Source organism: Oryx dammah, unplaced genomic scaffold (genome assembly GCF_014754425.2).
Source record: "Oryx dammah isolate SB20612 unplaced genomic scaffold, SCBI_Odam_1.1 HiC_scaffold_25, whole genome shotgun sequence".
Lineage (NCBI taxonomy): Eukaryota > Metazoa > Chordata > Mammalia > Artiodactyla > Bovidae > Oryx > Oryx dammah.
Genome location: NW_024070209.1, coordinates 3,557,718 through 3,845,344, shown reverse-complemented (window position 1 = coordinate 3,845,344; position 287,627 = coordinate 3,557,718). Strand labels below are relative to the sequence as shown.

The following is a 287,627-nucleotide window of genomic DNA, read 5'->3' as shown; positions in this document are numbered from 1 at the left end:
TCCTTATAACATCTTCATTGGTCGGATTGGTAATAACTGTAGTAATATTTTAGGTCCTGTTGGATTTTCAAAGGCAGATTATTTATTTTCTAATTTGCTGCTAAAACTGCAAACCTGATAACTGGTCCTGTTGACTGTGCCTTCATCACTGTTTCTCTGTGCCACAGCTGTTCATGTGTATTTGAAATAAAGAAGTTTAAAAAGCCATGTTGAATTCAAGACTCCTTCTAATAAAAAACAGGTAAAACTTCATGAGTACCAGGCTTTTTTATTATTATAGTTTTAACACTGATACAGAACAGCTTCCTGGGACTATTTTCTGTTAGAAAACAATAGTAGATCTGTGTGTTTTGGAAAGTCTTTAAAGAAAAAAAAAAGCCTTCGTTGTTAAGACCATGTGTATCAGTGTTACACAGAGGTTCACTCCCACCTTAAGTGTGATATGCAGCACCCAGAGTAAGAAGAGCTTCTGGGGCAGTCTTCAATTGGGTATCTTTTTTTTTTTTTGCATAAATAATGGCTATTAGTGACATTTACAGCCTGTAGTTCAGTGATTCCTAAGGAGACTTTTAAAGCTTAAATTACGACCCTGTGGCTTATATAAAAGTTTAAAATGCAGCCTGTTAGAAATGGGGGTGACTCTGTACCTTGTCAGTAATAGCTGGGGAGGGGATGGCACACATATGTGGATACGCCTTCAAAAATAATTTATGTTAAAAAGTTTTACCTTTTTATTTTCTTCATAGCCTTAGTACTTTGTGTATCATTCTGTGTGCAAATATTTATGAATAAAAGGTAACACTTTAGTTTAAAAAATATTTATTGTAGAAATGTACATTTAATCAGTTTTAAGGAATGTACTATTAATATTTATAGTTCTTCAAATTTGCAAACTTTGTACCTTTAAGATATCTACAATGATAGTTTATTTACAGGTTTCACAGGAAATCACCACCTCACCGATACTGTTGCTGCTGCTCAGATGTAAGGGGCCCCCTGGCTCACTTCACTCTGTACTTGTAGAAGGAGCAGAGCGTGTGGGTGAAGTTCCAGCCCAGGGCTAGTGAGAGTCCGTAGAGCAGGATGAGAGGCGCAAACGGGTAGAGAAGGATCACCGTGTTTTTCAAAAATGGCAGTGCTGGAAAAGGGCCAGGATTCAGGTTAAGGGTGACAGTCAATATCGCCAGTTATTCATGGATCAAGTGGTGAATTGAAACCTGTGATGTTTCAGAAGCTTCCCATCTTAATGTACCAGCAGACATGGATGACGTTATAGGAGAAAAACAGCTTTCAGCTGTTTGAGATTTCCCAACCGAGGGAGTGTTATACCTCCACTTTGAGAACGTGAGCTCTCAACCAGTATCCCAGACTTTAGGAAAGAAATGAAGCTCTCAAATATAAAACCCACCCCCAGATACCTGTGTTTCTTTCTTTCTCACTTGTGGCTTCCTGTTAGTGGGTCCATACCCCATGCATTCAAATCTAAGTATTTCTCATACAGGTAGTCCCCAAACTGAAACTGAGCTGTGCCCAAAGAATCTTCTAAATTGTAGGGAGTTACCAGGACAGTGATCCAAAATCCACTTCCACCTCCCCCAAACGAGAGACAGGACCTCCCCAATGCCCAAAATGAGGTGTTACAATTTGGAGGAGGGGCAGCAAGTGGTTCCTGACAAAGTCAAGGGGACTCTGACCAGTGGAATCAGTCACATGTGAGTCCAAGTAACTTATGTTTACAGTAAGATTCCAGTCTTCTAGAGGGACAATAAAGGAAAGGGCTATAATACATAACACTAACAAATCATAAAATCTCTAAATTTAACTCTTAATAGCAGTCATTTCTTTACATGAAGAAAAATAAATATGGTTTTCATTCATACTATGAAAGACGAACCGATAGTAGGATTGAATAATGAATTTATAAACATATTCTGAGTGCAACAGAAGCTGGGCTTGATCTTCTGTGATTATCCACAGTACCTCCCACCCCTAGGCTTCTCCAGTCCAGCAGGTGGCCTGGAACCAACACAGATGTTTACAAAATGAAGAGTATTTCAGAATTGTCCCCCAATCATAAAACAGAAAATATGGCAAAGGTTTTAAACATGCCCATACACTGGACCCAACCCTTTCCTCATCTGACTGACTGCTGGTAACCCAGAACCCAAAAACCTCGGAGAAAAGAAACTCGTCATGGGTTCCTGCAAGAAACCTGGAGAGCATCAGGATGGTTTAACATGGTTCCTTGAAATTATAAAGTTTGTTATGTACCAGCTATGTCACTTTGGAGCTATGGGACCATGGTTAAATTACTTAATCTTCTGGGCTTGTCTCCTCATTTGAAAAATGAGGCATAGTAAACGTGTATCATATAACTCAAGATTAACTGGAAGAATTTATGTAAAACACCAGCGACAGTGCCAGCTTCATAAAAGCTCACTGTATTACTGTTACAACTTCTCCCCTCCCTGTAGTGCTGTCAACCAGAAAAATCAATTACTTACCACTGTATCCTAAGAAAGTTACATAGATATAGTAGCCAACGGCAACCAACCATAAGGTATTTCCAACTAAATATCCAATAAATGTGTCTGTTAGGATGACATCTGCCGAAGAGACACGGACAATGAATCTTTTTTCAGTGGATACAATGAAGACTTTCTGATGACAAGTTTAGAAGAAACTGCTACTTACGGTTGATGAAAAAAAGCTGTATAAAATGCAGAATGACCAAGAGAGGATAAAAAGCATTCAGATGCACATCGAAGGCATAGCCCCACTCCACATCATAGTCTCTGCTCTGCCGTTTCACTAAATACTTATTGGAGATAAACCTGAAAAAAAAGATAACATTTCTTTCATTATTCAATAAAATTAACCCCATGCATATTTACTGACTATCTTCCATAGCTCAAGCATTATTCCATACACTGGAGATATGGTGGTAAACAAACTTCTGCCTTCAATCTAGTGGGAGTGGACTGACAACAACACAGTCAGATGGCCCTAGGCAAAAACTGAGCAGGACAGAAGGGCAGGGGCTGCAAAGGTGACATGTCAGCCATGACGAGAGTCCCAAGAGAGTGACATCTGGGCAAAGAACCAGGGGCAGCGATGGGAACCCCTGGGGCAGCGCCTTCTGAGCAGGGAGGAGTCTTGAGCATGGGTTGGGGAGGGGCTCAGAGTGCCTGCAACAGGTGAGAAGACGGCAGGGAGTGAAATGGGAGAAGAAAAAAGAGCAGCATCTTACAGACCTGCGGCCACTGTCAGACATTTGGCTTCTACTCTTGGTGGAATAAGAAGTCACTGTGGAGTTCCCAAAAAGGACGTTTGGCTTACTGTTTTGACAGGGTTCCTTTGGCTGCGGTCTGAGAACAGACCCTGGGGACAAGAATGGAAGCGAAGAGGCAGGAGGGAGGTCACTGCGAGGAGGAGATGAGAGGCTGGCCTGGGGGCAACTAGAGCTGGGAGGCCCGAACAGCGAGAGTGGAGTACGACACAGTGAGTGCCAGAAGAAAAGATTAGTCAAGGAGAGCTGAGAGACTGCTGCCTTAAAACAGAGAAAGACGGCGGTGCCGCCGAGGCAGGAGCAGCTGCACCAAGAGCGATCTGAGTGCAGGAAGGGAGAGCCCAGGGGTTTGGACCTGGCCCTGTTACGGTGAAGAAGAAAGAAACATAGAAAGAAGGTCTAGAAGCTTAGAGGAGCAGTCCACACAGGGGATATAGAGATTCATGTGTGCAGATGGTGTTAAAAGCCATGAACTTGAGTGAGATCACCTAGAGTGAACAGAGAACAGGTCTGCAGCCTAAGACTAGGGTCATTTACCCCCCACCAACCCTCGCCCCGCTGTGGAAAGTTCAGCGAATCCGGAGGAACCAGTAAGGAAAGAGTGGCCAGAGACATCTCCAGCCACAGCTTGAACAATCACTCAAGCTCATGCCTCTGTTCCACAGCATGGCCTCATGGTTCCTTTAAATGACGAATAAATGAAAAGGCAGACATCCAGGTAACAAACAGGTCTTCAAAGGAAAAGAACAAAAAGAATTGTAAAGTTATGGAAATTCGATGGTGGCTTCTACATGTGATTTCAAGGATACCATTAAGAAAAATGCTATGCCTACAGTGGAAATAAAAACAGAAAAAGAAACGAGAGGTGTTATAGTACTAATAAAATAGTCCTATACTCAACTGTCTGAAAATGTCAAGATCCGAGTGCTTTGCTAGAACAAATTGGAACTTAGCAAAACACCTTCCACTTGAGCCAAGACTATGCTATAAAATGAACAGAGTAAGAAGCGTTTAGCTCACCATCCAAGGGTTCCCATTCAGTGGTCCTGCTGCTGCCCCCACCCCTCTGCTCAGCCCTTAAACAGGTGTTTCCCAGGCTTCTAGCCTTCATCCAGGTCTCACCTCTAGAACACTGATACTCCTCCCGGGAGAGCTCAAAGACAGCTGAGTCCTCCCCTCCCACCTTCACATTAAGAATGCCAGTCACATCCTCATTTTGGCCAGACTGCTGCAGCCTCCAAGTTCCCTCCCCCAGTGTCTAATGAACCTTTATTTCATTATCAACAAGTCTCCTGTACTCAGCATGTCCCACGTGGAATGCACTGGCACCCGCAGCCCACAGCCTGCAGGCCACCCTAGAGGCCCTGGGCTCCCCCTCTTCCCTACCACCCTCTACTTTTAGAATCACCACACTAGTCTGGGCTTCCTCTGCTCAAACGCAGAACACACAATTGCACCCAGCCTCACCACTCTCTCCAGCTCCTCCTCCTCCAGTCAGATTTTTCATTAGCTCAGTTCAGTCGCTCAGTCGTGTCCGACTCTTTGCAACCCCATGGACTGCAGCACGCCAGGCCTCCCTGTCCATCACAAACTCCCAGAGCCTACCCAAACTCATGTCCATTGAGTTGGTGATGCCATCCAACCATCTCATCCTCTGTTGTCCCCTCCTCCTCCTGCCCTCAATCTTTCAAATGAGTCAGCACTTCACATCAGGTGGCCACAGTATTGGAGTTTCAGCTTCAACATCAGTCCTTCCAATGAACACCCAGGACTGATCTCCTTTAGAATGGACTGGTTGGATCTCCTTGCAGTCCAAGGGACTCTCAAGAGTCTTCTCCAACACCACAGTTCAAAAGCATCAATTCTTCGGTGCTCAGCTTTCTTTTTAGTCCAACTCTCACATCCATACATAACTACTGGAAAAACCATAGCCTTGACTAGATGGACCTCTGTTGGCAAAGTAATGTCTCTGCCTTTTAATATGCTGTCTAGGTTGGTCATAACTTTCCTTCCAATGAGTAAGCGTCTTTTAATTTCATGGCTACAATCACCATCTGTAGTGATTTTGGAGCCCCCAAAATAAAGTCGCCCACTGTTCCCCATCTATTTGCCATCTTAGTTAGCAGTATCCTTTTTAGGTCAGATTTTAGAATTTATCTTGTGGCTCAGGTGGTAAAGAATCCACCTGCAATGCAAGAGACCTGGGTTTGATCCCTGGGTTGGGAAGATCCCCTGGAGAAGGAAAAGGCTACCCACTCCCGTATTCTGGCCTGGAGAATTCCACAGACTATGGGATCTATGGGGTCGCAAAGAGTCAGACATGACTGAGCGACTTTCACTTAGAATTTTATATTACTGGTGCATTGCATTTTCTGACTACCCAGCACATACAAAACCTATTGGATTGGTCAGGAGTTACAAAGCAAAATAACAAGTTGGTATCATCAGAGGTCAGCATCTCACAATCTTGCTCAAAATGTTAACAGCTACCATTTATTGAGCACAGACTGTATAGGTGCTTTTCATAGTACAAGCTTTTCAAATACCTCACAAATAGATAATTAACTTCCAAGGACAGGGTACATGGCTGAGCTGGCATTTGAACCCAGGTCTCTCTGCAACTCAGGTTCCAGTGTTTTCTCTGATACACAACAGCCCCCACCAGCTGAGCTCACCACATAAGAGCACCCCTTCCGCCAACCACACAAGAGCACCCATCAAAACACCAAACGCCAAATTGATACTCGGCACACTGGTACTGGTACAGCAAACCCAGAGAGAGTCAGACTGAGAACTCAGTCAAATAAAACCTGCTCATGTGTTTCAGCAGGAAGGAAGCTTAACCAAAACAATCCTTTTTCACGTGCTTCATCTATGTCAAAGATTCAAAGTAAGATTCCATGACATAACCCTCCACATCTTCCCCATCGAGAAATGAGCTGCTGACCAAGGCAGGGGAATACTGTGCCGTCATCCAGACAACTTCAGCAGAACTGTCTGTGAAACATTTTTGCAAAATCAGGGATTTTGTTAATACAACATAATCATGACTTCAATTCACTTATTTGGTGCAGTTTGACAAAGTGGACCATCCCCTGAAGAGTATTTTCTGCTCTAGGTGCCAACACAGGAGAATGAGTTATGGTAATCCTGGTGGACAAAATCAGTGCTTTCAGTTCGTATAGTTTCCATTTCCATCAGCTACTCTCTGAAGCAAACAGAGGGAGGGAGGGAGGCTCTATAGTAGCATCTGAAAAACCAAAAGCTTCTGTACTCACCACATTAAGGTTGATATGAGAAGACCGACGCCTACACAGTCTATGAATACCACCCAAAGGAGCAGCTTTATCGTCTCAAAAAACCCCATGTCCAGCACAAAGCCAAATCCTATCGTGGACACTGCAAGAAAGATTTATAAGATGCATTCAGGCACTTTGCTAGATTCTAAGCATACAGGTCAGTTTCTGCCTTTCAGATGCCCACTCCAAAATGGGATGCGGGTATGTAAACAAAACCCCTAAGCTATCTTAATAGATGTGACTGATTAAGAAATGCAGATGGCCCTGGAACACACAACTACCACTGAGATACCTGACGTTTACTGCGGAGGCCCCTGTGTATCTGATTCACCAGGGTAGCCCCAGCATTCAGAATACGACCACTACTGAGAAGGCACTCACGTGTTTAAACCCAGTTAGAGGTGGGCTTCCCTGGTGGCTTAGATTGTAAAGAACCTGCCTGCAATGCAGGAGACCCAGGTTTGACTCCTGGCTCAGGAAGATCCTCTGGAGAAGGAAATGGCTACCCACTCCCGTATTCTTGCCTGGTGAATTTCAGGGACAGAGGAGACTGGAAGGCTACAGTCCAAGGGGTCACAAAAAGTCAGACATGATTGACACACTAAAAGTGGTTCAGACCCTTTCACTGCACTATTGGAGAACTTAAAGCAGTTTCTCAAGATCACATTAGTACTTTCAGAACCCTCACTCTGGATCGGCCTGATGAAAGTGAGAAGTGAAAGGGTTAGTCCCTCAGTCGTGTCTGACTCTTTGTGACCCCATGGATGGTAGCCCACCAGGCTGCTCTGTCCATGGGATTCTCCAGGCAAGAACACTGGAGTGGGTTGCCATGCCCTCCTCCAGGGGATCTTCCCGACCCAGAGATCGAACATGGGTCTTCTGCACTGCAGGCAGGTTATTTACCAACTGAGACACCAGGGAAGCCCTGGATCAGCCTAAGGGCGAAAGGTAATTTCCAATCTCAGTAGTCCTTTTTCATATTAAGTTTGCATTTGGGTATCAATGAATTTATGAAAAATGTCAAAGTGTTAATCGCTTGGTTGTATCTGATTCTTTTGTGACCCCACGGACTGTAGCCCACCAGGCTCCTCTGTCCATGGAATTCTCCAGGCAAGAATACTGGAGTGGGTAGCCATTTCCTTCTGCAGGGGATCTTCCTGACCCAGGGATCGAACTCAGGTCTCCAGCACTGCAGGCAGATTCTTCACCGTCTGAAGCACCAGGGAAGCCCTACGTATTTATCACGGCAGTTGAAAGACATGGAGTGACTCTGTCCTGTGCTTTTTCAAGTTCCGAGGAACCAGTTTCCTCTGGCATCTGCTTGGGACCTTTAAAGTCAGGAAGAATACCACTCTCTTTCCTGTGAGGAGATTTTGGAGACTTCAGAAAGGAAGACAACGGCTTCAGAGAACCCCAAATTATGACCCATAACACGCTGACAACAGGATTCTCCAAATGACAAGTCCAACCTGAAACAGTCAACTGATTTCTCAACTCTCCTGCAGATAAACACTTACCACAGAGCCAGATACTTAACAGGACCAAGAAAGCCGGGTCATCCCTGGCCCACTGATCTTTCGTCTGCTTCCTATAGTGAAAGTTTCTATAAACTCTCTGTGGGGAAGTGAACAGGTAGAGCATCTGCCAGGCAGCAAACTCAAAGTCCATCTGCCGGAAACGGAAAAGCCTCCTCAGGTATTTGTAGCGTTTTGCTCCCGCTGTATGTCTGGCTGCATCCCTGGAACTCAACACTCCATTCCCCTGCCCTGGGGAAGTCACCGAAGTACTTGGTAACATCTTCCTAGACAGAAGGGAGGAAAAATTTATATTATTAATACAAATCATCAGAAGAAACTGCCAGCCTCTAGCACCCCTCTTGTGAGTTATTTAGGAGAGAAGTCACCTTACATTTTGGCCCCAAGCCCTGAGAAGAGGCGGGACTCAAAAGAGAGTAAATTTGGTTTTGAGGCTGATTTGGGAGCTGGAGAACTGCCTATTGCACTTCAGGAAAGGGCTGCCCCGTGGCCTTCTGAACCTTCATAATAACGCTTTTACAAGGTCCACCTATTCTCTGTACTTAATTTCTGTCAATCCTCAGATCTGTTCCACCTCTCCCCACCTCTTCCCACCCCTTCTCCAAAAGCAGAGATAGTGATGGAGCAAAAATTTGAACTCAGGCAGTCTGAATCAAAAGTCCACCTGTCATCTGTGCTAACAATCAAGACTTTAAGGAAAAGCCTTTGCTGAAGCCAAACAGAAACGATGTTCCCGACGACGTAAAGTAAATGGCTTATCACACAAGTCCATCAGCGCCTCACCAACAAGCAACTCGTTCACTAGCATGGAATGTAAAAACAAGGCAAAACTCAAACGCATAGTGTTTTACTTCCTGAATAGTTCATCAGGGGAACGACAGCGTGGGGGTCCAGTCCAACCAGTCTGAAGCCAGGGAGGCGCTGGTCATCGTCCGGCCTCCATGTCCCACCCCGGCAGCCCAGTGTCGGGCTCCACTCCCCAGGCCTCCAGGACGCCAGCTGCTCCCCGCCGGCTCGGGGCCTCCGGTAAGGCGGCCAGACTGAGCATAAAAACACAGGACGTCCAGTTACAACTGCATCGCAGATACAACAATAATTTGTAATATAAGCAGGTCCGAAACACTGCGTGAGACCCACAGCTATGCAGACATCATTCGCTGTTATCTGAAATTCGGCTGTAACCAGCCTCCGCGATGGTGTCTGGCAGCCCCACCGCAGGCCGAGCAGCCGGACCCGGGCGCGGTCACTCCAGGGCCGGGTGATGTGGGGCCGCAAGTTGCCAGAGGAAAAGGCTGACCGACGAGCCCGAGTCGCGCGCAGACGGGGCCATCGGCAGGCCTTACCTGGAGCCCCGCGGCGGCGTCCACCGGCTTCACATACACCCGCCACCACCGCCCAGCAGCCGACCCAGCAGCCGCTGGGCCAACTTCCCTCCTCGCTACGTCAACCACGTAGGGGGCGCGTCGCGTCGCGTGACCCACAAACGCCGCGCGCGATACCTCTCGCGTTACGTCTCTCGCCGCGCGCCCACCGGAAGTGGTTGCTACCAGTCTTTTTCCGGTTCCGCCCGCCGCGGCGTCACTGGCGTCCTGAGGAGTGTGGGCCATCTCGGAAGGAGAGGGTGGAGGCCGCGGCCAGCTGGAGGCGCAGTCATGCCCCGGTATTACGAGGACAAGCCTGAGGGCGGCGCGTGCGCGGGCGTGAAGGAGGATCTGGGCTTGTGTCTGCTGCAGTCTGACTGCGTGCTCAAGGTAGCGCGGCCGGGCTCTCGGATGACCGAGGCCCGAAGCGGGGAGGCGAGGCTGGCGGAGGGTCCCTGGCGGGCCCCAATGATGGCTGAATCGTGCCTTAGAGTTCGCGGTCCTAGTTCCCCACCAACTTAATGAACTTGGGCGAGTCCATTGTCGGAACCTGACTTCCCAATGGTGAAATTGGAGAAAACGATGCTGCCCCGTTGGGTTTTTGTAAAGTTTAAACCATCTCGGGTCCAGAAACACGAAATGCTGCTCTCCTGGGTTCTGGAGGCATATAGGAGAGTATCACAGGTTTCTGGAGCCCTCGAAAATGAGAACCAGTAAATTAGCAGATAATTACATGAACCTGGCATACTGTGTTGCCTCGTGAAACCTCCTTTCTCAGTTCAGTTGTGGCTGAATAGATGCTGTATTTACTTTGTGCTGGTCTGAACTTGTTGCTGAGTTCTGTGTATTCCAGGATAGGTTGTAAAAGAGGCAGCTTTTTTATTTTCACCGCTTTATATCTTGCGCCCCCTACCGTTCAACGTGTGGTTTAGGGAGACAGGAATTTGCTATCTTTCCCTCAGTACAGCTACAGGTCTTCTCTGGAGCCAATCAGATATCAGGCGTGCCTTAAGTCGTTTCCTACTTTTTGCGACCCCGTAGACCCTCTAGGCTCCTCTGTCCATGGGATGGTCCAGGCAAGAATACTGGAGTGGGTTGTCGTGCCCGCCTCCAGGGGATCTTCCCGACCTGGGATCGAACCCATGTCTTTTGTGTCTCCTGCGTTGGCAAGTGGGTTCTTTACCACTAGCACCACCTGGGAAGCCCAGTGAGATTCAAAGTCGACTGGCAAACCTGGATTCTGGCGTTCAGTTCAGTTTAGTCGCTCAGTTGTGTCCGACTCTTTGCGACCCCACAGACTGAAGCACTCCAGCCTTCCCTGTCCATCACCAACTCCCGGAGTTTACTCAGACTCATGTCCATTGAGTCGGTGATGCCATCCAACCATCTCAACCACTGTCGTCCTCTTCTCCTGCCTTCAATCATTCCCAGCATCAGGGTCTTTGCCAGTGAGCAGGTTCTTCGCATCAGGTGGCCAAAGAAAGTATTGGATTATCAGCTTCAGCATCAGTCCTTCCAGTGAATATTCAGGACTGATTTTCTTCAGGATGGACTGGTTGGATCTCCTTGTTGTCCAAAGGGCTCTCAAGAGTCTTCTCCAACACCACAGTTCAAAAGCATCAATTCTTTGGTGCTCAGCTTTATAGTCCAGCTCTCACATCCATACATGACTACAGAAAAAACCAAAGCTGCTACTAGATGGTCCTTTGTTGGCAAAGTAATGTTTCTGCTTTTTAATATGCTGTCTAGGTTGGTCATAACTTGTCTTCCAGGGAGCAAGCATCTTTTAATTTCATGGCTGCAGTCACCATCTGCAGTGATTCTGGAGCCCCCAAAATAAAATCTGTCACTGTTTCCATTGTTTCCCCATCTATTTCCCATGAAGTGATGGGATCAGATGCCATGATCTTTGTTTTCTGAACGTTGGGCTTTAAGCCAACTTTTTCGCTTTCACTTTCTTCAAGAGGCTCTTTGGTTCTTTGCTTTCTTCCATCTGCATATCTAAGGTTATTGCTGTTTCTCCCAGCAGTCCTGATTCCAGCTTGTGCTACATCCAGTCCAGCATTTCTCATGATATCCTGTGCATAGAAGTTAAATAAGCAGGATGACAATATATAGCCTTGATGTACTCCTTTTTTGATTTGGAACCAGTCTGTTGTTCCATGTCCAGTTCTAACTTCTTCTTGACCTGCATACAGGTTTCTCAGGAGGCAGGTTAGATGGTCTGGTATACCCATCTCTTTAGAATTTTTCAGTTTATTGTGATCCACACAGTCAAAGGCTTTGGCATAGTCAATAAAGCAGAAGTAGATGTTTGTCTGGAACTCTCATTTTTCCATGATCGAACAGATGTTGGCAGTTTGATCTCTGCGTTTTCTAAATCTAGCTTGAACATCAGGAAATTCGCAGTTCACATACTGTTGAAGCCTGGCTTGGAGAATTTTGAGCATTTTGCTAGCGTGTGAGATAAGTATAATTGTGCGGTAGTTTGAGCATTCTTTGGCATTGCCTTTCTTTGGGATTGGAATGAAAACTGACCTTTTCCAGTCCTATGGCCACTGCTGAGTTTTCCAAATTTGCTGGCATATTGAGTGCAGCACTTTCACAGCATCATCTTTTAGGATTTGAAATAGCTCAACTGGAATTCCATCCCCTCCACTAACTTTGTTTGTAGTGATGCTTCCTAAAGCCCACTTGACTTCGCATTTTAGGATGTCTAGCTCTAGGTGATGGCAGTGGCACCCCACTCCAGTCCTCTTGCCTAGAAAATCCCATGGATGGAGGAGCCTGGTAGGCTGCAGTCCTTGGGGTCACTAAGAGTCGGACACGACTGAGCGACTTCACTTTCATGCATTGGAGAAGGAAATAGCAACCCACTCCAGTGTTCTTGCCTGGAGAATCCCAGGGACGGGGGAGCCTGGTGAGCTGCCATCTATGGGGTCACACAGAGTCGGATACGAATGAAGCGACTTAGCAGCAGCAGCTCTAGGTGAGTGGTCACACCATCGTGATTATCCGGGTCGTGAAGATCTTTTTGTGTATAGTTCTTCTGTGTATTATTGCCACCTCTTCATAATATCTTCCGCTTCTGTTAGGTCCATACCATTTCTGTCCTTTATTGAGCCCATGTTTGCATGAAATGTTCCCTTGGTATCCCTAACTTTCTTGAAGAGATCTCTAGTCTTTCCCATTCTATTGTTTTCCTCTATTTCTTTGCATTGATCACTGAGGAAATCTTTCTTATCTCTTCTTGATATTCTTTGGAAGTCTGCATTCAAATGGAATGTCTCTTTTGCCTTTTGTTTCTCTTTTTTCACAGCTATTTGTAAGGCCTCCTCCGACAACCATTTTGCCTTTTTGCATTTCTTTTTCTTGGGGATGGTCTTGATCACTGCGTCCTGCAGTGTCACAAACCTCTGTCCATAGCTCTTCAGGCACTGTAGCAGATCGAATCCTTTGAATCTATATGTCACTTCCACTGTATAATCGTTAGAGATTTGATTTAGGTCATACCTGAATAGTCTAGTGATTTTCCCTACTTTCTTCAATTTAAGTCTGAATTGGGCAATAAGGAGTTCATGATCTGACCCACAGTCAGCTCCCAGTCTTGTTTTTGCTGACTTGCTAGAGTCAGAAGTCTTGTTAGAGCTTCTCCATCTTTGGCTGCAAAGAATATAATCAATCTGATTTTGGTGTTGACCATCTGGTGATGTCCATGTGTAGAGTCTTCTCTTGTGTTGTTGGAAGAGGGTGTTTGCTATGATCAGTGTGTTCTCTTGGCAAAACTCTATTAGCCTTTGCCCTGCTTCATTCTGCATTCCAAGGCCAAATTTGCCCGTTACTCCAGGTGTTTCTTGACTTCCTACTTTTGCATTCCTATCCCCTTTAATGAAAACGACATCTTTTTTGGGTGTTCTAGAAGGTCTTGTAGGTCTTCATAGAACTGCTCAACTTCAGCTTCTTCAGCATTATTCATTGGGGCATAGGCTTGGATTGCTGTGATATTGAATGGTTTGCCTTGGAAACAGAGATCATTCTGTCGTTTTTGAGATTGCATCCAAGTACTGCATTTCGGACTCTTGTTGACTGTGATGGCTACTCCATTTCTTCCAAGGGATTCTTGCCCACAGTAGTAGATATAATGGTCATCTGAGTTAAATTCACTCATTCCAGCCCATTTTAGTTCGCTGATTCCTAAAATGTCAGTGTTCACTCTTGCCATCTTCTGTTTAACCACTTGCAGTTTGTCTTGATTGATGGACCTAACATTCTGATTCCTGTATGGTATTGCTCTTTACAGCATCAGACCTTGCTTCTATCACTAGTCACATTCACAACTGGGTGGTGTTTTTGCTTTGGCTCCGTCTCTTCATTTTTTCTGGAGTTATTTCTCCACTGATCTCCAGTAGCATATTGGGCACTTACTGACCTGGGGAGTTCCTCTTTCAGTATCCTGTCTTTTTGCCTTTTCGTACTGTTCATGGAGTTCCCAAAGCGAGAATACCGAAGGGGTTTGCCATTCCCTTCTCCAGTGGACCACATTCTGTCAGACCTCTCCACCATCACCCGCCCGTCTTGGGTGGCCCCACAGGGCATGGCTCATAGTTTCATTGAATTAGACAAGGCTGTGGTCCATGTGATACGATTGGTTCGTTTTCTGTGATTGTGGTTTTCATGCTATCTGCCCTCTGATGGAGAAGGATAAGAGGCTTATGGAAGCTTCCTGATGGGAGAGACTGACTGAGGGGGGAAACTGGGGCTTGTTCTCATGGGCGGGGCCAGGCTCAGTAAATCTTTAATCCAATTTTCTGTTGATAATCGTGTCTGTGTCATTTGACCTGAGGCCAAACTGTGGTGGAGGTAAGGAAGATAATGGCTCCTCCTTCTACAAAGGCCCCATGTACACACTGCTGCACTCACTGCTGCCAACCCTGCAGCAAGTTGCTTGTGGTTATTCTTGAATCTGGAGACGTAATTTCAGAAAGTTGCCCTTATTTCAAAGGAAAGACAACTACCCAAATAGGGACATCAATGATATTGGTGATATTGGTGCTGATTCATGATTTACATTTGGTTCACTCGTTTTGGCAGGGGCTGTGTGAAGGGAAAGTCACTGAGTCATGTCTGACTTTTTGCGACCCCATGGACTGTACAGTCCATGGAATTCTCCAGGCCAGGCTACTGGAGCCTTTCCCTTCTCCAGGGGATATTCCCAACCCGAGGATCGAACCCAGGTCTGCCACGTTGGCAGATTCTTTACCAGCTGAGCCACAAGGGAAGGACTGTGTAAGCTTTGGTAAATACTTCTTTAATGAGTAGAGGAGCAAAGCGCCTTGGGTGTCCAAGGGAGAACAGCTTATTTTGCTTGAGAGTTTGGAAACTTCTCAGAGGAGGTGACCTTTGCTCTGAGTCTTAAAGGTTGAGTAGTAGTTGATGACAGAGAAGGCAGCGGCAACCCACTCCGTTGTTCTTGCCTGGAGAATCCCAGGGACGGGGGAGCCTGGTGGGCTGCCGTCTGTGGGGTCGCACAGGGTCGGACATGACTGAAGCAACGTAGCAGCAGTAGTTGATGAAGTAAAGGAGTGGAGGCTCTGGTGGTTGTGGGGAGACTCTGAAGGAACAGCATGTACAGAAAAGTCAGGGAGATGTGGGTGGGCCACCCAGAAGCTGGGCTGGAGGAGGAGAGAAAGGTTGCCATGGGTGATGGCCCTGGTGTGTCGGAGTGAGGAGCTTGGGCGCAAGAGGAGGACTGAGGAAAGAAACTCTGGAAGGGGAAGAGGATACTGGTGATAAGGAGAGCACTGAATTGGTTTTTGAGGTGATGGGTTGATGTAGCAAACAGTTGAGTGCCAAGTCTGATTGCAGGGACATAGAGATAAATGATCTCTGGGAAGCTGGAAAACTGTAGGCAGAGATAACCACCCAGACATGAGGCACAGACGTTCTTTGCCCCCATCAAGTACCCGGCCTTTTTGTTGCTGAATGTGGTCAACTAGGAGAACGTGTTATTATATTTAGAAACAGTCTCTTAAATGGAAGTGCGTTTGTAGTTTGTGTTAAATCCATCCTGAATAGTCAGTTCAGCTGGGCTGTGAAGGGGCAAGCAACGAGGCAAAACATTGAGTCATGCAAATCCAGCACCCCTCCCCATGGGCACTCAGAACGAGGGAAATTCTGCTGAGTCTGTGCCTGCTCTCTGTGGCAGCCACATTTGTGATAAGGTTCTTGATTTCTCTGCTCCTTGAGTAAGGAAGTTAACCCAGTCTTTTGACAGATAGTGAGCCCCACCTGAAAAGCTTCTGGACCTCACTTTAGGGGAGAATTCAACATAAAATATTTAGTTTGGGGGCTGCAGTGAGAGAGAGTCCAGCAACTGTCGGGGCTCCAAGAAATGCCGGGTAATGATGATAAGGATGTAAACTCCAGTGGGGCTGGAGAAGAGACCAAGGAAAAGGTAGATTCAAAAGGCATCTTTCAGATAAACTTCTTAGGATTTTATGATTCCTGGGGGATCAAAAAGGTTGAAAACTGTGCCCAGGAAACTCAACTACAAGTTATCTCCCTTGTGTCCCTGTTAACAGCTTCCTGATTGCTGGCTTTTTAACAGAATCACCTGGCGTTGGGGATGGAGCCCTTAAAAGTACAGATTCCACGGCTCTCTTGTCTCCCTTATAAATGAAAAGTGTCCCAGCTTGGCTTTTGGACACAGCCATGTTTGGGAGTCGCCAGTCTTGATCTCAGAAGGCAAATAAGCATGGGAGTATATTAATTAGTTTATAGATTCGGGTAAATGTTACAGAGACGGGAATAACACTGGCTTAAAATACCATAGAGAATTCTCTTTTTTGCTCTTGTGCCTGTAATTGGGGTCTAGTTTGATCGTGCCTTTCATGGATCTAAACACTGTTGATCTGTGGGGTTAGGTGCTGTGATGAGAGAGAGGATGTTACTCTCACACTCATGGTCTGAGGATGCCGTGCTGCCATGTCATCAAGCCTGGTGACACGGTGGAGTGAGTGGGGGAGTGGGCAAGCCACTTGCCCTTAAGGACCCACCCTGAAGTGTAGTCCATTGGCTAGAACTTAGTCACATGACGCTGCCCAGCTGCAAAATGGCTGGGTAATCCAGCTCAGCCATAAAAGAGTGATTGTTAAGGGGGTGGAGGAAGATGAAGTAACATTTTTCTCCTAGGTGTTTTATCTAGATGGATCTTCCCACTAGGTAGTTGGCAGTGTGGGTTGAAAGCTTGTGAAAAAGATGGCATCTTAAATACATTTTAAGGAAGTGTCAGTTTACAGATTACAGTCTTTTGTATAATTGTAGTCCTTTCTCTCTCTCCACATTGTGTGTGTTTGCAGCCTCGTTACAGAGTCTGAGGGAGGAACAGTGCAGAGAAGCTTACTACTCTGTTCTGGTTCACTTTTGAGGTTCACTGTGGTATTTATTGAGTTGGCCAAGAGCTTGGTCCAGGTTTTTCCATACCATTCTATTGCAAAACCTGAACGAACTTTTCGGCCAACCCAGTAAACGACCATTCAAATCTATGGCCCAAGCAGCCATGAAGACTGGAATGTGGCCAAGATTCCTGGGATCAGGAATGCCATAGATGTATTATCCGGTAGCTTTTTTCACAGAGAAAACTAGGAGTGTGGCTGGCACTTGCAAAATAAAGGTTTTGGGGAGTGACTGTAGTGGTGGGGTGATGGTGGCGAAAAGCTGCTTGAGGGGAAGTCCCTGATGATGGACGAGCAGGCAAAATTTAAACACCAGGTGTTTCTACTTAAGTAGTACTCCAGCCAACCTTATTAACATTTTTCTCAAGTGTTGAGCACTGGCACCAAAGCTGTTCAGTTTTTAGAGCACCTAATTGTAGCTGTTTGGGCTTTTAAAGTTAACATTGAACAGAATCATTTTTATTCTCAGACATATATGCTTGATTCATTTTGCATTGGAACTCTCTTTGATGAGGACGATTCCATGATCTTCCTGTATATTGTCAAGTAATTTATGAAGCTAATGTTCATAAGCAGTACATGTTTTATTTATTTTTATTTCTTTAATAGTAACAAGATGTTAGGTTTTGATATTTTTCCCCTCATGAATTGACAGTTTAATGTCATTAAACCTCCTGTGGTGCAGAAAATCCAAGTTCAGTCTCCTTTTTCCAGTTGGTGGTGCATGCATTCGCACTCCCGGGAAATGGGCCCCCTCAGCGCCGCCCCCTGCTCCCCTCTGCCACCTCCCCCCCACGCTGTGTGACTTGCTCCCAGTGCAGGGAACACTGGCATGGGCACACCCCCTGCCTGCTGTTGGAGGTGCGTGTAGACAGGAATAGCTCCTTTAAAACCATTTTGTTTGTTTATTTTGGGCTGGGCTGAGTCTTCGTTGCTGTGTGGGCTTTTCTCTAGTTGTGGCGAGCAGGAGCGTCAGTCTAGGTGCATCATCTCTAGATGCGCCAGCTCTAGACTGTCTGGGCTTCAGGAGTTGTGACGGGTGGGCTCTGGGACACGGGCTCCAAGAGTTGTGCTTAGCTGCTTCTTGGCACGTGGGGTCTTCCTGGACCGGGGATGGAACCCTTGTCTCTTTTACATTGGCACCAGGGAAACCCTGGCAGGAATATCCTGTATTTACTTTCAACTTCCTGCTAAACTGATCTGGGCAGTTCTGATTTTTTTTTTTTTTTTTTTAATAGAGTAGTCCTTATGGGTGTTTAGTTACTAGACAAATTAGAGGGTATGGCATTCAAAAAGAACTTTTAAAGTAGTTAAATTTTAGTCTTGCCTCTAAATTGTAAGATACACTTTCTGTAGGTGCTTCCACATGTCCCATATGTTTAAGTGCCTTTGTGTTAAGTTCAATTTATGGCTGTATATTTGTTCAAAATATTTTAAGATAATGAACACGTAGTATTAGGATTTATATCCGACATTTGTTGTTGTCCAATCACTGAGTCCTTTCTGACCCCATGGATTGCAGCATGCGAGGCTCTACTCTTTTCCCATATCTTGCAGATTTTGCTTCGATTCATGTCCAGTGAGTTGGTGATGCCATCCAACCATCTTATCCTCTGCCGCTCCCTTCTCCTTTTGCCTTCAGTCTTTCCCAGCATCACGGTCCTTTCCAGTGAATTGGCTGTTCATGTCAGGTGGCCAAAGTATTAGAGCTTCAGCTTTAGCACCAGCCCCTCCAACGTCCTTCCAGTCAGGGTTGATTTCCTTTAGGACTGGCTGGTTTGATCTTGCAGTCCAGGGGCTCTCAAGAGTCTTCTCCAGCATAAGAGCGTGAAAGGATCGGTTCTTCAGCGTCAGCCTTCTATGGGCCAGCTCTCCCATCTGTACATGACTAGAGGAACCATAGCTTTGGCTTTATGGACCTTTGTCGGCAGAGTGATGTCTCCGCTTTTTAATATGCTGTCTAGGTTTGTCATTGCTTTTCTTCCGAGGAGCAAGCGTCTTCATGGCTGCAGTCACTGTCCACAGTGATTTTGGAGCCCAAGAAAATAAAGTCTGTCACTGCTTCCACTTTTCCTCCTTCTATTTGCCTTGAAGTAATGAGACTGGATGCCATGATCTTAGTTTTTTGAATGTTGAGTTTTAAGCCAGCCTTTTCATTCTCCTCTTTCACCCTCATCAAGAGGCTCTTTAGTTCCTCTTCACTTTCTGCCTTTAGAGTGGTATCATCTGTATATCTGAAATTGTCAATATTTCTCCTAGCAATCTTGATTCCAGCTTGTGCTTCATTCAGCCTGGCATTTCGCGTGATGTACTGTGCATAGAATTTAAATAAGCAGGGTGACACTATACAGCCTTGTTGTATTCCTTAACCAATTTTGAACCAGTGTGTTGTTCCATGTCCAGTTCTGTTTTGTTTTGTTTTTCATTAATTACTTTTTAAATTGCAGTATAATTGGTTTACAGAATTTCGCTGTTTTCTGTGAAATACCAACACGAATCAGCCATAGGTGTACATATGTCCCCTCCCTCTTGAGCCCTCTTATCTCCCTCCCCACCCCACCCCTCTAGGCTGTTACAGAACCCCTGTTTGAGTTCCCTGAGTCATACAGCAAATTCCCGTTGGCATTCTATTGTACATATGGTAATGTAAGTTTCCACGTTACTCTCTCTATACGTCTCACCCTGTCCTTCCTCTCCCCGCCCCTTGTGTCCATAAGTCTGTTCTCTATGTCTGTTTCTCCATTGCTGCCCTGTAAATAAATTAATTGGTACCGTCTTTCTAGATTCCATATATATGCCTTAGTATACAATATTTATCGTTGTGTTTCTGACTTAACTTCACTCTGTACAATAGGCCCTAGTTTCATCCGCCTCAGAACTGACTCTTGAGTGTTCGTTTTTATGGCTGAGTAACATTCCACTGTGTCTGTGCCACAGCTTCTCCACCCAGCCATCTGTCTGTGCACATCTGGGCCGCTCCCATGCTCTAGCTACTGTAAATAAGGCTGCGGGGACACTGGCCACACACGTCGGTGTCTTTTCCAGTTTTGGTTTCCTCAGAGTAGATGCCTAGTAGTGGGATTGCTGGGTCATACGTTGCTTCTATTCCGAGTTTTTTAAGGACTCTCTATAGCATCTTCGGTAGTGGCTATATGAGTTTACATTCCCACCAACAGTGCAAGAGGGGTCCCTTTTCTCCACACCCTCTCCAGCATTTATTGTTTATAGACTTTTGAATGATGGCCATTCTGGCTAGTGTGAGGTGGAATCTCATTGTAGTTTTGATTTGCATTTCTCTAATAATGAGTGATGTTGAGCATCTTTTCATGTGTGTGTTAGCCATCTGTATGTCTTTGGAGAAATGTCTGTTTAGATCTTTTCCCCACTTTTTGATTGGGTTGTTTGTTTTTCTGGCATTGAATTGTATGAGCTGCTTGTATATTTTGGAAATTAATCCTTTGTCAGTTGTTTCATTTGCTATTGTTTTCTCCCTTTCTAAGGGTTGTCTTTTCACTTTGTTTATAGTTTACTTTGCTGTGCAAAAGCTTTTAAGTTTAATTAGATCCCACTTGTTTTGTTTTTTATTTCCATTACTCTAGGAGGTGGGTCATAGAGTATCTTGCTTTGATTTATGTCATCGAGTGTTCTGCCTATGTTTTCCTCTAAGAGTTTTATAGATTCTGGTCTTACATTTAGGTCTTTAATCCATTTTGAGTTTATCTTTGTGTTTAGTGTTAGGAAGTGTTCTAATTTCATTCTTTTACACGTAGCTGTCCAGTTTTCCCAGCACCATTTATTGAAAAGGCTGTTTTTGCCCCATGGTATATTCTTGCCTCCTTTGTAAAAAATAAGGTACCCATAGGTGCATGGGTTTAATCTCTGGGCTGTCTATCTTGTTTCATTGGTCTATATTTCTGTTTTTGTGCCAGTACCATACTGTCTTGATGACTGTAGCTTTGTAGTGTATTCTGAAGTCAGGAAGGTTGATTCCTCCAGCTTCTTTGATCTTTCTTAAGACTGCTTTGGCTGTTCGGGGTCTTTTGTGTTTCCATATGAATTGTGAAATTTTTTGTTGTAGTTCTGTGAAAAATGCCATTGGTGATTTGATAGGGATCTTGTTGAGTCTGTAGACTGCATTTGGTAGTTCAGTCATTTTCACAGTATTGATTCTTCCAACCCAGGGACATGGAATATCTCCCCATCTGTTTATGTCATCTCATTTCTCTCATCAGTGTCTTGTAATTTTCTGTACGCAGTTCTTTTGTCTCCTTGCTGCTGCTGCTGCTGCTGCTGCTGCATAGTCGCTTCAGTCGTGTCCAACTCTGTGCGACCCCATAGACGGCAGCCCACCAGGCTCCTCTGTCCCTGCGATTCTCCAGGCAAGAACACTGGAGTGGGTTTCCATTTCCTTCTCCATTTGTCTCCTTAGGTAGGTTTATTCTTAGATATTTTATTCTTTTTGTTGTAGTGGTGAATGAGATTGATTCCTTAATTTCTCTGATTTTTTGTTGTTGTTAGTATAGGGGAATGCAGGTGATTTCTGTGTATTGATTTTGTATCCTGTGACTTTGCTAAATTCACTGATTAGCTCTAGTAATTTTCTGATAGTCTCTTCAGAGTTTTCTACATATAGTATCATGTCATCTGCAAACAGTGAGTTTTATTTCTTCTTTTCTGATCTGGATTCCCTTTATTTCTTTTTTTTCTCTGATTGTCATAGATAGGACTTATAAAACTATGTTGAATAATAGTGGTAAGAGTGGAACCCCTCATTTTGTTTCTGATCTTAGAGGGAATGCTTTCTGTGTTTCATCACTGAGAATAGTGTTTGCTATGGGCTTATCATATATAGCCTTTATTAAGTTGAGGTAGGTTCTTTTCTGCCCATTTTTTAAGAGTTTTTATCATAAATGGGTGCTGAATTTTATCAAAGACCTTTTCTGCATCTATTGAGATTATCATATGGTTTTTATCTTTTAATTTGTTAATATGGTGTATCACATTGACTTGCATATATTGAAGACTCCTTGCATCCCTGGAATAAACCTGACTTGATCATGGTGTATGAGGTTTTTAATGTGTTATTGAATTCTGTTTCCTAGAGATTTGTTGAGGATTTTTGCATCTATGTTCATCAGTTATATTGGCCTATAATTTTCTTTTTTTATGTTGTCTTTGCCTGGTTTTAGTATCAGGGTGATGGTGGCCTCGTAGAATGTTTTTGGATGTGTTCCTTCCTCTTCAGTTTTTTGAAAGAGTTTTAGAAGGATAGGCATTAGCTCTTGTCTAAATGTTTGATAGAATTCACCTGTGAAAGCATCTTGCTCTCGGCTTTTGTTTTTTGAGAGGTTTTTGATCACAGTTTTGATTTCAGTGCTTGTAATTGGGTGGTTCATAAATTCTGTTTCTCCTGGTTCAGTCTTGTATGATTAAACTTTTCTAAAAACCTGTCCATTTCTTCCAGGTTGTCCATTTTATTGCCATATAGTTACTCATAATAGTGTCTTACAATCCTTTGTATTTCTGCATTGTCTGTTGTAACCTCTCCTTCTTTTCTAATTTTGTTGATTTGATTCCTCTCCTTTTTCCTTGATGAGTCTGGCTGAAGCTTTGTCAATTTTATTTATCTTCTCAAAGAACCAGCTTTTAGTTTTATTAATCTTTACTATTGTTTCTTAAATTTCTTCTTTGTTTATTTCTGCTCTGACCTTTATGCTTTCTTTCCTTCTGCTAACTTTGGTTTTTGTTGTTGTTGTTCTTTTTCCAGTTGTTTTAGGTGTAAAGTTGTCTACTCAATGTTTTTCTTGTTTCTCGAGGTAGGGGTGTATTATATAAACTTCCCTCTTAGAACTGCTTTTGCTGCATCCATAGGTTTTGAGTTACCAAGTTTTCATTGTCATTTGTTTCTAGGAATTTTTTTATTTCCCTTTTGATTTCTTCAGTAACCTGTTTGCTATTTAGAAGCGTATTGTTTAATCTCCATGTGTTTGTGTTTTTAGTTATTTTCTTGTAATTGATATCTAGTCTTAAATTTACTGAGGCTTGACTTGTGACCCAAGATGTGGTCTATCCTGGAGAATGTTCCATGTGCACTTGAGAAGAAAGTGTATTCTTATGCATTTGAATCTAATGTCCTGAAGATACCAATGAGATCCACCTGGTCTAATGTGTCATTTAAGGCTTGTGTTTCCTTATTAATTTTCTGTTTTGATGATCTGTCCATTGGTGTGAGTGGGGTGTTAGTCTCCTACTATTATGTGTTACTGTCAATTTCTCCTTTTATGTCTATTTGTGTTTGTCTTATGTATTGTGGTGCTCCTGTATTGGGTGCATAGATATTTACATTTGTTATGTCTTCCTTTTGGATTGATACCTTGATCATTATGTAGTGTCCTTTCTTATCTCTTGTAATATTCTTTACTTTTAGGTCTATTTTGTCTGATATGAGGATCGCTTCCCTAGCTTTCTTTTGATTTCCACTTGCATGGAATATATTCTTCGATCCTCTTCCTTTCAGTGTGTATGTGATTTTAGGCCTGAAGTGGGTTTCTTGTTGACAGCATATATTGGGTCTTGATTGAATGTATCCATTCAGCCAGTCTGTGTCTTTTGGTAGGAGCATTGAATCCATTTACATTCAAAGTAATTATTGATATATTCGTTCCTATTGCCATTTTCTTAATTGTTTGGGGTTTGTTTTTGTAGATCTTTTTCTTCTCTTATACTTCCTGTCTATATAAGTCCTTTTAACATTTGTTGTAATGTTGGTTTGGTGGTACTAAATTATCTTAACTTTTCCTTGTCTGTAAGGTTTTTGATTTTGCTATCAATTTTGAATGAGATCCTTGTTGGATAGAGTAATCTTGGTTGTAGACTTTTCCCCTTTCGTTATTTAAATATATCACTTCTGGACTGCAGATTTTCTGCTGACAGATGAGCTGTTAAACGTATGGGATTTCCTTTGTATGTTACTTGTTGCTCTTCCCTTGCTGCTTTAAACATTCTTTCTTTGTGTTTAGTCTTTGTTAGTTTGATTAGTATGTGTCTTGGCATGTTTCTCCTTAGGTTTATCCTGTATGGAACTCTTTGTATTTCTTGGACTTGATTGACTATTTTGTTTTCCATGTTGCGGAAATTTTCAACTAGACTCTCTTCAAAAATTTCTCATACCCTTCCTTTTTCTTTTCTTCTTCTGGAATTCCTATAATTCGAATGTTGGTGTGTTTAATATTGTCCCAGAGGTCTCTGAGACTATCCTCAATTATTTTCATTCCTTTTACTTTATTCTGCTCTTTGGCAGTTATTTCCACCATTCTATCTTCCAGGTCACTTGGCTGTCCTTCTGGCTTAGGTATTCTGCTCTTGCTTCCTTCTGGAGTATTTTTAATTTCAGTAATTGTGTCATTTGTCTCTGTATGTTCATTCTCTATTTCTTCTAGGTCTTTGTTAGTTGATTCTTGCATTTTCTCAATTCTACTTTTGAGGTTTTGGATCATCTGTGCTGTCATCATCCTGAATTCTTTTTCAGGTAGTTTGCCTGCTTTCTCTTCATTTATTTGGACTTGTGTGTTTCTAGGTTGTTTCTTCAGTTGCACAGTATTTCTCTTTCTTTTCATTTTTCTTTTTTTTTTTTTAACTTATTGTGTTTGAGGTATCTGTTTCTGAGACTTTGAGGTTGAATTCTTTCTTCCTTTTGGCTTCTGCCCTCCTGAGGTCGGTCCAGTGGTTTGTATAAGTTTTGTGTAGGGCGTGACATGTGCTTGTGCTCCAGTAGAGGGAGGTCAGTTGTTCCCCCCACCCATGGCAGGGCTGAGTGAGGTGATAATTCCGTCTGCTGATGATTGGGTTTGTATTTCTGTCCTGTTTGCTGTTTGGATGAGGTGTCCTGCGCAGGGTTCTGTTGGCAGTTGGGTGGTGCTGGGTCTTGTGTGCACGTGGCTGGCCTTGTGGGAATTCTCATTGTTTGATACTCCCTAGGGTCATGCGTTCTCTGGTAGTCTAGGGTCTTGGGGTCAGCGCTCCCACTCCAAAGGTCAGGGCTTGATCACTTGCTGGGAATGGAGATCCCACAGGTAGTTTGTTATGACATTAAATGGGATTAAAACAAATAACACAAAAATGAGAAACAAAAGACACACCACAGACAAATGTCAGTTACAAAATCAGGCAATTGGTAACCAACATAATGGAATATATATACATAAATACACACCCATAAGCAAAGCCAAACGGTCCAAAAAAAAAATAAAGTACAATGGATTGACCCATGAACAGAGGAAACCAAAAATAATATCCATCAGTTAAGAACAAAACTAACCTAAAGCACAAACTGGAAAACAAAACTAAAGCAAGGTGCCAACTGGTTATTAAAGCAACAAAAACAAACTAACACATACGGTGAGAGAAAGAGAATAGAAATGCAAGATTAAATAGAGGTAGATGAAGAAAACATACTAAAGATTAACTGCAATGGGAACAGAACAGTAGGAAAAGCAAACAAAGGAATAAGTGTAGAAAAGACAATAATATTTTAAAATTTAAAAGCTGAAATTAAAGAAAGGAAAAGGATAGGGAAAAAAAGAAGAAAAAACTCCACAGAACCATGAAAGGCCAATGTAGAGGCAGAAGTATGTAACAGAAATAGAAAGTGTGATTTTAAAAGTTCTAAAAAGCTTAAATAGATTTAATAGTGCTAATAAAGTCAAAAGATACAACAGCAGATGAAAAATTTAAAAAAAAAATCCAGTGAAAAAGAAAAAAAAATCCAGAAGCAACTACAGAACAGTCAAAATATAAGAATAATAAGTCTTTCTTGAGTCTCTGCTGTCAGCATCCTTTCCCTCATTGGGACTCACAGTCCACCTTGCCTCCCTAGAATGCACTCCAGCACTGGGCTGGTGTCTGGGTCTGCTGTGGGGGCAGCTCAGACTCGGTGTGTTCTTGCCTCCAATGTCCACAGCTGTCAGAATGCACGTGCATTTTCTTTTGTGAGAATTCTGAACGTCCTTTTATATATTCCGTAGATACAGAGTCTGTGTAGCTGATTGTATGGATTTAATCCACAGTTTGTACAGCTAGTTGGAAGGTTTTGGGTCCTCTTCCTTAGCCATGGTGCCCTGGTTTCATTTGGGTTTGATCTCCACCTCTGCATGTGGCTTGGGTCCTTTTCTGTAGCTCCCCAAGTCAGGCACATAAAGGGACTCCCCTGGCTGGAGTCCTTCCCTTGTTTCCCAAGTCAAGAGCTTGAAGGGCCCGTGTCTCGTTCAGCCTCTGGTGTTGGCATGTAGCAAGAGAGATGCTACGGTGATGGCTCCATCCCCTACACATGCCTGAGCTTATTGCGTTCCCTCAGTGGCTGGTTTTCCTCCACAGGCTTTTCCCACCACAATCTCCTCACCTCCCCTCGGGCTGTCGCCCCACAGTCAACAGAAATCCATGCCCTGGGATTGCTCTACAATCCCTGCGCTCCAGCTCCCAGCCACTGTGCCATCTAGGGGACCTGTCTGGGGTGTGTATGGCTGCAGCAAGGATTGTCTGTGCGATTCTCATTCCATTTAGACTGTCACAGATCAGCTGCTTCACTCTCAGCATCAAATGTTTCTCCTCTGACACAAAGAATTGCCCCAATGTGGGGATCAGACCCTTGCTTCAGTTGCCCCACCCACTGAGGGCAGGTCCAGTCCTGCTAACTCTCCTAACTCTCCTGTTTCCCCCTCCTTCCTTCGTCCTGCAGAGTTTTGCATGGTTCTGTGTATTATTTCCCAGTGGCAGGCACTCCTGCCCGCTCTCAGCTGGTGTTCTGCACGCACTTCTGTGTCTGAGGGTGTGTTCCTGATGTGTCCGTGGAGAGGGATGGACTCCACGTCCACCTATGCCTCCACCATCTTTTCTCCCCTTGGCTGGTTCTAACTGTTGCTTCCTGACCTGCATACAGGTTTCTTAGGAGACAGCAGAAGACAGGTAAGGGGATTTGGTATTCCCATCTCTTTAATAATTTTCCACAGTTTGTTGTGATCCACACAGTCAAAGGTTTATCATAGTCAATGAAGCAGAAGTAGATGTTTTTCTGGAACCCCCTTGCTTGATGAGCCAACAAATATTGGCAGTTTGATCTCTGGTTCCTTTTCTAAACCCAGCTTGTACATCTTGAAGTTCTCAGTTCATGTAGTGCTGAAGCCTAGCTTGAAGGATTTTGAGCATAACCTTACTAGCTAGTGAACTGAGTGCAATTGTTTGGTAGTTTGAACATTTTTTGTCATTGTCTTTCTTTGAGATTGGAATGAAAACTGATCTTTCCTGGTCCTTTGTCCATTGCTGAGTTTTCCAAGTTTGCTGACATTGAGTGTGGCACTTTAATAGCATCATTTTTTAAGATTTTAAATAGCTCAGCTGGAATTCCATCACCTCCTCTAGCTTTTGTTTGTTCTTTGCTTCTTATGTTTTTATTTTTATTTTTTAAAAATTAATTTATTTTAATTGGAGGATAATTACAGTATTGTGATGGTTTTTGCCATACATCAACATGAGTTGGCCATAGACATACATGTGTCCGCCCCGTCCTGAATCCCCTTCCCACCTCCCTCCCCACCCTGTCCCTCTAGGTTGTCCCAGAGTGCCAGCTTTGGGTGCTCTGCTTCATGCATCAAACTCGCACTGCTCATCTGTTTCACATATGGTAATATATATGTTTCAGTGCTGTTCTCTCAAGTCCTCCCATCCTCGCCTTCTCCCACTGAGTCCAAAAGTCTGTTCTTTACATCTCTCTCCTTTGTTGCCCTGCAGGTAGGATTGTTGGTACCATCTTTCTAAATTCCATATATATGTGTTAATATACAGTATTTGTCTTTCTCTTTCCGATATACTTCACTCTGTATAATCGACTCCAGCTTCATCCACCTCATTAGAACTGACTCAAATGCATTAGTTTTTATAACTGAGTAATATTCCATTGTGTATATGTACTACAACTTCCTTATCCCCTCATCTGCCAATGGACATCTAGGTTGCTTCCATGTCCTAGCTGTTGTAAATAGTGCTGCAGTGAACATTGGGGTACTTTCAGTTCTGGTTTCCTTGGGGCTTATGCCCAGCAGTGAGATTGCTGGGTTGCATGGCAATTCTATTCCTGGTTTTTGAGGAATCTCCACACTGTTGTCCACCAACAGTGTAAGAGGGTTCCCTTTTCTCCAAATGCTCTACAGCATTTATTGTTTGTAGACTTCTTGATGATGGCCATTCCGACCCGTGTGAGATAATATCTCATTGTGTTTTTGATTTGCAGTTCTCTAATAATGAGAAGTGTCAAGCATCTTTTCATGTGCTTAATAGCCATCTGTATGTCTTCTTGGAGAAACGTCTGTTTAGGTCTTCTGCCCACTTTTTGATTGGGTTGTTCATTTTTCTTGTATTGAGCTGCTAAATATATTTTGGAGATTAGTCCCGTGTCAGTTGTTTCATTTGCTATTACTTTCTCCCATTCTGAGGACTGTCTTTTCACCTTGTTTATAGCTTCCTTCATTGTGCAAAAGGTTTTACATTTAATTAGGTCCCATTTGTTTATTTGTTTTTTATTTGCATTACTCTGGGAGGTGAGTCAGAGTATTCTGTTTTTGTCTAAGAGCTTTATAGTTTCTGGTCTTACATCTAGGCCTTTAATCCATTTTGAGTTTATTTTTGTGTGGGGTGTTAGCAACCGTCCTAGTTTCATTCTTCTAAACATAGCTGACCAATTTTCCCAGTTCCACTTGTTGAAGAGACTGTCTTTTCTCCATTGTATATTTTTGCTTCCTTTATCAAAGATAAGGTGTCCATAGGTGTGGATTTATCTCTGAACTTTCTATTTTGTTCCATTGATCTGTATTTCTGTCTTTGTGCCAGTACTGTCTTGATGACGGTAGCTTTGTCGTATAGTCTGAAGTTGGGAAAGTTGATTCCGGTTCCATTCTTCTTTCTCAAGATTGCTTTGGCTATTTTGGATCTTTTGTAGCTCATACAAATTGTGAAATTATTGGTTTTAATTCTGTGAAAAATACCATTGGTAGTTTGATAGGGATTGCATTGAATCTATAGATTGCTTTGGGTAGTATATTCATTTTCACTCTATTGATTCTTCCAATCCAAAAACATGGTATTTCTCCATCTATTTGTGTTATCTTTGATTTTTTTCCCTCAGTGTTCTACAGTGTCTGTATGTCTAAATATTTTATTCTTTTCATGGCAGTGGTGAATGGGATTGTTTCCTTAATTTTTCTTTCTGTTTTCATTGTTGGTGTATAGGAATGCAAGGGACTCCTGTGTATTCATTTTATATCTTTTGAGTTTATTACATCCATTGATTAGCTCTAGTTATTTTCTGCTGGCATCTTTGGGGTTTTCTATGTAGAGAATCACGTCATCTGCACACTGTGAGAGATTTACTTCTACTTTTCCATCCTGGATTCCTTTTACTTCTTTTTCTTCTCTGATTGCTGTGGCTAGGATTTCCAAAGCTATGTTGAGTAGCAGTAGTGAGAGTGGGCAGCCTTGTCTTGTCCCTGATTTTCAAGGAAATGCTTTCAAGTTTTAGCCATTGAGGATAATGTTTGCTGTGGGTTTGTTGTATATGGCTTTATTATCTTGAGGTATGTCCATTCTGTGCCTACTTTTCTGGGGAATTTTTATCATAAGTGAGTTTTGAATTTTGTAAAAGGCTTTCTCTGCATCTATGGAAATAATCACATGGTTTTTATCTTTCAATTTGTTGATATGGTATATCACATCAATTGATTTGTGAACATTGAAGAGTTCTTACATCCTTGGACTAAAGCCCACTTGATCATGATGTATGATCTTTTTAATATGTCATTGGATTCTGTTTGCCAGAACTTGTTGAGGATTTTTGCATCTATGTTCATCAGTGATGTTGGCCTGTAGTTTTCATTTTTTGTGTGTGGCATCTTCATCTGGTTTTGCTATCAGAGTGATTCATGTGGCCTTGTAGGATGAATTTGGAAGTTTTCCTTCCTCTGCGATTTTTTGGAAGAGTTTGAGTAGGATAGGTATTAGCTCTTCTTGAAATTTTTGGTAGAATTCACCTGTGAAGCCATCTGGTCCTGGGCTTTTGTTTGTTGGAAGATTTTTTATTATAGTTCTGTTTTCCATGCTTGTGAATTTCTGTTTCTTCCTGGTTGAGTTTTGGAAGGTTACACTTTTCTAAGAATTTGTCCATTTCTTCCAAGTTGTCCTTTTTATTGGCATATAGTTGCTCATAGTAGTTTATGTTTGTTTGTATTTGTGTGTTCTCCATTTTCATTTCTAATTTTATTGGTTTGAGTCATCTCCCTCTTTTGTATCTTGATGAGTTTGGCTAACGGTTTGTCTGTTTGGTTTATCTTCTCGGTATCGTTTTCATTTATTTCTGCTGATTTTTATGATTTCTTTCCTTCTACTGACTTTGGGTTTTTATTGTTCTTTTTCTAGTTTCTTTAGGTATAAGGTTAGGTGGTTTGTTTGATTTTCTCTTGTTTCTTGAGGCAGGCTTGTATTGCTGTGAACCTCCCTCTTAGCACTGCTTTACTGAGTCCATAGGCTTTGGGGTTGTTGTGTTTTCATTGTCATTTGTTCCTATGCATATTTTGACTTCCTTTTTCATTTCTTCAGTGATCTGTTGCTTATTCAGAAGCGTGTCGTTTAGCCTCCATATGTTTGTGTTTTCTTATCCTGTAGTTTATATCTAATCTTACAGTATTGTGATCAGAAAAAGTTCTTGAAATGATTTCAGTTTTTTTAAACTCACCAAGGCTTGATTTGTGGCCCAAGATGTGATCTATCCTGGAGAATGTTCCATGCACATTTGAGAAAAAAGTGAAATCCATCGTTTTGAGGTGAAATGCCCTGCAGGTATCGATTAGGTCTGTGTGGTCCAGTGTATCATTCAAAGCTTGTTAATTTTCTGTCTGGATGATCTGTCTGTTGGTGTGAGTGGGAGGTTAAAGTCTCCCTTTGTTGGCAAAGTAATGTCTCTGCTTTTTAATATGCTGTCTGCTGCTGCTAAGTCACTTCAGTTGTGTCCAACTCTATGCGACCCCATAGACGGCAGCCCACCAGGCTCCCCCGTCCCTGGGATTCTCCAGGCAAGAACACTGGAGTGGGTTGCCATTTCCTTCTCCAATGCAGGAAAGTGAAAAGTGAAAGTGAAGTCGTGTCCGACTCTTAGTGACCCCATGGACTGTAGTCTATTAGGCTCCTTCATCCATGGGATTTTCCAGGCAGGAGTACTGGAGTGGGGTGCCATTGCCTTCCCCCAATATGCTGTATAGGTTGGTCATAACTTTTCTTCCAAGGAGTAACTGTCTTTTAATTTCATGGCTGCAGTCACCATCTGCAGTGATTTTGGAGCCCCCAAAAATAAAGTCAGCCACTGTTTCCCCATCTATTTGCCATAAAGTGATGGGACCGGATGCCATGATCTTAGTTTTCTGAATGTTGAGTTTTAAGCCAGCTTTTTCACTCTCCTCTTTCACTTTCATCAAGAGGCTCTTTAGTTCTTCACTTTCTGCCATAAGGGTGGTGTCATCTGCATATCTGAGGTTATTGATATTTCTCCCGGCAGTCTTGATTCCAGCTTGTGCTTCTTCCAGTCCAGCATTTCTCATGATGTACTCTGCATATAAGTTAAATAAACAGTGTGACAATATACAGCCTTGACGTACTCCTTTCCTGATTTGGAACCAGTCTGTTGTTCCATGTCTAGTTCTAACTGTTGCTTCCTGACCTGCATATAGGTTTCTCAAGAGGCAGGTCAGGTGGACTGGTATTCCCATCTCTTTCAGAACTTTCCACAGTTTATTGTGGTCCACACAGTCAAAGGCTTTGGCATAGTCAATAAAGCAGAAATAGATGTTTTTCTGGAACACTCTTGCTTTTTTGATGACCCAGTGGATATTGGCTATTTGAGCTCTGGTTCCTCTGCCTTTTGTAAAACCAACTGGAACATCTGGAATTTCACAGTTCACATATTGCTGAAACCTGGCTTGGAGAATTTTGAGCATTACTTTACTAATGTGTGAGGATGAGTGCAATTGTGTGGCAGTTTGAGCGTTCTTTGGCATTGCCTTTCTTCAGTTTAAGTCTCAATTTGGCAATAAGGAGTTCATGGTCTGAGCCACCGTCAGCTCTGTCTTGGGTGGCCCTACACGGCATGGCTTGGTTTCATTGAGTTAGACAAGACTGTGGTCCATGTGATCGATTGGCTAGTTGTCTGTGATTGTGGTTTCAGTCTCTCTGCCCTCTGATGTCCTCTCTCAGCGTCTGCCATCTTTCTGCCGTCTTACTGGGGTTTCTTTTACGTTGGACGTGGGGTAGCTCCTCGGCCACTCTAGCGCCGTGCAGCCACCGCTTGCTGCAAGTAGTTGTCTGAAAAACCAGTGGTTGTCTGGGATTTACCTACTAAAATACTACTAAATTTTAGCTCTTATCTACTTTCACAGTTACTTTATCAAGTGTGGTTTTTAAAGTCTTATTATTATATTAAAATCAGAAATAGCACTAATCTTATAGCAGTACCGGCTACTGAACTTCAACAATATCCTGTCTTGTTGGCAGAAAGAGAATGGTTCAATCCAATTTTCTTAAGCTCTTATGAGCTTTCACTGCTTAAAGACAAGTTAATTACACATTGAGCCCAGGAAGATCTTCCCTTACCCCAGTACATATAAATTCTGTTAAAATTTTCACTTTCCTTTTCCAATTCTTACTCAGTTAGCTTCTCAGAATAGAGAACTTGACTGTGAAGGTAAGGGGTGGGAAAATGCAAAGATGTGTTCCAGGTAGACTTGCTTGTATAAAAAGGTAAAGTAATTGGAGACTTTAAAGCGACCTGATCCTGGCTTCTAGGACAGACGCCTCCCCTTTGCTCCCACAGTGTTGCTGAAGTCCCACCTGCATGTTCTCTTTCTCCTCCCTCTGCCGCTGTGTCAAACACACTATCCTCCGTGTCTTCAGGACTCCTTGAGTGTCTAAGTTTGGAAAACACTGAAGAAACCCCGTTACTACTTTCACCTCCACTCTCTTCCTGTCTTACACATAAGGAGCTAGAGATGTCAGTTTCTAGATTTTTATATAAACATTTTAAAGAAAAGTGTCTCATGAAAACCAATGTTTTCAAGAATTCAAGGGTATCCTTAAAGTGCCCCCAAATTATTTTACACATTTCTTATTTTACCCTTTTCTCCTTAGGTACCAACAGTTAAAATGATTTATGAATTATTTCTTATATAAATTACTGTTTTCTCCTTTTGCTTAGCTTAAAAAAAGATTGGACAGTTACTTTGTACTTTGTGAGAGAATTTCCCTTGTATTTATATTGTTTTTGTGTCATAGGAAGGAAAATCCCCTCGGCAGTGTCTGAAGGAGGGAAACTGCAAAGCTTTGAAATACTCATTTTTTGAGTGTAAAAGATCAATGGTAAGTGGCTAAAGATTTTTAAAAGCTTATGCTCAAAATCAGCTCTGTAGAGTTAAATATGTGAGTGACTTAGTAATTATAGATAGGTTGCAGTGATGTCACTTGGAAAAAAAGATGTATTTTTTCTCACCCAGTGAATTAATGTGAGGTTCATGGAAACCCACAGCTGATGGTTCTATTATGCTGACCACAGTAGCTGAACTTCATGAATTTCTAAAAAAGAGTTAAGACCATGGTCTTGGCAAGTATAAATGGGAAAGAGTTGATGTTGGTCACTGTATTTGGGCCATTTGGCGATTGCACAGCCATAATGCGGGGTCTAAAGGGTGTGCACTGCGCCTTACATGTTGATGTGATTGGAAAGAATGTTGGCATCTGTGTCTGAATCTGTAGTGATGAACTGGAGAGACAGCCTGAAGGACATTACAAATCTCATGATTTCTACTCTAGTGTTCTTTGATTCAAAGATTCACAAAGGTCTTTGGAATAGAAACTAGGAGCCTTGTGTTTGTGAAAAGAAAATAAATCACAAAAATGAACATCCCTTTAAAAACAGCAGTAACTTTAACTTGAACATGCTCTCGATTGGTCAGCAGCACTTAAATCCCTTTCCTTTTGTTGACAGGAGAAGCAGAGCATATAGGATATTATGATCTGCGAGGCCAGAGAAAAACTTTGCTAACTAATCAGATCCAGGGAGATGTAAAGTGAGATTAAAATTGGCAATGCTTTCTCAAGTGACACAGTTCTTTGCCATATTTTCCTGTCGTTTAATGTAGGAAAAGAGGATTTTCTTGCCTTCTCCCACACAGTTTTGTTACCCTTGTAAAATGCAAGCCTTTAGACCTTGCAAGAATGTTAAATCATGTTTATATAATTGAGAAGTCATAAAGAACAGTTAGTGTAGGAGGCGATGAGGTGTCCTTATTAATCAGAATGACTGGATTTGTAATAAACTCCCTGTTAATTCCCGTCCTGAAGCTCAGGCTTTGATCTCCAAAGAACATTAAGAAATCAGAACATATAAAACTTTTCCACAGTTTTATCTGTCTTCTGCAGACATTTGTAATAATCTTGAGTAAAAAGTTAACATGCTTCTGACCATTTCTAAATAGCATTATGAGGCAGAACTTCACGCACACTTTGACTCCAGAAAGAGCAATATTGGGAACTTTATAGCATATTTAAGAGATCCTTGCAACCTTTCTTCAAGACTAGGACTCACTGTTAGTCCTCCAGTGTGAGGAACTAACTGTTGCAACTTCAATTGGCCAAAACCTGAAATAAAATGATTTAAATTGTGCTGGTAATTTTGCTTAATATTTCAAACAATGGGTATGTAACTCAGAGTGAAGGTAAAATGGTAAGTTTGAATTGGCTGTGCCCTCTTAATAATATCCTCTCATCATTCCCCTGTTTGAAGATTACTTGCTTTTTGAAAATGTGGCTCTTAGCTACTATATCTAATGCTCAGATGAAGAAATAGTGGTTTATCCCACACTGGCTGAAAAAGCAAGAGAGTTCCAGAAAAACATCTATTTCTGCTTTAGTGACTATGCCAAAGCCTTTGACTGTGTGGATCACAATAAACTGTGGAAAATTCTGAAAGAGATGGGAATACCAGACCACCTAGCCTGCCTCTTAAGAAATCTGTATGCAGGTCAGGAAGCAACAGTTAGAACTGGACATGGAACAACAGACTGGTTCCGAATAGGAAAAGGAGTACATCAAGGCTGTATATTGTCACCCTGCTTATTTAACTTATATGCAGAGTACATCATGAGAAACGCTGGGCTGGATGAAGCACAAGCTGGAATCAAGATTGCTGGGAGAAATATCAATAACCTCAGATATGCAGATGACACCACTCTTATGGCAGAAAGTGAAGAGGAGCTAAAAAGCCTCTTGATGAAAGTGAAAGAGGAGAGTGAAAAAGTTGGCTTAAAGCTCAACATTCAGAAAACGAAGATCATGGCATCTGGTCCCATCACTTCATGGGAAATAGATGGAGAAACAGTGGAAACAGTGTCAGACTTTACTTTGGGGGGCTCCAAAATCACTGCAGATGGTGACTGCAGCCATGAAATTAAAAGATGCTTACTCCTTAGAAGAAAAGTTATGACCAACCTAGATAGCATATTCAAAAGTGGAGACATTACTTTGCCGACTAAGGTCCATCTAGTCAAGGCTATGGTTTTTCCTGTGGTCATGTATGGATGTGAGAGTTTGGCTGTGAAGAAGGCTGAGCGCCGAAGAATTGATGCTTTTGAACTGTGGTGTTGGAGAAGACTCTTGAGAGTCCCTTGGACTGCAAGGAGATCCAACCAGTCCATTCTGAAGGAGATCAGCCCTGGGATTTCTTTGGAAGGAATGATGCTGAAGCTGAAGCTCCAGTACTTTGGCCACCTGATGCGAAGAGTTGACTCATTGGAAAAGACTCTGATGCTTGGAGGGATTGGGGGCAGGAGGAGAAGGGGACGACAGAGGATGAGATGGCTGGATGGCATCACGGACTCGATGGACATGAGTCTGAGTGAACTCAGGGAGATGGTGATGAACAGGGAGGCCTGGCGTGCTGCAATTCATGGGGTTGCAAAGAGTCGGACACGACTGAGCGGCTGAACTGAACTGAACTGAATAGGGTTTAGCTCTAAACTAATTCATTCCTCTGAGATTTCTGTGGAATGGTATTGACTGTGCAGTTTCGCCTTCTGTACTGACTAAGACCCTCCATCCTGTGGCATCACGTAAGAAGTGGCTGTACTGTGAGGCTTAAGTCAAAGAATATGCAGTTGACCTATGAGTAGTAATTTAAGGATTTGTAATCTCAAAATGGCTGTGTGTAACATATATTTCAAGGCTCTTTTCTCAGTTACTATTTAAAGATTCTAAAACACTTGAATATTAACCCAAATAAAGCTTAATTAGAAAATCAGCTTTGTCAGAAGAATAATGTATATTGAATGTACTCCAGAAAAAAAGATGAATGTAAGTTGGACTCAAGAAGAAAATTCTTACTGTGACCATAAATGAAACTTGTGTTTTTAACGCCTTCTTTTCCTCTTTGTTATTTTTTTTTCCTTCCCTGAGCTGTGACAGTTTTTAATTATGCTGGAAGCTGGTTTATTCCTCTCATGTAGTGACACCTGTTACCAAAACTATGTTTGATTATGGTGTCCAAAATATCATTTACTTGTGTATTTATTTTCAGTTGGATGCCAGATCAAGATTCAGGGGAAGAAAAGGATATTGATACTACTATGTTGAAACCAAGATGGAAACAACAAAGGACTCTGGTTATTAATCCAGAGAAGCCAAAATAAGAAACATACTTCTTGTTACATCTGTTCAGGTGGACCAGTTTTTTCCTCCATGAAACAAGAAAATGGACGAGTTCTGGTTTTCAGTAGGTATAAATGATTCTCTTGCTCTAAGTTATTCTTAGAATAAAAATTTAATTGAATAGTTGTGAGCTGAGAACATAATAGATGTGTTTTAAGAATTTTTCTGAAGCACAGGGAATGGAAAGATGGTTTCTAACTTGACTTCTCTACTAGATGACACAAATTTGTGCAGCCTTTGTCAATACTGTGGAGGCCAGGGATGGGACTGTGAAAATGAACATGCAGCCTGATGAGAAAATATCCATCTGGAAAGTTTAGGGTAAAACTTTCTTTTATTCAGATTGTACTATTTAGTTCTAAAATAAATTGTGTTTGACTGCTTGGTGAAGAAATGCTTCCCCTGCACTGATTCATTCAGTAACAACCTAGAAATGTTAATGCCACTCATTAGGCAAAGCTGGATCCAAATCTGGGACTGTGCTGCCAGGCCTTCTGGCCTCCTCTCCTGAGTGTTTTTCTGTTTCCTGACCTCATTTTCAGGCTGGCCTTCTCTCCATAATGGGGAAGAGGCCAGTGTCCCCCCAAAGTACACATCCTTCAAGTCTGTGATCCCAAAAGAAGAAAGATAACCTTCTTTTCTGGGGTCCACTAATCAGATTCCACAAAAGGACTGTTGTCTTCTCTGGAACAACTGCCCTTGAATTGGGCCAGTTCCTGTGGGAGAAGGGACAGGACCCCATGATCTTGGCCAGGGCTGGGTCTTAGGCACTGTATTTGGTAATTCATGTCAGAATCACCTTGGTTGAGTGATGGGCCTTATCCTAAAAGGAAAGGATTCAGAGCAAACTGAAACAGCAGGTGTTGACTTTAGAAGGCAAGACTGAAAATTATGAAGTACTTGAAAAAGTTTACAATCAAAGTGATTTTATTCCAGTCACATAATACAGTAGAGCCAGATATAAATCCGAGTTTCCAGTTTTATTTTCAGAATTGAAGAATGATAGAAGAACCATTGCTTCTTCATAGATCTGCAGTTCACTGGAGTTAGAACAGTCAAGGTATTCTGTAGCTCTTTGCTTTCTTAAAAGTTCACCTAAAGTGAAAATTCTACATCAGCACTGGTCCTTGTTGCAGAACATCACTGAAGTCTATTTTATATATTATTCATTGGGAAAGAGAAAATGATAGATTTTTTTCAATAACTTTTTTTTATATATCTGTTTAAGTGCCACAACTTTTATTAAAGGTTAAGTTTGTTAAGAAACTCAAATTATGTTTTAGAGCCCTATCTTTTCTTAGCTACAGCTTTTTTGAGAGCTTCACTGGGAGAAATTCAAATACCTTAAAATTCACTCTTAAAGATTCAGCTTTTTTTTCTCTTAGTAGTCACAGAGCCATGAAGCCATCGCCACTGTCCAATTCCAGAGCATTTACACCGCTCCAGAGAGAAGCCCTCTCTCCATTAGCAGGCACTCCCTTCTCGCCTTGGGTACCCCAGTTCCTAGCAACCACTTACACATTTTCTGTCTATAGATTCACTTATTCTGGGCATTTCATAAACTTAGAATTATGTAACATGTGACCTTTTGTGACTGGATTATTTCTTCATGTTTTCAAGGTTCATCTATATGTAGCATCCATCTGTACTTCATTTCTTTTTATTGCTGGATAATATTCCATAATATACCACATTTTGTTTAACCATTCATCAGTTGATGAATATTTGGGTTGTTTGTACTTTGGGGCTATTATGACTAATGATATGAACATTTATGAATGAATTTTATGTGGACATGTTTTATTTCTGTGTCATATAACTCCAGCTTTAACTGATGAACTGCCAAACTTTTCTACAGTGGCTATATCATTTTATATCCCCACCAGCAATGTATGAGGATTGCAGCTTCTCCATATCACCAGCAGTTGTTATTTTTCATATTTTTGTTTGTTTTTTATATTATAGCTATTTTTAAGTCATTTTTATTTTTTGAAAATTTTATTGGAGTAGTGGTGTTAGTTTCACGTGTACAGTAAAATGAATCAGTTGTGAGTGTGTGTGTATATATTTCCCTTTTGTAGGTTTCTTTTTCCATACATGCCATTACAGAGTATTGAGTTCCTGGTGCTGTACAGTAGGTCCTTATTATCTGTTTTATATATAGCAGTGTATATATGTCCATCCTAATCTCCCAGTTTATTCCCTCCCCCTTCACTCCCTGGTAACCATAAATTTGTTTTCTAGATCTGCAACTTTCTTTTTTTAAAGGTAAGTTCATTTGTGTCATTTAAGATTCCACATACACGTGCTATAGTGTTACTCATCTGTCTCACTTCAGTCAGTATGACAGCTCCTAGGACCATTCCTGTGGCTGCCAGTGGCCTGATTCTGTTCTTTTTCTTCGGCTAAGTAATATTCTAGTGTATATACGTATCTCATCTTCTTTATCCACTCCTCTGTTGATGGACATTTAGGATACTTCCATGTCTTGCCTATTGTAAATAGCATTGCAATGAATATTGGGGGGCATGTATGTTTTTGAATTATGATTTTCTCCAGATATATGCCCAGGAGTGGGATTGCTAGGTCATATGGCTGCTGGTGGTGGTTTAGTTGCTAAGTCGTGTCCAACTCTTGCTTCCCCTCTGTCCATGAGATTTTCCAGGCAAGAAAACTGGAGTGGGTTGCCATTTCCTTCTCCAGGGGTTCTTCCTGACCCAGGAATCGAACCCAGGTCTCCTGCATTGCAGGCAGATTCTTTACCAACTGAGCTATGAGGGAAGCCCTGCTAGGTCATATGGTAGCTCTATTTTCAGTTTTTTAAGGAATCTCCATAGTAGCTGTACCAATTTACTTTTCCATCAACAGTGTAGGAGGGTTCCCTTTTCTTCACACCTCCTCCAGCATTTATTGTTTCTGGATGGCCATTTTGTGATACCTCATTGTAGTTTTGATTTCATTTCTCTAATAATTAGTGATGTGTTGAGCATCTTTTCATATGTTTTTTAGCCATCTATCTGCTTTAAAGAAATGTTTATTTGGATCTTATGTGCTTTTTTTTTTAACTGAGTTGCTTGCTTTTTTAATATTGAGCTGTTTTTACATTTTGGAGATTAATCTCTTGTTGGTTCCTTCATTTGCAAATATTTTCTTCCATTTTGAGGGTTATCTTTTCATTTTGTTTATGATTTCATTTGTTATACAAAAGCTTTTAATTAGGTCCCTTTTATTTTTATTTTCATTACTCTAGGAGGTGGATTGAAAAAGATCTTACTGTAATTAATGTCAGTGTTCTGCCTATGTTTTCCTCTAGGAGTTTTTAGTATCTAGCCTTGCATTTAGGTCTCTAACTCATTTTGAGTATTTTTGTCTATGGTGTTCATTCTTTTACATTTGCTGTCCAGTTTGCCCAGAACCACTTAGTGAAGAGACTGTCTTTTTTCCATTGTATATTGTTGCCTCCTTTATCATAAATTAGATAGCCATAGATATATGGGTTATCTCTGGACTTTGTACCTGTTCCATTGATCTGTATTCCTGTTTTTGTGCCAGTACCATACTGTTTTGACTGCTCTAGCTTTGTAGTCTGCAGTCAGAGGGCCTGATTGCTCCAGCTCCATTTTTCTTTCTCAAGATTACTTTGGTTATTCATGGTCTTTCATGTTTCCATACAAATTGTAAAAATTTTTGTTCTAATTCTGTGGAAAATGCCATTAATTTGATAGGGTTTGCATGGAATCTGTAGATTGCTCTGGGGGGTGTCATCATTTTCACAATATTGATTCTTCCAGTCCAAGACCATGGTATATCTCTCCATCTAAGAACATGGTATATCTCTCCATCTGGGTGTATCATCTTTATTTCTTTCATCCGTATCTTATAGTTTTCTGAGTTTATAGTTTATCTTCTGCCTCCTTAGGTAGGTGTTTTATTCTTTTTCATGTGATGGTAAATGGGATTGTTTCCTTGATTTCTCTTTCTGATCTTTTGTTATTAGTGTATGGGAATGCAAGATATTTGTTAATTATCAAATTCACTGAAGAGATCTAGTGGTTTTTTGGTAGAATCTTTAGGATTTTCTGTGTATATTATCATGTTATCTGGAAAGAGTGTTTTACTTTTTCTTTTCCAATTTGGATTCCTTTTATTTCTTTTTCTTCCCTGATTGCCATGGCTAGGACTTCCAAAATTATGTTGAATAAAAGTGGTGAGAGTGGACATCCTTGTCTTGTTCCTGATTGTAGAAGAGACGCTTTCAGTTTTTCACTGTTAAGAATGAGGTTTGCTATGGGTTTGTTGTATATGGCCTTTATTATGTTGAGGTAGGTTCCCTCTATGCCCCCTTTCTGGAGAATTTTTATCATAAATGGGTGTTGAATTCTGTCAAAAGCTTTTTCTGAACCTATTAAGATGATCATATGGTTTTTATTCTTCAATTTCTTGATGTTATATATCTCACAACATTGTATTTATACAACAATGTTGTGTATCTGGATTGATTTCCAGATATTGAAAACTCTTTGCATCACTGGTATAAATTCCACTTGATCATAGTGCATGATCCCTTTAATGTGTTTTTAGATTCAATATGATCATATTCTGTTGAGGACTTTTACTTCTATGTTCATCAGTGATATTGGCCTGTAATCTTTTTTGTGATATCTTGGTCTGATTTTGGTTTCAGTATGATGATGGCCTTGTATTGGCAGAATGAGCTTGAGAATGTTCCTTTCTCTGAAATTTTTTTGGAAGAGTTTCAGAAGGGTAGCTGTTAACTCTTCTCTACATGTTTGATAGAATTCGCCTGTGAAGTCACCTTATCCTGGATTATTTGTTTGTTGGAAGATTTTTAATCAGTTTCAGTACTTGTGGTTGGTCTGTTTGTATTTTCTATTTTTTCCTGGGTTTAGTCTTCAAAGGTTGTAACTTTCTAAGAATTTGTTCATTTCTTCTAGGTTGTCAATTTTATTGGCATGTAGTTGCTTGTATTATCTCTTAAAATGCTTTGTCTTTATGTGGTATCTATTGTAACTTCTTTTTCATTTCTGATTTTATTGATTTGAATCCTCTCCTTTATTCTTGGTGAGTCTTGCTATTATTGTTCAGTCACTAAGTTGTGTCTCTTTGCGACCCCTTGGCCACTGTCTCCTGGAATTTGCTCAGATTCATGTCCATTGAGTCAGTGATTCTATCTAACCATCTCATCCTTTGCTGTCTCTTTCTCCTTTTGCCTTCTCTTTTCCAGCATCAGGGTCTTTTCCAGTGAGTCAGCTCTTCACATCCGGTGACCAAAGTATTGGAGCTTCAGCTTCAGTCCTTCCAATGAATATTCAGGGTGGTTTCCTTTAGGATTGATTGTTTTGATCTCCTTGCAGTCTAAGGGATTCTCAATAGTCTTCTCTAACACCACAATTCGAAAGCATCAACTTTTTAGCACTCAGGCTTCTTTATGGTCCAACTCTCACATCTGTACGTGTCTACTGGAAAAACCATAGCTTTGACTGTATGGACCTTTGTTGGCAAAGTCATGTCTCTGGTTTTTAATACACTGTCAAGGTTTATCATAGCTTTCCTTCCGAGGAACAAGCATCTTTTCTTTTTTAAAGTGTCTTTTAACTTCATGGCTGCAGTCACCATCCACAGTGATTTTGGAGCCCAAGAAAATAAAAGTCTGTCACAGTTGCCACTTTTTCCTCTTCTATTTGCCATGAAGTGATGGGACCTGATGCTACGATCTTATTAGTTTTTTGAATGTTGAGTTTGAAGCCAACTTTTTTACTCTCCTCTTTCACCCTCATCAAGAAGCTGTTTAGTTGCTCTTCACTTTCTGCCACTACAGTGGTATCATCTGCATATCTAAGATTGTTGATATTTCTCCTGGCAGTCTTGATTCCAGCTTCTGCTTCTTCCAGCCTGGCATTTTGCATGATGTACTCTGCATGTAAGTTAAATAAGCAGGGTGACAACTCCTTTCCCAATTTTGAACCAATCTATTGTTCCATGTCTGGTTCTAACTGTTGTTTCTAGACTTGCATACAGGTTTCTCAGGAGACAGGTAAGGTAGTCTAGTATTCCCATCTCCTTAAGAATTTTCCAGTTTGTTGTGATCCACACAGTAAAAGTCCATGAAGCAAAGGTAGATGTCTTTCTGGAATTTTTTTGTGTAATCCAACAGTGTGTGCCAACAGTGGATGTTGGCAATTTGATCTCTAGTTCCTCTGCCTTTTCTAAACCCAGCTGAAGGTTTCAGTTTTCTGGATGAAGGTTTAATTTCATCTTCTCAGAGAACTAGCTCTTAGTTTCATTGACCTTTACTGTTTTCTTTGTCTCTATTTCATTTATTTCTGCTTTGGTCTTTATGATTTCTTTCCTTCTGCTAATTTGGGGTTTTGTTCTTTCTCTGGTTGCTTTAGGTGTAAGTTTAGGTTGTTTATTTGAGATTTTTCTTGTTTCCTGAGTAACATTATATTGCTTTAAACTCTCAAACCTGCTTCTGCTATGTCCTCTGGGTTTTGGATCATAATGTTTTGTTGTCACTTGTCTCTACATTCTTTATTCCTTCTTTGACATCTTCAGCGATCCATTGCTTATTTTGTTTAGCCTCCATGCCTTTGTGTTTTCTGTTTTTCCTGTAATTGATTCCTGTTCTCATAGCGTTGTGGTCAGAAAAGATGCCTGATACAATTTCAGTTTCTTTAAATGTACCAAGACTTGATTTGTGACCCAAGATGTGATCTGTCCTGGAGAATGTTTTGTGTGCACCTGAGAAGAAAGTGTTTTCTGCTCCTTTCAGATGGAATGTCCTATAAGATATCAATTAAGTCTCTCTGGTCTAGTGTGTCATTTAAGGGTTGCATTTTTTATTAATGTTCTAGCTGAGTGATCTGTCCATTGGTGTAAGTGGGCTGTTAAAGTCTCCCACTATTAATGTGTTACTGTTGATTTCACCTTTTATGGCTGTTAGCGTTTACATTATATATTGAGGTGCTCCTATGTTGAGTGCAAGAAAAAAACCCATATGTATGCTTGTCTACAAGAGACCCACTTTAGACCTAGGGACACATATAGACTGAAACTGAAGGGATAGAAAAAGATATTGCATGCAAATGGAAATCAAAAGAAAGCTGGAGTAGCAGTACTCACATGAGAAAAAATAGACTTTAAAGACTGTTACAAGAGCTAAAGGTTTCCCTGGTAGCTCACACTCTGGTAAGGAGTCTGCCTGTAATGCAGGAGACCTGGGTTCGATCCCAGGGGTCGAGAAGATCCCCTGGAGAAGGGCATGGCAGTCCACTCTAGCCTGGAGAATTCCATAAACAGAGGAGCCTGGTAGACTACAGTCCATGGGGTCACAGAGTTGGACACAGCTGAGTGACTTAACACACGAGAGAGAAGGACATTACATAATGGTCAAGGGATCAATCCAGCAAGAAGAAATAACAATTGTAAATGTATACATGCACCCAAAATAGGAGCACCTCACTGTATTTTTCACCCTTTTGCTTGTGGTCATTGTATTAGACATGAAGTGGTATCTAACTGGGATTTTGACTACCATTTCCCAAATGGTTACTGATATTCACATGTTTTTGTGTGCTTATTGGCCATTTGTATGTCTTTGGGAAAATGTCTATTCAAATCCTTTGCCCATTTTTCAAGTGAGTCTTTTTATTGTTGAGTTGTAAGAGGTTATTTTATACATTAGGTATACAAGTTACTTAAGACAAATGATTGGCCTTTGAAAAACACGTTTTCTCCCAGTTTGTGGTTTATCTTTTTTAATGCTGTCTTTTGGAGCACAATTGTTAATTTTGATGAATTCCAGTTTTTCTTTTTGGTGTATCTAAAGGAAGCCTCTGCCTATTCCAGGCTTGTGAAAATTTATTCCTGTTTTCATCTGAGTGCTTCATGGTTTTGGCTTACATATGGGTCTGTGATGCATTTAAGTAATACCTAGTACCTATATTTTATTGTGGTGAAATGTACATGATGGAAACTTTACCATCTTAATCTCTTCTTTTAACGATTTTATTTATTGTTGGCTGTCCAGGGTCTTCATTGCTGCCAGGCTCTTCTCTAGTTGCAGCAAGCACGGTCTACTCTCCAGTCGTGGTTCAGGGCTTCTCGTTGCAGTGGTTTTTCTTGTGGAGCACAGGCTCTAGGGTGTGTGGGCTTCAGTAGTTGCGGCTGCCAGGCTTCAGAGCACAGGGTCAGTAAGTGTGGTGCACTGGCTTAGGTTCCCGAGGCATGTGGGGTCTTCCCTGCCCAGGGATCGAACTCATGTCTCTTACACTGGCACTCAGATTCGCCACCACTGAGCCACTAGGGAAGCCCTCAGGCGTGTTTTAGATTCTAGCTTTTTACACACATATCTAGAGAGAGGCCAGGATCAAGAGGCCTGGGAGCTGGGAGTGCTCAGCCACAGTTCTGGCTCTGCCATCAAAAGCTCTGGGGCCTCTGGCAAGTGCCTTCTCTGCCTCAGTCTTGTCCGACTCTTGTGACTCCATGGACTGCAGCCCACCAGGCTCTTCTGTCCGTGGGATTTCCCAGGCAAGAATACAGTCCCAGAGTGGACTGCCATTTCCTTCTCCAAGCCATTTTTAAGGATACAGTTCAGTAGTGTTAAGTAATTCACCTTGTTATGCAACCAGTCACCAGAACTCTTCTCATCTTAGAAAACAGAAACTCTTTACCAACTAAACAATTCCCCATTTCCCTGTCTTCCAAGTCTACTGATGTTGAGCACTGTTTTGTCATTTCAAGTGTTTGTTAGCTGTTTGGAGATCTTCTCTGGAGGAATGTCTAGTCAAGGTCTTTGCCCACTTTTATATAAAAAGCATTGCTTGATCTTTTAATTAAATTCTAGTTCTTTTCATTTTCTAGATATTAACTCCTTACCACATATATGATTTGAATGTATTTTTCCCCACTTTGTTTCACTGTTGATTGTGTTCTTTTGATGTGTAGTTTTTTAATACAGTCCAGTTTATCTGTTTAATACTTTTGTTGCCTGTGCCGAGAAATAATTCCAGTCCAAGAAAGCTCTTCCCCTAAGTTTCCTCCTAGTTGCATCATCTTCTTATGTTTAGGTCTCTGTTCCAGTTCGAGTTGATATGTGTAAGGTTAGGGTCCAGTCTCAGTCTTTTCCATGTGGATGTCCAGTTTTCCAAACACTGTTGACAAGATTGTTGTTTCCTCATTGAATGGTCTTCTTCCTTGTTGAAAGTTATTGCCCATCAATGCTAGGGTTTATTTCTGGGCTCTTTATTCCTTTGCACAATGTGTCTGTCTTTCTGCTATTGCCACACTGATTTGATTATTGTAGTTTTCTGTTAAGTTTTGAAATCAGGAAGTACAAGGCCTCCAACTTTGTTATTTGTCAAGACTGTTTTGGCTGGTCAGAGTCCCTTGAGATTCCATGTGTATTTTAGAATGGACTTTTCTATTTCTTAATGAATTCCAATGGGATTTTGATAGGGAATATTTTGCATCTCTACACTTTGAATAGTATTGGTGTCTTAACAATACAGAGTTTTCCAATCCATTCATATAAGATGTCTTCTCATTTATTTCTGTCTTTAATTTCAGCAACATTTTGTAGTTTTCAGAGTATAAGACTTTTATGTCCTTGGTTAGGTTTATTCCTAATTATTTTACTCTTTTTGATGCTATTGTAAGTGAAATTAAAAAATTTTTTTCTTTTCAAAGTTTTCATTAAACAATGGCTTAACAGGTAATTTTTACGTTAAATATATCAGAAAAGTCAATAAGATGTTGATTTCCTCACTAAGGTGTAGTTGATTCACAATGTTTTATAAGTTTCAAGTGTATAACACAGGGATCAGGATTTTTATAGATTATAATCCATTGAAGTTTTTATAAAATATTGGCTCTGTTCTCTATGCTATCCTTGTAGTGTATGTATTTTATACATAGGAGTTTGTATTTTTTAACCCACTACTCGTCTTGCTCCTCCTCCTCCTGTCACCCCAGGGATAACCACTAGTTCGTTCTCTATTATATCTGTAAGTCTGGTTGTTTTATTATATTAATTCATTTTATTTTTTAGATTCCACATATAAATTATATAGTATTTCTCTTTGTCTTATTTCACTAAGATTAATACCCTCCCGGTTCATCTACCTTGTTACAGATAGCAAAGTTTCATTGTGTTTTTATGACTGAGTAGTATTCTGTTGTGTGTATATATCGTGTCTTTATCTATCTGTTGATGAACACTTAGGTGGCTGCCATAGTTTGGCTATTGTAAGTAATGCTGCTAAGAGAAGAACATTAGTGTACGTGTCTCTTTTCAGGTCCGTGTTTTCATTTTCTTTGGGTCTATACTCAGGAGTGGAATTGCTGAGTTGTGTAGTAGTTCTTAGTTTTAAAGCAGTCTGCATACTGTTTTCCGTTGTGGCTGCACCAGTTCACATCCCCACCAGCAGTGTACAGGAGTTCCCTTTTTTCCACATCCTCACCAACATTCGTTACTTGTGTTCTTTTTGATGATGCCAGTTCTGTCTTAAGGTTTTGATTTGCCTTTCTCTGATGATTACTGGTGTTGAGCATATTTTCATGTGCCCAATGGCCACCTGTATGTTGTCTTTGGAAAAATATCTATTCAGGTTTTCTGCCCATTTTTAAAGCAGATTATTTGTTTGTTTGATGCTGAGTTGTGGGAGCAGTTTATATATTTTGGATATCAACCCCTGCTTGGGCATATCATTTTCAAGTATTTTCTCTTGTTCAAAGGTTGTCTTTTCATTTTGTCAATACTTTCCTTTGCTCTGCAAAAGTTTAATTGGGTCCTATTTGTTTATTCTTATATTTGTTTCCTTTGCTTTAAAAGGCAGATCTAGAAAAGTATTGCTACAGTTTGTCACAGAGTGTTCTGTGTTCTAGGATTTTTGTGTGTGTGTGGTTTCCAGTCTTACACTTAGGTCTTTAATCCGTTTTGATTTTATTTTCGTATGCAGTTAGAGAAAGTGTGCTGATTTCATTCTTTTACATGTAGCTGTCTGGTGTTCCTAGCACCACTTACTATCTTTTGCCCATTGTATATCTTGCCTCCTCTGTCATAGATTAATTGACCGTATGTGTGGGGGTTATTTCTGGGCTCTCTTTTCTGTTCCTTTGTGCTGTGTATGTTTTGTGCCAGCACCGTAATGTTTTGATGACTGAATCTTTGTAGTATAGTCTGAAGTCAGGGAGTATAACTCCAGCTCTGTTACTCTTTCTCAAGATTGGTTTGGCTATTTGGGGTCTTTTGTTTCCCTACAAAGTTTAAAATTGATTGTCCTAGTTCGTGAAAAATGCCACTGGTATTTTGATAGGGAATGCACTGAGTGTGCGGTTGCCTTGGGTAGTGTGGTCACTTAAACAGTACTCTTCCAGTCCATGACCACAGTGTACTGTTCTACCTGTTTGTGTTGTCTTCAGTTTTTCTCCTCACAGTCTCACAGTTTTCTGAGTAATGGCCTTTTACCTCCTTAGTTGGGTTTATTGCTAGGTATCTTACTCTTTTTGATGCAGTGGTAAATGGAATTCTTAAGTTCTCATTCTGAAAGTTCACTGTTAGTGTAGAGAAATATATTTCTGTATGTTTTTGTCTTGCAGCTTTACTGAATTCATCAGTAAGCTCTAGTAGTTTTTTGGTGGTGTCTTTAGAATTTTCTATAGTGTCATCTGCAAACAGGGATAGTTTTACTTCTTCCTTTCCCATTTAATCTCTTTTTATTTTCTGTTTCTTGTCTGGTGGCTGTGGTTAAGACTTTGAATACTATTTTGAATAAGAGTTGTACATTTTCCTATTCCTGATCTTAGAGGAAATACTTTTAGCTTTTCACTGTCAAGTGTGATGTTAGCTTATTGTATATGGCCTTTATTACACTGAGGTTATTCCCTCTGTAGCTACTTTCCAGAGTATGATGAATGATGTTGAATTTTGTTAAAAGCTTTTTCTGCCTGTATTGAGATGATCATGATTTCTTTGTTTTTTGGTCATGTAATTTTTTTTTTCCAGTCTGTTAATGGAGTATGTTATGTTGAATGATTTGCAGATAGTGGACCATCCTTGCCTCCCAGAGATAAACTCCATATGATCATGGTGTATGATCTTTTTAATGTGTTGTTGAATTCAGTTTGCTGTTTTGTTGAGGATTTTTGCATCTGTTTTCATCAGTGATTTTGACCTGTAATTTTCGTTTTTGTGATAGCTTTGTCTACCTTTGGTATCAGGGTAATGCTGCTGGCTAGAATGATTCTGGAAGCATTCATTACTCTGCAATTTTTTGGAACAGTTTGAGAAAGATGGGTGTTAACTGTCTTCTAAATGTTTAGCAGAATTCACCTGTGAAGCCATTTGGTCCTGAACTTTTGTTTTTTCGGAGTTTTTGTTATTGATTCAACGTAATTAGTGGTAATTGGTCTATTCATACTTTTTATTTCTTCCTGGTTCAGTCTTGGAAGATTGTACATTTCTAGGAAATTTTCCATTTCTTTTAGGTTGTCCATTTTATTGGCATATACTTTGTGGTATAGTCTTATGACCCTATGTATTTCTGTGGTGTTGGTTGTAATGTCTTTTTCACTTATAATTTTATTGATTTGGGTCTTCTGTCTAGATGAATCTGGCTAAAGGCTTATCAATTTTGTCTTCAAAGAACCAGATCTTAATTTTATTGATAATTTATATTTTTTTTTCTTAGTCTCAATTTCATTTATTTCTTCTCTGATTTTTATGATTTCTTTCCTTCTACCAACTTTGGGTTTTGTTTTTTCTCTAGTTCCTTTCGGTGTAAGGATAGACTGCTTATTTCAGATTTTTCTTTTTTCCTAAGATAAGCTATTGCTATAAACTTGCCTCTTCAGAACTCCTTTGGCAGTAGCCCATAGATTTGGGATCACTGTGCTTTTTGTTTGTTCTCCATTTATGTTTTTGGTCTCCTCTTTGATTTCTTTAGTGAGCCATTGCTTGTATAGCAGTGTATAGTTTTGCCTCCACGTTTGTTTTTTTGCAGTCTTCTTGTAGTTGATTTCTAGTCTCATAGAATTGTGGTCAGAAAAGATGTTTAGGGGTTTTAATTTTCTTAAATTTGCCAAGGCTTGCTTTATTGCCTAGCATATCATCTGCCCTGAAAAATGTTCCATGTTCTCTTGAAAAGAATGCATTCTCCTTCTTTTGGCTAGAATGTTCTAAATATATTAAGTCCATCTGGTTTAATGTCATTTAAGGCCAGTGTTTCCTTATTGATTTTCTTTCTGGATGATCTATTGATGGAGTTGAGATATAAAAGACTCTACTGTTATGTTACTGATGATGATTTGTACCTTTTTGTTAGATACTATCTTGGGTGAAAAGTGAAAGTGTTAGTCACTCAGTCGTGTCCAACTCTTTTCGATTCCATGGACTGTAGACCACCAGACTCCTGTCCATGAGATTCTCCGGGCAAGAATACTGGAGTAGTGGGTTGCCATTCCCTTCTCCGGGGGATCTTCCCAACCCAGGGATCGAACCTGGGTCTCCCGCATTGCAAGCAGACTCTTTACCATCTGAGCCACCAGGGAAGCCCCTCTTATCTTGGGTGCATATATAACAGTTGTTCTATCTTCTTGGTCTCTTTGTCATTATAAATGTCCTTCTTTGTCTCTTGTTAGTCTTCATTTTAAAGGTTTTTGGGGGCCTGGTGTAAGCATTGCTACCCCATCTTTGTTTCGATTACCATTTGCATGAAATACCTTTTCCCATTTCCTTTCTGTCTGTGTGTGTCTATAGTCAGAAGTGTGTGTCTTATAGGCAATGTATATATATTGGGTCTTGTTTTTCTATTACTCAGCCACTCTTGCCCTTTGAAATTGGAGGATAATTGCTTTACCATGTTGGTTTCTCCTATAGCAGTTATGAATCAGCCATAAGTATACATATGTCCCCTCCTGTTAAACATCCCTTCCACCCTCCACCCCACCTCACCCCTCTTGGTTGTCACAGAGCACCAGGTTGAGCTCCCTGTGTTATACAGTGACTCCCCTTAGCTGTCTTCTTACATACAGTGATATGTTTCAGTGCTTCTCAGCTTGTCCCACCCTCTCCGTCCCCTGCTGTGTCCACAAGTCTGTTTCTCAATGTTCCTGTTCTGCAAATAGGTATGTCAGTACCATTCTTGTAGATTTCCACATATATATATGTGTGTGTGCAATAATAGGTTTCTTTCTTTCTGATTTACTTCACTCTGTATAGCAGGCTCTAGGGTTATACACCTCACTAGGACTGGCTCAAATGTATTCATTTTTATGGCTGAGTATTCCATTGTATGTATGTACCACATCTTCATTCATAAGTTGACGGACATCTAGTTTGCTCCCATGTCCTGTTGTAAACAGCCCTGCAGTGGACATTGGGGTACATTGATCTTTTTGAATTATGATTTTCTCAGGGCATATGCCCAGTAGTGGGATTGCTGGGTCATATGGCAGTTTTAGTTCTAGTTTTTAAAGAAATATCCATCACTGTCTTTTGATTGGAGCATTTAGCTCATTAGTTGTTTGGGGATTGTTTTCGTAGTTCTTTTTTGTTCCTCGTCCTTCTTTTGTTTTCTTCCCGTGTGATTTGATGACTGTCTTTAGAGTTATGATTCCTTTGTTTTTGTGTGTATGTACATTATTTTATATATGTTTCTAATCTCATAACTTCAAATGCATTGTAATTGTACATTTTTGCTCGTCTCCCTCAACAACTACCAGTTTTCATATTTTAGATATTTATATAACCAGTAACTACTTATTGAGGATACAGATGGTTTTACTACTTTAAGCTTCTACTGGCTTTGTACATGGTTAACACATTATTGACTAGAGACACATTAATACGTCTTTTGTTACCCAAAGGTTACGGACTGGCCAGAGACAGTTCAGCATTTACTTACATGACCAGTCACCAGCCACAGGCGCTGGTTTCTGCAGAATTTCCCTGGTCAGTAAGGCGTTAATTTACTGGCTTTAGCAGCGAGCTTTTTCCTTTCCTGACTCTCATTTTTCTCCTCCTAGCCTTTTCTTTTTCACTTAGAGTTCTTTTAACATTTCTTGTAAAGCTGGTTTTGTGTTGCTTGAACTTTTTAAATAGCTTTTGCTTGTCTGTAAAACGTTTGATCTCTCCATCAAACCAGAATGAAAGCTTTGCTGGGTGGACTATTATTAATTTGCAGGCTTTTCCCTTTTATCACTTTAAATATATTGTGCCACTGCCTTTTGTCTTGCAGAATTTTGGGGCCTATCCACTGGATGTGTGAGGCTGGTCCCAATAAGAGTATTTTTATAATTTATCAATTAACTACAAAGTAGGTCATGTATAAGTAGCATCCAGATCAGTGGAATATTGTCCGAACCCTCGGTAATGCCTGACATTATTAGAGACCCTCTTGCTCACCCAGAGAAAACCACTGTCCTGGTGTTTGTCATGTATGCTCTTGAGCTTGCCTTCTCCCTTAAGCCTGTTGAATTTGAGTCCTTATAATGTATTTAGCTGATTATATAGAGAAAAGTAATAGTCTAGTACTGAAACAGTTAAGATTTCACTTGATCAAAAACATCTTTCCCTTCAGAAAACTTTTTTGAGTAGCTCCTGTGTGAGGCATTATACTTGCTGTTGTAACTCAAAGTAACATGCTAGACAAAGTAAAAGGTAAGTAACATGATGAACGAGATATGCATAATATAATAGGTATATATTCAAGACTGACTAGAGGAACTTTTTTTTTAAGGGTCAGCTCATTTTGTGGATAGAAATTACCATAAAAGAGGGCAATCTGTCTGAAATGGGCCTTGAGGAATAAGAAAGCTGAGGGGAAGTGGTCTAGATAAGAATAAACTCAAGACAGGGACCAGGGCTGTGACTATGTGGATGGAAATTATGGGATGGGTTGAAGAGACAGGCTCTTAGTGGCTGATGGGAAAGGGAGGTCATTTATCCTAGGAGAGCTCAGCTAGTCTGAAGGACAGAATGTGAGTTTGGTGTTGACATGCTGTGTTTGGGACACCAACGAGACACTCGGGTAGAACCGCTGGCATGTGGTTGATATTCAGATGAGTCTGGGCAGAGTGTAGGATGGATCTGGAAATTTAAAGGTCATTAGCAAATTATTTGGTAACTGCTTACCAAATAATCGGTAATTTATTCTATATGAATGACTTTTTCAGGAGCATATGAAGTATGACAGAAGAAACCTAGTGCTGGTGATAGGTGGAGGACAACAGCCAATGGAAGTGAAGAGGGCTGGTCAGAGGTAGAGAGGACCAGGAGAGGGAACCACAGAGGCCCAGAGCGGGGTGAGCATTAGGGAGGTGGGGTGAAGTGCCACACCCAGCCTTCCTCTCTCTGACACAGACAGGCTCCTCCTCACTGAGAGCAAGCACATTTCCTGTTCTCCTCAGCCTGGCTGGTGTGTGTTAAAGGGTGCAACAGAGAGTACTTAAATGCAGGCCTGCTTGGACTGGCAAAAAAGGCCCACTGGAAGCCTGGTGCAGGCAGCAGCCATGCGGAAGCCCAGAGGGGGCCCAAGGCGGGGGACTTGGGAGTGTGGAACCCGTGTCACAGCCTAGGTAGTGAGAGCGGTAATAAACAGAAGACAAGAGTTGTTACCCATTTGCGCAACCTCAGACTGGGGAGAGGGTTCTCCCGAGTGGTACAGGCTAAGTGGTGGGCGTGGGAGGCTCCCTGTGTGGCTCTCCTCACAGGGCCCTGCTGCTGTTCAGGACACAGCAAGGCCCCCACCTGCGCTCTCCACTGGACGTCACTACCTGACACCCAGACACACTGTGGGCTGACCCTTGGGCCGACCTGTGGCTGTCAGCACCCCCAGTCAGTGTAAACCAAGCACTGGATGGTCTATTCTGGCCGGTGCTCTTCTGCTTCCAGGATCCTGTTGGGAGCATGGAGTGTGCTAAATAGAAGTTTCCATCTCTCCAATCACTCCCCACTCTAGTGCCTGTGCTGCTGGGTGCTCGTGGGAATTCAAGGCAGATCTTACCTCTGAGGGACTGAATTTTCATTTCTGTTTTCCTTACTCAAATACTCGATTTGATCCACTGTAAATGTAATTACTTCCTACTTTTGGAAAGGGCTTCTGAGAGGAGGTGTAAGTATATAGAGTCATCACCAGCTGTAGGGCAGCCCTGCCCTCCCTCTGGGCAGCTCCCGTGAGCAGTATGGGGCATGTCAAGCACCCTGAGCTGTGCTCTCTTGGGGAACTTTGTGCTCCTGGACTAGGGTTCATATAAGGAAGAGCAGTACCTGCAGTAAAAAAGAAAACTTCAGAGAGGCTTGTCAGGGAAGACTTTTGGAGGAAGGAAGAGTTGGTTCACCTTCACATGGAGAGTTTCACAAGGGCTTCTTGCCAGAAGGTGCTGGCCCCCAGAGGATGTCCAGATGTGAGGCCTGGCCCTTCTACTGGCACAGCTGCTGGCACTCGCCAGCCCAGAACAGAAGGCAACTCTGGGAACTCTGCCACCTGATGGGGGGTCACCCTGTGCAGGAAGCGCGACCTCACGACTACAGCACAGGAGCACAAGGCTGCAGGTGGATGGTGCAAGGAGCCGTCAAAACTCACTGGCTGATATTTCAGCAAAGAACACAGCATGTAAATTGGTGCAGCCACTACAGAAAGCAGTGCGGAGGTTCCTTAAACTAAATATGGAGCTCCCATGTGAGGCAGCAATCCCACTCCTGGGCATCTATCTGGGAAAACGAATTCAAAAAGATGCATGCACCCCAGTGTCCACTGCAGCGCTGTTCACAATAGCCAGGGCAGGGAAGCAACCTAGGTGTCCACCAGCAGACACGAATGGATAAAGATTGGGGGGGGGGGGGGTGGTGTATACACAATGGAACACTACTCAGGATAAAAAAAATGAAATAATGCCATTTGCAGCAACATGGGTAGGCCTAGAGATTATCAAAGTCAGACAGAAACATATATCACCTATGTGTGGAGTCTAAAATATGACAAAGGAACTTACGAAACGGAAATAGGAACTTCACTGATGGTCCAGGGGTTATGGCTCCATACTCCCAAAACAGGCCGCCCAGGGCCGGATCCCTGGTCAAGGAACTAGAGTCCACATGCTGCAGTGCAGGCATAATTTAAAAAGCGCACACACACAAACACTCGCTCAGACAACTAAAACAGACCTGTGTCTACTGTAGGAGAAGCGGGGTGAGGGACAGAAGTTTGGGATTAACATACACACATTACTACTATATTCAGTAACTTGTGCAAACCGCTAGTGGAAAGTATGAAAGAATATATATACCCAGACACATGACTGAGTCACTGCTGTACACCAGAAAATAACACATCCTATGTCAACTGTGTCAAAGTTTTTCAAAGAAGGAGACTGGTTAGAACAGCCTTCAAGAACGTAACAAAAGTAAGGGCCCTTTCAAAAGCACTGTTTCAACAGGATTGTTTTTGTCCTCAGCAAAGTTATAAACAGGGGAACTCCCAACAGCCAGTTCCTCTTAGCTTCCTCAGATCAGAACCTCCCTGGTCACTGCCCCCAGAACCAAGCAGCCCGGCTGAACCAAGTCACCCACTGTAGGCTGGAACCGAAGCCTGGGGTGGCACTGTGGAGGGGGAGCAGGAAGTGTCTGGTGGCCGTGGCCAGTGTCTTCCACCTTCTCTTTAAAGCAGCAGCATTCGGGAATGGCTTAGCAGCATTCATGCTGACTGCGCAGATACAACTCACGCCTTGTGCCAGAAATCATCCCAGGTGAACTGCTCTAAATGTAAAGCAAACCATCAAAGTTCTAGAAGGGAGAACAGGCGAATATTTTTCACATAACCTCAGTATCAGAGCAAAGGCAGGAACTATAAGTGGATTTCAGCAGTGGGTGTGCAAGGAGACGAGCACACTGCCCTCCTGCAGTGAGGACACAGCATGACAGCCTCTTCGTGGACGAGGATGGAGCCAGTGGCCACCTCCACTGGGGGAGCCAGGACTCATTTCAGAACAAGCAGCAAAACGAAGACAGGTGTGTACATCATCACACAGTATGTTTCCACTGCTGTAGACCCCTACCTGGACTTCCCCAGTGCCTCAGCAGTAATGAATCCACCTGCAGTGCAGGAGACGTAAGAGCTGGAGGTTCGATCCCTGGGTCAGGAAGATTCCCTGGAGGAGGGCACAGCAACCCACCCCATTATTGCCTGGAGAATCCCGTGGACAGGAGCCTGGCGGGGTATGGTTCATACAGCCACGAAGAGTCAGACACAGCTGAAGCAACTTAGCACACAGACCCCATACCTACCATCACCGAAACCAAGACAACTGACAAATAGGTTTTTTAAAAAACTGCAAAATATGACAAGAATATAGTATTAAAAACAGTCACGTGAAAAAGACCAGTCGAAGTTACAAAAGTAGAAGCGTGAATGTAGTATAAAAGCTGTTCAGTTTCAGAGTAATCAAAGAAATAGAAGTGAAACAAGGTGCCATCTCCAGCTCCGATGAGAAAGGGAAAGGCTGGTGTTCCAGGTGGTAGGCTACCATTCTGTGAGTACTGTGGTAATATTAAAAGTCCCAGAACTTCAGAACGTTTAAATTATCCTTTAGCTGTACATTTCTACTGCTAGAAATCTGTCCGAGGGAGATCCCAGTCAGGTGTGCCAAGCACAGGGTGCAACAGTGAGCAACGAGACCACGGGGCAGCATTTCAGCGAGTCACAGATGGACAGCCAGCCGCCACTCAGAAAGGCGTGACGCCAGCCCCTCGCCTCTGCCCGCTGTTTCCGCGCTGAGCACAGATCTGAGGAGTCCTCCTGTCTTCTGCTGGAGGCGTAAGGGGCTTTGTCTCTGATACTTACTGTGCACGCGTGGTCCATCTTGTGGAGGGCACAGTGGTCTTGGCTTACATGGCCTCGGTTTCTGGGACAGGAGGGCAGAGTAGCAGGGCCTTGAGCCCACCTCCTCTCATGAGCACACCCAGACCACAACTGCCTGCTGAACAGCCATCAGTAAAAAAGACCAGAACCTAAAAAAGATACTCCACAACCAAAGTCAAAGAAGGAACCAACAAGACAGGCAGAGAGGTACACTAGCAATACAATTAAATCACGTATTCCCAGTGGTCAGCCCACAGTGTACACACTGCAGAGGTTCCCCCATAAGAGTGAGTGCTGAGCCCCAGGTCAGGCTCCCCAGCCTGGGTTCCAGGGAGCCCCCAGAGCATTTGGCTGTGAAAGCCAGCAGGGCTTAATTGCAGGAACTCCACTCTTACAGGGTGCACACAAAATCTGACATGCAAGCAGGGCTATAAACAAGAGTTTTCATGTTACAGACAATGCAGTGCCCATCAGTGATGGTCCAGCCAGGTGCTGGCCCCAGAACCGTCCTCAGGCAACAGAAGGACTCAGGCCGGGTTTCATGTTGTCAGTTGTTTATTATTTGTCATTTTGAGACTCGCACATTTATAGCATACATGGCTTTGAATGAGCTAGGAATATATAAAACAGTAACTATGTTTATTAATACTGTCCAAAACAAATAAATAAAAGTACCTTAATGCACTAAGGTTGGCAAATACAATTGTGTAGGGACAAAACTGTACTGTTAAAATGTTTGTACACGTTTTAAAGGAAACCAGAGGCAGCTGTGCTGCAGACGCTTTGACAGAACCATCTGAGTTTTTGGTACATCTCAACATTTCTAAGTGGGGGCCTTATAGGGAACATTGGATGGAACCCCTATTTTACAGAGACCTGGACCACTGCCTGTCTTCTGCTGTGGGAAACTCAAAGCTCCCGTGTGACCTGAGGAGCCACGGCTATCGTGGTGAGCAGTGTGGCCCCCCTCGGTGAGCGTACCCAGTGCCGCTGGGAGACCCACGGTCACACAGGAGCCAGGGAGCCACGATCAGGTGGAATACTGCAACCAGAGTATCTCCTGTGTGATTAGCCAAGTCTTGGACTCTCCTGGTGATCCATAACATGTAGACAAAATTAGGGGAACGTTCACGGAAAGGCGCCACGTGCAGAACTAACGTGACACAGCCTTTGCTGTGTTCCCTTTTGATAAATGCAGATAATGCTCTTCAGACCAAAAAAAATCTGAAACTTGTATGAATAACATTAAAAATTCAAGGGAATTTTTTTTAAAGGTAGTGATGTTAACGTGAGTAAAGACGCAAATGTAGAGCTAACCAGACAATGAAGTGGTGGAGGTGAAAGGCTAAGTCTGCCATGACGATGGGCGGGGGTGGACACAGCAGGAGGAGCTGACCCCAGCGGCACAGCGGGCTTGCTGGGCAAGTCCCCCGCCTCCGTGCGCCTCGCTGACTCGCCCTCCACACCACTTCACACTCACCAGTGGGCATCGGGGGGCAGCAGGCTCCGTGTGTGAACCGACCTCTGAGGAGGAGGGGGTCCGGGAGGTCACCTGGTTTCGCCCGTACCTGATGCCCACCCTCCACCCCTGCACGGGGTGGCCTTGCCTGTGCTCCCCAGGCCTGAGTCTGTTTCCTGTTGCCCGGTGGCATTTCTAAGGGAGCCCAAAGAATAACATTTAGAATTTCAGACACAGGAACTTTCTAAGGGTTCACAAATCTTTAGGATCAACATCATGAATATGTGCCACATGTATTTCTTTTACAGCCTTTTAAATAACATGTAAACATAATAATGATTAAAAAACAATTGATAAAACATATAAACTAAGAAAAAAACTCTGCTCTGTGCAGATGACTCATCATCTTAGAATAGATGACCAAACATAATTTTCTATGAAATTCCTAAGTCTTATGGCCCATTAATCCCTTTCAAAATCTCATTTCAGGAGACAGTTCAACCTTCTCAACAGCCATCTTACATACTAGAATTGAGTAGAGGGTAGTAACAATTATTGCAGACCTAAAGACACTTTCATCAGACATTCAAACATGATTGCATTATCTTCTTGAAGGCCAAAAAAATTTGAGAAACCCACCAGAGACCTATTTGTAAAATATTTAGGTGTCCACTGTCTCTCTGCAAAATTCCCCATTGTTTACTGACAGGCATCATCCATACCACATGAGCGGTCCTGCGCTCTGGGCCAGGGCTACAGACAGCTGGCCTCACCACCTCCCCAGACACCTTGTTCCCTAAGGGACAGTGGTGACCCCACCGTGGGTGGCTTTGCAGGTGCAGTCTTCTGACAAATCTTAGCTCAGGCTGACTTTTCAGCCTTCCCTTCAACTGCTGGTTCCACCTGTGTAGGCACTGGCAGGCTGATGCATCAGATGCACTTGCCCTGCCCGCATGAGACAGCAAGCTTCTTTTCCCAAAACTTCCCTTGAACATTTCACATTTAGAGGTCTGCCCAGGATCCAATCATTTAAACTACTGTTTAAATTGTCCATAGGGATTTTTAAAAAGTAGGTTGTAAATCAATGTTCAAGATAGAATTACTCAGTAGAAAAATAAGGTGAGCAGCTGCCTAAGTGGGCATTTTAAAAAGTTTCAGCATTTCAGATGCACCTGGCTTGGTTCGTACAGGTAACTACAGATATCCGTGTGGTGACGGCTGAAGGCTACTTGAAGGGGCAGTTGTTACTATTCACGGTAGTGAGCCCGACAATACCTGCTATGGATTCCAACGCAAAAAAACACATGCTCCATAGACTCTTTAGTGAAATATTTTAAAAACACAAAAGTAAAAACCAATCCTTCAGGTCTTCTTGAAGAATTCATGTATGAGACTAGAGGGTACCCACATTTATTACGTAACAGCTAATGAGAGGAAACCGTGTGTTCATGTTTCAACTTTTCCGTAAGTCCCTTCAGGAGGCCTGTAATGCTTGGGGAAAGCCTTCAGCTGCAGGGAATTAAACGCATATTTGCGACTTCCAACATTCTTCATTGTATTTTCTCTTCGACAACCCTCACTGGGGAAAAAAACAAGCACAAGAAATGATAGCAGTAAAAAAGGAAAAAAGAAAAGACTTAAACTCAGATGAAATGATTATTTTCATAGCATTAAAAAAAAAAAGTTGATTAGTTTAAATGGGTGCCAGACTCATTTACAACAATACACGCAAGATGGCAGGTTTCTGAACAAGGTAGTTAAGAAGCAGAGAGATGGACATGGCCTGTCTGAGACTGCAAGGTTGCCCTTCCGAAAGCAGCATGTATCCAAGTGGAGGATGGCTTTTTTTTTTAAGATAATGGTTTCATGTATTTCACATCGGGTTTTTCTGAGAAGTTGATCCTAACTAGTGGTTCAAAGGCTCTGTCATAGAAAATTCAGTGGGAACAGTGCTACGCTTGCTGAGAGACTTTATAAAAAGCTGCATTTTTCTCTGTGGGCAAAGGCTGTTAACGGTCTCAAATTCAAAATGCTGATTTTCCTTCCTTTAACGTGTAGCAAAACCATCCGGCTCAGAAGGTGGCTCTCGCATGCTGCCGCCACCTAGGAGATGCGTCCTGGGCACACAGCCATGCTGCGGGCCTGGGCGGCGGCTGCACAGCTCCCAGTGCTAGAGCGTCCTGAAGTGACCCCACCAAGGTCACCTCTGAAGAGCTCCACTGAGCCACTGAGAGCCTGCAGGAGCCCTTCCCTAGAGAATCTGCCACCAACCTCTCCTGCTGCACTGATCACAGGTTGTCATGGCAACCCAGTGGGCAAAGCAGATGCTCTGCAGGGGGACGAGCCTTCGACAGACCTCGTGTCCCCACTGGGACCTCAGCGGAGCTCTCGGGGGGATGTTCTGGTCAACAGAAGACCCAAAGGCAAAAGAGATTCCAAACAAGAATGACTTCCTGTAGCACAGGAGGAGGAGTTGATAGTTTTATATTATCCTAAGACTAACAGTTAAATCAACTAGTTATCAAATTTAGTACAAAATCCCCTTAAGAGATGCAAAATTTGCAGTTACCAAGAAACTGATTTTTTTTAAAAGTATTTCAAGTTGTATGAAGACCATTATGTCATGCATTTTAAAAAAATATCAGTGGCAATTGCTCAAGCCTTTAAAGGTGAAAATGACAATCTCATTATCAAGAACATGTAAAATAATTTTGGTAAGACAGCAATTTTATTCAAAAGATAAATGCAGGTAGTTGATAGAAAAATATCCACCTGTTTGTTACAAAGTAATTTAGAGGCTCAGATACGCTTTGTCACAGAGCCTCGAAGCCTTCAGCCAGGCGTGTCTCATCTGTGCTGAGTGCCAGGGCCGTATGAGCAGGGAGCCCCCAGAGGAAGCAAATATTATGTTGGTTTAACATCCAGTAATCGGATAAAAATATTCTATTGGAAGCAGAAGCTACAGAGGTGGTTCTTTAATCTTTGGAAACTTTCATTATCAGACTGTTTCAGATATGGCTTCTCCATTTACAAAGAAATGTACACACTTTTTGGAAACCACCTATCACTAATAAATGTCAAACTGCTTTGAGGAACAAAAAATAATTTGTGAACTTCAACATTACCTTTTATTTACATGTTAAAGAGGCTAATTACTGGTTTAGCTGGCTGAATACACTTGAAATTACAGGCAGGGTTATACTTTAATTTGTAAGTCGTGTTTACTTTCCTGTTTGAATTTGGTGTGAATTTACAAAATCTGACTGATGAGGCTGACTGCACACTAGCTCCATCACGCAGTATTTAGACAAGCTCGGCCAGGCACCTGGCACTCAGGTGTGGAGGGGTGGCTCTGTGCAGTGGGAACTGGCACTTCCGGCCCGCCTCATCCTAAGGAAGAACCACTTAAAACCCATCACAATGGCTGCATAATTTTTAGGAATCCACAGTGCACACTGAGAAGATCTTGGATAGACTTTTAGAAAGGCTTTAATTATTTCAAAGCTTCATGATTTTTTAAGTATACTGACAAATTATTTTAAGAACATCTACTTTTTAAATAAAAAATTAGTATTGAAACCTCACATGGCAACTCATTTTAATGATGGCTCTGGTTTTTTCTTTTCTGGAGGGCATCTTCCCTGTTAGAATTGAGAACGTATCTGGACACGTGAGTGTCCTGGCGATCCTGAACACCTAGAGTCGCCTGTGCTGAAGCGGTCTTGGAGCCAGCGTTAAGCTTAGAGTCAGCCCAAACCATCAACAAGCGGGTCAGTGACTCCCCTTTCCTGAGCATATCTCCCCATCTTATATTATCCCGCCTGTTTCTCACTAAAGCAGAGATTTCACATATATATTTAGCCTGATGTCACAAGGCCTTCATGACATTAAAAACCTCAGCCGCAAGGCACACTGGGCTTCTGTCCTCAGATGTTCTAAACCAACACCACCACCCAGAGCCTCTGCTGATCTTGTGGATCCTCTCTCCATCCAGCCTCATGACTGCAGAGTGAGAATGGACTGCCTTCTGACTGGCCCCTGAAGAGAAAGATCATGAATCTTAGCCTCTGGCCTTCCATCTGTCTCTCTCTTATCTTAGCAGCCAAGTCTACAGCGGGCAGGAAGGCCTGGCAGGCAACACTCCATCCAGGGGCAGGCCATGGTGTCCGTGAGGCTCCTGTGGGGGCCTTTAGGCCCCTGGCTGCAGGCCCCCTAGGCTAGGTGGGGGCCCCTGCCTGGGAAGAGGAAGGGAGGCCACGTGTGGTCAGAAGGGCCCCCCTCATCCACACAAGCCTCTGCTGGCCTGGAGGTGAGCGAAGTGTCACTCCAGGGGGCAGGGCTGGGAGCCAGGCACGTGACTGCGGGCACTGCCTGTCCTCTTCCCAGTAAAGTGACAAGGTGGTCTCAGAGCACGCCCCCCTCCATGTGGAGGGGACAAGCGGTGGACACAGCTCTCTCCCAGGGTCACAGGCTGGCAGGACCTCGGCTGTGCCCAAGGGCCATGCTGCTACAGTTCACCAGAGTGACTCTGTCTTGAAGGAGGGCGGGAGCTGTCACGGGGCCGCCGCCGCATTCACTCTGGACAGGCAGGGTGGAAGAGGGGCCTCCCGCCCCCCGTGTGCGAGGAGGGCACCCCGTCACCCTAGAATGTAAAGCCTGTGTCTGCCGTCTGTTGTCCACTGCTTCTCCAGTCACACCTGCCTCTGCTGTTCCCAGAACCCAGACTCAGATCTGAGGCCAAACCAGAGAAACCTCAGAATAAGTCCTAGAAGTCTGGGGGAGGCAATGGAGAGGCCAGATTTTCTGGTGGATGGGTTATGTGTGTGCCTATGGAAAGCTCCCGGAAAAGCCAGCTTCTCTGAATTCCCTCCAGTGTTTCCAGGGTGGTGAAGAGAAACCCACTTCCATAGAATGCAGTGTAGGGGGAAGCCGGCTGGAGGCTGAAACAGAAGCACAGCATAACCTGAGCTGGGAAGCCAAGAAGCCATGGCCTATTTCTCACACAGGCTCGGTGGGGTTTCCCTCTCAGCCCTCTACTGCCTTCAGAGGTGTCTGGCCACCTTTTTCCACATGGGAATGTTAAGGTTACACATTTTATAGACACCCCCATGTTAAAGAGTGAAGTCCTAACCAGACCAGTGGTTAGGACTCAGCACTTTCACTCATGAGGCCCAGGTTTGATCCCTGTTCAGGGAACTAAGGTTCTGCAAGCCTCACGGTGCACCCCCCATGCAAATTTAAGAGTAATGAGAACAGAAACCAAAGTAGCCTTTTCTCTCTCACACCTCTATCTGACACAACCACCCAAAAGTTAGGTCTCATGTTTTGGTAAATTTTGATTTTGTTGTTGTTGTTATTAACCATGTTTGATTTGCAAGAGAGAGAAGATATCAGGACTTGAAACTGAAATTAAAAATACTAAGAATGAAGTTTTTTTTTAAAAATGAAAATAGCTACTTTAGGAACAATAAATATAGCCAACTTTTAAATGAAAACTGCTACTTCAGGAAAAATAAATATATCTAACTTTAAAAGCCTTTTGTTACTATATGCATTAATTCCCAGAACAGTTCAGTGACCATTAAAGATTTAAGAGTAATTCTAAAGCCACGTGCAACATGTTATCTTTATGTGCCTGTATGTGCCTGATTTGATACAAGGAGCTACTGTACTCACAGCTTTGGGTCATCCCAACTTGAATAACATAAGAAGGGAATGTGATGATTCTGCAAACTGTTTGCTACTGTAATTCTAGGGACTACGCTTTGAAATGAAAGCAGACAGTGCATGTCCTATTGAATAGGTGTATCTAGAGGTGAGCCAGTAGAAAGCATCGACCCTTTTCATCTCTCTTCAGAAGGAAAGGAAAAGTTAGCAGTACATTTAAAGAATAGTATCAAATATACAAATTCTCTTTTGACAGAATTCCTCCCTCTAGGAAACAGGGCACACAAGATATACAGGTAATAAAGAGTTTTACATCAGAAGGTAAGAGGTTTGATACAAGTAATTTCACACCAGCTAAACAAAGCAGTAACTTTCTGCAAGAACATGTTACAAGCACTGAAAACTACAGAACTGAAACGGACACGTCCTCCTGGTGAAATAATTTGGCAGGTATTTACAGTTCAGAACAACAAAATGTCAAACTGTAAGGCATGAAATATTTCTTGGCGGACCACGCTCTGACACATTCCTCCTGTCCTGTTAGGTACACGGTGGCTGGACAAGTGCTGGCACTTTTGTTTTTCTTGTGACTTACTAATTTTTCATCAAGACACTCATTTGCAACGCAATTTGGCCACCAGGTATGCTATGCTCAGAAAGAGCCACACAATCAGTAAATTGGGGCTCAGAGCAAGTAAAGGGATAGAACAGAGGAGGCTGGGGTCTAGCCTTAAGTCTCGGACGGGCACCAGGCCGCTCAAGTTCTTCTGCGTGACTACCTCCCGAGTTCCAATGCTGTGAAAAGGAAGAAGGTTGGGAGAAAGGAAAAGAAAAAGGGAAAATAAAGAAAAAAGAGACACATGCAATGGATTTTTTTTTTTTTCCAAAAGTATGGGGGAATAAAAAGAGGAGAACCAAAAAATAAGATTAAAAAAAAAAATGGAATGAAGCCACAATAAAAAGAAAAGATGATATGCCGAAACGGGTGTGAAAGGGATACCAAAACAAAACGAGCACAGTTACAAGAAAAAAGAGAGAAAGAGAAGTGAAAATAAGAAAAAAATACCATAATCTACTGAAAACACACACGTGTAGGCTGACTAGATGGTTTTCCATGTTCGCTCCCGGGGCTGCCAAGCACACGCCATGCTGCCCGGCCATGCTCGCACACGCGGCTGGACGTCGACTCCAGAAAGCAGGCCGAACATGAAGAACCACTGGGGCGTTTGACCTTCTCACAGATGCCTGAATGGCAGGATGCAACTGATTCCGCCATGGCTGCCCCCTGATGAAGCACCCAGATGACACCCTCTTCCCTCGAGTTGCCCTGGAGGCAGAGCCCACAAGGGACCCTCTGTGGCTTTCAGGCTGAGCAGCGGCAGGGCGCCTTGTCCTACCAGACGGCATCTACCAAGAGCCCAGCTCACTGGAAACTCGGTGCGTCCTCCTTTGGAGCTACGGGAGCAGAGCTCGGAGGGGAGGTTCCTGGAGGAGCCCGGATGCCACATGACCACAGACACTTCAGGCTGTGAGCACTGGTGGTCACGTCCCCAGCCAGGGCAGTCTCGGGGGTCACTGGGCTACCTAGAAAGGCTGATTCTGGACTCCAGCCCCTGCGCCACCGATGGTGAGCTGGACTTGGCTCCGCCGGCGAGAGCCAAGCAGGCACATCTCTTCCCAGCTCCCCGGTGTTGCTCTGCAGCCTAAAACAGGCCCCAGTGAGCGTGTTTGTGCCGTAGAAATGGAAAGACCAGACAGGTCACTTTGGGGGTAGTTGGTTTTGTTTTGGGAGTGAGCCACTTGTTGAACACTTAGCACAGCGCTGGCCACTGCTCACCCTGGGCCTCCAGGACACAGACAGCCTGGGTGTCCTCCAGCCCAGCTTCATCTGCCCCGCCCCTGCTGCATGCTCTGCTCTTCCATCGCGTAAGATGCAAGCGGGAAAGCAAGGGAACCACCAACAGGCACGGACACAGCTCCTGCCGCCTCCTTAGGGTGCCGGCCTGACCCCAGGTCCTGGCCACGCCACAGCCAGAAACACCAGCTATGGGCCTGCCACCTTGGACCTGGCAGCCTATGAACAGACACGTCTCCCAACACGGGATAACCCAGAAAACAGGAGGAGGGGCCACCGTGACATGGAAACAGAGGCACGCGGCCCGAGCCTACAGGTCAGGCAGGCGGGGTGGCGGCGAGCACGGCACCTGGGGCCAGAGCCGTGAGGACCCCAGGGGCGGCAGAGGCAAGCTGTCTTCACTAACTTCTTAAACAAGTGTTAACACACGCTCACCATGAAGATTTTATAAAATTCAGAAAAGCACAAATAAGAAACATAGGACATTCACAACTGGAGGCAGGCAGGGGTTCCCAAGAAGCAGAGCCAGGCCACGCAGTGAGGCCTGCCCCTGGGAGGAGGGCCCTCCCCTCGGAGCCTCAGGGTCCCTACCCTAACGCAGGGGGACGGCCGGCGCCCCAGGCACGGGCGTGCTCACAACGGCCAGGGGTGACAGTGCGGAGGGTGGGCGGCTGCCTGGTCTGGGAGCGCTGTGAGTCTGTGCGAAACAGCCCTACAGAGGTGTGTGCTTCCCAACCACGGGGCTCAGCAGGGCAGACGTGGGCAGGGAAACAAGGGTGTTCACTCACCACTGTTCCGAGTGCTGACACTGCCCCGTTATCAACAGTTCAATGACAGTAAGCTGGATAAATTATAGTGTGCTACAAACGGAAAGACTTCCATTTAAAGTGAAAGTCACTCACTCGTGTCCAGTTCTTTGTGACCCCATGGACTATACAGTCCAAGGAATTTTCCAGGCCAGCATACTGGAGCGAGTAGCCTATCCCTTCTCCAGGGGATAAGGGATCCCTATCCAGCCTGCATTGCAGGCAGATTCTTTACAGACTGAGCTATGAGGGAAGCCCCCATAAGACCTCCATTTGTTAGCCCTCCAAAATGTTCACAAGACAGTCAAATGAGAAGGGCTGCCTGAGACCAAGGGCAGAATTATACCCGGAACTGGATGTATCTGTGCATGTGTTCTCTGGGTTATTCTGGGACCGGCTGAGTTAGCCAGGGTGTGGATTAGCCACGCTCATAGCCATACGCATGTATGTAAGTAACTGGCTCTCAGCTATGTATCAAGATGTTATTAGCACTGTTCCTTGTAACAGCAAGAACATGGAGAGTTGTTCTGCAGGGTGTGGGGCGGGTATGAAAACCACAGGAGTAGGGGCTTATTTGTATTCTCCAGTTTTCCCTCAGGGACTATCACCCACTCACGTGATGGAAGGTGTGACAGTGCTGTGTGTCAGGAGCTGTCCCAGGCCGCCTGTGCTGGGCAGGCAGTGCCACACAGCCCCTCGGTGGGCTGCAGACAGTAGGCGGGGCTGCCCGCGTGCATGTCCAAGGAGCTACATGCCCCCTGGCCTCCTGAGGCCCCTGTGCTCAGAGGCAGTCAGGATCAACTACTGTTTCCTCAAACATGTTCTAGAAGCCAGCCTGTGTGGAGGCCCGGATGGAGCGGTATCAACTGTACTCCCGCCTCAGGCCTGGTCTCTCTGACAGACCAGACGCTCCGACAGTGACAGGTGAGCCCCTCCGTCTTTCTCGCTTCCTTGCTGCCGGGGGCCTGCGTCTCACCAGAGGAGCCCTTCCAACCACCTCGCAGCTGACAACACCAGGGACGCCAAGGCAGGGAGAGTGAGAACTTTCTAAAAGCGCGTCGGTAAGCCGCCCTGAGGTCACGAGGTTTGGGGGAACTTGGAAAGACCGAACAGGACAAAACGGTTGTCTTTTTACTAAACGCTCCTGTCAGGAGGCAGGCACTCAGGCCTCACTCTTGTGCACGACTGTGAGAAGGTCAAACGGCAGAGACATACAGAAAGGATAAGAGTCGAACGCTCTGAAGAGTCTGGTGAGAGGACAAATGGGACAGAACACTCAGCAGAAGTGACTGGGAAACGAGCCTGGAACAGCATTGGTGGCTGCACGGAAGAAGATGGGAAAGCAGGTTTCTTATCCTTTCTTTAGGCACGTGAGGCGAGGGGCTCCCAGCAGGGCTGGGAACAGGGCGTCGCTGACAGTGGACAGTGTTAGTCCCTGGGGTTCCCTCTGCAAACGAGCCTGCGGCCTCGGAGTCAGAACACGATTAAGGCCGGGACGGCGGGTGGCTGCCAGGAAAGCAAGCCCAGCCCGCGGCCGGGAGAAGTGGATCCCTGCGGTCTGTGGACACCGCCTCCTGCGACGGGGACAGCAGGGGCCTGGGGAACACTCAGGACGGGGTGGCTAGGGACACGGCACCAGGCGGTGGCCACGCGGCCGCCTTGGAGCATCCGCTTCCCTCCCGCAGTCCCGCTCCCTGACTGGAAGAACACTGTCCAGGCGGGACCGTGCCAGGGGTTTGACTTTGCAGACCTGGGGCAGTTTTCCAAAGTCAAGCCGGAGCGCGGCGGCGGCGGCGCAGCCAGGACTCACCTGCGCATGCACTCCAGGGCCTGCGTGAACACCTGCGGGGCCATGCCGTGCTCGTGCTGCAGGATCAGGCACTGCTCCAGCGTCACGGACATCGCCGTGCGGTCCTTGGCGCTCTTGCAGCTGGTGAACCGGACCCCGTTGAGGCGGCGGCAGACCTGCGGACGGGAGAGGAGGAGCAGCTTGGAGCGAAGCAGGAGGCCCCGCCCCTGGGGAGGTTGGCGAGCGGCGGCCTCTCCACGCCCAGGCCCAGCCTCGGCTCCAAGGAGCCGGTCGCAAGACAGGCCATGGCCCGGGTGGCCCTGGGCAGGGGGTCTCCCCACAGAAGGCGGCTTCCTCCCAGAGGCCCCGCTGTCCATGGACCCACCTGACCAGCTGCCCCCTTCCCAACTCCGCCGGGACCGGCCCTTTGCTGTTGACCCCTGACTCTCAACGGAGATCAGCACAGCTCCCAGGATATCCAGCCCCACCGGGTTTCCAGGCCTTTCTGGAAGTCAAAGCACAGACCGCTAGTCTCTACATGCCTCCTCATCCACACAGCTCGGGACAGCACAGCAGACCCACTTCCCTGTGGCCACCTCCTGCCCACAGGCTCCCCCAGCGAGATGGAGGCCCTGCGCAGGCTTAGGCTGCAGCCCCTCCCAAGCAGGGGGCACCTCTGCTCCCCGTGGGAAGAGCATAGCAGCACGAGCTCTGCCACTAGGCACAACCCGACACACAGCTCCAGGTGCAGAAAGCCCTAGAACAAAAGACCTTCGGGAGTAAGTTTGTGGCAGCCATACTCGGCAATATGACCAGATCTGAGGGAATGTCAAACTAGTTATAATTTTTATTTATCCCATTTTGTGTAAATATTCATAGTTTGCTAATAAGTCACTTCAGTCTTGTCCGACTCTTTTCGACCCCATGGACTGTAGCCCACCAGGCTCCTCTGTACATGGGATTTTCCAGGCAAGAATACTGGAGTGGGGTGCCATGAGCTCCTCAAGGGGATCTTCCCGACCCAGAGATCGAACCCATGTCTCTTACTTCTGCGTTGGCAAGTGGGTTCTTTGCCACTAGTGCCACCTGGGAAACTCGCTAATTCATACTTTGCAATGAGGCAGCGTTCAGCAGGTTGATTCCAGGCCCCAGACTGCTGACGAATGTGAAGCCATCCATGTGCACATTGCACACAGATGACCCTGTCACACGCCTGTGCACACACCGTAGACTATGCCCCCATCACCTTTCTGAAGCATGGACCCCAATGAATTCTAAATATCTGGCCACAGGAGCCTCAGATAAACACCTCCAGGCCTGTACAAGAGGCTGCACTGTGAGAACAAGATGAGCATCTCGTGAGAGGCCACTCTTCTACCAGAAGCCATGTGCCAGTGGGACCCAGGATGGGCCGCTCTCAGAAAAACGCCAGAGGTGCTGCGGGGAGTCGGCACCACGATAGACGGCACCGTGCCTGCTTCTCAGGCCAGGAGGCCTCAGGCGAGACCACGCAGCTACTAGCAGAGGTGCCCCTGGCAGAGGGCAGAGTGCAGGCCAACACACACGTCTCAGCTCAGTTCGGTCGCTCAGTCGTGTCCGACTCTGGGACCCCATGAACCGCAGCACGCCAGGCCTCCCTGTCTATCACCAACGCCCGGAGTTCACCCAAACTCATGTCCATCGAGTCAGTGATGCCATCCAGCCATCTCATCCTCTGTCGTCCCCTTCTCCTCCTGCCCCCAATCCCTCCCAGCATCAGGGTCTTTTCCAATGAGTCAGCTCTTTGCATCAGGTGGCCAAAGTACTGGAGTTTCAGCTTCAACATCAGTCCTTCCAATGAACACCCAGGACTGATCTCCTTTAGAATGGACTGGTTGGATCTCCTTGCAGTCCAAGGGACTCTCAAGAGTCTTCTCCAACACCACAGTTCAAAAGCATCAATTCTTCGGCACTCAGCTTTCTTTATAGTCCAACTCTCACATCCATACATGACCACTGGAAAAACCATAGCCTTGACTAGACAGATCTTTGTTGACAAAGTAATGTCTCTGCTTTTTAATATGCTGTCTAGGTTGGTCATAACTTTCCTTCCTTTTAATTTCATGGCTGCAGTCACCATCTGCAGTGATTTTGGAGCCCAGAAAAATAAAGTCAGCCACTGTTTCCACTGTTTCCCCATCTATTTGCCATGAAGTGATGGGACCAGATGCCATGATCTTAGTTTTCTGTCTAGAGAAGGACAAAACAGAAAAGACCCAAGCAAGTTTGGCCAAAACCATCAGGAGGAAGATAGGTGTCTTATGAGAGCAGACAAAAAATTAAAAAAAAAAAAAAAGACTCTTTAAGACTGCACAGCCCCTGAGTTAGGGAAACAAGTGAATTAACCCAAATTCATAAAAATTGTAACTGATGAAGTGAGGTTGAACATGGACAAGATCGCTGAATTCCACAGGCTGGAGAGTTCACGACTAAAACGTGGGGCACAAGCCAGAACTACAAACAGGTCAAAGAGAGTTAGATTCCCAGGTGGTGGGGCTGGGCACCACAGGTTCTGGAGGACGGCCAGAGGTGCGAGGTGCACCCTTGCCTGCGTCTGGCTACAGGCTCCAGTCCTGGGTAGCCTAACAGCCACTGTGGGGTGCTGGAGGGTCTCCCCATGTGTGAAATGAGGGGGTTCAGTACAGTTCAGTTTAGTTGCGTCTGACTCTTTGCAACCCCACTGGACTACAGCACATCAGGCTCCCCTGTCCATCACCAACTCCAACAGCTTACTCAAACTCAAGTCTATAGAGTCAGTGATGCCATCCAGCCATCTCATCCTCCGTCATCCCCTTCTCTTTCTGCCTTCAATCTTCCCAACATCAGGGTCTTTTAAAATGAGTCAGCTCTTCGCATCAGGTAGCCAAAGTACTGGAGTTTCAGCTTCAGCATCAGTCCTTCCAATGAATATTTAGGACTGATTTCCTTTAGGATGGACTGGTTGGATCTCCTTGCTGTTCAAGAGAGTCTCAAGAGTCTTCTCCAACACCACAGTTCAAAAGCATCAATTCTTTGGTGCTCAGCTTTCTTTATAGTCCAACTCTCACATCCATACATGACTATTGGAAAAACCATAGCCTTGACTAGATGGATTTTTGTTGGCAAAGTAATGTCTCTGCTTTTTAATATGCTGTCTAGGTTGGTCTTAGCTTTTCTTCCAAGGAGCAAGCATCTTTTAATTTCATGGCTGCAGTCACCATCTGCAGTGATTTGGGAGCCCAGAAAAATAAAGTCTGTCACTGTTTCCATTGTTTCCCCATCTATCTGCCATGAAGTGATGGGACCAGATGCCATGACCTTAGTTTTCTGAATGTTGAGTTTTAAGCCAACTTTTTCACTCTCCTCTTTCACTTTCATCCAGAGGCTCTTTAGTTCTTCTTCACTTTCTGCCATAAGGGTAATGTCATCTGCATATCTGAGGTTATTGATATTTCTCCTAGCAATCTTGATTTCAGCTTGTGCTTCTTCCAGCCTAGCATTTCTCATGATGTACTCTGCATATAAGTTAAATAAGCAGGGTGACAATATACAGCCTTGATGTACTTCTTTCCTGATTTGGAAACAGCCTGTTGTTCCATGTCCAGTTCTAACTGTTGCTTCTTGACCTGCATACAGATTTCTCATGAGGGGGTTAGGCCTAATAATGTTTCTGCTCTGTGTGTGAGAACCAGTGTGGACATACATCCCCTTGTCAGGGGTGAGTGAATGACAAGCTCTAAAACAGCCCTGGTACCCAGGGCTCAGACAGGGACTTAGAGCTCCACAAACAAATTCCTGAGAAAACATCTGACATGTAAGGACTTCCTTTCAGGAGAAACAAGGAGATCAGAACGGCAGTGTACTGGAAACACTGTTGAAAGAGGTAACACAGGTCCTGGCAGCCTCCCTTTGAACCTATTTAAAGCTGTAGTGAGCCATGAATTTGAGCATGTATGGACTATGCAGGCTGTTGACGGGGACAACCTACTCATAAGCCTGGTTACCACATGCCTGGGGAAAGACTCTGAGTCATGCTCATCAGCCCTCAGGCAGCCCCAACGTAAGCAGTTCACGGGCAACTCTCTATCTCCTGGGGCCTGGGCACACGTCCAGGGATTCTCCCGTGTTCTTGCGGAAAATCTGTCCTTACTCCTGGTTGAGACTTTAATTTGTTGCTGCTGTTTTATTATTATTACTGTGAACACCTTCCCCCACCACAGCATGTACCTCGGCAGCTTGCCACAGAATGTCAACGTTCTTGTTCTTCCTGGCGTGCACGTTCTGACCCAGGAACCGCAGCAGCTCTGGCAGGCAAGTCTGGCTCCGGGATCGAGGTAGACCTGGAAGAGGGAAGGGGTCGTGGAGCTGGGTGGCCCCAGGGGACAAACGAGTGGGTGAAATCTGCTGTGAGTGAAAAGAAAAAAAACACTTACAGTCCTCAGGCAGAACTTCCTTAAACTGCTCGAAGTAGGAATTTAACCGCACCAAGCTCTCCACGTTGATAACTTCTTGTAAAGACGTGTCGCCGAACCTTTGGGTCACAAGGGGACACCATCAGTTTGCCAATGTGACTTGCTTCTAGTAGCAAGTGACCACATTTCAGGCAACAGCGCCGATTCTCTCAATCCTTACATGTCTAAGTTTGAAGACACGTTCCTCCCCCTAAGCTTACGGTCATGTGTCCACGTTGGTGACAAGTCCAACATGTTTTATCAGCAGGAGGTATAACCTGGGACAGATGTGCCTCAGAGGCAGCCCGGCCCCGCCCCTGCTCCGTGAGGTGCTCCCATCCCCGAGGTGCCCAGAGCAGGACAGCAGTGGGGCTGTGGCTAGGGAGTCACGACAGTCCTGTCCTTGAATCTGCCACTGAGGGACCATTCCCAAACGGCTGTTTCTGCTAGACAGTCCACCCCTCTCCACGCAGGCACCAGGCCTGCAGGGAGTGGAGAGGAAAGCCACCCACGAGGGAGCCATGGGTACTGTCGGACACGCAGCTCTGCAGCCCCAGGCCTGGACACGCATCCCCTCCAGTACTTCCTGCCCAGGGGCCTCCGTGCACATCAGCCTTGTCCCAGTCCCGGGTCATCTTGTGGGCCTGGGACAGGACACCCTCCCGTGGGTCCACCACGACCCGCCCACCCAGATGCCCACGATGGCCTTTCCTCCAGGCCCCGGGACATGAGGGGGCTGTGCTGGTTTAGACCCTGCTCCTACTGCCCCTGTGCATGCTACATCCTCCCATCTGGCCTGGCCTCAACCCCTTTACAGAAACACCTCTTCTAGAAACCACTATCGCTTCAGGAACAGTAGCTGCAGACACCTGCACGGTATCTCCTCTCTGCCGGGGGCCCCGATGGTACCCACTCTCCCTGAGGTGGACACCTCAGCACTGCCCACACCCGCCAGGTCTCTGCTTCCTGGGCCGGTGTGCCCTCTGCCCCCAGCAGACCCTCCTTCTGGCTCCAAAAAACCAGCCACTTGCCACCCACAGGGAGGCCTGGCTCTTGTGCCCACCCTGCTATGGACCACATCTCAGCTCCCATCAGGTCCTCCCGTCTGCACTGTCCAGGCCTGACCCAGCCTCTGGCCCGGACTCTTCTGAGCGACCTCGTCACCTCGGACCTCATGTCTTTCCAGCACGTGGCCAGCGGGTAATCTCCTTCAAATGTGAACTGGCTCCTGTCCTGTCCCACTAAAAGGTGTCTGACGGTGGGGGCAGGACCCTTTACCTGGGGGTCAGTGTACACTGACCACTGGGCTCAAGAAGCCCAAGAGGAGACCAGGTGTCCTTATCAGTAGGTGCTTTATGATCTCTTAATTCTAAACCGTATCTACCACATGCGTGCAATGACGGAACAGGAAAGGTGCTCGTGTACCAGCAGGTCGTCAGCAGCTACACCCACAACCTCCTCCCCTCCAACACACATGCACACCTGCTTGCACACATGGGCACGCGCAACTCCTCCCTGCCAGGTGACCCTGAAGGGATTTTCACCGTACAGGATTAGGATCAAGGCGTGGCTCTCCACCCCACCTGCCTTTGCTCAGGCTTCTTGGCCTGGGACTCCAGGTCTCTCCTCCACCTCCTCATATGAACAACTCCTACTTACTCTTCAAAACCCACTTCCAGGAAGCATCTGGAAGCACTCCCAGGAAGCCAGGAAGCGCTCTCAGACCTCACAAGTGCCACCACTCCCTGCTACCAGCCCACCTGCAGCGGTCACGGACCACGTCAGGTTCGTCTTTGTGTCCCAGCACCACCAAAGACGGGCCCAGGGTGAACCTGAAGATGGGTGACAGGTCCACAGAGCCCTGAGGAGGACTGAGTACATGCGCTCTGCCAGCTCGAGCATCCACGCCCGCACCCCGGCCCGCACCTCTCGGCCAGCGTCTGCTGCTCATTGATGCCCACGTTGAAGAGCACGGGCTGCACCCGCAGCAGCATCCCGCTCTGGATCTCCCGGGGCAGTGCATCGAACAGGGGGCCCGGCAGCGGGATCCGCACGTTAAAGCCGTCCCTGCAACAGAGAGGAAGAGGGGCTGGGCCTGTGACCGGGAGGCGGGTGAGCAAGGAGAGGAAGGGTGGGCCAAACTTAGCGACCTCCGAGCTGCTGGGCACCAACCGGCCCGGGGCTGTGAAATGAGTGTCGCGGGCTGTGAGCTGCTGAATGATACAGAAGAAAGCAAAAACGAAGAGCGTGTCACGTGTGATGAACACAAATGAAAATACTGCGCTGGTTCTGAGAATCAGAAAACTCTGCCTACCGATTTCCTGTGATGACGGGCAGCATGTCAGTGGATGCGTTAGAAGTGGCCTGAGTGACTTTGAAGGTCACATTCCTCAAGTCCATGATCCCAAGGCTCATGTCCTCCAGCATGGCCAGCTCCTCCCCTGGAGGCCAGAAAGGGAGGGGGCTGTCAGGCAGAGGGGCCCTGCGCTGAGGCCAGCCACAAAAGGCAGGCGATGGGCTCAGGGCGCTGAGACGCGGAGCGAGGGTAGGAGAGCTGGAGGAGGTTTCCCGAGTGCCTTCCAACTTCTCCGTGAGCACACCCCACTGTGCGAGTCCCAGGGCCACGTTACGAAGGGCAGCTGGCACGACTCCGTATCCCTGGTCCTGTCCTGGTGAAGGGACCAGAGACAGGGACGCCCACATGGGGAACTTCAAGAACGAAAGTCATCTCTTTGGATGTTTTCATCTTTCCACATTCTTTAGATTTTCTATCTAAAGGATTTCTTCAGTCTTATAAGTCCAAAGATAAACAGATACATTAATAAAAATTTTTACCTACTTTTACCACCTAAGAAGAAATAAACAGAAAATTAAGGTAAGGAGAAAAAAGCCCTTATAAGACAATTAGGAAATATCAGAATTTTTAAAGTGGTCCTATCTGTTGACCCACCAACTTTGCTTGCAAATGATTTAGCGGGTGCGAAAATGGGCCAAAAGTGCACAAAAATATGCAAAGATGTTTTAATAGGAACAATTCTGAAACAGCCCTAATGTTCCACAAGAAGCTATTGCTTTAAAAATTGTCATCTATCCTCAATTAGAAAAACCTTCAAGAGGCGTAACAAAGGCAACACAGGGGGGCGTGTGTGTGTGTGTGTGTCTGTGTGTACACACAACTACATAGGGCTGTTTTCAGTTCTCTGTTATACATTTGGGAGCTTTCTGGATACATTTTACTCAGCATGCACTACCCGCGCTTCAGAAAGCCACTGAGGGGGCCAGGAGGGGCCCCACAGGAGGGCCCCCACCCCGGCTCACCATAGGTGCTAAGCAGGCTCTCGAACTGCGCCAGCAGCCCGATGGTGTAGAGCTGTCGCAGGAAGCCGTCGTCGTGAAGGCAGTTCCTCAGCTTGATAATGAAGCCACAGATGAGCGCCGTCAGCTGTGGGGACAGACACCGCCTCGCCTCGCTCCTGGCCCGGCTGCGTCCTGCACCCCCACTGCTCTGCCTGCAGCAGCCCCACGCCCTCAGGGCCTGGGGCCAGGAGTGTGGAGGCCACTGCGGACGAAGGCTGCAGGGAAGGCACTCCAGGCTTGCTGCTTCTAGAGGTCAGTCTAGTTTTGATTCAGCTCCTGACCTGACCTTGGCGTTACTCCTGGGCCAGAACGTCTGGAAGCCCTGAACAATTTCCCCAAGGTGCGGGAAAAGCCCTCTATGCCCACAGATCCACTCCAGTGCTGAATGGAAACTGGGGTGCTCATGACTAGGAGCACAAGCAGAGAACAGGGCCCTCGAGAGTTTCCTGGGCAGGAGCTCCCGTCACATCCCGCCCTCGCAGGCACCCCAGGCCCTGAGCAGACAGGAACCGCACAAACCCACCCAGCTGCTGCCACTGTTCCTGCTACTGACTACATAACTGGCATCTGTAAACTGGGGTGCTCATTTAAGCTCTGCCTCCTCTGCAGGGAAATCACCAGAACAGAGTGGTGCCTGAGCAGGTGTAACACCTGCTGTTTTAAAGATTGTGTTGTCTTCTTTGCAGGGAGAAACAAAGGTGACCTCATGCCTGTGCAACCCCAGACCCCTTGGGGCAGGTTCGGGGGAGCAGGAGTGGCAGCCCCTGAGCACCCATGTGCCTCCAGCTCCCCCTCCCCCACCCTCCACGCCCAGATCCGGGCCGTGGGCCGCACTGGCAAAGCCACATGCAGGAGGGCACGGCCCTGCTGCCTTCCTCCAGGGCGCAAGAGAGCCAGGCTGACAGGCCAGGCCCAGGTCTGGGCTCGCTCGTGGCACGTACCGTCTGGCAGAAGACCACATCGCGGCGGTACTGCAGGCTCAGGAAGCTGGCGATGGTGGGTGCGCTGTCCTGCATGAGCAGGAAGACCATCGCCTTCTTGGCCTTGTCGCTCATCATGGCCACGCAGTCGGTGAGGGTCGTCAGCAGCGGGTACAGGGCCTCGCTCCACTCACCTGGCACAAGGGAAGGGTGCCTGAGAAGGTGGTGCGGGAGGCCCCAGCCCAGCCCTGCCACTCCGCCCCACTCTAGGAGACCCACAGCTGGCGCCCCGTGCAGCCCATCTCTGCCTTTCTAGCCTGAGGTATCTCCGGGGGGCCTGCCCGCCCACTCTCCCAAACCGCGGGGGACTCTGCACCAAACACTCCTGACTGTCCCCTCCCAGGATGATGACAGAGAGGCTCCAAGAGCGCGTGGCGTCTGCTGAGGCCAGTCCCTCTCAGGGCACCACCGACTGGGAGACCTGTCACCTGGCCTCTCTTGACCCAGGCAGCGGGGCAGGGAGCCCTGTGCTTCTGGAGCAAGGCCAGCCACCCACGCTGACCTGTGCTCAGCGGGCTCAGGCCCTTGGCCCGGGTCTGGGGACAGAGCCTTCCCCAAGGCAGCCCACGTTTTCAGCCCCCAGTGTCCCTGCCCCCATCCTCATCCTCCCGTCATCTATTCCTAGCGTACTGGGGTTTTTTTTTTCTTTTTTTGGAATATAAGGAAACTTTGACCCTGTACCAAAACAATTAAAAAAAAATAGATGCTCAGGGGAAAATGAACAGAGTGAAAGGTATTTTTGGCCTTGGCTCTTTTCGTCTTTTCTATTTAGAAGACATTCGGCAGATAGAAGCCATGCTCCTATCAGTTATTTTTTTAACAGGCCACCAAGCCCAGAAATAGGTGCTGGCTCATTACCACTGGGTAAGCCCCCCCAGAATCCAGCATGCGGCCCAGGCAGGGCACCCTCCTGGGAAGGGGTGTGGGTCACTGGGGGCCCATGGCCATCATCCTACTTGGGACAGGCCCCAGGCCTCGTGAGCAGGGCAGCTGCCAGGATGGTCAACTCTGTCTCAGATAAACAGAATCTAAACGAGAAAAGGAAGCCACAGCTCTGCCCTGTGTGTGCATCACACTCTGTTGAGAAATTTAGAGAAACGCCTAAAACCTGCAAAAGGACTTCCCTGTATGGTCAACACAGATTTGCAAGTCTACACAGAAATTCAGAATTTGGAAAGGATAGAAGTGTGCATGCAAGGCACACTGTATGTGCGTGAGGGTTCATATCTGTCACGGAAACAAGCGGCTGGAATTTGCCAAGTCTACAGCAGAAAGGTCTCAGTAAGGAGACCACGGTGACGAGGAAGCCTGGATGGAGGAGTAGGAAGTGGGAGTCCCAGGCCCAGCTGCTGCCGAGCGGTGGTGGGTACGCCAGTGGCAGGCCCCCACCACTCAGCCATGGGGCCTTTGCAGCAAAATGGGATGGCTGCAGTAAACGACATCCACGTCTCTTCCTTCCTCTAAAATTCTCCAAGGCCATGCTTTTGTTTCTTTGAATAACTCTGTTGAATCCATGTCAATTATACTCAACAACTACCAAAAATGGCCAACAGTCATTAAGTTTTAACAGTCAAGTCCTGTGGGGAGAGGCAGGCAGGCATTCAGACCATCCTTCACCTAAGAAGTAAATGCTCTGATAGCAAATGCTGCCAACTTTGCTTGACTTTTCCACTTAATGTGAATATATATGTGTAATATGCAAATTTATGATCATTTTAACCTGAAAATGAGCAGAATATACAAGTGGTCTTATTTGACTGAACAAGCTGTCTGCATACAATTTTTTTACTTTGCCTTACTTCTGTTTAAACAAAATTCATATAAGAATGGCTTAGTTTTGCTACATTAGAGGGGAAAAAACACTGGAAAAAAACTGTAGTGTTGGAAGAATGGTTTAAAAAAAATAGAAAGCACTCAGAACTTGTCAAAGAGAAGAAGCGTAGCCCTGAACGGGAGACAAGCCTGACGTCACCCAGAGAAGGCCTCGGCGTGTCTGGGTGGCTCCAGGGTTCACATAGAGTGTTGACCAGCCCTTAGTGAGTACCTGTGAGACCTCACTTTTTAACTGTTTTCTCATCTAATCCACAAAGAGGGGGTGACTAATACAGGTAAGGAAACAGCCTCACAGAGGCTAAGTCTTTTCCCAGACACACAAAAAGAACTGCCATCTGTATATGTCTGACTACATAAGTGAGCAGTGGCTGGGGACAAGACATTGTGGGTCAACATGAAGACAGAGCAAAATTTAAAACTTCCAAACAAAATGAACTTCAGGGGCAATAATGAGATTTCCTCTGGAACCCGATTAAGTACATGACTCTGGGACATTAGTGCTGGTGAAGGGGTTTACTCGGCTTCCTTCATCGAGAAAGCCTGGCCATGAAAAAAAACAGCAGTGACGAAGCAGCGTCTTTTGTGGGACAAGCTCCTGTCTCCTTGCTCACCCGCGACACCGAGGGCAGCCCAGGACCACGCGGCTTCAGACAGCTGTGCTTTCGCGTGTGCTCATTAACAGGGGCGGGAAGGGAGAAAGTAGGGAGATAAGAGGATGTGCGTGTCCTAACTCGGACTCAACACAGCTCTGTGAGGAAAGCGGATGGGCCACCTGAGTGTCAGGGAAGTGGCGGAGCTGACAGGAGACAAGGAGAGCGTACAAGCCAGGCTGTTTGCTGCCTGGGAAGCACAGGACCGCCCGTCAGCTCCGCAAACTGCAGGACGCGCAGAGCTGAGGAGAGCCCGAGCTCCTCCAGGACCACCACCACCTCCCCTGGTCTTAATTTCTGGGGACCGTCACTGCCACAGAGCCTGGGGAGACAGCACGGCGTGAAGGCACCAACCTGCCATGCAGGTAAGCTCAGCAGAGCTGCGAGTCTGGGCACCGGCTGGGGAGGGGGCGCTGAGGTAACTGTCCAAGCAGCTGCCAGGCCTCGGAGAGCCCAGGGGACTGGTGCTGGAGAGGCTCATAGCCAAACTAAACTTGGGGCAGGGCAGGGGGAGAGAAACTGAGGGGCCGAGAGCAGACTGGTGGGTCCGTTACAAGGTGCCCGGTCAGATTACCCAGTGAGGAGCTAACAGCACCCGGGGCTCTAGGGGAACCGCTGTGAGCAGAGCTGAGTGCCCGGTGCCCTGGGAGTGAGGATGCTCAGAGCGCACGGGAACGGGGTGGTGAAGCCCAGAGTCCTGGCTGGCTGCACTCGAGGTAAGCAGCGCGTGTCTCGCCACAGGTACACGCGCAGACAGGGGCATGTGATCCTCAGACTGACGGGCAGCTGTCTTTTGTCAGGGAAGCAAAACAAACATCGTATCTGGGGCTCTCATGCTCGCTCTGGGAAAACCACAAGCCACACTCAGGAAACTCAATATAAACTAGAGCAGGGGTCGGCACATTTTCTCTATAAAACAGTGGACAGTCCATGTTTTAGGCTCTGAAGGCTCCGGGGGTCTCTGGTGCCACTGCTGAACTCTGGAATTGCCCTCGGGCAGCTACGGAACTGTGAATGAACAGGTGTGATTCACTTCAGGAGAACGGTATCTAGGTGAACGGGGTTCCCTCAGAGCTGAGGCTGGCCGACCCCTGAACTAGAGTCATGAACACCGATTCCTCCATGCAGATGAAGCAGAAAGGACTGCATTTCCAGCACGAACTCCACCTGAGCCCCAGCAGTGTCTGACAGGAAGGTGAGGCCACAGCCAGACTCAGAAGAGAGGATGCTGCGAGACTGCAAGGTCACGGCACCTGGGCAGCTATGCCTCATCTGCCTCCCTACCTTCAAGGGATGCTTGCAGGATCGGTGGAATCACAGGAAGCATCGTTTATAAACATGAACTTGTCTTAACCAGGCCCCCGACTTCAGGACCCCCAGAGCACTGAGACACGAGCTGTCTGAACGGCTGCAGGATGCCCCAGTGCCCAGCCCGCCTGGCCCCTCGGCATACCTAAGAGCAGCTGCTACATCCGTCACAGGGAAGAAACCCCTCAAGCATTTTCCCAACTCTGGGAGCACACGGTAATCGACAGTGGAGCTACACACACGACCTGGATATTAAGAAGAGGTCTGCGGAGCCTTGAACGGAAACCACGTACCTGGGCTGGACTCTTCAGGAGGGGGGCTGCAATCTGCACAGAAATGGAGGTGACATGGATGATTAAGGCACACACACAGTTCAAGCACCAACAACTCAACGCTTAGAGCAACTGTGGCAGCAGCTGGCAGTAAGCTGGCTAAACTGAGCAGAGAAGAGGCCGGGGGCCTGCCCGCCTCTTCCTGAGGGGTCCCGCGGAGGTGGTGGGGCCGCTGGGAGCGCACCGCCCAATACACCGGCGTCAGCACTCATGTTGCTGACACTTCAACATGAGACGCTCTTCAGGAAGAGCAGGTTTACGTGTCACAATGCGATAACGCCCCCACGTCCATCGCATGGCATGTGCCGGGGCCCATGACTCACGACATCTGGAAGCAGGCGTGTAGTGAGAGAGACTGACCAGTAAATAAGGGTCCAGTTCAGAGCCCACCGCCCTAATGGGCCGTGGAGCCTGGGCTAGAGGTCAACTGCTGAGATCCAAAAGGTTGGGGTCCGGTCAGGAAACCCATACACCAAACACATCCACGCCAATCTTTACCACATAAGCCGAATACAAACCCTTTATGACTGAGGGAGGGCCACAACTGGAATGCCCTCTGGGGTCCCTTAAAGATGCCAAGTTTAACTTGATTTCACCCTCACTGAGTAGCATTGGGAAGTACTCACTTCAATTTCACTTTTCCTTTAAAAACTCTAAAATTTTCCTGGTTAACTGTGTGTGCCACTTATTAAGAAACAAGTTTGAAAAGGGATTGTTTGGGGGTAAAAGCTTATTTTGCGTCTGAACTTTTGGTTTCCAAGAATGTTTTCAGATCCTGAAATAGGCAGTTTCAGATCCCCAAGAACAGACAGAGGCAGATGGATGGAGACTTGACACCCTGGGCTTTGCCAGAGGGCGGTGGCCAGGGTCTCTCCTCTAACTGTCTCTGGCCATGACTTCCTGAATTGGCCAGCGGGACAGAAAACAGAGCAATGTTAAAGACCTGTGTGTGGTCAACACTTCAGTGTCATCTCCAGAGCTCACACCCCTGAGACCATCTGCTTTCTAAGGAGAGAAGCCACCATGGGGTGTGTGGCACAGAACGTCTGTCTGGTTAAAACCTGAAGTGCCTCAGACCTGGGAAGAATACCAACTCCTGCCTCCCCAGAACCTCTGAGATCCCAAATCTCCATGAGGAGAAGGGTCTAGAGGCCTGCTTTCATGATCCGCACTGATCCCAAGTGGCTGGGCTGGGACTACGCCTGAGAAAAGGTTGGGGGCTAAACCTGCTGGGTAAATTCATCTTCAGTAACAGGGAGAGGGAGGGATCTCCTCTGGTGGCCTTAGGGCACCGAGTCCCTTGAGATTTGCTGACCACAGTGGACGGCTCCACACACATGCAGCATGTAATCTCAAGGGCACATGACCTGGGGTGTGACCCGTGGACCTCGGGTTAACAGAAAGCAGGTCCGAGGTTGGAATAACTCTCTGGGGACGAGGAGAGCAGGAGTGTGTATGCACGGAATGTCGTGGAAGCCAGCAGATCCTGGCAGGTTGGCGGGGAGGGGTGAAGATGGGTCACTTGGGGAGAGACAACCAGGAGAAGGAGGTCCATGGAGCCTCTGTGGCTCCTGTCAGTGGGGACTGGTCAGTGGGTCCTGCTGAGCCCTGGCCCCAGGGGAACCCCACCCACCAGGCAAGGTCGAGGCAGGGCAACTTCCTGATGAAAGATGAAAACCAAGGACCCAGCACGGGGTGGGGAACTAGAATGAAAAGGGATAATAAAGTCTTTCCAAGAAGCAGAAGTTATTTTTCACAGGTAATAAATACACTGGTGTGAACCCAACCTGCTCGTTAGGCCGAAAGGACCCCCCTGGGAACGTGGAGGGGCATCAGGAAGCGTGACAGAGCCCAGCTCTGGCCCCTGAGGACGAGAGACGGAGTACGCCACGCGCCTCAGTCTGGCTCCCCTGATCCGCCGCAGCACGCGGGGGTCTGAATGGCTTCCCGGCTGTGCTTAGGATCACGGGCGGGTACTTTGGAGGCACACGGTTTTATATGTTTCTCTGAATGCTGATCAGCAGAGTCAGACTCTCAGACACTTCCTAGTCCTGTGAGCAGAACAGAGCTCATCTGTCAGGCACACACAGGTACCAGCCACAACCTGGGTATCATAAATAAATGCTCATTTAAATCACTTCAAAACTGCACTTAAATGTGTCTGTATATTTGAACATTACGAGATGTGCCTAGAAAAAGAGAACATTTAATAAGTTATGAGCATAACAGTATACCTGATTAAACAAACTACCTCCTGCATTTTTTTAAAACTCCAATCAATAACTTTTTTTTTATCTCCAGAAAAATGTTTAAATTGCAAGCAAGACAATAGTAAAGAGAGATGACCAATGAACTTTCAGAAGATTGTTAAAAGCAACACAATTTAAGGTAAAAAATGAGAACACGAATGACAACAAGACAGCTCCATGAACCAAACACAGGTCTAGGGAACTGAAAGTCAAACCCTCGCAGATGGAGAGTGGAGGACGCAGACACTGTGGAGACACACGCTCGTGAGAGGAGCGGCCTGGGGACAGACTGCAGGAGGGCTGGAGTGTGGACGGCATCTGACTCACCAAGCCGCTCCGACAGGAGCCTGCCTGTCGTAAAGGAACTCTGCCCAGCGTGGAAACAAGTCCTGCTGCGGGAGGCCCGTCAGCACCTCGCCTCCCACCGTGTGATGCTCCCAAGGGGAAGCAAGGAGGCGGCGGTGGCAGGTCTCAGCTGCCTAGCCCACAGCCCCACCAGCTCTTAGGAAAGGCCGGAGCTGTACGGACCAAGCACCTCCGTGTTCAGAAAGCACAGCACCCCCAGCTTTAGGAGCCAGCAGGACAGAGTGCCTGGTTAGGCTCTGTCTGCACAGATGGTGGGCTCTTTATGCAGCAGGCTGCTCCAAGCCACTGTCCTGCCATCCACGGAGAGACCCACCTGGAGGTGGCGCTGAACAGATAAACCCCGCCGGGCTCCAGGCATGGCAGAGGGGCCCACCCTGAGTTACCAGCACAGGCCAAGGCAGCAGGCTGCGGCTGTAAAAGGGCTCCCAGCCCACGACCACCAGCCTCTACAGACAAGCGCTGGGCCTGCCACCAGCTTGCTCTTCCCTGCACGCTGCGCCTGTTCCTTCATCCCTGATGCAACAGGCAATCTCATCAGAAAGGTGTCTACCATTCCGCTTCCTTCAGGTTCTCAGGTGGGTGGACAAACCACAAATGCTTAGGAGCTCGACCCTCCAGACGCAGCAGGGGGGACCTGGGAGGGCTGAGGGCCAACAAGCCGTGAAGACGCGGAGAGCCCCCCGCCCCCCACCTGCTGCTCCGGGCACTGCGACACCCCCCTCTGCTGAGAGGCCTCCCTGCAGTCTGCATGGGGTCATGGAGTTAGAGACACACAGACAGACGGACAGTATGCGTGGGACCTAGGCTGCATACGCACGTGTGGGTGTGGTCGGGTGAGGGCAGCATGCAGCGGAGGGGCATGGCGAGGAGGGGGCATCGCAGAGGGCGTCCTCCGGTCGGATCCAGTAGGCCTGGCTGCCCCGGTTACCTTTGCGGCTGGAGCTGCTGCCGGCGCCCGGGAGGCCGTCTTCACAGCCCTCGCCCTGCAGGCGCTCGCGCTGCAGCAGCTTGTCCACCCGCTGGATGATGCACTCCAGGCTCTTGTCCACATTCAGCCAGACCTTCTCCTTCCAGAGCAAGGGCACGGGGTCAGTGCCTCGGGTGGGACAGAACACAAGCCAGAGGCCCCCCAACTTGGATCCCCGCCTGGGCCCCATGCTCCCAAAAGCCCCCAACTTAGAAACAGCGAGATAACCCACAGCTCACTATTACAGGTGCATTTGCTTTTCCAAAGGCAAATCAATGTCCTGTTTTGTGGAGAGTCTGCCAGTCACTATCCCAGAGGCCAGGGCAGGCAGAAGGGACGGTCTCGTCCCCTCCTCCTCCGTCCACCGCAGACCTCACACGAGACCGTCACAGGAGACCGGGGCCCCCTGAGGGGGGAGCTGCTGATCACTTGGGTTTGGGAGGGGGTGTCTCCAGAAACACAGACAGGATTCAGAACACTGGGGTGGGGCTGGAGGAGCCAGTGCCTCTGAAGAGCAGACCCAACAAGCGACAGGGCTGGCTTTCTGATGTGTCTCTACGAGAGGGACAGACCTGCTCTTGGAGCCCCGCTTCTGGAGAGCATGAATTGATGTCAGAGCACAGCTCCCAAGTCCTCAGTCCCTCAGTCCCAGGAAGATGCAGCCTGGCAGGGCCGCTGGCCAGCTCAGCATGGGGGCTGGGGGTGGGGGGAGTACAGACTCACCCACTCCTCCTCATGCCAGTCCACCTGCAGAGAAGACCGGCTGTTCCTGCCTGACCACCGAGCCATGAGGGTGTCCTGGTCATTCCGCAGCATCACCTGCTCCTCCTCGGTCGAGGTGGGCGAGGCCTTGGAGGCGATGTAGTCAGGTCGGGCGGCATTCAGCCCATGGATTGAGGTGGCCAGCAGCTTGCAGTCACACACGGTGACCAGCTGCCGGGTCTGCAGGGACACACGCACACCCAGCCTCTCAGCACCCAAACCATGCTGAGCAGGCCATTACCAAGGAGGTGGAGGAGCCGCCCCAGCTTCAACAAGCCCCCTGGCACTCGCTGCAAAGTCAAGGGCATGAGGCCGTCACCGAGGATCCTGAGCCCTGGGCTCTGTCACTACCTTGCCCCCCCTCCAGATCTATGACCACAGTCCAGTCCCAGACCTCCACTCCAGGCCGTGTGGGAAACAGGCCTGAAGGCAGACAGACCTTCGAGGTCATCCCAGCATCACCACTTGTGTGGACAGCTCTCAGCACATGTGAGGTGTCCAGGGGTTTTCAGACACCCAAGGGACCCACCCCACCTGCAGCAGGGGAGTCCCTCCTACCTTGTCTGCCAAGATGGCAAGTGTTCTTTCCAGGCCAGTGGCCGACCTGTCCTTGGCCGCCCTCGAGAGCCGCTCGGCGTAGTAACTCACTTGGGTTTTGAGGGTGTTGATCTGGGCAATGATCTCCTTAGCTCTGATGATGTCCTGTGGTATGTAGATGATGGACTGGCAGCTGGATGCGGTGCTAGGAAGGATTGGAACAGGTTCAAAAGGGCTCTCCCAAGCTGACAAGGCTGGAGGCACCCTCCCAATCCCAGCCCGCACCCAACGCAAGGTGAAGCATCCTGTTCCTCAGGGGTGTCTTCCTAGGCTAGTCTAGTTGTTGACGGGCAAGAGTAAATCTCAGGAGATCCACCCTGTCTATATGGTATAGGCTTGAAATATTAAAATACAATTAAGTCTTTTATCTGTATTCCCACATATCTGTATTTCTACTGTGTTTATACACATGTGTACAGATACTGAGCCCGGTAGTCATCTGAACATCCCCCATCTTTCACCTAAGAACTTCTTTTGTCAGTTTCTAAGTGTTACCTAAGTGGAGACTGGGGTCTGCTGATACTGGAGGGGGTCACGTCACAGTACAAGGAGACTTCAGTGGGGGCTGGACTTTGCCAAAAGATTCCTGGTTTCTCATTTGGCCAACAAGGACTTCAAACTTCCTACGCATAGACCCACACCCTCCTTTGTGTGTTTACCTCAGCAAGTCCCCAGAACACTGGGCTTCTGTCCTTTCTCTCCTGCTCTGGGACTCCCTTGCTTAAAAAATCTTGTCCTGAGGGATGGAGGGGCATGGAGGATGCACCGGACCGGAGGCAAGGCGCTCAGTGACTTAGGAAACCGGTCCTCCCTATCTCTGCTGCCAAGCGACATGTGTGTGCCTCCTGGGATGCAACGTCGGAGCCACAGCTCAACCACTGCCCGGCACAAACACCAGCCTCTGGGGAACCAACTCCATCTTGGGACCTTCTAGATGGGGACATAAACTGAATGTCTCTTGGCTAAAATGCCAAATCAACCCTATATTACAAACTTATTTTTCCGACCACCTGAGGAAGCAAGGGAAGCAGGGGGAAAACATATAAGGCACCCATCTTTCACGGAATGAAGGGCCTTGACTGACACCCTCAAAGAACTCTGGGGGAGGAGAGAGAAGGTGGAGGACCACACCCTCCTTCGTTGCCCCGGGAAAAGAGGGTCACGTGGTCAGGGATGAGCCCTTTCCTTACTGGGCTCTTTCCAGGCTAACCGGAAGCCGGGTCACCAAGAAACGGCCCTGCCCTGCCCCCTGACAGACTACGGGGTCAGCATGCACACACAAGAACCACAGCACCCCAGAACAAACACCACCCCAAGCCCAGACGCCACAGTGAGAAACGATGGAGGTGTCAGAAGCCCATGCAGCGGGCTGCAGTTAGGCCCGCACAGCACGAGGTGCGCACACTGCTCTCCAAGCTGCAATCACTCTGCCCAATGAATAGCTGCCACTCAGAGGAGTCAAGTCTCAGGACGGCAGTTTTCAAATCTCTTCTTCCCAGGGCCCAGTCTTGAGAACACTCGTGACGTGAGGTGCACGTTCGTGTGTGTATGGAACGGTGTGTCCACTTCAGCAAATACAAAGCCTCCAGCCAGCCAGAGAGGAATCACCTCCCCACTCCCCACAGATCCTCACACAAAGGTCCTATCAGTAACTGGGGCTCACGGAGGGGACATGTGGTGGGAGTGAGAAAGGACACGCCTCAAACAGCGGCTGTTCATGGGCGACTGTGAACAGCAGTCATGTGAGCCCAAAGACTAACAATGGGGCAGCTGCCGAGCCTCAGCTGGGGGACAGGGCCATGTCCCCGTGGCAACCTGGCCCACCCAGCCAGGGCCCTGAGCTGCTCCGGCTCCGTGAAGGTAGCGGTTCCGAGGGCAGCGGGAGCCTCACGAGTCCTGGTGCAGAACCCCTGTTCTGGACCAGGGCCGCGCTCTGGGTGAGCCTGGGGAGGCCTGGAGCAGCACCTGGGGACCCCGGTCAGCAGGCACCAGGATTCTGGCTGCCATCTCATTCTTTGGTGGAGAAAGTCATCTGATTATATTAACCCCTGGTTTGCCCTCCAGGGGTTAAACCCTAGTAATTTGTTTTGCAAATCTCCATTAACCATTAAATATAAAAATGTACACTGGGGACCACCCTGCTGGTCTACGGTTGAGACACTGCACTTCCATGGCAGGGGCAGGGGTTCAAGGCCTGGTCAGGGAACTAAGACCCTATGTGCCATGAGGCATGGCCAAAGAAAAAGTAAGATGGTTTCATTCCTGCGAGAGGTGAAGGGGAAGTAAAAACAGAAGAGCCTTAGATGGCAGTAAAAGAAGCCAGGAAAGGACTCCCAAACACACCACTGTACTGGCTTGAAGCCTCAGCACCTGGGACCTGCCTGGCCTAGGTGCCTCCTTGTCATGGAGACAGAGCTGGGTCTTTGCTCCAAGTGACGCAACCAGACTGGGAGGGTTTGAAACAGCAGACTGGAGACGGGCTATTCATTATCACAGAACATTGCAGTTGGAAGGAGAGTTCTGTCTACGAGACTACAGCTAGGAGCCTGCGGGGGCGCGGTGGGGGCAGCACCTCACAGAGGAGGGGACAGGCTTTCTCTGCACGAGAGCAAGACCCAAACGCACACTCTCCACAGACAGAGAACTCACCAACACTCCTCAAAACTGCTAAAGAAAAGAACCAAGACGAAATATTAGCAGCTTGTTAGCAAACGGCAAATGCAAAACAAAAAAACCAAGTTCTCTTTCATCAAAATTCTGGAGATAACTTGAGGAGGCCCCGACCACAGGGAGGATTCAACTTAGGAGCCCAGGGTGGTCCCTGGTCAGAGCACTGCGCGTGTGCTTGAGCCCCAGGGAGACACCCCATGTGGTGGGTTACACCTCCACTGAGGAGAGCTCCCCTGGTACCATTCCTGCACGTGGTTTTATGCCATTAGTAGGAAAATACATAAACATGTACATTATATATTTGAAAAATACTACAAAAGCCTTTGGGGAATAAGAGTCCTGAAGTTCACGTGCAGAATAACTAGTATCAACACCCCGACCTTCCTGGGCCAGGGCCAGCCCCTTGACTGGCTTTCTCCTCCAGGGCCGAGTCGCACGCTCACACCTCCACATGCAGCGCGGCGACACACATGCGGCTGGCCGTGCAGAGCGGCGGTGGCACAGGAAGCTGTCTTTGCCCTGATTCCCAGGGGACCACCAGGCTGGAAGATCCTCGGGTGAGTCTGGTGGCCTGGTTTGAGGAGCCCTTGGTGGGGCCAGATCCAGGTCAAGGGGGCTGCAGGAAGGTGGGCAGGATCCCAGAGATGCTGCCCAGTCTGAGGCTCACTTCCCACCCTCTGCCCTGGGGACAGCTCTGAACCCTGAGTCCCTGGGTGCTCTCTGCCTGCCCACGCACCCCTCAGCCCACTGCACCTGTCCTTTCTCCTCAGCCCCTGCAGTCCAAGGTCAACCTGCTCAAGCCCTGTCCTGACACCCACCCAGGACACAGAGCCAGCTCTGGCCTGAGGCTACGGCCAGCACTGTGTGTGTGGCCTCAGTCGCCAGGCCTCCACGACTGCTCCACGGGACCTCCTGAGGACCGTGGCCTTGGTGCTGGGGCCCCTCAGCTCCACATTCTGCACAGGCTGCTCTGCTGCAGCCCCAGCTTCTTCTTTCTCTGCGATACCACCTTCTTCTCCTGGCCCTTCCAGGATCACTGCCCAGGATCCTGCCTCCCCACCTTCTCCAGAGCCTCACTCCATCAGTGTCCTCCACCATCTCCCCTCATTTCCCATCATCTCTCCTACCAGCCTGAGACAAGCTTGTTTCGGTCCCACTCCTCCTCTGCCTGTAGGTCTGAGGAGCCCACGGCATCACCTACATGCCTCCCACCTACTTCCTAAAATCGAGCCCTCCAGTCAAGGGAAGTCTAGCCAGGTGGCGTTCGGGAAGATCACCAACGCCTCCCGGTGCCGGACGCCAGAGCCCGGCTTAGCGCGCTCCCCCTGCCGCCCCTGCCCTGCCGCAGCCCCTGCACCCTCTTTCCAGCAGGCTCCTAGCACTGGCCTTGACCTACCTGCTCAACCTGTCAGCTCTAGTCACCAGCTCACCCTGCCCCCGAGCTCCGGCCCCAAGGCCCCGCCCCTTACCATGTGCCCCGCCCACCTCGCCGTTTCCCCGCTCTGATTGGTCACTCCCTGCAGCCCCTGGAGCCTCTCTGACCCTGGGAACACTGACCACCAATGTCCTCCAGGAGAGGAAAACATCTTTCCCAGACCTCGCACCCTATGACCTTCGACCAGGGTTTCTAAAGGGCAGCGGAGCCCGCCAAGTCCGCGAGGACCGGGGGCACCATTCTCCCCGCGGATTTTTCAATCGGCTGCGCTGCCGTTTTGCAGGGACAGGCCCTCGGGCACTCGTCACCGCCCAGCACAGGCTCCTCAGGCAGCTCCCCCCACCCTGCAAAAGCAGATCGGACAATGGATGTTTCTGCGGTCCCCTTGTGACTTTTTTTTTTTTTTTAATCTAGGAAGCCCGAGACAGCAGAACAAGGAGGACAGACACCCTCTGAGAACTTACTGTTTCTTGGTCTCTTCAAACTTGTGCAGCTTTTTGCGGAGACCTCCCGACTTGAAGCCCTGGCAGTGTGCCGCTGGCGCCCCGATGGTGACAATGTCATAGTTCTGATCTGAATGACAGAAAGCTCTCCTCCGTTACTCTGGCTCAGGCCTGTGGACAAAGCTGGCTACGGGGATATGCACAAAGCTCTGGGGTCCCCCACCAGCCCGGCTCCAAGCAGCCTGTGGCAACACTAGTCCCACCATCCAGGGTGCCCGAATGCCTCTGGAGCCCAGCACCCTCATCTTGGCTCAGAGGGGCCTGTGTGGGTCTCGGGGTGGGGCCACACAGAGACCCACAACTCTCAGCCTGCGCCCCTGCCTCAGAAGGATGACCTGTGGGCCATTTTCTGCCCCAGAAACGCAAGGAAGCCGGAGGGAGGACAAACGAGAGGAAGGTGCTAGAGCTCCTCACAAAGGCCTTGGAGGTCCCTGTGCTGTGCTCTCAGCCCAATGCCACAGCAGACACACAGGACAGATGTGCGAAAGCTCAGGGACCAAGGAAAAAAGTGACATGATCCATGAGGCAGTTACCTGCTCCTCCATCATCCTGAACTCTCATCCTTTGTATGTGTAAGTTAGTGGGAACAAATTCTAGCTTTTTATCTGCTTTCAAACTGCTTGCTTTGAACGAGGGACCTAAGGATCAGAAGGGGAGAAGATAAAGATGGTCAGCCCGTATCCAGCATGCAAGAAAGGCGCCCAGAGAAGGGGCCCTGTGGGGATACCGCTGTGGGTGAGCAGGCACGTGTCAGCAGAGGCCTCGGGGGCTCCAAGCTGCCCACGAGCATGCTTCCTTCCCTGATGACAGGGGCTGTGAAACGCTGAGGGACGGCAGCTCCTGGCCAGAAGACTCGTCTGGGGTCCCAGGGGTGAGTGGAGGCAGGTGGAGCCACCCTCGGAAGCTGAGGAATAACACCAGGCCTGCCTACGCCAGCTCTCAGCCGAGAGGTCTGACTCAGGGATGGAACTGTGTGCAGCACGCTGTCAGCACCGCTATAAAAAGCAGGTGGGCCCGTGCCAGAAAGTGTCTGTTCCCACTGCAGAGCCTTCCAGCACCTAAGATCCAAGAAACTGCGCAACAGCAGCGACACGCCAAACCTGGAAAGTGGTGAGAAGGCCCACTCGCCACCCCAGGTCGGTCGCGGTGAGCAGACGCCACAAGGCACCTGGTCTGGCCCTGGAGCACACTCACACATCCTCACGTACACCCTGCGTGGCTCAGGGGTTTGGACCATGTTTCCTAACAAGATATTCACAATCTTACTTCTATAACTGGAATACTTAACTAAGTGAAGAATTACACGCCGAGAAAAGAAAGGGATTATAAATTACGGTGACAATGAGGAGAAATAAACATTTCATTTAGTGAAAAATGGCACATTTACTTTGCCAACATAGAAATGAAGACTGGCCACTATCTGCTCCACGCTTTGCCCAGGAAACTGTTCCCCAGCTACTGATGGGGGTGCCCCACGGACCAGCAACACCAGCTTCCTGGGAGTCTGTTAGAAATGCCAAACCCCAGATCTGCTGACAACAAGATTCTCAGGGGACATAGATACACAGGACATCTCAGAAGCTCTGCTCCAGAAACACCCAGGTGTATGGTTTCAGACTTTCCCAGGTAACAGGCAACCAGCACCAGCACGTCCCTACGTCCCTTTAGGAAAACACTGCAATTTCTCTTAGAAATACACTTAGATCTTTTCTTCAGACGCAAACCAAACCCAGGGCACCATCACCTTGCCGTCATTCCTGTATCTGGCTTCTTCTCAGTTAAGTTCATGGACAGCTTTCTATGTTCTGTGTCAAAACCACATTAAGGCCTTATGACTTTCCTGAAAACCTGAAATTCTATTATAAAAAGGGGAAGAAGGAAAGAATCTGGAGAATAAAGTAATAGAAAACCAAAGTCATTTCATTTGGAATCCAAAGGGACTGAGTTTACCATCGTTTTCTAAATCTACCCGAACATGCTTTGGAAATCAAGTGGTACCTTTTAATAAGAGGTGTCTGTATTTCATTTTCTATTTTGAGCCTTGAAATGGAGAGCTTCACTAAGACAATTTGTGTGTCAATATGTGTGTGTGTGTACACTCATGTTTTTTTCTGACTCTGCGACCCCATGGACTGTAGCCCACCAGGCTCCTCTGTCCATGGGATTTTCCAGGCAAGAATGCAGGTGTGGGTTGCCATTTCCTTCTCCAGGGGATCCTCCCGACCCAGGGATCGGACCCACGTCTCTTGCGTCTCCGTTACTGGCAGGCAGGTTCTTTACCACTGGTGCCACCTGGGAAGCCCATGTATCAGTATAAGGACCACCAGGTAAACTAGGAAATCTAGAAACCGCACCTTGCTTGGTCTCAAGGCAAAAGGCCTACATTCTTCTGGGCACTGCACTGATGCAGGTCCAAGATGAAGCAGTAACATGGACCGGCAGCCTGGGACCCTGTCTCTCCTCAGTTTCATCCTAGTGGTTTGTTTTGGCAGATGACACCATGGAAGGAACTTTCAATGCAATTCACACATTTGTCTTAATTAAGATCTGAAAACTCCATATCTGAAAGAACCGACATCTACATGAGAATCTATTTTTAAAAATCCGTTAGAGTGTCTGTCAGTGGGCATACGTGAGCAACCCTGGATTCCAGGTTTTTAGCTGGGAAATGAGAATGGGTGCCCACCTTTGTACTGATGGAGGTCGGTCAGGTTCTCCTGGTAGGTGAGGATGATGGTCTGGTACTGTGTGACAATCTGGCGCCGGAGGCTCTCCCAGCATGGGGACAGCTCCCCCAGCTCCTCCAGTTCACACACTCTGCAAGCAAAACACACACGTCAGGCCATGGCGCCCACTCCCTCCTGGCAGAGGCTCAGGAGTCCTGAGCATCCCGGAGGCCAGATGGTTGTGGACGTGTCACTGACGCTCAGGGAAGGCCCTGTGGGTCTGGGGGCCAGCAGCAGGGCAGCACGGCGGATGGCCCCACATGTGGCCGTAAGAAAGGTGGGCAACCACTGACCGTGTGTAAACTGCAGAGACAGGCTTTCCGTAGGAACCTAGATGTTCAGGGAAAACGCAGCAAAGGACTGGAGAGGGGAGTGGCTCTGCCGTGGCCCCTGTGACCACGCACGTATCCAGGGGCCACAAGAGCTTGAGCTGCAGTCCATTTGAGCCCGACCCTCCCGGATCACAAGAGGACTAGAGCCTGAGGGCAACCCTCTCCCCTCTCCTCGTCCCCACCAGGGTTCTGCCCCCTGGGTTCTGGGAAGCATGGGCGTTCCCGCCCTCCCAAAGCAGAGCTGCAGAACAGAAAGCTGTCCAACGAGCCTGCAGCTGGGCTGCTCAGCAGTGTGGGTCCCACAGCCGCCAGGCCCTTGAGTCTCACTGCCATCCTTCCCAGGTCTGGGACAAGGGCCCTGGGAAACCGGCAGCTTCAGCCACCACTCCCGTCACTGTCCGTGTTTAAGTGATGAACTGTCCGGATGTAAAAGGTGTGAGGGTGAGGGGAGACGAGGACAAGAAAGAGAGGACTTAGGATCTCCACAGAAATGAAAGCTGCTTAAGAAATGAAATATACGGGATTTCCCTGGTGGTCCAGCGGCTAAGAACCTATGATTCCACTTCAGAGGCATGGGTTTGATCCCTGGCTTGCCATGCAGCATGGCTGAAGAGACAGAAATGATACATAATCTCAGCTCGGCAGGAAATAGCAGCTACAGAATCAGAATGATGAACACACACATGGATTTTTAAAAAAGGATACCCATTTTAGGAAACTGGGGAGAAAGTATAAAAGACCTGAAGTCCTCATCATTTATGAGGATTCCCCTTTCCTAATCAGGAGTTAATCCCTGAAATTGACTGAGAGTGCTCTGTGCATATATACAGAAATGCAGCAGCAAACAGTGACATGGCTGAAGTGGCTGTTTCTTGGGAAATGAACAAGAAAGTTGAGCATCTCAAGACTTGCATTTTTTGTAAAAAGCATTTTTGCACTCTTTCACTTTTTACACTATGCACTTTTTCCTCTGGGGGGCTAATTTTTAAACGTTTTTAGGAATCTACTAAATTATCTGAAGTTAAAAAGTCATACCATTTTATCATTATTAAATCAGCAAAAGGAATGCTGAAGCGCGGGGAACATGTGCTCAGCGCTGGCACAGCTGGCCTGTCGGGCAGGCGCTCTTGTGACTTCCTCACACACAAACGGGGGACACAGTTGAGCAAACTGAGCCGGGCTGAGGAGCAGGCAGGCAGCAGGGCTGGGCGTGCGACCAGGCCTGTCTGAGGCCTGTGCTCACCCACCCCGTCTACGAGCTTTCCTGCGGAAGGGGCGGCCGGGAGGAGCCCTGGGCCTCACCTGGCTGCGTCCTCCTCCAGCAGGAGCTTCACAAACTGCCGGGGCACGTGGAGGGACAGCACACTCTCTGCCATCTGCTCCAGGATCCGCAGGTGGTTGCCCTCGGTGGTCGGGAAGCGGTACATGCGGCAGATGGCACCACCAAACACTGAGGCGGCAGAGAGACAGCTGCAGTGAGCGGGCGCGGGCCGCCGTGGGCCCCCAGCCTACACGGTGCCCTCACCCCCAGGCCTCCTTACTGTTTATCTCCAGGGAATCCCAACACTTAAACCCAAGCCCCCCAGTGACAGCCTCAGTGCTCCTGCCCTGGGACATGCAGTCTTGCCGTCGCAGACCATGTCCCTGGCTTGGAGGTGCTGGGACTGGGTGGGGAGGCCCCTGGTCATCGAGTCATCAAGACAGGGCCCAGGAAGAGGAGCCCCTCCCCTGGAGGGTCACCAGTTCCCAAGACGTTGAACCAAAGACTGGCATGCTGGTGTGCCGGGAGGTGACCACTGGCGGACACGCCCTGACGATCGGAGCAGGTGGGGGAGGGGACTGCGGGCCCAAGTGGACACTCAAGAGAGTGGCAAGAGTACCCACGGATGAAGCTGTTTACCCGATTTCAGTAAAGTGTCTTTTCGCAACGAAGCATATTTGGATCGGATCCCCAAGGCCTCAGTCAAGCTCTCATCAACAGGTAGAACCATCTAAAAACACATACACATGAGCATGACGAAACTGACTCGGGCGACTCCAGGGCGTATCTTAGACCATAAAAGCCTCCTTGAAACTAGTATCCACAGTTGACTCTGTGAGAAACACCCAGCCCCAGCCACAAACAAGAGAAGCCACCGCCTGGGACACTGAACTCCCTCCGCCCACACGGTTTTCTAGAAATGCACTCTTCTGACCGAGTCACTTCCCTTTGTCTCTGAGTGTTTTGCTGTGTAGGATGAAAGGGCAGTAGTAGACAGGCCTGAGAGTATTTCCAGAGCTAACGTTTCAGACTTGTTTTGGGTACAATGAGAGATCTCTGTATTTTACAATGACTACTTATCAGTGTTTGGGCTCGTTTGAGTGTCTGTGTGAGCGGCTGTGTGTGAGGCGGGGTCGGGAGAGCTGGGTGGGCGGTGCAGGTGTGCGATGGGGCCCAGGCAGCCATGGGCAGGGAGTGTCTGGGAGAGGAAGACCTTAACCCACCCTCAGAGACAACCCGGGTCTCAGTCCACACCTGCAAGCCACCTCGCCCCTCCCGCCTGCAGCTCCCGCTACTGAGGAGCCAGCTGTGACCTCGAACAGAGGCTGGGGATCCCCCTCTCTACCGGATAAGTGCCTGGGGGCGCAGGCATGTCCAGTAGAGGCCCCACTGTCCCATCCCCTGAACTCAGAGGCCACGTCCGTTAGGAAAGCCCTCCAGCCCGCCCAGAGGCAGAAGATGCTGTGCTCACCCTCCCGTTGACAGTGTCCAGAGACCGGGTCACTGGGGGCCGCTGATCCGACTTCTCCTCCATCTGCCAGCCCATCACAGTGATGTTGCCCACGCGGTCACTCTCTGCAGACCTGCAACCAGCAGCACACTGCGGTAACTGGTGCTGTGCCTGCGCTTCACTTTCTGCTAAATGCAAAGCTCAGCATCGCGGATGGTCGACGGGTCCTGGGGGCACCAGGACGGGGCCAGCTGGTCGGCCCAACAGCAGTTGCCACATGCGGGGGCTCTGAGGGCGGCAGGTGAGCAAAGGTGGGGCCGCAAGGGAAGGCCGTGTCTGGGAGGGGGCGACGCCCCACAGGGAAGCACGGATGTGCCAGTAAAGCGGGAGGGGCAAAGCCACCTCCCTGCCCGCTTGGGAGGCAGGGGCCCTTCATCCCTGGGCTGCCCCTCCCCTGAGAGTGACAGGGACACATCTCAGAGTCAGGACCCAGAGCATCTTTTTCTGGCACAGGACCCCTTTCTGCTCCATCCACTCCATCCTCAAGATCTGATTAGCCTCAAGTCCTAGGCCTGGACCCCAGTTAGCAGAGGTCACCCGGGAATTCCCAAAGCCTCTGAATCCTTCGTGATACAGCTGAGGCCCCTCTAGCCCTGGTCAGTTTCACCCCAAGATGCCTCAGGGTGGCTGCCAGCTTCCTGGGCCCATCTGATTCATTCAGGGAAGCTCTGGTGCGTCTCTGATTCATAAAGCAATACTGTGAAGCCTGAAGTGTGGGGCTTAGCCAGGCTCTAAATTTTTGCATGGCCACATCCATCCACCGACCGTTTCCTTTGTGACTCATTCTCATGGTTCTCGTGCCTGGGAAAGTCAACCCCAGTCACACTGTTCAATGACCATCTCTAGCTCCTTTTAAAAAGGATGATGTCCAACCAGAATCAGCTCTGGCAATGGATGAACCTGAGTGTTTTCCTCTAACCATCCTTCCCTGAAGCAAACCCCCCAATTCTCCCAAGACCCTTCTCTTGTCCTGAGTCAGGCTCTCCACACACACAGGATCACTGCAGGGCAAGCCCTCCCCAACGCAAGCAATACTGTCATCTCTGCATCTTCAGAATGTCACACTACTGGCCAAGAATTCATCTCCTACATCAAAACTGTCTTTGCTATTTCAGACTATTTTCCCAATTTTTACATTATTTGGGGGTAAAAAAAAGATGGAGAGACAGACAGAAAGAACACTACATCAGGGTGGGGCCTGCACCTAAAATGAATTTGGGAAGGACTGGCATCTTAACCCCATCACAGTGGGGGCGGCCCTTCCCTCCCCTCATTCGTTCCTTCCACAAATATTTCCTGAGCAGCAGACACTGTTCTAAATCTTGGGATACTTGCTCTCTGGGAGATCATATCCTATTGCGGGGGACAGATGACAGCCAAATACATATGGTATTATTAGATGTACACAAAGGTTTTCCTTTAGGTCTGCATACTTCCCATGAACACTGCATACTTCCGTTCCATGACAGGCCCTCTGACAGGCTGAGTTTTTTTCTTTCTCCTCAATGACAACCACCTCCCCCCAAGACTGGCTTCTGGGGACGGGGGTTCAGGGTAACACACTCTCTCAATATAGGGTCGGACCTTCCCCATCCATCCCTGGACCTTGTGATTCCAGATCCTTGCAGACAGACAAAATTAAATACCAACCTTAGTGTTAAATACAACCTATGGTGCCTGTCCTGGAGCAGATCTTTGACGACAAAAGTCCCGGACCCCAGCAAGTACATCTGTGGGAGAGGGGAAGACAGCATTAGTGCCCACGCTGTGCCTCTCCTCCAGCTCTCGGGGCTGGAGGGAGGAGGGGGGGTCCGGCTGGCTGGCTCTCTCAATATGTCTGAGTTCATCTCAGGAGCCCATTGGGAGGCTCAGAAAGATGTTCCCAAAGACAAAAACACCTGGACATTAATTCACAAGCCAGGAGTAAAGTCAGTCTTGTGTTCACCTCTCAAACAATTATGTAGCTTTAGAAAAAGAAGGGAAGAACATCCCACAAACCACAACATGGTACTTAACTGTTCCCTGAGATCTGTCCTTGACATCATACACGGACAGCTTGACCTGTGTCATCTGATTGATGAGAGAGTCTTGAAAGAAGGCAATGCTGCTTAGAAATATAGGATCATTGGTTCCCTACAATAGAAAAAAAAAATCAGAATACAGAGTTGCATTTTCCTTAAGTGGTTGCTTTTGAAATACACCAACATTCTCAGAAGGAGAAACTAACTAACATCTTACCAGCTTGGATCAACAGGAACGCAAACAGGCTTTACAGGGATGCAGACAAGCCAAACTCTGCTTTCCAAGAAAGACAAAGCCTGTAGGCCCAGATACCATGAATAGATCACCACACGCTGGGCCCACGAGCTCACCCTAAGGGCTCCTCCCCCAGCAGGAAAGACTTTCTGTAACTACTCTTACAACTTCAGATGTATTTGGATCTACTACTGTAGGCTATTCCTTTAAGCTGAGGCAGATGTTAAGCTGAGGCAGATGGAAAGATGAAAGAGGAAATGAATGGTCAGCATTGTTTATTTCTAGAATCCTGGGTTTGTAATCATGGAGGCCCAGCTTTTTTAAGGTTGTCTTTTTCTGAGGATGAGCTGCGAGTCTCTAGATCACAGGTCACTATTTCTTGGCAGCCCAGCCCTGACCTCAAACGCCATTATATTAAACTTGCTTCCTCAGGCGGTGGTTAGTGATCTCGGCCAAACTGTTAGCAGTTCTTGCCTGGACCTGCAGTTCCAGATCTGATGTCTCGCCACCTGCTGGATAGTCTCGTCCCCATCCTCACCCTGCAGTGACCTGCTGGGGCCACAGCCCCACCTAACCACTCCATCTGCTGGTTCGGACTCCCTCTGACTCTCCTTCCAAGGAGGCTCCAGACCCAGGCACCTGCTTCGCTGCCTTCTCTGTTGCTCTGAGCCACCCAGGGACGATTCACCCCTGCAAGTTCCACCTGCAGAGCCTCCCTCTCACGCCCCCTTCTTCCATTCCTCCCCGCTGCCAGTGAGGCCCCAGATCACTCCCCGAGGACCTGCCTTAAACACACCTGTAGACCAGCCGGCTACGGCATGGCCAGACCCCCTGCACCCCTGGGGTGCCTCGTGCACACACGATACAGTGTGAACCGCACAGTGAGTGGGAGAGGTCCCCATCCCCACACACTGTCCTGCTTGCTCTGCTCTCACACGGCCCACACTCCGCTCGTCTGCAGGGAGTCATGTTCACTTCGGCCTCCTCACCCACAGCCTGGCACACTCCCTGAGGGCAGGGGCAGGGGCTCAAACATCATCGTGTCATCCACAGCTCCCAGCGCTCTGCTTCGCGGGTGGGCAGTGCTGGACAAATGCTAGAAACCGGAACTGTTGGCTTGAACTTGGAAATAAATTCCCAAGGTAATGAGAGGGTCTATCAGGCAAAATGTAAAACTTGGAAAGAAGGAGAAATGCAGTTTGCTTGCTGGAGACTACCAGGGAGGGCACCATTCACACAGAAACTCACATCACCAACAAAATCTTACAGGAGCTCACACCAGCCGCCTCCTACACTTAGTTTCATAACTTACATAATGTGCTCAATTATCTAAAGAAATCTGGTAAAATTCCTGAGGTGACTGTGTATCACTTCACTGCATGTAAAGATTAAATACATAACACACAACTCAAAAAAAGGATATAAAAATACAAACCAATAAAAAGTATGGCCAGTAAGAGGGTTGGTTGATAGTCACATTCTCTAAACTCTGAATGAAGACCACAAGTGTCCAAAAGTAGCAGCCAATTCGAGATGAGAAGGGAATATGAGGTCTTACCTCTTAAAAAGCAATCAACCTTAGAGGATCACTGTTCAAAAACAGCCAGCCAATAGATAGTCAACAACTGTAAAGGATATGGCAGGTAAAGGGTTTCTCTGATGACTCTGTGGTAAAGAGGCCCCTGCCAATGCAGGGTACTGGGATTCGCTCCCTGGGTCAGGAAGATCCCTGGAGGAGGAAATGGCACCCCACTCCATACTCTTGCCTGGAGAATCCCATGGACAGAGGAGCCTGGCGGGCTACAGTCCATGGGGTCACAGAGAACCGGACATGACTGAGCAACTATAAACAACACGGCAAATAAAAGCACCACCCAGATGAGGAAGTGTGATGAAAGATAGCAATGTGCTGAACTTTTGTGAAAGAAGAGCGACAACCCCCAGGAATACAGCTACAGCTATGGGTGCTCAGGGCACTGAGGAGACCTCTCCCCAGGACCAGAAGCAGTCCTGGAGCCGCCGGGAGCAAGAAGCACCCACCTCAATGATCTCCGTCTGTGCGTGCTTCGTCCAGAATGCCTGGGGCGGGGTGGTCACGCTCACTGCCACAAAGCTATTTGGTTTTCGATCTAGTGATGGAGTATGCAGCTCACTGCAGGCTGCAAAATTAAAATAGAATAGAAATAAAATAAAGTAGAAATGGTTCTTAAAAATCAGACTTAAGTTAGTTCTCTGTTCCAAACACACCCAAAGAAGGTAAAAGAAGTAAAACTCACACAACGGAATGAGATGATCACTCTTGACTGCTGTTACAGGGAGGAGACTTTTTAAATTAGAAACGATCCCTTCTCATTCCTCCCAGCCTTCCCGGCCCCCAGGACAGCCATGCCATAACTGCCAATGGAAGGCTCTCTTCATCCACAGAATGGATGACACAGGAAAGGTCTGACCCATGAAGTCTGACCTTAATAACTAATTGGAACTAGGCAGCCACAGAGTCTGTGAAATCGAGACCCAGCTACACACGCCGGCATCCAGGGCTGCTGCACTCCTAAGCTCACAGTATCCCTGGGTCTGTATGTGACATATGTTGGACGCTAATTAAAATTCTATTGCAAAATAAAGCTTTTTTTCTTTTTAAATCATGCTCATTCATTTTCCTTATAAGACTCATATCAAATGTGAGATTACTAAACATGTGGCTTTTTAGAACTAGAGACACTTCACAGAACTGTTTGTTAGAAAATGTATTGCACTAAGCATTTTGAAATAGATTGTAAGACTCAGATAAAGTGAAAGTGAAGTCGCTCAGTCGTGTCCGACTCTTTGCGACCCCATAGACTGTAGGCTACCAGGCTCTTCCATCCATGGGATTTTCCAGGCAAGAGTACTGGAGTGGGGTGCCATTTCCTTCTCCAGAGGATCTTCCCGACCCAGGGATTGAACCCAGGTCTCCCACACTGTAGGCAGACGCTTTACTGTCTGAGCCACCGGGGAAGCCTTAGTCAATCACAGAAGGGACCCACAAGAAATTGATCATACTTCTTTGAATCTAACATGCCATCTATTGTAAAATGCATTATGAAAGAAAAATGGCCCATTGCCATTAAGCTATGATATGCCATTAACTGTAAGACACTTTCTGATCAAAGAGATACTAAAAGATGAGAAAGATATCCACCTTGTGACTGATGAAATATACAGTAAATCAAAGTCCAACACTCATAACAAGAACTGGCTTTTCTGGAGAGGCAATGAACATGCCCCAGAGTGCTGAAGGCCTCTGCTGAATTCCCAGAGTCCTGAAACAACTGATTGTTTTTATTTTAAATTTGAAATTTTTTATAGAATTATAAAAGTTACTTCCCATTTAGTTATTACAAAATATTGGCTGTATTTCCCATGCTGTGCAATATACCCTTGAGCCCATCTCAATCTGTACCTCTCAATCCCCTAGCCCTATATGCCCCTTCCTTGCCCTCTCCACTAGAAACCACCAGTTTGTTCTCCATATCTGAGTCTACTTTTCTGTTATCTTCACTAGTTTGTTGTATTTTTTAGATTCCATATATGTGGTATCATACAGTATTTATCTTTCTCTGACTTATTTCACTTAGCATAATGTCCTCCAAGTCTATCCATGTTGCTGCAAAGGACAAAATTTCATCTGTTTTTTTACAGCTGAGTAATATTCCATTGTTTATATTTCTCTATGTGTGTGTTTGTCTATATACTCACATCTATAATATGTACATATACACACATACAACAAATACATACACACACCCTCCACATCTTCATCCATTCATCTGTTGATGGGCACTTAGGTTGTTTCAGCATCTTGGCAACTGAAATCATTGATCTGGACCATTTTTTCATTGTCTTTATGGAGGAGAGGATTTTTAGAGGTCTTTACTCCTGTTCTCGTCATTCTCATTTATTTTTCAAATGCTCACTGGTGATTTAAAAGTCATAAACTGATTTTTACTTCTGCAAATTAATTTACTTCTGGAAACTGATCTCTTTGTAATATGTTCTCATACATTTTTATGGATTTTCGTTACTTATTAGATGTAATAAGACACAAAGAGCCTAGGTTTTCATTCAATGAGCTTTGACAATCATACACACTCACAAAACAAGATGACTTTCTCTATCAGACAAGAAAGTTCCCCCTGCCACTTCCCAGTCAATTCCCCTGCCTGTGCAATTCCCCTTTCTGATTTTTACCATTTTTGTCCATTCTTGAATTTCTTGAACATAAATGGAATGTTTTTAAGAGTCATCTGTATTGTTTATATACTGATAATTCATTCTTTTTAAAAACTGATGAATTATATTCCATTGAATGAATATACCAAGATTTACTTACCAGTCACTGTATGTTAATAGACAGTTGGGTTGTTTGCAGTTTTGAACCGTTTTAAATAAAGGTGCTATAGACATTCCTGGAGAAGGCGATGGCACCCCACTCCAGTCCTCTTGCCTGGAAAATCCCATGGATGGAGGAGCCTGGTAGGCTACAGTCCATGGGGTCGCAAAGAGTCGGACACGACTGAGCAACTTCACTTTTCCTTTTCACTTTCATGCACTGGAGAAGGAAATGGCAACCCACTCCAGTGTTCTTGCCTGGAGAATCCCAGGGATGGGGGAGCCTGGTGGGCTGCCGTCTATAGGGTCGCACAGAGTCGGACACGACGACTGAAGTGACTTAGCAGCAGCAGCCATTCTCACTCACATCTTCTTGTGAACATGTTTTCTTTTGCATAAGCACTTGGGAGGTTCCAGGTTACAGCAGAGAAGAATATGCTTAGCTTTGTAAGAAGCTGACAGATTTCTAAAGTGGCTGCATCGCTTTATAATCTCACCACAATTTACCAGAGTTCCAGCTGCTCTGAATCCCACCAACATTTGGTGGGGTTAGCCTTTATCTTAGTTGTTCTAAAGAATGTGTTTTCATTTGCACTTCTGCGATGACTAATGACGTTAAGCATCTTTTCACCATGTGTTTGTTCATTTTTATAACTTCTTTTTTCAAGAGTCTGCTCAAGTCTTTTGCTTATTTCTAAATTGATTTTTTTTACTGTCAATTTGTAAGCATCTTATCCTAGATCTGTCCTTTGTTGGGTATATATGAATATTTTTCTCCAGTTTGTAGTTTATTTATTCATTTTCTTAAAGATTTCTAGAGTATTTTATTTTAGATTTTTAATTTTAGGGACTAGCAGGCAGAAAAACGTTCTTCCCCTCAAAAAATGCCCACATTCTAATCCCAGGAACTTTTGAAAATATTATAATACAGACAAAAAAGACTTCGTAGATGTAACTAAGGTCATGGAATCTTGACATGGAAAGATTACTACAGATTATCTGGATGAGCTTAATCTAATCATATGAGCTCCTAGAAGTACAAGAGGAAGATGGAAGGGTGAGTTACAAAGACGTGAATTAAAACAAGACTGGGGAAGCTCTAAGCATGAAAGGCACTCAACCTGCCATTGCTGGCTGTGGAGAGAGAGGCAGGGGCCACAACCACAGAATGTGAGTGGCTGTTATAAGCGGAGAACAGGCCTCGACGGGGAGCTAGCGAAGAAAGAGGGGCCTCAGTCCTCAAACCACAAGGAATTCATTCTGCCAACAACTTGAATGAATAAGGAGCCACCTTCAACCCTCGAGTCCCCAGGAAGGACCGCGGCCATGCTGATGCTTTGACTTTGGTGTTTATAAGATTAAGTAAAGACCTGGCTGAGCCCTTTGGTTTCTGACTGAAGGGAACTGTAAGATAATAAATTTGGCTTGTTTTAAGGTCTTACATTGTGGTAATTTGTTACAGCAGCAATAGAAAACTAAAGCATATAGTACTTTCTGCCCAGTAATCAATCTTTGCGTAACCCGAAGCTGTGGTTGTGAGCTCTCCAGTTTCTTTTCTTCCAGAAACTTTAAGGTCTTTTCTCTTTTTGAAACACAGTGCTATTATTTCTGTTTGGCTGTGCGGGTCTCTGTTGCCGTGCAGGCTTTTCTCCAGTTGTGGAGCACAGGCGTCCCACTGAGGGGGCTTCCCCTGTTGCAGAGCGGGGGCTCCAGGCATGTAGGCTTCGGCAGCTGCAGCCCCTGGCCTGCAGAGCCCAGGCTCAGTAGCTGTGGTGGATGCGCTTAGCTGCCCCCCGTCTGTGAGGTCTTCCTAGACGAGGGCCTGGCCCCATGGCTCCTGCACTGGCAGGTGGATTCTTCACCACTGAGGCTCCAGGGAAGCCCCTGTTGTCTTCTTCAATTCTGTTCTACTTCTTCTATGATGTCTGCCTCCACATCAGAGATATGACTGTTCCACTGTTCTCCGGCCTTTAAGCTACACCCCGCGGAGACCCTGGTCTGGTCTCTCTCGGCCTGCCCTCTCATCATGTGAGGCTAGAACACCTGGGTCTCTCAAAGCCCAGTGATGGCAAGTAGACTGAGATACAGCAAGTGGTCCGAGGCTGGAAAGACTGATGTCAGCTTAAGGGCTGATGGGCCAACTGCCACTCTCAGAAAATACCTCCCTACAAGTGACCTTGTCCCTATCCAACCTAAATCTCACCCAAGGTTTAATCCCTAGCTCAGTTCCATGACTTCCATGAAGCTTCCTCTCAGTGGCCCACAGTCCCATCTCCTGCTCATCACCTACGTAACTCCTCTGGCATATTTCCAGAGAAACCACTAACCCCTGATGTGTATGCGGTGTCTTTCCAACCAGAGTATCTGTGGTCCCAGCTGAATAAATGCTACTGAGGTAAACTGGTGCCTATCATTTGACTCAGCAATTCTATATCCTATTATTTATCCCAAGGAGAGAAGCAATAAAGTATGTGGAAGACCCGGGTACAAGGACATTCACTGTTGGTGTTCACGACGGCAAGCTGAAAAGACCAACGTGCCCAGCAACAGGAGACTGGTTAAAATAAACACGGCATAGTTACACAGCAGACTCTATGCAGGCATCTAAAACGATGAGGTGGCAGACCCACGCAGGCTAAAACGAAAGGATGCCAGTTATCTTCTGCTACATGAAAAAACCACATTAAGAACACTGGGATGATGGACCTTCCCTAGCGGTACACGGTTGGGACTTTGCCTTCCAACACAGGGTCAGGGAGCTAGGAGTCCCACAGGCCTCACGGCCAAAAAGCCAACACACAGAAAACAGAAGGAATTAACAAATTAAAGACTTTCCAAAATGACTTTTAAAAAACACCAGGATGACAGTTCTGTAAATAATTCCATTGCCTCCACAACCAGAAAATCATTAACAATTTCTGTATAGCATTGTGTGGGTGTAAAAACATACCTGCAAGGATGCACACCAAGACGCTGACTGTGGGCCTCTCTGATAGGGTTTTCTTTCCCTCCAACATTTTCTCTAATAAAGGTTTTTAAATGAGTGCTTTTCAGTTTTAAATTCTGTTCTTAAGATAAAATATTTGACCATCCAATTATCGGGCTCCTACTCCTCACCTTCTGTTTTGTGTGTGTGTATAGTAAAATTCATTTAACATAAAATTCTCCCTCACCTTTTTAAGCTGTTTCGTCCTCCATCTGTCTAATTAATATGACTATATTATTGCCCTTGACTTGTCAGACTCAGAAATGTCCTGATTTCTAGATTTCTATTATAGGGTGAAGATTTTTATCTCCATTATATCAACTCTCATTCTCTATCTATAGTCAGGTTAACTCAATGTTTTCGTTGCATCCATGTCCTACATTATTAGAGCTAAGCAAATACTACTCATTAAAGGGTTTCTTTGACTTCTCTCCTGCGTTGGGCTCTGTTTCCTGGATCTTCCTTTGCCTCAGTTAGTCCCTCTTGTGGATCGTTTTATTTGTTTGTTTCTGGCTGGGCTGGGTCTTCCTTGCTGTGCCGGCTTTTTCTTGGGTTGCAGCAAGCGGGGGCTACTCTCTAGCTGGGTTGTGGGGGTTTCTCACTTGCAGCGGCTTCTCTTACTGCGGAGCACAGGCTCTAGGGCACGCGCGCTTCAGCAGTCGTCATGCATGGGCTTAGTTACTGCACAACACAGGCGTTCTTCCTGGACTGGCGATCGAGCCTGTGTCCCCTGCATTGGCAGGAGGACTCTTAACCATGGGACGAGCAGGGAAGCCCAAGTTCTGTTGTTTCTAATCTTTTTTCTTCTTTCATGTTGGGAGCCTTCCAGCAATCTATCCTTTCACTTTGCTTTGTATCACCTTTGAGGAATAACTTGTATGTGAAACACATCCACTTTAAGCGTGGCACTCAGTTCTGATCAGCGCACACACTCCTAGACCCACCACTGCCGTCCAGACAGGGAGCATCTCCGTTGCCCCAAAGGGCTCCCTGCCCTCGCCTCACTCCCAGGTAAGCATTAACCTGTGCTCTCTCACTACAGACTTGTCCTTCTGACTTTCACGAAAATGGAATTACACAATACCCGGCCTCCTGTTACGGCTTCTTTCACTTTTCACAGTGCTTCTGAGACGCACCCAGGGGTCTATCAGGCATTTGGTCCTTTTCTCAGCTGAGCAGCCGTCCTCTGTATGCACGTGACATAGTTAACCTTCCAGCTGATGGACACTGTCTCCAGTGCTGGTTATTACAAATAAGACTGCGATCAACACACACACACCCGTCCTTGTGAGACATTCAGTTCTAAGAAGGCGGTCTCAGGAGGCTGCGGGGCATGCTGGCCTAGGCAGGCTCCCTGACAGTAACCGGGTGGCCAGCTGACTGCTTTGGCTGGGTTCCAAAGGCCAGCATTTCTGCATCTCTGTGGAGGACTGAGTTTACTTTCACCAGAGACAGCCTCCAGCCTTGAGGAGAAGCCAGGCAGAATTAGGATGGGAAAAAGGAGGGTGGAGAGGGCGAGCTGGGCACGCCTCACTCAGCAGCCTTTCAGGGACAGGACGAGGCGAGGAATACCAGCGAGTGTTGGGCCCTGGAGAAGAAGCTCCTGTGGGTGAGCCCACAGTGAGCCATGCTACCTGACTCTGGGCACGCTCTCACTGAGGCTCATGAGCGGGGAGCACGCGGGCGTCAGCGCCCCTGCTTGTGGAGCAAGGATCTGAGCGCCAGAGAGCAACACCACAGAGAGAGCAACGTGGCCCTGAGCCCCATGTCCTCACCCCTCCTGCCTCTCCCCAGCGAGGCTGACTTTGCATCTCTAGGGGCCCCCTCCCACCCGCTCCCCACCACCAGCCTGGACGGAGCACACGCAGAGGAGACGGGCGTCCCATGCCAGGCAGCTGAGGTCCCCTCCCTCGCGCAGGAGGCTCCCACCAGCCTCTCGGCCTCCCCTTCTCAGAAGCACTTCCGCAGCCGTGGTGGCAGCGACAAGGTCTCTGTACAAACTTCTGCCAGTTGTGATGCTTTTGAGTTTTAAGCTACATGTATATTAACACAAAAAATTAAAGACACCTACCTAAGCTGAATTCTAAAATGGGCTCATCTGGATCTTGTACATTTCCTGGATAAAAGAGAAATGACAGAAAAAAATCAGCCTTAATCAACTTTTCCCAGGTTTCCAATTTGAGGCAAAAAGCCCAATCACCAGTGGTGACGCAGTAGGCATACATCAAACCACAAGCTCTACATTTTGGGCTCACAGTGATGTTTTGATATGTCAGTTACTCCTCAATAAAACGGGATGGGGGGGACCCGACACTCTGCCTCCTCCCAAACGGTTACATGAGATGATCTGAGATTCCTAGGAAGTCACGGACCCCGAGACTAAATCCCCTTCCCCTGGGCCTGCACATCCACAATGCGACGGGCTTTTACTATGGTCTGGGCACCTCTCACACAGGCACTGTGGACACTCCCACAGTACCTACTGGCCAGTGAGCCCTGGAGGTGCCCACACAACCTGGAAAATCCCCGACAGGCAGGTTCCAGGGCATGCAAGTCCCAGGAAGAGGGCTGACTTTCCCTATTCCAGTTCAAACGGGGCTGCCAGGCCCTGCAGCCCCCGGCACCACCACAGCGACGGCCCACAGGCAGCCTGATGAGGCTCACCTGCCAGAGAGAGGCCCAGCATGTCGCCTGCCACGTCGATGGTGGAAGCCCGCTGCACCGCACGGGCCCTGGCGCCATGGCGAGGGCTGTGCTCTCTCGCTGCCATGATGGCATTGGTGAGGATGACTTCCTGTTCCCGGGTCAGACCACGCCTGAGTCCCCAGAAGCCCCGTCACCACGCCCTCGTCCCCTAAGGCGGCAGCTGTCCTGGGAAACAGGAACAAACACTGGTTTAAACAAACACAAAAACTCACAGAGACACACTGTGGCCTCACGCAGAGAGCATGTGACTTACACGGGCAAGATTCAGTGACGCCAGGGTCCCCGGCAGGTGAGGAGGGGAGAGTCTGACGATCCAGGTCCTGTCTAATCACCTCCTCTGCTCTCATCCACAGGACTCCATAAAGAGAGCACGGTATCTTCCCCAGAGATGACCACATTAAACGATGGCTCAAACAAAATCATAAACTATGGCTGGGGTGGGCTTTATTATGATTTCCCATTGACGAATCTCAGAGGAGCTTTAAAATGATAAATCAGCTCACTGCCAGCTCTCTCCAAAGGATAAGCGGTGTGGGAAGAGAGAGGTCTGCCGCCCACTGGCCAAAACAGGACAGCAGAACCTGGGGACCAAAGGCACGTCTCCAGCCTTGTTCTCTGCCCCTCAGGGCCACAGGAACGCCAGCTGTGTCACTCGGGCTTTCTTTCCCATAAGGCACAACCATCTGCGCCTCAGTGGACAGTGCTGTGCTTCAGGCACAGGGTCTCGGGACAAGGAGCCACCCAGATGCTCCGGCCAGCACGGAGCTCATGCGCTACTCTGAGAGGTGGCGTACTCGGCGAGGAATGGGTTTCAAATTCTTCCAACTCTTTATGCTGCCATTCCTGCTATCTCTAGCAGGAACCAACCTTTAGAAGTTCAAATAATTAGACCAGGCAATAAGGCTGGTTTACAATATCCCCTCAGAGAGTGGAAGAAGACAGAGGAGGAGTAAGTCGGGGAGACCGCCTGCCTCCCCACAAATACATCAGTAACTCATCAAAATATGGACCAGCTCCTACAGAGCAACTTCTAAATGACAGCAGAAGACTCCAGGCCTCAAAAAAGAAATCAAAGCAAAATTGTAAAGCAATCATCAATTAAAACTAAATAAATATAATTTTTTAAAAATCCCCTCAAAGGTGCCCATATATCCAGACACCCTGTCTTCTCAAAGGGTGTCAACACCTTTGCATCTGAAGGGCCTGATTTCCCGCTCTTGGGTTAATTCACCCGGCAACTTACTGGACATGTTTGTCCTTGGGCCAGTAGAGACACGTGGCATCTCTTCACAGAAGCACATCCAAATCCATCATCTAAAAATAGAAAAGTATAAACTTAACAAGCTGAGCAGACATGAAGTTCTCGGGAATGCTTATTATAACATGTACATTATTATTTTCATGCCTAAAAATGGGGGGAAGCCCAGCGCTACTATACGTTCTTTTGTGCCCCACACACCAATCTAAACTTTTAACTCAAAAACAGATGTTTTGCTCAAAGCCCCAAAGAATGAGAAACAGTGCTCATTCCTTTCCCCTCTCCTGTGGTGATCAGGGGAAGGGGGGCGCCAGCCCTGGAGGGCCTGCTGGGGAGCTGGGATGTGGCTCAGGAAAAGGAGGAGATAAGAGGCTGAGCCCCAGGCTTCCTGCTACAAACGTCAGGCTCTGGGAGAAGCTGGGCACCTCGGAGGCTCTGCTTTCTGGTGACTAAGACGAGGGGGGCTGTACCCACCTGTCAGGGCGGCAGTAAGAAACACACGCGTGAGGACGGGAGCAGGCACTGAAAACACGGCTCCCAGCCCAGCGCGGCTGCCCGGCCCTGCGAGCCTCCAGAGCACAACACTCGGGCCCCAGCGCAGCGCAGCTCAGTCGTGTCTGACCCTTAGCATGGACTGCAGCCCACCGGGCTCCTCCGTCCATGGGATTTTCCAGGCAAGAGTACTGGAGTGGGGTGCCATTGCCTTCTCTGTAAGTACACCTAGAGTTATCTAAAGTAGACTTCCCTGGTGGCTCAGATGGTTAAGCGTCTGTCTACAATGTGGGAGACTCGGGTTCGATCCCTGGGTCAGGAAGATCCCCTGGGGAAGGAAATGGCAATCCACTCTAGTACTATTGCCTGGAAAATCCCATGGACAGAGGAGCCTGGTAGGCTACAGCCCATGGGGTCGCAAAGAGTCAGACACAACTGAGTGACTTTACCTAGGCTCCTTAAAGAGGTTTTGCTTGTTCTTCTAATGAGAATATGCTTCGCTCACTGACCTAGAGGAAACTTGACAGAGTTCTCCTACACTACTGATAACATCCTGGAAAGGTCTGAATACTCTAAAAAGCAATCTGACATTATTTATCAATATCTGTCAACAATACAAAATTCTCACCAAGGGTCCAGAGATGCTTATCGTTTGTAATGATAAATACAGGAAGCAATCTAAATGCCCAGCTACAGGTAAGTGCATTTGGGAACATCTGTAAGACACACTACTATCTGGCTGCTAAAATGATTTAAATGATTAATAAAGGCAACATACACACAAAAAGTCCTTCAACCTCATTAGTCATCAGGAAAATATTAACTGTAACCATGAGATACCTCTGTGCACCCAGCAGAACAGCTAAACTGGAAGAGTAAGGCAGTACCAAGTGCTGACAAGGATGTGGAATAAATGGGGCCCTGGCACACTGCTGGGGCAGTGTAAGGTGGTACAGCCGTACCCACGCTGAAGATATATAACTCAGAGTGCAACTGCTCACAGAAACGCACACTTAGGTTCCCCAAGAAGCGTGTAAAGAACACTTAAAGCAGTAACATTTATAATATTCAAAAACTAGAGGGACTTCCCGGTGGTGCAGTGGTTAGGAATCCACCTGCCACTGCAGAGGATGCGGGTTCGATCCCCGGCCCGGGAAGATTCCACGTGCCGCGGGGCAACTAAGCCTGCGCACAACTAGAATCCACGTACGCAATGAAGACCCCATGTGTCCCAACTGAGACCTGACACAGATAAATTAATCAAAAGTAAAGAATATGGATGTTTCTATATCCAAAAAAAAAAAACCAGAAACAATCCAAGTGTCCATCAACAGCGGAATAGACAAAACCACACAGACGACCCTTAGGAACAATGCCAAGGGGGAAAGCCAGACGCATGAGAGCACGTTCCAGGCAACGCCATGGCTGTGAAGTTCCGGCCCTGGGTGGGCGAGCACGGGGTGTGGGAAGTCGGGACGGTGGTGTTAGTGTCTCTGAGGGGCAGAACTGGCCAAGGAGGGCGTGAGAGGCTGGAGGGGGTACCCTCTGGAGTGTTCCATCTCCTGCTGGGTGGTTCTTTGAGTGGATTCACTGAGGGAAAAATTCACTGAGCTGTTTGTGAATGGTCTTTACACCCAATAAAAAGGCTGATCCCTTTAATGACTGTAAAAGTGTTCACGTCAGCTCTGCACCTTGTGTGTTTTTCATGGGATGTTCTACCTGTGCTCTGGCTAAAGACATTTAAAAAGAAGGGCCCAGAGGGACAGAGCCAGTCAGGGACCACATGTTAGCGATGGCCATGTCTGGGGGCGTGCCAGAAGCATTTTCTTTCTCAGCTTACTGCCACCCTCCCGAATCACTGAGAACTGCACCCTGTGCTGGCCAGAGGCAGAGGGGGCACCCGGAAATCCCCTAACTTGCCCAGCTGCCTGCGCAGCACGTTACCTGCATCATCCCCTTCATCGTCGGGACAGCGGAGACAGGCCACCGAGCAGAGGACCACACCTGCACCCCGACAGCCTGCCTCCCCAGGAAGGTTCCTCAACCGCCCCAGCCCCGCCTCTTGCAGGGTGCCCACCCACCCACCCCATCCTCTGGAGGGTGGCGGATACCAGAGGTCCTGTGAGACTCTGGGGATAGCTTAAAGAGGAACATCTCTAGGCTAATTTTATACTTGACAGAGTGAACGGATCAGAGAAGCTTTTAGGTCAAAAGGATCTCAGAAGCCGTTTCATGGTTTTGGGGGGGCATCTAATTAAGACTGGCAATTTAAGTCATCAAGACCCATAACACGAAGCTAATTTGCACAGCTGAACTCGACTTCCCTTATTAGTCTCATTAATTTAAGGTAATTCACCTAGGATTCTTATCTTCCCAAGGTCCCTGGTTTCCTCCTAGCCCCATTTGAAGACCAGCGCTCATTAGCAAGAAAAATGACATTTAAACAGGACAGCGAGGGCAGGGGAATTGTTTAGAAGGACGTGAATTTTTAGGAAAGAAGCAAGAACTCCTGAAACTAACTGCCTCGGCTCCTCACTCTGTGAGAGACGTGTAACCTCCTCCGTCCAACGTCCCTTCCACCGCTGGGGGCAGGGAGACATGGCCAAGGGCGGGGAGGACCCATGGCTCACACAGAGTTGCTCCTGGAGGAGCTGGTCTTGGGAAGGCCTCCCCGCCCCCCTTCCATAGAACAAGGCCTGGGAAGGGTCTAGAGGCCCCTCTGGCTCAGGAACCTCTACTGAGCAGGAGCTGAGGGGGAGGACGGCTCCACGGGCATCTGTCAGAACACTGGGTGCAGGGAGAGGGTCTTCTCAAAATCATCTTAAAATTTTAGGAGTTGCATGGATGCAGTCAGAGAAATCCAGGCAGGGTGACTTCCTCAAGATCACATGGAGGGTAAAGGATGAATGACCAGCCTCAACCCAAAGCAAGAAGCCCCGAGGCCACCTGGGGCTGCTCCTCTCCCATCCCAGCCCTCTGCACTCTATCGCTGGCACCACAGCAGTGAAGCTCCCTGGTGCCGTGCTCTCCAACAGCGAAGGTCAGGGAAGGCCTGAGGAGTCAGCTCAGCCCCTAAGGAGGAGGCTGGCTCAGGAATCAGAAAGAGGAAGCGCTCTCTCTCACATCCCCATCCAGGATGGGCAGTCACTGATGGATGAGGCGTCACATAGCTCACAGGCAGGAAAATTACTGCTTATAACCCAAGAAGGGACAGCTGCCCCTTCCATATGAAGCCTCCCCTGCAGCCAACAGCCTGTTCGCAGCAGAGCAAGACCCCTGCTCTGTGGGGTGGGCCCCTCCTGGGTGAAAGTCCTTCCCGTGTCCCCTGCCTCTTGGTTGTAGGAAAACAGGCTTCATTCAGCTTCCATGACCCTTCCTGAGTTCCAAAGGACAGATTCAAAGTTGCTCATCAGAGAGGGGATATAAAAAACAGGGCGGAGCAGTCAAGAAGCAACAGCGCGGCCTTGGGGCAGAGTCCTGACCCCTCTCGAGGAATATCTGTAACAAAATGTTTGCATTCTTCTGCTGGAACTAGGGCCCCCACCCCAGGGGAGGACTTCAGGCTGAGCAACAGATTCCTGGAGCACTGCCCCAATATCTCACCATCAGCCAATCAGAAGAAAGTCTGCACACAGTGGAAGATAATGAACGACCTCCTCCCCACCCTCTCAATGATTCTCGCTTTAAAAATGATCACAGTCAAGCAGAAACTGTAGTTAGGGCTTCCATTGTGGCTCAGCTGGTAGAGAATCCGCCTGCAATGCGGGAGACCTGGGTTTGACCCCTGGGTTGGGAAGATCCCCTGGAGAAGGGACAGGCTGCCCCCGCCAGTGTTCCAGCCTGGAGAAGTCTGTGTATAGTCCATGAGGTCACAAAGAGTCGGACACGTCTGAGCGACTTTCACTTCACTTTCACTATGAACATGAGTTTGCCATCTTCCCACAGGCTGCCAGCCTGCTAAATAAAGCAGCCTTTCCATTCCTACTGGCACTTGTCTCTCAAGTATTGGCTCTCGGGCATCAAGCAGCTGACCCTGGTGACGCCTCCTCACAGAGGCTCCCTAATCCACCAGCCAGTCTGCACAGCAGGATGATCCGCTTCCTGTGTGATGGCGGGATGACCAGCCGGGCACCTGTGTCCTGCAAAGGCCAGACCTCAAGCCCTCGTTTCCTCCATATCCTCCTGGGTGCGGAGTTCAAGCCTAAACATAGACCAGGGGTCTAACAAGTACCTACTAAGAAAACATCAAGGCCCATGACGGACCTCACCTAGCCGGCAGGTCCCTCCAGCCCCTTCGCAGGGGCAGAGAAAGCCAGGTGACCCTTGCAGAAGGGACACGCACCAGCTCAGATGCAGATGGTGAAGTGGTCACGGGATCCTCACTTCCCTGGACTCCCGGCTGCACACAGGGGCCTGGTGGGCAGTTCTACACCGAGGGAACATGGAGTCACTGGATGGAAGGAAACTAGGCCCCCGTGACTGCAGAGCAGGAGCAGAGCCCCCACGCCCTACCCTGAGCCTCACCTGAGTAAGAACCCTTAACACACAGGCAGTCTCCTGCACTGCAGGCAGTTTCTTTACCTACTGAGCCACCTGGGAAGCAAAGCCAAATATGCCTCCTTCCCACAAAAGGCCAGGAACGCTGCCTGAGGCAAAGGCTCAGGAAGTAACTGGGCAGGTAAGGCCAGAGGGCCCAGGAAGCAGAGGGCTCTAAGCAGGCACACAGGCAAGCCTGAGGCTCGGCCCCCTGTGCTCTGGCCTCGACTCTGCCGTCCCAGACACTCTGGTCCACAGGGCCCTCAACACCAGCCCTTCCAGGACCTGGAAGCTTGGGCCAACCAGCAGAGGCCCAGAGCTGGGCCGTGTGCCCAGGCACCTGCTCACTCACTGCTGCTTCAAACCCCTGCTCCTGCAAGAGTGACAGAGCTTCTCCCAGCCTCAGTTTCACCATCTGTAAAGCAGGAATAACAGCACCGTAGGATGCCCCGAGGAGCAGCACCTGTGTAAAGAAACCCGTGACAGCCCACAGAGCCTCCAGTGACGTGTGCATTCCTCCCCTAGGCGTTTCCTAACCTTCCACACGCCCAGTCTGCCCTGCACTCGCCCTGGGGCCTCTATGAGCCAAGAAGGCCTCCCTCCAGCTCAGTCTCAATTCCCCAGCCTCCTTGGGTTCTCCAGCCACAACTCTGCCTCCAGGTCCATGACACTTTGCTGTGCTTCAGCTCAGAGCGATCATAGTTTCAAACAATATCACACAAATTCAGAACTAACAGCTGTTGTTGGGAAGGAATTGGTGAATGGAAGTCTGTTCTTGGAGGTGGTAGGGCTTGGCGGGGGAGGCCAGGCTCTGCTATCAAGACCTGGTAAGCCACTGGGAGCCATGGCACCTCCACGACCCACCTTCCTATAAGATGAGGATATGACTGCTAGTGGGAGGAACCCTTGCCCCCTCCCCCATCAGAGGGGAGGGTGGAAGGAGACCCCACCCCAACCCTAGGACCAGACAGCCTCGGATCCTATTCTCCAGGGGGTGGCCCCACGGTCCCTCTGTGCTGGAGAAAGCCTGTAGGGAGGCCGCCTCCTCCTTCCCCTTCGGGGCAGGGACCCGGATCTCTCCTACTTTCTGCTCCAGCCCCTGTGCAGAGCGGGGGAGAGGGGAGGGGGTGGGCTCAGGCTTTGACTGGGACCCTAAGAACAAGGCCAAGCACATGAGTTGAGTTTCAAAACAGCAGTTTGGGGTTGCTGGTGCTTAAACGCTGGAAAGTGACGTGTCTCAGAAAGGCAGGCACAGGGAAACAAGAAATGTGCTGCAGCTGGTGTACATTCTCACCTGCAGACCCAAACAAGCCAACCCGGCCCCTGCACTCACTCAGCAGGGGCCGGTCGATCTGTCCCCTCCTGCATCCACCCATTTCCCCAAGGCCTGCTGGCTCACAGTGACACTGAACAGACAGCGAGGCAGTAAGTTCACCCGATTCAGTTAACGAACCTGCCTCGCTAGTTCAATGAATACGGCAGCAGACAGGATTCAGTGCCCTAACCTAGATTCGCAGTCTATGGGGTCGCACAAAGTCGGACACGACTGAAGCGACTTAGCAGCAGCAGCAGCAACCTAGACTCAGATGCACATCTCTGGACTCCAATGGGAAGAGCGAGGCTCCAGGTGGGCTGTGGATATTCCTCTAAATCAGGGGTCCCCAGCGTCAGGGGTCTGATGCCTGATGATCTGCAGTGGAGCTGACGCAGTAACAACAGAAATAAAGTGCACAGTAAACAGAGCACACTTGAATCATCCCAGAACCATCCCCCACCCCACACTGTTCCATGGAAAAAGGGTCTTCCGTGGGCCCGACCCCCGGTGCCTGCCGCTCTAAAGGACTGGGCGTGGGGGGCTGTGGGGAGATGTGGAGGGGAGTGCCCTGAGCAGGACAAGCCCAGGCCCTTCCCGTCCCTGCTCCCCACCCCGCATCGCCTGGCCCCTCAATCCTCCCACCCCGATCAGCACGGCTCCATCCTTCCAGCAGCTCCAGCCAAGACCCAGATCAGTGTGAGCGCCTGGCCGCCTCTTCCTCTCGTGCCTACACCCCAACCATCAGTGACTCATGCCAGCAGCACCCTCCCCAGAGGTCCAGATGTCAGCCCACCTCAGCACTTCTGCCCCGCAGCCCTGGCTTGACAGCCCCTGCAGCCCCTTCTGTCCCCATGAGCACTGTGGCCCCTCCCACCCTCTGGCTGTGGCCTGTGGCCTCCTGGCTCTAGAAGTCCTGGTCAGCTGTCCTCTGTGAGTCCTCCCTAAAAACCAGCTCCTGAAGGGAGCCTCAGGCACACCCCGCTTTAAAAGTGCAGCTCAGCCCCAGTGACTCGCCTGCAAACCACGAACCTCCAAGGGACTTTCTGCAGGAACTTACCTGAAACTAAGTCTCTGTGAATAAAGGGCTGACGAGCGCTCATGCTGAGCACCGCAGGCCTGGGTGCTCACTTCTGGAAGGGAGAGGAGACACAGTTTCACAATAAGTACACGGCACGTGAGGGCATCTCATCAGCAACACCTCAGGGGCCAGGTCTTGGGGACCCAGAGATGAAGAGGAGGAACCGTCAGAAAACGTATCACAGAGAACACAAGTGGTGGGCAATCTGAGGGCCACACTGGTGGGACGTCTTCCAAGACCTTCCCTGGCTGGTTCCCCCGGTTCCAGCAGGGGCAACCCCAGGTGCTGAACCAGGGGTGAACTCACCCCATGTCCTTCACGTCACTCCCTTCACCCCCATGCTCCAGGCTCCATCTGCCGCCCGATTTTACATCAGCTCCCCAGGATGCTACAGACAAAGACAGCGTGGCTCCGAGCACACAGGCCATCATGAGAGCCGCCGTCAGTGCTGGGGACTCTCCCAGAAGGTCCCGACTGCAACCAGCCTCACGGCCTGCTCCTCTGTCATCTGGGCCACTCGAAGCCCTCACGTAATTAAATGCAAGTCTGTCTCTGTGCTGGCCTCTCGACAAGACCACAGAAATCCCCAAATACATGTGTTTAGGATGGAAGAAACCATCCAGTATTTCTTGATTCCCACTGTCCGTGAAGACATGCATCTCCCAGGGGATCAGAGAGGGGAGGACAGGGCTTCCCTGGGACCCAGGGCTCAGCTTGTCTGCAGCCTATGAATAAAGTGTCATCACAGACCCAAGGCCCCACCCCCAGGCACTCACTCAAAGCTGGGTTCTAGACGCAGCCGGCAGGGAACTCTGGCTCCCAGCGCTGGACTGCCTGAGACGCTGTCTCTTCTCTTTCTACCCAAACCCAAGGCTGCAGGGCCTGGCCTGTGCCTGTCTCTGCCTCGCCCCGCCCAGAACTGGCCACCTGGAGGCTGGGCCTTGCTCCCTCCACCACCACCACCTCCACCCTGTTCCTGTGCTCCTCCCTTGTGGGAGAGGTCTGTGCTCTCAGTAAAGAGAGCAGCCAACGTGGGTGTGGCCACAGCTGCTCAGGGCTCCTGGGGCTGGAGGGGCGGGTGCCCTCCCAAGGTGGCGGCCCACACCCCAGCTGCAGCAGCGCCCTGGGCTCACTGGCCCGTCCCGGGGGGCTCAGTGACAGGGCTCCTCGCCTGACCAGAAAACCACACTGGACAGGGCCTTGTGCTGCAAGCTGGAGAACCCCATGCCGGTGGGTTTAAGCAGAAAAGGTGCGTCTCCATAAAGGTCTGGGCTGACTTACAAAACCTGGGCAGGAAAACGGCTGAGAGGCCCATGGAGCCCACAGCGGCAGCACGGACAGCTCTGCTCGGCTCTCTCCTCCCCACGCCGCCCCTCCGCGCTGTCCGCCCCTGCTGCCGACGGCCCTGTGCACGTGGTGCGGCCGACAGTCCCCACTTGTTTTAAAGTCACCTTCAATTGGAGGATAACTGCTTTACAAATTGTGTTGGTTTCCGCCATACATCAACTTGAATCAGCCACAGGTATACACATGTCCCCCCCTCCCTCTGAGAGCCCCCACTTTCAACTCTCCGGCTGCAGCCACCAAAGAGGTCAAATGCAAGGCTCCTCCCTGAGCCCCCACGCCAGCTCTCTCCCAGGGCAGGTGCCCCCTGGCTGGAGGGGACACACTGTAGCATGGGTGCTGCCCTGACACCTGAGCCTGTGGGGAAGAGTTCCCACTCAGAGGCGGAAGAGGGAGGCTGGACCAAATGGTCTCAAGTCACAGCTGAACAGAGAGACCCTGCACCAAGTGCTTCTTAACCTTCAAAGAGAAAAGTCAAAGAGCTCGCAGTGTTCGTTGTCTCTCACATTATTTTAAATGGATAACATAAATATGAATTAGGTATAAACGCTTTTCTTGGAACTCTTATTAAACTAAAGCTAAAAGGGATCTACAAATTAACGACAGACAGATCCCCAACACAAATGAACTCAAGTGTACCTTAATTTGGCGTGATAGGTGGGGCTGCTATACAGAAGCCATCACCCAGACATGACCTTAAGTGACTCCGGAAGGACTATCCTGCCATACCTTCTACCCCATCCTTGCCTGGCCTGAGGCCTGGAAGGCCTGCAATGGCTACTGAGATTTTCCCAGCAGCTGGCTGGTCATAGGAACGGCGGCCCGCAGCCACGGTCCCCCAAAAGGAAGCTGTCAAGCTGGGCAGAGGGCGCGGATGGGGCCACACTCCCTGGACTGTGAGTGGGGACCCAGGGATGGCAGAGCGCCCCAACATATTGTTTCGCTCTCTTACATGAAATCAGGAGAGCTGCAGAGAAAAGTGCAGCACACGCCTTGGGGGCTTCTGGGTAAGAACGGGTGCCCAGCACCCCCCTCGGGGCCCCGTAGTGGGCGCAAGCACTGTGGCCGTGGGACGGGGCAGCCGACTGTCTGCCCCACCCGCCACTCCCGAGTCAGGCTCTCCCTAGACTTGCTGTCTGCTGCCCGATTCTCACAAGAGGCCAAGCTTCTCGTAACATTTTCAGCACGTGCGAGGAGTTCGAGAGAGATGATCACCACCTGCCAGGCCACAGTGCACCCCCTCCCCAACGGCTGCCCACCCGCCTCACCTGGTCTCCACGGAAAGAAAACCTCAGGGAGAGAACGCCTGCCCAGGTAGCCATGCTCGCTGCCTGCCAGCGGATGACAGTCAGGACCCAGGCTCACGGGGCCAGAGGGCTTGTCCAAGGTCAGGAGCTTCAGAGGGAGGTCAAGACCAGAAGATGGGTCTTCCTAGTCCAGTCTCTCTCCCAAAAGCAACACAGAGCACCAGGACCAGTCATTTAAGCGACCGACAAACGCTAATAAAAGGCATGAGCCTGTCCACTTACAGAGGTCCTCGGTCTTCAAGCTCTTTCACAAGTTACCATTTTCGTCTTACAAGGTTTATTTGGAACATTACTTTCTTTACTCAATCCCTTTTCAGGACCTCCTTTGAAGGCAATATTTCAGATTCAAGACACACTAGACAGAATTTCCTTCTCTGTCACCAGCCACATTCTTTACAAGTGCCTTCTCTGGTTAACCAGTCCTGAGCCCGTGTCCGGCTTTTGGTCAGCACTACAGACATGAGCAATGGAACGGGTCTTCTTAGAGAAGGCAAGAGAGAACTCTGGGATGAGAACAGTGTCTTTTATTGGGTTGGGGGGGAGCATAATTTCATGTTTGGGCTCCTAAGCTGAGATTAAGCTTCTTGACAAAAATAACCTATTTTTGTCAAAATATTTCAAAATAAATTACTTTAAAAGACACAAAGTGAGCAGGATGAACAGACAAAACTAGCCAACAATACTGATACTGAAATGTAAAACATATATATGTGTGTATGTGTATACATACATATACGTATATATACATAAAATGTTGCACATTTCTCATGGTGGAGACAGGGTTTGTAGAATACCATAAAGTCATGTTATATTTCAGTGGGAAAGTAGGATGAAAAATACACTGACCCCAAAGTCAGCAAGTCATCACTCCGGACCTACTTTTGGTGCTGACACATTAACAGAATTAGCAGAGGTTCCTCTGCTCTTTGCATGATGTGGTTTCTTCCTCTGAGCTGCCTCAAACAGGTTTGATTTGTTCGCTCTAGAATGTCCCGGTTTAGTCAGTAAACAATGTGCCAAGCAGCTTGAGGAAATAGTCACCCAGCTCACACTGTCCCCAGCTCACACTGGTGGTACACACTCCAGAATTCAAGAATAATACACATTCCTCCCCCTCCTTACAAAACAGCGCACAACGCTCTTCAAGTTTATCCAAGGAGTGTGAACCAGCGTGTCACTCGGGCAGCGGCCTGACACATGATCGTAGCAGACCATATGTGGAGACACACAGGTCTTGACCAACGCTAACCCACCCAGGGACACCACTGTCCCGAAAACCCGCCCGTATTCTTCACAAACCTAATGCCAGCGCACTCCCAGCAGAGAAGCTGGACGCCCCCTTCAGGCCCGACCCGATGGAGCTGCAGCTGCTGGCGAGTGAGCAAGCAGAAAGCTAGAAAACAAACTGTTAGCGCAGGACTTCAGCTTCCCAAACTCCATTCTAGTGGAGCTTCGGGAAAACACAGGCGGGTCCAGCTCCCAGAGCTGACCCATCAGAAGGCCTCAGGCTCTCCCCAGGTTCTGGGGTTTGTGCGCTGGCCTCAGACCACACAGCGCTTCTGATCAGCCGCATGCACGGGCAGCCCGCCGCCAGCTCCTGCTGGGCCCGCACTCCAGCACCTTCTTCACACACTCGCTGTGTGCGCCTGACGAGGCATGGCAGGTCCACGCCACTGTCACGCACACTACCTTCTGGACAACCACAGCCACAGCAGGCCTGACCGCAGCTGGAAAGTTCCACGTGGCTCAGATGACATGAGCAGGGCGGGTTGAGTTCATTGCTTATTTTTTCAGTTTATTTTTATAATCACTAGGAGAGTTTGTTTTCTAAGCCAGAAGCGTCAAAATTGGCCTTCTATTCATGAGAGAATAAAAACTTTCTGAGCAGAAACATTATTCCATAAAGGGCTAGAAATGCGAAGCATCACCACAGATCAATGAAATGCCGGGAAGAGAGTTATTTCTGGAACAAGGCAGTGAGCCAGGAGACTGGGATGGCCGGCCAGCCCCAGGCCTTCCAGTGGGCAGCACCCAATCAGGCCGAGCTCACCTTCTGCGCCAACAAACCCAAACCGGAGGGAGACGTCCCGGGCTACACGCTGCGGGGCGCCCCGCGGGGCACTCGTCCTGCACGCCGCACCACGTGTGGGTCTACTGGGGGTGCACCGGCTGCTCCTCCAGCTGCAAGCATGGACACTACTGGGTGGAGAACACAGAGCAAACTCCAACAGGACTTGAGGGCCCCGGGTTCACACAGGGAATACAGGGCAGGCTCCTCCGTGACAGGTGACCTCTCCAGCTTCAGCTGCTCGGCTGTGTTACTCAGCTGTGATGCAACTGAGACAGGGACCCGCTCTGTGGCTGACGGGCAGGGAGGCGGGCGTGGCCCACAGGAGAGTCCTTTCTTGCCCACACTTCACCTGGGCACCTGGGCCAGGAGGAGGGGGCTTGGCCAACAGAGAGGTCAGCAGCCCCCCTCCCCCCCCAAACCAGGGCTGCCCTCCCAGTCTCCCTTTGCCCACCCTTCCCTCCCAGAGCTGAGGGGGAGACTGGCATTGGGGGGAGAGGGCCCATGGCTCCCCCGCCAACTGTGTTTCCCTTCACAGGCCACCCCTCAAAGATGGCCTGGAACCCCCATCCTGACCAGCGCAAAAAGGAGCCTCACTGAGGCCTTCCAGCGGCCCCTCGCATGGCAGTCTGGCCATGGCTCTGAGTGCAAAGCCAGCAGTGGCAGGGACGATGAGAACTCAAGAAGGTGATTTAGGAGGAGAGCTGAGGGCAGTGACCGGAGCCCCAGGTGTTTCTCAGGGTGGCGCTCAAAGCTGCCCCAACCGAGTGCAGGTTGGGGGAGCCCCAGCAGGCAGGTCAGGCGCCATCCAAACCAGCTCATGCTTAACAGCACACCAGCCAGCCGTGCCACCGCGCCTCAACCTCCAGTGAGGGCAAGCCGACAGGGGCAGACCGGGGCCGGGGCAGAGAGCAGCTCTGCCCTCCACTGGCAGGCCTGGCCCGGCGGCCCTCGACCACCTCCGCCACCCCCCTCTCCCCTTACACACACACCAAGTGATCCTGGAGCCTGCAACCTAGAACAGCAGCTGTTCATTCATGTGTCCAACAGGCACTATGGGGGAAACCAGGTGAATCAGAAGTGCCCCTGCCTACAAGCTCCCGGCAATGTAACAAAGGAGTAAGACGTCCAGACAACACCCAGACAAAAGGAAATGCAGGCCCTGGGCTGTAGGGGTGGTGAGGAAGGGAGATGGCCCAGATGCAGCGTAGATAGTACTGACTGCAAAGGCCCAGGCTTGCTCAGGGACCATCACTCCAGGGGGACAGGGAAGCCTTGTGCTGCCAGGAATGGACCACCTGGGCTGCAGGGCCAGGACGGGGTCAGTGCGAGGGAGTCCCTGACACCAGGCCCCAGCACTGGGATCCAGACCTCAGGCGACACAGAGCTCTCCTGCGTACTCCTGAGCTCTTGTCTTGGGCTTCTGAAAACAAACCCTTCGTTCCCTCAGTACAAACCATCTCAGGCCTCGTAAGGCTGGGTCAAGGTGGGGACCAACACATAAAGTACAGCTCTCTGTCCCGGCAGGTCTCCAGGGGGTCCAAAGGCCATTTTGTCATCAGGACAACAAGAGTCAGGACAGGCTCCCCAGCTCTGAGGGAAGCGCAATTCAACTCTGCAAATAAAAAGTGAAACCCAACAAGGCAACAACCACAAAAGGAACTAAAACCGCTTAGTGACTGAAGAGGCCAAGCAATTTCAGGCCTATGAGCCATTTTTGCTTTTGAGAGGCCCCCTCCAAGACCGCACCCTAGGCCAAGAGGGATGTGACCCTTCAAGGAAGCTACCAGAACCATCCTTCCTTTCTTTCATTGTCCCCTTGTTCCAGAAAGATCCCTAGGGTGGTTGTGCTTTTTGTTTAGAAAAAGAATGCTAACAAGAATAGCTGTGGAAAAAAAAAAAAAAAACAGTCTGGACATAACCTTTAGGGTTATTTCTTTGTCTCTGAAATTCACAGTTGAGTTCTATGGTGTAGAGAATGCATTGAGAACAAAGGCCCCCATAACGCATCTCCCTGGCACGTACTTCGTGTAAAATTACCATCACCAAGAGCAGCGACAGTGAAAACTAATTAAAATCTCTACTTGTGCTTTCACTTAAAAAAAAAAAAAAAAATTCTTGGGAGTTGGATAATAGAGATCAGGAAAAATGTGCCTTCAAAATTCATGTTTTAGATTTGTTCCCATCTCCCACTAGAAGAAATGTGTAGAAAAACTAAAAACCAAAAGCTGGCCTAGAGCAAGGTACATCCTCCAAGACACCCAGGCCCTGACCCCTGGGGAGCAGTAAGGACCCTGGCAGAGAGCCGGGACTTCCAGCGCATGGAATGTCCTCCTTTGGGTGACTCGGCCAGACCCACAGAGGCACCCCCGGCACCCCAGGACCATCATCCCACCCACTCACGGGGGTAAGCAGAGCAGCTCGGGAAGGGGCCGGGTGCACACCCATCAGGCAGGGACTGACCGGAAAGGAGCAGGCGCCGGCGCATCCATCTGAAGTCTGGGGTCCCTCAGACACCCTGACACGCTGCTCACAGCAGCAGTGCGGCTGCCAGCACCATGCCACTGCTCGGAGCGTCAGGCGCTCGCCAACCACAAGCAAAAGCAGAGAAACTCAGCGAAACACGAGTGACCTCGAGTCAGGGTCTTGGCTGCTCTGGGTTTTAACTCAGCCATCAGACCTCAGACAAATCACCAACTCTGGGCAGCTGTGTGCCCTTCCTGCTGGGTGAGGCCCCGGCCTCCCCACTGCTTCTTCCCCAATCTACCACCCTACCCCGCCAGGCTGCCCCACACTGCGCATCTGCGTGCTCTGCCTGTCACATGCTCCTCACAAAGCCTTCCCCACCTCCGGGAAGTGACGACTCCTGCCTTGGCGAGGACACCACGGGGCACAGAAGAGTGGCATCTTCCCACCACCCTGAGGACAAGAAGCAAGTCTGGGCCACGCAGCGGGCCTCCAGCCCCTCTCTGGCCCCCTCGCAGAGACAGCACGGGTCACATCGCCCCCTGAACAGCAGGCCCTCGGGGTTGGGCGGCGGGGATGGCTTCTGGCATGACTGCACTGTACCACTGGCTCAGAGGTTTTTCTTTAAATAAGTGTTTTCACTTAAATTTCCCACACATAACATCTTGAATTAGTTAAATATTCAAGTGTATAGAAATGAATTTATTCACATTCAAGGCTGGCATCCAGGGGCAGACAGGCCCCTTTAGGAGACACAGGGCCTGGAGCCAGGCACCTGAGTCCGAGCCCCCACCCATTGCTGAACTGTGGGCAGCTCCTCTCAGAGCCCCGGTCCTCCGTCATCAAGCTGGGGACACAACCCCACCTTGGAGACTTGCTGCAGATCTCAGTGAAGGAAGTGTGTGTGCCGTGAGAAGGCATTCTGCCATGTGTGGGGCCTTCCCTTTGAAATCACTTGAGTAAGACAAATATAAGACAGCTTGAACAGAATCTACCCCCACTGCCTGCCTTGGATGAAAAGCAAAGAGAAAGACCCTCCAAGATGATGAAACTCAGGAAAGACAAATCAGTGGACAAAGACATTTTCTCCACTGTTAGGAAGCAGGTGGTAATGAGAGCTGTGTGAACCAGGTCTCTGGTTCTTCCTCCTTTGAACTGGGAGCTTTTATTGTGGGTATCATGCCCAGTCTCCATCCATGTATATTGAGAGAAGGTAACTTGTCATTTCCCTTCATGGATCACAGTCTTGTCATGGCAAAGGGGCTTACATAACTAAGTGAAGCTATGAGCCATGCTGTGCATACAGAAAGCAAGGGAATTCAAGAAAAACATCTACTTTTGCTTCACTGACTATGCCACAGCCTTTGACTATATGGATCACAATGAACTGTCGATAATTCTTAACGAGACGGGAATATCAGACCACCTTACCTGTCTCCTGAGACACCTGTATGAAAGCCAAGAAACAACAGTTTCAAGAGGACATGGAATGACGGACTGGGAAACAAGTCCAACAAGGCTGTATACTGTCACCCTGCTTATTTAACAGAGTACATTATGTGAAATGCCAGGCTGAATGAATCACAAGCTGGAATCAAGATTGCTGGGAGAAATACCAACCATCTCAGATATGCAGATGACACCACTCTAATGGCAGAAAGTTAAGAGGAACTAAAGAGCCTCTTGATGAGGGTAAAAGAAAAGGGTGAAAATGCTGGCTTAAAACTCAGCATTCAAAAAACGAAGATTACGGCATCCAGTCCCATCACGTCATGGCAGACAGAAGGGGAAAAAGTGGAAGCAGTGACAGATTTCATCTTCTTGGGCTCCCAAATCACTGTGAGTGGTAACTGCAGCCACAAAATTAAAAGACTCTTGCTCCTTGGAAGGAAACCTAAGACAAATCTAGATAGCATATTAAAAAGCAGAGACATCACTTTGCTGACAAATCTGCATTGTCAAAGCGTTGATTTTTCCAGTAGCCATGCACAGATGTGAAAGATGGACCATAAAGACGGCTGAGCACCAAAGAACTGATGCTTTTGAATTGTGGTGCTAGAGAAAACTCCTGGGAGTCCCTTCGGACTGCAAGGAGATCAAACCAATCAATCCTAAAGGAAATCAATCCTGAATATTCACTGGAAGGACCAATGCTAAAGCTGAAGCTTCAATACTCTGGCCACCTGATGTGAAGAGTCGACTCACTGGAAAAGACCCTGATGCTGGGGAAGACTGAAGGCAAAAGGAGAAGAGAGTGGCAGAGCATAAGATGGTTGGAGAACATCACTGACTCAATGGACATGCGTTTAAGAAAGTTCTGGGAGATGGTGAAGGACAGGGAAGCCTGGCGTGGTGCAGTCCACGGGGTCACAAAGAGTTGGACACACTTAGCTACTGAAGAACAATATCTTGTTGTTTCATCCGTCAGATGTTAAGCAATAAACGACCATATCTCTATTAAAAAAGAAAGAAAAGAAACAGAAAAAGGAAGTGTGTGTAAAGGCTTTGTAGATCACAAGTTAAATTTAAGTGACCCTATGCCTTGCTAAGAGTCAAATGAGACACAAAGGCAAAAATGCACTGAAAAGGTAGGAGTTAAGATTAAATCTTTAAATGGCGCCTTCTTTCTGGAGGATGACACAGCCTGGGTTGTGGGCAGTGGGGCGGCTTCCGCAGGAATTAGATCTGGGCCTGCCAGTGACGCCTCCTGTGGCTCCCCCAGGCCCACGGCAGACGGGGTGAGATTCTGTTGGGCGTCAGGTCCAAGCTCACTCAAGCCACAGCCTGAGGGGGCAGTCTGACACCCCCCACCTGATCACTAAAGGTCATGAGTCTTGCCAAGAAAGATACTTCTTCTCTACAAAGAAGGATCTGTCTCTCTTGTCCTTGAAAAGTTACAACTCTATGTGGAGACGGGGCATATATGGCAAGGCCCTCTACTTTCTGCTACGAATCCAAAACTGCCCTAAAAAAATGAAATTAATTTTTTAAAAAAGATCTTCTGACACTAACTCCAAGGGAGTTTTTAATTTCCCTGCCCTAGATGGCCTAGAAAAAAAAGAGGGAGAAATAATCATGAGAAAACGTACACATGAATTAGCAGTTAAGCCTTTTAAGGCATAAATTCTAGAGTTCCGTATTCATCCGATTTTCTTGGAGCGACGTTCTGAAAAGCCCTGAAATTTCAAATAAAGTCAAATAAATATAGCACTCTGCAGATCTTAAACAAGGCTGGCTGAGAGGATTAAATGATGTACCCAAAGAAAGGTTCACAAAGAGAAACTGCAAAGCAGCTCTAAAAATACTGTGCGCCACAGTTTTAGAGTTTTAGAAAAACAGGATCAAAATGTAAGGCAAACCTGGCATTTCTGGGATATCTGCTGCCAGCCGACCTTGTTCTGGGCACATTACCATGCCCACCACTAACTCAGTCACTCAGATGGCTTCTGCCCCCAGGCTGGTCATTACATAGATCTGAAGGAGATCAGAGCGAAGACTGTGTCCAAAGCAGCCTCTTTACTCGTAATTATCTTGCACGTCTGTATTTCTGAGTGGGACTACTTTCCCAGCTCCTCAGTGGGCCAATCTGGCAATAATAACACAGTGGGGATCAACAGAGAACCCTGAGACTCCACGCTAGCCACGCATCCGTCTGCCCGGGTGGCCATAACACAGTATCACAGGAGGGGGGACCTACATAGCGGGCACGTTTCCTCGCAGCTCTGGAGGCTGGACGTCCAGGATCCAGGCTGCTGGCAGGCTCTCCTGAAGCCCCTCCCCTGGGTGTGCGCGCGGCATCTTCTCCGTGTCCTCATGTGGACTGTTCTCTGTGCCCCTCCCCGGCGTCTCGTCCTCTTCTTATAAGGTGTGTGCACGTGCTTAGTCATGTCCAACTCTTCACAACCCCATGGACAGTAGCCTGCCAGGCTCCGCTGTCCAGGGAATTTTCCAGGCAAGAAAAATGGAGTGGGATGCTATTTCCTCCGCCACCAAGCCAACTGGATGAGGGCCTATTCTTATGACCTCATTTAAACTTAATTAACTCTTTAGAGATGCTATCTCCAAATACCAGAAATGGCCTTCTCCCTGTCCTCCTTCAGCTCTACTTAATGACCAGCCTGGTGGCAGAGGCCTCCGAGTGCCTGTGGGTCTGGCGTGCACAGTGATGCACCTAGAACAGGGTCGCCTGGCAGGAGTTATTTCGGAAATGCCAGATTTGCCTTCCAAACCTTAGGAGTTTGGAACTCAGCATGTGAATCTGGTGGAGGGTGGGGGGAGACACACATCTCAGACTATGACAACACGCCTGCACACCAGATGGTGCCTGGCATTCTCTGATCTAATACACTGCACAAGCCCAGCAGCTACGCTGGCGGGTACTGCCAGGAAGAGGTCAAGGACCAGCCCTGGTAAAGCAACCCCCCCTTCCTGCTCACAAAGGGTACATCCTGACACTGAGGCAGAGGCCCTGAACCCCCTCCCTTTCCCCCCCACGTCAGACCTCTGGGGAGCGGGGAGCTGTGCTTAAGTACTTCCCAGTCATTATCTGGGTGCCCAAGGTGACCTTTCTGACATTTCAACCCACTGTCAGAGACGGAAAAGCAACCAACACTAGGTCAGAAGTTCACAACAACCCCAGGTTATAAACTCCAGGCCCCAAGCAAGCACCTCCCTCACTCCAGAGCTGCTCCTTTTATCGTTACAGCCTCCTGGTCGGGTGTGTACACGTTCTGAACACATTTAAAATACACTTTTGACCAAAAGACCCAGGATAAATGGGAGACAGATGAGGGCTCTATCCAGAGGAAGCTAATAAAATCTCTTTTCATGCAGAATTAAAGAAACACAGGCGAGCTCTCTGTTCAGTTTATCCCCTTATAATGAACGCCACTGGGAGGTGGCGAGGGCAGGGGCGTCTCTGGCTTTTTCGTCCCTCTCTTCCCCGTTCACTGCTTTCCTTCTTACTGAGTGAATATTCGCCAGTATAACCTTTAAGTCCTCTACCCACCTAGTTCCAGTGAGATATGGAAACACCGTTTCTGTACCGTTCTATTTCTTTTTCTTTCTGTTCAATTACCGTTACACGTATTATTCTTATATATATTATAATCCCCTAAAGAGACTGTTATCCTTTCTTTATATAATTTCATGTTTTCAAAGAAGTGAGAGAAGGGAAGCAAGTATATATTCACAGAGTTTGTTACGTTCACCTTATTATTCACCATTTCTGGCTCTCTTCCTATTGTCCCGTGGAAATTCCTTACACCAATACAGTTTTGCTCTCATATGCTTCCTTTATGCTGTTACTATCAAACATATTACTTTTTAAATGTCCTAGGCCCAAGAACAAAGTTATATACATTTTACTTTAAAAAGATGTTTTTAAAAGTCAGTTAAGAAAGGAGAGATATATGCATTTACGTTGTCTCATATAATTATATAATTTAGCACTCTTTGTCTTCCTCATATGGATTTGAAGAATCATCTGTGGTCTTTTGCTTTCAGCCCAAAGGAGTTCCTTTATATTTTCTGTAAGGTGGGTCTGCTGACCACCAATTCTCTGGGGTTTTTTTTCACTTACTTTTGCCATTGAAAATATCTTTATTTTACCTTCATTTCTGAGAGACATTTTTGCTGGATATAAGATCCTTGGTTGGCGCTTTTTTTTTTTTTCTTTCAGGACTTTGAATATGCCATCCACAACTCTTGCCTCTGGTCTCCACTGTTTCCAATAACAGAAGTCTGTTAATCTTACTGAGATTCTCAGTACAACTGAGTCATTCTTCTCCTGCTGCTTTTTTGGATTTTTTGTCTTTCCAACATTTTTTTTTCATTATGAAGGGCCTGGGTGTGGATTTCTTTGTATTCATGCTACTTGGGAGTGTTCATTATGCTTCTTGGATGTGGAGATTGTTTTTTGATTCAAAATTGGGAAGTTTTCAATAAGATTTCTTCTCATATTTTTTTTCTGTTCCTCTCTCTCCTCTTGCAAAACTTTTATTACATGCACTTTCTTGAGCTTCATGGTGTCCCACATTTCTTGAGGTTCTGTTCATTTTCTTCACTTTTTTCTATCACTTGAACTGCATAATCTCTATCACTCTATCTTCAAGTTCACTTAGTCTACTTTCTTCTAGTTAACATCTACTGTTCTGGTCCTCTGAATTCTTCAACCTGGTTCTTTTACATTTCAACTCCAGAATTTCCATTTAGTTCATTTTATAGTTTTTTTTATTGGTATCCTCTAATTGATCAAACATTGTCATCAGACCTTTCTTAACTTCTTTAAGTGCGATTTCCCTTGGTGGTGGTTTAGTTGCTAAGTTGCATCCAACTCTTGTGACCCCACAGACTAGGCCATCAGGCTCCTCTGTCCATGGGACTTCCCAGGCAAGAATACTGGAGTAGGTTGCCATTTCCTTCTCCAGGGGATCTTCCCGACCCAGGGATCGAACCTGGGTCTCCTGCATTTCAGGGGGATTCTGTTATATTTACAACAGCTGCTTTAAAGTCTTTGTCTGTTAAACCCAACATCTGGGCCTTCTTTCAGGTAATTTCTGATGCTTAAAAAAAAAAACAACACACACTTCCCTATTCCTTTGCAAGTTATCCTTTTCTCTTAAAAATTAGACCTTTTAGGCAATATACAGCCGCAGTTCTGAATGCTGATAGTCTCCCTGCAGGGCTTGTTTCTGAGTGCTTATTTTTCCAGTGACTCAGCTGAACTATTAATAGTTTAGTCGCGTCTATCTCCTCAGGACTCCCTACCTTCCCCAGTGTGCAGCCTCGGATGGTGTTCCTCAGAGGACATGGCCTTGGGTGTGCACAGTCTCCCTAGGATGACAACGGTTTTATGGGGCTTTCTTTTTCTCTTCCCTGATCTCTCTGTGAAGCTCCCTGCCTCTGAGGTTATTACACCCAGCTGTAAGGATCCATGAATTGCTGGCTGATTATTATTTTTGACAATATTCTGGGGCATCAATTGCTGTGCAGCCTGATCAGTTAAATGCAGGCCTTTTTGCAGGAATAATTCTTGATGTCAGTGTTTAAGGCTTGTTCTGACCTCAGGAGGGCTCTTCTTGGCTCGCTCTCTCTCTCTGGTTTTTGCTCGAGTTCTGGCTGTTGCTAACATGGAGTTACTGGCCTCTTGTTTCTACTGATGACCAAGATCTCCTTGTCTTGTTCCTGACAGCATGCTCACATCTGAACTTCCCGTACTCTGTTACACATAAACTCAGTACCTTTGGGGAGAGTGTCAGAGCTTTCTGTCCTTACAGCTAACCTCTCTTCCTCAGCAAGTCTCTGAGTCCTGCTCTAGGGCTAGGGTCAAGGGCAGTGGCTCATTTCTCTCAGAGTGACTGACACATTATGAATGGAGTGCTGGGTGGGGGCAGCAGCTTTTGATGCTTTTTTTTTTTTTTGGCTGCAGCACACAGCATGCAGGATCTTCCATGACCAGGGATCAAACCTGCACACCCTGCAACAGCCCTGGGGCTGCCATCCCATCTGCGGTGTGGGGAAGAGGATGAACACCACTAAACACGTCCATGACTGGGCTCAAAGGGGCCTCCCACCTGAGGCACAAGGGCCGCTTGCTTCCATCTGAAACGCTCCCAGCTTGCTGCTCCTTTTCCGGCTACATCTACTTGTGATAATGGCTCTGCTCTCTTCACCTACCATCAGGCTGAGCAGCTTCCAGTGGTCTTGTCAACCGAAACCTGCTGCTTCTCCCTCACTAGGGGGCTTGGAAGCCAAACTGTCCAGATGAGACTGTGCACGCATGTGCGAACACTCAGATGAGAGCACCCCCTGGGTGGGGCCTCGGGGACCCCACGGCACTCGTCTACCTTCTGCTGTCCAGGCCCCACCCAGCACTGGGTCTGTGGCTGGGGGGGTCATGAAACGCTCCCGTGTCAGGGAACCGGTTGTGAAAGCAAGAGGCCTTACCTCAAATGTAAGAACAACCAGCCCTGCCATGTTACTACAGCCATGTATGAAAAACCTCTGGAAGTGCACAAAGATCACCTCCCAGTCCCTTGTGGAAACACTATTTGTGATGAACTAGGTCTCAGTTGCAATTAGCTATGGATGGAACTCACTGTTCCTGCTACTGTCTATGTGATCCAGTTTGGGGCTTTGATTTTTACTCCATCACATAAGGAAATGCAACTTTGTTTTTCACCACCATAGTTTTTTGTTTGTTTGTTTGTTTTTAGTTAATACGTTGGGATAAAAGTGCTTCTCTTCTTTGGAAAGTGTTTTATTTTGTTCTAAGTAAGAGTACACAGTACTATAAAACAACAGTTTTGGAAAACAAACCCTCCATGAGCTGTTCTGATACCCAAGGTACCAAATGTTCCACGTCAGTGTGTTCTTCAGCCACTGCAAGCACAGTCTTCCCACCCACCACTTTCCTGGTGCCCCTAGCAGGGGCAGGAGGTGAAGCACCCTGGGTTCCCACCTCACTGATGAGGACGCACTGGTGTCAAGGGTTAACACTGATTCTAGGGCAAGGAGATGTGGAGTCCCAGTTTCAAATGTGATGCGAGAAGGCAGGCATCTCTATGAGGATGATAAAGGAGTCAGGACTGGACCGACCCCAAGTGCCTCTGGAAGCACCTCATGTCAGACAGTGAGGTGTCCAACTCTCGTCCCCGAAACCCTCCATATGTAACCATGACACCACAGCAGGGAAGGGGGCCTGCGCGAGGGCCACCTGAAAGGACTACTGTGGAGTCCCAGCCTGCCTACGCGGGCTCCATTCTCCAGAGCAGGCACCATTCCTGATTTCAAAACTGGTCCCTGACACAGGAGGGTTTCGTGAGCCCCCAGCCACAGACTCAAAGACAACACTCAGACAAAACTCTCCTCTCTTTTTAGAGACTCCCATGTGATAAGCAGTCCAGTCTGACAAAGGGAGCTGGCAGAATAACCCAGCCCCTCAAGAGGACGTCCTCCCCTCCCTGGGACCATCGGCACTGCCCGGGCTTCCCTCTTGCTTCCCCCTAGTCTTCTCCATCTCAGCATCAGCATCCCCATCCTCCTCCACACGGTTCATGCCAGAAGCAAGGCGCCTTCCTCGCTTCATCTCTCACTCCAACTCCCGCCTAGATCTGGACACTTCTGACCATCACCACAGCCCCTGCAGGGTCACACGAGTTCTGGGTAAGTTCCATCACCCTGGGCCTTGCTAGACTGTCCACGTCACCCCACAGGCACATGGATCCCACAAAAATGTTAATTCAATGCAGAAGGAGTGGAAAAGGCAAGCAGAACTTGGTAGCTGTGTGGAGCGATGATGGAAAAGCCCGACACAAAATACCATGTCATCCAAAGACAAAACTCAAATAGTTCAAGATGTGCCCACACCATCTCCCTCCCAGAAACAAGTCACACCTGGAGCTGGGGTGAGGGGCACATTCGCAGGTACTCTCTCAGCCTCAGCAATGGGAGAAGCAGGGTTCACTCTGCCAGGCAGAGAGCATTGGGGTTAAAGCTCCCTCAGGAGGAGACTGTCAGAGGAGTTCCAGCACAGCACAGAGAAGCCCCAAGAGAAAAGACCCTAAACTACCCGTACTGATGGTGGTGCCTGGGCAACCCCGAGTCCATCCATCACTCAGCATGCGGGCAGCTCCCCGTGCCAACATGCAGGACATCACGGCAGGCCAGGCCACGTCCTCGGGGTGTGCCTGCACCCTTCTGCACCTCGACACTTTCAGCCACCAAGTCAGCCAGAAGATGATGGCCAAATCCCTCGCCGCCTCTCTTGAGACGAAATCCAACATTTCTAAGTCAACGAGTCACCTGCACCCACTGAAACTTGAGCTCACGCTCCCTTCAGAACTGGCTTCTCCTGCACTCTCTCCCTTTGAGGCCCACCATTCTCAGGAGCTCAGACATTTCTGGCATGGCTTCCGAACCATCAAGCACGCTGTGCATTCACTGGGCTCTGACTGCTCTCCTTTCAAGATTTCTCTGCCTTCATAACCTTTTCTCTCGACTCCCACTGCCAGTCCACACAGGGCTAAGGCAACAACAAGCTGTGATCTGGCCTCCCAGGGGGGTTGAGAGCAAAGATCACAGGACTTACACACGCGCACACACACACTCACTTAAAGGCGAGGGTCCAGGGTCTTTAGGTCGGGGGGGAAAGGCTTCCATTTGGCCCCTGCACCTGTAGCTGCCACAGTACGATTCCCACAACACTCCCCCAACCCAACCCACTCCACCTGCAGGACCAGCTGCAACCCCATCCCTGGACGCCAGCCTCAAGCTGAGGAGCTCCCTCTAAGGAGCTCGGCAGTACTTCCTGTCCACACAAACTTCTCTCCCATCAGGTTCTCGTCTCAAATTTAGATTTTACTCCTCTAACCAAGAGCCCCTACAGGATCAGGGAGCAGGAAGCATTCATTCAAGATCTGCTTACTGCATCTCCATCATGAAAGGGTAAGAGTGGATGACTTCAGAGTCACAGTGAGAGAGTGTGCATAAGAGCATCACCGCTACAGAGACGGCTCCAGAAACAGGATGCAGAATGGTGCGCGCCAGGTCAACAGCTGTGGAACGGGGTCTGAGGAGCCCTAGGAGGCGCAGGGCCAATAGTGGGTGGGTATTTTCAGCTATTTCTTGACAGTATCACAACTTATGTGTTTTGCATTCATTACTCAGTTGAGGACACAGACACTGAAATAACAATAATTTAACCACTTGGTGCCCAGGTCTTGGTTTCTAATTCAATTCTCCAATAAAAGGAGTGAGAGGTCTTTGGAGAAGCGGCCAATTCTAGGACTGGGGCAGGAAAGGTACAAGGTGAGCCCATGGCACCTTGCATGCCAGAAAAATAAACAAGACAAAGAACAGACATGCTCAAAAGAAAAAAATTAAAAACCCATAATAATGGGGGCACGTCAAAGGGACACAGGAGCCAACCGAAAGAGCTGTGGCCAAAGCTGGGGCAATCTGAGCAACCAAATAACACAGTATTGAATTATAACTCCAAGTAGAAACACAGGTATCTAAGAGTCCTCTCTGATATAAATCAGTGACTGAATAAATGGAGAAGAGATAAATCTCATTCCAAACAATTTATGTAAACAACTCTGTCACCTCAAAGGGGTGGAGCCTAACTCCACCCCCTTACCCGCGGGCTGCACATGACTGCCTTCCAAACAGAACATTGTAGGGAAGGTGGGAGTGAAGCTTCACACTTTACCTGACAGACGCCCCCTCAGACCAAGTCATGCTGGAAGAATGGACCCCAGGATGCTAGGATGCGACCAGCGTGCACTTCATCTCTGCGGTCTTCCTCCCCCAAACTGATCATCTCAGTACAATCATGAGAAAAACGAGACAAACCCACAATGAAGGGCATTCTACAAATGCGGACCATTGCTACATAAAACCATCAAGGTCATCACAAATAAGGAAGGAACGCTAGAGATAGACTCTCCACCAAGAGGACCCTAAGGAAATAAGACAAGTATAATCGAGTGTCCCAGGACAGAAAAAGGACATTTGTTTAAAAAAAGAAAAGAAAGAGAAAAAAATAGGAAGATCTAAAAGTATGGACTTAAGTTAACAATAATGTATCAGTGTTGGTTCACTAGTTGCGACTAAAGTACCGCAATGTAGGACAAGGTGTTAACACTGGGAGGGGGGGCCACAGGCTGGGGGAAGGGAGTAGGGATATAAGGGAACTCGCTGTACTGTCTTTGTAAATCTCAAACTATTCTAAAATTTTTTTAATTACCTTAGCTACAAATCAATCAGCCTTTCCTTTTTGTTTTTTTTTCCCTAAAGCACAAAGATGGTGAGCTACACTCTACATGCTTTCTCTCCCCAGAGGACTCGGCCTCCAGGCCGCCCATGCCTACTTCCTGCCACTGGCTGAGGTCACTGGAGCAGACTCCTGGCAGGACGGCGCCCTCCAGGCAAAGGCCATCGGAGGTAGAGCAAGCAGGCACCTGGGAAGAGCTGCCCTGCCCTGCATACCACAAGCCTTCTAAGACCTGACTCCTGGTCCCAGACTCTGACAGAACTCGTCTGCAGGAACCCCATGATCTAAGAGCTCCGTGACCCTGGCCAGCTTCACCCACCCGCACCACGGGGCCTCTGAACAACTCCCGGAACCCTGCCTGCCAGCCAGCACCTGGTCTCCCTGCCTCTGGCTCTCTGGCGGATCTCCACATTGCTTCAGGCCTTGGAGGCACCAATGCCTTGCGGGGGAGGGATGAGCAGGCTGATGAGAAAAGCAGAAGTGGGAGGGTCTCCTCTTTCAGAAGATGACCAGGGGCAAGGAAAGGAGGAGATAAGACGAAAACACAGAGACCAGCCTGGACACCGAGGAAGAGGTGTCACACCTCCCAGACTTTCAGGAACCCAGGAGATTCACGCTGCTTCCCAAACATCACAGGGACACACACATATGATTCTTAACCATCTTATATGAGCGCCCACAACGTATGTGCTTTTTCCATTAAACTCAGACTAACTTACTAATGGGATTCTAGGAAACAACACAGACCATCAACATAATTACAGGACCCCAAGAACAGACCCAGAGGAAAAAAAGAGGAAAGGCTAGAAACTGAGCCTTCCGTTGGAGGAGGCAATGAGGAAGAGGAACTGCCTGGTCAGGGACCCTGCAAATCAGCCGTGGTCCATGGAGCGAGACCACAGCACACCCCTCGCTGAAGGCTGGGATGGAAAAGTCCTCAGAAGTCCTCTTTCTCACTTAACTTTCTCATCAAGATGCCTCCTCCCCTTGTTTTAGTAAGTAATAACCATTTTGACAGAACTGAAAATCTTATGAAGAGAAATGTTTCACGGAGGTGGCCAGCAAGCAGCACGCTGAACTGCTTTAGACAAGGTATCAGACTTCCATTTGCTCAGTTACAGACTCACCTCAGGTGTGTGTGCTGAGCTGTGTTTGACTCTGCGACCCCACAGACTGTGGCCCACCAGGCTCCTCTGTCCATGGGAATTCCCAGGCAAGAATCCTCAATGGGTTGCCATGCCCTTCACCAGGGGATCTTCCCGACCCAGGGGTCAAACCTACATCTTCCACACTGGCAGGAGGATTCTTGACCACTACCGGTACTTTTCCCAGTACCACCTGGGAAACCCACAGATCTACCTCAGGAAAAGAGTATTCGACTTTGAACAAAAAAACTCTGGATTAACTAGTCAAAGGAAGATGAACGAAACAGTTGCCAAACTTCTCACTTAAAAATCAAAATATATGGGAGAGATAAATTTGGATTGACAAGAACACACTGCTATATATTAAGTAGAAAACCAACAAGGACCTACTACTGGGTAGCTCCAGGAACTTTATGCAGTACCCTGTAATGGCCTACATGGGAAAAGAATCTGAACGAGTCGACACATGTCTGTGTCTAACTGTCTCACTCTGCTGCAGTCCTGAAACTAACACAACACTGTAAATCAACTACACTGTAATAAAAATATTTTACAATAAAACAAAATACTGCCACGTCAGTGACACGCTGATAACCCTGAAGTCAACCAAAGAAAGGACCCCACAGTTGGGTTCCCACCCCCGCAAGAGCTGCAGCAGTGGTCCCTAAGCGATGGCTGGCCCGAAGTGCAGGACAACCAGACACACTCTGCCTGCCCAGCAGCCGGGTCACCCCGGGACCGCCCAGGGCTTTCCAAGGAATCCGACTAGTACTCGGCCAAGGACAGCAGCACAGAGATTTGAAAATTTGCCACCATGGTTCCCTCACTGAAAGTCTGGAAAGTAAAGGGGAAACGCCACCCATAATCACACCCTAACTAAAGTCAGAGTTTTTTATTTGCATGTTTTACACCGATGAGATCAGTGGGTGCAGAAGTGTAATATCCTGCTTTTTCACTTGATGGTTACATCATAAACATAGTTCATACTGTTGCCGAGCTGGATGACTACCATATTTTCAAGACTGCAGCAACTCTTCACACACGTTTGTAAAAATTTGACCTAACTATGTCTAACAGACAAGATAACACGTGGCAGCTTCCTTCAGCTCCTAACTAGGCACAGACCACCTCTGACACTGGTCAGCAGGGTCTGGATGGGCTCCAATAGCAGGTAGGTGAGACTACTTTGTGGAATGAGGTCACTCCCATTCAGGCCTGGCCGTCCATCCACAAGACAGACATGCAGCCGCTGGATTTACTCAGCCACTGGCAGGGGCGGGAGGATGGGCGAGGTAGGATGTTTGCTGAAAGGACGCCCACCACAGCATTAACGTCGCTGTGTCGTATCTTGTAACATACAATGCAAGATTTAGTAGCAGACTAAATGCCTGCCAGGAAAACAATAAATCACGGTTCGGCACGTGGGGGGATACTACGCAGACATTCGAAATGGAAATCGCTGGGCTCCGGAGCGATGTTGACGACAAGGTGTCTGGAGCAGAGACCCCAGGGATGCCCCGGGGCAGAGCTTGCCGAACCGCATGGAGCAGAGTCTGCAGCTCAGGTGCACACAGAAGCCTGCGCTCTGCGCTGGGAGCCAGGCCTGCCCGCCCACCGCGGCACACAGCCACACCCAGGCAAGGGGCAAGATGGGGGCTATCCTCAGGCCCTGGCCTCACAGCTGGCCCCAGCCTGGCCTTGACCATTCCTGAGCCACCTGCACAGCGGGGAGCAACAAGCCTAAATCTCAAAAATAAGCCATTTCTGACCATAAGCACCCCAAGCCTGAAACCGAGAATTAACTGCTTCCCATCCCCCACACAAAAAATATGCAGAGACTGGATCACAAAATACAAGGAGTTGAGCAGACGGAAATAATAAAATGCAAACTGAGGCTGATGGCAACCTCAGGGTGAAGGGGTATAGTTTCACCAGTGGGGGATGCACTGGGATCACCTCGCCACAGAGGGCTGAAGTCCCAGGATATCACACAGGGGTGATGCAATACCACACCCAGGCTTGCCTTTGATGCTGGAATTCCCCAGGCAGCCAAGGACAAGAGCGGCATTCCAGGGAGGGTGTGTGCTTAGCCGCTCAGCAGGTGTCTGGCTCTTTGCGACCCCATGGACTGTAGCCTGCCAGGCTCCTCTGTCCACGGGATTCTCCGGGCAAGAACACTGAAGCGGGTCGCCATGCCCTCCTCCAGGGGATCTTCCCAACCCAGGGATCGAACCCAGGTCTCTCGCATTGCAGGTGGTTCTTTATCATCTAAGCCACCAGGGAAGCCCAACACCAGGAAATTTCAAAGCACTGGAGGTGAAACCGTCATTAAGCTGAGTGAGCATTCACTGTATTACTCTTCCTGTGGTTTTTCACATGAAGTATCACCTCATTAAGTATTTTTACTATAATAAAATTAAATTACATCAAAAAATCACCATCTGTATTACAATTTGACTCTTTCTTTTCAAAAAGCAAAGTAAGTGTAAGAAAAACATTTTTTACCAGTTAGATCAGAGGCCACCTATCACTTTTTATCGCATCCCTGGATGTTGAGCACACCTTCCCACTGTCAGCACAGGCTGACATCCATCCCCCGAGACAGGCCCCTGGGAGACAACCCCATTCAGGCAGGGTGACAAGCTGGGGGCAGGGGCGCTCACAGCTGCCCACAGCCTGCCCCATCTATCTCCCAGGAGGGCTGGTCACCCCGTCTAGAGGGGCCCACTTCTCACATTTTGCCGCCCACCAGCCTGCCCTCCTTGTAGGGTCCTCTCCCCTGAACCAAGTGTGACCAACTCCTGACATCCATCAAGGCTCTCCCGTGACTTGTGCTAATGAGCTAAACCACACGTGTCCAAGATGGTCAATGGAACAACTTAACCTGCGGTCCCTGGTGGGGACTTCACCCAGACCTCCAAAGTCTTAGCCCTGAAATCTGCTCATGCAGTAGCTGCAGGTATAAAGGCAAAGAGGAAAGGGATGAGAACACAGGCTCCCTCACATCACCTCTACGCCACCTTCTTTAACACTGCATCTGCCTGTTTAAACTTTTCAAGTTTTGAAAGTTTAGGACATTTAAACAGTGTTGAGCTATCAACCCAGGGAAGGACATCACAACCTAACTAAACCGCAACAGAGTCCTGCTAAGGGAAAAGCAGCAGAAAGTACCGATGACGAGACCTTTCACCCCAGAACAGAGAGCCCAGCCCGGAGGAGGAGGAGGTGGGGGAGAGGTGCACCCCCGAGAGCAGACACCCAACAAGACACTGCGTCCAGCCAAGCGCCAGCCTGCAGGCCGGGGCGGTTCCCTCGTCTTCCTGGGGCTCTATGAGGCCCTGTGTGGCGGGGGACCGTCAAATGCTTACAGTCTGCCCCACACACAAGCCTGCCACAACAAAGCCTCCCCGTAAGTCTGTTCATGAGGCTCAGGGTGTAAGACCGTCTCACACCGAGAACTGCGGCATTAAATCACACAGAGCACTGTGTCACTGAATCCTCATACCTGAACCCACGTCCACCAGGTAGAGCACATGCCAGACACGCAGCCAAACACGGTTCCATAAAGAAGTCAGCACCCTCGCCAGGCCACTGGCTTATCCAGTAGCCACTGGCAATCAGAGCGGTTCCAGCTGCCGAGAGTGGTCCACTTCAAACACGACAGGTGACGGAACAGGCTGCGAGGCTTTGGGGAAAGGCACGCAGTTTTCCACCTCCTGAGCAGGTCAGAGGAAGATGTCTTCTTCCAACTAAGAGGGTCCCACCAGGTCTCCAGAAAACCCTCCGACCCCTGCTGTTCACGACCTCCAACCCCTCCACGGGGTGAGAGCTCACACTGAGCGACACCCGTGACCCTGCGATGGAAGCACCAGATGCAGGAAAACTTCACCGGTTCCATTCTGCTTGTGAGGACCCCTGCCTCCAAAGAGCTCTGAGGCTGAAAGGTCACGAGCAGGCACCAAAGAGCACGCCCGTGTGACCCAGCAAACCCTGCCGACTCCAGGCTCGCCTCTCCTCTCCCGCGCTTCAGTTCCCTTGTCTGTACGTGGGGAGGGGGTGTGCGGCGAGGCCCCCAGTGCAGCTTTGGCCTCACTGGCGCATGAGGATGGGGCTCAGAGCACACCTCTCCTTGTTCCCGTGGCTGGGGGCCCCAGGCCCCACCCTCCATGTCCGGAGCACGGGAGCTGAGCTGGGGAGACAGCCAGGGCCTTCCAGGGGCCGCAGCCGGCCAGGCGGGCTGGTTGAAGGCTCTGCAATGCCTGAGACTGCTGGGCACTCTAGGGGCTGCATGAGAGGCTTGTCCGTCAGCCAGGAGTGAGCATTCAAGTCTGCACAGGCACAGGAGCTGGCTGCTGCTGGGGCCGTCTACCCTCCAGCATACGGAAAGCCCACCAAGGCCCGGGATACCTGAGAGGGCGATCCCCTGGTGAGCTGGCCCAGACGCCCCAGAACTGACAGTGCAAGGGAGCCCAGCCAGTGACGATGTTCCTCACAGGCCAAACCATGACCTGAGAGCCCCACTCAGCCACGGGACACATGCCAGGACCCCCGGGGAAACCTGGGCAAGTCCCGGCACCTCTCTCTGAGCTGCCCTTCCCTGTCCCTGCAATTGGAAATGAGTAAAACTGCCTCCTCGGGTGCTGGGGAGTCAGACGGCACTCCTTGAAAACAACTGGCATGTGGGCCCACCTCTGGGGTGAGACAGCGAGACAGCCACAACCCGCCCCACAGTGGGGGTCCACCGGGGGCCTGCAGAAATGGGAACAGGCTTTTCTGCTGGGGCAGAGGCTGGGCAGTCAGCCAAGGAGCTGCCCAGTGGCCAGAGGACAGCACAGCGGTCAGGGGCGGGGAGGACCGCTCCTCAGCCAGACCCCCTGGGGGCAGCTCCCGCCCACACTGGGCTGTCTGGGGACAATGCCTAAGGCCTTGGGGAGCCCCACACTGGGGCAGTTTCAGACCCAGATCCAGCCGGAGGAAGACCCTGAAGAAGGGGCCCAGCCTACGGTCAGGCTCAAGGGCTCCAAAGAGCATCTCATGGGAACAGCACAAGCCCAGCGGCTGACCAGGAACCAAGGAGGCCAGGCTGGACAGAGAGGAGGACAAGTCTGTTATCCTCCGCCCCCTAAGTCCACTTGTAACGGTTATCTGTTTCAGAGAAGCTGGCCTCTGCCGTTTTACACAGCAGTCAAGGTAAGCCAACTGAACCGTAGCCTCACACACTGTCTGTCCACATGGTGTCCTGCCGATCAGCCACAATGCCCGGCCACAGCCACCGTGGCTGACTGGCCTCCTAACATACCTGAGAAGATCCTAATCCAGAAACAGCAGGGTCACGGCTCTGGTCCTGGCGGTTGGGACAAGCTGGTTCAGACCAGGGATCCCCAGACCAATCAAACCATTCGTTGAGCCCTGAGGCTCCATAAACTAGGCTCTGGCATGTAATCATTATGGCGAAACATCGGGGCTCCTGGATTTTATAACACTTTGCTCAACTCACTGTGGGGGGAGCCTTGGGGTGCACACAGGGGCTCCTGGCAAAAGCACAGCAGGTTCTCTTCCCCTCCCCTCCCATGAGAACGCTGCCAGTTACAACAGGGACGAAAGCCCTCCCCATGGTCCTTGAATCAGAGCTGCTACCAATTAACAATAAAAGAAGTAGCCCAGTTTAGGGAAGGCGCTAAAAAAAAGCTAATATCTTGAGTGGGGGGGGGGGTGGGACAGAACCAAGGACTCCAGGACAACATGAACTAAGGTCCAGGGATGGGCAGCATCAGCATCCCCGGACCAGCCTATCACAGCGCGCTGAGGGCAGAGCCTGGAACAGGCTCTCCAGGTGACTGGGAGGAGCTGAAGCTGAGGAAACCATATCCAGCCTGCTCTTAGAAAGAGGCGGAAGCGTCACGCAACTGCTTCCAATTAACTCCTAGCGCTCTATGAAAAATCAGGCCTCCCTCTCCAGTAAACTGAAAACTGGCTCCGTGGCAGAAAGACAGGGTGTGGGCCACGTCCATACTGAGTGACTGATGGACTGCACACAGAGGGCAGGCGGAAGCGCGGCAGCCACCGGGCCCTCCTCAGCAGTCCCGGCCCAGCCTCCCCTACGGCTCCCCGACCTGCTCCCTCTGTACAGCCACTGGGGACCATCCATAAAAGCCAAGAGAGGGACTTTCCTTGTGGCTCCATGGTGAAGAATCCACCTGCCAACGCAGGAGACACGGGTCCAACCCCTAGTCCTGGAAGATCCAACACGCCGAGGGGCAAACAGCCCCGTGTGCCACGACGACTGCAGCCCACGAGCCTTGCACTTCTGCTCCGCAACAAGAGAAGTCAGCTCAATGAGAAGCCCACTCATGCTCACAGCAAGACGACCAAGTGCAGCCAAAGATAAACGTTATAAAAAGCCAAAAGAGGTGTGTGTACACGTGTGTGACAGCTGTCCACAACTCACCCACAGTGGGGCCAGGGTCTGCCCACCGCCACGTGGACTCTCACTGCAGCCCAGGCCAGGGGAAGCCACTGGGCAGCTGGCCTGCGAGAGTGTCCTTGGCTACTTAGACCCTGGGCCCACCCAAGCTTCTGAACAAATGACCTGGTCCTCCGGGCAGGGGGATGAAGGGCAGACACTGCAGAAGTTCCCCCGACACGGAGGAGGCCCAGGTCCTGAGTGGACGGTGCCTTCAGCAGTCGGGTCTGCGGGTTCAGGTTGGCCTGGGGCTGCCCCCTCAGGTGGGAGGAAGGACACTGTGACTAAAACACAGCATGGCTGACATAGAAAAAGGAAACACCCACAAATTAAAAGGTACGGCCTATTTTAGCTTTAAACACACATCCCTCTCACAGACAGCAATGTCCAAAATAGCACACCTTATTTTAGGAAGACTAAAGGCAGCTCTTAAGTGGGCCACAAAATAGCCCCAGAGTCTGGAAGATCAGGATTGGGTAATAATAGAGGGTGAGGAGCAGCAGGGCGTGGACGCCGCCTGACCACCTCCAGGCTGCCCACTCCCAGGACCAGCGGACTGAGGCCCAGGGGCTAACAGGACCGCCTGAGTCGACCCTACTCAGCCTGACCTCTCCTTCTGCTCCTTCAGTACAGCTGCCAGCCCCTGGTGGGCCGGGCCGCCGAGTCAGTGGGGGACTCAGCCTCTCCCCTCCTCCAGCTGTGGCCAGAGCAGGACGGGCACTGGGTTAAACAGGAGGGAGCGGTGGGTGTGGTGGGGAGCCCTTGCTGGGCGGACGTCCCCCACAAGGAGGGCAGGGGCTGCCCCGGCCGGCCTCTCACATGGGGAGGGCCGTTCCCACGAGACCCAGTGACATCCCCAGTCTCCGGCGCAGGCAGAGCCCCCCGACACAGAGGCGGAGGTGAGTCCTCGCCCGCGGGGCTGTGCCCTGGGTCCGCCGGGTGCCAGCACCTCAGACAGAGAGGCCACAGCAACAGCGGGGCCTGGAGCAGTTACCTGCTGACAACCGGGCCACTGTGGGGGCCTGGCGTCTCCCACCCAGGCTGCGCCTCCACACGGGGAAGGGACCCTGCCTCGCAGGCCCGCAGCCACGCCACCCGTGTTCTAGTCCCGGCTCTGCCTCTCGGCGGTCAGGGGCAACTGGTTTAACCTGCTGCTCCTCAGTTTCCCCTCTGACCTGGGGTAAGCAGCATCTCTGCCTCCGGCTGTCGCAAGGACGACTGTGATCCCAGACAAAGTACGGCCAGCGCTGCTGCAAGCCCGGCCCATGCCCTCAGGCCCGGGGACTCCTAGCCCTTCAGAAGCAGGGTGCTGGGAGCACTCAGGCCGAGCGGCTGGATCCAGGATGACGGCGGGGCTCGGAGTACAGAGAACAGGAGTGCCTGCAGCAGGAAATGAGGCCTCGAGGAAGGGCAGCATTTCTGTTCAAAGCTGGCATTAACAACCTGGCGTAGAGAGGACTGGCCCTGAGTCCCATGAGAACCTGCAGACAGCAGGAAGTGGGGAGGCCAGGCGACCGCGACCATGCCCGTGACCAGGTGCCACAGAGCAACCTCGGCAACCCGGAGCTCAGACGTGGTGGGCCCCCCTCCCCTGTGAACAGAGGAGATGCCAGGGAAGCCCACCCTCCCCAGGGTTCCTGCTGCAGCAGCCTCTCCTCCCCCCACATACACCCGGAGTGGGGCCACCCTGACTCCAGCGTCGGGGACTAGACGCCTGGCGGGGCTTGGAGGTGATGAAGGAAGAGGCTCATCCCCAGGGCTCTGCTCTGGGGAGCCCCACTCAGCAGGGAGCTGGGCACAGCACCGCGAGCCCGCCAGGCCAGGCCACAGGGCACCGAGAGCAGGCAGTCGGCACTGGCGCCTGTCCCAGCAGACCTGACCCGAGCCTCACTGCTACCCGTCTAACCAGGCCCTGAAGAAGCAAAAGGCAAGCTCTAGGAACTATCGAAACTCAAATATTAAAAAAAAAACCTTCTCCACTATGAATCCTCATTGTCCTGCGCGCCCATTCTAATTAACTTCTCTACAAATTTCTGAGATTAAAAATGTTTCAAGTGGCAAATGTGACTCATTACATCAAAGGAGAGAAACGTGGGCAAAATCTCATTGCAAAGAAGGCTGGTTACCACCAAGCTATTTATGGTTGATTTTAGTAAGATTCTGCCTTCAAACCTTGACTGCTTGTGGGTGGATCAAGCATTTGTTGGATTAGCCTTGGGAAACAACGAGAAGATAGTGCATTTGTGGGCGAAAAGACTGCACTTGCAGGGGGGACAGGGAATTACCATGATAAGGACACCCCACACTGCCATCTGGAATTACTGGCAACAAAGGGGGCCACACGGGGCCCCTACAGAGGGCTGTCCCCCATCAACACCCTGGCTGCAGGGCAAGTGGGGAGGAGGGGTGAAACAGGAGGGAGGGGCCAGGGCACAACCTGTGAATGACCCAGCCCGAGGCCACAACGTAAACTGGACAGAACCGAATGGGTCCAAGAACCAGGATAAGCCCACTTGACTAGATCTGGATCCTTAGTACAAGCTCATTTCAGCAAGCTAAATGACACACCCAGAGGCGCCATGACAGTTTCAAGGGCAACCATCAAAGACCAAAAAGTGGGCGGTGGCCCAACCCCTGGGAAACTCTGCCCCTTCCCCAAAATAGCTGGAATAATCCTCCCCCTCACTAGCCTATGAAATTACCCAGCCCCGAAACGCTAACCACACCACATAGGCTGCACTCACCCTCTGCAACAGCCCACATTCTGTCTGTGGAGTGTGCTTCTCTCTGAATAAATCCACTTCTTACCTATCACTTTGTCTCTCACTGAATTGTTTCTGCGATGAGACATCAAGAACCTGAATTTCATTTGGTCCTGAAACCAGGTCTGTGATCTCAGTTGGAAGACTGTGGGTTTTGGGTGGGTTTGAGTCCTGGCTGTGTTGGATCAAGTTCTAAGCAGGGTTCTGGCTGGGTCTGAGTCCTGGCCTCGTGGGCTCAAGTCCCAAACTGGGTTGTGGCTGGGTTTGAGTCCCAGTCTTGAGGTAAATGGTTTCAGGGGTGGGCTGCTGAGTTCCTGCCCCACAGCCAAGGACAGGCCATCAGGACCATTTTTGATCACATAATATAATACTGAGGCTTAAAGTACAAACAAATATATCTGTAAAAGTTCAACATGCTGCTAAATTTTACACGTAATTTTAGGCAGATTAAACTCATTTTGTACTAAGTTTTGACTCCTTCCGTGTTATCCATGATTTTGCTCTGTCCAAGGCCAGTCTCTCCCATCTCATCTATCATCCTGGATCATAGAGATGAATTTATAGACCTCGACTTTGGAGCTCGAACCATGGGGTTTTAGCAGACTCTCTATAACCTGTTTGAGGGACAAACTCCCTGGCTTAAACCCCTTCCTCCGCATTCTCAGCACAAATAGGAAGCAGCCCAAGGTCCTTCACCCTAGAGGTGGGGCCTGCTGACCTACCTAACTTCCCCAGGGTTCTGAGAACCACACCTACAGACTGCTTCTCTGAGGTTCTCAAATACCCTCCTGGTCTTTGCTCAGGCTGTCCCCTCCTCTGATGCCCTTCTGTTCTTGTCCTGCGGGCTATTCATGCTTCTACTTCAAGACATGTTTAAACAGCAATTCCTCTGTGAAGTTTCTCAAGGCCAGAAATAAACATTCTCTGCTCTTAACGATACAGTCCTCTGTATTTGACAAAGAAAACATCTCTAATACACTGCAAATCCCTGTCTTCCCCCAGCTCCTTAAGGAAAGGGACTGTGTCATCACAACTCTAACCCTTCCGTACTGAGCACAAAACTGATCTGTTGAAGAAGCCCCAGACTAGCTTTCCTTAAACGACTGCATGGCAGAAAAGCTTACACAGTACCCCAAGATAAATTCAGCACAGAAGAAAAATTACATGGAAATGCTTTTTATCAGTGAAAGACTATGAAATAATCAAACTGGTTTTCCTGCACTTCACTTAGGATGATACGAATGGCACTGGGGCTGTAGACTGTTGGGGAGATGGTAGTCTGGCTGACGTGGGCTCTACAGCTCCCCTGGGCCTTGCAGTGCACAAGAGGGCCAGGCCTGGAGTCACTCACCAGCCGGGAGACCCTCAGCAGGCCACTGATTCACGCTGGCCCCCAAGGTGACCTCTGTGTAGTGAAGGGCTAGGCCGGACCAGTCTGGGCTCCCTGCACCTGGGGCTCTTCAGACGCACTTAGATCTCTGCGGCATTTCCAGGTTACACAGAGCACAGCACCGCACCACACCACACACCTCCAACTCCAGCCCCTTTGGAGTACACTCTTCTGTTCAGGCAACCTGCTTTAAAAATGCAAAATGTTCCACAGAAGGCTGGAGGTAGCCCTCCCCTCTGCACGTGGACACCCAGCATCAGGCTGACCTGGAGTCTAACAGGGTGATATCAGATACCATGAATACAAAGAGGGAAATAACAGGAGACTGAAATGAAAACCACAAGTGATTCATTACCTTGTGTACATGGCTTTCCAAACAAGCCCATTAACTGGACGCACGCTTCACAGACATACGTCTCGATGGGGCAGACGGTACCCCCAGGATGATGCGCAGAAATGTCAGCCTCCAGAGAGGGGAGCGGGAAGACCAGAGAGGACCCCTGTGATGTCTGAGGGAGGCCACAGGTAGAAATACCCTGACAGGGTGTAACTGCGTCACGTATGTAACAGCCTTAGGAACCACGGCTCCAGGAGCCACACCTGCGCTGTCCACACCCTGGACCCTTCCACTCTGCACACACTTCAGAGTGCTGTCAGAAGGCGCTGGGTTCAAGCCCGGCCAGGACCCCGCACCCTCCTTCCTCACCAAGGCCAGCCGCGGACCCGGGCACGCTGCGGCTGTGAGCTCAGAGACCCTCCTCTGCGGCTGTGGTTCTCCAGCCACTTCCTACTGCATCGAGCAGCAGTCACAGCCAGGGCTGGGGTTTCACCCAGTGAGACCCTGAAGGGAGAAGGGACAGGGAGGCCCTCTGCCACCGGCCCTTTCATACCAGTCAGCCACTCCTGCCATGGAACCCCTGGCGCTTGACACATCACTAACCCACCGTAGCAGCCTCTGAGAGGTGGGGAGGTGGGGCTCGGCGCAGCTACGCGGGGATTCAAACCAGAGCAGTCCAGTTCGGAACCTCTGGGGCCCAGCCCTCTCTGGCCCAGCTGCAACCCAGAGTCATGGAGTGGAAAAGGTGACAGACCCTGGTGCTGGCCCCACCCTGTGTTACTGGCTGGTAACCCTGGGTGGAGGCAAGGGAGCGGAGCGCAGGCCTCCTCGAGAGCCCCAGGTGAGTGTAATGTGGCGGCGGGGGGGCAGGGGCTCGCTCCACTGCTCTGCTCCCCTCCCCAGTCCCCACCCCCACCCCAACAGGTCCTTTTCCTGGGAATCCCCACGTCTCTGCTGTCACACCAGCTCCTCCTCTGCCCTCTCACTGCAGGTCCCAGTGGTTGTGTCTCCCGGGCCCTCGGGGAGCTCTGTGCCCATCTCAGCTGAATTATGTACACCTGTGGACCTGTGAGGCTTTGATCCTGAACCATCCACCTGTGGCATTCCACTGAAGTCTCACTGGGGTCAGGACTGAGACCATCAAAAGACAAACACCACAGGCAGGTCTGAGGCACACACATGGGAGCGGCCAGCCTCTCCCCACACAGAACTGACTCTAGTTTGGTTTTATTCTCCTTCCATCCTTACCCTTCCCGCATGGCACCTTTAAATTTTCTGTTTTCTTTACTGAGATGTCAAAATTGAGGTATCTAAGGCTCTCACCTAAGTCATGAAATTAAAAGACACTTGCTCCTTGAAAGAAAAGCTATGACACCATATTAAAAAGCAGAGACATTATTTTGCCAACAAAGGTCTGTCTAGTCAAGGCTATGGTTTTTCCTGTGGTCATGTATGGATGTGAGAGTTGGACTATAAAGAAAGCTGAGTGCTGAAAAACTGATGCTTTAGAACTGTGGTGTTGGAGAAGATTCCTGAGAATCCCTTGGACTGCAAGGAGATCCAACCAGTCCATCCTAAAGGAGATCAGTCCTGAATAGTCATTGGAAGGACTGATGCTGAAGCTGAAACTCCAATACTTTGGCCACCTGAGGCAAAGAACTGATTCATTTGAAAAGACCCTGATGCTGGGAAAGACTGAAGGCAAGGGACATCAGAGGATGAGATGGTTGGATGGCATCACCAACTTGATAGACATGCGATTGAATAAGTTCCGGGAGTTGGTGATGGACAGGGAAGCTTGGCATGCTGCAGTCCATGGGGCTGCAAAGAGTCGGACACGACTGAGCAACTGAACAGAATGAAGGTTCTCACCTCCCTTCTGTCCAACCTCAAAACTGTACTATTTATCTCATTTACTTAGAGTTAATCACCTATTAAATTAGTTCATGGTCTCACTGGATTAGAAAGTAAACAAAGTACAACCAGTGATGATGAATTTTAACCTCAGTTCTAGAATTCTACCAAGGTAAAAAACTTATGGACAGTTCAACTAACAGGTTGCTTCCCTAAAGCCCATTTATAAGTTAACTGGAACCTAGAGAGTATTTCTTTTCCTATAAAATCACCATTAAAATGAGACTTAAGTTTCCAAGCTAATAAGCAAATGCTTACTTAGCACATTTGTTCTTTTGCCGATTTAAAATAGGAAAAATGTTATAATCATACAAGAAAATCAAATGTGAGTTTATGTGTGTGGGGTGGGGGGTCTATGCAAAAATTCTGTTACTCAAGGAAGAGCAGTTTTACAACCAGCACACAGCAGGGAGTCCACGAAGCTGAGAAGAGCCTTTCTGCTCACTGCCAAGGGGGAGACACTGGGTCTCCCTCCACCCCCGACCCCTGCGGGCGTGTCACCGGCACAGGGCAGGGCAAGGAGAAAGGAGACGGGGAGATCCAGGCCACAGAGTAGGGGACGGCGAGGGGACGGGGTGCGCGTGTGTGTTGGGGCGGGGGTGGGTGTCCAGAACAGGCACCGGTGTCCTTGGGGATACACACAAGGAGGGGCTGTGGGGCTGCGAGACAGGATCAGAGAGAGACGGGAGAGGGAGACAAGGCCGTGAGTCCCCAGAGAGGACGCAGAGGACACTGTCACCCGCTGGCCTCCCGTGGCCCTGTGAGTTTGGTGGCTGGCCCGTCCCTGGGCCTGGCCCACCTGGTGCAGCTCTGTAAGCAAGGGGCTGTGTGGCGAGAGGGCCCGTGGATCCCACTGTGCCACTGACCACTGGGTGGCCTCACTTCTCTGCACCCCGATTCCGCCACCTGCCCAATGGGAGGACAGACACGCGCGACTCAGGGTATGTGAAAGGCAGCCGTGCACAGGCAGGCAGAGCACAGCAGTGGGCGCTCGGCCAGGCCCCAGGAGCACGGGCAGCTCATGGAATCAGTGACGGGGAGGACATGCGTCAGCCCTCCTGAGCCAAAAGGCCCTGGCACACAGGAGTGCTCGGTAAGGTCAGCGTAAGGAACCTAACAACACAAGGTCGCTTCCCACAGAGCTGGGGGAGCAGGACTCGCGGGAGAGGCGTGGACTCAGCGAGGAGGGCAGGGGCTTGCCAGGGCCTGGAGCCAGGGAATCAGAGGGAGCCCGGGACCAAGCAGCCGTCCACCCATGGGCTGGAGAGGCCAGGTCCACACCAGGGGAACCACAGGCCCACGGGAGCCGGGGCTCAGCGTAAACAGCGGGCAGGAAGCAGGCCTGTCCCCTGGGGAAGAGCATAACCAGGCCTGGCCAGTTATTAAAACCAGGGCCTGAGAGCCAGGGACTCAGGGACTGAGGGACCCAGGACCCCAAGGAAATTGTGGGCAGAAACGGAAGATGAGCTGAAGATACAGAACAGATTCAGGAACACAGACCCTCGTGAATTTTCATCCCATCACTTATGAAAATATAAATAAATACGTGTGAGATGCATTCCTCTCCTCTTCATTTCTGTCCACAACTCAGAAATGACGGCTCACACGTCTGGCCTCTGGCTCCTCTCCTCCACAGCAGGAGGGCGGTGTGCTGTCTGCCCTTCTTTCCCTTCCCCAACCCAACTTCCTGGCGCAGGCAGGCATTCGATAAATGTGTGTCATATCAGTGAATCAATTATTTGCACACTTCTCAGTGCATTTCTCTTGGGTATTAACACACTCCATCCTTCATGTCTCCTGACCACGCTCATGTGACTTCTCCTTGTGGGGACCAGGAACTCACACTGAATGAGAAACCCATACACTGACCCTTGCTGGGCCATTTCACCCAGGAGACATCGTCTAACCCACAGGCTGTTCTGTTCTCAATGTACAGATGAGGAGAAAGAGGCTGCCCAGGGCCATCTGGCCACAACAAAACAGCGAATCCAGGCATCACCACACATGCCCCCAGCGAGGTGCACCACGGGCCCTGATCCAAAGCTCTTTCTTTTCCAAACCAGTGTAATAGTACAGGAAGAATACAGGCCTTCTCTAGTCACTGAGTGCATCTCAGTGTCTAAATGGCCCTCCTGCAGCTTCACAGGTTCAGGAGAAGGAAGAACCACGGCCGCCCAACAGCCTCAGCTGGCCAAGCCTGCGCTTTCTCATTCCATCTTCTGTCTTGGGCAGTGCCGGCCTCAGCAGGTTGCTGCGGGATGTGGGAGGTCAAATAATGCCCCCCCCCCCCCCCCCAAAGATGTCCCCGCTCTAGTCCCTGCAGCCTGTGAGTGCTGGTTACACGGCATGGACTCTGCAGGCATGACTAAGCTGAGGATCCTGAGGGAGGAAGCCATCCTGGATTGTGTGGTGGGCCCTAAAGCCAGTGTAAATGTCCTGAGAAGGAAGACACGAAGGGAGAGTTCAGAAGAGAGCCACGTGAGAGAGGCAGAGGGAGCCCGAGTCACAGAGCCCGGCCCTAGATGGGGGAGCGGGCCCACGAGCCGAGGGAGCCAGCAGTTTCTCTGGACGAGGCAAGAACTGGATCCTTCTCTGAGCCAGCACGGCCCTGCTGACCCCGTGGTCTTGACCCCGTGATGCTAATGTGGACTCCTAACCTCTGGAGCCATGAGAGGATGAAGTTCTGTTGTTGTCAGCCACCAAGTCAGAAGGAATTTGTGACAGCAAGCCTAGGACACTGACGTAGCAGACGACACGAGAAACACGGGAGAGGCCGCCGAGACACCGCCAGGCGCACGGCAGGAAGTCAAGAACCTCGTCAGTGAAGGGGTCCCTGCCACCGCCCGGGACCGCCAGCCAGCGCTGTGAGCTGTGCACACAGCCTCAGGCTGCCACAGTCCTGCCGACACTCAGAAGCCGCCTTCACACGTACTGGCTCTCTTGATTCTGTTTCAAAGGGAGTTTCCAAGGCTGCCCCAGTTCTTGGCGCATCCTACATACATATAAAATTTTGCCACAGACGTCTGCCTTAAACACGCAGTGCCATGCTCCGCTGACCCCACAGAGGAGGACCCCAGCCGCTGGAGCCAGGAGTGGTGAGCAGGCCCCTTACCTTCCACAAGCACAGCAGGAGCACCTCCCTCAGCAAGGAGCCCTGCAGCTGCCAAAGCAGCGGCCAGAGCGGGTCCCTGGTGTGGGGCCTGCAATCCCCACCTGCAAGCCTGGAAGAAGGGCCAGCGGGGCCGCAGAGGACGAGTGTTAGCACCGGCCCCTCTCCCCTGCTCGGCATCTCTGTAGCCTGGCTCCGTGGCCGCCCTGCTCTCGGTTTTCCTTCTTGGAGGTGGGGTGGGTCCTAGTTTTGGAAATGCACGATGTGCAATCCTACTTCCTCTGGCGTTGGCGGCCACTCTCCAGGCTCTGGGTGGACAAGGCCGGATCCCGGGTATTTCTGCCCTCCAAGCCCTCTTTCAGGAGTCCCCCACCTTGACTCCAGCCTGCGAGGGACATGAAGACCATACCTCTCACGGGTGAGCAGCCTGCCATAGCAGGCTCAGGGCAGAGCCTCCAAACCTCAAGAGTGTTCTAAAGAAAAAATGAACAGAAAGAGGAACCCCACTGGCTTCCCGAGCGCCGCCCTCCCAGCCCCCGAGCTGTCTTCTCTGCACCCCTCTTCTCTGACCTCCTCTACAGGTACAAGGGCTGGGCTCCCAACCAGCCACCACAGCGGCCTTGGGACTGAGCTGGCAGAAGAAGGGACCCCTCAGCACTCCTTGGCCTGGGGAGCCCCTGGGTGCCTGTGTCTAACACCTGCCCACCCTCACTCACAGGGGAGGCCTTGCAGCTCAGCCTGATCCTATGAGATCCCGCGGGTGCTCATATGCAGGCTTCCAGACACACTCCTGGAACAACTCTGAGGGGGGTTATCCACATCTTTCTCCCGGGAGCATCCCTGGGCCACTTCACACAGGAGGGAACGTGAGCAGGCACGCACGTGCCCGTAGCCTCCACCACCCCACCTCCTGGGACTGAAGGGGGGCCTTGAGGATGCCCCTGCCTGTACGCCGCCGCTCAGCGATGTCACCACATGACTGCTACAGTGCAAACCACCAGCGCCGGCGCGCAGACTGAGAAGCTGACAGCGGCCATCCAACACGACTCCAAAACACCCATGTGAACAGTGCCCGCGTCCAGCTCGTTCCCTTCCGTCCCAGACACACAGCATGATGGTGCAAGCAGCTGAAACCCTGGGAGGGCCCAGCCAGGGCCAGCCTCAGGCAGAAAACATTACAGCTGAAAGCCGGCTCACTCCCCAGGCACGGTGTGGTCCCAGCCATCAGAAGAGACCCTCGCCCTTCTGAAGCTCCTGGTGCTTGGCCCTGTGGTGGGCCAGGCAGAGGAGAGCCCTTCAGAACCACTATTCTGGAAGCTGGGTCCAGGTAGCCTTGATAAGCCTCATTCAGGATGCTACGGGTTAGTCTGAAAGGTCTGTATGTAACTAGAGGGCAGTATTTTAAAGCCTATCTTACAGATGATAACATCTGACCAAGGAAAAGTTACAGGCCAAGTGAGAACTGCAGGAAATGGGTAGCAGTGTGCAAACGTCATCCAAGCCCCCGCTCTCCCTGCAGCCAGGGTACTCCGTCCACACTTCAGGGCAGGGCAGCACACTCAACACGCGTGCCAAGCACGGGCCGGCAAAAGCCCCCCACCATCGAGGGAGCTCTGCTTAAAGAATCCACAGTACAGCCTGGCAGGGGGACCCCATGCAGCTGGGCCAAACAAAGAGAAGCTATGTCCCCGTGAGCGGAGGGCACCAGGGTACAGTCAGGGGAGGAGGGGAGGGCCAGCGGGCAAGGGCGGGCAGCAGCGGTGCGGGACAAGGGTAACCGTGAGCATGTCTACACAGAAGACATACACACCCTTGCTGACACGTACACAGAACACCTAGGGAAGAAGACACGAGAAGCCCGTGGCGCTGGTGTCTCCAGGGAGGGGTCTGGGTGGCTGGAGAGGGGACCAGAGGCTGACTTTATCATATACCCCACCACACCTTATCATTTATGAACCACCGAAGTGAACAGCTGCTGTGAAACATAACATGAAATGTTGTCATCAAATTTGACAAATCAAGCCAAGAACACGGAGGTTTTGAAGACTCCCACCAAGTGAGTTTGGACCATAAAGAGGGCTGAGCGGCGAAGAATTGATACTTTTAAACTGTGGTGCTGGAGAAGACTCTTTGAGAGTCCCCTGGACAGCAAGGAGATCAGATCAGTCAATCCTAAAGGAAATCAACCCTGCATATTCACTGGAAGGTCTGATGCTGAAGCTCCAGTAAGTTTGGCCACCTGATGCAAAGTGCTGACTCACTGGAAAAGACTCTGATGCTGGGAAAGATCAAAGGCAAAAGGAGAAGAGAGTGATAAGAAGATGAGATGGTTGGATGGCATCATGGACTCAATGGACATGAGTTTGAGCAAATTCCAGCAGATAGTGAAGGACAGGGAAGCCTGGCGTGCCGCAGTCCGTGGGGTCACAAAGAGTCAGACACCACTGAGCAACTGAACCACCACCACCAAGTGACACCAGAACAGGAGGGGGGCTTGAAGGAGCCCCAGTCTGGGGCGGCGCCACCCGGCAGGTGAGGAGATGGAGGGCCGCGCCTGTCCCTGGCAATACACCCACCCCCACTAGCTCCGCCTTCACTTCCCTTCCTCCAACTGGGCGCCTGTAGCGTCTCTTCCTTCCTGACCACATCACGACAGTGTACGGCACGGGGACACAAATGCTTTGGGTCCCAGAGCCCCAGGATCTTACAGCATGCCTTGGCAGACGCAAGCCAACACCTCCGCAGCCTCTGGTCCACAGGCTCAACCACATTTCCTGGCAGCTCTGGGCCCCTGGTGCGGAGACCTCAGAAGGCTGAAGCCGCCACTCAGCTGTTCCACCACAGAGAGGGGACTCTGAGACAGCTGGTCCACTTCTAGGAACACACACCTCTGGGTTCACACCCCAGTGCTTTCTCTTCCTTACGGCCAGTCTTCACAGGCAGTCTATCACACTCTTCTCCAGGGCTGGTTTCATTTCCATCATTTCGGGGACATGGCTTCAGTGCCACCACCGCAGGCTCTGAGGGACATCCTGCCTGTGGCTGGGCACTTTGGCCACCAAGCGTCAGGCCACGCGGGGCTCAGGGAGCAGAGATGCCCACGCCTACTGGCCCAGCCCAAGCGGAGACCAGGCCACCAGCCTTGGCCCACAAAATTGGTTAGCACACAGGGGTGGTCATAACAACCACTGCAGTCTAAGAAAGGGCCTCCTCCTCCTCCTCCATAGACCATTTAGAAGACTATGCTTTCATCATTTAAAACAATAACAATGATTCAACCAACCAACCAATCAGTAAGATACAAGCAAAACAGAATTTTACAGTCTGAAGAAACTCCATTGTGGGATGAATGCAGTCTCAAATCTTGGGTTGGCCTCGCCTCCCGAGCCTCCTTCCTGGTGTGTTACCCCCACCCTGCCCACACATCTCCCTGAACCCCGCAGCTCGAGCCCCCACCCACAGCCCTGACATCTAACATCGCTCCATGAAGCCCTGTGATGCCCCCGAGGCCCAGGGGAGGAGGCGGCCCCTGTCCTGTGTGCCCTACCCTCCCAGCTTCTCTGAATCTTCTAGTCCCCAGGAGTCTTCTCACAAGCCTGCACACATGGAAACAGAATTCCTCTTTCAGGTTGATTAAATTTAGGAAGAAAGCACCCAGGGTAACCAAGCCCTGAGGCGTGCTCCTTCCTCCCAGAGGTGCAGAATCAGCCCCAGGTTTGTCAGTGGGTGAGGGGGCCAGGCGCCCAGCACACATCAGGTGCAGAGGGACCAGCTGAGGGGCTTGGCTTCACCTTGCAGACACACTGGGGTGACCGCGGGCTCTGCTCTCACCTCCCTTTCCTAAGTTAGACTGAACCCCAACGAGACCTCTGGGAAACGGCAGTCTTCCCACAATAGCCTGAGGCTTTCCTTTCCCTTCTGACAATGAGATAGTGACTTTCCCTTTCATTCATTCAACAAACATCAATTATACACTGATTGTGTGCCAGGCACTGTAGGACACTTCTGGGGATACAAAGAAAGCTGAGCTGTTGGCCCTGCCCTGAAGAACACCGATGTCTCAGGACACCCCACATCCATTATGGTCACTGGGCATGCTCCCTGAGAACAACCCTCACACTGGTGAATGCCACGCGGAACACAACATCCCCACACAAGGCGGTGAAGCAGAAGTGAGCCTCTCAGCAATTCCTCCAGACCCTTAATGAGCTGCTAAGCAACCACACATGGAGAAGGGGGAGTGGAGCAGAGCAGGGCAGGGCGTCCAGCACCCAGCACCCCACGCAGCCCCCCAGGGCTCCTACGGTAGACAGCTGCACTCTGACGCTGCTTCTCCTCTTCACCGCCCAGCACTCGCTCCCCTCCTCCCAACGAGAGGTGCCTGCTGTTACTAGAGTGACCAGACAACCTGCCCTCTCTCAGCCCGAGGGGCAGGGGTGTGCAGGAGACCCACGCCAGGCAATCCGAGTGTCTAGTCCCCCAGCCTCAGGGGTGAAGGCTGAGCCAGGCCCACAGGTCAGCGGACTCCTGCCCCTGCCCCGCCCATCCCATCCCACGTGAGCGCCGTCCCGAAGGGCGCAGCCCCACCTGCATCCCCAACTGAGGCGCTCCTGACTGAGGACCCCCCCCGACCCCCCTGGAGGTGCCCTCACACCTGGGTATCTCTGGGCCAGCAGTGGCACCATCTTGAACTCGGATGTTCCCGAGCGCCCGCTATGTCCCTGGCAAGGCTGCCCAGGCCAGGGGCCTCATAAGCTGTGCCAGCCACCACCTCCCATAGGCAGCAGTGCTGCTGAGGACTCCAGGTTGCTCCACCTTCCCCTCCCCCGCCACCCACTCTATGACAGTGCCTGCCCCTTTAAGAGTGCGAGCTGAAACCTGGAAATCAGAACCACTTCCCTGGGGCCAGGCCACACTTTCCATTCACCCTGCAACACTCAGCACTCAGCGTGTCCCAGCAGTCTTTGTGTCCTCTGAAACACAGGTGCAGCCTCTGGTCCCCAAGGCACCTGTGGAATGAGAAGGCAAGTCCCAAATGACACGGGGATGGACACTCCCATGCCCAGGAGGAAAAGTGGTTCTGAGAAGTTCGATGGGCATCTCAAATATTTTACTCTCAAACACGAAAAAAAGAATTACATTTTCACTGAGAAAGAACCAGACGGCAAAACAATCTGGAAGATCAGCAGCAGCTCACACAGCGATGATGCTGGGCTGCGAGGAAAGACGGTGAGTTCACCCCCGGCCTGCAGAGTCGCCCAGGGAGAGAAGGCCAGGAAGGGCTGTGGGAGAGGCCAAAGTCCTTCCCGTTTCAAAATGGGAAGGGAAGACGTTTTCAAAGGCGAGGAAAAGCTGTTATTACCCATGAGTAGATTCTCATCAGGAGTTTTAGAAACGCCAAAGGAAGTTTCTTATTTCAGAGGCATGAACTCAGGGAATGTTTCTGGTAAAGGTCCTTGAACATGTGCACGTCCAGATGCCTAGCTCCCAGGGGTTCGTCAGCCAGAAAGCAACGCACGGTCCCCCAGGAGCGCAGCTTCTGGGGACTACAGCCTCCCTGGTGGGGGGTGGTGAAGGGGTGAGGGCTGGGTACACACGTGTGTGTATAAAGTGTATATACATGTGTGCAAGTGGCAGATGTAAGTGCAGGTGTGAGCGGCGTGTGCAAGCAGGGCTGTGAGCACGCGAGAGGTGAGAGGCACACACTGCGCGCGGGTGTCGGGCTGGGTGAGGGAAGGTGACAGGAGCAGCGGCTCTGGCCAACTATACCCAGACGTGCAGCAGACAAAGGCTCATGCCCAGCGGTGTGTGGGACAAGGAGGGCCCCAGGCCTCTCCTATTCTGGGGTCTGCCATCCAACAAGCTCTGACCGTAGGCACTGCTAGTGTAGTTCATGCCTCCCGGGGGGAGTGGTACAGAACCCACCTGCCAGAGCAGGAGACACAAGAGACGTAGGTTCAATCCCTGGATCGGGAAGATCCCCTGGAGGAGGGCATGGCAACCCGCTCCAGTGTTCTTGCCTGGAGACTCCCATGGACAGAGCAGCCTGGCGGGCTACAGTCCACGGGGTCACAAAGGGTCAGACACAACTGAAGCACCTAAATAAGAACATACATCCTTCTTGAAACGCAAACGCCTGTAAGAGCAGAACACAGCCAATTTCACGGACACCGAGAGTAAGCTGATCCTCAGATCCCTTTCGCTGGACAGACAGCAGGGCCTTGAGATTACCTTCTGACAGGAAAAGCAGGACGAGGAGGGAGGAGGCAGGAGAGACACAAACAGACCCAGGTGTCCCTCAACTCTGCTGGTAAGGCCGGACCTCCCACACTCAGAGGGGGACGGCTCTGGCGGGAGAAGCAGTCTGCCCCACCTGGGCCCCCACTCCAGGCCCCTTCCCACCCGGGGCATCTCGCCCACTGGCCCTTGTCGGATCTCACACCCTGCCTGAAGTCCCCCGACCTGGGCAGCCCTTGCCTCTGGACACACCCAGGGCTCCAGAAACCCCGAGGGCCTAGTGGGGAAAGCAGATCCAGCCCGCAGCCTCGGCACCTGGTGCCTCGAGAACTCAGATGAGGCCTCTACCATTTCTGTCCTTTAAACGAGGAACTAAGGTCCAAAGGACCCAGGGCCCTTTTCAGGCTCACGTGTTAAGACCCACGTGGAAAAGGGGGAGGCCTCAGGCCCTTGAGGTTACTTACAATAGCTGCCCACACCTCCTTTCCCCACAGAATTTCCCCAACATTTGCCAACACTTTCCCAACAAGCACAGAGACTTATCTTTCAAAGCAGGTAACAACTTGCAGCAAAGACAGCGAGTTGCCTCCAATGTCCATTCTTCCTTTCCTCCTTAGGACCAGGCCCAGGACCCTGAACTTCGGTTGGCATGGGGCCGCCTGCCTCCCTGACTGTGGCCAAGGGTTCAGCTCTTGCCAACAAGACACAAGGAGAGCTTGATGAGGAGTTCTCAGGGAGTTCAGTTTCCTGCAGCCTGTAAGGCCCCAGAGCTGGGTGCGCCTCTGGCTGCCTTCCTGGACAAGAGGGCTGGGCCCGGGGACAGGCGGGCACACGATCTGACTGCCCACCTCCAGACACCAGTACAAGGAGAGAAATAAACACCGCCTTTGACTAAGCCTCTCTTCCTTCAGATCTGCCGTTACACACAGCTAGACGCTAATCTTAACAATTTTACCATTTCCCACTTAAATCCAACGGTGGACAATGTCACCATCCTGGAGTGCTAAGAGCTGGGGATAAGGAAGGGTACTATTTCAGATTTAAGTTGATTAACAGTCCCATTTTCCCAGAAAAAGAACTTTAGACAAAGCATTCTCAAATTTACCCTGGGCTCCAGGCTAGGGTGAGTACATTCTCACAAGAACTTATAAGCAGAAGAAGATTCATTTTGTTTGAATTATTTCATAGAACAGTTTCTTCCCAACATAATCAACACTTATAATCCTAAAAAAGCTAACAAACTCTATTTCCAGGCCTGCTTGAATAGCAAGTTTAAAAAGCTTTAATATACCGAATTCCTGTTTACTGCCCCACACATTTAATAGCGTGGCTTGCATATTCATCACAGACAAATCTAGGTTATGAGGTAAAAATAGCCCTTGTTTTTATTCATTACAGTTCGTCCATTAAATTAGGTTCGCAGTCTAAGCCATGGCTGCTAGTTGCAGTGACAAACACTGGTACAACAGTTTATGATACAGCCAACCTATGGGTCTATAACAGTGGTCAGATTCTGTCACGCGCAGTTCCAAGGAACGATACAGCGATTACATCCCAGGAATTCGATCACAGCTCATCTAATCCTGTCTGAAACGAACCCTATCGACGACAGTTGAGAACCCTCTTTGCCACAGAAGGGGCTGAGGCTGTGCTGGCTGCTCTGAGGAGGACGAACCTACACACCAGACAGTGTGGCCTGAGCCCCAGGAGCCTTGGGGCTGGGGTGCAATCAGGCTCACAGCCCCGTCGGCAAGTCCCCAGCGCAAAAGGCCTACATGGTCCCACGTTAGAAACTTATGGAAACTAATTTAAAACCCGGGTCTCCTTAAGCAAGGTGGCAGTGCTATTCACGGAGCATCCCTCTCTCTGAGCCAGTGACCCAACCCTGCAGAAGGCCCCTCGCTGCTCCCAACCCATCTGCTGGCTTTGCTTCTGTCTTTGACCAACAAGGTGAACACCTAGTCCAGGAAAGATATTTGACTAGTTAAAGAATGATTAAACAATCAAGTCGACTCAAAATGCAAAGACCTTCCTCCTTCTGCTGGGGTTATTCAAAACACCATAGAGCTCAAGGGGACCTGTGATGGCAATCACAGAACACAGGGCCTAGCAGAACACCAATATTTCCAAGACTATCAGTGCTTTCAGCTAAGGTGCATTCCCGTCCTCGGGGGCTCCGCAGGGTTCAGGAAGACACACAGATGAAGAACGTGACAGCTCTCACCAGCGGGGGCGGCCCTGTGCTAGGAGGAGCACTCTAGAAGGGGCAGTCCTCCTTCAGTTTTATCCACCTAAAGCTCCTTCTTTTCAATCAGCCTGTGCTCTGGTAACTTTACATCCATGTACCCTTTGAGTTAAAGGTCAAGAAGGTCTACTAAGAAATAAAACAGTCCTAAAAGCCACTGGAGAAGGGAATGGCAAACCACTTCAGTATTCTTGCCTTGAGAACCCCATGAAACAGTATGAAAAGGCAAAATGATAGGATACTAAAAGGGGAACTCCCAAGGTCGGTAGGCGCCCAATATGCTACTGGAGATCAGTGGAGAAATAACTCCAGAAGGAATGAAGGGATGGAGCCAAAGCAAAAACAATACCCAGCTGTGGATGTGACTGGTGATAGAAGCAAGGTCCGATGCTGTAAAGAGCAATATTGCATAGGAACCTGGAATGTCAGGTCCATGAATCAAGGCAAATTGGAAGTGGTCAAATGAGATGGCAAGAGTGAACGTCGACATTCTAGGAATCAGCGAACTAAAATGGACTGGAATGGGTCAATTTAACTCAGATGACCATTATATCTACTACTGTGGGCAGGAATCTCTCAGAAGAAATGGAGTAGCCATCATGGTTAACAAAAGAGTCCGAAATGCAGTACTTGGATGCAATCTCAAAAAAGACAGAATGATCTCTGTTCGTCTCCAAGGCAAACCATTCAATATCACAGTTATCCAAGTCTATGCCCCAACAAGTAACGCTGAAGAAGCTGAAGTTGAACGGTTCTATGAAGACCTACAAGACCTTTTAGAACTAACACCTAAAAAAGATGTCCTTTTCATTACAGGGGACTGGAATGCAAAAGTAGGAAGTCAAGAAATACCTGGAGTAACAGGCAAATTTGGCCTTGGAATGCGGAATGAAGCAGGGGAAAGACTAATAGAGTTTTGCCAAGAAAATGCACTGGTCATAGCAAACACCCTCTTCCAACAACACAAGAGAAGACTCTACACATGGACATCACCAGATGGTCAACACCGAAATCAGATTGATTATATTCTTTGCAGCCAAAGATGGAGAAGCTCTATACAGTCAACAAAAACAAGACCAGGAGCTGACTGTGGCTCAGATCATGAACTCCTTATTGCCAAATTCAGACTTAAATTGAAGAAAGTAGGGAAAACCGCTAGACCATTCAGGTATGACCTAAATCAAATCCTTATGATTATACAGTGGAAGTGAGAAATAGATTTAAGGGCCTAGATCTGATAGATAGAGTGCCTGATGAACTACGGAATGAGGTTTGTGACACTGTACAGGAGACAGGGATCAAGACCATCCCCATGGAAAAGAAATGCAAAAAAGCAAAATGGCTGTCTGGGGAGCCCTTACAAATAGCTGTGAACAGAAGAGAGGTGAAAAGCAAAGGAGAAAAGGAAAGATATAAGCATCTGAATGCAGAGTTCCAGAGAATAGCAAGAAGAGATAAGAAAGCCTTCTTCAGCGATCAATGCAAAGAAATAGAGGAAAACAACAGAATGGGAAAGACTAGAGATCTCTTCAAGAAAATTAGAGATACCAAGGGAACATTTCATGCAAAGATGGGCTTGATAAAGGACAGAAATGGTCTGGACCTAACAGAAGCAGAAGATATTAAGAAGAGGTGGCAAGAATACACAGAAGAACTGTACAAAAAAGATCTTCACGACCAAGATAATCATGATGGTGTGATCACTCATCTAGAGCCAGACATCCTGGAATGTGAAGTCAAGTGGGCCTTGGAAAGCATCGCTATGAACAAAGCTAGTGGAGATGATGGATTTCCAGTTGAGCTCTTTCAAATCCTGAAAGATGATGCTGTGAAAGTGCTGCACTCAATATGACAGCACATTTGGAAAACTTAGCGGTGGCCACAGGACTGGAAAAGGTCAGTTTTCATTCCAATTCCTAAGAAAGGCAGTGCCAAAGAATGCTCAAACTACCGCACAATTGCACTCATCTCACATGCTAGTAAAGTAATGCTCAAAATTCTCCAAGCCAGGCTTCAGCAATACGTGAACCGTGAACTCCCTGATGTTCAAGCTGGTTTTAGGAAAGGCAGAAGAACCAGAGATCAAATTGCCAACATCCGCTGGATGATGAAAAAAGCAAGAGAGTTCCAGAAAAACATCTATTTCTGCTTTATTGACTATGCCAAAGCCTTTGACTGTGTGGATCACAATAACTGGAAAATTCTGAAAGAGATGGGAATACCAGACCACCTGACCTGCCTCTTGAGAAACCTGTATGCAGGTCAGGAAGCAACAGTCAGAACTGAACATGGAAAAACAGACTGATTCCAAATAGGAAAAGGAGAACGTCAAGGCTGTATATTGTCACCCTGCTTATTTAACTTATATGCAGAGTACATCATGAGAAACGCTGGGCTGGAAGAAACACAAGCTGGAATCAAGATTGCTGGGAGAAATATCAATCACCTCAGGTATGCAGATGACACCACCCTTATGGCAGAAAGTGAAGAGGAACTCAAAACCCTCTTGATGAAAGTGAAAGAGGAGAGTGAAAAAGTTGGCTTAAAGCTCAACATTCAGAAAACGAAGATCATGGCATCTGGTCCCATCAATCCATGGGAAACAGATGGGGAAACAGTGGAAACAGTGTCAGACTTTATTTTTCTGGGCTGCAAAATCACTGCAGATGGTGATTGCAGCCATGAAATTAAAAGACGCTTACTCCTTGGAAGAAAAGCTATGACCATCCTAGATAGCATATTCAAAAGCAGACATTACTTTGCCAACTAAGGTCCGTCTAGTCAAGGCTATGGTTTTTCTAGTGGTCATGTATGGATGTGAGAGTTGGACTGTGAAGAAGGCTGAGTGCCGAAGAATTGATGCTTTTGAGGTGTTGGAGAAGACTCTTGAGAGTCCCCTGGACTGCAAGGAGATCCAACCAGTCCATTCTGAAGGAGATCAGCCCTGGGATTTCTTTGGAAGGAATGATGCTGAAGCTGAAACTCCAGTACTTTGGCCACCTCATGCAAAGAGTTGACTCACTGGAAAAGACTCTGATGCTGGGAGGGATTGGGTGCAGGAGGAGAAGGGGACGACCGAGGATGAGATGGCTGGATGGCATCACTGACTCGATGGACGTGGGTCTGAGTGAACTCTGGGAGTTGGTGATGGACAGGGAGGCCTGGCGTGCTGCAATTCATGGGGTCGCAAAGAGTCGGACATGACTGAGCGACTGAACTGAACTCAACTGAAAAGCCATGGACGGAGGAGCCTGGTGGGCTGCAGGCCATGGGGTCACGAAGAGTCAGGCATGACTAAGCGACTTCAATTTCACTTTTCACTTTCACGCATTGGAGAAGGAAATGGCAACCCACTCCAGTGTTCTTGCCTGGAGAATCCCAGGGATGGGGGAGCCTGTTGGGCTGCCGTCTATGGGGTCGCACAGAGTCAGACACGACTAAAGCGACTTAGCAGCAGCAGCAAAAGACAGTAAAAGGAGGTCGGAGAAGTCAGGGAAGGATGTTACATTGTCAGAGAGAATCCAGAGATGCATGAGACAATAACTGTCCATAAATTATCAGAGAAAAGGAAACTACTGGGGAGTAGAGTGGTCTCCAAAGAGAATGACAAGGATCTGGGCTTCAACACAGAGTGCTGTTGTATTGGGGGACTGTGCAAAGAGCCTCAGAGTTGAGGTGTGGGGACAGGGTGCAGGGGAGGAGCCAGGGAAGGTACCAGACGCTCCACATGGGCCGGGAGGAGTTTGGTCTGCATGGTGCACAGGGAGCTTCCACCTCCACTAACACACCAGGCGTCCTCCCGTGTCTCTGACACGGAGCTTCTCCATTCTAGAAAGCTGCTGCTGAATCACTGCAGAGGGGTGGGAAAGTGAAAGAGCACACGGCAGGAGGTGGACTTCCAAGGCCACAGACTCAAGAAGCACTTCCCTAAATAGACTGTGTGTATATGCGTGTCTGAGCCCAAGGCCAACCAAATCAAGCACACAGAAGACCTCGCCCATGCTGCCCTCGGGCACCATCACCATCCACAGCAATGCAGGACTTGGGCCAAGGGGCAGAAATGCTAGGAGTGACCTTCACTATATGCACAAGGAAGGACGGGACAAGATTCAGGCCCAGCTTCACCAAGTCACCTGCAAACTGAGGGCAAAAACAACTGCCCGCTCTGCGCCCTGTGGGGCTCCTGTGCACAAGGCCTTTGGGTCCCACATCTCTAGGATTATAAGAAACAGCCTTCACTCAACCTCCATGACCTTCCCTGAGTTCCAAAGGGCAGATTCAAGCAGTTATTAGGGAAGAGCAGGGATGCAAGACCAGGGAGAAACAGGCAAGAGGAGCTTTGGAGCAAGGTCCTGGTTCCTTATCAAAGAATATATACAACCATACCTTGGAGCTGTTTTGTAAATACTGAACTCCCTTCCAGGTGGAAAAAATTAACAATTAATGACGGTATGCAGCCCACAAGCATGTAGAGCCACCAGCTGGACCTGAAGGTTGATGATGCTAACTCCTGCTTACCTCACCACAAACCCATTAGAAGAGCGTCCACAAGCTGATCACACCCTCTTCAAACAATCACGATAAAACTTCTCACTATAAGCCCCAAGTTGGGACACAGGGTTCTGGGGGCATTAGCCCGCTATGGCCCCTTTTGCCTGGCAAGGTAGTAAAGCTATCCTTTTCTACTTCACCCAAAACTCTGTCTTCGAGATTCTAATCAGCACCAGTGCACAGAGAAGCTGAACTTTCCGCATGACGCCTCCACCCCAGGTGGGCGTTGACCAGCTCGGTGTTTCCCCAAGGCCAACCAGCTCAGCCACCTCTCCTCCTCCAAACCAGAGTAATGACAATGTTTGGAAGAGTCTGGGGCATCTTGGGATTTCCTGGCACACAGCCCCATTCTAACTGGACTCTGTCAAAGATTCCATTTTATAGGTCATTTGATTATCACCCAATTATGCAATGTGATCACTGTTTAACATGTGTTTATGCAGAACACAGTCAAAGCAATCAGTAAGAAATGTGAAAATATTTAACACTCCACTGCACACAATCACTAGTTTCTATGTGCTTTAGGGAAAAAAAAGTGTCAGCAGAAGACAGCCGGGTCAGTGGCCACCTGACCAAAGCTCTATGAGTCCAGAGCCCTCCCCCACTTCCCTCTTCCTCCTCCTGCCCACATCCTTCTCCTTTGACCTTTGCTGGCAGTCCCCTGCCTCTCAAAACCTCCTTCTTCTGCAACATTTCCCCTCAGAGGTGCCCTGAGCAGGACTCAGAGATGGGTCACACTCCAGCCTTCTGAACAGGGACACGGTAGGAAAAGGGGTTATCAAGACTGCAAAGATGCCGGGCCTCCTGCGGGAAGGTAGCTTCCCTGGACGGGTGCTGGGCCAGAGCTGCAGCGCACAGACCTCTGCTGCCTGTACTATTCAATCCACACCCCACCCCTCCCCATCAGCCAGGCACCTTCCCCATTTGACACATGAGAGTTGACTCAGGTTCTTGTCCAGCACTTTCTCCTCCCACATCCCAACTTGCCCCGCTCAAACACCAGACACAGACAGCCCAAAGACATGGCTGCAGAAGCTGTGACAGCAGATTCACCCCTGCGTGAAATAACACATGGCTGTCGACAGCAGCCACGGTGACTCAGGCGTTGTCCCGTCACGCTCAAGCCACAAAGGTGAGGGGGTGTCACAGGCAAAGTGGGGCTGGCCGCAAAACAAGGCGGACACTAACACCTGTCCACATGTATCTCCACCTCCATCCCCGTTGCCTCCCTCCCTCGGTAGGCTGCTGTATGCTGATTGCCCTGTTAGAAGGATGGGTTAGGCATCCAGAGTCAAATCTTGGACCTCTGACAAGCTGACATGCTCCCTGCCACTGCCTCCGCACACCCTACCCCACTCTGGTCTCCGCGTGGCCCTGCTGATTACCCCCAGCATCGTTAGGAGGGTCAAACACCATAAAAAATAAACCAGAGTAAGACCAGGCAGCTGAGGCCCTTGCCCTACTGTCCTTGGGCAGCCAGCTCCACAACCCCAGCCCGCACCACGGAAAGGCCCCTCCTGGTTCAGACTGGTGGCTTTCCAGCCATCGTGAGCCATGGACCCCCAAGGCACCCTCCCCAGGAAAAGACCCTGTATATGTACACATCCAGAGGAGCCCTCTCCTTTCTGTGCTTGACTCTTGGATTTAAAAACAAACAAAAAAACACAGTAAGAAACAATCACGATACCCACTCACACACCACATGCAAATAACTAGGTGTTTTATTTAAAAAAAAAAAAAAAAAAAGCTTCCCCCCCACCGTAGGAAATCTACTTGGATATTCTGTATTCTATTTCAAAAAACGTTTAAATCCTGGTCACAACCTCAGGCTGACTTCACCAACAACTGCCATCTGCAAACATCTTCTGGCCCCTCCCAGCCCATCCGCCCCTCGGCCACTCTTCCTTCCTCAGCCACTAGCAGCAGAACCGTGGCACGAGACGGCTCCCATACATCATGTTTACATATTAGGATGGACCCTGAAAGCCCTGCAAAGTCAAGAAAACCCAGAAGAACCTCAGCTCTCGAGCTCCAGGAGAAACCTGGAACCCCGTGGGGAGGGCGGGGGTTCCACTCACCCAAACGTGCAGTGGGGCTGTGCCTGCCCAAGGGGATGACAACGCTGACCACACGTGGGGTGCCAGAGAGAGGACCTGCTGCCATTCAGAGGGCCCCTGAGGTCACTGTCCCTGCAGGCCTGGTCCTCCGACATTCCCCAAGCCCCTGCTAATGGCACGGGTCCGTGAAGTAGCAGAGAGTGCACATCCCACACACCTGAACGCGCTCCAGGACCTGCTCGGGGAAGTGAGTCAGCAGGGCCCCGGTCCCCACGCCCTCAGGGGCTGGTGTTATCAACACTGTCCTGGAGGAAGGTCGGGGTCTCGCTCAGAGAGGCTGGAAAGGTTGCGGGCAGGAGCTGGGCACTCAGCCAGGTCCATACACTGGGTCAGGGGGGCCAAGGGAGGCAAGGCTCCTTAGACACTTCGCACGCCCCTCGGCTGACACCACGGGCTGATCTCCCAACTTTTCTCTGCTGCCCGCCTTTTCTGGGAACTTTCCTCTCTGGATTCTGGAAACAGCAGCCCCATTTCCAGTTGAGGAGTGGGAGGTGGCCTTGATTAGTCTAAGAGAGCAATTCTCATACTTGATCTTGCAGGAGAATCACCTGGTGGGCTAGTTTATAAACAGACCGTAGGGCCCCCCCTGAGTTTCTGATTCGGTTGGCAGGTTGGGGCGTGAGACTGTATGTCAAACAAATCTCAGGTGATGTTGAGGCTGCTGGTCTGGAGACCAGGCTCAGAGAAGCATGGCCAGGTCAGTCAGCCCGCAGCCTCATGTTCTGGTATCTGGGGAGGCCGTGTGATCCTTACCACTCCCACTGGCCAGAGCGGGGCTGGGGACTCGCTGGCATGCCTCCTTCACACAGTCCTGCTGGCCCTGGGGATCATCCCAACCACTGGGAGGCTGACCCTGGGATGTGGAACCTACGTCCTCAGTGAAACTGCTGCCTCAGGGCTCTGGCTGAGACACTCAATGTCCTTACTGTTTACCTGGCAGCCGACAGCACCCCAGCCGACACAGCCCATAATCCACAACCCCAGGGAGACTCCTGCACTGGGCGTCCGCGTCTCCTAGGAGGGCCTGCTCTCCAGAAGCACCAGCCCGCCCACATGCATTTCCTTCACACTCCCAGGATCTGCACACCAAGGTCATCCTTCTTGAAAGCTCTAATTAATGGGCTAGAGAATGCACCGCTGAAATGTGAGCAACCCAGGACAGGGGAGGCCCACATCTGAGAGTGAGGGAGTTTTACCAGAGGCTGCTGTAACAGCCGCTCAAGGGCACGGGTGAAGTGCAGAGCAGCGGACAGGGAAGAGAGAGGCCTTCGGGAGACCCCAGCATCCTACCTGCAACTGAAACAGGTCGGGCCATGCAGGGTCTCAGGGTTTGGACAATGACCAGGTGTCTGAGGGAAGGCTCTGAGAGGTTTCAGGAAGGGAGCTGAGGAGAACGGATCGCTTGGCGCCTCCAGCGGTCCCTCCCTTCCTCCTGGAGGCCAGAGGACACCCATCTGTTTTCCTGACCCCATTCCAGAAAACGGACACCTCATCTTTATCCCCATAGCATGCCCGCCCACGCCAGATACTGCCTGCTTCTGACACCTTCACCAGGTGACCCCGACTGAGCAGAGTCCACATGGAAGGGCCTGCGGTGTCAGCTGCCCCAGGTGAGGGACTGCGGACAGACACGAGGGGCCAGCTGGGTGGGCTGGCAGGCATGCGTCAGGGCATGGGCAAGGTCCAAAGAGAGAGGAGACGAGCACCCAGGAGCCCTGGGCTCCCATTTCCCACCTGGGTTATGTCGAAAGGGATGGGTAAGAGATTAAACCCAATGAGAAGAGGCTGCTCCGATTTCCAGTTCCACGTGGGCTCCCACACATGCTCACCATATAACCCCGTCCTAAGCTTCAGTCCCTGGGAGCTCTGCCAGCATCAGGCACCGCTCCACACACCCAATGGGTCTTAACTCGTTCACCCCCATGACAAGCCTCTGGGGTTGCCACTGCCTTCAGCCCAGTTTTACAGATGAGAAAACCAGGCACAGAAAGATGACGCTCCTTCCCCAAAGTCACATCGCCAATTGGAGGGTCCACAACAGTTCCAGGAATAAAACAGTTGGTTTTGAGAGATGTATATGCTCACCAAACAGGACTGAGTCAAAAAATCCTTCACTGACACATCAAAAACAGGAATTGCTGCTACTGGGGACTCCAGGTGGTTAACGTTCATCCCCACATTGATACACAAAGGCGTTCATTTCAAAGTCCTGTGACGGAAGCTATGTAATTTCAAGGAAATGGTGCTAGATCTAGGTAGGCCTGGGTTCAAATTCCAGTTCAATCACTTATAACCACCCTCGCGTGGGGCCTTACCCACACCTCACCTCCCCCGCCCCCACGACACCATCTGCCTTCTCCCAGGACCTTGCTGAGCGGCGCTCAGGACATGTTAGTTTCCTTCTCCCTTAGGATGAAAAGGGCATTGCTCTTAAAGGAGACGTCGAAGGCTGCCATGAATAATGTCCAAACTTATAGCCCGTTCCGCAGTCCAGCAAGACAGACAACCTAATAAGGAAAAATGGGCAAAGGATGTGAACAGGCAGTCCACAAAGGATATGAACAGGTAAATCCACAAACGATGGGGAAAAAATGTCGCTCAGTCATGTCCGACTCTTTGTAACCCCATGGACTGTAGCCCACCAGGCTCCTCTGTCCATGGAATTCTCCAGACAATATTGGAGTGGATTGCCATTTCCTTCTTCAGGGGATCTTCCCAACCCAGCAATCGAACCCAGGTCTCTGGCATTGCAGACAGATACTTTACCATCTGAGCCCTCAGGAAGGCCCACAAAGGATATGACTGGGTAACTCACAGCTAAAATAAAAACTAGAGAGAAAAGGCTTTCAATACTTTTGGTAATTTGGGAAATGTAATTTTAAAAGTAACATTCTTAATCCACTATTTTGGCAAAAATTAACAATATTTGTACTCTTCAGTTCAGTGCTGGCCAAATTAAAGGGGAAAAGGGAATTTCACACATCATCTGTGCTCTGATGAAAAGAGAGATAAAGCCGCTTGGAAATGGGATGGGGCGAGGAGGGCAATTTGGCAAAGTTATGCATTTAATATTATGCACTAACCCAGAAGCAAAAAGATCTTAATGACCCAGGTAACCACAATGGTGTTATCACTTACCTAGACCCAGACATCCTGGAATGTGAAGTCAAGTGGGCCTTAGGAAGCATCGCTACAAACAAAGCTAGTGGAGGTGATGAAATTCCAGCTGAGCTATTTCAAATTCTAAAAGATGACGCTGTGAAAGTCCTGCACTCAATATGTCAGCAAATTTGGAAAACTCAGCAGTGGTCACAGGACTGTAAAAGGTCAGTTTTCATTCCAATCCCAAAGAAAGGCAATGTCACAGAATGTTCAAACTACTGCACAATTGCACTAATCTCACAGGGTAGCAAAGTAATGCTCAAAATTCTCCAAGCGAGAGAATTCCAGAAAAACATCTCCTTCTGCTTTATTAACTATGCCAAAGCCTTTGACTGTGTGGGTCACAACAAACTGGGGAACATTCTTAAAGAGATGGGAATACCAGACCACCTGACCTGCCTCCTGAGAAACCTGTATGCAGGTCAAGAAGCAACAGGTAAAACTGGACTTGGAACAACAGACTGGTTCCAAGTTGGGAAAAAGAGTATGACAAGACTGTATATTGCCACCCTGCTTATTTAAGTTACCTACAGAGTACATCATGCAAAATGCTGGGCTGGATGAAGCACAAGCTGGAATCAAGATTGCAGGGAGAAATATCAATAACCTTAGATACGCAGATGATACCACTCTAATGGCAGAAAGCGAACAGGCACTAAAGGGCCTCCTGATGAAGGTGAAAGAGAGTGAAAAAGCTGGCTTAAAACAACACTCAAAAAACAACAATCATGGCATCCAGTCCCATCACTTCATAACAAGTAGATGGGGAAACAATGGAAACAGTGACAGACTATTTTCTTGGGCTCCAAAATCACTGCAGACAGTGACTGCAGCCATGAAATTAAAAGACTCTTGCTCCTTGGAAGAAAAGTTATGACCAACCTAGACTGCATATTAAAAAGCAGACACACTACCAACAAATATCCATACAGTCAGAGTCATGGTTTTTCCAGTAGTCACGTATGGATGTGAGAGCTGAACCATAAAGAAAGCTGAGAGCTGAAGACCTGGTGCTTTTGAACTGTAGTGTTGGACAAGACTCCTGAGAGTCCCTTGGACTGCAAGGAGATCCAACCAGTCCATCCTAAAGGAAATCAGTCCTGAATATTCATTGGAAGGACTGATGCTGAAGCTCCAATACTCTGGCTACCTGATGGGGAAAACTGACTTCTTAGAAAAGACCGTGATGCTGGAAAAGATTGAAATCAGGAGGAGAAGGGGACAACAGAGGATGAGATGATTGGATGGCATCACCGACTCAATGGACATTAGTTTGAGCAAGCTCCAAGAGTTGGTGATGGACAGGGAAGCCTGGCATGCTGCAGTCCATGGGGTCACAAAGAGTTGGATACAACTGAGCGACTGAACTGAACCCAGAAAATCTAGTTCTGGAAGTCTAGAAGACTGAAACATCTGTGTTGACAATGATGTGGTTCACAGATTCCACACTATTTTTAGAGCAGAAAACTGGAAACAACCTAAATGCTGATCAAAAAGGACAGGTAGGTAAATTACGGTACACTCACACTCTGGAATACACACCGAACTTTTCACGTCAGTACATACAGGTCTCCAGGACGCAGCATTAAAGCAAATCAGAGAAATTTCTGTAAAATGTGTCTCCATTTATATTACATCCGTCCACTGAGGAGGCCTAGAAGCAGCAAGGAGCACACCTAGCACCCAGATCTGGGTTTTTAAATTCCATTCTCCACGAAAAGGAACCTGAACTCTTAGGGAAAATGGCTGAATTCAGGACTAGAAAGTACAAGCGGAGTCCTGGCAGTTTGGGGCCAGAAAGTAAAGAAGTTCCCAAAGAATGAGGAGGATATGTCAAAAGGACCTAGGAGCCAGCTGGAAGGGGCTCCTGCAGGCCAAGTCTGGGACAATTTAAGCAAAAAAATAAATAAACAGGGCACTTGTCTGATGGTCCAGTGGTTAAGAATAAGCCTTCCAATGCAGGGGACACAGGTGCAACCCCCGGTCAGGGAATTGAGACCCCACATGCCGGGGGCAACTAAGCCTGCTTGCCACAGCCACTGAGCCCACACACCACAGCTAGAGGAGCTCCTGTGCGTGCGCAAGGCAGCTAGGAAACGCCCACCAGCAGCAGTGAGGAGCCCGCACAGCCAGAACTTTTTAAAAAACGAATAATGAGAGTAACTCTGTCGCATAAAGCAGGTATTCCTGAGTGCAGAGATGTAAATTAGAGTAAATGAGGGAGAAAGGAAAGATCTCCCTTTTAGTACAATTCCAACTAATAAGCATGGAAAGAAACAATGAATTAGAAAGTCACCATCTGTCAACTATCATAACTGATCTGGGTAAGAATCATCAATGGATTCTAAAACAGCATATTTACATAGTCGCAAGCGGTCTTACTATGATATACATGTTAACAACAAAGGGAAAATGGTAACTTTCAGTGAGGAAAGCAGGCAGACACCCTCTTAATCAGGTGAGGAAAGTCAGCACTAGAGAATGGGACTCATCAACAGCACCTGCCGCCCACCACCTACGATGCCTGCAATATCACCCCCATGCCGTATCAGCCAAAAGTGCACAAAGCGAATCTAAGCAGGAGGAAACCGCCTGCAAACCCAAACTGACGGACATTATCCAAAGCACAGGTAACTGTCTCCAAAACTGTCAAAGTCAAGAAATACAAAGACAGACTCAGGAACTGTTCCGGATTAAAGGAGACTAAAAAGGCAGTACAGTTTAACACAACACATAATCTTGGATTTCCTTTTGCTCTAAAGTGGCTACTGCCAAGATCTAGAAAAAGATCTGTAGATGATTAGTGTTGCGTCGACATTTAAATTCCTGATTTTTAACCATCATATTGTTGTTCTGTAAGAAAATGTCCTTATTTTTATTAAACACACAATAAAGTAAAAGCGTATCAAGTCTGCAACTTAACATTAAACGTTTCAGAAAAGAGTGTGTGCATCGTGCTAAGTCACTTCAGTAGTGTCCAACTCTTTGTGACCCCATGGACTATAGCCCACCAAGCTCCTCTGTTCATGGGATTCTCCAGACAAGAATACTGGAGTGGGTTTCCATGCCCTCCTTCGGGGGATCTTCCTGACCCAGGGATTGAACCTGCGTCTCCTGCATTACAGGCAGATTCTTTACCATTAGCGCCACCTGGGAAGTCCTGAGACAGGAGTGATCCCACACAAACAAGAGAGAGGATAAAGCAAACATCAACATTCGGAGAATCTGGGTAAAGGGTATTTGGGAACTCTGGCTTATTCTCACAAGTTTTCAGCGAATCTGAAGTAATACATTAAAAGATTTTAAGAGACCAACGTGTGCATATGCACAGAAACACAGGTAAATTCCTGGGGATTAAGTTCACGATGGTATTTTTCTTAAAAGTACAGAGAGACAAAATGAAGCCAGCCTGCCCCAGTGTTAACACTGGTCTCCCCAGAAAAGGCTCTCCTCACAAAGCTGCTGCTCCAGGACACTGGAAAAAGCTGTGTTGAAGGATCTCTCAAGACTAGGACTAGCTCCTTAATCAAGTTCCACAGAAGCAGCAAAGATGTAATCAAGCCTTCTTCTCTGCAAACGTGTGCTACGCTTCCTCGGTGAAAGCCAAAGACTCCTGATGCTCTGAGCAGCTGATGCCGCCACAGGGCCCTTCCTGGAATACATAACCTCTAAAGGCGTTTCCCATAAGAAACCAGGATAAAACAGTCTTGGTCCCATGTCTCCACCTCTACTTTCACTGAATTCTTGACATGTTATGCCACGGGTCAGTCTGTCCCACGGGCTTTTTAGTTCCATTCCTGGGGTGCATTTGTAGATTTGCTGGCTGAAGAGAATGCTCCCAGGCAGGCAGCTGCCTACAGGGATCTGAAGGGCCAGTAGTTCTATCAGATACAACCTGTCTCTCCAGTGCTTTACAACTTACCACAACCTCTCATGGACGTTATTTGATTTCATCCTTTCCCTAAATTGATTTTTTTTTAATTGCTAATGGCTTAAAGTCTAACAGCAAGACAACAAAATATCCAGTTTCCAAAAACGATAGGATATAATGTCTACTCTTGGCTTTGAGTCTAGAAGGGAGGCAGTACTTGCACCTGAGCAAACTTAACACTCTGAGATGGCCTAAGCCTAATGAAAAAGCTAAATAAAGTAGCTAATAGAATAAATACAAATGATTCTACCACTGAGCTCAGTGGAAATACAGCCTTCCTTTCTATGAATTTTTCCAGCATTTATTTCTTTTAGCCCTGTCTTCAGGGCAAACTCTCCCTATAACTGTAACTTTGGCTTATTTATAAGACACCACAGAGAACAAGGCCTTGCAGACTCCATTCACACGCGATGACACCCCTGGGACAGCACCTCGGCCTCCTGACCCCAAACCTCCACACAGCTACACTGACCTTCCCACACGGGCACCACCATTTCAACTTTATTCCAAGAAACCAGTGAATTGACTCTTCCAGAAATAAGCATTTCCACAAAGAACCCTCCCAAACAAAGGTCCTAGCCTAAATCCAAAGGCAAAAATTCCTGATAAAGAAAGCCTGTTTTTAAAGAAAAATTAGGCTTCATTCTAGGACAACTATAGCTAGCCTATGTGCACTTACCAATGCCAACAGCATCTAGATTCCAAAACAAACTCAGCACAGTAGGGTTTGTTCTCACCTTCCAGAGATGAGAAAATTGAAAGACAGAGCTAGCAACTGGCAGATGCAGGACTGACACACAAGACAGCTCGTTCCATCGCCAACCCTACTGCCCACAGTCCATACCATCCACCGTGCATAGAGATGAATCAGGCAGAATCTCACTGCAACATTCAAACTGCCACCCCACCCCCTGCTCCCTCGGTTTAGATGCCCAAATGGGCAGGTGGCAAACCCAATTCCACTCTTAAGCAGTCTCCCAACACAAAACCTATTAAGTGGCAAAGCAAGAAGACAAGATGGGCTTTACAACTGCCTATACTTTTTTCTTACCCAGAGGATTATTTTCATGACCTGTCATTATGGATGAACTCGGGGCAGGAGGAATACATGATTATGTAATGTCAGAGGGCAGGCGACAAGGGGAGAGAGAGCGGAGCCCATCAGACCCCATCACAGCTCCCTTAGCCCACAAAGACGTATATTATCGTTGACGTTTTGAGTGTTTCAATCTCCTATGGCCTACACATTCAGGACTGGCTTTTCAAGAGCCGGTCACAGAAACCCTGCAGGTCTTTCGGGCCTCAATTCATTGACTAGCAAAGCCATAAAGAAAGAAAATATCAAAAGCAAAGATGTCAGAAATGTTGTCGGGGGCTGTGGACCGGCAGAAAAGGACAGAGTTTGGAAGGATGGGACCAGATTTCCTACATCGAGGGGCATGTTTATTTTAACCCGGTTCTGTTTACACCCGAAACACCGCGAGGCCTCGGCGTCTGGAGTCACTAAGATTCAGTCCTGGAGACGCACCAAGCAAGCGCCGCGACATGCCTGGCCTTGGGGGCGCCGCGTCCCCGCATCCCGGCTCCCCACCGCCCGCTCCCCTCAGCCCCAGGCGGCCCGAGGCGTCATCCGGCTGAGGGTCGTTGGGGTCGGATTGTTCTCCAAAGACGCCACCGCCCGGGAACCGCTAGGCTGTACGATTTCCATGACAACCGCGGGCGCCTTACGCGTCCGGCGCGCCCGGCGTCGAGGTGTGCGCCGCGCCCCAACTCCGCCCGGGGAGCATCCCGGTCACCAGACGGCTCGCGGCCGCCGCGAGGCTCCCGGCCCGGCCACCTACCTGGCGCCTCCGGGCCCGCGGCGCCCGCGCCCTGCCTCCCCGCCGTCCTCGGTGCCGCCGGGGCGCGCGCCCGAGCCCCGCAGCAGCAGCGCCGCCTCTGGGTCGCGAAGTCGTGGACTGCAGTCTGGCTCCAGGTGTCGGTCCCCCGGCCCGGCCCGCGGCGCCCACCCCAGCCGCGAACCCGCAGCCCGCGCTGCAGCTCCCAGCCCGCCTCCGCCGCCGCCGCTGCCGCCGCCGCCGCTCCGGAGGCCACGCCGGCCCCGCCCCCTCGCCACGCATGCGCGCTCCCCCAGCTCCCGGCAGGCCCGCCCTCCCCCGGCGGGTCCTCCTCCGCGGCGTTTCGTGTGTGTTCCTTCAAAACTCGCTGTCCGCTGTGACGAAATCGCCTGCAAGGAGTTTTTGAACTTCTGCACTTTAGTTGGACGATGGCGTTTTCGCCCTCAAGTATACTGAGGCTTGGAGGCCCTGACGCATTCCCAAGGAAGAAGGCCCCGGAGAGAGCCGGGATCCCGGGAGCTGCGCTGGCCGTTTGCGAAGCGCGCTCCCCGGGGTCCTTCGGCCACGTCTAGGAAACTGAACATTCGACCTAGAAATAAGCAAAAATTAAAATCATACTTTGATGATACAGATAAGCAAAAAGAAGACAGGAGCTGCTAACACTCTTTCAGACTGTCCTGGTATATTGTTCAAATATACATTTATAGACTCTTACGAAATAGCAGCTCCTTACACCTCTCTCCCAAAGTTCTATTTTTCCGTAGGAGGGAAATACGAAAGAGTCTGAAGTTTTAAAAGAAAAATTTCTCTTTAATAGGACTTTAAGACTTAATATTTCTCTTGAGGAAGGGAAATAATGGACTGAATATGAACATTTATCTTCGTCTTTATCAGAAAAAAAATTCTTTAATGAAAACTAATTCAATAAACCAGAACACTTAGTCAGAGCTCACGTCTCTCAGGTATAAAAGCAACAATGTACAATTTACTTTAAAAAGAGCAGATGTTAACCTGTTAGAAATGAAAATTAAAACTCCTTTAACATTTAGATCTGAGCTTCCCTATGTCACCAAAAGCCAAACGAGGACAATAGTCTGGAATTAAAATAAGTAAATATAAAACTATTTTTGAAGTTTATTTTCTGACTTTTCTCTTCCGAAAAGAAATTTACTCACAAAAAGCTTTCTATTATTTCTTCAGATAAATAGAAAGAAATATCAACAGAACTTTAACCCTAGTATAAAATTAAAGTCGAAAAAGAAATCAAACTTGTGGAAATGCAAAAATACTTTTATACTTTATCTTCTAAAATTAGGATGACCATTATAAGCCTGGTATAGCTAGGACATTCTCAGTTTACACCTTTCATTCTAAAAAGTGTTCTCAAAAGTGTTCAGACAATACATTTTATGGCCTTGTTAACTTTAATCAGGGCTTCCCTGTCAAAAATCCGCCTGCAATGCGGGATTCCTGGATTCCATCCCTGGGTTGGGAAGATCCCCTGGAGGAGGGCATGGTAACCCACTCCAGTATTCTTGCCTGGAGAATCCCCATGGACACAGTCCCATGGGGTCGCAAAGAGTGGACAGGACTGAGCGACTAAGCAAAGCAAAGCAAAACTTTAATCAAGCCAAAAGAATGTTTAAATCACTGACTTGAAGGCAACAACAAAAAAAATTAAAAAGTAACAAATTTAAATTCACAAACATCCAGAAATAGTCCAGCTTCCAATAACATTAGTCACTTGATTGCTGTGTAATTCACTTTTTAATCTTATAAAGATTAATTACATTTTCAGTATGGCAAAGAATGGGACCACGGTTTCAGTGTAGAGTGAACATTATCAAGAGAAAAGGGAGCCAAGTTTGTTGGTAAATATGGTACTATGCATTCCCTAAGCATCACAACATAATAGAAGAAGGTATCCTAGAAGTGTATCTGTGGGAAGATATCGCCATCTTTTAGAAACTTTCAACATGTGGTTCCCTAACAACAGCTATAGTTTTTCCAGTAGTCATGTATGGATATGAGAGTTGGATCATAAAGAAGGCTGAGTGCCAAAGAATTGATGCTTTCAAACTGTGGTGCTGGAGAAGACTCTTGAGAATCCCTTGAACAGTAAGGAGATCAAACCAGTCAATCCTAAAGGAAATCAGTCCTGAATATTCATTGGAAGGACTGAGGCTGAAGCTGAAGTTCAATAGTTTCGCCGCCTGATATCAGTGAAGAGCTGACTCGTTGGAAAAGGCCTTGATATGCTGGCAAAGACTGAAGGCAGGAGGAGAAGGGGTCGTCGACAGAGGATGTGAGATGGTTGTATGGCCGCATCATCTCAATGGACATGAGTTTGAACAAACTCTGAGAGATGGTGAAGGACAGGGAAGCCTGATGTACTGCAGTTCATGGGGTTGCAAAGAGTTGGATATACCTGAGTCACTAAACAACAGCAACAGCATTAACATCTTCTCCAAACTTGCTGGAAACACAAGTTCCACACCAGAACCGAACCAGAAACTCTGAAAATGGGCCAAGAAATCTATATTTTAACACACTGACCAGGGATTCTGATAAACATGTGGACTTAGATCCTCTGTAGTGCTATTTGGGGGACTAGAACCAACTGACATGACAATTTCTCTGAGGGCCTTTAAGCATGATAAGAGGGCTTCCCTGGTGGCTCAGATGGTAAAGAATCCGCCTGCAATGCAGCAGACCCGGTTTGATCCCTGAGTTTGATCCCTGAGTTTAGAAGTTCCCTGGAGAAGGGAATGGCAACCCACTCCAGTATTCTTCCTGGAGAATTCCATGGACAGAGAAGCCTGATGAGCTACAATCCATGGGGTCACAAAGAGTCAGAACTGACTGAATGACTAACACTTTCACTTTCAAGCAAGATATATTTGTGTTTGTATGTGTTTTCACTGGAAGATGTATGTAACCTTGAAACCCAACAGCCCTGCTTCGTGGTAGCTGTGAAAGCCAGCAGCCTCCCAGCCACCAGAGGGGCAAAAAAGGATTTGGAGCACTTCATAAAGCCCTGTCCCCCGGGAGTTCTCACTATTCAACTGACCTGACAGCTTACTGGGAAAGCTCCATTCTCAGGGCTTGTCTTTTTTTTTTTTTTTTTAATTGGAGGATCATTGCTTTACTATATTGTGTTGGCTTCTGCCATACATCCACATGAATAGGTATTCATGTGTCTCCTCACCCTTGAGCCTCCCTCCCGCTTCCCACCCCATCCCACCCCTCTAGGTTGTCACGGGGCACTGGGGTGAGCCCCCTGTGCCACACAGCAGATTCCCACTGGCTGTCTGTTTTACGTATGGCAATATACATGTGTTACTGCTACTCTCTCAATTTGTCCCACTCTCTCCTCCCCCACTGTGTGCGCAAGTCTGTTCTGTGTGTCTGCGTCTCCATTGCTGCCCTGTAAATAGGTTCGTCAGTACCCTCTTTCTAGATTCCATATATAAGCGTTCATATGTGATATTTGGTTTTCTCTTTCTGACTTACTTCTCTCTGTAATGTCTTTAATTGACCTGACTCAGGGTTTATTTGGTGCAAATGGCCCTATCTACAAAGCATTTGGTGAAAGGAATCAGTACTAATTATTTAACAGTGCAGCCGCCTAAGGTGGTGATACCAGGTGGAGCTAGCAAGAGGCTGACCAATTAACCTAAAAGGAAAGAACAAGGAAGACTTACATGGGGGAACTTTGGAGAGGTCTGAGATACTGCTCAGTTACATATGAAAGATTCTCCAGTATAGACTGTTTGACAGGCCATGAGAAAGTCTCAATAGATTAAAAAGGATTGATACCATACAAAGTATGTTCTCTGACACCCATAATATTAAAATAGAAATCAACCACAAATGAAAATTACAAGTAGGTGGAAATTAAAAAACACAGCACTCAATAACCAAAGGGTCAAAAAGAACTCAAAAGGGAAGTGAGAAAACATTTTCAGAAAAATTTCAGTGGAAACTCAATATATCGAAACTTTTACAATGCAGCTAAAGCAGTGCTTAGAGGAAAATTTATGGCTGGAAACAGCAATATTTTTAAAAAAGACTTAATATTAGTAACCTAACCTTTCTCCTTAAGAAGCTAGAAAAAATTTTAAAAACAAAAAAAGATGGAAATAAAAATGATTACAATTGAAATTAATGAAATGCAGAATAGAAAAAAGAGGAAAGATCAATAAAATTAAAAGTTGGTTCTTTGAAAATATTAACAATTTTGACAGACCTTTAGCTAGCTTGGCCATGAAAGAAATTAAAGAGAAGATTCAAATTGCTAGAATTAGAGTAAGAGAGGAGACATCACTGCTGCTGCTGCTAAGTCGCTTCAGTCGTGTCCAACTCTGTGCAACCCCATAGACAGCAGCCCACCAGGCTCCTCGTCCCTGGGATTCTCCAGGCAAGAACACTGGAGTGGGTTGCCATTTCCTTCTCCAATGCATGAAAGTAAAGCGTGAAAGTGAAGTCACTCAGTCGTGTCCGACTCTTAGCGACCCCATGGATTCCAGCCTACCAGGCTCCACCGTCCATGGGATTTTCCAGGCAAGAGTACTGGAGTGGGGAACCATTGCCTTCACCGGGAGACATCACTACTGACCATTTATATCAATAATAAGGATTATAAAGGAAAACTGAGCAATTTTAACAAGCTACAAAACTTAGATGAAATGAAGAGATCCCTGGACAGAAACAAATAAACTGAAAAGAAGTAGAAAATCTGTATAGAACTTTAATAAGAAAAAAACTCAATTAGTAACTTTATAGCATTCCATTAAAAAAAATCCTCAGGCCCAGATATCTTGACTAATGAATTTTAACAAGCATTTAGAAAACTCTTTACAAACTCTCACAGAAACTAGAAGAGGAGGAAACACTTTCAAACTCTTTATATGAGGCCTGTATTACTCAGATACCATAATCAGACACAGACACTAGAGTAAAGGAAAACTCCAAATCTATATTCCTTATTATATAAAAAAAAATCCTCCCCTCCCCAAAGAAAATACTAGCATACTGAACCTAGTAACATATGGAAAAGGTTATATGCCATGACCAAGTGGGATTTATCCCAGGAATGTTAGTTTAACATCTGAAAATCAATTAAGGAAATATATTAATAAATGACCCCCCCAAAAAATCCACATGGTTTGACAAAATTAGACAAACTAGGAATTAAAGAGAACTTCCTCAAATTGACAAAGAATATTTTTGAAAACCCACAGCAAAGATTACACTTAGTGAAAGATTGAATGTTTTACCTCTAAGACAACGAAGACGACAAAGATGTCTCCTCTTTCCACTTCCATGCAATATCGTATTGGAGGGTCTATCTAGGGCAAGCAGACAAGGAGAAAAGAAAAGAAAAGACATCCATACTGAAGAAGAAAGGGTGAAACTATTTGCAGAGTTGACTCAGATGGTAAAGAATCTACCTACAATGTAGGAGACCCAGGTTCAATCCCTGGGTCAGGAAGAGTCCCTGGAGAAGGGTATGGCTACCAACTCCAGCATTCTTGCCTGGAGAATTCCATGGACAGAGGAGCCTGGCAGGTTGCAGTCAATGGGGTCACAAAAAGTTGGACCAAAGTGAGCCACTGACACTTCCACTTCTTCACATATATAGAAAAGCCTAAGGAATCCTTTTCTTTTTTAATTAGAGTAAATCTGTTCAGCAAGGCTGAAGAATATAACATCAATATTTTTTGTAAACTAGCAACAAGCAATACAAACATGAAATTAATAAAACTCCCTTTGCAATAGCACCAAAATAATAAAATAGTCAGGAATACATTTGACAAAGTTCAAGATTTTGTATGCTGAAAATCCAAAACATTGTTCAAAGAAATTAAAGAAAATATAAGTAAATGGAAAGATATGCCATGTTGATGGATCAGAAGACTTCACATTTATAAGATGGCAATATTCCCCCAAATTGATCTTCAGTTCAACATAATCCCAATCAAAATCCCAGCTAGCTTCTTTGCAGAAATTGACAAGCTGATCGAATAATGTATATGGAAATAGGGAAAAAACCCAGATAGTCAAAACAATCATGAAAAAGGATATAAAGTTGAAGGACTTACCCTGACTAATTTCAAAGCTTACTATAAAGCTACATCATCAAGATAACATAAGGAGTCCAGAAATAAATACTTATATTTGAGTTATTGATTTTATTGATGCCAAAATAGTTCAGCTGAGGGAAGAATAGCCTGTTAAACAGATTATCTTAGGAAAACGGGATATGTATAGCCCCCCCCCCACAAAAGACATTGGATTCTTACTTCATATTGTATGCAAAAATTAACTTGGAAGTCAATCATAAACTTATAAGTAAAAGCTAATACTGTAAAGCTATCAGAATAAAACATAGAAATAAATCTCTTCAGGCTTGGACTAGGGAATGATTCCTTAGATGTGACACCAAAAGTACAAGCAACAGCAATCAAAAATAGATAGCTTGGGCATTACCAAAATCAACACCTTTTGTGACTCAAAAAGTGTCATCAAGAATTTTGAAGACAACACACAGAATAGGAGAAAACATCTCGAAATCATATGTATTTAAGGAACTTTTAACCTTTATGTGTTGTGGAATACATAAAGGAGATTTACAACCCAGCAATAAAGAGAACCCAACTGAAAATGGGCAAAGGATCTAAACAGACATTTCTACAGAAAAGATGCATGAATGACCAGTAAGTACATGAAAAGATGCTCAACCTCATTAGTCACCAGAGAAATGCAAATCAAAACCACAATGAGGCACCACTTCATAGCCCCTAAGATGGTCAAGTCACATAGTAACAAGCGCTGGCAAAAATGTGATAAACTGGAAAACTTATGCATTGCTGGTAGTTGAGACTTTTTTTTTTGGTGAACCACGTGGCTTGCAGGATCTTAGTTTCTAGATTGAATCCCCAGCCCACAGCAATGAAAACGCTTAATCCTAACTGCTGGACGACCAGCAAATTCCCAAAATGTAGAGTTAGCATATGACCCATCAATTCCACTCCTAGATATGTAATTAAGAGAACTGAAAATACATCCATGAAAAAACTTTTACAGGATTGTTCATGGCAGCATTATTGATAACAGTCAAAAAGTAGCAACAACCCAAAGAACATCAATTGAATGAATAGATAAATAAAATGTAGAATATGATTTACAATGGAGAAGGCAATGGCACCCTACTCCAGTACTGTTGCCTGGCAAATCCCATGGACGGAGGAGCCTGGTGGGCTGTAGTCCATGGGGTCGCTAAGAGTCGGACAGGACTGAAGTGACTTAGCAGTAGCAGCAGCATGAATTACAATGAAGTATTGATACGTGCAATACATGGATAAACCTTTATAACAGGCTAAATGAAAGAAGCTCGTCACAAAAAGGCCACACACTGTATGATTCCATTTCTCTAGTATGTCCAGAAGAGGCAGACCCAGAGAAACAAAGGTAAACAGGTAGTTCCCAGGGACTGGGAGGAGGGGACGATGGGGAGTGGCTGTTAGTATGTAGAGGAGTCTTTCGGGAGTGATTAAAATATTCTGTATTTAGATAGTGGTGATGGCTGCACACTTCTGTGCATGGAGTAAAACCCATTGAATTGTACACTCCAAAAGGGTAGTTTTTATGGTATATGAATTTATACCTCAAAAACCCCTGTTATTTAAACAAGCAAATAGCATATTATTGTGTTAATAATATCTAAAATCATCCTGAAATTCAGTGACTTGCTAGAAGGACCCACAGGACCCATAAGTTATTTTGCTCAAGGTTACAATTTATTGCAGTGAAAGGATGTATCAGTTAAGCCTGTAAGGAACCAGATTAATTTTTATTTAACTTTTTAATAATTTCTGTCTCTTGGACTTCCCCGGTGACGCAGTGGATAAGAATCCACCTGCCAATGTAGGGGACATGGGTTCGATCCCGGATCCAGAAAGATCCCATATGCCCCAGAGCAACTAAACCTGTGTGCCACAACTACTGAGCCTGTGCTCTATCTAAGGCCTGGGGACAACAACTCCTGAGCCCGCATACCCTCCGGCCCATGCTCTGCAACCGGCGAGGCCCCACAATGAGAAGCCTTCACCCCGCAACTACTGAAGCCCTCGCTCTAGAGCCCATGCTCCGCAACGAGAGAAATCACCGCCATGAGAAGGCTTCGCGCTGTAACGAGGAGTATCCCCTGCTCGCCAGAACTAGAGAGAGCCCCTGCAAAGCAGCGAAGACCCAGACGGTCAAATAAATGAAAAAAATTAAAAAACTTCTGTCTCTTTATTGATGCTGTTTATTTCTTGAAACATTGTCATAATCTTTTTTTCACTTCTTTATGTTTACAATGACTTTGATGTCTTCTTCCACTAAGTACAAGCTAGGCTCTCTCCCAGGCAGTTTCTACAGCCTGCTTTTTCCTTTGCTTCTGTTTTCCTGTGTGTGGGTCACACTTTCCTGTTTCTTTGCATATAGGAACGGAGAGGAACAGCTACGTAAGAGGCAGGACATTCCAGTGTCTGGTTACTTCTTTCGAAACCTGAGGGTGGGAGAACTTTCGGTTTCATTTTGTCTTCCATTTTCAGGATTCTGTGAATGTGGGGTGGATTTTGATCATACTTCTCCTTTTTGGTGTTGGCTCCCTCCTTTGATGACTTGTCTCCTGGCTGGTACAGCTGGATTAGCCTGGAGCTGTCTCACCCTGGAGACCCTCAAGGTAGGCCTCTGCTCTAGAAGCACCTTCTCTTCCTAAGTGGGGGCTTCCTCTGTACCTTCCATTCTTTGCTTCTTCCTATGGCACTGCATGTCAAATATTTTTACTTCAGGGCACTCATTTCTCCCGGATGCTGGGGTGAATAAAAGAAAGCCTCTTGCAAGTGGAGGTGAATGCCTTAAGGATTCTGGCCTCCCCAGACCCCATCAGGAAAGTATATCCAGCACATCAGTTGAGCATCTTTGCCCTAGGCCAAGATAAAGTGTTAGTTGTAGGAAAAAGGGACAAAGAGTCTTCTCAGTCTGATTTTGGTATAGGCCTCAGGCAAGAAGTCCAGAATGCATCAGTTAAGCCTGTTTTGTTGTTGTTCAGTTGCTAAGTCATGTCCACCTCTTTGAGATCCCACGCACTGCAGCACTCCAGGGCTTCCCACATTGCAGGATGGCAGACCTGCAATGTGGGAGACCTGGGTTCGATCCCTGGGTTGGGAAGGTCCCCTGGAGAAGGGAAAGGCTACCCACTCCAGTATTCTGGCCTGGAGAATTCCATGGACTGTATAGGCTATAGGGTGGCAGAGAGTCGGACACGACTGAGCGACTTTCACTCATTCACACCCGCAGTACTCCAGGCTTCCCTGTCCTTCGCCATCTCCTGGAGTTCCCTCAAACGCATGTCCATTGAGTCAGTGATGCCATCCAACCATCTCAACCTCTGTTGCCCCCTTCTCCTCCTGCCCTCAATCTTCCCCAGCATCATCTTCCCCAGCATCAGGGTCTTTTCCAGTGAGTTGGCTCTTCGCATCAAGTGGCCAAAGTGTTGGAGTTTCAGCTTCGGCATCAGTCCCCTCCTATAAGGTTCAAATATCATTACCTCTGGGAAGTCTTTCTCCTTCCAATTTCCTCAAGAATGAATCAGTTCATCTTTCGTCTGTACTCCCAAAACAAGTACACAGAAATGTGCTACAGCACTTTTTTACATTATCTTCACACACGGATCTGTTTCCCCTATTAGTCAACAGGGTCACAGAGGGCAGGACCTCGTCTCACTCAACTCTGTGCAAGGCCTCACTCAGCGGGGCCCAACACCTGCTGCGTGGTGTGTGTTCAACAATTTTCATTCTAGAAATTCTTTAACTTGGTTCCATGTTAGGGTCATCTGGAGAGTTTGAAAATATTGTAGCTGTCTAGCCTCTACCCCAAAACCAATTAAGTCAGAATTGCCAAGGATGGGGCCCAAGCATCAGGATTTTTAAAGGCCTGCCTGGGTGGTTTTAATGTGCAGTCAGGGTTGCACACCACCAGTTTAATTGATTGGTTCACCTTATGACACTTGCTCTTGCCATTGAGTCCTGCCATAAAACCAGCTTCTCCTGAGATTTGATTCAATTTAGCAGATATTTTTGAGCGCCCATTCTGTGCCAGCCATCGTGGAGACTGACCCTTGCTACACAAAGTGTGTTTTATGGAGCAGCAGCTCTAGCATCATCAGGGAACTTGTTAGCGATGCAGAATCTCAGGCTCCACCCCAGACCTACCAACTCAGGATCTGCATCTAACAAGATTCTCACGGTGGTTCACATGCATATTGAGTTCTGAGGAACAGTGCTGTCACAATGTCAAAATGCTTGCTCACCACGAATTTTATTTCACTTCTTATTCACTCTGCCGGAGAAGGCAATGGCACCCCACCCCAGTACTGTTGCCTGGAAAATCCCATAGGCGGAGGAGCCTCGTAGGCTGCAGTCCATGGGGTCACTAAAAGTCAGACACAACTGCGCGACTTCCCTTTCACTTTTCACTTTCATGCATTGGAGAAGGAAATGGCAACCCACTCCAGTGTTCTTGCCTGGAGAATCCCAGGGACGGGGGAGCCTGGTGGGAGGCTGTATATGGGGTCGCACAGAATCAGACACAACTGAAGCAACTTAGCAGCAGCAGCAGCATTCACTCTGCTTTTCTTTCCTATAAAGGAGTATCGTAGGGCTTCCCAGGTGGCTCTGTGGCAGAGTCCACCTGCAATGCAGGAGACATGGGTTCAATCCCTGGATCAGAAAGATCCCCTGGAGGAGGAAATGGCAACCCATTCCAGTAGTTTTCCTTGAAAATCCCATGGACAGAGAAGCCTGGCAGGCTACGGTCCATAGGGTCACTGCTGCTGTTGCTGCTAAGATGCTTCAGTCGTGTCCGACTCTGTGTGACCCCATAGACGGCAGCCCACCAGGCTCCCCCATCCCTGGGATTCTCCAGGCAAGAACACTGGAGTGGGTTGCCATTTCCTTCTCCAATGCGTGGAAGTGAAAAGTGAAAGAGAAGTCACTCAGTCATGTCCTACTCTTTACGACCCCATGGACTGCAGCCCACCAGGCTCCTCTGTCCATGGGATTTTCCAGGCAAGAGTACTGGAGTGGGGTGCCATTGTCTTCTCCGCCATAGGGTCACAGTTGGACACAATGGAAGCAACATAGCATGCATGCATGTGTGCAAAGGAGTATCACAGTCTATTCTATTCTCCAGCTAAAATGGAACATCTCCTCCAAACAGGCTGGGACTAGGCAGGGGAGAGACGAGCTGGTGGATTCCCCGAGTGCGGAGGGAAGAGGGAAGGTGAGGCTGGCCCTTGGAGAGAGGAAGCATTCCTTGGCACACTGAAAATCAGTGTATCGGAGGCCTTGGGGATGGGCTGTTGGAAGGGATGACTGATGATCTGGATGCGCTGGAGGCCTGGAGAAGATCTGGCTGCCAGGGAGCATGCTGGCCTTGGTGCCTTTCTTGATAGGATAAATAAAGCAGCCTTGCTCAGCATGTGCTTTGGGGATCAAGGTACAGTGAGGCTCACAGACACAGAACACAAACATATGGTTATCAAACGGGAAAGCAGGGGAGAGAGAAACTGGGAATTTCGGACTAACGGATACACACTGCTGTACATAAATAGATTAACAACAAGGACCTATTGTGTAGCAGAGGGAACTGTATTTAATACCTAGTAATCACCCTGCTTATTTAACTTCTATGCAGAGGACATCATGAGAAACGCTGGGCTGGAAGAAACACAAGCTGCAATCAAGATTGCCAGGAGAAATATCAATAACCTCAGATATGCAGATGACACCACCCTTATGGCAGAAAGTGAAGAGGAACTCAAAAGCCTCTTGATGAAAGTGAAAGAAGAGAGTGATAAAGTTGGCTTAAAGCTCAACATTCAGAAAATGAAGATCATGGCATCCGGTCCCATCACTTCATGGGAAATAGATGGGGAAACAGTGGAAACAGTGTCAGACTTTATTTTGGGGGGCTCCAAAATCACTGCAGATGGTGATTGCAGCCATGAAATTAAAAGACACTTACTCCTTGGAAGGAAAGTTATGACCAACCTAGATAGCATATTCAAAAGCAGAGACATTACTTTGCCGACTAAGGTCTGTCTAGTCGAGGCTATGGTTTTCCCAGTGGTCATGTATGGATGTGAGAGTTGGACTGTGAAGAAGGCTGAGTGCCGAAGAATTGATGCTTTTGAACTGTGGTGTTGGAGAAGACTCTTGAGAGTTCCTTGGACTGCAAGGAGATCCAACCAGTCCACTCTGAAGGAGATCAGCCATGGGTGTTCTTTGGAAGGAATGATGCTAAAGCTGAAAGTCCAGTACTTTGGCCACCTCATGCGAAGAGTTGACTCATTGGAAAAGACTCTGATGCTGGGAGGGATTGGGGGCAGGAGGAGAAGGGGACTACGGAGGATGAAATGGCTGGATGGCATCACTGACTCAATGGACATGAGTCTGAGTGAACTCCGGGAGTTGGTGATGGACAGGGAGGCCTGGCGTGCTGCAATTCATGGGGTGGCAAAGAGTCGGATACGACTGAACGACTGAACTGAACTGAACTGACCTGAATAACCTATAATGGAAAAGAATCTGAAAAAGAACAGATATATGTATTTATGCATAGCTCAATCACTTTGGTGTGTACCTGAAACTAATACAATGCTATAAACCAACTATAATTTGCGATAAAAGGTATGGTGGGCTAGACTTCCCTGGTGGTCCAAGTGGTTAAGATTCCAACTGCCAGTGCAGGGGCCACAGGTTCCATCCCTGGTTTGGGAAGATTCCACATGCGGTGGGGCAACTAAACCAATGCCCCACAACTGCCGAAACCCTCTCACCCTAAAGCCTGTGCTCTGCGATAACAGAAGCCACTGCAATGAGAAGCCACAACTAGAGAGTAGTCCCTGCTCGCTGCAACTAGAGAAAGCCTGTGTGCAGCACTGAAGACCCAGCACAGCCCAAGAAGGAATGTTATATTAAAAAAACTATAGTGGGGCATTTTTGAGGGCTGGCAAGTTAGGAGTCACAGGTTATTCACAATATAACATTTTTTCCCCATGAAACTCACAAACAATTGAAACCTAATTTTTGTGGTGCTATCAGACTGCTGACTACAATCTGTAGCAAAAGAGTGAATTTTATGTCCCAATCAAACACATGATATGTGAGTATAACAAACACGGTTTCCATGGAGCCCTACTCCTGTGTATGGTGCCAATGCAGTCTATTATTTTTATTATATTCCCCTAAAATTTGTTATTAGATTGGTTTCATGACCCAATCATGGATTGCAGTCCACAATTTGAAAAAATAAATGCTTTTCACAGAATCACAGTAAATTTGCAGTGAAAGCATTAGACAGTCTCTGAACTGGTCAAGCTGACCGAACTCCTAGGGTGTAGTTTAGCATAAGTGGCTAAAATATGGGCTTCCGGAAGCCTGCCCGGTTTCCTAGCTGTGTGCTCTAAACAAGTGATTTCATCTTGCTCAGCCTTGGTTCCCCATCTGACAATGGGAATAGGGACAGCCACTTCCCCCTCCCTAAATCTCTTCTGAAACTGAGTTCACTCTTAGCCATCCCAAAGATGGCAAGATCACAGATGTGCCTCTGGGCCCACGGCTGCCTCTGTCACCACCAGCAGAATGGCACTGCAGGAATCTGGGGATGAAGACAGCACCCTCAGGAGCATCGCGGGCCAGGAGGTAGGTTTGGAAATGAGTTTTATAGAAATAGAACCCCGACTTGCTGGCACAGGAAATACAGTGCTTCCTTCCTGATTCAAAGGCAGACGGTATAAAACATTACACATAAACCCAAATGTCATTGGCTTCACACAGTGAAGGCCTGTCACTTGTATCACAGTCTTGTGGGCTTGGAGGCGCAGGCTCTGCATCATGAGGCCTGCAGGTCACGGGGAGGAGGAGGAGGAAAGCGTGGGGTAGCAGACACGCTACTTCCGCTCACACTTCTCTGGCCGCAACTGGTTCCCTCGTCAGCCTGACTGCAAGAGAAGCAGAGTGAGGCCTTGGTGTCTGTCAGGGCACCCTCACCAAGACATCACCATAGAGACGAGGAAGGAGGGACCATGACCATCATCAAAAGCCACCCACCCAGAGGGTCAAACCCCTAGGAGTGTATTTATCATCAGTCATTGCATCTTAAATTCTACGAATGGTTCCAACCACATTCTTGCTTTGGCATCTTGATTACTGCAGTGTGCTAAAAAGGCCAAGCCACACCTTGCTGCCAGCCCTGAAGGCTCACGTTTGCACAGAAAAGAGCTGTTCCCTCCCACTCTTGCATTGCAAGCAGATTCTTCTACCGCTGAGCCGCCAGGGAAGCCCTGTCCCTCCCACTCTGACCTGTTCTGTCTCGGAGGCATGGGTGGATCTCCTGGTACAGGTTTGCACACAGTTCAGCCTAACCTTTCCCCGGAAAACCACTCCAAGTACTGACAGCCGTGCCCTCTGGATCCCTCACTTCCCTGATTATTAACCTAAACTCTATAATCACACACACACACACACACACGACTTCTCCTCTAATGCATTTAGGAAAGATACAGGCTGTACTTAAACCACAGAAGAGTCCAACGTTGCCAAGTCTGTGAACACTTATGTCTGTTAACAGCATGCACCTCACATACCTGCCTGAATTAAATGGAAGAATGAAATAATTCTGTCAAAGCCGACGCTTCATCTGGGTCTAGGGTTAACCACTGCCGTCAGCAGCCATGATCGGCTTGCTTCAGTAGCTTTACCAGTCCCACGGGGGAAATACCACCCAGATGATTTATAACATGTCATTTGTAACTGTCTACTCTCAGGCAATTTCATTGGTGATATATCTATTAATGTACTGACCAAAGTTTAATCCTAATATTTGAAAGTATATCTGAAATTTCAAAAATTTCCAAAGGCCATCTTGAAATTCCCATTTTAAGATCCTTGCCTTAGTGAAACAGAACTCAGATTGTTTTGAAGGAATTGTCAAAAGTATTTTGATGTTTTTGTAACCTACTCTTTCAAGACAGATGCTATTCAGTATCTGAAGCATCATTTCCCAGGTTGGGGAGCCAAACACACACGGTTATATTCAAGATAACTGACATTAGAGTCTTCTGGATTGCAATTGCCACAGTATAGCAATTGCTAGATACAAAGTCTGGTTTCTGTATAACTGCTTTGTCTTGGGGACAGGCAACTTTTGAAGTATAACGTCATGGATGTTTTGTTTTTTTTTTTCTCCAAAATTTTGCTTTGTTGTGCTTCTGTGAAATCCATTCATCATGAAATTCTTGCATATAGAAAAAATAGTCCATCATTTTAATTCTAATGGTTTCACTCGTGTTTACCTACTTATGTAGTCTCTGTATTCCTGATGTGGTTTAGCAAACACAGCCTTAGAGCAGAGTGTTAAAACAGAAGATGTGGAGGATTAAAGAATATTAGATGTGCAGGGTCCTCTCTGGCCAAGACAGGCATTGAAATATGAAAGCTGCTTACCTGGCCTGGGGATCTGCCTCTTTCATGTCTCCTTTGTTTTCTTTTTTCATAAATAATAACAAAAGTAATACATGCTTGTGGGTTGGAAAAAATTGGATGGTACAGATAAGCAAATAACAAAAGGATCTTTCCAATTCTACCAGCAGACAGTGGCATTAAGGATTTACGCATGGATCTTTCCACCTTTGGCTGTCATAGCTATTGCCTCTTCTAGAATGAAAGGCAGAATGAACTAGCACAAGAGAACTTGCCAAGGTCACCAATGTCCTTCTTGTTATCAAATTCAACGCACACTTCACAATTCTTCAGGGTGTGATGTGACATCATCAATCACCCCCTCCTCCTTGAATTTCCATCTCTGACTTTTACCATATCCTGACTACTTACTTGCTTGTCTCAGTTCCCTGAAGGTTTCACAGGCAATTCTTCTTTCTCCTTCAAAAATGGTTATGCCTTCTAGGCTTTAAAATACCGCTGACTACTTGACCTCTTAACTGTTTCTTGATTCGGTCTCTACTTCTCCACTGTTCAGCTTGCCATCCCCTTCTCCAACCTAGACCCCTCCCCCAGCCTGGACAACTCCCCTCTCTGGGCCTCCAAATCCAACTCCCACATAACAGGGGTTTATTTAGGAGGCAGCTCAACCCTCCAGTGTCTCTTTATTGCCACAGGTAAAGTCCAAAACTCCTTAGCATATGAATCTTCAGGAGATAACCTTGGCAGAGGGGGATGACTTCCTATATCACAAGGAGCATCACCAGCTTTAACGGGTGGGAGAAGGGAGATGTCCTAGAAATAAGGTGAGGAAGCCCTTGCCTGTCTATCCTGCTTCATCTCAAGCCACTCTAAACTTTTATGTTCTAGCATTATAAGATGTAGAATGAATGAATAAGTGATGCTGGTGGCCTGAAATAAGGGCAAACTAGAGTTTTCACCCTTATTAGCAGCTCCAGCATCTCTATCCACAGAGGAGGGGAGGGTCCAGGGGCCAAGCTCCAGGGAAATGCAGGCAGCAGCCTCTTGTCACTTAGTTGAATAGCTGCTTCATTTTCCTTCACTGAGCTACAAACTGGTCCAGGAAGCACACTGGAGGGTGGCGCCCAGATCCTGGTATGGAATGGTGCTGGCTTCTTATCCAGGGTGGAGGAGATAGTAAAGGGGGCAGAGGGGCACAGATTGATGACTTTCCCCTCCACATTTGTTGGCAGTTTGTTGCTACATGCTTCTGAGCTCAAAGAACAAACTGAAAAAGCTGGTGATTCACGTAGGGAACTGAATGTGTACATGTGAACTCCCAGGTCCTAAAAGTAGAACGATCCCATTCACAGAAGACTGTGTAAGCTGCTTCTGGGTACATTGAAAAACTCATTCCTGTACAAATTTATCTGGCTAAGGGAAAGAAAACGAGAGTCATTCACTGCAGGCATCTTCTTTTTCACTGCCCCTCATACAAATAAAACCTATAAAGAGTTGCCAAAAAGAAAAGTTTGGAAAGTTATTTAGAGTTAGGATTAGGTTTCTTTTGCTAGAGAATCAATGTTACAAATGGAGATAAAGTTTCCAGGGAGCCTATAGATTTCTATTTCACTGATACTAAATAACAGTGTTTCTATTAGAAAATGAAACCAGAATTCCATCAGGATGACAAGAATCTTTCTCTCCTCTGCTGCAGTCAGGATCTGTCCCCTCTGCCCTCCACCCATCACCCGTTGTCTGCCTTGGGAAGACGTGCAGCCCCGGCCTTGCACCACTGGTGGTGGCAGGAGCATTGTGGGTGAGGGCAGTTAGGAGGATGTAACACTGATTGAGGCCAAGGAGGGGTCGGGGCGGGGAAGGGAGGCCAAACAAGAGACGTGGGCTCCAAGTGGGCCTTGATCTAACGGTGAGCAAATTTTCTAAACAGGGAGCTTTTTGATGAAAATGTTATTACTTGTGTGTTTGACCTGAATTACTGCATAGCTTGTAGAGAACAAAAGTGAATTTGTACAAGGACTGAACTCTGTGTGATACAACATAAATCAAACTTAAACTGTAGTTAGCAAGTACAACTTTCCACCAAAAAGAATTTTTTAAAATTTCAGTAGTTCTTGACCAGGCCCCCCACCCCAGGGGGGCGGGGAAGGGCCAGATGTCCTCGGTGTTGTGCTCTGAACACAAGAAGGAGCTGTCCTGCCCCAGATGACACTGATAACTTAGAGTCAACCATTTACAGTTCCTGTTTCCATCCGTGATGACTATGTTTTCAATGTTTTCTGGAAACATAAGGTCTGTTTTAATTGTCATGGCAATAGTAATCAAAGGATCCGGGCCACCTACAAAACAAGAGGGCCACAGTCTCCCTTTTTCCTACCCGCAGGATCAGAGACAGGCAGAGGTGGGGGGCCTTGGAGACGGGCTGACCCCATCCCCTGGCTCTGCCCCAGTGTGTGCTAAGCTATTACAGTCATGTCCGAATATTTGCCCACCAGGCTCCCCTGTCCATGGGATTCTCCAGGGAGGAATACTGGAGTAGGTTGCCATGCCCTTCTCCAAGAGATCTTCCTGACCCAGAAATCAAACTTGTATCTCCTGTGGCGGATTCTTTACTGCTAAGCCACCGGGGATGCCCCAATGCAGAGAGCTGCGATAGCTGTGATGTCACCCTGTTGGCAGCAGCATTACCTGACCACTGCGGCCCTGGGGCCCTGAACACAGTAGCCTTTCTCAACAAAACATCAAGAAACATGGTGAAGCTGTAGCATTTACTCATTCAACATCTGCAAATCCAACTGAGTTTGGGGTTAAAGAGGAGAGAGGGGAGGAGGGGAGCACTCTGAATGGTGTGGAAAATTCTGCCTGTCCTTCTGCTGCTAAAGTGGTCATGGATCCCAAGAGTGTCTCAGAGTGTGAGCAGCCAGGCCGATGTGCCAGGACAAGAGAAACACTTTCTTCATTTAATAGATTTTTTGTTTCTCAGTCTCAACAATTATAACAAACATAAGGCCATTATTGAAAACTATATGCCTGACCAAAGAGATGAAAGACTTATATGCTGAGAATGATAAAACATTGATTAAGGAAATTGAAGATGACTAAAAGAAATGGAAAGATATATCATGCTCTTGGATTGGAAGAATTAATATCCTTAAAATGACCATATTACCCAAAGCAATCTACGGATTTAATGCAAGAAGAAAATGGCAAACCACTCCAGTATTCTTGCCTAGAAAATTCCATGGACAAAGGAGCCTGGCAGGCTACAGTCCATGGGGTCGCAAAGAGTCAGACACAACTGAGTGCACACACATGCACACACTATTAAATTACCCATGACATTTTTCACAGAACTGGAACAAGTAATCATAAAATTTATATGGAACCACAAAAAATCCAGAACTGCCAAAGCATTCCTGAGAAAAAAGAACAAAGCAGGAGGCATAACCCTCCCAGACTTCAGATAATACTGCAAAGCCACAGTAATCAAAGCAGCATGGTATTAGCACAAAAGCAGACATAGGGATTAATGGGACAGAACAGAAAGCCCAGAGATAAATTCACACATCTACAGTCAATTAATCTTCAACAAAAGGGGCAAGAGTATACAATGGAGAAGAGACGGTCTCTTCAGCAAGTGGTGTTGGGAAAACTAGATAGCTGCTTGTAAATCAGTGAAGTTAGAAAACATTCTCCCATACCACATAGAGAAATAAGCTCAAAATGGCTTAAAGACTTAAATATGACACCATAACACTCATAGAAAAGAACATGGGCAAAATATTCTCTGACATAAATTGTAGCAATGTTCTCTTAGGTTGGTCTCCTAAGGCAAAAGAAATATGAGCAAAATAAACAAATGGAACCTAATAAAACATAAGCTTTTGCACAGCACAGGAAACCATTAACAAAACAAAAAGACAACCTATAGACTGAGAGAAAATATTTGCAAATGATGTGGCCAGCAAGGACTTAATTTCCAAAATATACAAACAGCTCAATTCAATAATGACAACAAAACCCCACAAGCTCCCCTGCCCCCGAAATGTGCAGAAAGCCTAAATAGACATTTATCTAAAACATACATACAGATGGTCAACAGACACATGAAAAGATGCTCAATATCACTATTTGTTAGAGAAAGGAAAATCAAAACTACAATGAGGTAACACCGCTCACCGGTTAGAATGGCACAAATACTAAGTGCAGGAGAGGGTGTAGAGAAAAGGGAACCTTCTTACACTGTTCACCCTACTCTGGTACTCTTGCCTGGAAAATCCCATGGATGGAGGAGCCTCGTGGGCTGCAGTCCATGGGGTCGCTAAGAGTTGGACACGACTGAGCGGCTTCACTTTCACTTTTCACTTTCATGCACTGGAGAAGGAAATAGCAACCCACTCCAGTGTTCTTGCCTGGAGAGTCCCAGGGACGGGGGAGCCTGGTGGGCTGCCGTCTATAGGGTTGCTCAGAGTCGGACACGACTGAAGCGACTTAGCGGCAGCAGCAGCCTACAGTGTTGGTGGGAATGTAGAATGGCGTAGCTGCGATGCAGAACTTCACAGATGTTCCTTAGAAAACTAAGAATTACCATATCATTCAGCAATCCTACTCCTAGGTGTATGTCTAATTCTAAAATCTCTCATTCGAAAAGGTACATGCACGCAATGTTCTTAGCAGCACTGTTTACAACAGCCAAGACGTGGACGCAGCGTATGTGTCCGCTGACAGGCGAACGGGTAGAGGAGGTGCGGCGTACGCACGCGGCAGAATACCACTCAGCAGAAACAAAAGGATGAAGCAACGCCATTCGCAGCAACAGTGGAGGGCTGCTGCCACCATCCTAGGGATGATCATACTGAGTGAGGTAAGTCAGACAAGACAAGGATCATATGGCATCACCTACATGAGCAATCTAAAATAGAACACAAATGAGCTTAGTTACAAAACAGAAACAGACTCACAGACACAGAAATCAGATACGGGGTTACCAAAGGGGAAGGCTGGGGGAAGAAATGAATGAGAAGCTTGGGATTAGCAGATACACACTATGATGTATAAACTAAAAAAATAGTAAGGTCCTACTGTGTAGCACAGGGAACTACATTCAGTATCTTACAACAACCTAGATGGAAAAGAATTGAAAAGAATATATTTATATCTATCTATCTATATATTTGAATCACTTTGCTGTACACCAGAACCACAACATTGTAACCAACTATACTTCAGTAAAAAAATTTTTTTTATTTTTATTTTTTACAATTATTTATTCTGGATTGCATTACATCTTTGTTGCTGCCTAAGGGCTGTTGCGGAGAGCAGTGGGGTACTCTCTTGTTGTGGTACGTGGCCTTCTCAGTGTGGTGGTTTCTTTTGTTGGGAGCGTGGGCTCAGTAGCTGTGGCCCATGGGCTTAGTCGTTCCATGGCATGTGGGATCTTCCTGGACCAGCGATTGAACCCATGTCCCCTGTATTGGCCAGGGAATTTTCAACCACTGGACCACCACAGAGTCCCAGCGAAATTTTTTTTAAAATAAAAATTATATGAAGTTACCAAAGAAAATTCGAATTGTTAATGAGTTGGGCACTCAAAATCGCTCAGATAAATTAATTTTGAAACAGATACACATATTGCTTTCATGGAAATAAAATGCCTTGTCAGTTTTCATGCTGGTGTGTCCTTTATCTCTTTTCTATAAAAATGATCACTCTTTTTGTCAGTTTCCTTGGGGCATTATAAACCTTAAAGAGAAGCTTTCTACTGACAAGTGACATTGGCTAAGATTTTGTATATAAACATATACAAAAGAACTCAGAAGTGAATCAGGTAAACTATTGCTGCAAGTATCCTGCAACACTCCTGTCGGAATCAAAAATGGCTTAAGAGCTCACATCTCTGTTACTTGGAAGGGAAAGACAGACGGCTGCCCTGTCCAGAGAAGACTCTTTAGCTCCCCCTGCTGGGAAATTGTCATACTATACTTACTATATTAGAACAAGACCCTCTACTGCCATCTGCAGGAAATCCATCATAATAAACACAAAAGTCTGTGATTCTAATAAGGCAAGATGCCTCTTTAGGAGGGACACTTTTGGGCAGTGGGGCTTCCCTGAGAGCTCAGCTGGTAAAGAATCCGCCTGCAATGCAAGAGACCCCGGTTTTATTCCTGGGTCGGGAAGATTCGCTGGAGAAGGGATAGGCTACCCGCTTCAGTATTCATGGGCCTACCTGGTGGCTCAGATGGTAAAGAATCCGCCTGCAATGCGGGAGACCTGCGTTTGATCCCTGGGTTAGGAAGATCCCCTGGAGAAGGCAACAGCTACCAATTCCAGTATTCTGGCCCGGAGAATAATGGACTGTATAGTCCATGGGGTCGCAAATAGTGAACATGACTGAGCAACTTTCACAACTAGAGCAACCATATGTGGCAGAGCCCTGAACTTAATCACTTAAAGTAAGCCAACTCTTTCCTCATGCTAGTAAAGTAATGCTCAAAATTCTCCAAGCCAGGCTTCAGCAATACGTGAACCGTGAACTCCCTGATGTTCAAGCTGGTTTTAGAAAAGGCAGAGGAACCAGAGATCAAATTGCCAACAACCACTGGATCATGGAAAAAGCAAGAGAGTTCCAGAAAAACATCTATTTCTGCTTTATTGACTATGCCAAAGCCTTTGACTGTGTGGATCACAATAAACTGGAAAATTCTGAAAGAGATGGGAATGCCAGACCACCTAACCTGCCTCTTGAGAAATCTGTATGCAGGTCAGGAAGCAACAGTTAGAACTAGACATGGAACAACAGACTGGTTCCAAGTGGGAAAAGGAGTGCGTCAAGGCTGTATATTGTCACCTTGCTTATTTAACTTATATGCAGAGTACATCATGAGAAACACTGGACTGGAAGAAACACAATCTGGAATCAAGATTGCCGGGAGAAATCAATAACCTCAGATATGCCGATGACACTACCCTTATGGCAGAGAGTGAAGAGGAGCTAAAAAGACTCTGGATGAAAGTGAAAGAGGAGAGCGAAAAAGTTGGCTTAAAGCTCAATATTCAGAAAACTAAGATCATGGCATCTGGTCCCATCACTTCATGGGAAATAGATGGGGAAACAGTGGAAACAGTGTCAGACTTTATTTTGGGGGGCTCCAAAATCACTGCAGATGGTGATTGCAGCCATGAAATTAAAAGACACTTACTCTTTGGAAGAAAAGTTATGACCAACCTAGATAGTATATTCAAAAGCAGAGACATTACTTTGCCGACTAAGGTCCGTCTAGTCAAGGCTATGGTTTTTCCTGTGGTCATGTATGGATGTGAGAGTTGGACTGTGAAGAAGGCTGAGAGCAGAAGAATTGATGCTTTTGAACTGTGGTGTTGGAGAAGACTCTTGAGAGTCCCTTGGACTGCAAGGAGATCCAACCAGTCCACTCTGAAGGAGATCAGCCCTGGGTTTTCTTTGGAAGGAATGATGCTAAAGCTGAAGCTCCAGTACTTTGGCCACCTCATGCGAAGAGTTGACTCATTGGAAAAGACTCTGATGCTGGGAGGGATTGGGGGCAGGAGGAGAAGGGGACGACCGAGGATGAGATGGCTGGATGGCATCACTGACTCGATGGACGTGAGTTTGAGTGAACTCCAAGAGATGGTGATGGACAGGGAGGCCTGGCGTGCTGCGATTCATGGGGTCGCAAAGAGTTGGACGCGACTGAGCAACTGAACTGAACTGACTGAACTGTTTCCTCTGATTCTCAGCCAGAGTAAGCTGAGATACTGGCATGCCAGACCTAACACAATCCTAGCCTGCATGCAGAGGGCAGTTTGAGAGATAAAAAAACATATGGTCCATAGGTATATATGCCGAACAGAAATGAGTGCGTACATTCACCCCAAGAATGCTTATAGCAATGTTACTCATTGTGGACAAGAAGAGAAACAGCCCCAATCCCCAGGAATACAAGAATGGATAAGTAAATCATGCTGTGCTCACTCAGTGAAGCAGTAGACAGCAAGGAGAACATGGGCTACAGCTGCACATACACCATGGATGAGTTTTGATAACTTTGTGTTGAACAAGGGAAGTCAGCTACAAAAAGCAAATACCATGTGGTTCCATTTATATGAAGTCTGAGAACAGGCAAAGCTGATCTCTAGTGACGAAGTCAAATGGTTATCTTTCAGGGAGTTCCACTGACTGGGGAGTGCCTCAAGGGGGCTGCCGGGATGCTGGAGCTGCTCTCTGCACGTGAGTTCATGTCCACATGTAACTATGTATCAAACTCTACATTTAAGATACTTCCCATGCGTGTCTTATCCACAACAAAACATTTGTCTGGAACTTCCAGATCTCAACCTTATTTAACTCCTTGTAAAATGAATTCTTTGTAAATGGATAAAAGATTCAGATATGAGAAATGAAGCCACAAAAATCCTAGAGGTGTACATGGGTGGATATGTCTATATTCTGAATGAAAAGACTTAGCTGTGACATAAAGGCCAAAACAGATAAGACGTTGATAACTTCAACAATGTAAAAATATAGAAATCTTTGTGAACAAAAACTAAGTAGAGGGAAAACTGTATCACATGTTGACAAAGGAACACCAATTTGTTTTCCTAATATCTTCTCAGAAATGAATATGAAAGAGATGAAAAGCAGATATATAGGAAGAATTATAAACAGGGGTTTTAAAAGAATCATAAATAACATATAATCATAAATTATTATATAAATGCTCCAGTTATATTTATAGTGAACTAAGTCACGTTAAATAAGGTGATTTCCCAACTATTAGTCAGATAAAGAACAAAAATAATGATAATACAGAGCTACTCTTATACACTGCAAAGAGATATAAACTTTTGGGAGACCAACTTAATGTGCATCAAAAGTCTTTTTGGAATTCCTACACTTTGACTCACTGATTCTACCTCCAGGCATTTACCCTAAGGAGATTAATCCCTTAACCATTCAGTACATATTTATAGAACACCTATTATTATGCTTGGTCCTTTGCTGGGTATACACTGGTTTAAAAAAAAAAAAAAAGACCAGATATCGATCAGAATGGAATTTAGTGTAGGAGGTAATGAGATGAAACCTCAATAGAAAAAGGAACAAAGAGAATAAAAAATCATTCGCCAAATAAGAAATCAATAGTGGAAACATGGGTGATTAAAGACTGACCTCGCTCACCTCTGGAAAGGCTGGGAAAATGTGCTCTTTCGGGCAGGAGGTGGGCATACACCCTGAGAGAGCTGTTCTGAGGCCACGCACACGGAAATGTGTGAGCCTCTTGAATAAGAATGACATATTTTCTTGGTTTCTGATAACAAGTCATGTGACTTAGTGTTTTCTATTTTCTTTGGGTGCTCAGAGCCCTATTTGATGTTCAACCTTTAACCATTTAAATCTTAGGACACAAAATTGCACAGCCTAAATCTAAACACGTGGGACATCTGAGAAACCCAAATGGAGGGAAATTTTGCAAAATAATCGGCTTCTTCAAAAAAGAGCAAAAGACCAAAGAAGATTAAGGAGCCACATGTTCCAGATGAAAGGATGCTACAGAGATGTGATGATAAACACAGTGTGTGAGTCTGGATTAGATCCTGGACCAGGAAAAAGTAGAGCTTCTTGGGACTCAGAGAAGTGTGAGATTAGATAAAATCTTTAAATCAGTGCTAAACTTCCTGCTTTTGATAACTGCACTGTGGTTATGTAGGAAAATATCCTTTTCCTTGTTCTTTGTGAGGATGAGGGTGAGAACCACTGAGCTACAGACTCATCCAATGACTGGGTCCAGGAAAAATTTTAAATCCGGGTAAATGTCTTTCTTCTATGCTATGATTATCCTGCTGCTGCTAAGTCACTTCAGTCGTGTCCGACTCTGTGCGACCCCATAGACAGCAGCCCACCAGGCTCCCCCGTCCCTGGGATTCTCCAGGCAAGAACTCCGGAGTGGGTTGCCATTTCCTTCTCCAATGCATGAAAGTGAAAAGTGAAAGTGAAGTCACTCAGTCGTGTCTGACTCTTGGTGACCCCATGGACTGCAGCCTACCAGGCTCCTCCATCCATGGGATTTTCCAGGCAAGAGTACTGGAGTGGGGTGCCACTTAAGAGATTGTGAGGCTCTCCTTAGTTCTGGTTTTTGTTGGGCTGCATTTAACTTCATTTTTGTTAGCAGGCATGCTATCCTGCTAAGAAAAAAAAAAAATCCATGAATCCAAAATTGACCGCAAAATATATACTAAAAAATGTTTATTCTCTGATGGCAGGTAACTTATATTAGTGAATACAATGCCAACACTTGGTGCTTTTTTCTCTATCTCAATTGATTTGACACCAGGTGTGACATTTAAATTTTTGGAGTCTTAGTTTCCAAATTTGCAGGATGGGGATTCTAATACTTGCCTCCAAGTTGAACAGAAAAAAATGCAGAGCATCGGATATCGTACCAGACACCAAGCAGGTGCCTTCCACATCTCAGGGAGTATTACTGCACATGTCTCTAAGTCTCTTCCTGTTAGCTTAGCTGATTAGAGCCTGGGTCTGTGAAATACCAGCTTGATGCCTGCCCAAGGCAAATTGGTACTTTCTGGTCCTACGCCAGCTCCCATTCCTGGATTCTGGGGCACTCATCAGCAAAGCCATTGGATCATAGAAAAAGCAAGAGAATTTCAGAAAAATATCTACTTCTGCTTCATTGACTACGCTAAAGCCTTTGACTCTGTGGATCACAACAAACTGTGGAAAATTCTTTAAGGAGATGGGAATATCAGACCACCTTACCTGCCTCCTGAGAAATCTGTATGCAGGTCAAGAAGCAACAGTTAGAATCAGACATGGAACAGCAGACTGATTCCAAATTGGGAAAGGAGTGCGTCAAGGCTGTATATTGTCACCCTGCTTATTTAACCTATATGCAGAGTACATCATGCGACATGCCAGGCTGGATGAAGCACAAGCTGGAATCAAGATTCTGGGAGATAAACCAATAAACTCAGATATGCAGATGACATCTCCCTAACGGCAGAAAGCAAAGAGGCACTGAAGAGCCTCTTGATGAAGGTGAAAGAGGAGAGTGAAAAAGCTGGCTTAACATTCAACATTCAAAGAACTAAGATCACAGCACCTGTTTCCATCACTTAATGGCAAATAGATGGGGAAACAATGGAAGACTTTATTTTCTTGGGCTCCAAAATCGCTGCGAATGGTGACTGAAACCATGAAATTAAAAAGATGCTCGCTCCTTGGAAGAAAAGCTATGACAAATCTAGACAACATATTCAAAAGCAGAGCTATTACTTTGCCGACAAAGGTCTATCTAGTCAAAGCTGTGGTTTTTCCAGTAGTCATGTATGGATGTGAGAGTTGTACTATAAAGAAAGCTGAGCATGGAAGAATTGATGTTTTGAACTGTGGTGTTAAAGAAGATTCCTGAGAGTCCCTTAGACTGCAAGGAGATCCAGCCAGTCCATCCTAAAGGGGATCAGTCCTGAATAATCATTGGAAGGACTGATGCTAAAGCTGAAACTCCAATACTTTGGCCACCTGAGGCAAAGAACTGACTCATTTGAAAAGACCCTGATGCTGGGAAAGACTGAAGGCAGGGGACATCAGAGGATGAGATGGTTGGATGGCATCACTGACTCAATGGACATGATTTTGAGCAAACTCCAGGAAATAGTGAAGGACAGGAAAGCCTGGCGTGCTGCAGTCCATGGGTATGCAAAGAGTCGGACACGACTGAGTGACTGAACAACAACATCAGCAATGCAAGATCCTCTTACTGAGCCATCAGGGCCCGAGCCATCCTGTGTCTCACTTCCCATCACCATTCACAAAAAGCCACTGAGAGCCATGACCACTGATACATGGGCTCCAGACAAAAGGTTAGTATAAAACTTTTGTTAGACATTTTTATTATTTTTAAGTTTTTTTATGTACACCATTTTTAAAGTCACTATTGAATTACAGTATTGCTTCTGTCTCATATTTTGGTTTATTGACCAAGTGGCATGTGAGATCTTAGCTCCTCGACCAAAGATTGAACCCACACCCCCTCATTGGAAGAAGAAGTCTCAGCCACTGGACCGCCAGGGAAGTCTCTGTTATTTTCAAAAACCATCAGTCTATGATAGAAATAACTCGGAAGGGTGGTTGCCTCTGAGAGCGGAATGGAGATCGCCTGAGAAGGAGAGTGTGGAACTTTCTGGAGTGTTGGTAACGCTCTACATCTGTTGCAGGCTGTACAATGATCAGAGCTCAGAGGACATGCACTTACTGTGTACTTCACCATTCACATGTGCGTTTTGTCTCAGTAGGGGAAAAAAAAAAAAACCTGTAAGCACAACACTCTAATGATACACATGTTGAGGTATTTGGGAGGAATAATGGCAGCCGCAATTTACTTTGAAATGTATTTTAAAATTAGGCACATTAATGGATGGATAGAAGAATGGATAGATGGATAGTAATAAAATAAGTACACTAAAAATATAAATGGTAGAATCTAGGTGGTGGGTATATTGTTGTTTAACCACATAATTATTTCTATTTTGCTACATGTTTGAAAATTTGCAATATAGAATGTTGGGGATGTGGGGAGGAATCAATATCCAGGACCCAGGACCTCAAAATGGACTGACAGTTAAAATACTGATTATTTTTAACATTGAAGCCATAATTCTCATTGGGCTGGATGAAGAAAACATAACTATAACCATGAATAATCAGTTACCTTTCTTCTGTCTTGGCCACTGGCTGGTCTAGTGAACTGTAAGAACTTGGACAAATCCAGGTCAAAGATGAAGGTCCGATGTCCAGGTGTAGCTGAAGGTGCACGTCTAGGCTCAAGGTGCACGTCTAGGCTCAGGACTCATCACCGTGTTCTTCGTCTTCACGCTCACCACAGTCCTCATGCTCAAGCTCAACGTCACGCTCACTGTTGGGTTCAGCTTTCCTCTCACCCTCAGGCTGACCCTCACTCCTGCGTTCACTCCTACTCCACACCGCAGTCTCACCTTTCCTCTCACCTAGACTCACCAACTTCTGTGTATTCACCCTGACACCCTCAGTCTCACTCTCAAGGTTGTAATTGCCATCACCCTCACTTCAACCTTCTCCTGACCCTGACTTTCATTTCCACCATCATGTCAAAAAAAGTAGACACAGGTAGATCCAAGACCCATGTCCAACATCTCTGTTAAGATCCGAGGTGCAGACGCATCATCCACGACCAAGGTCCGGTCTCGGTCCATGCCTGAGGTCCAGATCCATGAGACAGTCCCAGGCATAGTTTAGGACTGAGATTGCAGGATGCTTCCAGTTTTAAATTAAAAGGAGAGAGGTTCCCCACCCTCTCTCATGTAATAACTGTGGGCTACAAGGGTGTTCTTAAATTCGGGTATTTTGGTTATTTTCCTTTTTTTTTTTTAATTAAAATAATGCTGCGGTAAACATTTGTCTATGTCTCTGGGTATACACACATGGAAGCTTTCCTGTCATGCGGAGCCAGAAGTAGGGTTGCCACATCACAGGTATGGGTTGTCAACTTTACTAGGCAAAATCACTCCCTGCGCTTCAGAGAAGCATTTTTCTTCTCCAGTTTATTCCTCACGGTTTTGCATTTCCTTCCTTGGGGTATTTTCTGGGCCCCCAGACCCAGAAAAGGAAGCTGCCTTGGCTTCCATTTAACAGAACTCTGGCAGAGGAGTTCTAGACAGACCAGAGTTTGCTTAACAAAGTTACAATAGTCTCTGTTAAATAGTTAAATAGTCTCTGGCCCTGCCTAACTTAGGGCGTTGGTAGCAGCAGATATTTGAGGGCTAGTGCTTCAGGGGGATGGAGCAGTTTTCTCTCATATTGAACCAGTTGAGTTACCAATAATTTCAGATGCTCTTTTTCCTGGTTACTGCCAGGATATCCTGGCATATCAGTGTGGTTCCTTGAGGTCTAGAAGCTCTGGGACTTCCCAAGTTTGAGGTATCGGAACCTTTACCAGGCTGGGTTCCTCAGACCCAAAGCTCCAGCCTGCTCATGCAAGGTCTGGCCAGCTCCCGCCTCCCCAGGGTTCTGCCAGGGAGCCTGCAGTCAGTCTGTACGTCAAGGGGTGCTCACCAGCGTTTTCTTCCTTTCTTGTCTCGGAGACTGTTTTTCCTGAGACCGACAGAACACACACAAACACATACACACAAACACACCTCTATGAGTTTAGATTCCCATAGGAGGCACAAAGAGAAGCTATCTCCTGGCGTGGACCCCCGTGCTGGACCCGGTGCAGAGGGAGGGCCTGCCTGCAGGGGCAGCACACAGGCTGGGCTGGGAGCCCACAAGCCCTTTCTCAGGTTCCAAGACAGTGAATGGAAGTCCTGAAAACAACCTGAGACAATTTCCCAGCAACCTCGGCAGCCAAGGGCCAGCTAGATGAAACTGTGTTCATTTATTCCTCCAGGACAATAAGGTGACATTTTCTGCACCCAAGAGGTTGAAGGGCCATCCTCATTATACTGTGTAATTTTAAAGTTTGTTCACAACAACTCCGTGAGGTGGGCAACGTAGTTCCCATTTTTCGGGTGAGGAAAGCCAGGTATAGTGAGGTCAAATAACCTGCCTGAGGGGCAGAGTCGTGACTTGAACAAGAGCAGTCCCAACCCCCTCACACCGAAGCCCATATTCTAACTTATTACCCAAACTTCTTGGGCGTAAGCATTGGACAAATCTGGGGAAATGCTTACCTGGCTTCCTGAACATCCATGCCTTCCTAGACTGCCCGACCACCACCCCCATGGTGACCCGGGACAAATGTTGCCAACAGGCTTAGCATCCCGCCTGGGATATAAATTTTATATAACTGAATGCTTTGAGGTACTCACTCTGAAGAATGTCACAGGCTTGTTTGCCTTTCCTTACCTGCTTTTTGTACACATCCCCTCACACGGTGCCTGTGTGAAACCTGCTCACCAGTGCCCGTGCCTTTGCAGAAGCCGGGCTCATTGCCCTAGAAACATACCCTAGGGTATGTGACCATGTGAGTTTTCACTTATGACAAAACATGAAGCAGGAGTCATTCAGTGTTTTTTAAATCCAGGTCTCTATTTTTCCTGTGTAAATATGAATGTAGGCAAAATTAATAGTTAAGGCTTTTAAAACGTGCATTTTGATAACATGTTGCTAGTTACATTGTGCTGATGATAAGAGCTTGGACAAGATCTTTCTTCAATAGTTCTTTGAAATTTCTTTTAAAAAGTTAAAATGGTCAAATGATCCATAGCAGAAACCAGAACAGACCCATGTAAATCCAAAATGCATACTTGAAAAGGCAGCACTTTTTGTATGAACTACATTAGGGCCCAGTTATGTAGCATATGGATTGTAACTTAGACCACAGAGACTTTGAGGTTTCCAAAGGACATGGGGCATCTTGTCTGAGAAGAAAAGAGCATAGGAAGAAAGAAGAGGAGGAAGAGAAGGAAGGAAGGAAGACGGGGAGACGGGATTGGAGAGAGGAGCAGGAAAACCTGCATATGTGGCTTCTCTGCATCAGGAGAGTGACTTGTCTTTGGGTAATTTACAATGTGCATCAAGCAGAAGATGGACCATTAACCCTAATCTATAGATACCTTCTAAAATCTTAATGTAATATTATATACTGGATTAAACAAAGAGAGCCAGGTCGATATTCTGCACATTTTTGTCTAAGAGCTTTGCCTCAGGATGTAATTCCAAGGGAGAGTGAGGCTTCCTGTTCCAGGGTGCAGGGACAGTTTGGAAAGACATGGCCTAAGGGTCTTGTCTCTTGAAAGTCCTAGTGGTCAGCTTGTTTGCCTTAGGACCCCATTCCGACCTCCAACTTGGGAAACTTTCCCAACATGACTCTTCCCTCCAGGCCAGAACAGGCTGTCCCAGGGCCCCAACTCAGGGACTGGGACAGAGGCTGTCTTTGAAGCCTGTTGGGGAGTTAGGAGATGGCCCTTTCCCTAATGGAGATGCTCTTTGCCAGGAAACAGATTCTGGTTTCATAGGAGTTGATGGCAGGGCACCTAGATTTGCTTCTCAGACTTGATATGGCCTCAGCCGGGATGACCTGCCTTCGTTCTTTGTGCCTGTCACGGCATGAAAGAACACATGAGGAGATACCCAAGTCAGAAATATGCCCAAGCTGTTTTGTATATCCAATCTGAGTTACCACATGTACTCTCAGCTTCTGTTACCACAGCCTCATCAGGAGGTGGTGGAGTGAGGGGTAGGAGGGGTGGTTAAGTAAATAACCTCCCATTTACAAAAAAATGAAGTTCAGGAGTCTAAATATTCCCCACGGATTTAAAAAACAAAAAATTTCTGTGCTCCCATTTTTATACTCTTGGCCTGGAGACATCACACACTTCACAAAACCCTGCCTCAAGAAGCGTTTCTTGAGGAGTTCGCTGCAACCTGTCACTTAACTGGGACAGACATAAAGAGTCCCATTGTCTAGATGAGGAAAACCAAGGCTCTAACCGGAGGCCACGCAGCTCACAGAGGGTGGGGAAAGCTAGAATGCGTCCCGGCGAGCCCCGTGCAGTACAGCGTCGCACTGACCGCCGCCCGGGGGAGGCGGGAGACGGCACCCGTTGTCTTCAGGGCTGACTGGCCTCTGTCTGCGGAGCATCCCCATCAGGCGGGAGGCCCATCTTCACCTGGCTTTCCAGCTGGCTGAGCCGCTGCTTCACCTTCATCTGGGTGGCGTTGTACTCGGCCAGGAGCCGCGCGAACCTGGTCTGCAGGGTGTCCAGGGAGGTCTCGAGGCGCTCCACCTTCTCCTCGATGTCCTTGGGGTCAGCCCCGGCCTTGGCCAGCTCCTCGTCAATCAGGTTGTCCTTCATGAGGATCTGCCGCCCCTTCTCCTCCAGCGCCTTCTTGGCCTCGGGGTACTCGGTGAGCGCCTCCATCAGGTCGTCCTTGGAGAGGCAGAACAGGTCCGAGTAGCCGATGCTCCTGATGTTGGCCGTGCGGCGGTTCCCGGACTTGCTCCCCTTGATGTTCAAGATGCTGATCTCCCCGAAGTAACTCCCGTCGCCGAGGACCACGAACTGGGTGACGCCGTCCTCGGCCACCACCGCCAGCTTGCCCTCCTTGATAATGTACATCTCCCTCCCGATGTCCCCCTTCTTGCAGATGTAGTCCCCGGGGCTGAACACTGCCGGCCGCAGCTTCAGCACCAGCTCCACCAGCAGCCCCGCCTCGCAGTCCTGGAAGATTCGGACCTTCCTCAGGGTGTCCAGGTGCACGTTGATGGCGATCTCGGCCTTCAGCTTGTCGGGGAGGCTCTTGAGCACCTCCTTCTCATCCACTGTCTTCTTATTGGCCCACAGGTAGTCGAACCAGCGGATCACGCGTGTCTCCAAGTCCTTCGTCACCTTGCGGAACTGCATGTACTGCTTGATGGAATCGATCTTGGCCTGGAACTCGGCCCGTGAGGCGTTCATGTTTGAGATCATGGAGCCCACGTTGCCCACGATGGTGGCAAAAATCAGGACGCCCACCAGGAAGTCGATGACCACAAAGAGATACTCCTCATCTTTTACAGGGGGCGGGGTCTCCCCAATGGTGGTCAGGGTCAAGGTGGACCAGTAGAGACTGTAAATGTACTTTCTGGAGAGGCGCCCATACTCTGGGTTGGAGATGTTTGGGTAGACCCAGGAGTCGGTCCCGAAACCGATGAACTTGGAAATGGCAAAGTAGATGCAGGCATTCCAGTGGATGATGATAAGGATGTACAAGACCAGGTTCCCAATCCTGAACATGTTGGGGTAGTTGGTCCTTGTCTCTGTGCGGTCAAAGAATTCGAAGAGCCGGGGCAACTTCAGTAGGCGGTTGAACCTCAGTTCTGGGTAGTTCATGCCCAGCTTAAGATAAGCCAGGTCTGTGGGGACCAGGGACAGCACGTCCAGCTTGAAGTGCAGGGTCTTCGTGTAGTGCTTCCACAGCCGGCTGGCGTCCATGACCATCAGGCCTTGCTCCAGGAAGCCTAAGGGAGAAGACAGATCACGTGGGCATCAAAGAGGCTGCCTGTTTATGGTCGTGGCCCACAGAAAGATATTTTACCTTGTGACTACACAGGGTGTGCTTTTATATATATATATAATAGAAACAATTTCCAAAAGCCGTACTCACTATTATTACAGGAGACGTGCTCTGGTATTTTCTATCAGATCACCTAATCTATTTTATTCAATTAAAAATACAGGTCAGTTAGGTAAATTTGAATGTGGATTGGGTATTTGATAGTAGTGAAGAAAGATTATTGAATTTTAAGAGATAAATTGAAGTTATATTTTAAAGAATGGGTCCTGGTTAAAGCTACATGCCAACATGGTTACTGTCTGAGAGTCACTTTAAAAAACCTCCATCCAAGAACAGGGTGTGGGAGGATAAATGAACCAAAATTAGCAAAGTGTTGATAACAGTTGGAGCTGGATGAGGGTACATGGGGATTCATAATAGTGCTCCCTCAGTTTTATATGTTTGAAAATATTAACAATAAAAACTTTAAAAACACTGGTCATGGCCTAGCAAATTGACTTTACCAGTTACTAATGGGGCATGGCCTTGCCCATGGGAATTCCCTGGTGGTCCAGTGGTTAAGATTTCACCTTCCAATGCAGGTGATGTGGGTTCCATCCCTGGTCAGGGAGTTAGGATCCCACAGGCCACTCACTCAGCACTTCTGGGCCCTGGTTTCTAAAGCAGTAAGATGGAGATAACCCCACCCGCGCTTCTTGTCTCTTGCAGCAGTTCTCATGAGAAAACAAGATGTGCTTGGAATGCTTTGTGTATTATAAAGCTGCCCAAGGTTGTGCTGTGATCTGGTGGTGTTTGTATCCACAACCATGGCACAATTTTTAGTTTAAAAACCCTGGAAGTAACAAGCAGGGCTGCTGCTAGCTTATGTGATGTCTTTGTGCAAATCAGAAAGAGGATCCTCAAGGATGCACAGCTTGGAGACTGAGGCATGGGTGCAGCTTTAGGCCCGGGCTCACAGCTAGAGGTGGTCTTGTTATTGACTGGGGTCCTTGGACTCTTTACTCAGCAGAAACTGGTGAGAGAGCAGGCCAGGAAAGACCAGGAATGACCAGGAATTCAAGCAAGGCTTTACTGGGGCTCGGGCCGCAGCAGCACTCGGCAGTGAGATAAGTCACAGCCATCTTTGCTGGCTCCCTGAAGCTGGGCTGGCTTCTTAAGTGGGGTGGGGGCCGGGGTGGACCTGTGGGTTGGGTTGGAGGTGTGGCTTAGGTGGTCTGCATATGGGGGTAGTTATTTTTCGTTTCTCATAGATCCTTTGTATTCTGTTGCTACACAAGCACTCTGGCAGAGGATCGCAGCTCACAGGCTGTCTTAATCTGAAGGAAATCACACTCTCCTAGGCCCTATTTCAGATTTTAGTTCTCTGTATATTACACCTACTCTGAAAGCCATGGGTAACATACTCTGGCTCTTCTGACTGTCCACAAAGAGGAACCCCAAGGGCGACTGTTCTGGATCTCCCTGAACCTGCCCCCCAGCCCCAGGTCCCCCCCACTGCTGCATGTTGTGGGATCTAGGACCCAGGGCCTGGGCCCACTCACCTGTCCGGGCTCGGACCAGCACATCCACGCCATAGAGGATGTCTGCTGAGTAGTCCAGGACCAGCCAAAGCATCAGGTGCTCGGACTGGAGCTCATCGAAACAGGCCCTAGAAAAGTGCAAGAAAGGCCGTGTGGGGGAGGGCCCAGGGTAGGCAGCGCTACCAACTGGGGCTCAGTTCATCCCGCCAGCAGCCCGGCCTGCAGGGCTGTACCCCAGCACCCCATCCCGGCCTCAGTGAGGAGCCTGGGTGCTTAGAAGCTTTTCTGCCTCGAGGTCACAGAGCTCCTAAGAAGAGCTGAGACTGACCCCAAAGAGTGGGCCCTGTTGCCTCTTGACAGTAAGTGATGGCCCCTTCCCCACACTGGGGAGGGGGCAATTTTTCCAGGCCTCAGTGGTAGAGTCAGATGAAGGGGCTGAGAACTTGCCCTTTCTGGGGCCAAATGCCAACAACTTCTAGAGATTAACAATGGAACAAGTCACTTCTCCCCCCACAAAATAGTAGCTCACCATGCACCCCAAATGGCTCAGAAAGCCCAAAGACCCCCTCTGGTGTCTGCCCCGTGGTGGGTGAGGTTTGTCCAGACTGGGATTGACATATACACACTGCTATATATAAAATAACTAATAAGACAAGTAATAAAGACTTATAGTATAGCTCAGGCAACTCTCTGTATGACTTACACAGGAAAACAAACTAAAAATCAGTAGATGTATGTATATATATATAACAGACTCACTTTGCTGAACCCCTGAAACTAACGCAACAGTGTAAATATACTATATGCCAATAAGAATTAATAGAAAACAAACAAGAAAGCCCACAACCAGCGGAGAACACCACCTGTTACCTACACCACCGTCCTGCAGGTCAGCTCCGGAGTGACCCACCCCTCCCACTTCCCCTCAGGAGAGCAAAAACTCGCTCTTGTTTCTTCCTCCTGTGACTCAGTTAGGAAGGCTCCAGGGTGCCAGGCCCTTTGCTTTGATCTCAAACACAGGTCCCCACCGGCTCCTTCTTTGAGCCCTTCCTTATGGACAGAGCCCTGGAGGGGGGCATGGCAGCCCACTCCAGTATTCTTGCGGGGAGAATCCCATGGACAGAGGAGCCTGGTGGGCTACAGTCCATGGGGTCACAAAGAGTCGGATACTACTGAGCGACTGTGGACAGAGAGATTGAGGCACATCTAGCCAGAGGGTAGCCACCGGATGCTCAGAGCTCTGTCCCTAGCTGCCCCTCCCTGCTACCTGCACACGAGCAGACACCAGTTGTAGAAGACAGGCATGGCGATGACAGTCAGCCAGTGGTAGTACATGTTGCTGGAAGGGTCCACCACAACGCTGTCCTTCTTCTTCCTGGGAATGCCCACACAAACAGCACAGTGTGTTGGAAGTCTGCAGCTCTGGAGGGGTTTAGAGACCTGGTCTAGCTTACAGACCCCAGGGCAGCTGTGGGCTGCAGCGGAAGAGATGACTTCCCAGATAGGGTGCTATCAATATCAGCGGGGGTCATGTGGGTGTCCCTGTAGAGGGCCTGCTCTGCCAGCCCCAGGAAGCCACGGTAACGCTAAAACCATGGTGATGACATTCCCACGTGCCCTATGGTATCATCCAGGCACTCCAGGGTGCCAGGGAGGAAAGTGGAGCACAGTGATGTTGGAACCACCTCAGGGAAGCTTTGGGAAAATGCAAGTTCCCAGGCCCACCCAGACCCCTCCCGGGCTGGGGTCTGGAAATGTGCATTTGACCCTCGCCCCAGGCGGTTCTGGGGCAGCTCCTCTCTGGACTGACCTTGGGATCCCGGGGCTCCCCTTCAGGAAGGTGCTCTGTCCACCTCACTAACTACACTTGTGCAGATGTTCTAAAGCCTCACTTCCGAGCACTGGGGTCCTGCCTCCCACCGAAAACCACCAACCTGGGAATCACTGCAGTTATGCCAGCCAAGACTGAGTGGAAGAAATAGCTTAGGGTGCTTTCTGCTTTCATTTTCAGGATTTTTGGAGGGTTAGAATTTATAGGTGGTACTGGAGATCTTTTCTTTGGGTCCACCTGTCTCCTCCCCCATGCCAACTTCCCACCATGCCCACTAGGCCTGCAGAGCTGTTCCTGCACCCCAGAGGACACCCTGGTTGCCTTTCTGCTTGCACCTCAACTCAGCAAATGCAAGATCAGTTTCTCACTGACAGGGCTTTGGACATTCCCAACCACCAAGACTCATCATCACTGGGTTTGAATTAGTTTGTGAACATGGTATTTTCTAGTGCCCGGGAAAGGGGCTCCACATACCCCAACTGTGAAGATGACACGGTGGGCAAACAGAACGCCCCAGGGAGAGGGCACCGGAGCAGGCTCCCAGGGAAGCCCCCAGCTGCCCACCGGGGGCTGGAGACCACCCTGCCTACCTACAAGCCCCACTCTGAGGTCCCAGACTTTCCCCGCAGAATGAGACCCTCACATGATCTCAGCAGGCCTGATCCCTGCCTGAGACCAAGTCCTTTTCCATAGACCTAAGCAGCCCCTCTCTCCTCCCCGGGGAGGGACCAGGCGTGCTGTGACCCCAGAACTTCCCCTCTTTGGGGGTAGTTTCTCTTAGTACTTACTCCTCTTTCTTGGAGTCTTCCTTTTTCTCTTTCTCCTCCTTTTTCGCCTTGTCACTGGATGACACAGAGTGACACTTAGCAATTTTCGTATACCATGGGGAGAGGGCAGGCCACTGTGACTAGAGGAGAGGGCGTGGTGCAGGAAGCTCATCTTTCCAGCACACTGGGGTGAAGCGAGCTTACTGATTTCAATAATGATAATGTCAGGAAGCTGATGCACAGAGAGGTCAGGTAACTTGCCCAAGGTCACAAAGCTCTTAGGTAGCTGAGTTGGGATACAAATGCTCTTAACCAGTACGTATTTTAAATGTATAGCATGTATATGGTGCTAGCGGTAAATAACCTGCCTGCCAATGCAGGATTTATAAGAGACGTGGGTTTGATCCCTGGTTCGAGAAGATCCCCTGGAGAAGGAAAAGGCAATCCATGCCAGTATTCTTGACTGGAGAATCGAGGAGCCAGTCCATGGGGTCACAAAGAGTCAGACATGAGTGAGGTGACTTAGCATGTATGTATGTATGCATCTATTTATCTACCCATCTATAGTCTCAATACATAAACCTAGAGAAAACTTGGAGGTATATTTGCCAATATGTGAAGTGGGGTTTCTCTGATACTGGGGTTCAATTATTAATACAGAGTATACTTTTGTGGGTGTGTGCTCCTGGGTGCTTTTCTGTGTCCCAAGTTTTTGACAGTGAGCATATTAATAAATTGATTAGAAACAAAAAAGTTATAATTGGTAAATGAGAAGATCCAGGACAGTCACCCCATCCTCTGTTCTCTTGAATCTACTGGTCTTTCAGCAGCTGAAGTCTTAATGCCAAGACACCAGCAGAGGGCGCTGCCCACAAGCTTATTGGGCACACTGAGCCCTGCTGGGAGTTTAATTACACCAGGCTCTGCCACCCTTGTTCAGGATTTGTGGCCTGGGTTACAAGCTTTGGCCTTTCCTCTGGCTACCAACCTGCTGAGGCCTAGGGAAGACCCCGTGCCATCCAGCTGTGTCCTCGAAGGCACCCAGCACTGACTCAGGGGGCCTGCACAGAGCTACGAATCGATGGTGGCTTTGACTGAGAACAATTCGATCAGGAGAAGGAAATTTTCAGAACCCACGGACTAAGCGGAAACGCCATAAATGTGGTGGAAGAGTGGGGGAAGGTGTCCATAAGAATTACTTCTGTATCTTTGTGCCCAGGTGGCCCCATTCGGGAACAGTTTCCAGTTTTGTCCTTTGGTCCTTGGACCCATGGTATGAGCCCATCTGAAAAGATTTATCAGAGCCTGATGCAGCCAACTGCATCCACCCCCATCCTTGCCCACATCCTAGCCCAGGTTGAAGAAGCCTGGAGACCCACGCACAAGACCTCCGCCCAGTCCGGTGTCCTGAGTCTTTACTCAACTGCAGGACTTTCGAGGGTGTTTGATGTCAGGTTTGCCTTGACATCAAGCATCTCGAAACAGCTGTCATTTTGCAGATTAAATCATTTTGTTTTTCTGACATTTGGGTCTCTGGATTTGATGTCCCAATTTATGTAAACAAAATGCAACTGAGGAGGAGGAATGGATTAGGAGTTTGAGATCAGGTCAACTCTTTGTGACCCTATAGACTGCAGCCCACCAGGCTCCTCTGCCCATGGAACTCTCCAGGCAAGAATGCTGAAATGGGTTGCCATTCCCTTCTCCAGGGGATCTTCCCAATCCAGGGACTGAACCTGGATTTCTTGCATTGTAGGCATTATTACTGTCTGAGCTACCTGGGAAGCCCTTCTTTTTTTCACTTCAAGGGAGAAATGGATTAAGAGTTGGGGATTAGCAGATGCAAACTATTATATATAGCATGGATAAAGAACAAGTTTCTACTGCATAGAACAGGAACCTATACTCAATATCCTGTGATAAACCACAATGGAAAGGAGTCTGAAAAAGTATATAAATATATAAAACTGAATCACTCTGCTGTATACCAGAAATTAACACAACATTGTAAACTTATTTCAATTAAAAAAATAAATTTAAAAGACAACAACAACCAAAAAACCCCCAATGCAACTAATGTTCACAGAGGGAAACAGAAACAAAAATTCTATCAGAACAAAGGGAAATAACAAGAAAAAGCCTTGGCATAGTTCTCTGTCAACTGGAAGTCAAGAAATTGGCATTGCTTGCTGATATTGTCCTCCTACGCTCCAACTGAGACCACCCCCTTCCCTACCTATCCCCGTGGTGTTCCATAAAGGAAGGCTGGAGAACGGGGCACACATGCACATGTGTTCACACATATAAATGGTCACAGCACATACACACTCCCTGTTTGGGATTTTGGATGGCGTTGCCAGAATCACACATCAAACTTCTCTGCCAGCTCAGCATCAGGTGGTAGGAAACAGTTGCAGTGGGCCAGTGTTTTAAGAGGTTGCTCTCTGGAAATATTTAAATTTCCTCTTTCCACTGATTACATCCTGATCACATCCTCCAAAGAGGCCCAAATTAGCCTTAAGACAAGAGCATTTCCCTGGCACACAGGAGCTTGAGGAGGAAGAATGAAAAGTACATTCTTATCATGAAGGAGAAGATCCACTGCTCAGTAAAGGGACTCCAGCTTTGCACCTTCAGATCCATAGCAACAGAGGGTGCTGGCACTGAAAATTTTTACCCATCCAACTCCTTCACTTTATAAATAAGAACAATGCAAGACACAGAAGAGGACCTGCCCAAGGAAGTCTCACCGAACAGGTCCCTCCCCACGTTTGTCCATGGGGACGGGTTTCCAATGCCAGGAGCAGGGTTCTAGCAGGGTCTGGTGGGTGTGGCAGAAGCAGCAGGACTAAGGAGGGAGACACAGCTTGGGTGTCCACAGCAGGAGGGCGGCGGTGGGGAGTGGGAGGGGGCAGAGGTACTCACTCCTTCTCTGAGTTGTTGCAGGTGTTGGTGTTGTTTCTGGCCAGGGGCCAGTCACTGTGGAAAGGCAAAGAGAATCTGAACTCGGTCCACTTGCTGGGGACCCCTTGCCCTCAGGCAGTTATTCTGGGACTCCCATCCCCTGTCTCCTGGGCCTTTCCACGCAGTTTGATCACAGGGAATTGTTATCATTGGGGACAAACTTCTTTCGTGTGTGTGACCAGTTTGTGCTGGTGCATGCCTTGGAGTAGAGGAGAGGATGGACACTGGGTAGCGTGAGGATTCTGAATAAATGGGGAGGGCCTCTTTGAATCCCATCCAGGACCCTGGCCTCAATTCCTCTTGCGTTTTAGCACATGCCAGGCAGTGCACCAGACACTACGGAGGGCACGGAGGCTACCCAGCATGGTGCCGCCCCCGGGTGCTCCTGGGGGAACAGGCTGAGTGCCTTGGGCCAAGGTGGACAGAGTTAGCAGTAGCAGCAGCACTTTGAGAGGGTCGGCAGGGACGAGGTTCTCACAGGGACCCTCCCTCAGACACCCTATCACAGGGGTCGCTTCTGATTCTTAGGGCAAAAAATAGAGCGAGGGCAGAGCTGCCCCAGGGTTCAGCCCATCCTCCCCACCCCTGTCCCCAACCTTCACCATAAAACTTCAGGGCCCACTACCCAGATCTATGTGAGAATCTTGTAGAAGGTGGGGATTGGTTTTGCAGCCAGCGATGTTTATTGAAAGCTGGACTGGGCAGTTCTTGATGGTGTTCTTTAGGAAAAGGCATGATCCTTGTGAGCTCAACTGCCAGTTCACGTGTGTGACAGCTGGTTTAAGAAAGCCAGCCTGGCCTCACAGGGCTGGAGGGCGGCTTGCCTGTCTGTGGTCACCGCAGACCAGTCACAGGACAGGAGGTCTGGGGGCCAAAGCCAGTGCCTGGCACTCTCCAGACTGACTCTCAAAGCACCTCTTCTCTGATGTCGAACATTTAGCCAAATACTTTTTTTGGTACTTCTGCATGCCCTGCCCATGCCTCCCTCCCTCCATTCAGAATGTGGCTCTAATAGCTTTCTTCGGGATTAATTTACCATCTGAAAATCCCCCGAGAAATCAAAGCTGTGCTATTACAAAGCGAAGTTTAGGTTTCTGGGGTGCAGGGGCATGTGATGGCCATACCCCTGTGCCCATAATCTCATGGGGCCAAACCCATAGGAGAACTAAGACCCATTTCTGCATACATTTGGCTTTGCTAATAGGACTTGGCCTTGAAAATTCAAGGTCTTCTTCCACCAGGAAGCCTCCCTGATTACTCTGCTCCCATTCTGCACCACTGCATTCACCTGCCCACCCTGAACCTTCCAGTGAGTTAACCAGGCATTGGTGGCAAGTTGGGGCCTGGCCCTGATGGGGTCCTAGCTCAACCCTCCACTTATCTGGTCACACAGGGAAATGTACAGAGTCTAGTGTTCGTCTCCATGAATCTCCAGTTGTGGAGAAGACAGTTTGATCAGTTAAGCCAAGGAAGTCTTTGCTTCCCCAAAAGGAACTGAACCAGTTTGTTGACTTGCTAACAAACCTCCCTCCCTCCCTACCGCTTCTCTGCTCCCTGCACCCTACCTCCCTGCCACACACCACCTTTGCCCTACCCCGCTTCTCCATGTTCCCTTCTTCCTTAGCCTCCATCCCTCCTGTCTCTCTGGCTCAGCAGTGAACAGCACGTGTGCCTTGTGGTCCTAGAGCCCCCTCACAGGGATGCTCAGCTCTGGGAGCCTGCACATGTCCCAGCGCTCAGGCCCTCCACAGCACCCTTCTCACAGCCCAGGAGACCAAGGGTTTGTTGTCCAAACTCGTGTGAAACAGTAGCCCAAAAATGCTGCTCTGCTGGACCTCTGCCTCTCAGCCAGCAATTCTCGTGCCTTCCTCAGCAGGGAAGACTAATGCAGACCTCCTAATGTCACCAGCAAGACATTTCTTTGAACTGTCATATTTTATCTTAAGCATGCTTGCATATCTTGCACATTTCACAATGTACTGCATAACCTGTAATAAAAATATACCCCCCCCCCCATTTGGGGAATAAAACTGAGGGTCCGAGAAGATCCATCCTGTTTTTCGCAAAGCTTCAGAGCCTTCTCTGCCTGTCTGAGGTGCCACATCTGAGCCCTTCTGTTCCTTTGACTCAAAAACAGCATTTTCTCTATCAAATTACATAGGGACTGTTAGTTCTGCAACAACCATGCTTCTTTTCACCCTTCTTTTATGTCTTTTAAATCCTGGCATGACCTTGTTCAAGCCCCCCTTTCCCTTAAAGCAAGTTCTGAGTAAGTGTCCTCCTGTTTTGTGAGGCTGAGAGGAGGTCTGCTTCCCCCGCAGGCTTACCTCTCCTACTGCTACTGGGTCTTAAAGAGACCTTCTGCTGTTAATCGACAACCAATTCAACCCGTGGTGGCTCAGTGGTCTCCCACTGACCAGAAGCTGGGTGCTTCTCAAGAGCACTAGAGGGGAGGGGGAGGGGAGGCAGCAGCTCTGTGTGGGGCAGGGGAGCAGGGGATATCAGTCTAGCCCCTGCAAACTTCTCCGTGTGCCTGCACCCCACAGCACCAGCCACAAGCTCCCTGCTGGGTAGGGAGCCAGGCAAGGTGTTCAGAGCCCTTGTTCTGCAGGCCCTTCTCCCAATGAAAAGCAAACACTCTCCCCAGTCCCCCCAGGCCCACTTATCACCCCTTCATTGTTCTCAACCTAAGCTGGGGGTGGAAGGTACCCCTTGAAAGTTCTAACCAACCTTCAGGTCTTTTCCCCAGAAGAATGCACCTATACCCATCCATAAAATTGTGGGTACCATGTAGGTACTCCCTGAGGCTCGTGGTACAGAAGCCTCAGTTTTCTAGCAAGAGAGGTCCCAGTGCAGTGTAGGATGAGGGTCCTTTGAGGGAGAGACTGGTGAGGCCAACGTCCTGCAGGTGCGATTCTGAAGGCACCATCAGCCGGGGGTGCTGGGGGGCTCTGCAGAGGACAGGGTCAGAGCTCAGTTGAGGCTAGGGCCTCAGACTAAAGGGCTTCATCTCCTGCAGGGCTTCTTGAAGTCTGACATGCTTAGAGCATGCAGTGTAACCCCAGACAAGACCCTTTCTTCAGGGAATACCTGGGCACCGATGTTCCCGCTGGGTTAATCCACACTGGACCACATGAGCCGCAAGTGCTTCCAGCCCCATCTGGTACAAGTGGCCCCATCTCCCTTACCTTCTCCCTCTGTCTGGTGGCTCCTGGCTGCCCACATTGAACTGGATATGGCTTTCTCGGCTGGACACCTCTTTGAGCTCCGCTCCGCGGAAATGCTCCAGCAAAGAGTCAGGCCTCTGGTCCTCCTGGTGTAAGTGCCTGGCGGTCCAGGCACGGAGTGAGATGATGAGGCGTGACAACCTGGAAGGACACAGATGGGCAGCCAGGGTGCAGTGGAAGGAGGCGGAAGCCCCCTCCCAGAGGGTGGGGGCAGTGATGCTGGCAGGACAGGATCCCCCGGCAGGTGGCAGGCTCAGGTTTGACCCCACCCCTGCCCCCCACTCCCCAGAACTGCTTCTTCCTCCCTCCTCTGCCACCTGGGATGGAGCTTCCTCCATAAGAGATACTATTTTCATTGTGGCTTTGTCACTTTAATGCCTGGACTCCATCAAAGGTATGATCCTTCCACTGGGGCCTTAGCAAGTTTTTCTGCTCATTTTTCCTTTTGCCCCATGTAGAGCTCTTTGTTATGACTGGTAAGCAGAGGAACAGTAAAAAAAAAATACAATTTCCAAATAGGGATAAAATTCAGAGCAAGTTTAATGGAGCAAGCACCCAGATACAACCTAGGTTCTTTCCCCAACCCTTGTCCTATGAATTGCTTTTCATACAAACTTTTATTTTCTCTCCAGGCCTGTGGAGAAGTCCCTTTGCAACGTGCACTGACCTTTGTCTTAGAGCAGACCCGGTCCAGGCCTCAAGCACCTGAACCCAGGCAGCCCACATGCCTAGAGCTCATCTCAGCTCCAGCTTTCTCTGTAAAATCTTCCCTCAGCCCCACCTCCTGAGTCTCAGCAGTGGTGGGGGACGTTTGGAGGAGGTGGGGGGGGGGGGGGGGGGAGTTTGGGCTGAGAGATTCAACTCTGTTTCTTGGTGTCTGGTTTCCCTGACTTGGCACCCACAGTACAAGGCACTGTCCCCCCAAATCTGTGCTGAGCAACCTGGTATGGTGTCATGAATTGTCACATACTTTGATCCCCATCTCACTCTTGTGACCATAGCCTAAAAACAGATGAAGTGCAGGAATATCCCACAAACAGAACGGAGAGGCTCATAGCTGCTGCAGCAGATGAATGTCAAGGTGCCTGCCTGGCCCAACCTCTCTGCTCTGACACTCCACCCACTCAGGTCCTCCCTCTGCTGAGGGGTGAACAGAGCTCCAGCCTCAGCCAGCAGGCTCAGGGATGGGCAACGGACGACTGACCCACAGAGACTCAGTCACTCAAGCCTCTGAACTCAAAACCACTCCCAGATGGGCTTGGGTGTTACAGCTCAGGATCGTATGGTGCAGGCCGTTTTCAGCTGGTACCCGCTGAGGTGAGAGAAGAGAAAGCCAGACACGGAGGAGGTACGCAGGAAAGAGCACACGGATCATGAAATGCTGTTAGCGAAACAAGACAGGGAAGGCGGCTGCCTCCCCAGGGCCCCTCATCAGCCTCACCATCTCCATTTCCATGAGGTGGCCTGGATCTTAGCTTATTCCAGCCTTGCTCTAGCCTTCCCCTCTCCATTTGAGGTGAAGGTGTTCTCGTCCTTATAATCAACAGGCCTCAAGAGAGCATTTTATTAATAAGATGAGAAAACCCACTGCAAATCACTTAAGTGCCCAGCTACAAGGAGCTAGCAAAATAAATAATCCTCCACCATCAAAAACAGGAAGAATAACTAGACAAATTAATTTTTTTGAAATACTCTTAAGCAGAAACTGTAGAACAGACTACTGTATGAAACTCTGGCTTTGGATGAAAAAAAAAATCAGTAGAAGGAAATAATGAGCCCAACATTTGCTGACTGTCCAGTGTGGGCTCTGCAGCAGCCCTCATGTTACCAGATGCACCTTCAGACAAGCTTTGAAAGGTGAAATGACATCCTCTAGGTGGTACAGCTATTGATGCTGGAGGACAGATGTCATCAGAATGGAGACAGAGCTCAGAGCCTAGTTAATCTTTCAAATGCTTTTGCAAGGAAGTGTGGTATGAAGTCTAGACACTTATGACTGTGGACCTGCCAGGGGCTATTTCAGACAGAGCCGCCATTGCCACCTGCCTGCCACCGGGGTCCACCCCGTAGTCCCCCCTGGCTGGCTGGCCTTCTTTCTGAATTCTTTTCTGAAACTTCTCTGGTTGGCGCTTTTGGGGTTTTTTTTTTCCTGAATTCTTTCAGAATTGAACAAGTACCTCGATATCATTTTTTATGAGAACAATTTCAGATAAAGGCAGTTTTTCTTAGATTTTTCTGAGCTCAGAACACCTGATCCAAGAGGAAATTACTCCCTGATAGATTTCTGCCTCTGCCTCTCCTGCCCCTTTCTTCTCCAAATCTGCAACCCCGCCCTCATCCATCATTTCTTCCTAAGACTTATCTTGTTTCTGCCTCTGTCTCCTCTTTCCCAAGCAGAGGGCCGAAACCGGTCAGTTACCTGGTGGGACCCTGGCTGGTGAAGGAGCTTTGCCTGGATTCAGCCAGTCCTCTAGTCTCCATGGCAATGCCTTCCTGCAGTTCTGACGATGTCTCCTCACATGGCAAGTGGGTCCTAGGAAATCAAATATGCAGCAAGCGAAATTGATTTCCAGCTCATCCACCTCTTGGACACGTTGAGGACCGAGATGGCCAGATGCTCTGCTTAAAGAGGAACGCCACTGTCAGAGATCCTCACCCCAGGTCTCCACACTTCAGTTCATGCTCCAGCAGATCCTGGTTTTTAGGATAATGTGGCCTTTCCTTTATGGCAAGGAGGCCACTGCCCATAGCCTAGGTGAAAGGGGCCATCTAGCAGTAAGTGGTCCTTATTAGAGCACCGAAGGCAGGGAGTTGGGGTTGAGGTACCGTGCCTGCCTCTGGAGCCAGAGCAGTTGTTTCCACATGAGGATTCCAGAACAAGGATTTTGGTTCACACACATCTCTGCATGCTGAAACCCTATCTTCTAAAGCCAGATCAAGTGCCTCCTCCTTCAAGAGGTCTTCCCTTGCCCTCTGTCCCAGTGTATATGTGCTGCAGCAAACCACTGATTAAGAGGGGGGTCCTGAAATATTGTAATGAATTGGCTTCATATTTGTATAGTGCTTTCAAATAAAAGTCCACTTCTGCTGTGCCCTTTTGCCAAGGTAGGGGCAGAGGACCTTCCCTTGTGCAATTCAGGGCAAAAAGTCTGAGCATTAGCAGAGCCTGGTGTTTGTTGAATTTCCTGGAATAAGATCTCTCTGCTGAGGCCTGTTTTCCTTTCTTTCCCTTTAAAACTTCCTGGGGCTGAAGTCTGATCAGCCTGATTAAAAGCCATCCAGGCACTGGCCTCTAAGGATTTGCACTTCATCCTTTGAGTTTTGAGGAGCCCAAGCAAGACAAATTAATTCGATCACATGACTTATTCCAACCTAATCAGCCTTCTTAACAAGGTGGCAACACGGTTGAAGAAATAAGCAAGAATTACTGTCAGGGTAAAGGCTCTGTGTCTCCCCAGTGAGTGATCAGAAGTCAGAATTCCACAACCCAGCTGCCAAGCTGCTGCCTCTTCCTTTCTGAAACAGCCCTGCTGTCTCCAGCACAGAGGGAGCTCACTATCACACCGTGTCTCCTCCAGGCAGTCTCTGCTCAGTCCTGACAGCCAGCAGGTTCTTCTCTCACTCAGCTTCCCCATATTGAGGATACTTTTTTTTTTTTGCTGAAAACACACAGAGTGATACATAAAGTATCTGCCATTTATTGACTGCTTACTGTATGTCAGCCACTTACATTTTATTACTTAAATCATATAACAACGTTATAAGAACGAAACCGGGGTTCAGGGAGATTAAATAACTTTCCTAAGGTCACATAGCCAACTGGAAAAACTGAGATTTGAATGCCATTCCATCCCATTTCAAAGCCTGCTGTCACCCACTCATGAATCTGCCTTCTGTATTTTCTAATTAAAACAAAAGTTGAATAGGACATGGCTGAGGCAGATGGTGACTGCACTATGAAATTAAAAGATGCTTGCTCCTTGGAGGAAAAGCTATGACCAACCTAGACAGCATATTAAAAAGCAGAGACATTACTTTGCCAGCAAAGGTCCGTCTTCTAGTCAAAGCTAGGGTTTTTCCAGTAGTCATGTATGGATGTGAGAGTTGGGCTATAAAGAATGCTAAGCACTGAAGAACTGATGCTTTCGAAATGTGGTGTTGGAGAAGACTCTTGAGAGTCCCTTAGACTTCAAGGAGATCAAACCAGTTCATCCTAGAGGAAATTAGTCCTGAATATTCATTAGAAGGACTGACGCTGAAGCTGAAACTTCAATACTTTCTTGATTTGATGTGAAGAACTGGCTCATTGGAAAAGACCCTGATGCTGGGAAAGACTGAAGGCAGGAGAAGGGGACAACAGAGGATAAGATGGTTGGATGGCATCACCGACCTGATGGACATCAGTTTGAGCAAGCTCCAGGAGCTGGCGATTGACAGGGAAGCTTGGTGTGCTGCAGTCCATGGGGTCACAAAGAGTCGGACACGACTGAGGGATTAAACTGAACTGAGGACTGAGTTCTGTAGCATGCCACTAGAGACATGACTCTGGTTCCCCTAGCTGCACTATGTGGGCATGTTTTTTTTTTTTTGAATTGCCAAAGCACCTAATTGAATTCTCTCTCTAATTTCATAAAAGACCACTCACACCTCAACCTTACACATATAAGAGACCCTGTCAGGACTTCCCCTGACAGTGGATGAGAATCCATCTGCCAATATAGGGAACATGGGTTCAGTCCGTGGTCCAGGAAGATTCCACACACTGCGGAGCAACTAAGCCCATGCGCCACAACTGCTGAGCCTGCGTGCCGCAACTAGGCAAGCCCGTGTACCTAGAGCCCATGCTTTGCAACAAGAGAACCAACTGCAATGAGAAGCCTGGGCGCTGCAACAAAGAGTAGCCCCCACTTGCTGCAACTAGAGAAAGACTGCACGCCAAAACGAAGACCCAGTGCAACCAAAAATTAAATTAATTTAAAGAGAGAGACCCTATCAGAGGCCCTGCTACAATCAGGAAGCTACAATTCCCTTGCCCTTCTAATAGTGTGTACCACAAAGCTGGGAATGCATGTTCCAAGGCACCGGGTCAGTTACAGGAGGAGGAGGCAGGGGGACAAGTGAATCCATCTCTCCAATCCCTGGTTCCGAGCAGCTGGCATGCCTGGGGGTGGGGAGCTGGAGGTGGGGACAGCAACTGGCAGCTGGGCTGGAGCTCCGCATGGCCTGTGTGCCCGGAAGATCTGGAGGTGGTCCCCAGGACTAAGGTGTTCTGTCCCTGCCAGCTCCTCAGGGAGCTCCAGGCGCCAGGCAGTCAGCCCAGCATTTCTGCCTAGTCTGGTTTCTGCTAATTGTGTGGGAGCACCTCCTGAGAGCAGATTTACTTGCATCCGCAGCAAAAGACTCCATGTGCATGACATCAGGGCTTGTGGGTGAGTGAGAGGGGCAGAACTCATCCCAGATTTCAAAGCAGGCCTGCAGCTGGCAGCAGTGAGAGCCACTGCATGTGGCCTGGACCTATGAGCTCCACTGGGAGGGGAGGCAGCAGAATGGGGGACCCGGAGGCCTGGGTTTGAGTCCCTACCCCAACACCTGTTAGCTAGGTGTACTGTGGGCTTGTCACTTACCCTCCCTGAGTTTAATTTTCCTGGTCTTCGAAAAGGAAACAAAGGAAAAATTGATTTGTTCAAACACCCAAGTCCCAAAAGGCACATTTAGTTGTGAGGAACAGGAAGGGTCTTATATGATGTAAGTCCAAGGGACCCAAGGGGCTTTTTTTTCTGGATGCATCTCCCTAATTGTTTCTTGATGCCCAAAGTTCTACCCTGATGTCTTTCTTCTAGCTCCAGAATCTCTACCCTTTTTAAACGCCTGGGAGATACCTAAATAATAGCAAATCTAATGAGTTACTCCTCAGAGAAACTGATTTCACAAGGTAGACAGAAGGGGAGATGGGGTGGGAGGAGAGGAAACAAATGTCTGAGGTGACAGTTTGAGTCCCCAGGAACATACAGGTACTGCTGAAAGGGAGAACCTTCTGGCAATCTCTGCAAGGTAAGAGATTCAGAACCTCGAAGGAATATACAGAGGGTGGAGACTGGGGGCCAGGCCCCGTCCTGCCAGGAGCTAGCTGAGGACCTGACAGGTCTCAGGCTCTATAGAATGAGCAGATCAGGCCAGGACAACCCGACGTTGCCTCGCAGACTCCTTCTCGGTGGTGACGCTACCTCTACAGGAAGAAGCCCTGGGAAGTTGGTAATTAGCAAGAACAAGGACAACTGGTGAAATAGAAGAAACTGACTGCTTTGAAAGACAAGGTCATTTTCAATGTGTAAAGCTCATCTTCTGTGTTTATTTATACAGAGGAATTCATATCCATGAGGTGAGGCTTTTTTGTCACTGGAGGAAGCAGAGGTTCTCATCAGAATGGAAACTGGTAATTAACTTTGTGCTCTGTGGATCTGGTGTCTTCCTCTAGTGACTTTGGGGACATGCGAGTGAACAGAAGTGACCTTTTAGAACAAGGGTGGAGAGTGCGACACATTATTTTTCTTCTCCTCCCAAGCCCCGAGGAACTAGAGTGACGGGCAGGTGCTGCCCCAGCCGCATGTGACCAGGGAACCGAGGTCACTGCATTTTTGCCTTCGGTCCTGGGGAAGCAGGCTGCAAATGGTTTTCTTTTGTGATAATTGCTTTGGGCTCTGCTCAGGAAGCAGCACGAAGAAGTCTCCTCTTCTGTAGGACATGACCCTCTATCCCAACAGCTCATCTAGAATAGCTACACCAGGAGATGGCTCTGGGGGTTGAGGTGTCCTTGGTGCTAGCTGCAATTCTCTGCAGCAGGTTCTGAAGTCTTTATTGCATTATCTGCAAAAATATGCCAGAGAGCTCTTAAATAACTGAGTCAATGAAACAGATCTAAATAGAAAGAGCAAAATGCAAAATATTTTTATTTCTGGTCTTTTCAAGGTGTAAATTTAATTTTTTTGTTGTTGTTGTTCAAAGGAAACACTTTGATCCTTCCTTATAACTCTTCACAAACAAAATGATCTCAGTGATTTAAAAGAGAAATGGAAACCGGTCTCTAATTTGGCGGAAGAGCTGGGAAGAGAGATGTCTCAGGGGACAGGAAGATGACGTCTTCCCTCTTTGGGGGACCCTCAGCAAAGGGCCAACCAACACACAGGTTCCCAGCACAGCTGTGTGATATCACTGAGCATAAAGAGTGATTCATATTCAAGGACACCCATTTGTAATTATTTCTCCAAAAGCTTTCTAAAAGGATTGGAATTTCAAGGCAAAGATCTATGATTCGTTCAGATTCCATTTCCTCCCTCAAAATAGTGATTGGAAACTTTAAAAATTTTATGTGACTGTGTCAAAGTCCTTTGCTCAAATAAATATTACAGGGAAAATTGGTCTGTCCATAGGCAGATGTTAGGCTGCTCAGAAAAGCAGGGGAGGGGCCTGGACGAAGCTTTCTGGCCCAAGGCTGTACCATCCCCTGTGTGAACTCCTATTCTCAATTCTCAGTGATGCTAAGGAACCATCTTGGAAACTTTTGTTAACCCACTGCTGGCTCTGTGAGATAATGCTTCTCATGAAGGAAGCTTTTTTCCTGTCTCTCCTTTTGAGATCTCTCTAGTGTTTCCATGGGATTCTGTACTAATCTGTCAACAAGCTCTTACCACATGTGTTGTTGGGCATGGCCCCCAGAGGAGCTCAGTGAGACTTGACTGGTGGTCAGGCTGAGACAGCCTGATGTGGACACAGGCAGGAAATGGCCTGTCCAGGTGTCAGGGCAGCTGGGGCTATTGGAGGTCAGAGGGGTCAGAAAAGGCTTCAGCCTGGGACACAGAGAAGGCCCATGGAGGTGAGCATCTCCAAGACCAGCAGGGAGTGGTGATAAGTGCTTACTGCATGGCAGGGGCTGTGCCATGAGCTTTGCCCTGTTTTAACCTCACTGCTGCTCTCTGAGGTCAGAACTAGCATATTTTGCAGATGAGGAAACTAAGGCTTGGAGCTGTTGATCAGCTTTTCAGAGCCAGTTTTCAAACCTTGCAGAGTGGCCTCAAGCCTGTGCTGTTGGTCACCACGCTGGCCTGGGAATGCAAAGCAGGGGAGGGGAGGGCATGGCATCACCCGGAGGAGAGGGCAGAGAGTACTGTCCAAGGGCAGCATTTCAGAGCCCCTGCTGTGTGGCGGACCCATCCTCTGAGTGTGCGTGGGCCCAACCTGAGCTCACAGAGAGGCTCTGGGAAACCAGAGGCTCTTGAACAGTCTTCAGACCAGATGGGATGTGCTGGCTACCTGCTGAGGCAGAGCTGGGATGAGTCGGGCAGAGCTGGCCCGTGTGGTGGTGGTGTGGGTCAAGCAGGCATTCTGGGCAGGAGCCCCAGCCCACCTGCTGGGCCTGCCTTCTCTTGACTCTCCAACTGGGAGAAGCCAGACAGACCCCAGGGAGCTTGGATCCCAGAGGTGCTCTGGCTCTGTCCTGCCTGAAGCAAAAGGGAGCAATAGGGACAAGTTCCATGTTGCTTCACATGCTCTTGATTCTGACAGCTTCTGTCCTTCTTCCTGGGGCCCAAGATCCTAGGAGCCTCCTGTCTCCAGGGAGCCTCTCTTTCTTGTTGTGTGCCATGCTTGGACCTATTTTTTTTTTTTTTTAGTTGCAGCATGTGGGATCTAGTTCCCTGACCAGGGATGGAACTCAGGCTCCCTGCATTGAGAACTTGGAGTCTCAGCCACTGGACCACCAGGGAAGTCCCCCTTGGGCCTTTTTTCCATTTTACTGCAACCCTCTTTGAAGCAATCCTCTTTGAAGCAACCCTCTTTGAAGCCCCTCTTCAGCCCTTTCTTTAGGGGTTTTTATCAGCTCTGATGTGAGAAAGAAACTATTAATATATACCAAAGTTTTAATAGCAGATAACTGTCCTAACAGTGTTCTTTTCCCTTTTAAATAAGGGCAATGCCTTAAGCTAAAGGAAGCAACCCTCAGTTATGGAACACAGATATTGATCGTCAGCCAGTTAGCAGGGAGAGATTTGAGTAGGGTGAGAATTTCTGATGCCCCTGAGTCACATAAAGTTTCCTGGGTCTCAGCACCAACTTGCAAGAGTGGAGGGACTAAACATCTGTTGGCATGCTTTGAGACTTTCCTTCCTTTGTCTGAATCCCAGAAAGTGGGGATCCAAAGACTGCATAAGTTTGCAGTGATAGGGAAACTATTGTCCATCACTCATAAGCAGAGTTTGCTAAGGACCTGGGACAAAGAACCTGGACACACAAAAAACGAAATGTGCATCTGAGAGAGGAAGAGACATATACAAGTGAGTGGGGAGAAATGATGGAGGAGGGCCAGTGCCAGGGATGCAGGACTGAGGGACTGTCGTTGCATTTTGGGGCCTTAGATAATGTGCAATTTACATGGGTGGGAGAAGTTTTCAGTGCTATATAAGTGGGACAAAAACAACATTAATATTGGAAATACAGTTTCTCCTAGTTTAACTCAATCAACTCATTGACAATTTAAGAAGCATCCAAAAAAGTAAGTCCGTCTGTACCAAATAGATACTCCCATTTCCCAATGCTGCTCCATTTTACAGTTGAAGAATCTGAGGCATAGAGGGTTTAGTGCATTTTCCCAGATCTCCCAGTAAGTTAGGAACAGAGCTTGAAGCAGAGGCCCCAGATTTCCAGGTGACTGCCTGTGTTGGACATCATCGATGGTGCTGATGGCTTTGCTGGCAGGCATGGTTCCTTCCCCCAAGTCCATGAGCAGGACTGAGTCCTGACTCTCCCCTGGAAATGAGGGGCAGGGCACTGGATTGGTACTCCACCCCAGTGCAGACAGAGCCTGATAAATGTTTGATATACACAAGGGAAAGTGTGGCACTTTGGGGACGTTTTTACAGCCGTGTTTAATCTGCTGCATTTTAATCTTCATTTTCTTGCCTTCCCAAAGTTATATAACTTTTGGAGCATTTTCCCACATCTCTAAAATGAGAATAAAAACTACTTCAGTGTGGGTTGGGAGGAGTCATGCAGTTAGAAGGAGTGCTGTGAACAGCCTCCACCCTCCAGCCTGTCCTGCCTGGCTAAGGCATTCTTTCTCCCCGGTCAAGAGCAGCTATGGGAACAATCTGTTCCAGGCATGAAGTTAAAAGCCCATCCTACCTGCTGAGACCGTTTTCAATGCAATCCAGATCTCTGTCCGTGGTCCTGACCGAGGGGTGTGTCCTGGTGGGGTGGGAGTATTGGGTGCTAACCTTGGCCATCTTCTTGCTGTGTCGCATTCCACCCCAAGGCTGCTGAAACATGAACATGAACCAGATATGTCGTCAGGACGAGGAAGTAACTGAACACCCAGCTCGTTTGGGAGGGCTGGTCCCCAGACAAGCCCTGGCACACGTCCCCTCCACCTCTCCCACAGCTCCTGCCACAGTGTTTTAGTTGGCTCTCTCTGGGTTCTTCTTCCCATTCAGAAGCACAAAGAAGGTCTTTTACTCCTGTGTATAAGCTGCATGCCAAGAACTGCTCAAAATTAAATGCTGATCAAAGAAATGAATGAACTTGGTATCCAATGTAAGAAAGCTAAACCCTCATGATTCTCTTCAATGATGCCGTGTCCCTCTTAACTCTGACTTTGTGGTGGCTCAGTGGTAAAGAATCCACCTGCCAATTCAGGAGACACTGGTTCAATCCCTGATCCAGGAAGATTCCCGCATACTGTGGAGCAACTGAGCCCAGGTTCCACAACTACTGAGCCTATACTCTAGAGCCCAGGAGCTGCAACTGGGCCCACATGCTGCAGATACTAGTGTCCGCACCCTAAAGCCTGAGTTCTGTAACAGAAGCCACAGCAGTGAGAAACTTGCACCGCAACTAGGGCAACTTCGTTGCCCTCGCACACAGCAGCAACGACCCAGCAGAGACAAAAATAAACAATTTTTTTAAGTTAAAAAAAAAAGTCTGACTTTGTCATTTGCCTATATTTATCTTACAATTTTGCTTGTTTTATAGCTCCCCCAAATCTTGTTTTAAAACAAAGCATAAAAAGCATAAATACTTGACATTTATAAAAACCTTTACAACAAGATGTTCAACCCAATACACACTTCATCTCATTTAACCTTCAAAATAACCTCATCAGACACATACAATTTCTGTCTCTATTTAAAGATGACTAAATTGAGATCCCCAGAGAAGGCACTGGCAACCCACTCCAGAACTCTTGCCTGGAAAATCCCATGGATGGAGGAGCCTGGTAGGCTGCAGTCCATGGGGTCGCTAAGAGTCAGATATGACTGAGCGACTTCACCTTCACTTTTCACTTTCATGCATTGCAGAAGGAAATGGCAACCCACTCCAGTGTTCTTGCCTGGAGAATCTCAGGGACGGAGGAGCCTGGTGGGCTGCCGTCTATGGGGTCGCACAGAGTCGGACACGACTGAAGCAAGAAAAAAATTGAGATCCCAGTGCTGACCATGAATACTCTCCCTCCAGCAAACAGTGGAAGGTGGCCCTCTGATCGATGAGAAAAGAAAAATGATGTGAGTGCACAGCTAGCATGATGGAAACAGCAGACCAGTTGCATGATTTCTGATCAAAATTCTGTAGGAGGAAAATAAATTCCTGAGGATAGTTTTTCTGAGGCAGATGAGCACAGGCTCTCTTAAGCAGCCGCATGGCTTAAGTGTGTCAGAAGTCAGTTGAGACCACTCCAGAGAAAAATGGTGATTTCCAGAAACAGCCCAGTGGCTCAGTCCAGAACTAAATTAATTTCATATCCAAAGGAAGGTCAGTGCAAGGAGTGCAGAGCACTGCACCAAAGTACCTAACATATATGTGGTCCGTGCTCATCACAAGTTACTCAGGGAGGGGAAGATATTGGCTTACATAGTCCTGGTTCATCTCTGAGGTTTGATAGCTTAAGTCAATGATTTAATTAAAATTTTATAGTTTTATCAATAGATAAAAAATGGTTTTGGTTTTTGAAAACGATGTTCATTTATGTAACTTAGTTTCTGGCTGACCACAGGAGATACAAAGACATGTAAGACAAAGACAGTTGTCAAGGATCTTACAAGTGGGGCAGATGACAGATACCAAAGAGTCCTGCTGGTTGTGTCAAGGGGTTGGATTCTACTCTAAGCCCAGCAGGGATGTGGTCAGATGTGTAAAGGTTATGCTGGCTGCAATGGGGAGGATATATTCAGGGAACATGAGCAGCTAAGTGCTGCAGTATCTCAAGGGAGAGACAATCGTTGCCTGAACTAGGTTTGTGGTAGTGAATCAAATATAATAAATTTCAAAACTAAATGGATAGGAGCATGGGGACATGGCAACTGATCGAGGATCAATGAGGGAGACATGCTACCACGCCTGCGAGGGTGTGGGGCTGGTGGTGCTGCCCGCTGAGGCGGGGACTGGGGAAGGAGGAGGGCTGAGGAAGAGAATGATTCCAGTTTGAGATATCTGCGGAAACTGTGATGCCAACATACGAAACAAGAATCTCCCGTTAAAGAAATACATCTATAATTTGAAATCATCCATCCAGTAATTTTTTAACTGAGCCCTGACTGTACTCAGTTATGTGCCAGGCAATATGCTAAGAGCTAGGGTTTTATTAGAAAACAATATGCAGCTTTGTCCTCAAGGAGCTTACAATGGGATCTAGAGAAACTCTTAAAGAAGTCTGGGACTCTGTTGAAAACCTATCAAAATTACTCTTTGTACATTTCCAGGAAAATTGTACCAGACAAAGAAAAATCTCATTGCCTCCAGTCTGGGCCCTTTCCCTGAGCTGCCCTCTCCACCCTGGACTCAAACCCTGACCCTGATGCCGTTGAATGGAGGCAGCACTTCTGGACCCTCACAGACCTGCCCACTGTGGAGAGCTCCTGCATGCCAGGCACAGAGTAGGTATTTGCGTAACACTGTCTCCTTTAACCGCACCCCTCCCCTATCACCACCCCCCCCTCTCCCCGCCCCCACCTCAGCAGCCTCCCTTTTCCAATGAAGAAACGGAACAGGTGAGCAGTTTCCCTAATGTTGTTGCTTGCGACCTGGGCCAAGATGAACAAAAATCTGATTCCAGAGCCTGATAGTGTAAAGTCTGTGGGTAGAAAAGAACTGGCACCGCTTTTTGGCCTAAGCATTAGGACCCCTGCTTGGGGTTCCATTCTTTAAAGGACCCACTCTGACCTCTTTCCAACCACAGCCCATGACCAATGGGACATGCCCACCCAGAACGCTTCCCCCTGCCCTGGGCTATGCTCTGGATGCCCTGGACCCCCAAATTCTCTGCCCAGCAGGCTGTGGACCGGCTCTCGAGCCTGCTGGGGCCTCTTCCCAGGTCTGTCTTCCTGAGAAGTGTGTCAGTGTTCCAGGTGGCTCAGGAGGAGCTGTTTGTGCAGGAGGGTTAAATGGAGCTGGGAGGTGTGGGGAGAATGTCCATGTGCATGTGTGAAAGTCTCCCCTGTGACCTGGGATAAACCCAAAGGGAAAAGAAGGGGGCAAACCACGGATGGGAGACTGGAGATCAAATCTCCCCATGCTACCATGCTCTGAGGCCATTGGGACATGTGTGCAAACCCCGAAGTGCTAGATAGCAAGCCCTCCTTGGGCAACCCTTGACTGATAGAACCCAGAACCAAGGATAGATATTCCCCTCTTTTGTCCCCTCAGGGAGACAATTCAGACCTATATTCTACAGGGCTCTCTGCAGAACCCCTTGAAGGATCTAACCAGTTGCCCATAGTGGTGATTAGTTTGATAATCTACACTGGGGGGTTTCCCCTTTTTTCCTTGTTTTGTCTTCCAAGACTCTTACTTCTCTTCCTTGGAACCAGTTTCCCCAAAAAGCTGCCTGCCAGTATGCCCTTACCCAAAATTCTGTGGGTTCTTATGGTGAGAGGAGGAAATTACCTCAACTCAGAGAATGTTTTTTAGTTATTTAGACATGGTAAGTGGGCCCTTGACCCAGACCTCTCAAGGGTTAGAAGTAACCTAATTTTCTTTTTTAATTCTGTGTTCTTTATCTAGGAGAACAAGGTTGGGTAGGGCAGGGCAAAATGTACATAATTAAAGGAAAATGTTAGTTTAAGATAAATCATAAGATCAATTGTTTCATAAATGTCATAATGGTTGTCTTTTTAAAATTACTTAAAAGAATAAGGGTCCAAACAAGGTCTATATATTCTGATTGCTTGATGTATCTCTTTGGTACTTTTAAATCTAAAGTTTCTATGCATTTCTCTTCTTTCTTTCTATGGAAAAAAACAAAACTGCTTGTACTATTGAGTTTCCCACAGTATGGATTTTTGCCAATTCCAATTTTACAATGTTTCCTGTAAACTGGTAGCTGTACTCAGGATGTGGTTAAATTTGGGTTCCATATTTTTTTTTGCAAGAATATTCCTTTGGGTGATTTTAGCAGCCATTGGTGATCATTGATTCATTAGGAGTTGCATATTGGTGATATTCTACCATTCCATCTTCATAGGTTAGCTGAAATATTCTTTAAAAAAAAGAAAATTTGACACTATTTGGCTGCTCAGTAGTATGACTCATACAGGAAAGGTAGGGGCATGCATGCTAAGTCACTTCAGTCGTGTCCGACTCTTTGAGACTCTATGGACTGTATAGCCTGCCGTGCTCCTCTGTCCATGGGATTCTGCAGGCAAGAACACCGTCGTGGGTTGCCATGCCCTACTCCAGGGGATCTTCCTGACCCAGGGATCAAACCCGCATCTCTTATGTCTCCTGCATAGGCAGGCAGTTTCTTTACCACTAGAGCCACATGGGAAGCCCAGGAGAGGCAGGATAAACATTTAATTCAATCCAAGTGATTCCTCAATTGCCCAAGTGTTTTCACATCTCTTGGTCCCATAAACTCTAGGAGACCTCACAGATGAGATCGTGAAATTAAAATCAGTAATACTGAGGCTCTGTTGAGAATGGAAATCACCATCCAGCCAGGGTCCCCTGAGTGTGGGACACCTGCATATCCATTATTTGTACATCCTCAGGAACCTTAAGAGGTAATAGTGAAGCTGATTTTGGAGATGAGGAAATGCAGGTTAGGGCCTCTCTGACCCTGAAGTCCATGTTGTGGTTTGTTTGATCACACCCACTGCAGGAGATTAGAAGTGCACAAACATAATTTTAATTTTCAAGCATGGGAAGAAGATACATCCTACCAACTAGTAGAGTGATCTTGAAGTGGATCCCAGGTGTGAGTGGTTTGTGATCATCTTCCAAATCCATGTGTGCTTTCCAGGGCTTGACTGGGGAATTTAGGACATACTGTTTCAGACAATTTCTCTCTCTCTTTTTTTTTTTTACAGCATCACTAAATCCAACATGTTTTCTTCCCACTGACACACTTACTGATTCTTTCAGTGTCCTAAACATTGCACCTGGCCCTGAGGAGTATAAAGATGAAGAAAACAGGTCCCTTTGAAGACACAAAACTACATGAGGAAACAGGCATGTAAACAGCAGCGAGAGGAAAGAGAGGTGCTGAAATAGAGACAGAGGCGTGATGGGAAGCAATGCAGATGGCGGGGGACTCATTCTGTCTTAGGGACCACTGAGGTCTGAGGAGACTCCTTATGTGAGGAGCAATCACCATAATTATTTAACAGTATTCGACATCTACCACGTGTGAACCACTGTGCTGTGCACCTTTAAGGATTTGATTGTCTTTTGTGCATAGCTCTAACTCTCTCCACTGTTCTCGGCTTGGACATCTAAGTAGGCAGGAGTCTAACACAACTTGCCCAGCTATTCTTGTGTTTTTCTCATTCCTTTATTAACTCCAGAAGACTTAAAGGAGTTAATAAACTTTACTTAAAATATTTTACCCTCCAAAACACTCATCACATACTCATGGTAGGTAATAAAAAGTAGGTGGCATAAATGGAGGAAGATCCAGCTGAGTAACTGCAATGATGACAACGATAATTACTACAGTATATTTATTAGCCTTTACTCTTTGCCTGGTACTGTTTTAATAACTTAAGTTGTATTAAACTCATTTGATCCTCCTAACACGTCTGTGAATGAGTCATGCTGAACATTTATGTCCTATTTAAGAATGGAGGGGAATTTATGAGGGAGAGAGCAAGTAAGACACAAAGGAAGTCAAAACATGTAAAGCTCTATTTTTTTAAATTGAAACTTCTGAAAAAAAAACTATTGGTCCCCACTTGTGATGATTAACTTTTCATACTAAAAAAAATATTGTCCATGTCCTGTCCTCTTTTTCATTCTGACTTAAACATGAAAACCAGTCCTGGTTCCATGTGTGTCAACAGACACATTGTCATTTTTCAAAACCTGGATGTAGCACACCAACAGAGAGGTGTAAGGCTTCTGTGAATGATCACTGTCCTGGGTAATGACTCCTGTTCAATCAGGGCCTGGCAGGTCCAATCAGTGAGGCACTAAGTCTGGACACAAAGCCACGCCAAGCAGATGGGAATCCCCATCAGAGGAGAGCCCTGCAGTCGTGCTGGGCGCACACACTTGGCTGAGGTTTCTGTTTTCTCCAGCTGGGATGGACCATTTTTACCACTTGGGGTCTTTGATCTTCTCAGAAGTAACCCGTCTCTGGGCTTCAGCCATTTCAAGCCTCCACAACTCAACTTACCTAGCATTACTCTGGGCAAAAAGCACTCAGCTAATTCTCAGTATGGGTGAGATTGCTGCTACTGCTGCTAAGTCACTTCAGTTGTGTCTGACTCTGTGAGGCTGGGCAGGCTCATTTTGTCAAATTAAACTCCAAACATAAGTTAGTAACTCCCACAAAGTCTGCACACCTTGGAACTTTTATCTAAAGCACACTTCTAATTGCCTTTCCCTTCTTTCCTATTTCATCTGAGAACTTCAGGGTGGAAAGGAAAATCTCTAATGCTGAGCCACTGAATCACTCAGACATGTGAGCCAGCCACAGTACAAACACAGGGACCAGAGCAGAACATGAACTCAATGATAAGGGTTTTGTGTTTTCAAGCAGTTCCCTGAGTAAAATATCTTTTGTTTGCGACACATGACATTGGAAAGACAATATAGGTGGTCATGTGTACTGCACTAAGAGAAAGGAGAGCCGGAGTCTCTTCTCAGCTCAGCCTTCAATTTGGGCATGTGACCCAGCACTTTAGTTTCTTCATCTAATAATGGGACATAGACTATGGCACATAGATGAAGTCTTCCACAGAAACCCAATTCAAAAAACATTCACTTGTAGTGTTCTATTTAAATGTTTGATGATTTTTATAAAGACAATCAGCGGGATATAAGTTAACTTTGACCATAATATCCAAATAGTAAAGTTAGGTATGGAACACATCATACCAACCAATGCTATCTCTATTCATTTGGGGTTTTAAAATATTTAAATATACATTTTTAAAAACCCTTAAAATGCAGGTAGAATACCTTTGGGAACTCTGCGGAACAGAGTTACAAACCAAGACCCAGTAGATTATTAAAGGGCCTTCTGTTTCAGAATTTCCATGATGGGACAAAACTCTACAGTGCAAATATGGTACCTGATAGTCCTCTTCTATTTTCTCTGAATGTGATACTATATGGAGGAGATAAAATATTCTAGAGTTTCAAAAACAGAAAGGAGAAGCAACTATATAATGTCAATATTCTCTGGACATGGCACAAGTACAAACAACTTAAATATCAGAACTTAATGTGAGAAGATGAAAATTATATTAATAGGCAAAGATTTTAATGACAAAATACTAGCAAACCAAATCTAGTAATACATAAAAAGTATCTTATACCACAGTCAAGTGATACTTATTCTAGGAATGCAAAGTTGGCTTATCATCCAAAATTAATCAGCCTAGTATATCATATTGGGCTTCCCGGGCAGCTCAGCTGATAAAGAATCCACCTGCAATGCAGGAGACCTGGGTTCAATTCCTGGGTCAGGAAGTTCCCCTGGAGAAGGGATAGGCTACCCACTCCAGTATTCTTGCCTGGAGAACCCTCATGCACAGAGAAGCCTGGTGGGCTACAGTCCATGGGGCCCCAAAGGGTTGGATGCAACTAAGCACAACAATGCACACTACACCGTGTCAATAGGTTAAGGGGTAAAACATGTTCATCTCAATGGGCACAAGAAAAGCACTTGACAACATCCAACATATTTTCATGTTAAACTGTCAATAAACTAGGACTAGAAGGAAATGTCCTCAACCTGATTAAGGGCATCTCTGATCAACTCATTTTCAACAATGGCGCCAAGATAACTCAGTGAGGGGAAGAATAAATGGTATTTTCATCAAATGTTGCTGGTATGTAAAAGAATACATACCATTCATAAAAATTAACTCAAAATAGAGCATAGACTTAAATATAAGAGCTAAAACCATAAAGTTTCTAGAGGAAGACAGAGGAGTAAATCTTCATGACCTTGGGTTAGACAGTGGTTCCTTAGATATGACATCAAAAGTATAATGGACTGAAAAAAAAAAAAGGTTGGGCTTCATAAAAAATAAATAAAACCTTTGTGCATCAAATGATATCATCAAAAAGTAAAAAGGCAACCCACAGAATGGAAAAAATAATTTAAAATTATATATTGGTAAGGGCCTTGTACCCAAAATATGTAAAGAACTATTACAACTCAATAATAAAAAGACAAGTAACCCAATTAAATAATGGGCAAAGGACTTGAATACATATTTCTCTAAGGAGATACACAAATGTTCAACAAGCACATGAAGAAATGCTTAATATATTTAGTTATGGAGAAATATAAGTCAAAATCATGATATCACTCCACACTGCCTAAAAGGGCTATAATTAAGAAATAAACAGACAATAACAAGTGTTGGTAAGGATGTGGAGAAGCTGGAGTCTTCACACGCTGCTGGCAGGAATGCTGTAAATGGTGTAGCCACTTTGGAAACCAACTGGGCAGTTCTGCAAGATGCTGAAAACAGTCACCATAAGACCCGGGAAGTCTACTCACAGGCAGATACCTAATGAAAATATATGTCCACACAACTTGTATTTCAATGTTCATAGCTGAATTATTCATAATAGTCCCCAAATGGAAACAACCTACATGTCTATCAACTGATAACTAGATAAACAAAATATGGTCTATCTACATAATGTTATTCAGGTGGAATTTTATTTGGCAATTAAAAAGGATAAAATACTGATACCTGCCACAACATGGATGAACCTTGAAAACATTATGCTAAGTAAGCAAGCCAGACACAAAATGCCACATATCATATAATTCAATTTGTATGAAACGTCCAGAATAGGCAAATCCATATAGAAAATAGATTAGTGGCTGCCAGGGACAAGGATAGGAGGGGAGTTAGAAAAGAAAATGTCTGATAATGGGTGCAGGGTTTCCTTTTGGAGTGTTGAAAGTGTTAAACTGTAACCTGCAGAAGGTGGAGTTCTCCTGTTTCTGAACTCTATGCATTTCTATAACTCAACCAAGGGGAAGCTTGCACATACCAGCTGTAGATTTTCAATTACTGACTGAGAAAGAAAGCTAACATTGTCCCCAAACAGGAAGAGATTTAGGGTGAAAGAGAATGCACTGAAATTGTAACAATGTTGTTAGTTCTGTTACTCAACCACCAAACAGAGGCTTGCCACATGCCTGGAAATTGTCTTGGTTTTCAGCAGAGATGATTCAAAATTCATGGGACTCTGGTTTCCTGAGCTTTAAGTGCACTCAGTTTCTAAATGACTTTGCAATAAGATTCAGCTGCTCAGGCTGAGATTCCAAGAGGATGAAACTAGTTTCTAGATGTTGCTAGAGCCGATGAACCCAGATCTCTGTAGCCAGCCTTACAGATGCTCTACACACACACACACACACACACACACACACACACATCAAGGTCAGGCAAAGCACCTCCTTTCTTTCCCCAAGGACCCATTTCCAAGACTAGCTGCAAGCACAGGAAGTAAAGTGTGTTATTTCCCCTTAATTAACTTTTGGGATATGATTATAAAAGTAGTACACTGTCATTATAGTAAATTATAAAATGGTCGTATCCAACTTTGAGCACTTGCCATACCAGGCAGTGTGCTGAGAAATTCACTCCAATTGCTTCATTTCTTCTCCAACAAGCCAATGAGGCAGATAGTGTAACTCCTGCTACCAATTTGCACATGAAGAACCTTGGGCTCAGAATGGCTAACAACAGTTATTGTTAACAATGGTGGCAGCACTGGGGAACAAGTCTGTTTGGGTTTAACCCCTACACTAGATTATTCTAATACAAGATGGGATGTGTGAAATTCCTCATAGAACAACAAAAGAGGGACTCCTTTGGTGGTCCAGTAGTTGAGATGCCATGCTTCCAAATCCCTGGTAGGGGAACTAGGATCTGCATGCCAAGGCATAAGTAAATAAATAAAACATGACAAAAGAAGTGCTTTGGGGATGAGATGAGGGCCAGGCTGTGGGCCATGTGAGAGAGGACGCAGCATATCCAGGGAAGAGTTGATACAAAACTGTCCTGAATGGCACCCTCCCACTGGAGCCTGCTAATCCCCCAGCTAAGACTGGCATAAGCTTCCAGACCTCCCTCTGCCTCACTTCCCTAGATCTACCGACACCAAGTCCTCTAGGTTATCTGTCCCCTCTGTTGCCTTCCATTCTTCCATTCACTAATTCAGAAATGGACTGAGCCCTAAGCATGTGCCAGGACTGTACCAGGCAGTAGGGGTGTGACAGTGAACAATCCAGAAGCAGCTCCTGGCTTCTTGAGTTCTGCTCCCACCTTTGTCCAGCCTCTTGTCCCTCTCTCCAGGATTGTCGAAACAAATCCACCCATGCCCCTTGCCGTGGAAGCGCAGAGTCCTAACCACTGGACCACTAGGGAATTCCCACACAGTAGTTCTAATCACGTCAATCAGAAACTTTTAGGGGTGGCCTATTTCCTCCAGCATGTAGCCTTGGCCTGACATTAAAGATTTTTTTTGTAACCTGGATCATATTACCTTAAAACTGATGCTCCATTTAAACCAAATCACTCACCCTTTCCTTAAAAGTGGTATGAGTTTTCTCATCCCACTTACTGGCATAGAATGCTCATCAAAGCCAGCTGCACTGGCTTTTACTTCTCAGTCCCCCTTCCAGAGCAGCTAAGGACAGAGTGGCAGGCTCTGGCCAGCAGAGTCCCCCATTGATGGAACCCTGGCCCCCAACTCCACCAAGCCTTGGAACCGCAGACACTGCATAGGCAATACAGTAAGCTGCTGAGACGTTCTGAATCTATTACTGAATGCAAGTTTGTGTGCCAGAAACACAGGAGGCCAAGTAATATCAAAACTAAAATGTTGCAGTTTGGAGCAGAGAAAGGTTTATTGCAGGGCTCTAAAAGCTTTCAGTAGACCCCTTTTCTAGGAAAGGTGATGGATGGGTGTGGTGATTTGTTGCAAACTTCTTGGGGTCACATCCTTTGTTCCAGAGGTCAGGTCATGGTCATGTCACAAGGCTCCTGTAAACCTCCACCAAATCCACCAAAGAAAGTAGTAAAGCACAGAGAAGCCTGACGTGCTGCGGTCCATGGAGTCACAAATAGTCTGACACGACTTAGCGGCGACTCAGCTCTCTCCCTCTGATGCCTCGGCCCTGGCGAAGGGGGGGTGGGGTGTGTGTCTCTGCTGGTGCCCTTCACCCCGCCCAGGAGGGTCCCTGCAGCACCCAGTCTTGGTCCTCCTGCCAGCTCCCTCAGGACCAGGTCCCCAGACCCTGCTCAGCCATCATCACTGGGTGACCGGAACCCAGCCAGCCCTCAGGCTTGTCGTTTAACCTGGAGAGAAGCATTTATATGGGATCAACAGGAATACCCATTCTAGCAAATACTCATCAGGTCAGTTCCCAGCTCCTGACAACCGCCCTTGGTTGAGAAGAGCCCCACCCACAGAGGTGGACCTGAAGTAACCATGTGCAACGTCCTTGCAACTTAACCCTCACCTCCGGCCACTTATTAGGAATGGACAACCGATCTATGCTGTTCCCAGTTTTGAAACTTGAAGGGAGAGACTGAAGCTGGTACCTGAATGGCAGTGTCCACACCCTCCAGTTGCTGAGGCCTCCACAGACTCGGACCTGTGAAGACCACCTCCGCCATTAGAAGGGGGAGAGGTTCCCAGGGTAGCTGGGCCGGCGGCTCTGGAGCTACCGAGGACACAGCCCTCGGCCTGTCCTGGGACCCCCAGCTCACCCACTGGCCCACAGGCTAGAGGACCTGGAGGGTCCTGGGGAGAAGGCTGCCATCCACCTCCCACAGCACCCGCCGCCATGACGACCACTGTGGGGGCGACCGTCGAGAAGCGAGCAGGACCTCTGCCGGACACGCTCTGGGCCTCACGCTCAGGATCTCGCGAGAATTGTCGTGAGCTGACGGCTGCGCGCCGCCCCACCCACCTTATTAATGTAAGTCTCTGTGCCACCGCGGGGCTGGCCCGTGCGGAGGAAATTCATGTCTTTGCTCCTGCTAGCCCCTCTGCCTAGAGACCATTCCCCTCTTGCTCCTCAGTTGAAATTCCTTAGTTTCAACTCCAATATGTCCTCCCCTGGGTGAAGGGGTGGCGGTGGTCTGTCATCCCCACCTCTGTACTCTCCGGGCACTATCGCCTGTATTTCAGTCCAGAGAGGAGGCCGTCTCTGCAGCGGGATGTGCGGAGACCAGGGGCTGTGTTAGTTTAGTTAATTCTGTCTCCCACAGGGCTTAGTCTTGGCGATTTGTACTCAGGAGTAGTCAGTGAGCAGCAGACATGAGTTAAGTCAGAGCGAAAACCATTTCCCCCCAGGCTCACTGTAACAACTGGAGGATGGAAATGAAAACTTGACCCATCCCAACCTGGAGACCACAGGGATTAGAGAGGGTTTCAGGTGAACAGGCCGCTAGGCAGTGTGTGGTGGGTGGGGAGGGGAAGGGTGAGCGCCGGCAGTACCTGATCATTGCCATCCCTCTTTCACAAATGCAGGAAACCCTCAGGCTGTGCAGGATCTCGGGGAGCTACTACTCAAGAACCTCTGCAGCTTCCAACTGTTTACCTCCGGGGTACCATGGCGATGGGAAATTGGTCGTCATGGCAACCCCATTATTGACAAGACGCTGCAACCGCGGGCAGATAGTGAATGAGGACAGGAAACGCATTAAGCACAGGAACAACAAAGGCAAGTGGCACAAGCAGTCCTGGCCAAGGTCCGTGCTAAAGTGACAGATCTTGCAGAACTAGTCACCCAGAGAGCATCCAGTGACTCTCTCCTGGCATCCAGCGCCCATTGAGGGCCCCATTTATGACGGAACAGAGGCGCCACATCCTTTAATTCTCCCACTAGTTCAGTGAAATCCTAACGCGCTTCCCTGACCCAGCAGAAGTTGTACATGCTTAGAGCTAGTGGCTGTGACGGCGTTCTCCTCCCTTCCCCCGGCCTGACTTTCCAGCGCCCCATCCAGTGATTTCTCACTTAAGTATGTCACCCCATGCCTAGACAACGATATCAGTTGCGAATTTTTATGAATGAAAGTGTGTGTGCGCTCGTGGGTGTGCAGGTTGGTAGGCTGGAGGACAGGTCCAGAGAGACTGAACTCTCCCGGAGAGAGCCTGAATCCAGGTCTGGAGCTACTGCCCCAGAGTTGGAGGTACCAGGGAAGGTGCCGACCCCAGCTTCGCCCCTCTGGAACATTTGGAGAGGAGCGCCCACTATCATGCTGTCGGGTTTCCAAATGAGTTGTGTAGGTGGAACCCCTCGCAGGGAGCTCTGAGCGAACGAACTGCCTGTCCCGGGCACCGGGTTCACCGCCGCGGAGACCACAGACCCGGGCTCCGGGTTTTCTTTGCTGCTGCCCGCCGTCATCCTCGGCCACATCCCGCGTCTAACTAGGGATACCCACTTCAGAATGACAACGTTTAAAGTCTCAACAACAGCATAAAATAAGGTAGCTGTGAATTGGGGGATTACACGGAGAGGAGAATGAATCGGCCCTTCCTTCCTCCAGTCATCCAGCCCTTGCTCGGGAAGGCTGGAGCGCAAGGGGTTGCTGGCCGCGCCCCTCGAGGATTGGGAATGGGGGCGGCGGCTGAGCTGGGGAGAAAAGTCTGAGGACGAGGACAGACAGCCCGTGTGACTATCCGCTTAGGGGATTGCTAAGAATCAGAGGGGCCCCACCCCGCCCCTTCTTGATCCTAAACGCTAAGCCCCTAAGGCAGGAGCAGCCAAGATCTCGGATTATGATTTTATCATTAAAAAACAAAAGTGACTGCTCACTCCCCCAGAGAATTTTAATTCTTTGCCTCTTCCTCAGCCCACCTGTCTCTGGATCCTCAAGGCTGAGTAGGGTCCAGCGGAGGCAGTCCCCCGACCCCCGTCCGCGTTCCCCTTGGCTCCTGCTCTCTCCAAGTGGTGGTCACAACTTCCTTAGGAGCCGCGCACACTCGGGGAGACTCTGCGCGGGACCCCGATCTGGAGCCCGGGGAAAGAGGCGGCCATGAGCCTCTTCTAGGACGGGCGGCCGAGAAGGCGGGGCGTCCTGGTACCCGGGATCTTGGGGAGGTGTCTTGGGGGTGGTGCCAGGTGCATCCTTTTGTTGAAGGAGCCCAGCTTCTTCTGCCTCCAGCCTCGACTGCTCAGCCTGACTTGGCCCAGCGCGGCGGCTGCGGGACGTGAGTAGAAGGGGGTGCGATAGATTTAGGAAGCAGGGACTGCCTCTAGTCCTTTGATTGCTGCTGAAAGGATGTGTGTGCCGGGGTGGGAACAGAGCTGGCCCTTGCTTCTGCCCCTTTCTCCCCTGTTTCAGAACCGGGGGCTGCGGACAGCGCCCCGCCCACCCGAGGGCCTCGCGACCCTAGTCCCTTGAGCGCATATCTTTAATCCACTTTCATGCTGGAGTCTGCGTCCCCCGCGCACCTCCCAGAGCCCCAAGAACCATCAGCTCAAGAGCCCCTAAATTCCTTACCCCACCAAAGTTTGAGCTCTCCGCGGCGCGCCTGTGCCTGGAGGAGCGTCTCCTCTTCGCTCTGGACAGCAGCGCCTACCTTGCTCGCTCCCACACGCTCCAGCCCCCGGACCCTCCTCTGCGGGCAGCGGAAGGAGCCGGTTGCCTCCCTCTCTCCGCGAAAGTCAGGTGAGGCTCTGGAGCCTCAAAGGCGGTCCCTGAAGAGGCCGAAGCCGCTTGAAGCGTGCCCTCCGCGACAAGAGGGGCGAGCCAGGAGCAAGTAAGCAGCAAAGTCCGTCTGTCAAATCTGGACTCGCTTCTAACCGCGAACAGCCTCCTTGGACTCCTTCCTGGGATTTTGTTTTAAAACTGGTAGTGTAATTCACACCGCATGAGGACACAGCAGAGATCTGGGAGTTTGAAGTTTAAAGGTGGGAATATATATCCCCTTAAACTCATTTACAATCTTAGGGGGGAGAGTTTTAGAAACAAATTTCTCTTGGGAATATGGTGTATTCTCCTTGCAGAGTTTTGGTTTCCTTCTATCACACCAGACAACACAGATTCCTTGAACTAAAAATTAGAATCTACTAATCCAGCTGGTATTCATTGCCCACTATGGAGGCCAAAGGTGCTTAAACTCTTTTTGAAGAATAAACCTTATAGCAAAGCCTCCACATTTCTGCAAACTCACTTTCTCCACAGAAGGCATATATCTGACACACACATATCAAGGATAAAGACCTAATCTCACCTCCTGTTCACTCTCCGGTTCTGGATGAACAGGTCTCAGGAGGAGTCCAGCTTTCTTGTCTGGGACAAGAAGCCTCTGGGTTCCAGGTTCCCATAAATTAACACCCTTACAGGAAGAAACTCTGAAGGAGCGGATCCCCCTCAGGGGCCTGAAAACCAGAGGTTTGTCTGAGGACTTGAACTGGGACCTGGCATTTCCTGAACATACCTATCAAACTGTCTATTCATGGAGCAAACTGTCTTCAGAGGACAAGCTTTCAAGTTCATGCAGATTTGAAGGGAGAGATGAAGTGTATCCCATTCATTGGAGAAATAACGAATTAGACATATGTACACACATTTATCTTACAGAAGGGACACAAAGCCTAGGAAAAAAAAAAAACAACTTCCTTGAAAAGTCAGGCTAAATTGTTCAGATTCGAAGGATTCTGGTTATAGGAAAACAAGTGAATGGAAATGGTGAATCAATAAAACAAAGTTGAAGCCACAGAAGATGGAGAAGAGAGTTTCTGTTTGGTCATTTGGGCTCTTGAAATTGAATTTACCACAAGAGAAAAAAAAAAAAAATTCATGAGACCATGGTCTCCTTAGCCCACAGAGTCTCTAACATACATCATTTACCCTGGGCACTTTTTTTTTTTTTTTATAGTCCTTATTATTGAGAAATGCTGCTTTTCTTCTAATCCCTGTGATTTACCATACAAGTAAGAGCTGTTTCCTGTTGGCTTGTCCTCAGGGAAGACAGGAAGCAGGTGGTTATCCTCTGTGGCCCAGAAATATTTTAGAGCTGTTAAAGAGTCTTGAATGCTGATTTTGGAGAAAGTAGTAGTAGTAGTAGTAGCTATTAGGAGACAATTTTTGAGGCATAATATGAAAACTCCATTTGAACTTTGTTTTTGAAATGCAGACCATTTCTAAGATCTGAAGGGGAAAACAAGATCTTACAAAATTGATCATAAGCTGGAGAAGTGCACTGAATCTGATGAAATAAAGTAGACCATCTACCATAGGACTGAGCACATAATTGGACAATAGGGCATTATGTGGGTGTCGATAATTATTACTGAAGAACTTTTGGCACCTGAAAGATGGAACTAGATGAACTGAGACTGGGAATGAGCAGAAAGAGCCCTCAGAAAATGTCTCTGTGAATTTGCCTGGAAAGACGTCTAGGAGCAAGATCTTTGGCTGCCAGGAGAGAGGGTCCAGATTTGGCCAAAGACACACTGAGTGCGGTGGCATCTGGGGATCTGTCCTGTTGCTTAAGCTTCCTCTGAGGGACAAGATGGTGTGTATGGATGGCATCTGTGTCAAGAGGCAGGACACAGTCAGCACCAGGCAATCCCCGATGAGCCAGTGGCATGTCCGCACAGGTCCATGGGATCCAGAGACCCAGCGTAGGGGTCGTCAGAAACCCAAAGCCTTGTGCCAGAAGAGGAAGACCACGGGGCAAAGGGCATGAGGGAGAAGACGCTACTTCCTTATTCTGATGCGGCAGGCGAGATTGGGAGGAGGGAAGCCCGGGTGGACCCTATGTTGTTTCAGTCTCAGTCAGGACTCACTAAAGCAATGAGAAGGGGTCTGTGGGGGAAAGGGTGGCACTCGGCCTTTGGGAGCTGAGGAAGGCTGGCCCCAGGGAAGCTAGGAGACCAGTTCTGTTCACCTGTGATTTCAGTGCCAGAGAAATGAAAGGATAAATACTAGTCATGCCCAGAAGGGTTGAGTTAGAACATGAGCCTGGATAAGTGTGGCTTAGGGGACTCCCCAGTGATATGGAAAAGACCCAGATACTGGGAAAGATTGAGGGCAGGAAGAGAAGGGGGCAACAGAGGATGAGATGGTTGGATGGTATCACTGACTCAATGGACATGAGTCTGAGCAAACTCCAGGAGATAGTGAAGGACAGGGAGGCCTGGCGTGCTGCAGTCCAAGGGGTAGCAAAGACTCTTGGACACAACTAAGCAACTGGACAACAGTGATATTTAGTTTTAATTGTTTTAAAATTTAGAAATGGTGTGATTACAGTCTATATAGTCTTCTGGGATTTTTTTTTTCCAACCAATATTAAGATTCAGTGATGTTGCTTGTAGCCACAGGTCTTTCAGTTTTACTCTGCATATGTACAATTTGTTATTTATTCTGTGTGCATATGATGTACTTTCATTTTAAAACACTGGGAAGAGGAACTAAATTTTTGCTATTCTAATTATGTAAAATCTGCCCAGTCCAAACACTTCAGACATCCTGGGAACCTGATAATTATAGACTGATGTTGAAAGGCACATAATTTGTGCCCAAAGGTGGGCAACAAGGCAGCCGCTTCTGCTGGGGGCCATATGGTGTCCGTTATGTCAAAGAATACACAATCTGATAAGCAGATAAGCCACACTAGCAGATTAGAAGTAGAAATGCAAACAGATAAGCCCACTTATCAGTAAGGGGAAGGTGTCAGCCAGCCCTGGCAGATGGCCTAGATCCTTGGTGAATGATAAGGCAATTTGTAGGAGTGGCTTTTGGGAAATAAAATACTTATGCAGAGGCAGACAAGGTTCACAGGAGAGGCAATGATGCATCAGTTTCCCCAGCAAAAATTCTCCTAGTCAGTGTAAAATCATCTGGGAGAAAAATGCCTGAGGCAGGGAGAGGCAATTGTGTTTAGTTTTTAAGGCCCACTTTGCCCGCTTCCTTCTCAGACCATGAAGAAGACGACCTCTGTTTCCCACACCTACCTGGCAGTTGGAAGAATAGAAGGAAAATAATGACATGTGGAGTTATGAATTCTATCCAAATGTCATTAAGAGCCCAAGGAGGTCCGTGGTGCTGTGGATCTAAGTTACTTTGTCCTGGGAGCCGCCCCCTTCAGGTCAGCCTTGCAGGCAGTGGACAGGTAGGGGCTGCCGAAAAGGCCTATGTGGGTGGGAGCCTTCTCACTCTGTACAAATCTGTGTCTGACCACCAGTGCCTGCAAGTCCACTCTCAGAATTTCATCCTTTTATTTTCAAACTTTGATTCTTTTTAAAATGCCAGTAACTCCAGGTGCTAGAATGTGGTGGATAAAGAATCAAATAAAAAGTTCTGATACGATTGAGGAGAGCATTTGATGATGCTGGAAACCAGTGAGGGTGGCATGGTGTGGATATCACGGCGGGGGGGCGGGGGGCGCAGGGGTGGCAGGTGCTATCAGAGGGGGCCAGGGCCGGATGACAGACACTCAATACTGAGGGCAAACTTGGCCCCCATTGCAGCCACGGCTGGTCCTGGCCTGGGAAAATCACTTGAGTGTTCCTCTAAGACTAAAACCTTCCTTTTCCACCCAAATGGAAGGACAATTACCTTTGCGATTGTAAAAGCTGACAAATGTGTACTGAATGCAAGGCGCTTGAGTGGACTGCAGCGTGAATGCCATCACAGGCGCTCATTAATAGATGTGAGTCACCCTGGGGCTCAGTACTGCTCAGGACCACATTCTCATCAGGGCCTGGGAGTGTCCTGTACATTTCAGTATAGATGGAGTGAAATATGGCAAATAAGGGGTGTAAATCCGGATCAAAAAAATGCTTGAGACCTTTCAGCGATGGGCTGAAAATACAGACCAAGAAAAAAAAAGTAACAGGAACAAGGATAATGTTCTGCATCAGGGTCCTAAAAAATCAGCTGTCCCAGTACAGAAGAGGAGACATGTCTTAGCAGACCTCATTTAATATGATGTGAAGCCTCAGGATGATGTGTTTCTACAGAATTAGCAAAAGTTAAGGAGAATGCTGACTTAATAGAGAAGTTCAGTTCAGTTCAGTTGCTCAGTCGTGTCCAGCTCTGTGATGCCATGAATCGCAGCATGCCAGGCTTCCCTGTCCATCACCAACTCCCGGAGTCCACCCAAACTCATGCACATCAAGTCAGTGATGCCATCCAGCCATCTCATCCTCTCTCATCCTCTTCTCCTCCTGCCCCTGATCCCTCCCAGCATCACGGTCTTTTCCAATGAGTCAACTCTTCGCATGAGGTGGCCAAAGTACTGGAGTTTCAGCTTCAACATCAGTCCTTCCAATGAACACCCAGGACTAATCTCCTTAAGAATGGACTGGTTGGATCTCCTTGCAGTCCAAGGGACTCTCAAGAGTCTTCTCCAACACCACAGTTCAAAAGCATCGATTCTTCGGCACTCAGCTTTCTTTACAATCCAACTCTCACATCCATACATGACCACTGGAAAAACCATAGCCTTGACTAGACGGACCTTTGTTGGCAAAGTAATGCCTCTGCTTTTGAATATGCTATCTAGGTTGGTCATAACTTTCCTTCCAAGGAGTAAGTGTCTTTTAATTTCATGGCTGCAATCACCATCTGCAGTGATTTTGGAGCCCCCCAAAAATAAAGTCTGACACTGTTTCCACTGTTTCCCCGTCTATTTCCCATGAAGTGATGGGACCAGATGCCATGATCTTCATTTTCTGAATGTTGAGCTTTAAGCCAACTTTTTCACTCCCCTCTTTCACTTTCACCAAGAGGCTTTTGAGCTCCTCTTCACTTTCTGCCATAAGGGTGGTGTCATCTGCATATCTGAGGTGATTGATATTTCTCCCGGCAATCTTGATTCCAGCTTGTGCTTCTTCCAGCCCAGCGTTTCTCATGTTGTACTCTGCATATAAGTTAAATAAGCAGGGTGACAATATACAGCCTTGACGTACTCTTTTTCCTATCTGGAACCAGTCTGTTGTTCCATGTCCAGTTCTAACTGTTGCTTCCTGACCTGCATATAGGTTTCTCAAGAGGCAGGTCAGGTGGTCTGGGATTCCCATCTCTTTCAGAATTTTCCACAGTTTATTGTGATCCACACAGTCAAAGGCTTTGGCATAGTCAATAAAGCAGAGATAAGATGTTTTTCTGGAATTCTCTTGCTTTTTTGGTGACCCAGCAGATGTTGGCAATTTGATCTCTGGTTCCTCTGCCTTTTCTAATACCAGCTTGAACATCAGGAAGTTCACGGTTCACGTATTGCTGAAGCCTGGCTTGGAGAATTTTGAGCATTATTTTACTAGTGTGAGATGAGTACAATTGTGCGGTAGTTTGAGCATTCTAGAAGAGAGGTGAGGTTTGCTTAGAGCTTCTCATGTAAACCTACCTGGATTATTTTCATTTTGGTTACCACATTTTAAAAAAATGTTCCACAACCGAACCTCACTGGTGGCACAGTGGTAAAGAATCCACCTGCCAATGCAGGCAACATAGGTTCTATCCCTGGTCTTGGAGGATCCTACATGCCCTGCAGAGCAACTCAGCCCGTGCACCACAACTACTGAGCCTGTGCTCTAGACTCCAGGAACTACAACTATTGAGTCTACGTGTCAACTACTGAAGCTCACAAGCCCGTGCTCTGCAACAAGAGCAGCCACTGCAGTGAGAGGCCTGCGCATCATGACGAAGAGCATCCCTTGCTCACAACTAGAGAAAGCCTGGGCAAAAGCAGTGGCACAGCCCAAAAGATAAGTGTTGCCCAATCATACTACAATAAACTTTAAAAATCAATTTAATAAATCAGTTCTACATTTTGTTATGTTCTAGTTTTTCTTCACATGCACATGTTCTCTTTTACAGTCATAATAATGTGTAAATACAATTTCGTTATCCTACTTTTAATTATCTTGAGGAATAGCCTAGCTTGCTATTTAGTTTCCAATGCTTTTCTGGTCATGGCCAAACCGTTTATCACTGGCCATGATCATGGCCAAATGAATTACATAATCAATAGAATGATTTACACACTTACTGATTTTTTTATGTACATTTAAATTATTTCCCATTTTTCAGTCTTAAATGATGGCCATGAGCACATGCATAGAATCTTTTCCTATTTTGGGTAATTATTTCCTTATGTTCCCAGAAGTAGGATTATTCCAGAGATGTAAACATCTGAATCCAAGAGAAGTTTTAGCAATTTCTATTGCTAAAAATCATTTACCAGTTCCACCATTTTTTCAAATTTCATGCATAAACTCTACCCTATTATTGTTTTAATTTGCATTGCAGTAAGATGTAGTAAAGTTGAACATTTTCTCATGTCCGTTTATTACTTGTGTTTCCTCTTGGTGAATTATCGATTCATGTTCTTGGCCCATTTACATTAAAGTTGGTGCTTTCCTTTCAATTTTTATGAGCTTTTTGTGCGATACTGAGAGAAACTTCTCTCTGGTTTATTTGATGAAAATATTTATCACAGTTGGCTTGCCTTTGAGTTATAATATTTATTTTATAGACTTATAAAACATTTCCCCCTGAGATTCATTCAATTCACTGAAATCCTAGAATGCATAATTCCACTACATATGTGTTGCCTACTCCTTTTTTTGATGGTTTTACATGTTTTCATACTTAATATTAACTTTTTAATACCACTGGACTTGTTCTGACATATAGTCAAGAATTTTACTTAAAATCTTTGAAACTTTGAGAATTAATGTGGAACTCAGGTTCTTCATCTATTAAAAAAATTTTAAAGCCACGTACTTCTCTTATTCCAAGATCCTCTAATAGACCATTGAGTGGACAAATACATGATTGCCCAGGATACCCCCACCATTGTTCAGGATTCTTCAACCATGCTATCTCAGTTACCAGTTCATTAGCTCTCAGCTCCCCAGTATTACCTGCTTCTCAGTGTAATATTAGGTATTTGTTTTGTGCAGAATGCAAGATGTTAAGCTGACTCCGTAGAGGAAGCAGGAAGGGACTCTTCTGCCACTTCTGGCAGCTGCACCACTGGTCAGCAGAGAGGACGTGAGAATGACCAGCGGTCTCTGCCCCATCCCCACCCCCACCCCGACTTATGCCTAAACCACACGGCTCCTTGATGATGTCTCAGCCCCAGTCCTCCCTGGTGGTTGCCTTCCTGTAGCTCTCAGCATGGACACCTAGTGCCACAGCCCGTCCTGCCTGTACTGGTGCTCCAACTCCATCTGCTTCCCTATGCCCTCACCCCCCAGATTTGTCTCCTGGGACTTTTGGTGCCACAACCCTCTGACACAAGCATCAGAGCTCTAGGTCTCCTCCTCACACCAGTGCCCTCAATTTCTTTGCACATCTCTGTGGCTTACCCCATCTACATTCTGCAAGTTGCTTCCTGCTGGTCCAACAACTGCAGATCAGCTCAGGCCTATGCAAACCAGCGACCTTCTCTGCTACCCATTCGCCTGCAGTTATGCCAGATCCAACAAGGTCCAAATTCTAGCCTTGGGGAGGAGGGGTTCCACTCCAAGTTTGTCTTTCCTTGGTTACTCCCCTTCAGCCCTGGGGTGTCATGTAGATTCTCTCATATCTCATGGTTACCCTTTTATCATAGTTTAATGATCTTTATAGTAATCTCCTCCTGTCTAAATTATTGTGTGGTTTCTGCCTCTTGATTAGATCCAAACTGATATAGGGATATCTTTTATATTTTTATCTAGAGAAGAAGATCAGAAAATTTTTCTTAAATACTAACTGGATAGTAAGTATTCCAGGCTTTCAGGCCAGATGGTCTGTCACAAAATCCAACACTCATTCATGTTAAAAAACAAAATAAAACCCAAAACTCTCAGAAAATTAGGAATAAGAGGAAACTTCCTCAAGTTGATAAAAGTCATCTTAGAAAAGCTTACAGTTAGAAGTTAGAAAAGCTTACAGATAAAATCACACTTCAAGAGATCAGGAACAAAGCAAGGCTATTCACTTTAAGTGTCTGTATTGAAAGTCCTAGCCAGTACAATACTGAAAAACAGAATGTGGCATGAAGATGAGAAGAATGTAACTGCCATTACTCAAAGACAGCATGATTGTGTATGCAGAAAATCCAATTTACAAAAATATTAGAACTAATAAGTAAATTTAATAAGATTGCAGGACACAAAGTTAATATACAAAACTCAATTGTACTTCTATATAATCTAGCAAAAAACAATAGAAAATGAAATTTTTAAAGTATTATTTACAATCGCATCATAGACATAATTCTTTATTCTATGTGTAAGACTTGTAAAACATTGCTAAGAAAAATTACTAAATAAATGTAAATATATACCATGTCATGGCATATGTTTATGAAATCTCAATAATTTAAAGATTTCCCCTCATATTAATCTATAGATTTCATGCAGTCTCAAAGCCCATATATGTGTATGTGTGTGTGTGTGTATGTGTGTATACAACTGATTTTTTGATAAAGGTATCAAGGCAATTCAGTGTGGAAAAGAAATTCATTTTTAAGAAATGTAGTGAAAAAATCAGGATGTGTATGAATAAAACAAATCTCAATTCCTATTTCACTCTACACAGGAAACTTAATTTGAGATGGATCATAGACAGACCTACATATGAAAGCTGCAATCAGATGCATAGAAACAAAAATACAGAATATTTTCCCCATGATCGTGCAATAGGCAAAATTTTTTTAGACAAGACCAAAAGTTACTAACCATAAAAAACACAATAAATTATACTTCACCAAAAAGTTTCTTCTAATCAAGAGATACCATCAAGAAAATGAAGAGGATAGTCTACAAAATTAATTGTACATGCTCTTCAATAACATATAGACTGACAGATGGGCAGACAGACAAGGAGACCGAGGGAGTGTTTCGGATTAAAGAAGTCTAACAATAAATGACAACTAAAGGCAATGTGATTTTGGTTTGGATCCTTGACTCCAGCAATTTTTCTGTCAAGGATGTCATGAAACAACCAATGAATTCTGAACAAGACTGTAGTTTAATAATAATTGTGTTAATAGTTGTATGTCACTGTTAATTTACTGATTTTGATAACTGTACTGTGATTAAGAGGATGTTCTTGTATTTAGAAAACACTGAAGTATGAAATAAAGAAGTAACATCTCTGTTCAGTTCAGTTCAGTTCAGTCGCTCAGTCGCGTCTGACTCTTTGCGACCCCATGAATCGCAGCACGCCAGGCCTCCCTGTCCACCATCTCCCGGAGTTCACTCAGACTCATGTCCATCGAGTCCGTGATGCCATCCAGCCATTTCATCCTCGGTCGTCCCCTTCTCCTCCTGCCCCCAATCCCTCCCAGCATCAGAGTCTTTTCCAATGAGTCAACTCTTCTCATGAGGTGGCCAAAGTACTTAGTGTCAAATGGTTCAGAAAAAAGGATTAGTATGTGTGTGTGTGTGAGAGAGAAAAAGTTGACATGGTGATTGGTAAAATAACATTTATGGGTCCCGGTGAAGGGTATATGGAAATTTTTTGGACTATTTTTGCAACTTTTCTGTAAGTCTTATTTCATAATAAATATTTAAAAAGGAAATGTATAGACATAAAATATTCACAATACATATATCTGACAAAGGAATTATTTCCAAAATATATAAAATTTATATAAATCAATAATAAAAAGACAACCCAATTAAAAAAATGGGAAAAATATTTGAACAGACATTTCACCAAAGAATATATAGGGATGACAAATATACAAATGAAATGTACTCTGTCATTAGCAATCAAATTACAAATTGGAAATGTAAATTAAAACCACAGTGAAATACTACTGCACACCCATTAGAATGACTAATGAAAAAGTTAAAGTAAATATGGAGAGAATATAGAGAAACAAGCACACAGTTGGTGGGAATGTACAATGACGCATTTGTACTCTGGAGAACAACTTGACACTTTCTTATGATGTTAAAAGTACCCCAGCCTCATGATCTTGCATTTCTGCTCTTAGATATCTTTTTCTCAAGAGAGATGAAACATACATCATCAAAATGGTTTGTACACAAATGTTCATAGCAACTTTGTTTATAATAGCCCCAAACTGGAAATAAGTCAAATGTCCATCAATACACCAAGGGATAAACAGATTGTGATTTATTCAAACACGGAACATTACTCAGGTCTAACTTACTTGATATGATGAGGTGGCCCCCACGGAATGGAGGTGTTTGAAAGCTGCTGATGAAGGGAACATGGTTTGCTTTGTCCCTCTTAGAGTTATGACACAGCACAACAAGAAGTCACAGGCACCTAGAATTTCAACCCCTTGAGTGGAGGCTGAGCTCATGAAGTAAAGGTTTCTAGGGGAAGTGATTCAGAACCTCTGGGATGACTTCACACCGTTTATTATTCACGAGATCAGAGTGACATTTAAACCATGCAGGTGTACCCTGCTTATCTGAGAGTGGACTCGGCACACATCAGCGGAGCCACAGAGCAATAAATAACACACTTTAGAGGAAACAAGGGCATTTTACATGTCCATTTGACTGTTTGTGATGTGCCGTTTGAATTTGCCTTCTCTATTGAATTCCAATTTCTCACCAAGTAGCTGTATAAAGGAATTTATCTTTTTTATTCTGCCTCTCCCCCACCTCCTTCCTTTCATTATTTTTCAGTCTTTCTCCTTCCTCTTCCTCCTCTTCAATTCTCTTCTCTGTTCCACCTCCTCCCTACTCTGGCTTGTACCTACCGTTTGGGGTGAGGGTACAACCACCATTTTCTCCTGCTCGGTGTGAATTCAAATCCTCTGTGTGTTGGATGGGTCCCATGATTACCACAAATGCTTGTTTTGGTTGTGGAAGGAGAATGAGGAGGGAGGTTGTAGGAAGCAGATTTGGGAGGTTCTTGAGGGAATTTTGGATGCAGGAGTCTCCTCCCACGCACCTGACCCCATTCCTCAAACCTGCCCATTGTACAGATAAGAAAACTGAGGCCCATAGTGGGGAGTAACGAGCTCAAGTTGTTGTTGTTTAATCAAGGAGTGTTACTGGCACACTTGGCTTTTTTTCCCTCTCTTTTTTTTTTTTGTGTGTGTGTGGCTGCACTATGTGGTATGCAGGATCTTGTTCCCCCAAGAGGGATTGAACCATGCTCCCTGCAGCAGAAGCATAGAACCATAACCACCAGACCACCAGGGAATGCCCTAGCTCTAATTTAAATGTAGTTTGGCTACTCACCAAGGACAGCCTTCTGTGATCAGGTTCTGGCTTTCTAGCCAGATGATCTGCCCCGAAGTTCCCCTGTTATGCCTTCAGCCTATTAAGAAGCAAGCTCAGGATTTTGCAAATCAAACAAACTGAGGGTTTTGTGCTTTGGGAGAGATAAAGCTTGCCCTTTCCTTAGAAGTTACTTCATAACCATCCCATGCAGTACTTGTTATGCTGAGAAAATATTTCCCCCTGTTGGTAATCACGGTTACTACCTTCAGGGCACTTACTCTGAGCAAAACACTGCAAAGCACTTGTAAATTAATTCATTTACTTTTCTAATTACGAAAGGGGAAACAGGCACAGGAGAAGTGGCCACCACCATAGAGCTAGGCTGGCACCAGTGGTGGGTTCTTAAGCACACACTTAAGCTGGGTCTCTGTCACACCAGAAAGCTGGGCCCCTAGGTCCTTCTGGGGACTCAAGGTCCTCCCACCAGACACCTGGTAAAGCGGTATGAAACCTCAGGCCACCAGGGTTGTTGCTCTCTCTGTGACATCCTCAGGATTCACCCCTCTCCCCTGCAGAATCACTGGGAAGGTTAACGGTGGGGGGCGAGGGGCCGGGAGGGTTGTCTACCTGGGTCCTTGGACTCTTCAGTCAGCAGAAATTGATGAGGTCAGACGAGGAATTGAGGCAGGGCTTTATTGGGACTCATGCTGCACAAGGAAGAGAAAACTAGAAGGAGGCGCCCTTGCTGGCTCCTCCCTTAAGAGGGGTGAGGGCAGGAGGGATCTGTGGGTGGGGCTGGAGCGGCGGCTTAGTTGGTCGGCCTGCCCCCTGGGTAGCGCTGTGTGCAGGGAGCATGACCAGGACCCTGCGCACGGAAGCGGCAGTTGGGTTTTGGCCTTTTCGTATCTTATTGTTCGTGATTTGCCCCAACTGCGCATGCCTGCAGTTATTTTCAGTCCCTTATAGTTTGTGGGAGGAGGAGAAGACTGTTGCTGGAGGAGACGTTTGTCCAGGTGCAAGCACTGCAGCAAAGGGTCCCAGGTCCCAGCCTGTCTCGGGAGAAACAATCTGAGGCCACCTTTCCTGAATGGCTAGCTCTCAGATGGGTTGGCTACTGAGGAATCAGTAAGTGCTCATCTCCCCATCACTGATGAGCTTAGCAGCCCCCTGTGTTATCTCATTGGTTGCTCCCCAAACAGCAATCAGCTGTGAGTTGAGGAAATCGTCGTTTCTAGTTTAGCTATGCCTAGTGATGGGAAAGTTGGCAAAAAGTGTTCCTGGACCAGACCCATTTTATTCCTGATTGTAGCATCTGGCTTATCTGTAATTGTTATACTAGCTGGAGGATATTGGACATACAATGCGAAATACCACCATGTAGGGATCAAACAGCTGGTTTAAGGGGTCAGGTATGGCCAGGCCATGCTCCATGGGCATCTTTATGAGAGGCCAAATCAGAAAGGACAGGGTGGGCCTTCCTGAAGACTCTGGGTAACATAGAGATCCCTTCCAAACCCCATGCCCTGGGGGTTGCTGGGGAAGCAGCAGCTCGTCCGTGCTGGCCACTGTTGAGGCCCAGTGTTATTTCTCTACAGTATACATGCCTCTGTGAGGGAATTTTGAAGCCCAGGAGTGAGGCTGCCTAAAGGTCCATCCATTTCACAAATATGTACTGAGCACCCACCGTGTGCTTGGCTCACCTTGTCACACTGAAAAAGACCTCCTACCCTTGTGAATTAGCTGGGACAAAGCCTCAAGGTCATGTAAGACATAGCTATTCTCTTCCTGGAACAAAGGTTGACTCTCTTCTGAAGAACTGTTTTGGGAACATCAGGAAGTGTGCTTTGCAGGCATCCCTGGTGGCTGAGGTGGTAAAGAATCTGCCTGCAGTGCAGGAGACCTGGCTTCGATCCCTGGCTCGGGAAGATCCCTTGGGAGGGAATGACTACCCACTCCGGTATTCTTGCCTGGGAAATCCTAGGAGGAGACTGACAGAGGAGATTGGCAGGCTAACAGTCCATGGGGTTGAAGAGAGCCAGTCATGACTAAGCAACTAACACTTTAACTTTCAGAAAGTGTGCTGAAGCTCAGTACAGTCACTGGGTTCTTGGGGAGATTCATAGCACTTTGACTCAAAGGGGTGCTTGGTGAGAGCCCCCATTAGCCACTCAATGCCTGGAAGGAGGGAGCTTATTGAAGAGACCATGGTGCATGGCTGGAATGACAGAAGGGGATTACAGTGCACACAGGAAGGAAACTCACAGAGAAGGATGATGGGATGGTAACTTCTCAGTGGAGGATGGCTCTTTGCTGGGGGGGTATGCATAGGCTGCTGGGGGTGAGAACCCTGGGAAAGCCTCCCAGCGCCTGGGAGATTAGGTGAAATGAGGATGGTGCTGATGCTGAGTGCATGGTTATAATCTGTCCTTCATGGATCTTGGCTGCTTTAAGTGGTGATCTCTTCCTCACAAGGTATGGGGGTAGAGGGATTCAAGAGGCCCCTGCCATCTCTCGGTGGGAGTGTTATTGATGCCAGTAGCCATGGTAACGGCTGTAGAACAGCTGAGGTGTAATGATTTCTCACTGTGCACCTCACTCTGTTCCAAGTCCTCCAGCCATTCATCCCCATGGGAGCCTGTGAGGCAGGCATGATTTTCACTCTAGGTGCCCAGAGGACCTTCTGTAGGGACCATGAGCCTAACAGTCAAGAAGTGAACTGGCTCTGGGTCTTGGAGGCCAAGTTCTCCTTGACCTTGTTTGGAGTGTGTTTGGGGCTCAGACCTGGGAGGCAGATGTATAACAGTATTTATGTATAACAAGAGCATTTCCTCTTGGATCACCTCCTCAGGTACTGGTTCCCTATGTGTGATTTACTAAGATCCTGCCCAGGAGCTTGTTGAAAATACAGAATGCCAGTTTTCACCCCAAGCCTTCTGCATTTGACTACCTAGAAGTGGAGCCCAGGATTCTGCATTCTCAACTGGGCAATTTACTGACATATTAAAATCTCTAGTAGATGCTGAAGCAATCAAGAAGAGATGGAAAGAACACAGAGAACTATACAAAAAAGATCTTAATGAACTGGGTTACTACGATGGTGTGGTCAGAGTTAGACATTCTGGAGTGTGAAGTCAAGTGGGCCTTAGGAAGCACTGCTTGCTGTTAATAAAGCTAGTGGAGGTGATGGAATTCCAGTAGAGCTATTCAAAACCCTAGAGGATGATGCCATCAAGGTGTTGCATTCAATATGTCAGCAAATCTGGAAGACCCAGGCATGGCCACAGGACTGGAAAAGGTCAATCCTCATCCTAATTCCCAAGAAGGGTAGTACTAAAGAATCTTCTAACCTCATCTCCCATGCTAGTAAGGTCATGCTTAAAATCTTGCATGTTAGGCTTCAGCGTTATGTGAACCAAGAACTTCGAGATGTCCAAGCTGGGTTTAGAAAAGGAAGAGGATCTAGATCAAATTGTCAACATTCACTGGATCATAAAGAAAGCAAAGGAATTCCAGAAAAATATCTACCTCTGTTTCATCAACTATGCTAAAGCCTTTGTGTGGATCATAACAAACTGTGGAAAGCTCTTAAAGAGATGGGAATACCAGACCATCTTACTGTCTCCTGAGAAACCTGTATTCAGATCAAGAAGCAACAGTTAGAAACCTGTATGGAACAACTGATTGGTTCAGGATTGAGAAAGGAGTATGACAGGGCTGTCTGCTGTCACCCTGTTTGTTTAACCTACACACTGCTGAGCACATCATGAGAAATGCCAGGCTGGGTGAGTTACAAGCTGAATCAAAATTGCTGGGAGAAATATCAACAACCTTAGATATGCAGATGTTACCACTCTAATGGCAGAAAGCGAAGAGGAACTGAAGAGCCTCTTGATGAGGATGAAGGAGGAATGTGAAAGAGATAGCTTAAAGCTAAATATTAAAACTAAGATCATGGCATCCAACCCTATTACTGCATGGCAAATAGAAGGGGAAAAGGTGAAAGTAGTGACACTCTTCTTGGGCTCTAAAATCACTGTGGATGGTGACTGCAGCCATGAAATCAGAAGATGATTGCTTCTTGCCAGGAAAGCTATGATAAACCTAGACAGTACATTAAAAAGCAGAGACATTACTCTGCCAACAAAACAGAGATATTACTCTGCCATATAGTCAAGGCTATGGTCTTCCCAATGGTCACGTACAGTTGTAAGAGCTGGACTGTAAAGAAGGCAGAGCACCAAAGAATTGATGCCTTCAAACTATGGAGCTGGAGAAGACTCCTGAGAGTCCCTTGGACAGCAAGGAGATCACACCAGTCAATCTCAAGGGAAATCAACCCTGAATACTCATTGGTAGGACTGATGCTGAAGTTGAAGCTCCAGTATTATGGTCATCTGATGTGAACAGTTGACTCATTGGAAAAGTCCCTGATGCTGGGAAAGACTGAGGGTAGGAGAGGAGGGCATCAGAGGATGTGATGGCTGGATGACACTGCCGATGCAATGAACATGAACTTGGGCAAATTTCAGGAGATGGTGAGGGCAAGGGAGGCCTGGCGTGCTACAATTCATGAGGGTTGCAAAGACCTCCATGAATGGGCGACTGAACAACAACAAAGTGGCAAAACTCCACTGTAGGGTGTAATTCCTACCTTGGACAGTTTTTACTTTGTTCTACAGAAAAGGTTGAAGTATTGGGAAGACTCGCATACAGGAATATAATTTTGTATTCTTGGCGGGAGGTGAATCATTTATATTCAAATTTCCTCTGGAAGCAAAGGAACACAAATGAAGATTCCTGATAACTAGAATTGCTAGATAGTGCCTTCAAAAAATATCCCAGAGAGACAGCTGAAAAATCTCATGACACTCTTCAGCAGTCAGTGTAAATCCAAACAATGGCAGAGTTTCTCACAAGTGCAAAAGGCCACCCCGAGGAGCCCGAGGCACCCCAGCCTTTGGATTGTAAGCAAAGCTTTTGCTGTGACATTCTCTTGCAGGGTTCAGAGAAGGCCTACCTGCTACAACCTGTGATGTGATGATGACGTGTATATGTTCAGTCATGTCCAACTCTTTTCGACCTCATGGACTGTAGCCTGCCAGGCTCCTCTGTCCATGGAATTCCCCAGGCAAGAATACTGGAGTGGGCTGCCATTTCCTACTCCAGGGGATCTTCCTGACCCTGGGATCGAACCCGAGTCTCTTTCGTCTCCTACATTTCAGGCAGATTCTTTACCACTGGGCCACCTAGGAAGCAGACACCAGGTTAAATGCCACCTTAACTGAACACCCAAGGGGATGTTGTGGGGAGTGAGCAGAAACCCCAGAGGTACCTAGAATAATTATTCAAAATGAATACAGATAATTTATAGAGAAAGTAAATAGATCATTGTCCAGGGAGCAGAGGTGTGAGATGTGCCTTGGAAACAGCTGTTGGTAGAACTTGATGTGTTTCTCAGGGTCTCAGCCACAGCAAAACAGCAAAGGAGGTGTTTCTCTGCCAGACACAAGGTGTAGGTTAAATATATTAACAAAGAGAGGAGATGTGAAAATGGAGGAGGAGGGAGAGCATTCTTCAAATAATCCCACAGAGCAATCCCAGAACTGAAAGTCTCTGGACTGCCATCCTGCAAATCTGAGCCCTTGGGAAGTAAAGGAAAAAGGCCTCTCAGTAAGACATCGTCCTCTTCTGGAGGCTGGGAGTTGGAAACAGGGCATAAGCAAGAGTCTGAGGTTGGCCATCTAGCCCCAGAATATTCCTGGAACCCTGAATGGCCAGCGTGGTCCCTCTTTTGGAAGATGGTGAGCCTAGCGTCCCAGGAAACCCACACAGGAGAAGCAGCCCTGGAATGTAGCAGGGTATGTGTTATTCCTAGGCTAGTTCTGAAGACCGCAGTACAGCATCCCTCATCCCTCAGATGGAATCAGTTGTCTCCTCTAGGGTTGTCTGAAGGGCTGTCAACCTGAAGAAGGAATTCACAGGGCCTGGACTCCATCATTCATAGGGCCTGTTCATGCTGATCATGCTCGGCCATCTTTCTAATGGACTCTGAACTCTGTGTTCAGTGCCTATGAACACAACAACAGAAGGATAAGACCCCCTCCAGACAGGGGAACCTTGAAGATCGTATCTAGGTTACTCATTGCCTAAGAGAAAACACACACTAATCACCCCTTCCTCCAGACAGGTCATAAATTTTTCTGTATCTATCAGAGTGTAACCTCGGGCTTATTGATTATTGGCTAACTGTTTGTGTGAGCACATGAGCACATAGCACGTGAATGATGGGCTTATTGGGATTGTATTTTCCTTGGTTTATGTAAGTCTCAAGGAATTTGGAGTGGTGGGTTCCGACATGAACACATGGGGTATAAAAGATTTTCACAAATGCTGGTCAGGGTCCTTGGCTAACAGGAGACTCTGCCTTGGGCACATCCGTGTAATAAACTGCACTCTACTATCTGCATTGTCCTTCTGAGTGAGTTTGTTTTCCAGAACGCGTGGCTACAACAAACGACACCCTTCCTGGCCCTCACCTTCATCTTCTCCAGTCTGGCCAAAGTGACATGCAGAGGGCAGGCTGTCAGCAAGGGCAGGCTGGAACTCTTGGGCACTGGCTGAAGCTCCTGTCCACAGGAAGAATTTCTTCCTCATTAGAAAAGCTTCAGTTCTACTCTTAAGGCCTTTCAACTGATTGACTCGGACCTACCCAGATTATCTAGGATAATCTCTCTTATGGACAACTGGTTATAGAGTTTAATTATACCTACAAAATACCTTCATTTCAAAACCTAGATATCCACTGGAAGGACTGTTGCTGAAACTGAAGCTCCAATACTTGTCCACCTGATGTGAAGAGCTGACTCATTGAAAAAGACCCTGATGTGGAGAAACACTGAGGGCAGGGGGAGAAGGGGACGACAGAGGATGAGATAGTTAGAATAGATAGATAGAATCCATCACAGATTCAATGGACATGAATTTGAGCAAACTCTGGGAGATAGCAGAGGACAGAGGAGCCTGGCGTGCAATCAATATTCCATGAGGTCCCAAACAGTTGGACTTGACTTAGTGACTGAACACCACCACTACCACCTAGATTAGTGTTTGAATTCCTGGGGACTATAACCTAGCCAAGGTGACACTTAGAAAAAAAGACCACTGGTTTCCCTGAGAGTTTACGCAAACATACTGGAAGTGGGGTTTCTCTCACCTTCACTGTCAAAGCCTCGTTCCACTGAATATACAATTCCTTGTTACAGGTTTTTGTAGTTTTCCTTTTTTTATGCACTTTGTTCTTCCAACATCTGGTTTCCATAGCTTTTGTTGAGAAGTCATTAATACCGTGTCATCGTTTCCTGGAATGTAACACATTGTTCTTTGGCCGCTTTCAAGATTTTCTTGTTATCATCATCTTTTTAACAGTGTGACTACAACTTGCCTCGAGTGGTTTTCTTTGTATTTATTATGCTTAGGATTATTTGGGCTTCTAGAATCTACTGATGTTTTCCACCACATTTTAGAAGTTATCAGTCATTGTCTCTAAATATGTTTTTTCTCTTCTCCTGTCTCCTCTTTTAGGTCTTCGATTTCACATATTTTGAAAATGTTTGAAACCATACCACAGGTCTCTGAGGTTCTGTTTACTTTTCTCCAATACCTTTTTGTTTCTGTTCTTTTTGTTGAATTGGGTAATTTTTCTCAATATATTTCCAAGTTCAATGATTCTTCTGCTTTCTCCTTCTGCTGTTCCGTCCTTTTAGTATGCTTTGTTATATTTTTCAGCTCTAGGATTCTCCTTTTGTATTTTTAAGACCTCCTTTTATCTATTGAGATTCCCTATTCATTTTTTTCCACTGATTTTCCTTTAATTCCCTGCATATATTTATGAGTATTGCTTTGAAGTTTGTTAAACACAACATCTAGATTCAAAGTTCCTATTGATTCTTTCAGCCATTAGAATGAAACACATTTTCTTGTGTCTCTGCATGTCTACTAAGTTTTTTGATTCAAAATCAGACAATATACTGCAGGCAATATATTCTAGCAGTATTGAAGCCTGTTGTGTTCTTCAAGGGGGATTTTGTTTATTTCTTTTTAGTCTGCTGTTTTTTTTTCCTACTCTAGTAATAAGTTAACTTGCTGTACTCAAACTGCAAACTTTTCTCTCCTGTAGTATGAAGCAGCTCACATTTTTATTCTGTTCCTACGGCTTCTCATTGCTTTTTTAAAATTCTGGCACCTTGGGTAGTTCCCTTATGTCTACATATCTTGGTGGCAGATTTTGAAGCTCACTCTTTCCTTGTTTAAATTTTCAACTGCACTGCCAGCCTCAGACTCTGTCCCCTGATGTGGTAATCCCACAGGACTAGATCACTGCTGCCCAAGCTGTACATGATTTGCAAATACATTTAACAGGCAGCCAACACACAGACTTTGCTCCATGTAGCTCTATCTCATAAAATTCCTGTTTTCTGCCTTTTTGTTGTTGTTGTTTTTAAATAGAGCTCCCTGAGTTCTCCCTTACACCTGCTTTATATAGTTTAGTGATCAGTCAGGAATAAAAACAGTTAATATTCAGTTTTTATGACTCACTCTGACTGTGGCTTCTTGCTCCCAAGATATCTTTAAATTTTCACTTCTTTTCCAGCCTTGAACTCCTATCTCTGGCACCTGGAGCCAGTCGGTGTATAGTTTTCTATGGCCTTGGCCGTGAAAGTTGGGAACTGCCCTTAAGCCAGAGTGTCTCCACCTCACAGATCTTACCTCTTCTAGATGCAGTTTTTGGAGAATAAACTCTCCGTATCCTATATGCTTTCGAACATTTTTATTGTGGTTTTAAATACCTGTTGACTTTTATTTAATATTTATTTTTATTTATTTGGCTGTGCCAGGTCTTAGCTATAACATTGATCTTCGATTTGGCATTCAAGATATTCAGTTGCCACATTTTAACTCTCAGTTGTGGGATCTAGTTCCCTGACCAGGGATTGAACCTGGGTCTCCTGCGTTGGGAGCGTGGAGTCTGGGCCACCGGGTCACCAGGGAAGTCCCACCTGTTGACTTTTAAAAATATTTTATCCGGGTCATAAAATTGTTATTGTGAAAGGATTTGCATTAGCACTTCACATTGCCACATTTCTGGAAGTTCTCCAAATAGTTTTAATTTGTAGTTCTCTTAACATGAGTGAAGTTAAACATCTTTACAAGCTTTTAGGTTGATTCTTATATATTTTTTAATGTCCTTTGCCTATTTTCTGCCATGTTTTTGGTCATTTTTTCCCCTTCAATTTTTAAGAGTTCTCTATATTTTAGGGACATCAGCCCTTTGTAATACACTAAATTTCCATTTACATTTGGGTCTGTTTCTAGACACTATTTTATTCCGCTGGTCTCCTTGTCTTGTGTTAGCACCATCCAGTTTTAAGCATGAAGATGTTATCATGTTTCATGTGTTATCACAAGTCCCTCTCATGTCTTTTTTTTCAGTCTTTTCGAGTTAGTGTCACATATTTGTTTTTCTATATGAACTATACTACCAACTTCTCAAGTCTTATAAAACATTCGGTATTGTTTTTATTGGGATTATGTTACATTAAAAAATGAACTCAGGGAGAACTAATATTTTCATGATGCTGAGCCATTTTATCTAAAAACAGGGTATGTTTATTAAGTCCAATTTTGTGTCTTTCAGGAGTGTTTTAAAGTTTTTCTCATATTGTTTTTGCACATTTATTGTTAAGTTTATTCAAGTTACAGTAGGTCCTCATTATTGATGGATTTCCATATTTGTGATTCACCTAGTCACTAAAACATCTTTGTAACTCCAAAATCAATACTCAAAGCATTTTGTAGAATATGCATATGCTCAGAGTGGTGGTGAAAACTTAGGTCATCTTTCTGCCTCTCGTTTCAGCTCTCATACGGTAAGATGATGTCCTTTTCATGGCATATTTAGTGCCACATTTTTTCACATTTTTGTTTACTGCTGGTGATTTCACTGTTTAAAATGAAGTAGAGTTGAAGTGCTGTCTAGTGTTCCTAAGTGCAAGAAGGCTGTGATGTACCTTACAAAGAAAATACATATTCACTTCCTTCAGATAGGAGTTTTAGTGCTGTTAGCCATGAATTCTATGTTAACAAATCAACAATACATATTAAATAAAGTGTCTTTAAACAGAAAAACACGTAAAAGGAGGTTAGATGTTGCTCAGTTGGTGGAAATGATGTGACCACAGGCTCATAGGAACCTAACCCCTAAGAACCATAATTCAGTATATGCTAAATTTAGTTTTAGAGCTAACTTTATAGAACCTAAATGCCACTCAAAATATGAGATTTATGAGAATTGACTATATTTAATTTTCTTAGTTGCTGTTGTAAATGAGGTTTTCTCTATCAATATATCTTCTAATTGATCATTACTTGTGTGTATGAAAACTGTATTGATTTTCATACAGAAACTGTATGATCTCTGTGTATTAAATTTCTATCCTACCACCTCACTGAATTTTTTGTTTCAACTGGTATCAATATTACCACTTATTCTCTCAGGGTTTTCATATATTTTCTTTTCATGTGAAAATATCATTTTCTTTTTCAATTCTATTCTAATTAATTTTCTCATCCAATTGTTTTGGCTACAACTCCTCCCCCTTTTTATAAGGATGGGTTTTCATCTATGTTGAACCGCTCTGAGTTAGTAATGGACTTAAGTTATTGCACAGACTCTCAAGTTAAAAGGAACTTAGAAGTAATGCTGGGGATTCTGTCATTTGATGCATAAATCTTTTTTTACATCACTCAAGTGGTCATCTGGTCTCTTCTTGAACCATCTGTTCCCCTTCTTCTGGTAAGAGCTTATCACCCTGTACTCATTCCACATAGCTCTGTGTGGCTATCAATCACTCCATCCTGATGCCTCTGCTCCTGGCTTTTAATCCCAGCTAATTATAAAGGGTAGCTATAAAATCTGTATATATAGTTATTATTTTTTAACAGATCTAATCTCTTTTATTACTTCTTCTGTCATATGCTAAAAGTGCAGATTTATTCAGTGAAAATCAAATACACAAGCTACCTGAGGCAATGCATACAGATGCACACGTAAGGATGGCTGGTAATGCATCTCCTGCCTTTGCTGGAGCCTGGAAACTGTTTCTAGACAGTACATCAGGCACTCACAGGGCTCACTTTGTCTGTTTCCCAGAGATCAATGCTTCTGTCCAATGTTTTGGAAACTGTTACATACGTTTTTATCAGGTGGGTTTGTTGTTTCAGGTGGGGGATGGGCATATGGGTAGAAATCTAATTTCTGTTATTCCACATTGGCTGGAAATGGAAATACATTGATTACTGCAGTTTTTTCCTGCACAAAGAACTGTGCATTATTACTGAAGGACAGCACGTTGAACATATCACTTAGTGGCATTGAGCATATCATGCACTGTAATGTAATATCAATATGCTATTATGAATATTTGTCCTGTAGTTCATCTTTGCATCCCCATGGAAATGGAGAGAGGCAGAATAGTATAATGGTCTCTCTGCAGCCTGGCACACTGTCAGCACTCAACTGTTTACTGAATAATTGAATGGATACATGCAGGCTTACATGAGTGCACACATGCATGAAAGAATCACTATGACCAAGTGAATGGTTTCTTTCCTACCCCATCAGTCCTCAGATGTACAGACCAAACCCAGATGACTGCTCCAGTATCTTCCTGCTGGGGTTCTGGGTGACAGGATGCCCAGTGATAGGATGCTCTCCCCAGCCTTGTTCTAGATCATTTCTTCACTCCTCAATTCCTTCCTCCTTGTATTACTGATGCATTTTAACCTGATCCCCTTTTCTTTCATATTTTTGGAACTGGATTCCTCCTTGAAATTCTTCACCATAACGCTGGTGACCCCTCCTAGCTTTTAGGAATGTAAGCATCACTTTTAATTAGATTATGAATTTTAGAGTATCACAACACTGCCCTATCTTTTCTATTTGGAGAAACCATTCAATATTTTTCTTATTAATAATCTGTACCCTATTATTATATAGCCCCAGGGCTATTACTGACTAGGAGAAGAGCATTTGGGAGACTATTTTATTTTTAAAATTAATGAAGCTGAGACTTCACTGGTGGTCCAGTGGTTAAGAAACTGCCTTCCAATGCAGGAGATGCAGGTTTGATCCCTGATAGGGGAACTAAGATCTCAAATGCTGCAGGGCAACTAAGCTCTCAAACCACAACTAGACAGCCTGTGTGCTGTAACTAGAGAAGCCCATGCTTCAGTGGAGACCCAGTGTAGCCAAAAAGTAAATAAATTAAAAAATAAATAAACCAACCTTCTCATCACTCATCTCCAGGAAGCTGCAAGGAGAACTGCCTTTCATCTACACTAAGAATGAGAGGGGAAAAAATAAAATTAATGAAGCTAATTTTACTAAACAATTATTGAATAGAAGTGAATATTTTTGTATGTCTTTGCCAAAGTGTGTTAAAACAAAACAGTAACAAACAGCCCAATCGTTTTTAAATGTTTCCAATGTAAGAGTCTTTATTCTGGTTCCACACTCAATTAGAAGTACCTACAACAGACTTCAGACAAAAATAATTAGGGCGGGCTCAATAAAAATTTTCAGACAACAAAATAGGTAATGTTCAGTTTTACAGCTCTCAGACAAGTTACTAGGTCTTGATTTCAGTCCTAACATTTAATGATAAAATCTGATTATGATGAGATAATCAATGTAAAATGAGATTGCAAGCTTGGATTAGAACTACAGAATTTCAAGATTAGAACTACAGATTTCAAAAAACTTGAAAACCCTATGAAGGTGATCTGTCAGATTAAACTTCTCTATGTATGTGTCTACTAGAAGATGATATTCTATCAGTTTTGTGAGGACAGGGTAAATAATAGGATGAAGAATGCCCCAGAAAAGTCAGAACCAATAGGCTCAACTAGATCCAGGCAGGGACGACTACCTTTGTCACAATCAGGGAAGGCGAGGACAGAGTGGAGTGCGGTCTTACCTCAGGAGAGGGGCTGGTTCCGCAGCGTCGGGTGGCTGAGGGCAGCCCCGAAGGAACGCTGGTGCTCGTGAACATGGATGGCGCTAGACTGCTTTCCGGTTTCTCAGTGGTGCTACTCAGCCCTCGGCTGTGGGTCGCTTGATGAGGGCAGGGCAGGGCTTTTCCCGGTGTGGGTGTGGCAGCGATGGCATGGCTGGTTGACTCCTAGACCCCGGGCTGAGGATATTCTCTGGGGAAGTGATGTCAGCATTACTTAAGGGTGTTTGAGATTTTGCTGTGCTGGGGCCTAAACTGACCTGGAAACTGGGGTGTGAGCTCACATGCACTATCCTTGAGAGAGACTTCAGGGTGTTCCTGGGAGACATGATGTCCCCCTCCCAGCCTGGGCTTCGGGTGTCTCTTAGGGTGGGAGTCTCGGGACCTGTTGCCACGGGAAGAGTCATCTGAGTCTGAGGAGACCACCTCCTGGAGAGGCAGCCTCTTGCTGGCTTTCTTTTTCTTCCTTCTAGGGTTCTCCTGTTTTGTAGCTTGTAAATCCCCTGTGTTAACTTCTTTGATTGGCCATACTAGGAGAGAAGAGTTCTTTGTGTCCATATCTTCCCTAGAGAGAGAGAGAGAAAGAGAGAGATCAGGGTTATCCTGGTTTTGATGGCTGCTGTGTCTACAGAGATGTCCAAGTGAAGAAATAACAAGTGTGGGTGAGGATGTGGAGAAAAAGTAACCCTTTTGCACTGCTGGTGGGAATGGAAACTGGTAGTGCCACTAAAGAAAACAGCATGGACATTCCTCAAAAAATTAAAAGTAGAACAATATTTTTGATCCAGCACTTCTACTTCTGGGCATATAGCCAAAGAAAATGAAATCAGTATCTTGAAGAGATATCTGCATTCCCATGTTCACTGCAGCATTATTTACAATTGCCCAGATATGGAAACAACCTAGGTGTCCCCTGGTGGATGAATGGACAGAGAAAACGTGACATATGTGGAATATTATTCCGCCATAAGAAAAAAGGAAATTTGCCATTTGTGACAACATGGATGGATCTTGAGGGCATTATGCTAATTGAAATATATCAAACAGAGATAGACAAATACTATATGATCTCATTCATATGTGAATCTAAAAAGAGCCAGACTCATAGAAAGGGACAATAGCATGGTGGTTGCCAGGGTCTGGCAGCAGGCGGAGGGGAAGGGGGTGGTGGTGGGAGAAACAGGGAGATGTTGGCCAAAGGGTATAAAAAAATAAAATATATTGGGCAGTTTATTTATATTGAAGTGTTGTCCTTCAAAAAAGGCATGTTGGGAACACTATGATCCCTTCCCAGCCATGCCATCATGGCACACCATTTCAGGAACTTGCCTTTTTCAGAGGCTTCAGGGCAAAGTAAGGACACCAGTGGCCTGGTATTCAACCTTATTTGGTTCCCTTAATCAGTATCTGCCACCTTGATCACCTAACTTTCATAACTCTGACCATGGTTGTTTCAGATCCTTTTGGAAATTGTCAAGCGCAAAATCAGTAGAGTGAGAAAAGATTTTTAGTTATTTTTAAGTAGAAAATCCCTCTTTCGTGGTCTGAATCTCAAACCACATGTGATACTTTACAAAGACTGGCTCAAGGACTCAGGAGGTAATTTCCAAGAGAGATTAAAAAATTGGCCTGCCCACTTTATACCCATTAGGATAGCTATTGCCAAAAAAAGAAAAAGCAACACCAAGAAGTAACAAGCGTTGATAAGGATGTGGAGAGATTGGAATGCTTGTGATGGGAATGTAAAATGGAACAGCTGCTGTGGGAAACAGTGTGGCAGGTCCTCAAAATACTAAAAATAGAATTACATAATCCAGAAATTCCACTTATTTCTGGGAATAAGTGCAATTTATCCCCAGGGACCCAAACAGATATCTTTACATGGTGATTACTCTTGAAACAAGGAACTAAGGATGGTTTTTAGTCTTTTTGTTTTTAATTCCTAAATTATATTGACTATGGAATTGACTTTTGGAATAGGAATAAAACAATATAACAATCTGACTGCAATGTGGGAGACCTAGGTTTGATCCCTCAGTCAGAAAGGTTCCCTGGAAAAGGGAATGATTACCCACTCCAGTATTCTTGCCTGGAGAATTCCATGGACAGAGGAACCTGGTGGGCTACAGTCTACAGGGTTGCAAAGAGTCAGACACGACTGAGTGACTAACACACACACATATATACAAGTTGTCAGGATTAGAATAAAAATGGATTGAGGTTTTGATCAAGGAAAAGCCTTTAGATAAACCAAGCAGATGCTGGGCCACTTTATCATAGTCTCCAAAAGGACTAATGTTGACCAAGTTCAAGATATTCCACAAGGAAATGTCCACTCATGGGATGGCCAGCAGAGTGGGTGTGAAATGAATCTGATGTGAAAATTCTTATCCATTCCCCCCATGCACCCTCACTTTGTTCTGCAGGGAGAGGAAGGGCGGCCACCTCCTCACTTCAGTCTGGGGACATTCTCCACCAGCACATCTAGAAGGACCCTGCTAGGTGGTTCTCTTTTGCCCTGTGTGTATTCAGTCACTCAGTCGTGTCCAACTCTTTGAGACATTTTTGGACTGTAGTCTGCTATGCTCCTCTGTCCATGGGATTTTTCAGGCAAGAATACTGAAGTGGGGTGCCGTTTCTTTCTCCAGAGGATCTTCCTGACCCAGGGATCGAACCCACACCTCCTGCATTGAAGGCAGATTCTTTACTGTCTGAGCCACCAGGGAAGCTTAAGCCCAAACTGAGTTAAATTTAGTGCCCTATTGTCTTCCACTATAGAGTTAACTTGGTAACAAAATAAACAGGCCAACACTATAGGGGGCGTCTGGGGAGCCAGCCACTATGTCTTCACTGGCTCTTCAGAGAAGCTGGTTCGACTTCAGGGAAGAGTTCTGAGCCTCCTGTCCATGCTCTCCTTAGGTTAAAACCCAATGCATTTCCTTGACCAGGCATTGTCAGCTTGCCCATATTCTTGCCAATTCCCTGAGGCCTCAGTTCTGTTCTGCCCTAAGTGTGTCTCTGTCAGTAAGACCATCTTGGTAAATGAAGAACATGGGGACCTCTGGGGTGGGCACTGAAGAGATGTTTGATGAGGATCAGGAGGCCTCGGGGTTTTGACAACAGAAGGGGCAGAAAGTGGAAAAACTGGTAAAAAAAAGGCAGTTGCTGGGTTTTCCTGGTGGTCCAGTGGTGAGAGTCTGCCTGCCAATGTAGAGGACATGGGTTCGATCTCTGGTCTGGGAAGATTTCACATGCCTTGGGGCAACGAAGCCCGCACACCACATCTACTGAGCCTGTGCTCTAGAATCTGTTCTCTGTAGTAAGAGAAGCCACTGCAATGAGGAGCCTGAGCACGGCAACTGGAGAGTAGCCCCTCCTCACTGAAACCAGAGAAAGCCCTCCTGCAGCAACAAAGGCCCAGCACAGCTGAAACAAATCAATCATTTGAAAAAAAAAAAAAGCCAAGGCAGTTGCCATCCAAATAGCTCCCCCTGGCCCTCAGGGGCAATGGGTCTCCATGACTCTGTTCTGGTCCTGAGAACTACACACCTTCTGAGGACAGGTAATGGCATTTTTCCTCCAGATATGGCAGGGCACTCAATCACAGGGTTACTGCTGGACTGCTTATCTTTTAGGCCTTGGAAATGAGGCTCCTGACCTGAACAGAATGGACCGAGGCTGCTAATGACATACAGAGGCTTAATGATTTCAGAGGCAAGCTCCTTTTAAGGGAAAAACTGTCAGTAGTGACCAGGCGAGATGGTGGGAAGTGATTCATCTCAAGTAATGTCAGAGTCTCCACTGCATCTTGAAACTTTAATCAATGACTTATGTCCCTGCTGTCAGGAAGGCGGTGTGAGGCCAGGCTACATGGATAAAGGGAGGAGTGTTCAACAACATGGGAATTATCATCGCCTGTGGGGGCACAGTCTTAATTCAAACAGCTTGATGGAAAATTACTAAACTGCTCAAAGAATGATAACGAGAGGCTAGTATTTAGTGTAATAGGAATTAAGAGCTGGCCACAGACCCAGACAAACCACATCTGAACCCTTGGAGGAGGGTCCCCCTGCCAGAACTCTTATCACCAACTGCGTCCCACGAAGTCCACGTGGTTATTACAATCATGCATCAAGGAAAGAACACTCTTACCTCCAGGGTCTCATGACCAACAACCTACTTCAGATTCCCAATGATTTTCCCTCAGCACAGAGACAATAATTAGTTCACTCTGGCTTTCCTGAGATCACATTTAGAATGTTGATAAATTTTTTTCAAGAAATCAGACTTCCTCTACAGTGAATTTTCTTAAAGAGGAGCCCTGCAGGCAATCTGCCTAAGTTGTGCTCTGCCAAGAAGAAAGGGAAGGACTTCCCTGGTGGCACAGTGGATAAGAATCCGCTTGCCAATGAAGCAGACATGGGAAGATCCCACATGCCGTGGGGCATCTAAGCTCGTGCACCACAACTACAGAGCCTGAGCTCTAGAGCTGTGCTCTGCAACAAGAGAAGCCACCACAATAAGACTGCACACTGCAACTAGAGAACAGTCCCTGCTCTCCACAACTAGAGAAAACCTGAGCACAGCAATGAAGTCCCAGTGCAGTCATGAATAAATCAATTTTTAAAAATTTCAATAAAGGAAGGGGAGACGGATTCCAGCTCTGTTGGGAGGGTTTTCCAACTAGTTCCATGGCATCAGGGGCATGGATTCAGCTGCCAGAGCTGCCTTGCCCAGAGGAGCACGTGGTCACCAGCTGTGGTGGTTGAATAACACCAGTAGGGGCACATCTTTTCGCTGGAGGAAACTGGAAGTCCGAGCATTAAGCCCACTAGGCACACTTTCCTGGAAGGAGCGAGAAGCCACAGCCTTCTGATGTGAACAGGATCCTGGGGGAGGTAGTCAAGGAGACTGAGGACATGAATCTCCCGCTGGTGAGAAGGGAGGATGCCAAAAAGTGGGGAACATTCCTTCCAGTCCACTTCCTTTGGGGAGTTAGAGAAAATTACATGTATGTTCTCTAAATGGGGAAAGCCATAGAAAGGTTAGGGGATATTCTCGCAAAGAAGACTGATCTCTGATGCTGTGAAATATAGAAAAAAGCTCAGGGACTTTCCTGAAGGTAAGGCACAGCAAGAGTGGTCATTTCCGTCCACCAGACACACCTCTTTCAGAAGCGCCATCAGAGAACACAGTTATTGGGTTGCAAAGGAAAGAGGAAATTGGAACAGCTTCACAAACATGGTAATACTAAAACTATCTCCTTTAAGGACTAGTTATTTGGAATTTAGTGAACTTGGTAATATATTTTGCAAACCAAACTTATTATGAGGCTTTAAGAATCATTTCAGTGTCAAATTTTGAAAATGAAAAATTTGTATCAGCTGCAGCCATATTCAATCAATGTTGAACTCTTCACCTTTCAAATACTGATCTTCCTGCCTTTCACTATGTAACACCCTCATGAGGAACCAGAATAGGGGTTTGCTGAAAATAGTTTGTCAGCCCCAACTGAAGACCCCAAGAAGGAAGAATAAAAGGAGGGGCAGAGGGTGGAAAGTTGGATATCTGGCATTCTGGTCCATAGCTGTCTGGGGCCATGTACCCCTGGTCTCGCCAACCCCAAATGGTTGGTTATAGTGGATTTGATATTTTATTTTTTTGTTTTATATTTCATTATTTCTTTTTAAATATAAATTTATTTATTTTAATTGGAGGCTAATTACTTTACAATATTGTAGTGGTTTTGCCATACATTGACATGAATCCACCACGGGTGTACACGTGTTCCCCATCCTGAACCCCCCTCCCACTTCCCTCCTGACCCATCCTTCTGGGTCATCCCAGTGCACCAGCCCTGAGCACCCTGTCTCATGCATGGAACCTGGACTGGCGATACATTTCACATATGATAATATACATGTTTCAATGCCATTCTCCCAAATCATCCCACCCTCGTCCTCTCTCACAGAGTCCAAAAGACTGTTCTGCACATCTGTGTCTCTTTTGCTGTCTCACATATAGGGTTATCATTACCATCTTTCTAAATTCCATATATATGCGTTAGTATACTGTATTGTGGAGAAGGCAATGGCACCCCACTCCAGTACTCTTGCCTGGAAAATCCCATGGACGGAGGAGCCTGGTGGGCTGCCGTCTATGGGGTCGCACAGAGTCGGACACGACTGAAGCGACTTAGCCGCAGCAACAGCATACTGTATTGGGATTTGATATTTTAAAACAAAATTTTGTCAAGTGATGTCCTGTTGGAGTTGTAACCTACAATTTGTTTCTTTAATTAGTCCTTTGAAGAAAGCACCGTAATTTTTTTTAATGGTCTCACTTAGTGCAATGGTGTGAAGATCTGCTAAAGAACAACCAAAGGGAGGTGGTACATTTAGAAACTGAGTGAGAAAGACAGAGAATGAAATCATGGTTGCCAGGGGGCAGGGGAAGGATTCAAAGAAGGGATAGTTAGGGAGTATGGGATGGACATGTACACATTGCTGTATTTAAAATGGATAGCCAATAAGCACCTACTCTATAGCACAGAGAACTCTGCTCAATGTTATATGGCAGCCTAGATGGGAGGGGAGTTTGGGGATGAGAATGGATACATGTGTACGTATGGCTGAGTCCCTTGCTGTTCACCTGAAACTATCACAACATTGTAATTGGCTATAACCAATACAAAATAAAAAGTTTTTTTTTTTTAAAAAAAAGAACCATCTGCTCCAAATGTATGAAAATCATACAAAGTAAAGATATCTTAAGGAAAAAAAAAAAAAGAGTGGGTAAGAAAGAGCTTCTAATGAGAAAGGACCTACCAGAAGGAAATTCCAGTGTAGATACAAAATCAAATCTACGCCTTTATTCTGTGTGCTCACATCTGCCAGCTCCGATTATGGAAACAGAGACAGATTAAGCTCTGAATTTGGCAGGCTGGATGCAACCTCTGCTTAGGAGAATTAAATGCCGTCTCTTGCTAGCAGAGAGGCAGCCAGAGCAACAAAACACTGGAAATTACAAAGGGGGACAAGAGGGTCAATCAATGTTTCTGCTGTGTAAAGAGCCAGAAGCTGGGGTAGGTCACTAGCAGCGGAGAGTTTTAAATAAGGCCTGGGGCAGTAGTAAGGTAAAAAATAATGAAAGGCTTTAATTTTAATTCTAAAATAGTGATTGATAATCTTGAGTTTAATGAAGATGGTCGATACCTAGACCCATGTATCCCTATTCCTTTATTAGGTACTGTAATTTGGATATCAAATTGTTGGAGTAGGATTTTGAGATGAACAAAAAACAGTGCTATTATTTAAAAATGAAATATTCATCTAGAAAAAGGATTGTAACATCTATTTTCAACAATCATACCTAATAAAAGCTTTTCTGTGGAACTACATGCCCCTCAAGGAGTAGTCTTGCTGGGCATCCCCTAGTATTTGTTCACCTGTTCATTCTTCAAATTGTCCTTGGGTACATCTTGCAGGCTGGACCCTGGCAACCAAGATATAGAAGTAGATCCTGGCCCCTGCTTTCAAAGACTCATGTCCAGTGAGAGTGATTGCCATGAAAGTATACGGCCCAAGACAAGGCAACAGTCTCATAATGAAAATGTTTACAGGAGGCAGTGGGATCACCTCTCCACAGAGGACTGGAGTCCTGGAACATCACACAGGGGCGATGGGGATGCTTGCCTTTGATAATGGAATTCCCCAGGCAGCCGAGGGCAAGAGCAGCATTCCAGGGAGGGAATACTTAGCCTATGCAGAGGCACAGGGCTTTGAAAAAGCACAGCATGGGGAAAAAACTACAAGTTTATAAATTTAGTATGGTTAGTGTGCAGAGGGCTTTTAGGAGGATAGTTGGGGAGTAGCTAGGGGAAAAGTAAGGCCAGGTAGGTAGGCTTGGTTCAGGTCAACAAGAAGCTAAGCTAGGTTAAGAGGAGACATTTCAGGGAGGAAGGAGGTTTAGTAGGGGAGGGACAAGAGCAGATTTGCCTGTGAGGAAGATTCTTCTGCCCAGCCCTCAGGGTAGATGGCTGGACAGCAGGGCAGGAGGAAGCCTCCTGACCTAAGGTAGCACATGTGCAGCAGTGCTGAGAAATATTTGCAAGCTGTTTATAGAATATGTCTGTCTTTAAATAAATCCACTTCTTACCTATGACTTTGTCTCTCACTGAATTCTTTCTGCAATGAGATATCAAGAACCTGAACTTCGTTAAGTCCTGAGACCAGGAGTGTGGTCTCAGTTAAAAGACAGTGGGTTCAAGTTCCAGTCTGGGTTGTGTGGTTTCAGATCTGGGTGATGAAGGGAGTCCAGGGTAGTTGACTGAGCAAGGACCCCAGACTGAGCAAGACCCCAGTGGGGTACAGATCTATTAGGGGAACTACTGATTGAAACTGCCTGCCCTGGCCAGGCACCATAGTAACCATTTGCATGAGTTATCTCAAGCAGGAGGTCCTGGTAAGCAATGTGGAACTAACAAGCTTACCACCAACTGGAAGAATTCGGGGAAGGTCAAAAGGAGAGAGGAGACTCCAGTCCACATGTCGTACCAATCTCCCAGAATCCTATTGGCTGGAATCCGTCTTGGCTGAGTGATGTGTACACCACCAGGAAGGACCCTGAATCAAAATGACTGGCCAGAGACAACCCGGAAACTAATCCCATCACCATAAAACTGAGACTGGGAGCCACATAGCAGAGCAGTCCTCCTGGTTCCCTTGCCCTGCTGCTCTCCACAGAGGTGCTCCTTCCTGATAAAGTCTCTTGCTTTGTCAGCACATGTGTCTCCTCGGACAATTCATTCCCAAGTGTTAGACAAGCCCTCACTCTTGGGTTCTGGAAGAGGTCCTTCTTCCTGCAACAGACATACTGGGCAGATCAGTGTAGGACAAGGAGGGACTCTGACGTCAAGGGGAGGGATCCAGGCTTCCACAAGCCCAGAGGTGAGGAAAGCAGCACAGTGAGGGAACATCTGGTGGTTTCTGTCTATGAAGCACAGGTGAGGCCATGGGGATATGGAAGGTTGGCACCCAAAGATGGCCCAGCCTGTGCTCAAGGTCACCTCCAAGGTCATGGCTCTGGCTCCAACGTTGATGCTCCTTGTTGGTCCCAGGGACTTGGGTTCTTGCCTACTCTCCAGGTCTCAGCTTTTTCTTACTGATTTTGCTTTAATCCACCTTTCCAGCTTTTAGTGATCCTGTTGCCTCAGATAAAAATGTGTTCACTCCACTGTTACCCCAGGAAACTACCACCCACCCACATTCACCAGGGCACAGGTAAGCCAGGACCTGCACCTTACTCTCACCCACCATGGGGAGAGGCAACGGGTGATTGGTCCCAAGTGCAACTTAATCTAACCTGTGCTTTTTAGTAAGATTTCATCTTGGAAGGCCTTGAATCCTTACCAATAAAAGGAAAATAATTCCTTCAGATTTATGACAGGATTGAATGCTTTTCTGAAAGGTCAGTAAAATACATGATGTTGAATTTGAGATTAGAACCAGATAGACAAACAGCCAGCAGATAAAAGGTGTGATGTGGAAGGAACCATCATCCTAGACTGGCATTTTAACAGGAAATCCTCACTTTTGCTTTTCTCCCCAAGCATTTAGAGATCATGGATCTCAACTCAGAAGCAGATGAAAAGTGCAAAGACATAAATCAAATTCAGAAAGTAAGAAGTTGGGTCTACTTACACTTTTGAATCCTCCTGAATTGGGGGTGAGTTAATATGAGAGCAAGAGAGAGCATATTTGTTTTGGCTGATCTTAATGAGTGCACTCCGAGGGCAAAATTCCTGTAATAATACCAAAAGAGTTCATTCAATTTAAATCAGAAATGTCCACAATTCAGATGTGATTTTATTTTTCTAGTACAGCCCATTGTAATAGCTACCAGCCATTTTCCTATTCTGGTGACACTTAAGAGAGTGGTTTGAATGCGGAGTCTAACTTGGTAATTTTATGCTGAATAAAAGTCATCATTGAGTCTTTTCTGTCATTTTTCCACATTCTGGATCATTTGCCAAGTTCACCCCCCTAAGATGCGTGTGTGCATGCACAAACACACACTATTTCACATAACTATCTTCCTTTCCATCTCAACTTCAGCCTTGGCCATCTCCTTTCTGGGCTTATAAATTATCACCACCACCTGATGCTCAAAGTCCCACTGTCAGCCCCCGGGCCTCCCAGAATTCCTATCAGAATTGTCCTTGGCATCTATCTTCCATACCATGCTATCTAGTCTCTACAGCCCTGCTGCCCTGTGGATAATTTCTGAGGTCCTTCCTGGGCTCCGAGGCTCTTCCTCAAGGACCCTGGGTCACCCGGAACCCATTCAGGGGCATCTCTTCCAAATGACTCTATATCTGCTTTCTCCTCTCTTGCCTGGTAGAAGTCCCCAGAGCGGGGCCCCCTGGCAGAGATGCTTCCCACCCACTTCCAGCTTTCTTCACTATCATCCAAACAGCCCCAGAAGAGTCCATCATCCCTCAGGGGTTTTCCTGGATTGATGAGAAGGCGCCCTTTCTCCCTCTTGATCTGTCGGATTGGATACAGCACTCCAGGGGACACAGGCTCTGATGACCTTCACTTATCCATCCTAAATTTCATCCCTTCATCCTAAAATTCACTCACCATGACCCCTTCCCTGATGGACATACCTGTTACAGTCAAGAACTGACAAGATATTTTAATTCTGTTTACTAGGCAGTTGGGCACAGATATTTTGAGAGCAGGCCATAAAACCAGACTTCCTGGGTTCAAATGCCTGTAACACCACCACCCTGGGTGTGACTTCACTTCTCCACTTCTGGCTTCTTATATAAAAATGGGGATATGAGTATGTACCTCCCAGTGTTCTCAGCATCCAACTGTTCACTATGTGTGAAGCACTTGGGGTTGTACCCATGCCACATAGAAAGTGCTGAATACAGTCAGCATGATTGTATTTGCTTGCCAATACATTTTCTAGGCATATTACATGGGCCATCAAAACAATATTATTTCCACTAGAAACATCACTTAAGCAAGTGCTTAATAAAACCATGGTGAGAATGTGCTCATTATCAGCAGCGGTACCAGGGGTGCAAAGATGGATAGGAGCCAGGCCCTGCCTTTAAGGAGTTGGGAAATTGGAGAGGGATCTGGTGTGAAAAGAAGGCAGGACGGTATGCAAGGGGACCTGGGGGCCTCAGCAGAAACAGGGCAGAGTCTTCAGGGGACAGGAGTTTATATGGAAGAAGATGGAGAGGGTGACCCAGGAAGGGTTAAAAACCTAGAGGCTTGAGAAACTCCACTGTGTTCAGGAAGCAGTGAGCCTTCCACATGGCTGGGAGTCAAACTCACAGGGCAGGGGGTCAGGCTGAGGCTGGGCTGGGCTTTTCCTTGAGGTTGAGGAGAAGTGTGTGTGTGTGTGTGTTTGTGTGTGTGTGTGTAGGGATGGAGCAGGGGCAGGTGTCACATGAGGTAGGCAAGTGACCTCATCATTGTAACCTGATATTTTTTCTAAAACTTTTAGGAAAAATACATAAAGAGGAGCAGTGGGGAGAGAGAGGGGTGCTGTAAGAAACTAGGGAGGCTCTTGACAAAGCCAGAACTGGAGCAAGCCTCTCCAGTCCCCAAATGTGGAATGAGAGCCCCAGAGACCATCTGATGGGGGAGTCAGGAGAGCACTGTGACCTTAGCAAGGGCAGACTTTGAGTCGCCCAGTGGACGGAATTCTAACCACAGGAGCTGGATGTGCAGGGGAAATAGATACAGCCAGGGCAGGAAAGAGCCAGGCACTGCACACAAGAAAGGCAGGGGTCAAGGAAGCCACTTTCTGCTTAAAGAAAAATGCTTTTCTAAATGAAAGTCTACTTACTCTCCGGTTGTTACACTTTAAAACTGTGTAGAATTTATCATCAGCCATATCTTGATTTGGAAGTGCAATAACAATGGCGGGGACATAGAAGTCAAATCCTTTGGGGATCACAATTTTGGCAAACACATAATCTCCAACCTGTAGATGAGAACATCTTTCAGAGCAAATATTCAGCTTATGGATCTTAGAGACAATAGTAAATAAGCTTGTTTGAAAACATCCCAAGATGCTAGCTGATGCTAGGATTCAAATACATTTTTTTCTTAGTTGGAAAGAGTTATAGTTCCAACATTCTCTGGGTTCATAGGGGCCTGGCTGGAATTTTATGATCAGTTTGGGGAAGCCGCATTCAGCAGGGCTTCACCTGCCAAGGGTCTCAGGGACAGCCAGCGAGGTGGCGAGGGGTCTGGAAACCAACTCTTACAATGACTGGTTGAAGGAACCAGGACTCTTTGACACAAGAATGAGTTTGAAGGGCTGTCAGGGACGGAGGAAAGGAGTGTGTTTGTTTAATGTGGCTCTGAATCTCACACCTGGAAGCCAAGGGGAAAAGTCATAGAGAGAGAACTTCCAGGAGAAACAAAGTCTGGTGAAGGGACACACAAAGTTTTGGGCATCAGTCAGAGGGAGGGGATTCATGGTCAGGGGAAAGTGCCCTGATGTGCCTTTGGGTCTGCCCAGGAGATGTAGGAACAGATAACCCAAGTGAATCCTCTGAGTGCCCCTCAGTGCTTTTTTTCCTCCAGGCTCATACTATTCAAGAAACAGCAGCAGTGGAACTCTGCAGAGGCCTTCTCTCTACTCTGGCCTTGGTGCTGGAATAAGGATAATACAGGAGAATGGGCAGACACAGCACGGCTCTGATGAATTTATAAATAGATGAGAACACATCAGCCCGGCTCACCCCTGGATGCACATTTAGGGGCATCAAGGTTTGGCATCAACTGGCTTTTAGTGTCAAGGCAAGTGCTACCTCTGCTCTTGTTATTCAATCTGTTTTAGTATGATTTCCTGCAGTGAAAGCTTCCAGAGCTCTAGCAGTTATAGCAACTCCCTTTCCCCCACCCATCTATTGTCTGTAAAGCAACAAAGGCCTCAAGGGACAACGCTTGCACGTCTGAGCTATTTAAACAGGGCATTGGCAGATAAGGGTCAAGAGCAAAGAAATTGGTAAGCAAGAGGTCACAGGAACAGGGGCCGCTGCTGTCCAGAGCTCTAGGAAAGGTGGAAAGGGGCCCAGGAACAGCTAGCTGGAGCAGGTACCTGGAGCAGTGGGCAGGGCATGGCGCCCCCCACCGGCGTGATGAACGAGATGGGCACAACCTTGGTGTCTCCATATCTGAAGCCCACAAGTGCATGGGTGGGGCTCACACACTTCTTCACAACACCTGTAAGGAATCAAATTATTGAAATAAAATATGAAGACAATGCCTGTTCCCTTAGGCTTGCCCCATGCTCTTGGGTTTGCTAAGTTATAACACTTTGCCTGTTGAAATCAGTGAGCCCCTTGATTTTTCCACTGCATAATGCTGGGTTCTGTGTGATGCCTGCTAGGGTTAACCAGCTCAGACAGCAGTGCCATGCTCTGGTCTGGAGCTGAGCTGGGAAGCTGAGAGAACATGTGGGAGCTTGTTCAACCAGTATTCCCAGAAGCCATCCTGATGGGAACACTGATCCTAGAAATACCTTCTCCCTGGAGGCTTCCTACCATCTTATTTATTTCAGCCATATTTCCTTCTATAATATACTTGGAGACAGAAAATCATTATTGTTAAATTGAGAAAGTGAAAGGAAATATGAATTCCCATCCTCAGCTTCTCATCTGATATTACACACCCCACGGCTTCCCTAAAATGTATAATCAAAAAACGAAGGAAAAAAAAAAGTAAGTTTTCTTGTCTTTTAGCTATATGGGGAGATTATTATAACAGGAAAAGAATATATCAGTGTTAAGGTTCATGTATTTTGTTATTTATCCTAGGTGAAATTAACTTTCCCATTGCAAAGGGATTATCAATGTTAGGGAGAGGTTTTTGACAGGGACACTTCCCCAGCAGTAACAGCTTCACTTGGACTCCCTTATCCTGAGACAGAAATGTGCTCGTCCCCGCACTGGGCTCCAACAGCCTGAGTGCCTTGGCTTCCTTCCCTACTCCAGCTCACTCGCCGGCCTTGGTGAAGTCTTAGGTCCTGCTGCTGCTGCTAAGTTGCTTCAGTCGTGTCCGACTCTGTGCGACCCCATAGACGGCAGCCCACCAGGCTCTGCCGTCCCTGGGATTCTCCAGGCAAGAACACTGGAGTGGGTTGCCATTTCCTTCTCCAATGCATGAAAGTGAAAAGTGAAAGTGAAGTCGCTCAGTTGTGTCCGACTCTTAGTGACCCCATGGACTGCAGCCTACCAGGCTCCTCCGTCCATGGGATTTTCCAGGCAAGAGTACTGGAGTGGGGTGCCATTGCCTTCTCCGGTCTTAGGTCCCTCCAACTGGCAAAGAAACAGCTGCTGGCTTTCATCTTGAGTCCACGTATCTTGTTTCAGTTATTTATTTATAAAGGATCTAATCCTTTTATTTTATATTGGCCACACTGTGAAGCTTACAGGATCTTAGTTCCTCCACCAGGCATCCAACCCATGTTCCCTGCAGTAGAGGGGCTGAGTCTTAACCACTGGATCGCCAGGGAAGTTCCCCATGTTTCTTGTTTTAAATGGCCAAAAAAAAGGAAAGCTTAAAAACAAAACAACCGCCCCCTCGCCACACACACACACAAGAAAACCAGCTTTATGTTATCTATTTTCTTATTGGACTAAGATGTTTGGTTTGGTTTTTGAAGTACTGTTTACACACTATTCACATGTTTTCTACCATAAACTGACTCTACCCTTTTCATTAGGAAAACAAACGCTACTTTTTATAAAGAATTCCTCCTATGAAAACAAAGAACCACTGTGAGGTGAGAAGAATCCTTACATCCCCAGCATATGTGTGCCCCTGCCACAACCACCAACCAGTGCCACAGAGCAGGAGTGAGGGTCCAAGCTGCCAAGATGACCTCGTTGGCCAGTGTGACCCTCCTCGAATTCTTAGCCTTTGGGACTGTGTAGAATCCAGTCTTAAAACTGGGGTGCAGTTTTTCAGGTGTCTGCCTGAGTTGAGCAGCTGTGCAGTTGCATGGCCTGTGGAGTCTATACCATGTATTACCTACTTTTTTACATAAAAAGTCTTCCTGCCCCTGATCTAGATCATTAGACCTAGACATTTGGTATGTTTCTACCAGCTCTTTTCTGTTTCAATCTCTGCATTCGTGGGTTTTTGTTCACCTCCAGAAATCAGTGTAGTTTCTTCCCAATTAACTGTAGAGCCAGCCTCATGGTGTTGACACCTGGCTGGCTGTTAAGCAGGACGGAGGACCCAGAGCTGCTGGCCTGTCTGGTTATGGCTCAGTCTCTGCACTAACTCCTTCTCCACCTCATTAAGAAGTCACTGCCATTTCCAGGTCCTGATTCCAGATCAGCTTCCTATCCTAGGCTGCCCTTACTCTGCAGTTTCCTTCTGCCCTCAGCTCCAGAGAGGTGAGAAGGTATCTCCCAGGGCCATTTGGGGCTCTGGCTCTGGAGGCTGGACCAGAACCACCTCCATGGCTTTCTTTCTTCCTCCTACTGGAGGCTCAGGGATCCTCATCTTCCTGGGTATGAGTCAGCTTCCCTACCTCCGCTGGGGGATTCTCCTGTACCCAGGTGAGGGAAGAAGGGGGTACCCCCAAGCTGAGACTCTCAGTGAAAACACTGCCCATGCCCAAAGGTCCGAGGAATGAAGAAACAGTCTAAGTAGACAGCATGGGTCAGTTCATTTAGCAAAAGAAAGCAGGGGTGGTTTTCAATGTTCATTCCAAACAGGAATTTCTTAGGCTGGAGTGCAGATTTTTTTTTTACCTCTGGCTATAAGAACCTTCTGATATTCACAGCTGGGCTGGGATTCCATTTCCTGGAGGAGGCATCTGTTCTGCTCAACTGGAAACACACCTTCCACTCGCCCCACCTCCACTGACTTCCAGCTTACACATCTAGTCATCATAGTCTCTTCTCCCTTTAGTCTCAGAGGTTTCCTCTGTAGCTCACTGTGCTGGTTTTGCCTTTTTGAATTGCTCTTAAACTTTTAAAACTACTGTTAAAGTTTTTAAACTTCCAGCAGTGTTCTATACCCCGAGGTGAGGACCCCAGGTGAGTTGTTTATATCTCCCAAGAGGCAGTAATAGAAAAACTCTACAGGTAATTAACACTTTCCAATTTCGAAATGCTGCACATTATCAAATTTAATCGACATCACGATCTTATGGGGGTTTTCACTGTTTTAAATCCCATTTGGAGAGAGAAGGAAACAAGCTCAGAACTTCAGTGATGCCTGTCACCTGGCTGGTAGAGGCAAGAAATAGATTTCAAAAAAAAAAAAAAAAATTAGGATGTTGGACTGTGAAGAAGGCTGAGCGCCGAATTGATGCTTTTGAAGTGTG

General features: G+C 47.4%; 5 protein-coding genes and 1 long non-coding RNA gene across 23 annotated transcripts in view; 2 read left to right on the top strand and 4 right to left on the bottom strand.

Moving 5' to 3' along the window:
* The window catches only part of UNC50 (unc-50 inner nuclear membrane RNA binding protein), a 9,694-nt gene extending 32 nt beyond the window's left edge, over positions 1–9,662 (bottom strand). The window contains exons 1-6 of one of the 2 annotated variants that reach the window (XM_040267642.1): positions 9,623–9,662; positions 8,106–8,389; positions 6,568–6,688; positions 2,695–2,834; positions 2,505–2,606; positions 1–1,138 (exon numbers count right to left, since the gene is read on the bottom strand). The exon at positions 1–1,138 is cut by the window's left edge and continues 32 nt beyond it. In XM_040267642.1, the coding sequence (XP_040123576.1) occupies positions 1,002–1,138; positions 2,505–2,606; positions 2,695–2,834; positions 6,568–6,688; positions 8,106–8,385 (780 nt within the window). In that variant the 5' untranslated portion in view covers positions 8,386–8,389; positions 9,623–9,662 and the 3' untranslated portion in view covers positions 1–1,001. Of the gene's footprint in view, positions 1,139–2,504; positions 2,607–2,694; positions 2,835–6,567; positions 6,689–8,105; positions 8,390–9,466 lie in introns of both variants that reach the window. The other variant, XM_040267641.1, reaches the window with a different exon arrangement.
* On the top strand, positions 9,638–37,117 carry LOC120883574 (cytochrome c oxidase assembly factor 5). The gene is made up of 3 exons (XM_040267643.1): positions 9,638–9,874; positions 33,298–33,381; positions 36,593–37,117. The coding sequence occupies exons 1-3, from the start codon at positions 9,776–9,778 to the stop codon at positions 36,632–36,634; spliced, it is 225 nt and encodes a 74-aa protein (XP_040123577.1). The 5' UTR covers positions 9,638–9,775; the 3' UTR covers positions 36,635–37,117.
* A 20,020-nt stretch (positions 37,118–57,137) lies between these two features.
* On the bottom strand, positions 57,138–177,887 carry INPP4A (inositol polyphosphate-4-phosphatase type I A). 17 transcript variants are annotated; one of them, XM_040267621.1, is made up of 26 exons: positions 177,647–177,887; positions 110,046–110,116; positions 108,761–108,967; positions 108,168–108,212; positions 100,780–100,898; positions 98,500–98,616; positions 98,134–98,213; positions 96,445–96,556; positions 95,613–95,703; positions 95,015–95,162; positions 93,341–93,471; positions 91,188–91,292; positions 90,616–90,724; positions 88,696–88,713; positions 86,008–86,191; positions 85,411–85,629; positions 84,538–84,787; positions 81,067–81,099; positions 76,944–77,116; positions 75,964–76,087; positions 74,960–75,086; positions 74,572–74,712; positions 72,628–72,725; positions 72,422–72,534; positions 68,198–68,352; positions 57,138–64,521 (listed from the first exon to the last, which is right to left on the bottom strand). In XM_040267621.1, the coding sequence occupies exons 3-26, from the start codon at positions 108,864–108,866 to the stop codon at positions 64,341–64,343; spliced, it is 2,979 nt and encodes a 992-aa protein (XP_040123555.1). In that variant the 5' UTR covers positions 108,867–108,967; positions 110,046–110,116; positions 177,647–177,887; the 3' UTR covers positions 57,138–64,340. The 17 variants fall into 17 exon arrangements, with proteins under 17 accessions (XP_040123555.1, XP_040123565.1, XP_040123569.1 ...); XM_040267631.1 differs by having other exon boundaries at positions 84,649–84,787; XM_040267635.1 differs by having other exon boundaries at positions 57,138–59,638; positions 84,649–84,787.
* On the top strand, positions 114,305–135,593 carry LOC120883570. Its single transcript, XR_005725811.1, has 3 exons — positions 114,305–114,400; positions 132,699–132,704; positions 135,580–135,593. It is a non-coding gene; the product is annotated as an uncharacterized LOC120883570 (long non-coding RNA).
* Positions 177,888–208,254: 30,367 nt separating the features above from the next.
* On the bottom strand, positions 208,255–231,856 carry CNGA3 (cyclic nucleotide gated channel subunit alpha 3). The gene is made up of 8 exons (XM_040267619.1): positions 231,726–231,856; positions 223,972–224,085; positions 221,514–221,693; positions 218,287–218,340; positions 215,383–215,436; positions 214,031–214,138; positions 212,785–212,891; positions 208,255–211,187 (listed from the first exon to the last, which is right to left on the bottom strand). The coding sequence occupies exons 1-8, from the start codon at positions 231,842–231,844 to the stop codon at positions 209,797–209,799; spliced, it is 2,127 nt and encodes a 708-aa protein (XP_040123553.1). The 5' UTR covers positions 231,845–231,856; the 3' UTR covers positions 208,255–209,796.
* Positions 231,857–284,422: 52,566 nt separating this feature from the next.
* The window catches only part of VWA3B (von Willebrand factor A domain containing 3B), a 184,538-nt gene continuing 181,333 nt past the window's right edge, over positions 284,423–287,627 (bottom strand). Inside the window, 1 exon segment of the mRNA XM_040267618.1 lies at positions 284,423–284,509. The gene's annotated coding sequence lies outside the window, so the exon portion shown is untranslated.

Bases quoted from the DNA above. Each gene is read 5' to 3' on its own strand.
- CNGA3 (XM_040267619.1), bottom strand. From the start codon at position 231,844: ATGCGACACAGCAAGAAGATGGCCAAGGTTAGCACCCAATACTCCCAC. The intron at 224,086-231,725 runs GTAGGATGGGCT...TTGATTTCCTAG, and splicing joins ATTGAAAACGGTCTCAGCAG to GACCCACTTGCCATGTGAGG. The intron at 211,188-212,784 runs GTGAGTGGGCCC...CTTCTCCCTTAG, and splicing joins GCTGGTCCGAGCCCGGACAG to GCTTCCTGGAGCAAGGCCTG.
- INPP4A (XM_040267620.1), bottom strand. From the start codon at position 108,321: ATGTATGCCTACTGCGTCACCACTGGTGATTGGGCTTTTTGCCTCAAA. The intron at 77,117-81,066 runs GTACGTGGTTTC...CCCTTGTGCCAG, and splicing joins TCCTGAAGAGTCCAGCCCAG to GTGAGTGGAGCGAGGCCCTG. The intron at 68,353-72,421 runs GTACATGCTGTG...TCCCGTCCGCAG, and splicing joins TTCTGTGGCAAGCTGCCGAG to GTCTGCCGCCGCCTCAACGG.
- LOC120883574 (XM_040267643.1), top strand. From the start codon at position 9,776: ATGCCCCGGTATTACGAGGACAAGCCTGAGGGCGGCGCGTGCGCGGGC. The intron at 9,875-33,297 runs GTAGCGCGGCCG...TTTGTGTCATAG, and splicing joins AGTCTGACTGCGTGCTCAAG to GAAGGAAAATCCCCTCGGCA. The intron at 33,382-36,592 runs GTAAGTGGCTAA...ATTTATTTTCAG, and splicing joins TTGAGTGTAAAAGATCAATG to TTGGATGCCAGATCAAGATT.